The 216040-nt window shown below is 36.8% G+C and overlaps 6 protein-coding genes across 29 annotated transcripts; 3 read left to right on the top strand and 3 right to left on the bottom strand.

The window, feature by feature from the left end:
- Positions 1–4123: 4123 nt before the first annotated feature.
- On the top strand, positions 4124–37288 carry LOC127938909 (protein EFR3 homolog B). Of its 3 annotated transcripts, none has more exons than XM_052535825.1 (24): positions 4124–4199; positions 4744–4904; positions 20327–20403; positions 21686–21813; positions 21908–22058; positions 23795–23916; positions 24168–24317; positions 27273–27407; positions 27733–27811; positions 28596–28731; positions 29710–29868; positions 29962–30073; positions 30258–30309; positions 30539–30711; positions 30963–31038; positions 31165–31326; positions 32086–32217; positions 32305–32372; positions 32636–32763; positions 33122–33213; positions 33463–33511; positions 33668–33774; positions 33900–33949; positions 34034–37288. In XM_052535825.1, the coding sequence occupies exons 2-24, from the start codon at positions 4898–4900 to the stop codon at positions 34137–34139; spliced, it is 2451 nt and encodes an 816-aa protein (XP_052391785.1). In that variant the 5' UTR covers positions 4124–4199; positions 4744–4897; the 3' UTR covers positions 34140–37288. The 3 variants fall into 3 exon arrangements, with proteins under 3 accessions (XP_052391785.1, XP_052391784.1, XP_052391786.1); XM_052535824.1 differs by having other exon boundaries at positions 4171–4293; XM_052535826.1 differs by lacking the exons at positions 4124–4199; positions 4744–4904 and adding an exon at positions 11451–11707.
- A 1141-nt stretch (positions 37289–38429) lies between these two features.
- Positions 38430–41927, bottom strand: LOC127938785 (pro-opiomelanocortin-1). The gene is made up of 3 exons (XM_052535651.1): positions 41802–41927; positions 40324–40443; positions 38430–39597 (listed from the first exon to the last, which is right to left on the bottom strand). The coding sequence occupies exons 1-3, from the start codon at positions 41874–41876 to the stop codon at positions 39076–39078; spliced, it is 717 nt and encodes a 238-aa protein (XP_052391611.1). The 5' UTR covers positions 41877–41927; the 3' UTR covers positions 38430–39075.
- Positions 41928–54113: 12186 nt separating this feature from the next.
- On the bottom strand, positions 54114–74441 carry LOC127938565 (sorting nexin-9-like). 2 transcript variants are annotated; one of them, XM_052535263.1, is made up of 19 exons: positions 74144–74441; positions 71049–71135; positions 70840–70914; positions 68374–68472; positions 65670–65732; positions 64047–64209; positions 61611–61749; positions 61384–61465; positions 60820–60945; positions 60613–60730; positions 60392–60522; positions 60133–60239; positions 58739–58842; positions 57298–57375; positions 57002–57078; positions 56355–56444; positions 56032–56146; positions 55077–55168; positions 54114–54985 (listed from the first exon to the last, which is right to left on the bottom strand). In XM_052535263.1, exons 1-19 carry the CDS (start codon positions 74153–74155, stop codon positions 54938–54940), a joined length of 1806 nt encoding a protein of 601 aa, XP_052391223.1. In that variant the 5' UTR covers positions 74156–74441; the 3' UTR covers positions 54114–54937. The 2 variants fall into 2 exon arrangements, with proteins under 2 accessions (XP_052391223.1, XP_052391224.1); XM_052535264.1 differs by lacking the exon at positions 65670–65732 and having other exon boundaries at positions 74144–74440.
- Positions 74442–77671: 3230 nt separating this feature from the next.
- On the top strand, positions 77672–92670 carry LOC127938125 (DBH-like monooxygenase protein 2 homolog). 3 transcript variants are annotated; one of them, XM_052534550.1, is made up of 13 exons: positions 77672–78030; positions 78796–78942; positions 79358–79510; positions 79787–79870; positions 79959–80111; positions 80779–80881; positions 80976–81142; positions 81228–81316; positions 81476–81572; positions 81648–81707; positions 82333–82463; positions 82551–82659; positions 82760–83033. In XM_052534550.1, exons 1-13 carry the CDS (start codon positions 77764–77766, stop codon positions 82898–82900), a joined length of 1701 nt encoding a protein of 566 aa, XP_052390510.1. In that variant the 5' UTR covers positions 77672–77763; the 3' UTR covers positions 82901–83033. The 3 variants fall into 3 exon arrangements, with proteins under 3 accessions (XP_052390510.1, XP_052390512.1, XP_052390511.1); XM_052534552.1 differs by lacking the exons at positions 78796–78942; positions 79358–79510; positions 79787–79870; ... (7 more) ...; positions 82551–82659; positions 82760–83033 and adding exons at positions 86160–86306; positions 87320–87472; positions 88261–88344; ... (7 more) ...; positions 90917–91025; positions 91126–92670 and having other exon boundaries at positions 77675–78030; XM_052534551.1 differs by lacking the exons at positions 77672–78030; positions 78796–78942; positions 79358–79510; ... (8 more) ...; positions 82551–82659; positions 82760–83033 and adding exons at positions 85055–85403; positions 86160–86306; positions 87320–87472; ... (8 more) ...; positions 90917–91025; positions 91126–92670.
- A 4274-nt stretch (positions 92671–96944) lies between these two features.
- Positions 96945–104055, top strand: LOC127938581 (DBH-like monooxygenase protein 2 homolog). Its single transcript, XM_052535292.1, has 13 exons — positions 96945–97303; positions 97665–97811; positions 99248–99400; positions 99749–99832; positions 99926–100081; positions 100239–100341; positions 100435–100601; positions 100687–100775; positions 103058–103154; positions 103367–103426; positions 103507–103637; positions 103731–103839; positions 103915–104055. The coding sequence occupies exons 1-13, from the start codon at positions 97037–97039 to the stop codon at positions 104053–104055; spliced, it is 1704 nt and encodes a 567-aa protein (XP_052391252.1). The 5' UTR covers positions 96945–97036.
- A 1560-nt stretch (positions 104056–105615) lies between these two features.
- LOC127939077 (afadin) lies at positions 105616–213436 on the bottom strand. 19 transcript variants are annotated; one of them, XM_052536077.1, is made up of 35 exons: positions 213077–213434; positions 161555–161750; positions 160141–160253; positions 158353–158507; positions 157941–158101; positions 156534–156691; positions 155536–155629; positions 155125–155262; positions 153152–153193; positions 151990–152084; positions 151626–151879; positions 147998–148067; positions 147808–147911; positions 146818–146873; positions 144407–144612; positions 141896–141916; positions 140943–141088; positions 140468–140562; positions 139362–139627; positions 138075–138218; positions 137531–137729; positions 137119–137222; positions 135584–135664; positions 126438–126503; positions 126177–126250; positions 124977–125095; positions 124478–124669; positions 124291–124379; positions 123032–123217; positions 121127–122239; positions 118214–118249; positions 115919–116053; positions 113353–113893; positions 107796–107877; positions 105616–107134 (listed from the first exon to the last, which is right to left on the bottom strand). In XM_052536077.1, exons 1-35 carry the CDS (start codon positions 213176–213178, stop codon positions 106978–106980), a joined length of 5790 nt encoding a protein of 1929 aa, XP_052392037.1. In that variant the 5' UTR covers positions 213179–213434; the 3' UTR covers positions 105616–106977. The 19 variants fall into 19 exon arrangements, with proteins under 19 accessions (XP_052392037.1, XP_052392048.1, XP_052392038.1 ...); XM_052536088.1 differs by having other exon boundaries at positions 113584–113893; XM_052536078.1 differs by having other exon boundaries at positions 160141–160250.
- Positions 213437–216040: the final 2604 nt, after the last annotated feature.

The raw sequence follows: 216040 nt of genomic DNA, 5'->3' as shown, positions 1-216040 counted from the left end.
AACTGAGCTAGTCAGGTCAGTAGGATCAGGTAATGTTGGCTATAATCTGGATAAAGTGCTTGAGATAGAATTTACTAATTGTGCACTATTCACAAGACTTTAGACAATGACCTGATGAGGAGTAAGTCTTGGGATCTCACAAGAAAATACCAAAAAAATGCAAACTAAAAGTCATTTAAATTAGTATTGTTGTTGTACCATGATGTTGTCATCTGCTGATCCATGATTCATGATCCCATTTACATTGTACTTCTATATAGTTTTCTCTATTATAATTTACTTCAATGTGTATAGATCATAGACTGTATGGTATATATATATATATATATATATATAAACATATATACCAAGATGCATAGAATAGCATGATACTATCATCATGGTACATATCCAAAACACTACAGTTTGGTAGTACCATTGTACACTTTATTCCATAGTTCTGAATCTTTCTTAAGTAAGTGCACATTCTCAAAAAGAATTTGATATATACATAAGTACAACATGAGTCTTACTTGCCTGCACTAAGCTTGCCATGATATTGGGGGTTTGTTGGCAGTTGCTATAAAAGGCTGTGGCTACACTCTTATAAAAAAAGGTTAATTGGGGTTCTATATAGAACCATAGGGTTCTTTACTCAACTCCAAAGAACCTTTTATGCTAAAAAGGTTCTATACTGACAAGAAAGAACCCTTTCTTTAGGCTATTATTCATTCATATATTACATTATTCTGCAACAATTTGTATTTGTAATTCAATTATTGTTTGTAGTAACTAATTTTTGGAGAAAAACTGAAATGGCACTCTTCGTGTGATATTGATTAACTACATAAAATGATATAAATATCTAAATTTTCTAACCCCCATATCTTGAATTTTGTGATCATTCACATGCATTCATAAATGTATTTGAATACACCAAATAATGCAGTGAAAGAACACACGCAAAATGCACATGCGCCACGTGCACTAGTATGACTTCATCATGTAACTTTACATTAGCCTAGATGCTTGTACTTTTTAGGCATGATTTGCTTAGTTTTTGAATATACTTGATACTGTTAAAAAACATCATAAAAAAAAAAATACAAGTTCACATATCACACCTAAAAACACATAGAAAACTTAATTAGAACTAGCTACTAAATTCGCGAACCCGAACTCCCGAACTGACTCAAATGATTCGCGAACCCGCTACGAACTCCCGAACTGATTCAAATGATTCGCGATCCAGCTCCGAACTCCCGAACTGACTCAGATGATTCGCGATCCCCAAACTGACTCAAATGATTCGCGATCCCGCTCCGAGCTCCCGAACTGACTCAAATGATTCGCGATCCCCAGACTGACTCAAATGATTCGCGATCCCGCTCCGAGCTCCCGAACTGACTCAAATGATTCGCGATCCCGCTCCGAACTCCCGAACTGATTCAAATTATTCGCGATCCCCAAACTGACTCAAATGATTCGCGATCCCGGTTCGAACTCCCGAACTGATTAAAATGATTCACGCTCCGAACCCCCAAACAGACTCAAATGATTCGCGATCCCGCTCCGAACTCCCGAACTGACTCAAATGATTCGCGAACTCGCTCCGAACTCCCGAACTGAGTCAAATGATTCATGCTCCGAACTCCCAAGCGCACTCAAATGATTCGCGAACCAAAAATCTAACTAACAAATTAAAAGACTAACAATTTATGATAAATCATTAAAAATCACACAACAATACATTAGTAACAATAGTATATAATACAACAATAAAATGTTTTTAAAAACAAGACTAACTATTTATAATAAAATAAAAAAACAGAACAATACATTAGTAACAATAATAATAATAATAGCATATAATACAACATTAAAATATGTTTTAAAAACAAGACTAAAGAACAATTTATAATTAAAAATTGAAATTACTGTGACATAATGCAACAATAAAAATCAGTTTGTAAACACGACTAATTAATTTATAATTAGTAATTAAAATCAGTTTATATATAATAATCATGAATGAACCCCTAAAAGGTTCCATATAAAACCTTTTTGGTTTTGGTTACAAAGAACCCTAAAGGGGTTCTGTATAGAACCTTTTAGGGGTTCCAAATACATAGCGCCTGATAGAACCTTTTAAGGTTCTATATAGAACCTTTTCTTAAGTGTAGAGTGGATGGTTCATGAAGCTTCGCATGAGGAAAATGAGGAAACACTAGATATGGTTGGACTTTTTCAATACATATTGACCATATGGTTACCACGGATAAGATAACATGTTGGCTATCTACTGTAATAGCTAATACAGTTACAAAGCATCTGTCTTTACCTACAAAAATACTTCACTACATTAATGAAAAGTGAAAAAAAAATAAAAGAATGATGAGTGCTTTTCATTACTGAGAGAGGATGAGATTTTGCCATGGACTGGTCTATGGTCGGCTGTAGAGGGATTAATCAGCATTAGCAATGGTAGCTTGGCTCTAATGGGATTCCCAGAGCTCACTAATCAGTTAATACACACATGATTCAATCCAGTGCTCTTTAAACAGCAGCAGATCTATCCTGAGCTCTACACACAGCCAGGCACCCAGCTCAGGCTTCAAAACTGCTATTTCTGACCATGGCCAAAGCCCAAGTGTGTTAAAGCAGTTACTTTTCTTGTGCACAAGGAGGTCAAACCACTTGCCAAATGAATTATGCAAAATAGGCTAAAAATGCACTGTATCTATGCTGACAGATTTTTAATTGTTATTCCATTAATGAAAGTAGGCTCCATTTGAGCAGTTGTGACTTTTTAAAAGAAGGATCATAAGCGATTAATTATTCAACAGTAATGGATCAATTCCATCTTTGCCAGCCATTAAGTGTAAACTAAGAATATGATATCTAAACAGGACAGGGATGTGTTTCACTGATTTTCACCTTCTTTGCTAAAGTATGGCAAGCATTATAACATGGTGGAATAACATGACTGATTCTTAGACACGTTGACTGGTATGTTATTGATGGAAATGTACAGTAGAAAGAAGATAATATAAAGTAGCAGAGAGGTTAAACTAGGTGAGGGTGGCTTAAGCTGAAGGAGAGTATTAGCTCTGCTAAAAAACAACTGAAAAGAATAGGGCTCCTGGCCAATGTAAACACAAGTTCATTTATAAAGTTCAGCAGCATAAATACAGTTAATAAAGTACGGTTAATAATTTGAAAATTATATTTATTTTGGTTAACTTCAGTTTAACTGAAGCATTGACAATTATCACAAATTTGAAACAGATATATAAATTATATTTACTGAATTTAGAATAAAATCTGTTGAGGAAAACGGACTGAGGATGTATTTCACCCATCACTCACACACTTTCTATATTCGAGAGACTTCCCAGACCAGATACAATACAGCTGTGTTATGTCAGCTGCACTTTAAAATGGATCACTACCCACAACTGCCTGGCATCACTTGAGAGAGTATCTTCATTAGTATATGTCTTCATATAGCTCTGATGCAATCTTAAAATTAATGGAAGACTTTGTCATTGATTCCAGAAACCTAAAGAGCCATTCTCAGAAAACTCTGATTTCAACAACTATTATTTAAAGATCGTTATAACAAAGAATCATTACTCCAAGCGTTAAGAAAATAAAATAAAATAAAAAACAGTATCATGCACTTACTATAAATAGGCTACATGATGAATTCATATATGGTGTTCAGCTATTAATTTTAATTCACATTATTATTGTTATTAATTATGAAAGATAAAAACAGCAATTGACAGTCCATGATGAATTCATCTGGAAATGTTAATTTTAATTTACATTAAAAATAATAAATAAATAAATGGGCACAATGGCTACATTATGAATTCACAAGAAAGTGTTCAACTATTAATTTTAACTAGCATTATAATTGGCAACAGATACGTCAATGGATGATGAATTAATCTTGTTCATTTAATACGTTTTTGTCAATGAAAATAATAATAACAATAATAATAATAATAATTATTATTATTATATAAAATTAGCTTGGCTGGCATTTAATAAATGATTGATTAATCTCAAGTGTTCATCTATTATTCACATTATTATTATTATTATTAAATTGACATGTCGACACTTAATGTATGCAGTTTTCCTGTAACAGCGCACATCTCAGAGGAAGTGTGTGCGGAAGGAGCGTCATTCACAGGAGAGGCACTGAGTGAGTGAGTGAGAGTCAGTTATTATGCTTCTTTGGGCTCGCTGACAGAACATTTAGGAGCTTTATGTTCTACCAGACTATGCAGCTGAAAACAAGCGGTGAGGGAATTAAAACATGAAATTACATCCTGTATGGTTAGGTTATGATAGAGTTAATATAGAGTTAATATGTCTAAAGAGCATGTTCAGCCAATTGTTTTAGTAATGACACTAAATATTATACACACCCTTTCTAGACCGGTAATTTCTTCTGTTCTTCAGAGTATTTGTATATTATTATACCAGTTTATTAACTCCATGAAAAAAAGAAAAACACTGTTAAACGTTATTATTTACTAAAATGTTTACATTCATGTTTTTCTTAAAAATCGCTCATAGTACGTTAACCCGACTGACTGGAATGATAAAGGAAAACATAATTTTTTCACAAACCTGTCTGATACAATAAAACCCGCAAAAAATGAAACATTTTTGTCAGTTGTGCCTATAAATGTAAAAAGTGCCCAAGTGCAGCGGGATCTGTTTTAAATGTCACTTTATGTGCTCCAGCGGTAGGCCCCAAATCATCCTGCGGCTTTCCTACTGTGAGTGAACGGAAAAGAGGGTCCTGGTTTTGCGTGAAGTCCGGCTTTTTACCGCTGGACGCCGGTGCGTCGCAGTAACCTCTTGAGAGCAAGAGCGACATCTGGCGGAAAAAGTCATCATGACAGGTATGAGCTGCTATGATACTACATCATTCAGGGTCCAATGCATGTCGAAATTTTGAATCGCTTACTGCAGTGTATGTAACGAACGGGTAATGAATCCCAGCAAAAAATGACCATGGTAAACTAGTAACTACAGTATTTAGTTACTATGACCTCATTGCAAACTGGTTACAGTAGTAAATTGAAATGAAAGTGAAATTTGGTTTAAATACTGGTCCAGTTTTGGCCGTTAGACGGGTTTGCAGGTAAAAAATGGCAGCTTTATTAACGAGTTCTGCGAAAAACCTTTAATTAGCTGGTTGACATGCAGAGTAGGTTATGTGATTGTGTTTAATTTTTCACGTCAGTGTGTCTGATGGAAGCAGTTATGGCCAGTTTCCCAGATGCAACTTTAAATTGTCAATGCATAAACTCCACAGCTTAAAAGTTTCCTGAAAAGTTTTAGCAGACCTTTAAAGTCAGCATGAAATGGAAATTCATACATTTTCTAATCTATTTTCTAAATGTTTCTTAATGGTCTTACTGTGAACAATTTACCTATGCGTATGGATAAAAAAAAAAACTATTACCTTTTAATTTTTACATTTCATTTGCATTGAATCATTTAGTATTATTTAGAATTAATCCATAATTAATCAATCTTCTGGTTAATGTCAGACTTTCTGGTGATGTATGTTGGATTTAAGGTGAAGTCACATTTACTGTTGCCCTGTGAAATTTAGCAGGCAGAGTCCAGTTGTTTCAGTAGGAGTCTGTGTAATGGGGAGTTGCTTGAGGTTTTATAATTTCCCTCAGGTTAATCAAATTTGTTGCACTGACCAACAGAAAGCTGCTTGGTTTGAAAGTGACTTTTACGAGATGTGCTTTAGTCATTGCTACACTATAGAAAACAGACAATGGATTATTTTTCTTCACAAAGTTGTGCCTTTATGTGAATCTTTCCACCTAAACTCTGTCCTTTCTTATGATTGACAGCAAGCTCAAATTCATATTTGCCTCCATCCAATCAACAGCCGATGGATAGAACCAGTTACCTGCCCTACGTTCTTTTCTTTTCAATAAAACTCAAATTGATTGTTACAGTACAGAAGAAAAGAGCTGCCGCTACTTCAGTCACTTTGCATCTTTGAGGTTGTTTCTTAAAGCTAGGCCTGAAATGAAATCTGCAAACTTTTTTTCTTTTTTTCTCTGTGCAGATTTTGAGTGCTGCACTGTTAATTGTAGCTGAAGTCATTTGTAAATGACAGTCATTTCCATTCTGCAGGAATCAAAAATGTTTTTTCTTCTTCTTTTGCTGGATTCTGTGGGCACAGATTCCTTTTGGGCCTACATCTAGTCCTGTTTGTAAGGACAGCCCTTGGATTTGGCCGGTTTCCATCTCTCTCTCTCTCTTTCTCTCCCTCATTAATAAACATCTCACTTACACAATGAGTTCCACTATTCCTCCTCCGTCATTGTTTCAGTAAACTCCAGAGAGAGAGAGAGTGTGGGAGTTTGTCGGACCATGGAGACAAGGCACGGGAATGTGCCCAGAGCTGAAGGGATGCCATAAGCTGAACAGCCTGCAAAAGACCCAGTGATTGACTTTAAAAAGAAAGACCTCCAAACCTGAGAGACAGCAGGAACCAGGCACTTTACAGGAGCCTTTTTATTTGCTTGCTTCAAAAATCAAGATATTAAGCAATCAGCAATTCTCGTTTTTCAGAGAGATTATAATTGTTCTAATACTCAGCATTGGATCAATTTGCTAATTTGCTGTCTGCACTTTGTATTTTAGCACATTAGAGGATTATGTGAGCTGCAAGAGAGCAGGCTGCTTTTATACTGATTATTTTCATCCGTGGGTTTATTTAGATAACAAAAGGACGATATTTTAGTTACTTTAAGAGTTGTTTTCGAGCGTTGAAGCTGCTATTCTAATGGCCATGGCTGTCCCTGAACCTGTTGCCACCCGGAGGTTGGCACTGGACTGTCGTACCCTGCTGGATCACCGCCCGAGTCATGGTAAGAGGTCCCATCTCTGCAAGGATACTGATGTATTCTTCTCACAGAATCAGATTCACTCAGTTGAATGGCATTGTGTTCATGATGCAACTCCAGAGTGATATCATTGCAGAGTTTTTAAGTATATGAGTTTGCTTAAGATTTTTCCAATTTGATTGATTTAATCTTTTGAAGTATTGTACATTTTTGGATGATAGAACAAGTGCTAGTTTAAGAGTGCTATCTGCTAATACAAAACTCTGCCATGATGCAAGAATGTTATGGGTGGTGGCCAGGGTGTTGTCAAAAGCATCTCTAATGAAATTCCTTGCAAATAATGAGAGAGTGCAGAGGTACCTGGATGCTGAAATCATGACAGATGTATTTATTGCATTGTCATGGAAACCCCATCTGTGACTGACACTTGCCATCTGCGCTCTGGATGGTTTTAATTAAACACATTTAGTTGCTAATAAGCCAAGCCAGATTCCTGTGTAAATGTCAATCGGCTGTTTATGCACTAATATCTTTCCAAGATCCGCTAATGACAATTCTGACAGGTTAGTGTCATATTTTTAATGAAAGTCTTCTAAAAATGTGCACATTCACGATTGCTCCAGCTCCACAGCAACTGGGTTCAAAAGAGTATTTTCTCTTTTTTTTTGTTTGACATTTGCCAATATGTCAGAATTGCTTTGACATTCAAAAAACATTGATTGGTATTTTTATCAGGCACTGAACCTTCAGTTTCATTTTTGACTTTTAGTCTTTTGACATGTAGTCCAGCAGTATTATTTTAGTGTTATATGCTATTATAGTATTTATTAATGTGTATTATCTTTATTTTTGTTAATAACAATCCTAAATATGCCGTATATTAGTATTTTGGATTAACTTTTATTTTTATATTTAAAATGTATTATTACAATTTTAGATTAAGTTTCAGCATTTTTTTTTATTTTATTTTATACATGTCTATATTATAGAGAGAGACAGAGAGCTTTAATTGATTTTTAATTCAGTTTTAATATTTTTATTACTGTTATTAGGGAAAAAAGTTAGATTTGTAATTTTTTTTTATTTATTATTTTATTTTCGGTTTATTTCAATTAAAGTGGGGTCTAATGCTATTTCATGCTATTTCATGCATTCGGAGTTATTTACACTCCACACATTAACCCCATGAGCGCGGCTGTTTTCGAAGAGAATAGTAAGGCTGTATTTTTCTTTTATAAATCTGATGAAACTAAAGCTTCTTCAGAGATATGAATGATGCAATACTATTCAAGATTAACATGAGATTGGCCAAAACTATGTTTGTTGTGTATGTTTAAATATGATCATAACATGCTTCTTAAACTATTTGGGATAAAATGTCTACAAACCCGATTCCAAAAAAGTTGGGACACTGTACAAATTGTGAATAAAAATGTGGAATGTGGAACTTTCAAATTTCAATATTTTATTCAGAATCCAACATAGATGACATGTCAAATGGTTAAACTGAGAAAATGTATAATTTTAAGGGGAAAATAAGTTGATTTTAAATTTCATGGCATCAACACATCTCAAAAAAGTTTAGACAAGGCCATGTTTACCACTTTGTGGCATCCCATATTCTTTTTATAACAGTCAAATGTCTGGGGGCTGAGGAGACCAGTTGCTCAAGTTTAGGAATAGGAATGTTGTCCCCTTGTCTAATACAGGCTTCTAGTTGCTCAACTGTCTTAGGTCTTCTTTGTCGCATCTTCCTCTTTATGATGCGCCAAATGTTTTCTATGGGTGAAAGATCTGGACTGCAGGCTGGCCATTTCAGTACCCGGATCCTCCTTCTACGCAGCCATGATGTTGTAATTGATGCAGTATGTGGTCTGGCATTGTCATGTTGGAAAATACAAGGTTTTTCCCTGTAAGAGGTGACGTCTGGATGGGAGCATATGTTGTTCTAGAACTTGAATATATACCTTTCAGCATTGATGGTGCTTTCCAGATGTGTAAGCTGCCCATGCCACACGCTCTCATGCAACCCCATACCATCAGAGATACAGACTTCTGAACTGAGCACTGATAACAACTTGGGTTGTCCTTGTCCTCTTTAGTCCGGATGACATGACGTCCTTTGGATGATATTATGCACTGTAGATGATGAGAACTTCAAACTCTTTGCAATTTTTCTCTGAGAAACTCCTTTCTGATATTGCTCTACTATTTTTCGCCACAGCATTGGGGGAATTGGTGATCCTCTGCCCATCTTGACTTCTGAGAGACACTGCCACTTTTTATACCCAATCGTGTTTCCAATTGACCTAATAAGTTGCAAACTGGTCCCCCAGCTGTTCCTTACATGTACATTTAACTTTTTCCGGCCTCTTATTGGTACATGTCCCAACTTTTTTGGAATGTGTAGATTTCATGAGATCCAAAATGAGCCAATATTTGGCGTGACATTTCTAAATGTCTCACTTTCAACAATTTATATGTTATCAATATTCTATTGTGAATAAAATATAAGTTTATGATTTGAAAATTATTCCATTCCTTTTTACTCTCAATTTGTATAGTGTCCCAACTTTTTTGGAGTCGGTTTGTATTATTTGAGGTGTTGTTATTGCATATCTCTTGCAGTCCAGTGTAACTGCAGCAGGATCTTCAGCATGTGTGAAAGCCTACACATTAGCTGTGCTGTTTGTGTGTCATATGTTTTCCACAGTACACACATGTGAGAGAGAGTGTAGGAGGAGAATGATGGATTTCAAGAGGAAAACCATGCCATCTAAGAAAGAGAGAGAGAGAAAGGCTATGTTTGGAATAGCATACTAATATATCGCTCTAAAGACTTATTCTGGTGGTAATTATTTCTCAGGGAGCATTTGCTTTTAGTCTTTTTTTTCTTTCTTTCTTTACTTTAGCTTTTTCCATCTCATGGAGGAGGAACTGATTGAAAAATATATTTTGAACAGTACTATTTATAGAACACATTTTCATTTTTAAAATAGCCATATTAGCAGCAACCAACCTGTCCTCCAACCAATACGCTTGTAAAGGTCGTTTGTCCAAATCCCTGAAATAGATTATTGGTTGGTAGATTATTGGGTTAAACCTTGATATGTAATCATGCTATCATGGGTTCAATCCCAGGGAACAAACATGCACGTAAAATGTATATGATTAATAAATGTAATTATCAATAAAGATTTGGGAGGAGCACGTCAGATACTTAACCTAATCATCACAGGTGGACCACAATCAAGTAATAAATCCCATAGTATAAATATCGCTGACTTACCTCTATCCATTGACGGTTTATCAGCATCCCTCCTCCACCCCATCTCCTCACATCAAGTTCACTTTATAATATACGGGGGACTCTAGGTTCGGGCCATTCCCGAGCTCGGAGCCCTTCCCCGGACAGCACGCCAAATACGCATACCATACCTCAGCTAATTATATGTAAGCGTGAACTAGTGAAATCATAATTTAGCATGATTTTTGTGAGGGTTTGGTTTAGGGGTGGGGTTAGGTGTGGTCATTCAAACGAATAAGCCACCTTGTAAAATATGTACAAATTACTGTGAGATCGGAGTAAATAGTCCAAATTTCATTTAAATAAAGGTGCGTTTTGACCCTTTTATTATTATTTTTTTTCTATATTTATCACAGAAGCAAGAGTACTTTCCTGAATATCAGCATGTATGTGCGATCGCAAATGTGCTCTTAATTTTATACAACAGTACAGCCGAAATGGTGGTTTTATTTTTGAACAACTCGAGTGAATGCCAGTGGTTCAGCGATCCATTCTTAAAGGTTACTTGCTTCGTTTCTAATTGAATCTGCTGTTTTTAACAAATATAATTTTAATGATTTAGTTATTCATTTATTAAAACAGTGACTTTCTTCCACCTACTGGTGGTTTAGTTGTCATATTCATTTGTCCATGAGAGGCCTAAACCAAAATATATATATATACACACAGTTGAAAAAAAGTGACCATCAAGAAATGTATGATGTTACAAAATATTTCTATTTCAAATGAATCCTGAAAAAAAACCTATCATTGTTTCCACAAAAATATGAAAAATCACAACTGTTTTCAAATATGATCTGAAGGATCATGTGACACTGAAGGCTCAAGTAATGATGCAGAAAATTCAGCTTTATCACAGGAATAAATTGCATTTTAAAATATGTTAAAAAATTAATCTTGAAATTGTAATAATTTCACAATATAATTGTTTTTACTGTATTTTTTAATCAAATAAATGCAGCTTTGGTGAGCATTAGAGACGACTTTTAAAAGCATTATAAAATCATACTTTAGAATGGTAACAATATACACAAACTTTTCTCAGTTCCACATGCTATGCAGTAAGCGGTTAAAGTAGTATTTGATTCTAAACACAACCAGAAAGTGAGAATCTAAAAAAGAGGGAGGAGCTTCTGCTGAGAATGAATGAGCACATCCCACTCTCTCCTCCTCTCTCTCTCTCTCTCTCTCTCTAGCCCCTCCCTCTGTGAGTGGTGATTGGTGAGCAGGTGTACACTCATGCGTGCAAAATGAGCGTTATTCTTTTAAGACCTGCATGCGCATGCTGGTGCAATAGCCAAGGTCATCGCAGCAGCATCATAACGTCTCCATCACTGTCCGTTAGCATGTGCGATCTCTACTGTTTTGTATCGCATCACTTTCAGCCGTCAGAGCAGCAGACCGCATGTGTGTGTGAGCGTTTAGACTGAGTGTCTTCAAAAATCCCTCTGCATCTAAGACGCTGCAGTGAAGGATTGAGAAGAGAGAGCAGCTTCACTGACATCAAGAGCAATGTACGGTAAGCACTGAGCTTTGTTTGTGTGTGTGTGGGTTTTGCAGGGGTTTGTGCGTAATAAAGGGAAACTGGAATCTTCCCTGACTAAATCTTTGAGCACTCGGGCATGACTTCTCTTTAGTACATCCATTGACTCTTGATAAACCCAAGTGTGCATGCTGTCAATCAGACGCTGTCGTGAGATTGCTTTATTGTAGGTTTGTTTGATTGCTCTCATGGTGGCTGGTTTCTTATGTTGTTGAGTTTTCTGCATGTTTCAGTGAGTCAGTGCATGTTTGTTTGATCTGCTGGTTTGTCTTGGAGATTTTAGCTGAGATGTCATTGTCAATACAGCACATTGTGTACGTTTGATGACCCTTCAGTGCGGTTACTGATCGTGGTGTTAACAGATCACGTTACAACTATCTTCAATGTTCAGGACACAATTCGCCATGTGATGTCAAGTTAGCAGTGCATGCCTGCTCATCATGTCACAGGAGAACTGATTAATGCAAGACAACTCTGATGATTTTCACCTCACTCTTGCTCTTTGATAGCTCAGGAAACTCAGTGGATTTCTTGTAGTGTTATCATGCTGTTTGTCATATTTCTCGTTTTGGGCTAAAAACATAGTCATAGTTTAAACCATGTTCATTATGATTTTCCCCTCTAGTTGGGACACTTACACTTATTTCCAGAAATAATGTCCTTTCTTCCTTTTATCTCTAATTTCCAGAAATCATTTAAGAAAATGCACGTTTCACAAATATAATCCACACATTTTTGAACATAGACTTGAAAGTGCATGATCCAAACTTACATTTTTATAATTCATGAATGAAAAAATTTTGTAACATGATATTGATGTACCATTTTCATGGTAATGAGAATGTCTGATTTTAAAATGGGTTTCAAAGGATGAATTTTGAGTTTAAAATTTTTCAATTGATATAATTAAATTCTGATGATTTGTAAACTAGCTTTATACATTTTGTTTGTTCTTTCATGTATGACTATTCGGTAACACACGTTACAATAAGGTTCATTAGTTAACTACTTTAGTTAACATGAACTAAGCATGAAAAATATTTCTTCAGCATTTATTAATCTTAGTTCATGTTAATTTCAACATTTGATGCATTATTAAAAACAAAAGTTGTGTTTGTAAACATTAGTTGATGCACTGTGAATTAACATGAACTATCAATAAACGCCTGTATTTACATTAACATTAATAAAGATTAATAAATACTTTATTAAATGTACTGTTTATTCATTTTTGTTCATGTTAGTTAATACATTAACATTAGCTAATGGAACCTTATTGTGAAGTGTTACTGACTATTCTAACATAATACAAAATGTTAAATGTGCTATTATAATTAAAAATATATATTTTTGGAAAATCACAAAAATCTAACATTTTGATCGCAAATCAATACTTGAAATCCTGGAGGGAACGACTAGGAGATTACAAAACCAATAGTTATTCCATTCACCTATTTAAAGGTGAATTCTGGGGTATCACATGAACAAAATCACTGTATGGAAGTACAGAGATGTTCATAAATTCTAAGCCACGTTTTCCTCACAGATTGCACTAACTTCCATTTTTATTCCAGATATTTTGCACAGGTTTGCCAGGCAGTGATGATTTTGTTGTGCTAAACACATGGGATGGATTTTTAAAACACTAATATATATTATTGCCCACATTGGCTCTGTAATTGTACACAATGACAGTAAAGGTGAGTCTAATCTCATCTAATGATCAGTGTAGAAATATAGAGTTTTCTTAATTCATCATTACTCATATATTGTTGTTGGACTTAGACATTTGAAATCATATGATTGTCAATGAATGGGTAGCTGGTGGTTTCAGATAGAGGTGTGTGTGTGTGTGTGTGTGTGTGTTTGTGCTGGAGATGTCTTCTGAGGCGGCCCTCTCCCCTTGCGTGTAAAAATAGAAGAATGTGGATCCTAGCTGTGTGTTATATAACATCACTGAAGGGCAATACAGCATCTCCTTGTGCTGACCCACTGAGCCCTTCACATTGCTGGTTGTATGTGTGTCCTTGTGTTTTCTGAAGATGTACTTCTGTACTTTTAGTGAGATCTCACTACAAATAGTTAAATTAATCTGTAGAAACAATTATAAGAAAGCCAATCTCTGACTGATTCTCAGTTTCTTGGTGCTTTTAAAACAACGCTGTGAGTTTGGGTCCAATGAAAGATGAGATTTAATGTTTCACATTATGCTTTACTCCCAAAAAAGTGAAATAATGACCATACATATATCAACATAATCCATCAGACCTCACATAATTGGTCAACTATCAACAATCATCTAATAAACAAAAAAAACCTAATAAAAATTAAAAAAGTAATCGCAGTCTATCGCGCTCATCTAAAGGAAAGGTTCTTCTGTGCACTTGTTGTTTGCCTGACTAAGATCTTAATGTCAAAATGTTGTGTTGATCTTTGGGAGCAGTAGGGATGCACGATATTATCGAAATTATATATGTCCTTAAAATTGGCATCGGCTCAGGGTGTGTTAGCGATAAGATCACGTCAACAGTGTGGTCATTCTTGAAGCAAATTTTTGCCTGAATGATGATTAGACTCACTCTTTTGGATCACTGCATTGATCTATTTGAGAATACAAGTACAGAATGACGCATTAGTAAGTAAATGTTAGATTCAGAAATTAATTTTATATATGCAGATTAATTAATTAATTAATATATAATTAATTAATTTATATATATATATATATATATATATATATAATCCTATCAAGTTTTTTGTTAAAAACTAACTAAAAATTAAAAATAACTTGTTTATAATCTCTGTACAGGAAAGACTTGGTGTTGTTTTCAAACAAAAGGAAGTATATCAGTACGTGCATCGGCTATTGGCAAAAAAAAGGTTTAAAATATTGAAATATCGTGTGCTGATTTGTGTTTACTGATTGTGAAGGGCTTTGCAATATGTCTCTACTTTTTATAATAAAATATATTTTAGCCAAACTTTATGTAGGGCTAATATATTGATATACACTTCTTTCCCATGTTGTTTGCCATGTCCTTATGTCCTCATGATTTGTAATCCCAGAATTTGTAACTGGCTGAATACCCTGTGAAGTTTTTTTGTGGGGCTCTGTGGAGCATTTGGAGCGTTCATTGTAATCAAGGAACCTTCTCTTCATAATTGAGGCTCCGTTGCAGCTAGGAATGCTGTGCTGACTGAGAGATTCAGCCTTGTGAGCAGCACTGATTGCTGATGACTGACAGTCTATGTGTGGTAGACAAACTTCATGTACTCGTGATAGTTGTTCTGTGTTACTAAAGTTGAGGCTTTTTGACTACTTAACAAGTAAATACATGGACATGAAATATTGATATTTTACTGTCTTGTAGATTGTCTTAAAGCTTTCACTTTTTGGATTTGTTCTTTCTCACTGCTCATTTCTACACTAATTATTGGCAGGTGCTGCAGTAAAACAATATTGGTCCCTTGTTATAATGAATGAGTAGCACTGATCGACAATTTCATATATATGGCATGATGATAGATCAGATCAAATAGCAGAATTAGTTTAGCCCTGTAGATGAGAATCTTTTCAAGGCACTGATTCTATACACTGAGTCTTTTGCTTTATTTGGGGAAAGGATGGTGCATGTATGCTTTTGCTCGAAGCCATGTGGCATCAGAGAGGGGAGCAGATTTGTTTCTGATGAAGGAAACAGTTGGAGATGCTTCCTGCTGTTTGAGTGACCGTCATTAGCATCATCATCCCCTTCCTTCCCTTCCTCTGTAATCTCCTTCCTTCTGTCTGTTTTTAATAAGCATTTTCTTCTCTTTCTCTGTATCAGTCTGTATAGAATGTGTTTGGATATACTGATTTCAACAGCTTTGCCCAAGTGACACAGTTTGGTTGGCCTGTTGACACCGCAGATTAATCAATGGTGAAAGTTAGCATCTCAGATTCTGGCACAAAAAGAGGACATCGAGAGTTCACGCTTTCCCATCTGTGGCTAAACTATTGCTATAGTAATGTACACCACAGAGGAAAGGCTGCTTGATAAATGACAGAATATTAGCTGTTCTGCTCTTTGAGAGTATAAGTGGTGTTAGTGTAGTGTTCTGTGCGGTATGCAAAATGCATCACTTGTCAGTGCGAAAAAACTTCCCAGACATCATTAACTCCATCTTTGGGACCAGTTTTCAGAAACGTATTTGTTAAAGACCATCTCTCTGTGTCTTTATCTGCATGAGGGAGATTTTAATTTGTAGGAGAGAGACACAAGAAGGCAACACAGCTGTTTGTGAGGGGGTGGCAGCACTGGCTGTCAGTGTGGTGCCATCTCTGTCTGTTCATGTGGGTACAGAGTCACGGCGCAGTGCAGCAGCTCTCCTTCTCGCACGTGGCACCAGCATTATCATAAAACCTACAAACCCCAAAGGAGCAGTTAAGCCAACAATTGTATTTCTATCATCATTTACTCACCTCCATGTCTTTCTAAATGGTGTATGATTCACAAAAGTGTTTCGCAGAATCTCAGAGGTGGATGGGGACCAGGGGCTTTCAGGCTTTAGAAAAGAGGTTAAAAGCACCATAAAAGTATCAGTAATCCATAAGTCTTTTGAAATCTTATGATAGAGTTGTGTGTGGAACTTACTTGAAATTTGATTTTCGAGGTCACACATCATTCAAAAGTTTGGGGACAGTAAGACTTAAAAAAAAGTATTTATTAGTAAGCATGCATTAAATTAACTATAAGTGATATACAGTTTTTATAAATGGTGTTCTTATTATTTTTTCTATTAATAAAAGAATAGAACAATATGCAAGGAAAATTTCAACATTGATAATAAGAAATGTTTCTTGAGCAGCAAACCAGCATATTAGAATGATTTCTGAAGGTTCATTTGACACTGAAGACTGGAGTAATGATGCTGAAAATTAATCTTTTCATCACAGGAATAAATTAAATTTTTAACATATTCAAATTAGAAACTGTTACTGATTTACTGTATTTTCGACCAAATAAATGCTGCCTTGGAGAGCATAAGAGGCTGTACGATAGTACAGGTGCATCTCAATAAATTAGATTGTCATGGAATGTTCATTTTTTTTCAGTATTTCAACTAAAATTGTGAAACTCGTGTATTAAATAAATTAAATGCTTTTGCTTTAATTACTGCCTCAGTTCAGCGTGGCAAGGAGGTGATCAGTTTGTGGCACTGCTGAGGTGGTATGGAAGCCCAGGTTTCTTTGACAGTGGCCTTCAGCTCATCTGAATTTTTTGGTCTCTTGTTTCTCATTTTCCTCTTGACAATAGGGGTTCAGGTCTGGTGAGTTTACTGTCCAGTCATTTAACCAACTTTTGGTGCTTTTGACAGTGTGGGCAGGTGCCAAATCCTGCTGGAAAATGAAATCAGCATCTTCAAAAGGCTGGTCTGCTGAAGAATGCATGAATTGCTCTAAAATTTGTTGGTAAACTGGTGCAGTGACTTTGGTTTTCAAAAAACGCAATGGACCGACACCAGCGGATGACATTGAACCCCAAATCATCACAGACTGTGGAAACTGTGGAAACACTGGACTTCAAGCAACTTGGGCTATGAGCTTCTCCACCCTTCCTCCAGACCTTGGTGTAAAAATTAAATACAAAACTTGCTCTCATCTGAAAAGAGGACTTTGGACCACTGGGCAATAGTCCAGTTCTTCTTCTCCTTAGCCCAGGTAAGACGCCTCTGATGTTGTCTGTGGTTCAGCAAATTCCTTGACACGTCTGTGTGTGGTGGCTCTTGATGCCTTGACCCCAGCCTCAGTCCATTACTTGTGAAGTTTACTCAAATTCTTGAATCAATTTTGCTTGAAAATCTTCATAAGGCTGCGTGTGGTTCTCTTGGTTGGTTGTGCATCTTTTTCTTCCGCACTTTTTCCTTCAACTCAACTTTCTGTTAACATGCTTGGATACAGCACTCCGTGAACAGCCAGCTTCTTTGGTAATGAATGTTTGTGGTTTACCCTCCTTGTGAAGGGTGTCAATGAATGTCTTCTGGACAACTGTCAGATCAGTCTTTCCCATGATTGTGTAGCCTAGTGAACCAAACTGAGAGACCATTTGAAGGCTCAGGAAACCTTTGCAGGTGTTTTGAGTTGATTAGCTGATTGGCATGTCACCATATTCACATTTTTTTGAGATTGAATTGGTGAGTTTTTGTTAAATGTGAGCCAACATTATCTCAATTAAAAGAGCCAAAGACTTAAACTACTTCAGTTTATGTGCATTGAAATATTTAATACAAAATCAAATTTGAAAGGATATCGATTATCATGCAATGTATTCGAATATATTCGAATATCTGCGTGCCCACTCCAACCACAAAACCCACCCCCCACCCCCACCCGCGAAAAAAAAACCGTAGCCTAAGGGGCTGTTAACATATCACGCCTAAAAACGCGTGGAAAACGCTAGGCGTGCTGCTTTCTCCTTCTCCAAAGTGCTCGGGCAGTTGCACTCCTGAGGCGTCTGCTGTTGCTAAGCAACCATGACCTGCTCTCTCAATGAATACGCGGAAATTTCAGCAAAGGATAAATGGATTTGCAGCGTGCCAGTCGCTTCCATTATGAGCATGCATACCGCGGCTACATTGGAAATAAGGAACATGTGCGCAAAAGACGCGATATGTGAACAGCCCCTAATGGAGATTCAATCACAAATGTTTAACAGTGAGTCATAAACAGGACTATCTGGATTATTCTTTTTTTTTTTTTTTTTTTTACTTAATGTTTGAAACAGCAGGTTATCAACTTAGAATATCAATTTATATGAAGTGCCACTATGCATATCCCACAACATTAGGCTAAATGAAAAAAGAAAAGAAAAAAAGATTCAGAACAGGCACAAACAATAATGTGACAACTTAAACAGCAACAGGAGTAATGTATATAGCCTAGCCTAATTAATTTCTTAAGATTGTTTGCAAGAAAAACCAGTCTATCAACTTGATCTGGATTAAGTGCGGGTCTATTTTTATTTACAATGTTCCCAGCGGTGGAGAACACACGTTTGGAGCACACAGACGTGCCTGGCCATTAGCTCTTATTTGCTTGATTTGGTCATGGGCCTATGCTACAATACGTCTAGAGTGCCCTCTACTGGATAAGATGGCAAAGAATTAAAAAAAAAAAAAAAAAAAAAAAAACAACAGTCTAATCATAGACTGTAAAAAATGCGCTACACATGGCATTTTAAAAACCGGACATTTTTTTAATAGTTCGATTACGGATATTTCACGTCATGTTCGAATGCATATTCGAATATCGAATAAAAAGTGACAGCCCTAATTTATTCTGCTGTGCTTACACTATATTCCAATTCTTCTAAAGCCATATGATAGCTTTGTGTTAGAAAATATATTTGCAAATAGTCTTTTACTTTTTATATGATGCTCAGTAGCATTAGTTGTTCTGTTTTTGCAAAAAAAATTCATATGATAAAGTACTATACGAGAACTATTTTCAGTGAATAATGACTTATTTACTTTCATTGTATATGCAAAAGAGCAGCCTGAATATTTTACTTTTGCATTTCATGGATGAAAGGAAGTCAATGGGATGAGGATGGAACATAAATGGGTTCAACATAAACAGGACATTGAGTTGAGCCGTGGAGTAAAGCTTCTCTTTGAAGTCAAAATGGAGCAGAAGCTAAAAATAGAAGCGCCTTGGCTCTTTTTTCTCAAACACTCATTTTAGCGGAGCAGATCAGAAAAACCATTCGCAGATCGGAATATTTTCCCCTCAATGACGTCATTCAGAGATTAAGGTCTTTCTGCTCTCAAGATGAGGCAGATCTCCGTGAAATCTGTTTTGTGACTTCAGAAATGGATTTTATCTTACCATAGTTTTCAGTTAATACTGTGGAAGAAAACTATTAATACTGTGGTTTATCCTTGCCTCCAGATGTTCATTGTTGCGCCGTCATGCTATTCAGTGGGACACATGTGACTCATCACTGCTGAGTTGCATGGGCCAATCGGATCACAGATTTCCTTCTGCATTTTTATTGCTGATTTTAGACTATGTGTTATATTTTGCATGATTTTCCACAAATGTGTCAATGTTTGACAAATGCAGTTTGTGCCATCTCTGACCTTCATGAAGGACCGTCCAAAAGCCCACACATCGCCTTGTGAACTTCCCACTAAATTTCACTAATGGCTTGACCTCCTCTTGCCCCAAACCCCCCCCCCCCAACCCCAACCCACCAATGGTATCGCAATACCATTTCTAATAACACAAGGTCATAGCCTCTATTTCTGGAAGAGTGTATATTGTAAGCTAAAAATGTTTACAATATTGTCTCAGATTTTGGTCATTAACATTATATATTAGACATTGCTTGTCTCCTATTTCAAGAAATGTTATATGTAAGATAACAGGCTTGTGAGGAATACAACACTCTGTCAATGTCTGATATCACTTTCTGTGGTGTTGATGACAACCCAGAACCCTTTTAATGATGCCATTTGTGGGTGGAAATCAGCTGTCTTTCTAAAATCAATGCCATTTTGCTTACAGAAATGAATCCTTAACCACATTTGCTCTTGATTTTTCTCTCTCTGCAGGGGTGTGTGGTTGTTGTGGAGCGCTGAGGCCACGCTACAAGAGACTGGTGGACAACATCTTCCCTGAAGACCCAGAGGTGAGCGCATCCCTTCTGTCTCAAATCCATTCTTCACAGAGAGCCTATTTACAGCCAAACAGCCCTCGTTCGCCTCTCAAACCTCTTATTTGCAATTATCTGCATTTATGCTCTTGGCAGATGCTTGCTGTTCAAGACCACTTAAAAGAAAGTGCATTTAATGTGTAAGAGGCAATTACCAAAGCAGGTGTCTGAGGATGCAAGCTGAGACAGAGTTCAAATCCATTTTATGTTATTTTCTCAAAAGCTATCCACCTGAAATACCTCCTTCAGCTCATGTTCATGAACCTGTGTGCTGTGGCAGTTCAGTAAATTCGTGTTCAATGTGGGTTAAAACCAGCAGGGGTGAACATTACTATAATGATTCTCCAGCTACAGAGAAACTCCTACAGATAACTTTCTTCTTTAGCACCAAAAACTGACTGTCCATATAAATAGACTGATCTGTATGCTACATTATTGTCTCCCTAAAGCTTGGATTATTTAATTTTTTAAGACTCAACTAGTCAGTGAGGTACTTGCAAGTTTATCTGCAATGTTTTAAGCATCAATTTGATATTTTTTTAACAGCAGTAGACGTCAACTGAACTGAACTGAAAGTCATTTCCAACTTAGACTCAACTTGTTAAAACATTTTTAGAGAAGTTGCATCCTTTTAAAGTGCTGCAGCCATCTAAGCAGCACTTTTGTAACAACTTCACTGTCTTTATTCAAGACTGTTCCTGTCGCTACCATAGGTCACCAGCTGTGAGCAAGATTCCCATTACTATGCAGAATGCATAAGTCTTCTTCTTGGAGGACTGTGATAGTTTTTGTCACCCTGTCGAAGTTTATTTTTGCATTTTGTCTACATTCTGTTTGAATGCTAATATGCATCCCATGTAGGACTGCACAATTTATTTTTACCATATTGGTAAACACCTGATATGGATTGATTATGGATGTTTATTTATGCATGCTTATTTCCCCTTTTTTATTTTAAAGGTCTAATGAATAATACTATTAAATGTAATCTTTAGAAATCTGTAGTTTTCCTTACTTTCATTTATAATTGCTTGATACTTGAATTGACTTGTAAGATCAGATGTGAATTTTCAGAATTTTGACAATGATACACTGCCATTCAAAAGTTTGGGTTCAGTATGTTTTCTTTTTTGTTTTGTTAATTGAAATAAAATACTTTCATTCAGAAAGAAGATCAAGATCAAGACCAAAAAGATTGAAACGTAATTCTTGCCCTGTGTTGATGATATTGATACTTTCTGTGTGTGTTTGTCTGTAGGATGGGTTGGTGAAGGCCAACATGGAGAAACTGACTTTTTATGCTCTGTCAGCTCCAGAGAAGTTGGATCGGATCGGGGCGTACCTGTCTGAGAGATTGTCTCGTGATGTAGCTAGACACCGTTATGGGTACTGAAATTCATAATAAGCCTGGTCTGATATAGCCATATTGTACACCATAATACACCTCTTGCCCATATTCAATGTGTATTTGTCTCTTCAGGTATGTGTGTATTGCGATGGAAGCCCTCGACCAGCTGCTAATGGCCTGTCACTGTCAGAGTATCAACCTGTTCGTGGAGAGTTTCCTGAAGATGGTGCGGAAACTCCTGGAGGCTGACAAGCCCAACCTGCAAATCCTGGGAACAAACTCGGTATGTACACACTGTTGTATGGTAGTTCACTGACACAGAGGGTACTGCACTGAACTCCAGTATTCTATAAAATGTATTTAAAAAATCTTTATCAAATGATCACAAATCGAAGGGATGGTTAAGAAAATTAAAGGAGTAGTTCACCCAAAAAAATTTATTAGCTGCAATATTACACGCTCTCTGGCCAAACAAGATGTAGATTGATTTTGCTTCTTCACCAGAACAGATTTGGAGAAATTTAGCATTGCATCACTTGCTCACCAATGGATCCTCTGCAGTGACTGTGTACCATCAGAATAAGAGTTCAAACAGCCAATAAAAACATCACAATAATCCACAAGTAATTCACATGGCTCTAATGCATCAATTTAAGTCCTGTGAAGCAAAAAGCACTGTATTTGTAAGAAACCAATCCATCAACCAAATTACCACTTTTTTTGTCACAATCTAATTGTAAAAGTATGTAATATTGCCCTTTTAATGCTATGTATTTTTCTGTATTTATTTTAAATGAAAACTTTAGCCAGCTATATAAAAGTATGTTTGCTGATGAGCATTGCAGATGAGTCATAAACAAGCACACACACTGCAGTGCATCCAACTAAATGCAATCAGGACATGGACATAAATTCCAACTTAATTAAAGATCAAAATGAGTAATCTAGGGCATTGAACATGCACCCACATTAAACGTATAAAATGCAGTACTTAAACTCAGGGTGACTAACCTATTTTATTTTATTCTGTAACATCCAGAACCACCTTAGCTACTGCATGCTGCAGATATAAAGCCCCCTTTTAAACAGATTTATTTCTCAGTGGTGTTTAACATGACCTTATTTACCTGGAAATGCTAGGACAGAGATGCGTTAGTCTGAACTGCACCCACATCTGTTCTCTGAAGGCTCAGTCGGTTCGGCAAAGACCAAATTGCATAATAGGAAGGAGATGTAGGTCCAGAGTTTGCAATGCAATTATTTATTAATTACAGATTTGATATGCAGGCACTAGTTTAAAATGAGTCATTAAATAATTAAATAATCATTTATCAGTTCACTACTATTTAAAGATTAATGCATTTTATGTTTATTTTATTCATGACTTATCTCGATCTGAAATAGCTCAAATCTATAAATAATCTAAAACCTGTTAAATGATCAAATATTTATTTTTTAGCTTGAAACAAATACGGTAAGACTTTCTGTATAACAGATTAGTAGTTCATGTACATGAAATATTTATATACATGTAAATATCTATCTGAATGTGTTTATTTAAATGTTATTTTTAAATGTGTGAATTATTTGTGAATAAAATACATGATTCATACATGGTTAATGACATTTTTAACTATTCAAATCTGCATTACCTAATGACCCTTTCCTAATCTTAAAATAATGTGTTAATGTTATTAATTTAATTAATTTACTTCCATGCAGATGAAGACTTTTCCTCTGTATTATATGATTCATTACTCTTGTTTGTAGGTGTCAGGAAAGCTTGTATTGTCTAATAATGATGATGAGGTGACAGTGCTGTCTGTCAGGGTTCATGTAGATCAAAATAACATCACATTAACATTTCATCTTTGATTATACCATAATCACCCACTAGCTGGCCCTGGGTAAAGCAGCATTTGCAGTCTTTTCAATGAAATGGGTTTTTAACCAGATTTGTTTTTTGGTTTGTCTAGTTATGTGATTCATGTATTTCTATTGAATTGCTCTCATTTGCAGTTTGTGAAGTTTGCCAACATTGAGGAGGACACCCCCTCATATCATCGCAGTTATGATTTCTTCGTGTCACGGTTTAGTGAGATGTGCCATTCCAGCTTTGAGGACCCCGACATCCGCACCAAGTGAGCAAACACGTGCACATATCTGACATTGTGCTGCAGTCAATCCAGATGGGTGAATGCAAGCATAGATAGATAGATAGATAAATAGATAATGGGTGGGTGGATAGATGGATGGATGGTTTAATGACAGGTAGATGGATAATGGATGGATGGATGGATTGATAGAAGATTATGGAGAATATACACTATATGCATGCTATACACACTATGTACAAGCTATACATCTAATTTCACTTCACTTAATGTCTCAGAATCCGAATGGCTGGCATCAAAGGTCTGCAGGGAGTAGTGAGGAAGACCGTAAACGATGAGTTGCAGGCGAACATCTGGGACCCTCAGCACATGGACAAGATTGTCCCCTCACTGCTCTTCAATCTGCAGTCTGGTGAAGGCACGGAGAGGTGAGAGTGTTGGGCTTAAACTGATTAATAATTGACTCACACGTTAATATTCACTTTAATATTACTAGGCAACGATTAGAAAAAACGTGTATATCTTTCAAATATTACAGATTTTTTTAAGTGGTCTTTTATGCTCATCTAGACTTTATAAAAAATACAGTGAAACAGTAATTTTGTGTAATATTATTACAATTTAAAATAAATGTTTTCTATTTCAATAAATTTTTACTGAAATTACTCCACTCTTCAGTGTCATACGATCGTTTAGAAATAATCCCAATACGTTGATTTGCTGCTGAAGAAACATTTATTTTTATCAGTGTTGAAAACGGTTGTGCTGCTTAATATTTTATACAAAAAAAAATGTTGATGTATTTTTTCAGGATTCTTTGATAGATAGAAAGTTAATAATTACTAACCAAGTCGTTACGGTCACTTTTGGAAAATATCTTTCTGACCCTTTTGAGCAGCAGTATATTTACTAGTTTTTGTTGTTGTTGTTTTATCAAATGATAATTAATATTATTCAACAGAAATGAATAAACCTGGCAACAGAAACTTCAGAAAGGTTTTATAAAATATGCGACTTGAGTTATGGCTAAAGCTGATTCACACAAATCAAATCTTTTTAATTTTGCATTAACGCAAAAAGTTGCAATGTTTGAAAATTGAAATTGACCTATATCGCTCCGATTATAATCAACAAAGCTGGCTCCATGTTGATGTGCCCCCTACGCACCTGGGATTGCACCACAGGCGGAGACATTAATTACCCTTTTCTGCTGTTTGGTATGTGCTAATTGCTGTTTGATGTAAAGGGCAGCTGATAATTGACTCTTCCTGTAAGATGTGCACATTTCAGATGGGCAAAGGTGCAAGGCTGGTTTAGTGCATCCACAGCAGTGAACTAAAACACAATGCACTTTTATTTCTGGTCAACTAAACAGTCCAGCATCTTTCTGGCTGTACCAGGAGGGTTTAAGCTGTGCTGAGAAGAGTTTCTGCAGATTTAGCCCAGCGTCATGTGGTTGTATAACCGAGGGACCGTGAGCGGAGCAGCAGGCTGACTGACAGCAGGGTGTGTGAGGGCAGAGGAAGAGTGTGATTAATTAATGAAGAGACCAACCCTGTGAGACCCTCAGCTCTTTTTCTGACACAATCACACACAGTGAAGCTCACACAGGAAGTTTTCCATTATACGTGACAAGATGTCCGACTTTCAAACTCCTATACAAAAAAAGCATTTTCATTATGTCTGTTTTGTCTGATGTTTTCTTTTGAACATCTCTTGGGAAGCAAGATAATCAGACTTTCATAAGACTCAAGTGACTCTATAGTTGCTATCAAATATTAAGCTGAAAGAGTTTATGTAGTTCTGAGTTTAGTTGTGTACAATATTGTAATATTGTATTATTTTTAATATCAGACTTTCAATCTCCAAACTTACATTTAAAGTTCAAATAAAAAATGTAAAAATTACATTTATTGTAAATACAAGAGAAAAAACCTAAGATTAATTTGCTAAGGGGGAAATGTGTATACAAATTTGACAAGACTAATGAGTATCTAGTTGCTGTAGCATATTTGACAGGGTTTTAATAAATTTCAATAGTAACAATACAAGAATTACTATCAGTTTTTGTTGTTTTCTTGTAAAAAAGATAATTTAGAACATAAGAAAAAATTGCTTGAACATGCAAAATATGTATTTATAAGAAATTATAAGATTCATCTGACTCGATAGTTGATTGTCTTGCTTTTATGTTACTAGACAATTATTAGAATTATTATCAAACATTAAATAAAAAAAGATTTAATATAGTTAGGAAGAATTTGTTATATGCAATATTTTTTCTGTAATTTAATATCAGTTACTTCTTATGTAATTGAACATAACACTATGTATAGACTAGAACATTAATACACCATCCAATAGTGGATTTAACATCAACATTTAAAGTCTAACCTTCAAATGCATGATTTTTATGTACCCTTGTCAGTTTAAATACTTTAATGAGTTAATATGAATATTGGTAACACTTTAGTGTGCAATTCTCACTATTAATTTGTTGGTTATTAATGTGAATATTACTGGAATATTGGCTGTTTATTATTACTTAAAAAGCACATATTAATGTCTTTTTCGGCAAGAAATTATTCTAAATCCTTAATCCGACCCAATTCTGAAACTTAACAACTACTTTACTAAGTATTAATAAGAAGTAATTAAGAGTATATTGAGGCCAAAGTCATAGTTAATAATTAGTTAATAGTGAGAATCGCACCCTAATCTAAAGTGTGTCCAGAATAATTTATGTAGTTATAAATAAAATAAGCATTTTATGTATATCCTTGTATCATTAACTTGTCGAGGTTGATATAGGATTTAGAAAGTAATTTATAATAAGTAATTGTAATACAGTAATCTAATTGCACTGTTGAAGATATAATTAGTAACTAGTAATTAATTACTTTTTTAGAGTACCTTACCCAACACTGGCTACAGAAGGTGTTTTTACCATGGGTTTAGCTCCACCACGTGGAGCCCATTTTTACAGACTGAAAAAAGTGGGTGAGAAATTCAACATTTGATATTGTTGACAAATATGTTTATAGTGCATTATTTTCAACATGTTTCTTGCTAGCTCAGCGAAAATAGGCACAGCACAAGTAATTAATGTGCAATGTATCTGGTTGCTCAGTGGTTCCCAACCACATTTCTGGAGGCCCCCCAACACTGCACATTTTTCATCTCTCCTTTATCTAACGCTCCCATTCTCTACTAATGAGATGATGAACTGAATCAGACGTCTACTATGCCTATGGTTTTTACTTGTAAACTCTCATTTGATCTTTTTATTTGTCTGTATGTTTTTTATTCAGCTTCTTCTCAGAAACCAAAGCTCTGTTTAAATAAAGAGGATTTAAACAGAGCTCTTTCTGTTTCCGCTGCAGTCGTTCTCCCTCCCCACTGCAAGCCAGTAAGAAGGAGAAAGAAAGCCCAGCCGAGCTGACGGAGCGCTGCTTTCGGGAACTGCTGGGCCGTGCCGCCTATGGCAACATCAAGAACGCAGTCACCCCTGTGCTTATGTAAGAGACCTGCCACATATCGCACCTGTCATCTTAGATCATGAAATACTGAGAATTTCATTTTGTTAATCTGTGCAGGTATTGCTTTAGTTTTTAAGGTATAGCTATATGCCACTTAAAATTCAGTGAATTTAGTGAATTCTAGTGAATTCTTAATGCTGGTATTCTGATTAGAGACTAAGAGTAACTCAAAATATTTAATACTCATGTTCAGTTATGGAGTATTTATGACTGTTTATGAATCTCCCTGCGGGTGGAGTGAATCTAATTTTTCAGACACTTTTGGCTTCATTTGCTAAGCGCGAGCTCTGTTCTCTCACCGCAGGCATCTTGATAACCACTCGCTGTGGGAAGGCAAAACATTTGCAGTGCGCTGCTTTAAGATCATCATGTACTCTATTCAGGTGAGTTCAGTCCTCTTTTAAATTGAGACGAGAATCTGAACTCGCTTTTTGTTTTAAATAAATAAATTGAAGAAATGTACACTAATGTTTACCTAATGAAAAAAAGGTGAAGAAAAATACTTGAAATGCATGCCATTGATTTTTATTTATTTTGTTGGTTTTCTTTAAGTACCGTATTTTCCGGACTATAAGTCACACTTTTTTACATAGTTTGGCTGGTCCTGCGACTTATAGTCAGGTGCGACTTATTTATCAAAATTAATTTGACATGATCCAAGAGAAAAGAACTAAGAGAAATTAACCAAGACAAAACATTACCATCTCCAGCCGCCAGAGGGCGCTCTAAGCTGCTCAGTGCTCCTGTAGTCTACACTGAAGACATAGAGCGCCCTCTCGCGGCTGGAGACGGTAATGTTTTTTCTTGGTTCTAAATAAATGCGACTTATAGTCCAGTGCGACTTATATATGTTTTTTTCCTCATCATGACGTATTTTTGGACTGATGCGACTTATAATCAGGTGCGACTTATAGTAGGAAAATACGGTATTCTTTTTTTTATAATAAATAATTAAAATAACCAGGTGTTTGTCCTAATGTGTTTAAAGCTTTTTTTTTTATTATATTTAAAAAATATATTAGTAATTTTGCACTGGTTACAGTATTGCTGAAAAAATGTGTGTTTATAAAATATAAAAAAAATTATGTGTATAATATATATCCATTGATTTTTTTATAAGGTAATTTATTCTCTCTTCTTTGTCTCTCTTTCTTTCACACCCTCCAGTCCCAGCATTCTCATCTGGTCATCCAGCAGCTCCTGGGCCATTTGGATGCCAACAGTAAGAGCTCGGCCACAGTGCGTGCTGGGATAGTGGAGGTCCTTCTGGAGGCAGCAGCCATCGCTGCCAGTGGCTCTGTTGGTGAGTATGGATTTACAGTCCAGTTAATGTGAATCACTATCATATCTATATAAAACTTTAATTAGTGCAGCCAGAGCGTATCTCATTGCACAGGAACAGAGTTGTGGTTTTTTTTCAGATGCTGTAATGCATATCACATATTTTACTCCTGTGCTCAGAATCTGGGTCACTCTCCCCCAGACGTAAAGCCTTTTTTCTGGGAGAGCAGAAATGTAACATTGCATCTGACCCAATCTCGATTTCAGCCAAAAATATAAATTTCACAGCCCGACCCTACTCTCTTACGTCAAGTCAGTGCTCACACCTAATATCCCGTGTGAAAACCCTTCACACCTCTTCATGCACCACTGCTGCTGACAGAAGGGGGATGGCGCCACCTGCAGCTTTAAACTAAAATTTGATTCATTTGAAAGAATCTGGTCATTTGGAAATTTTGTGGTTTTAAATAACCTTGTAAAGAAAAATCTGATTTATTTGATCCATCACCCAATGGTGATTATGTATATATATATATATATATATATATATATATATATATGTATGTATACACACAAACACACACAAACACAAATACAGAACTGCAAAATGAATAAATAAGAAGGATAAGACAGTTTTTTTCCCGGTATGAAGGATAAGACAAGATTTCTTCACTTTACAAATGGTTGTTGAAAGCAAAAATGTTATGAAATGCATGTCATGTTTCTCGCTAAAGCAAAACAAGCACTGTTTTTGGAATCAGCACCACAAAATTAATAAGAAACCAGTATTAGATTTGATTCAGCAAATATGATGCAGGGTAGTGTAACCCGTAAAGTCATTTTGACAGTAATAAAATGTAACTATTCATTCACTAATTGGAGACCTCAAATCAAAGCACCAGATGTCTCCAGCTGTACTGATTTTGTCTGCTCAGCTGCAGATGAGTGATTTAAAAAAAGTCTCTGCATATATTTAAAATGTGTGTGTTGCTTACTTTAGGCCCCACCGTGTTGGAGGTGTTCAACACGCTGCTCCGGCATCTGAGGCTCAGTGTGGACTATGAACTCACGGGATCCTATGACTGCACCAACATCGGCACCAAAATCATCAAGGAGCACGAGGAGAGACAGCTACAGGAAGCCGTCATCAGGACTATTGGTGTGTGTAATGAGCATTATATAACCACCATTTCACTGCTTTCTTTAAATATCCTGATTTTCCATTACTGTGGTTTGTGTCTTTTAAAATCAGGCTCATTTGCAAACACGTTACCCACATACCAGCGCTCTGAGGTGATGCTCTTCATCATGGGGAAGATCCCCATTCCAGGCATGCATCCCACACTGCCCTCTACAGGCTCAGGGTGAGCACTGCGGTCACTATTGTGTCCCTAAATGTGTATTGTGGTTATAACTTGTCAGTGAAAGTTATCTAAAAAAAATTCACTCAAACAGAATAAATCACCTTTTAACCTTAAAATGAATTAAATGTCATTACTTGAAATTTACAAGGTGAACATATTGTATTTGCTTTTTTCTGTACTGCAGGCCTGAGGTCAATCGAATGATCCAAGTCATGTTATTGAAGTCCTTGAGACAGGTAAACTCTACCTGCAGAGAGCCACCCTGATCAAACCCACCTACCAAAGATATTGATAAACAGCCTCAGGTGTGTTTGATCAGAGTTGGAGCTGAACTCTGCAGTGCACTGGCCCTCCAGGGCAAGATTTGAATAACCCTGCTCTACCTGCTTGATGCCTCCTGAAAGAGTATTGCATCAATGCACAGATTTGATGTTGTATAGCTAATGTTTCTCTCTGTCTTTTCAGGTCACATGTGGTTTCCAGACGACTAATATGCTGACAGCTCTGCCAAACTCCTTTCTGGACCCACTGCTGTCATTTGCTCTGTTAGAAGATGCAGAAATTCGACTGTTGGTGCTGGAAATTCTGGTCAGCCTTATTGATCGCCATGATAACCTCCCCAAGTTTTCCACCATCAGGTTAGTGTCTTTACTTTATTTACACCAAACAGGCTTGGTGTTCAGATCATGGTGTACACATTACAACTACCATTAAAACGTTTGGATAAAATTAAGCTGTTGAACATTCCGTTTCAATTACATTATGTCACGAAGAAAGTAAATGCTTTAAAATTTGCAGGTAATTCGACTATCAATGACAGAATAAAAATGCCTCTTTAAATAACAAACAGTTTTCCTATAGTTTCATGTGTTGCTTTTTCCCCATGCAGTATCATCTCTGATATCTCTGTGCTTAAACTCAAAGTGGACAAGTGCTCACGCCAAGACAACCTCTTCATGAAGAAGGTACACCATCCCTCCATTCAGTTCTCAACGTCCTGTTGTCATTCTTATTGTGATGTGAATCAGTGCTTTTATTGGGTATGCGTCAGAGAATGCATGCATGTCTGAAGCATATCTCTCTGTTTTTAGCATGCACAGCACCTGTATAGACACATCTACCTGTGCAGTAAGGAACAGAGCAGCGTGCAGCCTCACTTTGAGAAGCTCTACTCACTCCTGGCCCTCATCAGCATGGAGCTGGCCAACGAAGAAGTGGTGGTGGACCTGATCCGTGTGGCGCTCGCTCTGCAGGTTCACCCTCATTGTGTTTACACTCTTAAAGTCCCCATTATATAAAGTTTAGGTTTAGTGGCTTTTGTGTGAATATGTTAGCCTTAAGGTTATCCGTAAGATACTGTGCTCCTAAATCATGACAAAATTCACATTTTACAAATCTGACAAGGCAGGATTATATGTTACAGAAGTCCATTAACTGCCTGTATTTCACACACAATAGCTTGAATCATACCCAAATTAATTCTGGTGATGTCCAATCTCCTCTATTTTATATCCTAAAAATGTGATGTGATGTGAAGAGCTGCAGATATATAACAGGGTCACCAAACACAACTAGGCAGGATTAGAGGTTACCACAACCGATTACCTCCATCTATTTCACATAGAATGACTTTAATGTTACCCAAACTCACTCTGGTGATGTCTAACCTTCTTATATTATACATCCAGGGATGTATTTTAGTCTGATATGAACACTTCAGGATATACAGCAGGGTCACTTAATCCGATAAGGCAGCATTAGATATTACTGAAATTCGTTCTCTCCCTCTGTTTCTCACACAATGGCTTTAATGTTTCCCGGATCCACTCTGATGATTTCTAACCTTTTACATTTAATATGCAATGAAGCATTTTAATCTGATAAGAACAGTTGTGGATATACTATTAAACTCTTTTAATGTTTTAAAATTAAAACTCCAATTCAGGTTTTGAAGTTGTACGTTTTTAAATCAGTGGAGATGTATTTCAGTATTTTTGTCGTTCTCTGTCCAGGACTTGGCTCTGAGCTGTGAGGAGATGTTACCGGTGTATAACCGCTGTGCTGTTCATGCTCTGTCCTCTGCTTACCTCAATCTCATCAGTCAGCTCACCACAGTGCCCGCGTTCTGCCAGCACGTTCATGAGGTCAGTGCCACGTACTGACAGTTTGTTCACATCACCTGTGTTTGAATTCAAATTTGACATCAATTCGTTTTATAAACCTTTTTGCAGGTGATCGAAATGAGACAAAAAGAAAGTCCTTACCTGTTACCCGAGGATGTCTTCATTGAAAACCCAAAGTAAGACGAACTACGAGTCTTCGGAGTTGTTTTGATTGTTGTTATTTATTTTGTTTTATTATTCATGCATTAAAATGACCAGAAGTGACAAAAAAAAAAGTTTCAAAAGATTTCTATTGCAAATAAATGCTATTCATGTTATGCGTATTCTAATCTTTCAAGATCCTGAATGAAACTCACAATTTACAACAAAATATATATCAAGCAGCACAATATATGTACATCATAAATGATGATTTGCTTGCACTCTGTTGATTTCCCAGGATTCCTAAGACACTGGAGAATCTGGAAGGAGAGCTGTTGTTTCAACAGGCCAAGATCACCGAGGTTCTTGGAGGCAGCGGCTATAACACTGAGCGACTAGCTACACCTTATGTCCCACAGTTCACAGGTGCAGAGATGAGCATTGTGTGCCACATCATACACCATGTAAACATTTATTTTTGTGCACAAAATCATCATTGTGCACAGTTATCATGCACCAATCAAATCCCAACAGATATCATCTTCTTTATTATTACCCACTGAATAATTTTATGTTCACTTGAAAATGTCACAACACACTCTACATATCAATTCTTATGGTCGCTATAGTAGATAAGCAGCTCCTCAGGCTGTAGCCAGTGCAGTTAAGACATTTGCATTGGAGATTAACTGATTAACTTTAGTCTAAAGTTGTTTCTGCCTATTAGCCGACTGACAGAGATGGATCACATAAACAGTTGATTAATTCCACCCTCTTCCCTTAGATGAGGACCGGCTGTCAAAAAGAAAGAGCATTGGAGAAACGATATCTCTGCAGGTGGAGGTAGAGTCCAGAAACAGTCCTGAGAAAGAGGAGGTAACTGAAAGCATTAAAAAAGACCACACACACAGTTATTCAGTTAAATTTAAGAAGATATACAATAGATTGTTATTTTTATAATAAGGTACCACACAGGCAAATCGTAAGTTGTATATGATTTATATGATTTAACTATATAATTTATAATTTTCACTTTTTTATGGATATCCCCAGAATAAGGTTTTATTAGGTATAGTTGAATTATGGGAACAGTATTGTTCTGATGTTTGTTTTCTTTCCCAACAGAGAACACCAGCTGAAGAAATCACATTTGAAACACTAAAAAACGCCATTGGTAGGTTGATTTAATGAGAATTGAACTTGTTCCAAATTGTCCCTCCAGATATTTCCAGAACCTGCATGCAATCGTTTGCATTGTTATTAACTTCTCTGTTAGCTGAACGGTGTTAAAGCGTGTGTGTGTGTGTGTGTGTGTGTGTGTATTCTCCAGTGGATAGTGTAGGCGTGGAGGAACAGGAGAAGGAACGCAGGAGACAGGTGGTTGAGAAGTTCCAGAAGGCCCCATTTGAGGAAATAGCTGCCCACTGTGGTGCCAGAGTAAGTTAACTAGTTGCACTTTTCCTTTTATTTCATGAAAATGTATGCTGTGGTTGTCTCCCCCAACACTGATCAGCTCAATATTGTAATTTAGGGCTAATACTCTTTCTTCTGTTTCCTCCCAGGCTACAATGCTGCAGAGCAAACTTAATCAAATCTTTGAAATCACGATCAGGTAGGTTGCAGCACGGCTCATTTCAAACCCATGAAAGATATTTGTGCAGATACATCTTATCTTTTCACTCTTTCTGGCTTGCAGGCCTCCTCCCAGTCCATCTGGAACCATCACATCAAGTTACGGCCAAACCCAGAGTCGCTCTGTCCCCGTTTATGAGATGAAGTTCCCGGACTTGTGCGTTTACTAGTGCAGCTCAACTCAGGATTCAGAAACCTTCAGTAGCAGCCAGAGGTGCAGAGAGCTGGAGGGTTTTAGATATTAAATTATATTTTGATGTTTTGTAATAGAGGAAAAATAAGAGGTCAGCCCTATCTTATAACCCTCACCGCTGGATCGTCCCATGTTCCACTGTCTACACTGTGACTGTAGACACTTCACCCGTTGAACTACTGGAAGGATTTTGACAATTTGGATTCCTGAGTTGAGAGTTTTCCCTGTTTGCGAATATTTTCCACATAATCTTTGATACTCTGCGCTTCAATGATAAAATCAGCTAACATAAATCTGTATTTGCAGCAAAAACCTAACTCAAAAGGGGCGCAAAAAACATTTTTAACAAGAGCATACCTGGGAATTTATATATATTTCACCCTTAAAATAAAAAGAAAGAAAAGAGTTGTATTTTGTATAAAGAAAACTTTAGGAAGTTTAGTACCATTAAGATTTTTTTTTTTTACATTGTGACATTATTTTCATGACAATCAAGGACATTTAATGTGAAAATAAAAATATTTTAATTTTAAATCTTTTATACATTAGGAATTGTTATAATGTCTTTAATTATGCTTATTGCAATGCAGATTTAATTTAAAAAGCATTGCATTATAGTTATTGTTTATTGTAATATAGTATAATAATATAATAAAAATCTATTTACATTCAGTAAAAAAAAAAATACAATATTGAGCCTTTTGGAGGTCAATGGAGTTTAATTGTCATAAAAATAATGTCATAGTTCTGTGTTAAATGTATGGAATATAGTCATATTATGGTCATATATATATATATATATATATATATATATATATATATATATATATATATATATTTTTTTTTTTTTTTTTTTTTTGACCATATGTCTGTTTGATTCACCTTTTTTCTTTTTAAAGTGAAGTGTCATTGTTCCATATTGAGAAAAAGGGGAAACAGTCATTTCATGATACATTTTGACAAGTCAAACAGCAAACCTTTCTACCTAGAGATTAAGTGCAATGAATATAAATGAGGCTCTTTTGTTGCTCTCAGAGGATTTTTACTTGGTGCTAATTTCTGTTCCTAGTAGTTTGAGTCTTTAGTAAATGGGTTTTTTATTGTTTCTTTAAGCATTGGTAGTTTGTTTTATCGCTGTGATCTGCAGTCTGCAGATATCTGGCGTTCAGATCACTGGAAGTGACGTCTGTCTTCTGCTTGTGTTTGCATGGACAGTTGTTTGTAAGTGGCATTAAGGTGCTGAAGGATCTTTTAAATTAGCACTTTATTTATCTAACCATAATCATTAGTTTAGCATCTGTAACCTGCTACGTTGTGGTTATTTTTAAGTGCTTCCACACAGTCTTGTGGCATCAGACAGTTTTTTGATTATTTCTATTTTGTAAGCTCAACCATCATTTTTATTGTGTTTATAAATACATGTAAATAATAGTTTATTCATTTTAGATTGCCCTGGATTCAGTCCTCGTCTGAATGAGAGTGTGTATGTGTGTGTATTTCCCCAGAAAGAGCTAGCATAATGTCTCCAGTTTAAAAGAGCTTGTGTAACTCATAATGGCAGATCTGTTTTTGTGATTGACTGCTAGCTTCAGGGTTCAGAGACAAATGAAGAAAAAATGACAACATTGCCATACATCACACTCCTGGACAAACTTATTTTTTATGTTGTTTGAATCACATGATGCTCTGCAAATATTCTAGATCATAGTGAGAGATGACTACTATTTCTGTGCTGATCTGTGTTTTTAAGTACAGTAGAATATTTAAAGGATAATATACAGCCAGGGTTTGTTTTGTAATTTTGACCTTCTGGCTGTACAGTATCCTGCTTAGTACACGGCTGCTTACCAAATAAACAAATATATGAACATAACACTTTCATTTTATGTTGTTTATGTAGAAAAACTTACTTGTGTATAAGATAAGATAAGAGATATAGTCCATTATAACGTAGAAACCAGCCTGCCTAATGCATCAAGACAAGCAGTGCAACAATATTACAATATTCATTTATATTTTATTTTTAATGTGCAATCAAAGTTTGTAGGGACTAGTTAACCAACATATTTAACAAGTCTTCCACTATTTTAATATCTCTCATCCAGGTCATTGTTCTTACTTTTTTTCTTTTCTTGCTTGGCTCCTGAGCTGCCTTCCATCAAATGTTTTAAAAGCGAATGTGATTGGAAAAACATACAATTTTAGCAAACTATGCACAATTTCACCAATTGGCCAACAATTAAGAACCAAGTATATTAGAGAACTGTTAATAAATTAAGAATAATAATTCAATTTGTCATCATTTGATGGAAAACTTCAAGTATGCTTTCCTTTCATATTGGGGTGGTGTAATGGTGAGTGTAATTTGTTCATGTTCAGCTAACAGACATTTAATGTTGTGTGTGTAGTTTAGTCCCATTATTTGTCAGGAATGGTTTTGTGTAGTTTTGGATTTTACAGTGCCATGAACTGAACTGCTGTGCTTTTTCTGACTTGCTTTTATGTCATCAGTTGGTGACTGCATACAGTGTATTTTTTAAGTGTTACTTTTTATGTTTTTGAGACCAGGAGGCCAAGTATGAAAACATATTAAATCAATATTAATTTGTATTACGCAAACAGCAGTAGATATTTTAACAATCCAATAAAAAATGAGCAGAGATACCTAAATGGAAAATGCTATAATGCCTGTAGTCAGTACTGTCTTTGTCAAAGAAGTAGGCCGCTGTTGTTCTCTCAGTGTTATTAGTATTAAATGCATTTGCTGTTTAAATATAATTATTCTCTTAAAATGTATCTGAAGTATAGCTCTTGCCCCGATTATATCACTGAAGTCCTGTTAATGCGCAGTAGTTCTGTAAATGCATCTCATGTTCATGTTTTTGCGAGAATATGAATTCCTGGGCTGTGACATGCCAAAGTTAGTCATTTATTATGACTTTTCTGCAATTCAAGTGTCATTTCTGATGTAACTGGATTCTTGAAATGGATTGCGCTGTTCATGTGTAGCATTGATGAAATATCAGTTACAGTGTCTCCGTTTCTCCATTCTGTCTGAATGATAGTTTTCAGCAGAATTTGTTTGTGGTTAAACTGCAAATAGACAATAAAACATTTTCAATACGATGCAGTGTGCACATTTGCAATTTTCTCTGAAAGCCTTGAAGTGGGACTGTTTTTGACATTTAAAGCTAGTGGCGCTCAAACAATCCAGAGGACGTTTTATTGCTCAATGGTTTAGTTTGATGAGAAATGTTTGAGCTTGAGATATGGCCAATATTATTAATTTATTAAACAATCTGTATGTTTTTGCTTGTTTTCCCTTAGATTAAAAGCTTCCTTTTAGATTTATAAATGTTATATTAGACATCAAAATATAATATACAGTAATATATTAAATTTAAAATTAAATGTATGCATTTAGCAGATGCTTTTATCCAAAGCGACTTACAGTGCATGTTATCCCGGGGAATCAAAACACCAACCTTGCTTGATAACACAATGATCTACCACTTGAGCTACAGGAACACTATATATATATATATATATATATATATATATATATATATATATCAATATAATTTGTTAAACATAAAAAGAAGATATTCTGAAGTATGTTGCTGACTAGACAGTTGACATTAGCCATTGACTTTCATACAATGACCATAGTAATAACCAGAAGAGAACCGTCCTGGTTTTCCCAAGGTTTTTTTTTTCTCCATTTCTGTCACAGATGGAGTTTTGGTTTCTTGCTACTGTCACCTTTGGCTTTCTCAGTTGTGGACACTTCATCTCTGCCAATATTGTCCACTTGATTGCTGAACTGAGCTGGAGGATAACATCATTGAATCAATGATGAACTGACTTTAATTGAAGAATTGAGTCATTGTTATTGTCCTCTTGCATTATTGGCACACTGTTTTCCTGTTTAATACTGTAAAACTGCTTTGACACAATCTGTATTGTATAAATCGCAATATAAATAAAAATGACTTGACTAGTATGAAAGAAAATGCTATTGAAGTCAGTGGTTACCGTCACCCGTTTGGTTACCAACATTATTCAAAAGATCTTCTTTTGTGTTCTGCAGAAAGAAAGAAAAACTGATTTGGAACAAGTAAATAATGGCAGAATTTTTCCTTTTGTGTGAACCGTTGTCTGCTTCCAACATGAGTTAATTCGGACCAATCCACAAATTCACAGTTGTTAAACTCCAGGATAAATTCAGCATCCAAACACAGAAATCAACAGCTGTCGACATTGCAAATTCATTTTAATGTGTTTCATGTACAGTATATCACAGTAAATCACATCTAGGGCAGACAAATACCGTATTTTTCGGACTATAAGTCGGACCTGAGTATAAGTCGCACCAGTCCGAAAATACGTCATGACGAGGAAAAAAACATATAAGTCGCATTTATTTAGAACCAAGAACCAAGAGAAAACATTACCGTCTCCAGCCGCGAGAGGGCGCTCTATGTTTTCAGTGTAGACTATAGGAGCACTAAGCAGCATAGAGAGCTTTCTCACGGCTGGAGACGGTAATGTTTTCTCTCGGTTCATGTCAAATTAATTTTGATAATTAAGTCGCACCTGACTATAAGTCACAGGACCAGCCAAACTATGAAAAAAAGTGCGACTTATAGTCCGGAAAATACGGAACTTGGCATTTCTGAGTACACTTTCTTTTTAAATCCCAGAGGTGATTGTTATGGTGTCGGGTGTCTAAATGAATTGTAAATGTCATGTGAGATACCTTGACTTTAATATATAAGTGATTTGGTGAGTTTGTTTCTTTCTTTCATAGGACAATGTTTCATGCCCTGTCAAGTATTTAAATGTCTAGAGGAAGCTTTCTTTTTATTAAGGTTGAATGTTACACATTTGAATGTTTTAACACCAGATATTGTCTATTCTTTCCTCTCTTTATCTCTGTACTGCTGTCCGTCTTTAACAATGACGTTTCTTATGAGCGTGAGCAGGGGCTTGTGGGATTGATCTGAATCCAGCCTCATGAAGCCTCCATAGCGCTTGTTAAGTGGGCCGTTCCAGCGGAAATGGGTCATGCGATACTTCCCGTTGCTCTTAGCATCGTTCCTCGGCTGAATGTCCAGCGTGCCGCTCTGCCCTCGCTCCATGCGCTCGCTTTCCACCGAATCCTCCTCCAGAGCGCTGTTGGTGAAGACTTTGACGGGTCGGCGTTTGCGGCCCATGGGTTTGCCCCAGCGGAAGTGCTCCATGGAGTAGGACCTCCTGTCGTCATTGTGAGGGGCTTCTCCAGTGGGGTCTTGGAGCTCGATCGAATCAGGGGACAGAGCCGATAAGAGCAGGCCCAAACTGAGGCTCTCTTCCTCACTGTTCTGCTGTTCAGATGAAGACGCTTCCCCATGATTGGAGGATTCTTGTGCAGATCTGCACTGCGTGATGCACTGCTGCACAGGCAGGACAGAGAACGAGAAGAGAGGATGCAGATGCATGTTAACCATCACCGCTGCTTTCATTAACTAACAAAGCTTAATAGATCACTTATTTATTCTACATAGATATATAGATAATATTCAAATAAATAGTTTGATTTGAATATTTTGTATGAATTCCTTATATCATAATTGGGTGAATCTCATAAAATCAACAGTACATTGGAATGAAAAAGAAAAAAATCTATTTGATCGCTCATTATATAAATATGTTTATATATACTGCAAAGACAGAATAGAATAACTTACTACCATTTCAAAGTTTTTTTTTTTTAAGCAATTAATACATTTATTCGAAAAGGATGCATTAAATTGCTAAAAGTGGCAGTGAAGACATTTATAATGTTACAGAAATTTCTATTCGATATAAATGCTTTTCTTCCGAGTTTTTCCATTCATCAAAGATCCCTGAAAATCAAATTTGATCAGTTTCCACAAAAAAATATAAAGCAGCAGAAATTTTTTTGACCGATCATTTAAGGGCTATATTTTCAAATATATTAAAATTGGAATGATATTTGACAGTATAACTCTTTTTACTGTATTTTAATCACGTAAATGCAGCCTTGGTGAGCATCAGAGACCTTTCTCAACTGAACTCAAACTCTTAAACAGTATTAGATTTTAATCTTTAATAGTATCTGTGAAGTCATGTTTTTAAGGCTGTTAAAGTAATCTTACCAATTTTTGTTCATTAGTTTTTAGGCCCATGCATTCGATCAGATCCAAGCAGCGGCCGTCTACACACGGACTGTGAACACACAAGACTGCTGCAACCATAAGCCAGGAAGGACAGAGCATCTGAAAACAAGAAACAATCCCTCAGGTATCATTCCTATGAGTCAGAATGGAGAGCTGAAAAGAAAACGGCTGATACTGAAATATATATAAAGTCAAGGACAAGTTTTATTATTCCGGTATTTGACTTGAGTTACTCAATGATGTCGTGTGGGCAGGTCACGTACAGTCACGAGAAACAGATGTCTCTTTAAAACACTAAATTGGTGACTTTGACTGTTCAGGATGCTTAAAAAGAAGAGACGTGAACTTGGAGACTTTTATCTACTCTTGTAATTCATTGGTACGTGACCTTTTATGGTTTTAATGATGATGTTATGACACACACAGATCTGTGAGGTCCTTTAATGTCACACCAGGACGTCAGCCGAAGTGTTGCGTCAAGGATGAAGGGAAAAGTACTGAAATAAATCCGCTGCAGTTAACAGAAACTTTAATAAGATTGTCCATGAAAGTCCACAATAAATGGTTTTGGTATAGGGATGAGGATTCAGAATTAGTCAAAAGCCCTTGTTAAATTTTATACCATTTCACAGGGGAAGAAAAAGGTCTATTAAAATTGTATTTCTTTATAAACCATACCAAGTAAATCAAAATTGGATATTGTTTGATGATTTCATCATGGTCATGCATGTCATCCAGATCAAATGAATTATAATATTTTACTTTCAATTTCCCCACATTAATTTAATTAAGAATAATGCACATTATTGTAGAACTATACGTAAACATATCCATTTAAATATTAAATAAAAAAAGTGTTTAAAAAAAAAATTTATTTGAAAAAAATTGTCATAATAAATGATAATTATAACTTAAATATGAAATTAATACATATGTGTTTAAAAATATAAAACTATATTTTAATTACAACAATAATTATTTATACATTTTAAATAATATAGTAATGCATTTTATTAATAATAAAAACAATCATGTTTAAAATCAGTAATAATTTAACATATTACTTTTTAGATCTGACTTTTTTTTAAAATCTGAATTAGTTATGCAAATGTATATGTTTTGTTTAAAAAATAAAAAATAAAATACTAATAATTATTAATAGAAATAATAATCATAACTTTTTTTCATTTTCAAGATCATCAAAATCTATAGTTTTTGTCTTTAACTTAAATTCTGAGTCATGCATGCTATTTAGTTCACTTTGTATCACACTTGTTTTCGATTTTATAAAATTCTGGAATAGGTTTTCTAATGTTTTTAAACATTAAAGAAGTTTTGTTTATTTAAAATCAAAAATGTAAATGACCTATTTTCTTGGACACTGATCATAAATGATGCACTACTAACAAGTGATTCAATGGTTCGAAAGCAAAATGATTCAAATTCCATATTCTTACCTTTCTGAATTTATAGATGGGTTTTATGGCTCTGAATCTCCTCTTTTGACTCTTCTTTGGGTCTCCAGCTCTCATCAAGCTCACCTCCACTGATCTCGTTTTTGCACTTTTTTTCCGAGCGTATGTGAATGGATCTCTCTCTCTCTGAATGAGCTCTGCTCTCTTATATACTCACAGGTGCGTGGCAGCCCCTCAAGGCTGGAAGATGATCAGGTGGGTCTCTGCTGAGGGGAGGAGGGGGGGGGGGGGTTCACAAGGGAAATTACTAATAAAACACCAAACGTTCATACTTTTTTGGTCATGCTCATACCTCGGTTTTTGACACATTAAAACATCCATGGAAAGTGGCAGGTGAATTATGGATCAAGTCCTGCGGTTCTGTCACTCAAATCATTTGAGGCACCTAGAAACTTAATGAAAGTTAACTCAGGAAAATTAAGATGGAATGACGTAATTTCACATCACAAATTCCCTGTCAATCGGAAAAACATACAAGCAGTGTGCAAATCGATCCGACTGACCAGATGTGCAATATCTTAAGTGCTTAGCTCAAGCTGAACCATATTCTAACTTAGTTTCTCATCTCTTTGTTGCTTCTTTTTTTAATGAAGCCCATTCATGCCCCATCTGTAGCAAATGTAATCACTAACGATGGAGGAAAGCTAATGTTGTGTTGTCTTGGTAACTTGTGATAAATCAATTACTCTTTCTTTTTTTCACTCACTTAAATTAATAAACTGAAAAAGAAGAAAAGAGTGACTTTAATTCTTAGTCATTCAGGGAAAAAAAAACACTTGAGACTTGAAACTAAAAACAGCATAGTTGCTGTTTTCATTTTTCATTTTTGTTTAGTTTAACTTAAAGTACAAAAAGAAAATTAGTACATAAAAAATATGAAAAAATAATAAATAAAAACACTAAAAAAAGACAATTAAAAAAAGTGAAAAACCCATTTTTTTTTTTACAAATAATTTTAATAAAATTAAAGTGAAATCAAAAATTTTAAAAAATAAAATGTCATTAAAACAAAAAATATAGATTGCAATAATACCAAAATATCACTGGCATGCAGAGAATTCTTTGCAAATATAAAACCTAATAGTCAAAAGATTCTGTGCAGGTTTAGACCTTTGAAATTAGAGATATTTTTATATACGTTTTTAAATTATAAAGGAGACAAATGTCAAAAACCAACAGCAATTATTGGCATATATGCTTCATGAAAAAGCCTTAACATCCATGGAATCTTTCAATTCCACAAAAGTTTCTTTAGATTCTTTAGTTCTTTAGATTATTGAATTTGCAAAAAGCGGTTCTTTTAACAATTGTTCACTGAAAGGTTCTTCGGGGACCACGGCATCACTGCAAAAACCTTTTTTGCAACCAATATTTGTTGTTGAAACTAAATAGAATGCCACTCTATTTGACCTTTGTCAAATTTATTCAAACTAAACAAAAATTTGCTATTTTGAATTTGCTGATATTTGGCATAAAAGTATAGATGAAATTCTGACAACTTGTAAATCAATAAGATCTTTCCACTTACTTAAAATGCAACAAAAAAAAAAAATCATTTGTCACACTATATCTCCCAATAATGTGTCTTAAGTGATATGTGACCCTGGAGCACAAAACCAGTCTTAAGTTGCTGGGGTATATTTGTAGCCAAAAATACCCTGTATGGGTCAAAATTAATCGATTTTTCTTTTATGCCAAAAAAACATTAGGATATTAAGTAAAGATCATGTTTCATGAAGATATTTTGTAAATACCCTACCGTGAATATATAAAAACTTAATTTTTGATTAATAATATGCATTTCTAAGAACTTCATTTGGACAAATTCAAAGGTGATTTTCTCAATATTCAGATTTTTTTGCACCCTCAGATTCCAGAGTTTCAAATAGTTGTATCTTGGTCAAATATTGTCAAAAAATTTAATTGAAAAAGCATTTAAATCTTTATGAACGAAGCTCTGTAGTTTTACAGTTGGAGCAGAACATATAAAACTAATGCAATAAAATGATGACTGAGACCTGAACAAATAAATGTTCCAAATGATGAGTAAAAATGTTATACTCATATTTTAACGATTTCTCTAGTAATATGAATATGGATAATCATGTAAACATATAAACTGCTTTATTCCAGTAAGTGTTCACCATAAAATATATACAAAATAAAAGTTATTCTAATGTTTACTTTATAAAAATCTGTAAAAGGCCTTTTATTTACTTTAAAAGTGTGAACAATCAATCAAATGTAAGAAAGCATTTAGTAGATTGTGTACAACAGGTTTTTAGCAAAGGTTTGATCATGTTGATCATTTAAAGGCCTTGGATATTTGATCAAATATGATGCAGTAGACTTTTCTTAAACAAACATAGTTTGGTGCATCAATTATTTGTAATTGTTTCAGACGTATAGAGTAAAGATATAGTCTGCGTGGCTGTAGTTCAGCGCTCAGATTGTCTCTCCTCTCTTTCTTCTGATCAGGAAACCAGTTATATAGGATTGCAAGGATAAGATGCCCACCATATCAGCCATCCTGCAACACATCAGGTGCAGAAAGAGAGGGAGTGAGGATGGCAGGGTACGTCTGTATTTCCGCAGAAGACAAACAGGGCGTCTCCGACCACTGGGTAAAGATGAAGTTTTGTCACTGTTTCCCTGTAGAGCGTACTTGCTGATGACGTTAGCGCTGCATGTAACGTAGTGTAGAGGATCAGCAGTGCGTCAACAGTTTTGTAAATAGTTTGGGAAATCTCTCCATGTGAGATGGTATGATTCATGAGGTCTGGAGTCATGGGTAAATCAAATGCCCTAAAAACAAACAGATGTATACTCTGCATTCATACTTCTAATAAAAATGTCACTGCAAAGACACAGAATGCTTCATCAGTCTGACTGATTCTCAGTGTTTGATTCATGCTGCAGGACATCAGGCTCTCAGGCATTGCTCTGTAATGTGGTTTGGCATATTCAACATTTCTCTGTGGGATCTAGTGCAGTAGGCGTTGGATCAGAGACACAAGGTGCTTAGACGTGATACTTGGGCATTAAAAGGTCTGCTCAAGGTTTTGGCAAAGCATGGGTCAGATCAAGGCATTCCCTGCACGAGTTGAACTAGATAGGCATCATTTTTTATTTATTTAAAATTTTGCATTTGGTTTGATGTTTTGTTTTCCAATGCAATAACATGCAGATCATGCATGAATTAAGATTTATGACAGATCACATTGTCTTCCCCCTAAGCCTAAACCCAAGGAAGCATCTTCAGTACAGTGTGGTTTTTGACAGCTGATCTATAGTTCTCTGACACTAGTGCACTGAAATGTCACACCGTTGAGTGCTTGAAATAAATGACCTACTGTTATTATCATAGACCACGATCAATCTCACCAAACATTTTCAAGTGACATCGTAACTGTGTGGGATGCATAACGTAATGCTTTTAAATCTCAACTCAGAAGTGGTGATTCACTGCGATTCCTCTTTGAGCCAGGTACTTGAATAAGAAAGTTTGAATAAGGATTAGAAAGATTGCCTGCTAAATAATAATTCAATTTTTACATTCAGAAGAAAATAAAAAGTGGTGTTTCATAGATGTTAAAGCTGACCTAATTGAGCTTGACTGATTTCTCATGTCTCTGATGTCCAATATGAATCCAATAAGCAGTTGAATACATGCTTATTGCACATAACAGTGGTAGTCTTTTTTTATTATATATGAAGTAAATAATAAATATAAAAATATCTATCGTCTGCCCATCTGTCTATTTATATATCTATATACATAACTTCTAATAAAATATTATATAAATAATCATAAAAATGATTAATGAAATCATAATAATGAAAACTGTAATAAAATGTGATATGAACCACGAAATAAAATAACTAAGCACATTTAAATATAAATAAGATATTTTAAAGGTAAAATATAACAATAAATAAATAATAAATACATTCTAATAAAATATGATATAAGATATGATATAAAAAATCAAATATGATATATAAAATTTATATATTTAAATAATAATAGATATTATTAAATAGCCTAATAAATATAAATACGTAAATTGTAATACAGCAAAATATTTATTTAATACTTTCTGGTATTTATTAATTTATTTTTAATGCTGCTAGTACAGCTAAATATTTATTTATTTGGTTAGTTCATTGGTTAGTGGAAATATTTTGGTTTTGTTTCCAGGCGAATTGCATCAGAAACTGTGGTGACCGAGTCTGGACAGTGACTCTGACACTTCTGCAGTTTTTCTGTGTGACAAGCTCTCCTCAAGACTCGAGACTGGAGGTCAGAGAGCTCTTTCCCCCAGGGTCCTCCCAACAAGGTGGGAAGGGGGTCAGCTGCACCGATCACATGGAGGCCAGGCCTCTCTCCCCCTCTTGCTGGCCGTACTGTTTCTGCCGACAGGTGCGAGCGATGATGACCACTCAGTGCACACGCATCAGGGCAGTATGGCTCCGTGTGGAGAACACAGCAATCAGGTCCTGGAGGACGGTCCGTGTCGACTCATGGCCATGCTACCGCAGCTGGACGACAAGCGCTGACCGGACATGAAGTTTCATACTGGCTTCATGAGAACGAGGAACTCAAACAACAGATTCTGGCCCTGCTGGAGACAGTGTCTGAACTTCAGGAGGAGCTTTGCAACCATCGGCATTGAGTCAAAGTCTTAGAACTACAGGTGTGTGTGTGGATTTGCTTAGTTTCCATGATTGTTGGCTCAACTGCTACTACTTTCAGACTGGCAGTGATAATATATATAACACTGTGTGTGTGTGTGTGTGTGCGTATAGGCTATAGATAAATTATAAAACTCTGCTCTAAGACCTTAATATGCCATGTAGAGGATCAAGACTCAAATCTTTTTAAATCTGTTCATTGAGAACGCAACAAATCAATTCAAAGATTTTTGGACCGATTGATTTTTTTCTTAAATGCTGCAGTCTATAAATGGAGATACGTTCAGAACGAGCCGATACACTTAACTAAATTGAATATTCCAGGACTATATATGACAGAGAGGACAGTATAGAACGAATCGATTGAGTCGTCTAATTTGAAACTCTGATGTGATGGAGAGGACGTTTAGGACGAACTGATTCAGTAGAATGATTCGAATTTCCGACTCTACTTATGAAAGGAAGGGCCATTTAGGGTGAACCGATTCAGTAGAATGATTCAAAATTTCCTACATATGAGAGAGGGCCGTTCAGAACAGAATGATTCGGACTTTTCTGTGGTGAAGTAGCTTGTTACTGCAGTGTTTTGCTAGCAACTGAGCTAAAGTTACGGTTATTGAAAAAAGTTAAGTTATATCGCCGCCACTTTTTTTGTCTGTAAAATGATCATAGTTTGGATGACATCTGGATTACTTTTTGACAGGGAATGAGAAAGCTTGGCCCACAGGTTAAGCATTGGGTACTGAGTCTGGTAACGTTAGTTACAGGTGAGGGACAGACCTAAGAATAATTATAAAACATCTTATTCTGATAAGTATAACATTTCTCCAATACCTTATAAATGATGCATCAATAATGATATGCAGCATGATAGTACCATGATACTAACATTTTAGTTTTTTTACCACTATGTTCATGATTATTATGTTAGTATCATGGTTTTTGGACATTTACTATGATAATACCATGGTTTGTTGACATGCATAGTAATAATATTTTTGTACCACAGTAACATACACACTATGCACTTATATTTGTATATATGGCAATGTTTTTTATTATTTTATTTTTTTGGATGTAATGTCTTTGTGCTACCATGTTGTGGAGAGTTAAGTGTGGTAGAATTATAGTATTATTCAAAAGTACTATACTGTACTGTAAATACCATGGTATATCAGAATTGTTAAATACAGTAGTATTTCTTGTCGCTCTGGCTAACTCAGCTTGACTGTTTTCAGCCTAACATCTCCTTGACCCGAGGGCTAACGAGATCAACACCAGAGTCCTTTCCGCTCTCCATGTGCCTTCATTAGTATGCACCCTTAAAGGGATAGTTCACCCAAAAATGAAAATTATGTAATTAATAACTTACCCCCATGTTGTTCCAAACCCGTAAGACCAGTGTTCATCTTCAGAACACAGTTTAAGATATTTAAGATTTAGTCCGAAGGCTTTCTGTTCCTCCATTGAAAATGTATGTATTAAAGTGAATATTAAAGTGTGAGTCAATTATTAACCAATTTAAGCTAAACATCGAAAATACATTTTGGTCCAAAAATAACCAAAATTACAACTTTATTCAGCATTGTCTTCTCTACTCACAACAGACCCAGAAGAGAAGACAATGCTGAATATAGTCGTAATTTTGGTTATTTTTGGACCAAAATGTATTTTCGATGCTTCAAAATATACTAACTGTCCCTCTGATGTCACATGGACTACTTTGATTAGGTTTTTCTTACCTTTCTGGACATGGAGAGCTCTCAGACTAAATCTAAAATATCTTAAACTGTGTTCTGAAGATGAACGGAGGTCTCACGGGTTTGGAACCACATGAGGGTGAGTCATTAATGACATAATTTTCATTTTTGGGTGAACTATCCCTTTAAGCTGTTCATGCTGTTAAATGAGCTGATGATTCACATGGACGGATCTGTCTGCTTCTCCCTCTGCTGGCCTATTATGCAAATGCACTGCATTACACTTGAGAAGGACTCAAGTTAACAGGAATTGTTCTTGTCACTTTTTTTTTTTTTGGATTGGGAGTCGTGATGTTAGTCTGTTTGGCCTTTCACATGGTGAAGAGAAGAACTTTAGTAATACATCTATGGAGCACTCATAAAGGCATTGTAAAATCAATATGAACTGAGCATTTAATTCAAGTCTTGTTAAAAGATACAATCACTTTATATAATGAACAAATTTAATTTAGGCTTGGATTAAACTGCAATATACAGTGTGTGTGTGTGAGTGTGTGTGTGTATATATATATATATATATATATATATATATATATATATATATATATATATATATATATATATATATATATATATATATATTAATGTATGTACTATTAACTATCATTTAAATATAATATTTAATTATAATTGTTTTTTAACTCTATTGTATACACAGCCAAAAGAGACAAATCAGACAAATTATATTACAAGTTGTGGTGCACTAAAAACATAGTTCACCCAAAAATGTAATTTCCTTTCATCATTTACTCATAAAATTACATTCCAAACCCAAAAGATTAGTTAATCTTTGTTAGTTTGTATATAGTTTTAGGAAGACATATGATCACTTTATGAACTGATTTAATTTAGGATTTAATTCACATCTGTCTTGGATTAAAAAGCTCAAGGTTTCATTAAAATACCTTAATTTGTTTTTCGAAGTCTAACCTAAGTCTTATGGCTATGTGAATAAGTAAATGATGACTGAATTTATTTTGTTGTTGTTTTTTTTGAGTGGACTAGCTCTTCTATCTAGTATGGTGTTATGGTCAGATCCTGGTCTGAACCAACAGAGGGTGACAAATCATAGCACCATCTTTGAGACAGCCAAATGTATGACCTCATCTCAAATTGTTTAATGAGAATCGCAATGGCTCACACTTTATACAGTATGTTTTTTATAAGAATTATATAGTTTTATGTGTTTTCACTCCAGAGGTGCAGCTTGTCATCGACTGTGTCTCTATCTACTATAAAGGAGTGCATCACTCTGGGATCTACACCGTGGTGCCCTCACTAGGGGCCATGCCAGTGGAAGTCTACTGTAATTTGGACACTGACGGTAAGAAACCACTCAACACATGCAGTAATGACTGTCCAGGACTCAACTATAAGGATGGGCCTGGAGTTTTGGGTCAGTTGACCATCTTTAACAAAAGATATATTTATAAGGGGTGTCCCCGACTAAGGATTTTCACAGTCGAATCGGAATTTTCGAAACCTTGCCGATATTCGACTGATAGTCGAATCCTATGTTTGGGGACGGGGCAAAATACATAGAGTCAAGATAGACATTCGACCGCCTTAATTACTGACGTTAACAAGTAAGGGAATATGTGTAATGAATGCCTCGCAGACACAAAAGGGGTAAATAATGTTTTATGTTCTGATTAAAAGAAGTGCTATTGAACGATTAATCGCGATTAATCACATCCAAAATAAACGTTTTTGATTACATAATATATGTGTGTTTACTGTGTATGTTGATTATGTATATATAAAAACACACACACATGCATGTATATATTTTAGAAAAATGTTGTTTATATTTTAACTATATTTATATATAATATAAATTATATGAATATAAACATAGTATACATGTAAATATTTTAAATATATATATTGTGTGTGTGTGTGTATATATATATATATATATATATATATATATATATATATGTATATATATATATATGTATATATATATATATATATATATATATATATATATATATATATATATATATATATATAAAATAAATGTACACAGCTCACACACAAATATTATGTAAACAAAAACGTATTTTGGATGTGATTAATCCCGATAAATCGTTTAACAACACTAATTAAAAGATAAAAAAAAAAACATCAGTGAAACCCTAACATATAATAATAATAATAAAAAAAAAACATTTACAATAGTGCTTTCATTATAATGTTGGCCTATATGACAGTAGTTATTAATGTTCTGCATTTTTGAACATATCTGAGTGGCTTTAATGATATTTCATAAATCTATTATATTCTGAAGCACAGTATAAAACAATTTAAATGGGAAAAAGAACTCTGATCAGAATTAGAGGACACCGTTTTAGGGCAAGCACACATCTGAACATCCTTATAGAAAACTGCCTATTTGCTGAGCCGTACCGTTCTCTGTTTGGAAATGTTTTACTGGAAATCTGCTGTGGATGAATCATTGGGTTATTTTTATCCAGTTTATAGGAAAATTTAGAGACTTTCAAAACTGTAGCAAAAGAAACTGATTCTCTTTTATGTCTAATGAGACTTCAGTTTTGTGCTGAAATGGCACCATTGGGGCGCATGAGGAACCTTCTGAGGCTTAAAATAGCAAAGGCAAATATCATTTTGATGACCTACAAAACACTTCCTAAACATAAGGATGATTGCTGTGGTCGTTAGATGAAAGCCAAATGACTTGCCATGTGCATTAAACTCATAAAAAGAGATTTGATTTTTGAATGCTTGAACGTATATTCTTTTTACATTTCCTTCCTAATAAAATCATGGTCGTAATCGGAGCCCATGCATAATGCATGTCTCAAGTGGCGGCTGGACTGTGATCCAGCGCAAGTAAGAAGGCTCTGTGAACTTTGACCGCAGCTGGAAGGAGTATAAAGAGGGATTCGGAGACCCACACACCGAATACTGGCTGGGAAACGAACACATCCATGACCTGGGCACTGTGGGCAGTCAGTGTTTATCAGAGTTTCAGGTGAGGCATGTCCATCACTGACTGATTGGAAGGACTTCATATGGATGCACATTGTTTAGTGATTAAACATCTGGCCTTGTAATTGAAAACACTTCAAACCCTTGATGAACTATCAGCATTGTGTTTGTGAGGAAATTCAGCACTTTAAGTGTGTGTGTTTGCAGTGTGGAGGACGAGGGCACTCGGTACTGTCTCCTTCAGCTGGTCCCATGACAAGCAGAGCTTCAGCACACCCGACACGGGCAACATCTGTGTCGAGATCTCCCACGCTGGCTTTCTATGCAAACCTCAACGGCATCTACTACAAGGTATGATGTGGCCTGCTTGTTATAGACACAAAGGTTGTAGGTTTAAGCCCCAGAAGTGTTCATGAGCTGTTACTGTTACTGAACCCTTGGTTTGGTTATGTAGTTGAAAATAAATAAGTAAACACTAAACAAATAAATAAAATTGTTATATTAAATATAATTGTTAAAAGAAAAACAATTTAAAAATATTAATTTAATTTAAATCTTTCATAAATTGTCATTAAACATGCAAGTGGGTAATATGTGGCTTATAAAGTTTTTTTATGAAGTTTTTCACTGATTAATGTATCTCTAGTCTAGATACACTATTTATTATGAACATTTAATTATGATTTATACTTTATTTTTATGTTTTCAATTTTAATTTTAGTCTGTTTTAGTAATTTAGTTGTTTTTTTTATACTTATTTAATTTAGTTTTTCACTGATCAATGTACCACTGTTATACTATTATAGTTTTTATTAATATTTGGAATATTTACTTGTCTTAGTACTTAAATGTTTTTAGCAAGCTGGGTATATTATACTGACATTTTTGTGAGGAAGTATATAAATAAAATTGCAAAAAAAAAAATCAATGATCAAAATCAAGCATGATATTTTTTTTTTTATTTAATGTAGTTTTCCTCTGATCAATGTGTCACTGATATACTATTAAGAGCTTTGATTAATATTTAGACATTTTTGTTGTCTTAGTACTTAAATGGTTTTAGCAAGCTGGTTATATTACACTGACATTTTTGTGTAAATAAATAAATAATACAATTATGGCATATAGCAAATCTGTTGTCTTTTGAATTCAGGACTGTTACATCAACTTATCATTTTTAACCCAACTAAAATACTAAAATGCATTTTAATTTCGAAAAACATACTGATCTAAAGTGTATGTTTATCACTATTTTCCTGATCAAGAGGATTATTGCATGAGTATGATTAATAATTCATTATTACATTTAATCAAAAATGTGACCCTGGAGCACAAAACCAGTCTTAAGTCGCTGGGGTATACTTGTAGCAATAGCCAAGAAAACATTGTATGGGTCAAAATTACAGATTTTTCTTTTATGCCAAAAATCATTAGGATATTAAATTAGGTAAAGATCATGTTCAATGAAGATATTTTGTACATTTCCTACCGTAAATATATCAAAACTTAATTTTTGATTAATAATATGCATTGCTAAGAATTCATTTGGACAAATACAAAGGTGATTTTCTAAATTTTTTGATTTTTTGCATTCTCTGATTCCAGATTTTCAATTAGTTGTATCTCGGCCAAATATTGTCCGATCCTAATAAACCATACATCAATTTAAAGCTTATTTATTTTAATATATTTATATTATATAATTTATTCAGGTGATGTATAAATCTCAATTTCTAAAAATTGACACTTAAGACTGGTTTTGTGGTCCAGGGTCACAAATACACTATTGTTAAAAATTTTGGGGTTGATGAAATATGTTCATGTTTTTGAAAGAACTCTCATGATGGCTGCATTTATTTGATCAAAATACTAAATATAATTTTACAAAAAAATATTTAACTGACCCCAGATTTTTCAATAGTAGTATATAATAATAAAAAAAATTATATATAAAAATATACTTTTGAAATATTTCATAATTATGTAAAACCGCTCACATTATCACAACTACTTTGAGAGGAAAAAAAAAAAGACTTCAGTTTAATGATTTTGTTTTTCATGAAGGTTAATAAGTGGTTTACTGGTAAAAATATGTAAAAGTCCTCACAAAAAAAGCCAAAAACCAAAGCCAGAAACACTAGCACAAAACAATTTTCATTTTTTTAAAATATGCCTGTAAATGGGGTGGTGTTGGCGCAGTGGATAAAACGCATGCCTTTGGTGTGAGAGACCCAGGTTCGAATCCACTGTGTGACACCAATGTGTCCCTGAGCAAGACACTTAACCCCTAGTTGCTCCAGAGGTGTGCGACCTCTGAAATATATAACAATTGTAAGTCGCTTTGGATAAAAGCGTCAGCTAAATGAATAAATGTAAATGTAATTTTGTAGGTTCTTTATGTGGAGTACTGTACTGAAAGCAAAAAATAATATGGTTTATGAAATGCCAAAAGTGATTGAAATAAAGAGGAAATGCTACAACAACCCTGATGACCTGGTTATTTTAAACATGTACTTATTTCTACTGTATGTTATACAGTTATCTTACAAAGGCTTTCCTTTCTAAGCACAAAGTCACACCAAACATTGGTCTTATTAGTGTGTGAAGCACATCCAGACATGAAACAACACATCTTTTGAGACAGCCTCATTCAGATTCTCTATAAACACACAGCTGACTCACAAGTCTCCCTTTCCTAGCCTTGAGAGCCGACTCGCTGTTACCAAAACAGCTTCTTAAAGTCTCTCGAATTAAGCAGAGTCACCATCTACATAGGCAGCTTGCTAGGTTTTGAGACACATCCCCCATCTCAGGGTTTCCTGTTATTCACACTTTATATCCATTTTCAGACACTCGTACGAAGAGAAGAAAAAAAAACACTGCATAGCATACAAATCAGTTTTTATTAAATCATAATCTCAATTGTTTTGTCATTATGCGTGCAAAAGACTTGCAACCACTGCTATACATAAAAATATATATGAACAACATGCATCAGGTGGAGTATAATGTGATTTTTACAGGATAACAAATTAGTGATAATTGCACTGAGGTGGAAGCATCAAGCTGAGCATAATCTTGGTTTGTTATTTGGCTTTGGGGAGAGAAAATTAATGTCACAATGTCTCTTATGGGGAAAAAGGACCAGCCCTCCGGTTATCATCTCCAGAAAAGTTCAATGAAAATGACTGGGATTGTTTTTGAGACCAAACACAAACAGGATGATGCATCTGAAAGGCCACAGTAAAGTGCAGTGGGGCATGTATATATTTATTTTTTTGCAGGGTCTCTACAAATCCAGGCACAATCAAACTTGGCTTGGCCTCATACATGCACCAGAATCTCTTTAGATCACTTGTATAAAAGCATGTGTTGTATAAATGTTGCGTCTCTCTCTGCATCTTTCATATTTATCATTAATCAAAACTAACAAACCTTGGAACATCCATCAAATCAACAACTACATAATTATAATAATTCAAGCTCCCATATAATCTGATATTTTAGTCACAATCTGTAGCTGCTTTTTAAAAACACTTGAGCTCGGCCAGTGCTCATGCAGGACATGATCGCTGCTATCTTTGGCCTGAGATCGACAGGAGATTTTTATGGCACTGACATCATGACACCAATAACATGAACAGAAAACAGAACGAGAATAATCGTGTAAGAAGAAGAGAGAGAAAGAGTGAGGCAGCTTCTCCGCCGTTACATAGTAGTGAACTGACCATGAGCGTGTCGTAGTTTCTCTGCAATCTGCCAAAACACAAAAACCAATTCAACCGTTTAACATCTTCCAACATTACAGCACATTTTTTAAACTTCTTTTTTTGTTTAGACACTTTACCATCTCATAGAATTTGACTTGCTGCTCCAGGTACTGCTGCATCACCCTGTTGTAGTCATAGATACGGTTGCTATGGAAGTGGTTCATTTCGGCTGCACAGAGGACAGATGTGTCAAAATTGTCACTTCAGTGTTTCGAATTTACAGGATTTTTTTTTTTTTTTTGCCATTTAAAATTATTATAGGCAGAAATATACAATTAAATATAAGAATTAAATATAAGAATCCTGAAAAATATATATATTTATAATGGTTTCCAAAAAATATTAAGCACCAAAAATAATAATTAAACAAATCAGCACATTAGAATGACTTCTGAAGGATCATGTGACACTGAAGCCTGGAGGAATGATGCTGAAAATACAGCTTTGCATCATATAAATAAATAGTAAAATATATTATTAAATTGTAAATGTTATAATATTCACAAAATATTTTTTTTACAAATATTTTTAAAAACATGAAGCCTTGGTGAACAGGAGAGACTTTGAAAAACAAACACTTGCAGGTTTTATTACACTGTATTATATATATATATATATATTTTTTTCTCCTATTCATGTTGTGCAGTATAATAATAAAACAATCATACAATAACAGTACAAGAAAATAACATTTTAAGATAGTGATTTTGTTCCTCTGTACAGATTTCAAGCAAAAATAAAAATAAACACTTTGCATAGATAGAAAAATGTACTTATATTGACTACAGAAATTTTCATGGCTTTTCCGAATCTGGAAATCACTGATATCTCAAAGTTTTCCAGTCCCACGGGAACCCTGTACTTAACTCTGTTTGTGTCTGTTATGTCTGTTGAAAATTATAGTTATGCTTCCAGCATTCTAATGTTGTGCTAACATCATGTAAGACTTAGTGTAATTATGACTTCTTCTGTAATGTAATACAAACGTTTTAAACAGGTGGTTTTGGGGTCACTGTAAGTAAATCACAATACCTTGCAGAGAGTAAGACATGGTGCTGGCACGTTTCGACATGGTGATCTTATCTGAGGGGGTGATTTTACCCGCAGCCACTAGTTTATCTGCTTCCTTTACCTTCTCTATGGCAGCCTGTGTGAGAGAATGCAGTCAGCAAAGTCAGCTCTCCAGTCTTCATATCTTTGTATATAATCTACGGCTCTGTTCAAACACCTAGAGAGCGGCCTAAAAGATCAGGTTCTATAACAATTAGGACGCTCGCTAAGTTTTAAACCAGAGTTTGAGTCTGTAAGGATGCATGTCTGCACGCTGACATGGTGAGTAAAGTACTCCGGTTTACCTTGTGAACGCCAATAGTATCAGGAAAGCATCCCAGCAGACCTTTGTACTCATTGTTAGTTTCCATGAGGAAGTGAAGGTCTTTCTTGGGCTAAAGAGAGAGAGAGACAAAACGTAATGATTAAATCAGACGAAAGTTTTGATCAGTGGCCGTACAGACATTGCTAATGTTACAAAAGATTGCTATTTTATGTAAATGATGTTCTTTTGAACTTCATATTCATCAGAAAATCCTGGAAAAAATAGCACTGTTTCCACAAATATATCACATTTTTACATTGATAATAATAAGAACTGTTTCTTGAGTAGAATGATCATGTGACACTGAGTAAAATACATTTTAAAATATATTACAATAAAAAAAAAAACATTTTAAAATTCTGCAATAATATTTGTTTTTACTGTATTTTTGCAGTCGTTATGAGCATAAAAGCAAGCATAGGAGCAATCTTTCAAAACCGTTCGAAAAATGATCTTGATGGCCCTCAAGTTTTAAATGGTAGTGTAATTTAAAAGATGGTAATATATAAGGATGTTTTGATGCACAAATAGTTACACTTCTCCTGTAACATAAGAGGCTGTAAGAGACCTAACTTCCTAATATAAGAGAGAACTGAGATGTTCTAGAGTAAGGTTTTTTTTTTCTACCTGCTCTGCCACCATCTGAGCAATCTCCTCGTAGGTCTTTCCTGCTGCCGTCAGTGCATCTGTGAGCACAGCCTCTCCTTAAACACAAACAAAATCATACATTCAGGAAAGAAAAACAGACTAATGGGTGAACATCGAACACAAATACTGCTGGTTAAAGATGAAGCGAGGTGAGGGAAAAAGGAACAAGAAAATGCTCAAAGTTTCTCAGAACTAGACCAGATGGTAAAAAGGGAACAGAATATTTTTACCTCATTAATGTTCTTTAGTAAGAGGAACCAAATAGTTTCTGATACCTTCATATCCACTGCTGATGAACACCGAGGACAGGTTTTGGAAAGCTTTGCCAATCCGTTGATATTCCTTTGGAAGAGCTGTGAAGAACAAACAGGAAATACGACTAATCAACTTGAGAATCTATAAACTTGAAGTATGACATTTTATCCAGCTGTATTTACTCAGTGAAACTTATAACATCCAAATGAAAAACATAACACCAACATCTCACAACCTCTCAGGAAATAGTATCACCCTCCTCCTAAAAATGACCTTTAAACTCAATCTGGTGTAGCTGATCACCTTCTCAATGGCGCACAAAGCCATTTGACTTTCTACTGTGATTAGTTGTGCTCATTTTGATTAGCTCAGCATTAACAGAGATTTCCTGAAGCATTTCAGTCCTTGGTAGTGCAACTGAAGCAAACAATCAGTTATGGGTGGTGAGACACTGTCAAAAGATCTCCGGGAGAAAGTTGTGTACAGGCACAAGTCAGGGATGAATACAGAAACATTTCAAAGGCTTTATCAATGCCTAGAAGCACAGTGAAGTCTGTTATTAAGAAGTGGAAGGTATCTGGTACAACACAGATCCTCCATGGATCAAATTTTTTTAGAAAAAAATTTAATTATCTGGCCTCAACACCAAATGATATGTCTGGCAGAAATCCATTACAGCTCACTACAAAAATAATACCATTCCTGCAGTAAAGCATGGAGGTGGTGATATCCTGTGACGGGGTGTTTCTCTGCAGCAGGAACTGGAGCACTTGTTAGGACAGAAGTAAAAATGGATGGGGCAAAATACCACCAAAGTCTTGAGGAAAATCTTTTGCCCTTTACCAGTAAGTTGTCAATGGGGAGAAGGTTTACCCTCTAACATGACAATGACCCAAAGCACACAGCAAAACAGAGCACACAGTGATTGAAGGAGAAAAAGGTGAATGTTATTGCATGGATGGTCCATAGTCAGAGGCCAGACTTAAACCCCACTGAAAATCTGTGGAATTACGTGATGAATGCAATCCACAAACACTCACCATCAAATTGAACTGAACTTGAGCAGTTCTGTAAAGAAGAGTGGGCAAATATTTTGCGAAGTCTAGATATGCAAATTTAGTAGAGACAGAGACATATCCCAACAGACTAAAGGCTGTAATTAAAGCAAAAAGTGGTTCAGCAAAATACTTATGCAACTTTTCAACTCAACTCAAATTAATTTTTTTTGACATGTTGGTGTCATATCTTTCACATGGGTGTTATATGTTGCACTGAGTAAATACTGCCGGATAAAACAAAACAGTGTCTGTTTTCATTTCAGGCTGCAAAGCAACAAAATGTGATTATTTTAAAGGGGAAGATTCTTTTCTAGATCCACTTTATATATCTGTATACACAAATATATCATACATACACATATATACACATATATATATATATCATATCATATGTGATACTCACGGCCTGTGCAGCGTTTCCAGTGTTCATTTCCTACTGTCAGCAAGTCTTTCACACCATCATCCATTGCCTTGGTGAAACGGTTGAACTGTTCACACTTCTGCTCTCTGAAGGTAACAAGACAACACGGATGAAATTCCATCAACAAGAGGATGCATGCAATTCACTGGCAGACCATCTCTGACTAGGGGTGTAACGGTACGCAAAAATCACGGTTCGGTACGTACCTCAGTTTTAAAGTCACTGTTTGGTTCATTTTTGGTACAGTAAGGGAAAGAAATGGAAACATTAAACTGCAGGTTGTTCATTACTATAAACTTTTTTTTAACAATTTGTTTACACTTTTTTTTAAATACTTTTTAATAATATATATATAAAATTAAAAAAGAATAAGAAATAAAATACTGCTGCAAAGTTCTACACTAAATAAAATACTCTCAGTCTCAAACGAATATCATATAATAAAATATAATGAAAAATATAACTAAATAACTATGATTACAGTGTAGCATTACCAATCCCAGCTTGTAGGCCTGCTCATATTTAAAAATATATATATAACTTTTCCAAAGTGTACAGTGCATTAGCAACAGTTTCAGTTTTTAGACCTGCTCAGATTTCGTGATTGCGTTGGACCGATCAGAATTAAGAGCAAAGGTCTGTTTAAATGCCGACGGGAGCTGCGTTTGAATTACAATAGTTTTTTTCCTAGTTGTAATGATGTTCACACTCGCGTGATGCCTTTTGAAAACATTAGGCCTGTGACACACTGGCACATTGCAACCTGTCAAACATAGTCTATTTTGCCGTCAATACTGTTGACTGTTTCCTTTATCAGTAGGCTTTATATTTATGCTCAACATGAAGTATAGATATTGTTGTTGTGAAGACAAGATCCTGGTCTGTTGCTGGCTCCCTCTATGTCACCTACGCGTCAGCACCGCGTCAGGCACGATTCTGGTGTGTAAAGACACAGAAAATGCGAGGCAGCCATCATGCAACTGACAGGCAGCAGAAATGCCACGCTCACGCCACGCAGCCTGTGTGTCACCGGCCTTAGAATCAGCTGCAGGGTGGGATTTGCGCTGAACGCGGAGACTTCCGCCACTTAATATGTTTGTTTGGAAACACGAAAATGTACCTATGTTCCGTGCACAAAAAAATTGGCTTCGGTCATTCGGTACACACGTGCACCGTACCGAAAGCCCTGTACCGAAACGGTCCGGTACAAATACACGTACCGTTGCACCCCTATCTCTGACCAGCTACAAAACAGCTTCTGGCTGATCACATTAACTTGAGTTGGTCAAACTGACAATAATAATAATAAGCTAATAACCAACTTGGACTTGATTTTAAATCAGGGAAGTGATCCTGAGGTGGGCTTTAGGACTTACACTTCAGTCAGGTCCAGGTCTGGCAGTCCCTCGGGCTCTATCGTGGAGAAAACCATGACTCCGACGGTCTCATCTTTTTCTGCTTTTCTCTTTCCCATTTTCCAGTCCTGTAATACAAATTTATAGTAATAAAATCAAAGGCTATGTCTAAAAACCTACAGTATTTAGATGCATATTCACATGGAAGATACAAAGGGATCAAAAGACAACTGATTAATCAACAACTACATATTTATTTAGTACTAAAAACACTCTTTACCTTCTCATCTTTGTACGAGAGAAACAGCTGGAAGACTTCACTGCTGGAGACAACGGGATGCCGGCACATTCGCGACATCCAACCCTGAAGCCTTTCCATGCGCATTTTTATAAATTCCTCCTCAAAGCGACCTGAAAAAGGGGGGGGGGGGTTAATCAACCTCATGCTATTTGCATTTGAAACTTCTTTACAGCAAACAGAATGTAATCAAAAGTGCTAACCTGTCACCTGCTTATCAGGCAGAGAGGGGATTGGAATAGCCGATCCAAATTTTTCCAAAAGCCTTTCATATAACCAATCGAAGTGCTTGTACCTGTGAATGACAGGCTTGTTCGTGGTCTGCAAAAACATTAGATGACATGACACAACATCAGCTGGAATGACTAACACAGAGATGCTCATGCACACATGATGGTTTCTGTACTTACAGTGGGTATGACTTGGTACTCAATGTAACTCTTGAGGCCATACATTTTGGAGCCCTTTTTAGGGTCAGCGACAACACAGTCCAGCTGATAGTCTGGATACGCCCACACTGGGCCAACTTCTCCTGTCTGAAATACAGTTTATATATACATCCACATCATACAAAAATGATATAGTAATTAAAACCCTTAAAGGAACATGAGTCTCATTCTAGTATGTGGCAGAGTCTCAATACAACAGGTTCATCGAGAAGCAAAATTACATTCTTAATGTCTTGTTTAATGATAAAACGATCAAAATGAAGAGAGTTTATGATCATTGACAGATGTTTGTTCGTGTTTTAAGCATCAATTCACATAATTGTAATTGATTTCTCAGAAAACAAGACCTCAACTATCTTCCGTTGTATTTCAATTCAATCTATTTTGATTGAAGGCTGTTTAGATATTTGCGATGGAAAAGACTGCGAAAGATTTTTTGCAGTGCATGCAACTTTTAATGCCATCACTATGACTTTCAGACTTTCTTCTATGATTTAAGGCTTTGATTTTTTAAGAGTGGCTTACATAAACAGACAGTTTGGTTCCTTTGGCGGGCAGTTTGGACAGCAAGTACAGCTCAGGACCTGATTTAGAGAAACCAGGAAATCTGCAAAGAGAAGATGTTTAAAAATAATTGAATCCAGAAAGAACACACGAAAACGCACATGAACTGGATTATATCTTTATTATGTGTATTATTATTACATGACTCTTGGATGCATGTCCAATCTGTGTGGTGTGATCAGACTTACTTGTTGAGGGCAATTTTCATGGATGAACCATGAGCTCCGCCTCTGTTTATAGCTCCGCCCTCTCCAGCTTCAGATTCAGCATAGCCACCCGATGACTTCACGTCATCCCACTCCTCGTCCCACTCATCATCTTCTGCGCCTATAAACAGTATTTACACACACTTCAAACATACTTGAAAATTAAAAAAAAAACACTAAGAACCAAGTGTACGTTATTAAATCACACTCAAGAGAAATCAGCCACAACTAGCTGGACAAATCAGCTACACTAACCTCTGATGAAGCTTAAATAGATCATAACAGTTGTAGTTTGTACAAAAACTGGTCATTGTCACAAAAGTATAATGTATACAGTATAAACTTATACTATTCTGAAGTTCTGTATATAAAAGGTTTTTGAAAAGTATTAAAAATGTAAGAATGAATGCTTAACCATTTCCAAGTCAGTTTTAATATAATAATTTAATAACAACAAAGACATTTGCATTAGTTCGTTTTAATAAAACCCCGGGGACATAAACATGCCTGTTCTGAGGCCGTGTTAAATAAACAACAAAGTTCACAGCAAGAAAAGCCCTACAAAACATTCTCACACACATTCCTGTGAGTTTCTGGCAACTGTTGAGCTCATGCAGCTTGATATTAAAACCACATTAAAGTCCGCACACGAATTTCATGGTTTACCTGAGAGATCAATAAGACATGGGTAGGGGTAAATGTCTTCAGAGAAAAGGAAAAGATTATTTGTTATGATAAAATAAATCTTGACAGCAAATATCACCTCTACATATAAAAATAGATTTCATTCTTAGTAAAACATTATGAATTAATGAATAATTTGGTGAAAGTGTCATCTTGCTTGTGGCAATAAATCAGTTTTTCAATGGGAAAAAAATCTCTTAAACAAATCCACATGCTCTTGCTTGTCTTTATTGGACACAGACTTGTAGAAGCTGAATGTTGCAACACATGGAAATGGTGACTTTCATCTCTTTATGACTCCTTATGACTCCAAAACAGACCAAAACTAACTTCAGCCTAACAAATGACTCAGTCAACGATGAGATCACTGAACCATGCCCACATTTTCCCCATCTACTCGTAAAACAACTTTCATATTTTTTCAATGCATACTAAATATGATTTGCACACTAAAAATACCACAAAGCAACTTGACTTTCAGTTTCCGGTGTCACAAATGAACCTAAAGTAATCAGCAGCATCTGACTGCCAAGAGTTAAAAAAAAAAAAAAAAAAAACGCACGCAAACGCACGCACGCACGCACACACACACACAAACTCAGTTTATACTGTTCAACTAAAACAAATTCTAGGAAATATAATGTGCAGAATGCTAGTTTTGCACTATGAATGCACTCTCGTGATAAAAAAATCTGCCAAGAACATCCATGAAGGGCAACATGTCGCTACTCACAGACTGCAGAGCCTTCTTGTTCTCTAAATATGCTGGACCGAAACCCTTAAAGAGGAATGTAACAGCTCCCAGTGAGGAATAAACATTATTTTAAGTATTTTTGTCTTGTTGCTGTGGTAAATGATCATAGAGGTGCCCTCGACAAATTACCACTTAAAATATATAACATTCAAGGTTCACACACTTTTTGACCAATGCATTTCCGAGACCTCTCTATTCATTGCCAATTACTGAATAAGAAATGCAAAAAATCATAATGATTCAGACTGGTGTGATAATGAATCATTAAGACCAATCATTTTTTGTTATATCCTGTGCAAAATCAGTAAGTTTTAATCCAATGCGATAACAGTAACTAGCATTTTTGGGGAAGGAAATGAAAAAGAAAAGGAAATTGGGTTAAAAATGTATGGAACACGACAAGAGGTTTAAAATAAAGACACAAGTACTCAAATAAGCTAAAACAACTAAAATAAAATATTTAATTCACCTTCTCAACAACGGTTTCCTATGAAGAAACAGGATTCATACTCTTGAAACTTTTGGATATATGAGGTGGCATTATTTTAGTGCAATTTTAGATATGGAAAATTAATTTAATATTTAAACACCATTGGGAATTTATATAATGAATATTAATTTTGCCAGTCATGGTGAACTCTAAAAATTTTTATTTTAGCAGAAATTGTGAGTAACTGTGGATATTTTATTCTTGGTTCTTACCCACTAAATCATGAATGACTGGAAGAGTAATGGAAATTGACTGGTCAAAAATAGTGAGATCCCTGAAGAACATTGTAATATGTGCTTGTAATATTTCTGAAATGTAATTATTTTAATTTTAATTATGTAATTTACAAAAACTAGGAGGTAACAAATATTAAAACCCATCTGAAAACAATGCTAGGACTAGGGGGCCTTCCAATATTGTTGTGGACAACGGCATGTCTTTGACACTGAAGATGTAGAATGAATAATCCAACATGGGTTTGAATAGTTACCTGGACCCTGGTAGGCCTGCGGATGCCCCTGTCCTCCAGAAGGCCATGCATTGCTGCTGGTTTTCCCCGTCTCGGTGCCCTCTGGCTGAGCTGCCCAGTTATTAGAAAACCCCCCAGATGCATTACTATCAAACACTGCCCATGGGTCATTACCATTACTTGTCTGAAAGAAAAAAAAACAAAAACAATTTTACAATTGGTAAGTAACAGAAAGCCTCAAATAGGAGCATTTTCACTAGTGGTCTCCGACCAAGCAATGCATATGAACCATTTACAAATAATATTGATATTTTATTATACAAGGCTAAATAACTGTCCTAACCACAACACACACTTAAGACCTAAAATCTTTTCCACAGCATGGCATGAGTCTGTCTTGAACATAATTTATGTACAATTAATTAACGTTCAACTGGTTGAGGTCAGTCGACTGCTCTTTTGTCCTGTAGATTCAGTAAATTATGATTGCACATGCTCACAATCTTCCATAACTCAAGCAGCACACAGCAACACTTTTTATCTGCGAAAAAAAAAAAAAAAGCCCACTCACACCTGACGACAAGCACTCAAATAACCTTTGGTTGTCACTATATTATCCTGAAAGACTCCATTTGAACAGGTATTTTCAGATGTCGAACGATTCAAGGAGTTCTAAAGAAAGGGAATATACGTATATGGATGGAAATGTTGAATGGAAAGAGATGTTGACCTTCCTGATGGATGCTTCAGCTTGTCAACACTGAACAACTGACTCTCAATGGCCCTCTGGCCTTCATGACACAAAAGCCCAGAGACACAAAAACATAGGCTCTGTGTTTCCAAGTCATTATCTGTTGGTGCACAATAGACACATCATCTTAGCCTCATTATCTCGTTGTATTCAATATGATGAAATTTTGCTCGGAGCATGTTGAATGATTTCTGTCACATACATGTCAAATGAAAAATATTGTTATTTAACTGCTGTTGACGAAAGACAGGCATCAGATAAAGTCAAACACTATCTGTTTGGTTCCCTATTTTCGTATTTGCTCATGCAAAAACTGCATGTCATGCATTTTGAATGTAGCACCATGCAGAGAAGGGCTGGTTTTAGAAAGTGTTTATGTTGATTCATGCATGCTTGGAACTAGGATTTTTCTCGCCGATAGCTATTCAGATGCCACTTCTTAGACTTATATTTAACATAACTCAATAAAGGGCAAGTTTTCCTTTAAAAAAAGTGGCAAGAATGTCTGCTTTTTCACAACTCACGTATACTGTTTATCAGTTTGCAGCCAGGTCAGGTGGTTAAAAAAGCAGTATGGAACATTTAAAATCTTGATAACAGACCAGTTTTCAGTTCTTCAACAACAAAACATGAAAAACGAAGCAGCGGTCCAACAAATGATTGAATCATCGTGTTTATGTTTCAGAAGCTGGCAGATAGACTGTGATGTGGAAACAGTGCTGATCAGTTTGATTGATGTGCGATTTGTAGTTGTCTGGTGTAATCAGTGGAGTTGGATTCAATCTGAATGCATTCAGACCCCGAAAACCGTGTGTTTAGGTTTTGGTCTTGTTAGTGAGGGCCCCGGAATCAAGCATGTGTGGCGTCCGTCATGCCAAATGCATTTCGTGTACCTCATCAGGGGAGGTGGATGAAAATCCTGGGGTGACTGGAGTCTCCGGCTGAGCTACATCCACCTTAGGGGAAAGACGTGACATCATAAAGCGCTGAAAAGGAAGGGTTATCCTGACATGATCCCCTAAATACAACACCTTCTTCATCAAACCACTGATTTTATCAATAGCAGAAGCCCAGCTGAGACCTACAATGGTTTTCAATTTCAGACAGTTCGAAAACTAGCACAAAACATTATTCATCAAACATAAAAAGAGTGCTGATACACGCTCATGCAACTTGACCATCAGTGCCCATTTCATTTATGATGCATTTCAGACAAATGCTTGGATCATCAAAAGAAACCACAACTCAAGCAACTACTTAGTGGTCTTAACCTCAGATGACACACCATAGCACTCAAAAACACCAGTATTTATTGTGTTGTCTCTACAACCTCTAACAGACACAGCTGCTCTAGGCCACATGCTCAAAAAATATTTTGTCCTAAATTTAATAATGATGTATTTGAATTGCATCTAAAAGGCAATCCATTTGGATTATACAGTTTAAACCTATAAGAATTAAAAAATCAAAAAAAGAAAAGAAAAGAAAACAACAGGTAATGTTTCTGTATTAATAAACTGAATAAGTTTTAATTTCACAATAATTAAAGGTGCATTAGGTGATTGTCTTCAGAAATTTTTTTTTGTTATGCTGGTTAAAAGTTTCTTCACATCCTGATAGCAATCATCAAGTTAAGAGGTCTAAACGTATTTATATGCATTTATGTATTCTGTGGAAGGCATAAGACCAAGAAATGTTCGTCAAATCAAAACGCTCGGTCCAAGCATTTTAATTGGCTTTCCTACCGGTCTGTCAGCATACATATTTGCATACCTCTGTGCACCCTGTTCATGTGAGACACGATATGTCATCAGCGTGTAGACAGAGCTAGAATAGCACACAAACATCCACAACCTTCCTTCCTTGGTATTGTAGTACTGTTATATGGATGTATGCATTCAGTGCTATAATGTTAAAGTAAGCATTTCCCAAGATCTCTTTAAAATGTATATATAACTCTAAAATATATATATTTATCATCAATAAATTTAGTTAGGTTTTTAACCAACTAATTTAACTAATTAATTTTAACCAACTGAATAATGCTTGTTCCATAGCTAGCCATATTTTAACCGTTCATACTTTTAACTACATCAGTTTAATTGTTTTCACAATATCAATGCTGATATTAAGCAATCTGAATAAATGCATTTTAAAAACATGGTTATTTGAATTAAATAAAAATAAATTGAAACAGTTGATAATAAACTATGTCACTCATTTTCATTCCATTTATTTTCTGTATGATATAGTATGTGTCATTAAATTTATTAGTTTATGATAAAACATTGAATGGAGATTTTATATGCAATTCAAATACAAAATTGAGGCCTAAATATTTTTTGGAGCGCACAAAAACAAAACTATTTTTGGTTGAGCAGTTTTACATGTCACCCACGCCCAAGCCCCGTCTCTTTCTGTGTAAGTGGGTGGTTCTTGACCAGAAAAACTTTAATGTGGACTTTCTGCTGTTTTATCGAAGATCTGATTTACATCAAGACTTGATGACCAACCGATAAAAAATTTGCGCCAACTAATATTTGTGCCTACAGAGCATAGGGACTTCTGTGGTTAACTGTGCCACACATTTTGCAAAGACTCATATTTATCTAGCATTGCTGCTGGTTTCACATCTGTTATCAGAAATCCATCGAGCGCATGCGGACTATAGCTTCTAGGTTAAAGTCTCTCCCTTGACTAGCCAATCAGCTCCAGGCTTTGAGATAACACCATAAACAACTGCTTTTCATCAGGGATGGTTTCACATGGTCAGTTCTGATGAATCATGATCAGACTTGAAGACAACATGAACTCAAAACTAACAGTATTAGTTTTTGTTAAGCACGATTCATCATTAAAAGATTTTCTGAAGAAAAAAAGGTTTGTTTTCATAAGCTGTAATCAGCTTATAACAACTTAACATATTGTGAGCAATGAGCATTCTAAAATTCTAATATGTTTCACTCAAATAAAATCCTGATATTATTTTCCTGTAGCTGCTCTGAAATGTTTCACTTAATGGAAGTCAGACGAAAGCGATTTTATGTTCTTTAAAACTGCTCAAATTTACACAAAAATAAAGTCAATGGCAGGGGAAACAAATGCCCTGCAACTCAAGGATTCCCACTCCTCAAAATATTGCTGATCAAATCATAGTTTCTCCAAAAAACAAAGCAGGCCACTCAATGAAAACTTCAGTCTCAGCACTGAAGGCCAAACCCACAGTACCTCACTAACATACGGGAGAATCCAAACACTTCATCCTGTATATTAATTAAAAATCATCATCCTTCACATTTGGCCCCTCGCTGATCCTCTGAATAAGCACCACAGGATGTTTTATTCTCAGTATCAGTATTTGCTTTCACATGCATTTTTACATTCGGAGTAAGATGTTTAAATCTTCACAAGTGGGATCTCCCTTCCTGCTCACATCCTCTCAGGAAGTTAAACAGTGGGAGAAATGCTCTGAATGAGGAGCATTAGACAGATAATGAACTAAACAGTTCATGATAAACTGACTGGTTTATGTGCAGCATTAGCCAACGGACTGAACCAGTAACGTGAAATTTACCCGTCATACTCACGATGCCTTACCTGTGCGGTGCTGGCCGGGGTCGGCATGTGACTGTCGAAGAACGAGAGATCGAGGGGGGCTGCATTTCCTCCAGAAGTAAAAGGCTTAGCCTGGTTAATCTAGAAGAACATGAAGAGAAGAGTTTAGAAGTGTCAGTCATTGTCAAATCAGACAGAATCAAGCGGGTTTGTACTTTAAACAGAGATTTTGTTGATACTTTGTGTTATATGAGACTAAATGGAAGTTCTGTAAAATGTTATATTTAATGGTAGATAATAGATTAATTTAATATAATATTAGCGTTTCATTTGTTAAATTATCATCTTTACTGTAAATTTTTTTCTGACCCCTAAAATTAGCTTAAAAAAAAAAAAAAAAAAAAAAGTAAAATCCTGTGAGGCAAGGTTTCAGATATGATATCTCATTTCATGCATTATGATTACTGGTATCTCATGAATTGGTAGATTTATAGACAAAGTTGTTCTAATCCAAATGGAGCACAAGCCAGTCAAAACGCATATATGCGTTAAATCGCTGGGGTATGTCTTTAGCAATAGCCAAAAAAATGTATGGGTAAAATTATCTATTTTTTTTATTTATGCCAAAAAATAATTAGGATACCAAGTAAAGATCTTGTTCCATGAAGATATTTTGTAAATTTCCTTCTGTAAATATATTAAAACTTAATTTTTAATTAGTAATATGCATTGCTTTAAAGGCAATTTTCTCAATAATTAGATTTTTTGGAACCCTCAGATTCCAGATTTTCAAATAGTTGTATCTCGTCCAAATATTGTCCGATCCTAACAAACCATACATCAATGAAAAGATTATTTATTCAGCTTTGTATAAAATATATCTAAAAATAAAGCTGATAACGTTCTTAAAAAAAAAAAAAAAAAAAAAAAGTGACTTTTTTATGTTTTTAATTGTTAATCCTGAGCATTAAATATATAAATAAAAAGACCATGGATACTACTAAATTCAATTAAGCCTAAATCACTATCATTAGAAAAATGTGAGATTAATGTTTTATTTCTATATGGTGCAATATTTTACTCCTTTTGACGCACTCATTCGATACTTCCTAGGAAAATATTCCCTCCAGATGACTTTATATGAAAGTTTGGACTACTGAAGTCCTATTTTTGTTTTTTTTTTCATTCATAAAAGTATAAGAAATGGTTTTTTCAACCCAATTTAACTTCCATAAAAAAATTAAATAAATAAAAAATCCAACTCCAAGAATTAAACAACCACAACAAAAAATAGTTTTGGGTGCGCAAAGAATGTGAATTTGGAGAAGTGTGAACATGTGGTCATTAGTTTGGCTCGGAGAACAGAGAAATGAAGGAAGCACATGTGTTTGTACGACAGTGCAGCTGTGAGTTCAGGTCAGGAGGGAAACTGAAATGTATGTCTGCAGCCAGCAACAGAAGGAATCAATCCCCAGCCTTTTTATACAGAGAGTACATGGTTTACCAGGTCAGCGTGTGCATGACTGCCTCAGCATGGCTTTATAATGTGATTATGTTCAGCTACACAGTATGATGCACTTTAAAACAAAGATACCGCTGCATCTTGATTGATAAACAACTGGACTTCTCAAGGCTTTTTGGCTTAAGTTTCCATAAATAACACTTGTGCAACTCTTGTATTTTCAAATAGCAAGGAAATTCCTATTTTCCCATATCAAGTATTATAAAGTGAAGCAAGCACATTCATTCAGTGATAAGAAAACACTTCCTGTTGATCAAACAGGTCATATTCCAGCAGCAACGGTTTCTCTGTCCTTTTGGTATCAAAAACACTGCCAGGTGCGCATTATATATACTTTATCATCCATAGTAAAAGACTAATATGCCAACCATGCAATTAATCAGCTAGAATTTATTTTGAAGTATTGATAAACATAAGCACCTGAACTTCATTGTGCACATTTTGTTTTTAAATATTTCTGAGTGGATTTTAAGTATCTACTGTATAAAATTAACTGTTCTTTTAAGCTGTTATTAATGTTGCTAATCTTGTTTTAGCCTTCTGTAAGCTTTTTTTTTTTTTTTTTATTCCTGTGATGCAAAGCTGAATTTTCAGCATCATTACTCCAGTCTTCAGTGTCACATGATCCTTCAGAAATCATTCTAATATACTGATTTAGTTCTCATGAAATCTTTTTTATTATTATTATGAAAGGTTATTTATTTTGACGCGATATCAGCAACAAACAATGGCTATCCATGGTGACATTAACATTATTATTTAAATACGTCAATATACATTTTTTTCTAAGAAACTATCATACAAAAACATCAATATTACAGATACAATAGTCGTTACAATAGTAACGATCAATAGTAAATAACAAGAAAACAATAGCACTGATAAAAATGAGCTTAATACTTTTTAGGAAAATGTGATGCATTTTTTTTATATTCTTTAATTAACAGAATACACACAGTATGTCATCTTTGGTAACCATTGCTTACCTCTATATAGTCCTCTGGCACCAATCCGACCTCTCCTCTGGAGTTCTTTGCCTCAAGCCATCCTCCACCAATGTTCTGAGAACAGAAGAGAATGGTTCATCACTACAGAGAAGGTTTTGATCTGTTCATACACATGCAACAACTCATGGAGACAACAGACATGAAGAGCCAGGTGTTATGAAACATTATGAAAGTATAAATAAACTCACCCGGTTGGTTATTGTGATTGTCTCACCCTCTCGAACCGACAGCTCATTATTCCCAGGCTCTGCCGTGAAATCATATAAAACCTGTGCCTGTGTGGAGACTAAACATGTGTAAGTAAAACATGCATATACAACACACTAAATTTGTTAATTAAGCTATCATTATTACTAGAACAGAACCAGCTACACTTGTTTTACCTGATTTTTTTGGACACCATTAAATGCTCATGACCTCAGCACTAACCTGTTTAACATTCAACTATGTCTCTGACATTTTTTACATGTATAATCAATGAAATAATGTTTTTTCACATGAACAACCATCACCTTTGCAAACTGGTGAACCACACGAAAATTGTCAAGGTCTCTGTAACTTTTTGTTTTGTGCATAAAATCATAAAAATAAATAAATAAATTACAAGACAATCATATTTTTACTCAAATCTCACTTCTGAAATGCCTAAAAAAATTATAAATATAATATAAATAATCATAATATTAATTACATTTAAGAAGATTTCTCAGGTAAAAGTGATTATACATTATGGTAGTATTTCCCTTAATTTTGATTAACGCTAGGGCTGTGCAAAAAATCTAATGCGACTTTAATGCACATCTCATCATTAAAGACGCTACTGTAATTAGAAGTATATCTCCAGCACGTGCGTTCAGATCAGGGTTGCCAGGTTTTCACAACAAATTCTGCCCAGTTGCTTTTAAAAACTAGTCAAAAACTAGCCCAATCGCTCTTCCAGAAGGTTCCCCGATAAAAAATTGCTTCCCGGGGTTAAAATATACGTTTTTTTTTAGCATGTTTGCCGTGGTAAAATTCGCATTTTAGGGGCTAAATATCACGTTATTTGTATTGGGGTCGCTTTGACCCGCGGACATGAAAAACAACCGCAGATTGGCAACACTGGTTGGCATTTACTACACCGAGCCGTAATTCACTTACAATTTACACAAAATCGATGTTAAAATTGCAGACGATTCTTTGTCGATTTTGAAAGCGATTTTGTGTTAGTTTTCGGTAGACTACGGCTCTGTGTAGTAACTGCCGCTCCACCTGAACCAGTGTTGCCAAGTCTGCGGTTGTTTTTCATGTCCGCGTTTGAAGCAACCCCAATACAAATAACGTAATTTTTAGCCCCTAAAATGCGAATTTTACCAGGGCAACCCTTCCCAAAAATGTATATTTCAACCCCGGGAAGCAATTTTTATCGGGGAACCTCCCGGGAACGCGATTGGGCTAGTTTTGGACTAGTTTTAAGAGGCAACTGGGCAGGATTTGTTGTGAAAACCTGGCAACCCTGAACTGAACACACGGTTTGGAGATATACTTCTAATTCCAGGAGCATCTTTAATGATGAGATGCGCATGAAAATCGCATTCGATATTTTGCACAGCCCTAATTAAGAGTTTAATTGAACAAAAACTAACTTTGTAACTTAACTTTGTTAAGAAATCTTTTAATGATATTTTTCCTGTAATGAGAATATGGGGGCAAAGGTTACTATTAATTTTTTTATGTTCTTATTTCCTATATTTTCTTTTGGAGTGAGTTATAACCTGGACATTGTCATGAGTTTCGTCCATAAGGTACTGAATAGTGGTGATAAAAAATGGGGGGCGGGTGGGGGCTTACTGAATTATACAGAGCACATTATTGTAATAAAAAGCACACAAATGGTCAAAGTAGAATCAATTCCACAATTCATTAAGATAAAAACACTTTCCACAAAGCACCCATTATTGTAACAGACACATAGGCAACACAGAAACACACACACACACACACAAACACACACACACACACACACACACTGAAGATATTGAAAGGCAAACAGTGAGGTCTGTATGAACAGTCTTCGAGACAGGCTCTCTTTATGTAGGAATTTACAAGCCACCATTCCTAAATGCTCAGACATAGAGTCTGTGAGTGAGAAAATTCACTTCTGATTTAAATTAAATTCAGCACTTAAAAAACAGTGATGATAGATCACAAACCGTCTGATGTCATAAATGTGCATAACCATTTACACAAGTCTTCCAGAGAAACAAAGAGAAGTGATGATGAAATAGAAATGATGTGCAAGACAATGAAACATCCTCATATAGACCTGAAAACTGAAATAACTGAAAATAATAACTAACAAAAAATAAAGCTAAAATAAAACCGAATGTAAATCTAAATCAAGTCACTTTTATTTGTATTGTGCTTTTTACAGTACATATTGTGTCAAAGTAGCTTCACAGTGATAAACAGGAAAAAGAGCAGAATCTGTTATGGAAATTCAACTATGCAGTTCAGATTTAGCTGTAACACAACTCTTAGTAGGCAAAAGTGTCATTGATCAGAATCGGATCAATAACAGTGTGAATTTCATTGAATTCTGAACTGAATTAAGATCGACAAAATTCTTTAGTCAGATTCAGTTCCATTCAATAACAGTGAAAACACTGCAATTTTTCACTGTATTAAATTAGTTTTAAAGTTATTTTTATATTTCTTAGTTCATAGTATTTTTTTAAACAGAAATTTCCTTTTCCAAAATTAAGAAAATTAAGTGTCTGTTATTTTACAGATATAATATAAAGCAATGTCATGCATTTATATGCACATAAATGGCTATATAAGATAGACTCTCATAAATGGGTCCCATTTAACTAAATATATTAACCAAAGGAGAATTTATATTTAGAGGCCTAAGCTCTCACTTACATGGAGAATTAGTAAGTGATTAACTAAACTTGTTGAATGAGTTACAATTCAACTACGTATCCCAGCATGCATTGCACACGACGTCATGGTCTCACTAAAATGTCACAAGACTCTTAATGATCCATATTTTCCGACGTTCACCAAAAAGCCATCAAAACATTGTTAAAATAACAAAAAGAGACCTTTTAGACCCATTTCGGGGTGTTAAACTGGTCAGTTATGAAGCCTGTGACGGTTATAAACACTTAAGGGCAAATGTATTGACGTGTGTTTGGAAATACTTTGCCAGTGCACACCCAGTGTGATTTCAGTTTAAAGAAACTACAAACAGATCAGACACAAACTTTAACCAAAAATAAGTCAAATAAGCCCTTACCTTCGTCTCCATTATACCCAAATTAACCAGTCATTACAGAAACCTGCAGTTTGAAGGCGATAAACTCTCTTCTTCATCCAGACATGTTTCTTCTGCCCAAAACAATCCTTCTCAAACCGCTTTATTTACATCACCAAAGACACTTTACTCTCTTGTCCGAGCCTAACAGACTCGAATGTAGTGGAGCCAGAAAAGTGTGTAAATCCAAACTCGACGTTTCCAGCGTTTAAGGTTCAACTTCACTGCAGCTGAGTGTGTTACACATAAGAGACACAACCGGAAACAAACTCACTTATCGAGCGGCCTGAAAAAACGTACATTTGCTGCTGGATTCCTCTGTACATAGGACCTATATAATAATAATAATAATAATAATAATAATACTATTACTACTAATAATAATTATTATACCTATTAAAAATACTAGGACATATAATATATATGTATGTTGTGCATATAATATTTATCGTTATTATTATCATATATTATATTAAATTAAGCATTAATGTACAGTATATTATACTTACACATATCGTATATAGCCTACTCCATAGTGTGGGACTTTTAGGATCACATTTTAGACTAATAATAAAATAAAAAGTTCTAATGTAAATAAATTAGGGATACATACAAAATCAAAGTCTTGATTTTGTTTTGTTCAAGTAGATATTTATGCTGTTTGTGCCCATAAATGTTTTAATTTCTGGCTGTGTCAGCTTTTTAACTTTCGTCAAGTTCAAACTGAGAGGGGCGGGGTGAAACGACAGATGTGTAAGTTTAGAGCGCCCTCTAATGGTAATGTGTAGTATTTATAAAATGCATGACGGCGTTAAAAACACTGATCTTGGAACGACAAGATGAAGGTGAGTAATTAATGACAGAACTTTCATTTTAAGGTGAACTATCCTTTTAAGTGTAGTAGAATTTCTGTTTGATATACAGACCATTTTGTCTCATTTAAAATGTTTTAAAAAAGTGATGTCTGCTTAAAACTCACAGACACAGCATTTTCCCATTGACAGTGTGCAGAATAACAGCTAATAATAATAATAATGGATAATTAAGACAAGCTGAAAGAGTGGAACTTGGATATCCTGATACCAAGCTTTAAAGGTAAACTTTATTTAGGTAAAATTAAAATGCACTTCTTTTTCATTATAACCCATTTGTGCTCTGGGTAAACCACTTTTAATATATTCCATATATGGCCAAGCTGGGTGTCACAGGACATCTAACAGAAGATTGTTTAAGCAACATCTGCTCCAGCTCCATGTAGAGGCTGAGGACGAAGAATCCAGCGAGACAAAACACTTGCATTACACATTGACATTGAGGTCTGACAGCAGTACTCTGATCCTTTCAAGGAGGAATATAATTCTGCTGATGACATAAAATGGGGTGAGTTAGAGCAGAACACTATTACAGAGAGAATGGTCTTGTCTCTATCAAAGTTGAGGGCATAGTAATCTATGACCCTGTCTACTGTCATGTTTGCAGCTCAGCAAACATCTAGTTTGGTCTTTGATATTGTTATAATTATTGAGCTTTACAAAGACAATGTATTTCTTACAAAGGACTGGAGAAAATGAGACCTCTGATGACCAACCGCTAAATCAGCAATGGCAAATGCAGTTAAACATTTGAATTGCTTAGATACTGAACACAAGCAGATGAAATAACATTGTTCAAGCAGGGTATCTAGTTCGGCCAGTGGAGCAGCCTCTCCCTGGTGTCTCATACACCCAAGGGACTCATAGACAGGGGACTGTAAAACAGGTGGCAGTGCAGGATACTTTCCAAAGGATTCCTTTATGTCGATTGCTGAAACTCATTCTTGAGACTCCAGGGACAGTGGAGAAGATAATGAGTGGAAAGGGGAGCTTAATGACTCAAACAGTGGTTAATCCACTAGGCTCCAAGAACTCAATCCATAAAATGGAATTCATCTAATTCACTCTTAAATGTCTTTCTCCAGAGTCCCTTTCGAGTCTTGATTGTCACTTTATAAGGCAGATGATGCCAAGATGTTTGGTATAGATGCTGTCCTGAAGTCAGTTGTTGATAATATCAGTGACATGGAAACAAATGACGTGGAAGTATACACGGCTCGCTCCAAAGACACAATGAAGGTTTGGGTTGCCCACATTTGTGGGGATGATTTGGGACTAAATTCAATCCTTGGTTATACAGAGAGTTCCTCTGGGAACAGTGTTTGTCACTGGGGCCATGTGAAGAAACAGTTCATGCAAACACAAACAATGGAAGATCCTTTACTGCTCAGGAATAAGGATAGCCATCTTTCAGGTCTGGTGCAAAGTAATTCAACAGAAACTGGTGTAAAAAAAGAGTATTTTGAACAACCTGAAATACTTCCATTTGACACAAAATGTATCCTCCTAGAAGGAGAAGGTGCATAAAGGGACAGAACATCATCCAGAAATAACCCTCCTTGTGTTTTATTCTCCAGATGGTGAACCTCAGTTTGGAGCAGTTCAGAAGATTGGCGTTTTTGATTCAGTCATCAAGTTCATTGTTAGGAAATGGAGTTGGATTTGAAAGACACTATTTTGAATGCTGTGTCATTCCTACTGTCATTGATGTTGACTCCATTGATGATTACCCTCCTCTACATTGTAGTGAGGTCAAACAAGGAAGGGCACAGAAACCACTGTGTGCCCATGTGCTAAAGGTTGTTTTAAATGAAATAAGTAATGTTTTTTTTCTTTTTTTTGGTTATTTTTTCAAACATGTTAGTAAAACAGTGGCATACCCACAGCTAATATTCCCTAATTTGAGGGATGGAGATGAACAATATTTAAGAAAAAATTATTCATAGACTGTTCTCTAATTTTGATCTCCACTGTATAGTTATTAATAAATAAATATGTATGTGCCATCTAGAGGAATACAGGTATTTCTTGTGCACTTTATGACCAATGATTCACACACACACACACACACACACACACACACACACACAAGATCCATCAGCAAACCAAGAGGAATCTTTAAAACCACAGGAAAAATAACACCCACATATATACACCCTTCATTATTCGTTAAATTAATGTTCTATTCCTTTAATTTTTGATAGCCCTTTTACATTTGGTTTTCATGGTATAAATTATGACTCCAGTCCTGAACTCTGCTCTTTTGTTTTGAAGTGAGCATACCGAAAGGGCAAAAAAAGAAAGAAAAACCTTTATCTTATGTAACTAATCCATCTCTGCAATAGTCATGAATTACTAAGTGCTGCAATTCTGTGCTTACTGTTCATCATAGCTCTAAAATTCATATTTGTTTAATAAAGTCATCTTTGTGTGCTTTTCATAAAAAGTTCTTTTAAAAGTTAACTGCAATCTCTTTTGTAAAGCCTTTATGTTCAGTGTTTCCAATAATTCATCCCAAAGGAGTAATGTGGACCCTGATTCAGCAGGCTGGTATGAGAGGAGGAGAACTGTGACTCAGGTGAGGGGAGGGGGCGAGGTGGAGGGGGGCAATGGGGTGTTCACAGACAGCTTACAAAGAGGGCTGTTAAAGTGACTAAAGAGCAGTTTCACATCCACTGCTTTCTCAAACATCTTACAAAGACACAGTTAGTCAGATTTTGTAAAGGAACTATGGGCACATTATCTCTTGTTCTGCTCTTGCTTTCAGTCCAGTGGTCCCGGGCTCAGGAAGACCCTCTTCTGCCTTTCTCTGAACACCTGGACCCCGAGCACAAGGTGCGGCTGAAGTGGGGATTTGATGAGATCCAGGGCACAATCTTGTTCGAGCTCACGGTCGACACCAGCGGCTGGGTCGGTTTTGGCTTCAGCCCGAAAGGAGGAATGACAGGAGCCGATATCGTCATTGGAGGAGTCGGACCTGGAGGCAGATACTTCACGGTAAAGTCAAAGACTGTGTCTGATAACAGCCAGAGTCATTTTCATGAGAAATATAACTAATTGATACCTTGGAATTGTAATGTTCTATTTGCATTCTGAGTGGCAACAACACACACACACACACACAAAACATCACATAATGTAAATAAGTATCACAGAATAAGAATGTGAATAAATCAACTTTAACAAAAATGTCTGAAAGAACCTTATAATTCCAAGGTGACGTAAATTATAATAATTTTGATATTATGTTATTTGTTCTTGACTGGCATATTGGCATATTTCCAGTTTAGTTTATATTTAATATTATTCTTTTTTTGGGTTCCTTAGTCTTTCATCATAGTCCACATCCACATCCTCGTCTGAGATTGATAAATGTCACTTACAGTGGATTCAGAAATAACTTTATAATCTTTTTTTTTTCATTCATATATCTATTTCATATATTAGTTCATTAGTTCAGCGAGTATCTAATATGAATCTTTTATATTTGTTTTTGTTTTTTTCAGCAGATGTAAGCTTGGATACTTTATAAGTCTGATATAATTCAAAGTCTGACAAAGTCTGCTTGTGTAGAAGACTAATAAACAAGATGTTCTAAAATATGTAAATGTTGGTTAAAAAAAAATTGAGCTATTGAGATTCAAAGTGTTAAAATGTAAGTCCAGTTAAGATGTATTAGGAACTATACATCTACAACATCATAAAGACACCCGTTGCCATGCACACGCACATGCTTCATTTGTCTCTCTTTTCCACGTTCAGGACCGTCATGCTGTGGGGAAATCAATGCCTGTGATTGACCAGCAACAGAACTACAAGCTCCTGTCTCTGACCGAGTCTGATGGGAAAACAGTCATGAAGTTTCAGAGGTCCATCAGTTCCTGTGATCAACATGACTTACCCATCACTGTGAGTTCTGTTAAACCTTTGTTTTTTAGGTTCATTACAAAGGAAAAGTAGGTCAACACCAGCAATGTACCTCTCCCCTTTTATTGTTTGTAAGATGCAGTTTTTCCAGAAAACAATGACAGGAGAACTATGGCATTGCAAAAATATACTATAGCTCTGTAAAGGAATCCATACAATGTTAGGTCCACTGGGATCGGGTGTTTCTGAGAACTCCCCTGTGTGAACTGCTAATCTTGTTTGACAGGGAGCTGTCTTTTTGAACTTAAAACCTCTGAAATTCTAGCTCAAAAATTAGTTATCAATGGCATCATACACAATGCAAACTTGTGTGAGTGACAACTGCATTTTAGCTGTAGCGTGCTTGTGGTTTATTTTTGTTTATTTTATTTTATAAGCATTTATTTGTATTTATCAGAATCTCCCCATGAAGCTGATCTATGCGTATGGCCAGACTGATGACATCACGTACCACAGCACCCAAAGAGGAACGAAGGAGCTGAACCTGTTGAAGTACATGCCTCGGGTCAACCCTCCAAACAGCAGCTCTTTTGACATAACTATGGTCAATGTAAGAAAGATTTTTAATTTCTTGTCTTGCTGTGTTCTGTCTGTAAACCCAAGAATGGAGTTCAAAAGAACAGCATCTATTTGAAATATAAAAAATATTTTGTAACATTTTAAATGTCTTTTGACTTTTAAATTGACTTTTAGTCAATTTAACGTGTCCTTGTTGAATAGTGGAAAAATAGTGTACCCCATCGTGGTTTGCATAGATTATATTACAGGTTGATCTCTTGAAATTGCTGAAGTTAATACATGTTGATTATATTTACAATCATTTCAGTTCACTGTACCAGACAACCAAACCCACTATCACTGCAAGATCGTGAGAGCCCCGACATTTGATCGCAAACAGCACATTTATCGCGTAAGTGATTGTATGAACTTCACAAACATGATCTGTCCAGCGATCTGTCAAGCATGGTTCATCTTCGACTTATTTTCATTATGTCCAGATTGAGCCGGTGATCACAAACCCTGACCTTGTGCATCATCTGCTGCTGTACCGCTGCCCTCCGAGTGTGACGGAGCCGTTTGAGGCGAAGTGTTATACTGGGGTGGATGGAGAGTGTATGGAGACCGTGGCTGTGTGGGGAGTTGGTGGAGGGGTTAGTATCTTCTGTGTGCAAGGCATTTCTAATGTGAGGGGGGGAAATTAAGACATTACTTACTTGAATGAACCACTAAGTAACCACTGTGAACTGATTACGGCGGTGAGTTAAATTCGAAAATCAGATCACTTTGATTCTTAAGCGAATCATTCAGACGGTTTTCTAAACTACCGTATATTCCGGACTATAAGTCACACTTTTTTTCATAGTTTGGCTGGTCCTGCGACTTATAGTCAGGTGTGACTTATTTATCAAAATTAATTTGACATGAACAAAGAGAAAACATTACCGTCTATAGCCGCGAGAGGGCGCTCCTGTAGTCTACACTGAAGACATAGAGCGCCCTCTTGCAGCTGTAGATGGTAATGTTTTCTCTTGGTTCTTGGTTCTAAATAAATGCGACTTATAGTCCAGTGCGATTTAAATATGTTTTTTTCCTCATCATGACGTATTTTTGGACTGATGCGACTTATAATCAGGTGTGATTTATAGTTCAAAAAATACGGTAATTCAGCTAGTTGATTAAAAGATCTGCCTCAAAAGAATGATTATTTTTCAGCCTTTTATTAACGAATTTTAATTGTTAAAATACTATTCATGTGTAAACTTTCTTAATGAGATAAAATTACTGATTGAACCTTACCTTTTAATTATGTGTTTCAAGGATTTTGAATTTCCTGAAGTGGCAGGACTTCCAATTGGAGGAAATGTTGGTGATTTTCTCTACAGGCTTGAAGTGCATTACAACAACCCAAATAAAAGTGCAGGTCAGTCGGACCAGGTTTACTATGTAAAATACCAACTGTGATGAACATGTAAAGTCTTTTGATGTGATAAAACAATACTTTCTTCCCTGCACAGGTCGAGTTGATAACTCTGGTCTGCGATTCTATTACACATCTGAACTCCGTCAGCACGATGCAGCTGTTCTGATGACAGGGCTTGCAGTGACCCCTGGGTACGCCATCCCACCCAAAGCCAAATCCTTCCTCACATATGGCCTGTGTGACACTGCTTATATTCCAGAGGTTTGTATGTCTGTTTATCTACTCACACTCTCACGATCAGATTCAGCAGATGACGGGATGATCTGTTGTGTTCTGTGTTCTACAGGTTCTGCAGACGCCTCATGATCTTCAGGTGTTCTCTGCCATGCTGCACACACACTTAGCTGGACGCAAGGTGCGAGTCGGACACTTCAGGTAAATGGTCAATTTTTGATCGATGACTGATTTAAAGAAATAATTCACTTGATATAATAACCTGTAGACTTTTCTTTCTTCTGTGATTCATAGGATTATGTCATTCTTTACTTTCCTTTCATTTTTTGTGTCATTTTTGTAAATTCTTATCCTCTTCAGAGGAGGTAAACAGATCGATTTTCTAGCTGTGGATGAAAACTATGATTTTGAATATCAGGAAGTGACAAATTTGGGCAAAACTAAGACAGTGAAGTTGGTAAGTGTTAAACACACACACAACACATTGAATTATTATAAGTAAATAAAATAAATCAATGCTTTGCTCTTTCAGGGTGACAAATTGCTGGTGGAGTGCACCTATAATACTGAAAACCGCAGCGCACTCACATGGGTCAGTGCATTTACAAGAGGCTCATATTGTATTTTCTTTAATGGCATGTATCCTCAAATTTTCATTATCTTAAAATCCAGATTATATTAAAAGTTAGAGCCTGGTGGGTGCACACATGTTTTCATATGTCCCGGAAATGTGTATGAGTTTTAATATCCTGATCCTGTTTCTCTTACTTCGTCTACATTTTCCTTTTGGCTATCCTGTAAAAACATAGAACATCCATAAAGTATAGCATTCTGCAGTGAAGTCATTTTGTAGGACTAATTGATATCACTCGTTCAATGTCCCAAATGATCTCTGTAGTCACATTTAGCAACTTGTTAGTTACTGCTTTTTTCAAGACAAGTAAAAGCTTTTACAAAGGTGCATTACTGATGTATTTTATGTTGTAGAATTAAACTTGAAAATATCTTGAGCTTGTGTTAACCAAATACCTCCTATCAGTCATTTAACCAAAATCCCATTGAAAAAACTCACAACAGGATGATGTAACTGGAAGGGCTAAAACGATGGTTTCTTGGATTGGCCCACAAAAATACATCATCCCTGCAGCACTCTGTGTAATACTTAAAATAAAGAAGAAAGATTATGGATGTGTAAAACTCCCTTTATCTGCCCGCAGGGGGGGCTTTCAACTTCAAACGAGATGTGTTTGGCCTTCCTCTTCTACTATCCAGCGATGAATCTCAGCAGCTGTGTTAGCTTCCCAGATGAAGATACTTTAATATCTGAGATGGGAGCAAACGATACTGCGTAATCTAAAACACTGATTGTTTTCATGAGTTTCCCTCTCAGTATGTGTCCTAATGATAATGCAGCTTTTATTTGTTAACTTTGCAGTTCTTGGGTCAATATGATGTTCATGAAGACTTGGGATGACACATCTATCCATCAATACCAACAAACACTGAAGGGAATCGACCAGTTCGTCATAGTCACAAACTCAAATGTAGGTGACCACAACTCCACAATAGGAAGCTTTCAATATTAACTGCTTCTTCTCTGATCACAGCTGTTTACCTGATGCTGTTTTGCATGTGTATTTCCAGAACAACGGATCATTAAATAAAGGGACACTTCCTGATCTCAAAGTCATCCCGCATGCACCCTGCATGAGCGGCTGTGCCACCAAAAGTCTCGCTTTGCTCTCACTGCTCCTCTGTTTGGCAGTGCAGTGGGCATGCTTATGAAACATCAATTCAAAATGCTACTGATGTAACCCATTGTTCTTTCATTATCTGATTAAATGTCAGTAATATTAACGGAGCAAAAACTCCTGGACAGCAACCAGAAATAAAAAAAATTCTTGTAAAAGAAAAATTTATACAACTAATATTGTCATTATTTAAAATGCACTAAATGTTTAAACATTTCTTTGTCCTACACTGTAGAGTCATTGGGTGACAGAGTTGTTGTCAGCTCCTGTAGTGTGAGCACCACAACGACTTCAAGACCGACAGCAAGTCATGTAGTCTTAACAGCACTGCGACCTGCCTGGATTGTGAACTTGGCTTAAAAGAAAACCTTAATATATAATAGGGATGTGCAAAAAATCTAATGCGATTTCCATGCGCATGTCATCAGTAAAGATGCATCTGTAATTAGAAGTATATCTCCAGCACGTGCGTTCAGATCAGGGTTGCCAGGTGTTCACAACAAATCCTGCCCAGAAAAACTAGTCCAAAACTAGCCCAATCGCAGTAGGAAAGAAACAATAGAGAAGACAATTATAAGTTTAAAATAATAATAGCTCTGGGATTAGAAACTGAAATGTCTTAAATTGTCCCAACCTGATGGCTTTTTCTTCTCTGTTCTACAGAATAATTAAGAACAGTGGTTATAGTAAAAACTACAGAAAACACTCTACATTTTCCTCTTTCTCACCAGCCTCTGTCTCCTGGCTTGCTGTTCCGTGCTCTCTTTCTGTCACTTGTGCCTCTACATGTCCCTCTTTTTCTTCCTCTAACTCCATCTCCTCATCTGATCTATTACTTTCCAATCTCTGTCCATCTAGGAACAAGGCTCAATTTACTATTTCAGCATTAATCTATTATTTTAACCATCACTACTACTCTTGCACCTATTCAATAAGTCCACCTTAAATATTCATACAAAACATAAAAAAACTGATACACTGGAATATAGTGATGAATATTATTATTACTGTTGTAGTTTAACAAAAAAAAAAAAAAAAAAAATTAAAATTTAACACCTTTGCAATGTAAACAAATTTTACAAATATGTTAAAAACTGACTTTGTGAAAGAATGCTCTTCTGCATGTTGACACGGCCCTAGGGACTCAAAGTGACAAAGCAGCGTGTCTATATGGCTGACTAGTATTTCGGGACTGAACTACAATCGGCCAATCGTCTAGATAGTTGAGAACATGCATCGCATTCTCTCTGAGATAGAAATAGCTGCATCCATGTACTTTGAGAAAGTGCATGGTGCTAAAGTCAGTCCAAATGGGAGAACAGAGTATTTGTATGCTGTGCTCTCGAAAGCAATCCTCAGAAAGCATTTATGATGCAGCGCTATCTGAATGTGAAAGTATACATCATTTAAGTCCATGTACACAAACTAGTCCCCGGGGCAAATGCACCCCCTCGACATGGACCAGACCCAGAGAGAAACATCTGTGATGTCTTGTGAAAAGCTCAATATGGAACTATGAGAACACTCAGGGTGATTCTCAGCCAGAGTTAATCGGTACTCCACATAATGTGACTTGATGATGATTGAAATATAGACAATACAAAGGCAGAACAAACAGTCTACAATAGTGAAAGCTAGCGTAAAACTGATTGAATATCCTTTTTACACTTTGGTGGTGCATCACCCTATTGTCCTCATGATTGAACTCCACCTGATTTATTAGAATCAAGGCCCGGAACTAAAAAAAAAGTGGGAAAAAAGAGGATTCTAATGACTTTAAATCAGTTCAATAAAACATTTATCATCTTTAGTTTACTTTGTCACACCAGTAGGGGGCAGAAACTGTTCTAGGCTCTATTCTGATTAAATTATTATCATTTGCAAGCAACAATTTGCAAAAATATCATTACAATATATTAGATTTGTTCACATAAATTTTGTTGGTAAATCAAAATTCAACAGAAACTTTTGACAGTCATACACACATAATCATTTAATAGAGGCTTTAGCTGCACTGTAAACATTAAGATTTGTACACTTCCTGTACATTTTTGTTGAATTCATTTCAACATTAATTCTCTTGTATTTTAAAGTAATATTGCAACATCAGGTGAGGAGGAACCTGATTCACCAGACTGGTATGAGAGGAGGAGAATTGAGACTCAGGTGGGGGGGGGGGGGAGGGGGGGTCACAGACAGCTTATAAAGAGGGCTGTTGCCTTCTCAAACATCTTACAAAGACACGCTTTGTCAGATTTTGTAAAGGAAACATGGGCACATTAGCTCTTGTCCTGCTCTTGCTTTCAGTCCAGTGGTCCCGGGCTCAGGAAGACCCCCTTCTGCCTTTCTCTGAACACCTGGACCCCGAGCACAAGGTGCGGCTGAAGTGGGGATTTGATGAGATCCAGGGCACAATCTTGTTCGAGCTCACGGTCGACACCAGCGGCTGGGTCGGTTTTGGCTTCAGCCCGAAAGGAGGAATGACAGGAGCCGATATCGTCATTGGAGGAGTCGGACCTGGAGGCAGATACTTCACGGTAAAGACTGATAACTGTCAAAGTCACCTACAGTGGAATAACAACTAATTTTATATTATTTTGATATTTTGTTCATGTTCTTGATTCTTATTCATATTTCAAATTTGGTTTATTTTTTGTATATTTGGGTTTCTAAATCAAGTCTGATAACTGTCGATAAATCACTTCCAGTGAAGTTACAAATAATTTTATATTCTTTTGATATTTTGTTCTGCATACTGCTAATTCTAATTCATCACTTATTTCATATTTAGTTCATTATCTATAATATAAATGGTTATAATTGGGTTTCTTAGTATTTCACACCATCAAGACTGAGGGTGATAATGCCAGTATTTCACTTAGAGTGGAGTGACATGCTCTATAAATCAAATTTTATATTTAATATAATTAATATTTTTTATATTTAATTCGTATTCTGGGTTCATACTGATATGTATTTCATATGTAGTTCATTAATTATGTTACATTACTGTAACATTATACAACAGTAACTTTGTGTAACAAAATCTTTTTTTTTTTTTTTTTACCAAACATATACATTATTTACTAATACCTGTTTTTTTAAACTAGATGTTCTAAAATATGCAAATGTTGCTAACATTAACCTGATATTACTGTAAGAGGTTGAGAGTCAAAGTGTTAAACTGATAGCCTAGTTTAACTGGTTTGGAAACTACAACTATAACTATGGCATCATAAACACACCTGTTGCTAGACATACATGCTTCTTTTGTCTTTCTTTTCCACGTTCAGGACCATCATGCTGTGGGTAACTCAATGCCTCTGGTTGACCAGCAACAGAACTACAAACTCCTGTCTCTGAATGAGTCTGAAGGGAGAACGATCATGAAGTTTCAGAGGTCCATCGGTTCCTGTGACGAAAATGATTTACCTATCACTGTGAGCTTGCTTAACCATTCTTCAATACATGCAATGTAACCCTACCCTTTCATTGTTTGTAAGATGCAGGTTTATCCAGAAAGCAATGATGGTGGAACTATGGCATTTAGGCTTGGGAAAGTATAAGATTTTGATCGTAAGCAAAAATATCACAGTTTCACGGGTTTCATGGTTGTAAAATGTCTTATGTCTGTAAATTCCCCCATTGAATATACTATATTTATTTTAAGCAACATATATTTGAGAACATATATACAAGAATATTTGCAGTAGTAGTATTTGTGTCACAGAGCTGTGGAGCCTTCATGTTTGGGACAGCCTTAACAGCTCCCTGTGAGTGTAACTAAAACAATTTTAGAGGCTAGAGCTCCATCTACATGACATCTTGATGCCTTTAGATGGCCAGTCCTCTCTGACTGGTGTGTAGCACAGAACCAGTACCCTTCATCGTGCTACAGTACATGTCCTATGTGCAAACCATTCAACAAAAGCTGCTGGATAAGGAGCTGAACAAATCAGGCTTCACTGTCAGAGTAAACAGGAGTTTCCCCATGAGCATCAGTAACGCAACTCTCCTTCCCTAATCTCAGGAAACCGAGGTTATGATCGTAAACAGTGTTTTTCAGAGCACAGTATACCTTGAAACTGGTAACTGGACCATGCTTAATGACATTACAAAACAAAACCAGCAAGGTAAAGTAATCCAAACAATGTTAAGTCCACTTGGATCAGGCCATTTCTGAGAACTCCCCTCTCAGAACAAACTGTTGATCTCGTTTGTCAAGTAGCTCTGAGCTGCACATCAAAAACCCTCCTTGAACTGAAAACATGGACTGTCTTTTTGAACTATAAAATCATGGAATTCTAGATCAAAAATAGCTCAAATGAGTTATAACTGGCTACATATACACTGTAAACTTTTTTGAGTGACAACCACATTTAACTGCATTTAACATTAGTTAAATGTTGCTAAAGAGTTTCTAATTTCAGTTGTGTTTATTTGTATTTATCAGAATCTCCCCATGAAGCTGATCTATGCGTATGGCCAGACTGATGACATCACGTACCACAGCACCCAAAGAGGAACGAAGGAGCTGAACCTGTTGAAGTACATGCCTCGGGTCAACCCTCCAAACAGCAGCTCTTTTGACATAACTATGGTCAATGTAAGAAAGATTTTTACTTTGTTGTTTTGCTCTTCTGTATGTAAAACCAATTTTCGGATCTTGACATTTCCTGCTATTTAATAGGCAAATAAGTCTTATTTTAATTTAAAATAAAATAAGACTCAAATCTATCATATTTATCTAGATTAGAACATATGTTGTAATGTATGTTTTGAATATAGACTGTGCAAAGTTTTGGGGTTACTTTTTTATGTTTTTTAAACATTAAATATTTCTTAAAAAATGTGAACAAAAAAAATATTTTATGCTTACCAAGGCCATATTTATTTGATTAAAATATAATTTATTAAAAATACATCAGCAATGTTGTGGAATATTATTCCAATTTAAAATAATTATTAGATATATTTATATCTATTGAAAAAAATAAAAAAGGATTTTTAATTTAATTTAATTTCAAGTATAATTTATTCATGTGATGGCAAAGCTGAATTTCAGCAGCCTTCAGTGTCACATGATCCTTCAGAAATTATTCTAATATCATGATTTGCTGCTGAAGAGAATTTCTTTTATATCAGTTGAAAACCATTTTTTCAGTATAGCAATTTCAAGAGAACAACATTTATTTGAAAAGAAAATAATTTGCAACATTTTAGATATCTTTACAGTAGCCTCAATTTAATGTTTTCTTGATGAAGAAAAGTTTTAAAAAAAATCTGACACCATAGTAAATTTTTTAATAGAAGTGAATGCAGAGATAATCTTGTCAAATTCTAGTGAGTGTATACTTTCACTTTACATGTTAATTATATTTCCAATCATTTCAGTTCACCGTACCAGCCAAACAAACCCACTATCACTGCAAGATCGTGAGTGCCCCAACATTTGATCGCAAACAGCACATTTATCGCGTAAGTGCTTCTATGAACTTCACACCACATATCAATCACTCAGTCATGAAAATATCCGACTTATATTCATTATGTCCAGATTGAGCCGGTGATCACAAACCCTGACCTTGTGCATCATATGCTGCTGTACCGCTGCCCTCCGAGTGTGACGGAGCCGTTTGAGGAGGAGTGTTATACTGGGGTGGATGGAGTGTGTATGGAGACCGTGGCTGTGTGGGGAGTTGGTGGAGGGGTTAGTATCTTCTGTGCCTGAGGTTTAAAGCATTTTCATGAGAACAAACGACCAAATTGAAGCCATTAATGACGTTATGGTAAAACATATTGTTAAAATCAAGAATCAAATCAGTTTAATTCTTAAGTGAATCATTTAAAGAGGTTTCTAAATTGATTCACTGAAAAGGTCCTCCTCATGAGGATAATTCATTTTCACCTTTTATTAGCAATGATACGATTTTTTTTTTTTGCCTATTTATATGTACAAAAATGCTTAATGAGGTAAAATTACTGATTATCTTTTCAATTCAATTACATTTTTCAAGACTTTTGAATTTCCTGAAGTGGCAGGACTTCCAATTGGTGGAAATGTTGAAGATTTTCTCTACAGGCTTGAAGTGCATTACAACAACCTCAATAAAAGTGCAGGTCGGTCAGCAGAGGTTTACAGTGTAAAATATCACACTGTTATAAATAATTCAGTTCTTTTGATGTGATAAAACAATACTTTCTTCCCTGCACAGGTCGAGTTGATAACTCTGGTCTGCGATTCTATCACACATCTGAACTCCGTCAGCACGATGCAGCTGTTCTGATGACAGGGCTTGCAGTGACCCCTGGGTACGCCATCCCACCCAAAGCCAAATCCTTCCTCACATATGGCCTGTGTGACACTGCTTATATTCCAGAGGTTTGTATGTATGTTTATCTACTCACACTCTCACGATCAGATTCAGCAGATGACGGGATGATCTGTTGTGTTCTGTGTTCTACAGGTTCTGCAGACGCCTCATGATCTTCAGGTGTTCTCTGCCATGCTGCACACACACTTAGCTGGACGCAAGGTGCGAGTCGGACACTTCAGGTAAGCCTGTGTGCATTTCTTTCTTCTGCAGTTCATAACATGAAGTTACTGCAAAGAATTATAATTTTTTCTCTTGTCCTCTTCAGAGGGGGAAAACAAATCGATCTTCTAGCTGCAGATGAAAACTATGATTTTGAATACCAGGAAGTGACAAACTTGGGTAAAACTAAGACAGTGAAGTTGGTAAGTGCTAAAAGGTTTGAAAAAGTTACGATGTCGTTAAGTTTACAGGGGTTTCAAGCATAATTATCAAATATACACACTGGACAATACCAAATGGCACATTTATATATCAGTTTTTATATGTTTTAGTATTTAATCATTGGCAATAAGTGAAATAAAGAAACGTTTTGGTCTTTCAGGGTGACAAATTGCTGGTGGAGTGCACCTATAATACTGAAAACCGCAGCGCACTCACATGGGTCAGTGCATTTACAAGAGGCTCATATTGTATTTTCTTTAATGGCATGCATCTTCAAATTTGACTGCTTCTCATAATATTAAAAGGGTCAGAGTCTGGTGGGTGCAAGTATGTTATCATATGTACTTGATGTGTATTCATTTTCCTGCTCCTGTTCCCTGCACATTTCTTGTATTGTCTTGTTGGCTACCCAGTAAAAATACTGAACAAAATGCATGCAGTTATGACATTTGTGGGTCAAACAAGATAGGATTTTCCCTTTGACTTTTTAAATATTGCAAAAATAATCTCTGTGGCCAGCAAAAGTTTCGATTCTTACAGTTTTTGTTACTTAATCTTCACAAATGAAAAGTGCATGCATTTTTAAGCCTAATTACCAACGTACTACACTGCATTTGCACAACTTCTACATCACTGCCATTAAGCTTCAGTCAACTCTTTTAGTCCATATTTTCCCCTAAGAGTGATTATAAACACAATCAGGCTGAAAAAAGGACTAGTGAGTTTATCTGTTGACTATGATGTTGTTTGAGGTCCCTGTCCCGGTCTCTGTCGGCCACTTCTTAGAAACTGCCTTTTTCAAAACAAGTCAAAGCTTACAAGAAATATTGTTCAGAATTATTTCTGATGTATTTTATGTTGTAGAATGCTGCAAATGTGCATTTTCACACTGCAAATGAGAAAATGACTTTAGCACAGACCTTATTTCAGGCACTGAACCAAAAACCCATTTAAAATTGACTTTCAGACTGGAACCAGAATACATCATTCCTATAGCACTCTATTGATCTAATCATTAAAATATTGAGGGAAGATTATGGATGTGTAAAACTCCCTTTATCTGCCTGCAGGGGGGGCTCTCAACTTCAGAGGAGATGTGTTTGGCCTTCCTCTTCTACTATCCAGCGATGAATCTGAGCACCTGTGTTAGCTTCCCTGATGTAACATCTTTAGCATCTGCAATGGGAGCACCAGATATATAGTAATCTAACTGAAAACCCAGATTTTTTTAATACATTAAGCTCTTAAAATACTTAAAATAGTAATGTGCAATTTAATTGATAATTTTGCAGTACCTGGCTTGTAATGATGTTAACAAAGACTTGGGATGACACGTCTATCTATCAATACCAACAAACACTGAAGGGAATCGACCAGTTCGTCATAGTCACAAACTCAAATGTAGGTGACCACAACTCCACAATAGGAAGCTTTCAATCTTAACTGCTTCTTCTCTGATCACAGCTGTTTACCTGATGCTGTTTTGCATGTGTATTTCCAGAACAACGGATCATTAAATAAAGGGACACTTCCTGATCTCAAACTCATCCCGCCTGCACCCTGCATGAGCGGCTGTGCCACCAAAAGTCTCGCTTTGCTCTCACTGCTCCTCTGTTTGGCAGTGCAGTGGGCATCCTTATGAAACATCAATTCAAAATGCTACTGATGTAATACATTGTTCTTTCATTATCCTAATAAATGTCAGTAATATTAACAAAGCAAAAACTCCTGGAACACCAGGACAGAAATTGAAAAAGTTATTATATGTAACTACTTATTTTAATTAAAAAAATAATAATTAGATGTAAATGGACTTTACACTTTACTTTCCTTGCTTTACTTGTCTTCTACAATATGAAAATCTAAAAACAAGTTTATATTAAAGGATCACTTTGACAGCATGATTCAGAATTTTTCCAACCTTGAATTGTAATTAAAAACAACAAAATGGCAATAATACTAATACTAATACTACTAATTATTATTATTCAAAATACAGATTTCATATACCCAGTTAATTTAGTGTTTATGCAGAGGTATGGCGACAGATAAAATGATTGACATGTTGATGCTATCGACTGCTTGCTTTAATAATTTACACAAAAAAACTAAATTCATTCACATTTGTAGTTACAAATCTGTAATTCTTGTTTTTCTGTGCTGGAATATTCTGGATATATTTCACAATTAAGAAAAAAAAACTATTAAAATGATAATTAAAGTAGTCCTTATGAATCATGCTTTTTGTTTCAAGCGTTTTTTCCTAAGTCATCCCAGCCAACATGTCTATGTGGGCCCCACATGGTTTATGATGGGTACCAAGTGGGCATGGTCCTAAAATGGGCATCTTATCTGTGGCCCACTTGGGTCATCTAAGTAGGTCCCACATGGTCAAAAAACAGATGCCTATGTGGGTTCTAGTTGGGTCACAAATGGCAAATGAGGACATAGGATCTAAATGGGCGACACAAATGGGGCCCAAATGGGTTTAACAAATGGGTTAGAAATTGGCAATTTCAATTAATCCCATATTGGCTGCCTACACTGGGCCACCTTGTGGTATTGCCGGCCCAAAACTCGAACCCACAACCTTTGACAATTTGTTGATGTTGTCTAAATGACTTATAATATCAAATGGCAATACAATTTAAATATATTTCATATTGTATAAAATAATTAAAAAACAATTAGGCTCTGCTTCTTATTCATTTTTTTGTATCTACAGATTTAATTAGTATTTATATTATATTTAGTATTATGCCTCCAAAATGTTTGTATTTAGTGACAGGAAACCTGATTCGCTGTGAAGGTAGCCAGTAGTGAGCCTCATCCCCAGCCCCTGTGAACGCAGCTTCATGGACCATTTGGAGGAGGATCGTCCTTTATCTGCTACACTGCACTTTAACTTCTGGAATGTATTCACTGACCTTTTGTGATTTGTGACATTTTTTTTATTTTAACTAAATGTAATAATTTTACGTAATTTGATTTTACATAATTTGCTTAAAGGGACAGTTCACCCTAAAATTAAAGTTCTACCAAACCAGTATGAATTTCTTTATTCTTTTGAAGACAAAAATATATTTTGAAGAATGGTGATAACCAAACAGTTATCTGTCATCTGTCATCATATGCTCACCCTCAAGTTGCTCCAAACCTGTATGAATTTAATAATTCTGCTCAACACCAAAGAAGATATTTTGAAGAATTTTTGTAACTAAACAGTTGTGGGTTACCATTGACTTCATATTCTTTTTTCTTACTGTGGAAGTCAATGGTGCCTCACAAAATAAATAAATAAATAAATAAATAAATAAATAAATAAATAAATTATTATGCATTATTTTGTTGGGCTGTTCCATCAATGTCAGAGAATCTGAATGTGAGAAACTACCTAAAATATTTAAAATGCATATGCATACATTATAAGCTGATTTTATCATTACAAATTGAAATCAGAATTGTCAAAATAAATAAACAGTTATTCTCTATTAATTTGCCCTTCCAGTGATATTCCAATACACTGACCATTCCAATTGAAGTAGTTTTTTTCTTATCCTTAGTATAAATTATGTCATATAGTATTTTAACATGTGTAAGTGACATAGTATTTACGTTTACTAGACACATCCAGAAAGTTGTCTATCGGATTGGCATGTAGACACTTTGGTTTTTACTTTGTTGTTTTCTTCACTCTAGGGCATGGCAGCATCCTCATACATCATCTTCCTAATAAAGTTTGAAATGTCCTAATAGTTTTTTTTAAGAATCACTATGATTCAGCTGAGCACAAATGTGTTATTTGAATGTTATCTTATATAGCTGTATATCTAAAAAAAATAAACAATAAAAACATTGTTTGGCAGAGTCTCTTAAGAAGAAGATCAACCGGCAAGAAGCTGAGAGGGAACTCTCAAAATTGTTACAAGAGACAGAGGAGTGCTGAGGGTGTCCAGAATGCACAAATGTATGTCTGCAGTGTAAGCAGTACCTAGAAATGTATAGTTGCTGCTTCTTCTAACTGTGGAAATGTTCAAAGCTTTCAGTAAACACTGCTTCAGAAACAAGTTCAAAATGACATTGCCAGTGTTCTGTTGATTTGTCCTAACCTGTCAGATTTTCCTACCTCCCACTAAAACAGTGTGTAGTACAATTCGACAATGAGAAATGGTACTGTAAAGTATGGTTTATTAACGTATACACCTACCACAAACCTAAACCTACCCTTACAGCAATGCAAATACAGTAATTATGTGTTATATTCAAGGTTGTAGCTAGAAGGGATACACCTAAAGGAAACCAACAATAAATATTTTATTCCAGCAATTAGATTGTGTTTTTATTAAAGTCTACACCTACCCCAATCCTAAACCTACCCTTACAGTAATGCAGATACATTCAATATGGAGAAAAAGGATGCAATATTGATGTGCGCATGCGCAGTAAACCAGGGTAGGAAAATCAGACGGGTAGGATAAAATGACAGGACTTTTAAAGTGACAGTCTTTATGAATGATGAATGGATGATGCATTTATATAGTGCTTTTTTGTGCATTGTTGTACACCCAAAGCTCTTTACAATGTGGGGGGGTCTCTCCTCAACACCACCAGTGCGCAGCATCCTGTGACGGCTGCCACGGTGCAACGGCACCAGTGCGGTAGTAGTGCAACTTTTTAAATTACTTTATTAAAGTAATGTTATCTGATTACTTTTGATTACTTTTTTATTAATTTTCTAAATTTCTAATGAACGTTTATTTTCAACTGTTTATCATTTTCAAATATTTACACCATCCAGCCTGTAGTGCTCAACACTGTCAAACTTTCAAAATGACTCATCACTTGAATTAAGATGATCAAATTTGAACAAATCCACCACAAAAATCAGACTTTATACTGCCTTTTACTTTGAGATTGATCCGAAGTTCAATGCAGATTTAAAATCATAATAAATAGTTTACTTGAAACCAAATCTTTGCATAACTACAGGAAACACCGCATCTAACAATGGTTTGGAAAAAAATTGTTAATGAAAAAATATTAATAAATAAAAGCATATAGATCAGCTCAAATATGGTTATCTAATAAGCATAATACAATTCTGTGTATTAAACTCCTGAAACTGGTGTTTTATTTCAAACATTGGTGTCTCTTTGTATATGATATGATAGTTTTCGCAAAACAAGTACAATGCTCATGATGACTCAGAGCAGTTCTAGAAGTTATGCTTGTGTTCATGTACTCATATATTGAGGCGGCAGAGGCTGAAAACACTGCTAGCGTCAGAAGGACTATATTTGTAGTAAATGAAACTGCATGTCATTCATTTCCATGAGGGGTGGGCTGGGGAAAAACATTTCAGACGGGAAATCTCAAAACTCATACAAACTAATTCTGAAACATGTACATATTTACTATTTTTTTATGAACCTGACATATAAATGGTTTAAATCTTTAGGTTGGGGACATGCAAAATAATTATAAGTTCTCTCCTGAACTGCACCTTCACTTCCAATTTTCTTTTCAGTCTCTTTATTTTAGCCTGAAATCTATCTTTCTCCTGACTTTAATACTTAAGATTTAACAAATCTATGCTTTCTAAATTGCCTACATCTCAAAATTAGTGCATCACTACAATATCTTTATTGAAAAATCCTAATACTAAATATGAGTCATTATAATTCCCCCTCATAAAAATTAACCATGATTTCATAAAAGTACAGTAACCATGTATTTCTATTATTATGATTATTTTGGCAAATGGATTACCATTTGTAATTGTTTTTTAAATAAATTAATGTGTAAATTCATTTTTAATTTGTGGTTACAATGGGTTAACAATAGTAACCATTGTCTTTGTGTTTAAAGTAATATCATGTTCATTTTCATGCATGCGCCGGAGGATTGCAGTCACGACTAACCGAGTCATGATTTATTCGAGATTTTATTATCGAATAGCGGATTCAGAAATAATCGCTTTAGTACATTCGACAGGCAATTATACAATAATAATATTAAAATAGCAGGCCAGATCGGCTGCCAGGACCCTGGGAATTGTGCTGATTCTCCTAATGGCCATTTGTCTCAGAGTAGTCTAGTCAGTGCAATTTGGGAAAGAAATAAATTAAAACTGTATGTGGATGTGTGTGTATATTAAAATTTAATCCCCTTTGTAATCATTAACATTTTAATAAGTAACTGTCATTTAATTACACATTTCTTTTTAGTAACTTTAACTGATTACAGTTAGGCCTACATTTATTTTAATATTAAATGACATGATGCCATTACAACACTGCTCACAACACACCAGCTACAGGTGGAGAGGAGAGATTATTAGGAGGCCATGATTGACAGAAGCCAGGGGGCAATTTGGCCAGGACACTGGGGTTTCACCCCTACTCTTTATAAGGAGTGCCATGGGATTTTGAATGACCACAGTGAGTCAGGACCTCGGTTTAACGTCTCATACGAAGGACGGTTATATTATATTATATTATATTATATTATATTATATTATATTATATTATATTATATTATATTATATTATATTATATTATATTATATTATATTATATTATATTATATTAAATTAATCGAACAGCAACAACAAATAAATCACTCACTGCTCTTGATTGAAAAGCTTTTGTAAGTCTTACAAAGAATGATCTTTAATTTATACAGTCCAATATGCAGTGCTATTTTACATTTAATTATTTTATTCAATTTCTGTACCTAAAAACTAATGCTGGACTTACCTAAAAAAAACCTGCAAATCACTGTTTATTTTATGTTTATCTTTACTCTATTGTATTTATTTGTGCTGTTGCTTGTAGTTAGAATTTAAGTATAGTTTTTGCATAAACACAGCACATACCGATCTGTACCAAAACTGTGACACTAAAACCGTGAAACAAACTGAAAAAGTGAAAAAGTTTAACCGTTCCCCTACTACGAAAAATACTCTGGCCACTATTCTGATTAAATAATTATAATATTATATTATCTTAAATTGATTTAAGTTGCTAATAATAATAATATGCCATTATATTTGTTCACAAATTTTGTTGGTCCATCAAAATTCAACAAAAACGTATTTTTTGACAAGTATACTTAAAGAGAGGCTTTAGCTCTACTTTAAACATTAAGCTTTAAACACTTCCTGTGCCTTTTTGTTTAGCTCATCTCAACATTCCTTTCTAATAATAATTACAGTATGTTGTGTTTTAAAACAATATTGTATCATCAGGTGATGTGGAACCAGATTTAGCAGGCTGGTAGGACAACTGAGACTCAGGTGTTTACAGACAGCTTACAAAGAGGGCTGTTAAAGTGACTACAGAGCAGTTTCACATCCACTGCCTTCTCAAACATCTTACAGAGACACGGTTTGTCAGATTTTGTAAAGGAAACATGGGCACATTATCTCTTGTTCTGCTCTTGCTTTCAGTCCAGTGGTCCCGGGCTCAGGAAGACCCTCTTCTGCCTTTCTCTGAACACCTGGACCCCGAGCACAAGGTGCGGCTGAAGTGGGGATTTGATGAGATCCAGGGCACAATCTTGTTCGAGCTCACGGTCGACACCAGCGGCTGGGTCGGTTTTGGCTTCAGCCCGAAAGGAGGAATGACAGGAGCCGATATCGTCATTGGAGGAGTCGGACCTGGAGGCAGATACTTCACGGTAAAGACTGATAACTGTCAAAGTCACCTACAGTGGAATTACAACTAATTTTATATTATTTTGTTCTATTTTTTTATTCATATCTATTTCATTTGTAACTCTAATATGTGAGTCTTATAATTGGGTTGGAACGTAAGATCATTTAGAAGTTTATATTTTATTTCAATCTGTGAAGGTGCTTCAAGCTATTTTGTAATTAACTAGACATTAAAATTACCCAGATACTGTAAAACAGCCTTGTGTTCTGGCCGTAACCATTTCCAGTTAGTTACCTGTTACGCGTAAACAAATGATATAGAACAAACACAAAAACATGTTGTTATGAGTAAAATATTCACAGTTTGTCATTCATTTTGTTCAGGACCGTCATGCTGGGGGTAACTCAATGCCTGTGATTGACCAGCAACAGAACTACAAGCTCCTGTCTCTGACCGAATCTAACGGGAAAACAGTCATGAAGTTTCAGAGGTCCATCAGTTCCTGTGATGAAAATGACTTACCCATCACTGTGAGTTCTGGAACAACATTCCCACACTAACGTTAAAAAGTTTTTGGGGTAAATTATTTTTTTTTCAACGACCCCATTAACAAAAAAAAAGAGGGGGGGATTGGAGAATGGTCAGTATTAAAGATTTTTAAAGGGATAGTTCACACAAAAATGAAAATTTGATGTTTATCTGCTTACCCCCCGGGCATTCAAAATGCAGGTTACTTTGTTTCTTCAGATTTTTTCTGGTTTTGCTTCTCAGATTTATAACTCAAACCATTGCAGTCTGTCAGTCATATAATGTAAGTGAATGGGAATCAAGGCTTTGAGAGTCAAAAAACATCCACAAACAAAGCCAAGTTAAATCTTAAATTAAAACTAAAACTTAAATATGTTATGACCCACAACAAATAATGTAATAACACTTCCTACTTGACACCTACAGTGAACAGGTTGGATAAATGTACTGTTTGTTCCTGGAACTAGTCTACAAATAAACAGAACACCTATTTAAAGAATTTGGTATCCAATTTTCTACAAAAACTACTCCCAAGGAATGTGTGCAACCTTGAATTGTGATGCAGCTACAAAGAAAATGAGTTCCAACAGCAGTTTCACTCTCCCCTTTCATTGTTTAACTCTATGGCATTGATAAACCCGGCAATGTGAGGGGTCATCTTTCAGGGAGCTTTTACTCTCATACTGGGAATCCATACAATGTTAGACACACTCTGGGACAATTAAAGCTGCGGTAGGGAACTTTTGAAGCTCTAGCGGTTAATAAACAGAACTGCTTGTGTTTTGCGGAAGAACATCGTAGCCGGAACTACTTCTCTCTGTTTATGTCTATGAAGAATCACAAAGGTACTGGGTTACTCCGCCGCGGTATCCCCGAAGCAATCTAAAATAGTCCGAATATAAACACTTATTATAGGTGTACCCTAGTGATTCAGGACAAGCTAAAAACACGGTTTGGAAAATGGATTCATGGTGTACTCGCTTATTATATACATTTTTCTACATTTTGAACACAAACAAAGTTACGGACCGCAGCTCTGATTGGTTGTTTCTTACCAGGAGCGGATGAATTCCTGCAAATGGCAATAGGACCACTGGGAGGAGCCAGAGGAGCCTGATTTTTTCACAGATTATCTGTCTCATATTCTACTGTCAGGACATAATGACAGGTTTAACAAATATGTAAAAAAATATTTTTTACAAAAGTTCCCTACAGCACCTTTAAGCCTGTACTGACCGTTTTGTTTGGGGTCCCTCAGTTGTACTTGAAACCCCTTAAACAGATGAACTGGACTCAGAAACCCTGAAAGTCTAGATCAGAACTAACAGCTAAAGAGTTTTTATTTATTTTTCGGTTCAGATTTTCCAGCTGGTATCTGCAGGTCAGGTGTTTCTGAATGCCTATAAATGACTGTATTTTGTTTTAATTGCATGATCAGAATCTCCCCATGAAGCTGATCTATGCGTATGGCCAGACTGATGACATCACGTACCACAGCACCCAAAGAGGAACGAAGGAGCTGAACCTGTTGAAGTACATGCCTCGGGTCAACCCTCCAAACAGCAGCTTTTTTGACATAACTATGGTCAATGTAAGAAAGATTTATTTTGCTTTATTTACTTTAGTCAATTTCAGAGAATAGCCAATTCATTATTTAATAATATATAAAATATTTTACTTGGTGTGATGTATCAGGTTAGAATAAGGTGCTTTGATTAAGTAAAAAAAATTGAAACAAATTTAGACTAGACTATAATGTTTATATCATAATTGTTCACTTGTAAGAGTGAATTAATGGAATAGTTCACCCAAAAATAGCATTGTCAAAAATTGCCATTACTAATGCCTACTCTACTTTGTTACAGTAATGATTATTTTAATAATATTTGCAAAAACATGTCTTAATTTATTAATCAAATTATATTTCCAATCATTTCAGTTCACTGTACCAGCCAAACAAACCTACTATCACTGCAAGATCGTGAGACCCCCGACATTTGATCGCAAACAGCACATTTATCGCGTAAGTGAGTTTATGGACTTCACACACACAATCTATCCTGATCTATCCAATGGTCTGTCATCTTCATTACCAATTTACATTCATTATGTCCAGATTGAGCCGGTGATCACAAACCCTGACCTTGTGCATCATCTGCTGCTGTACCGCTGCCCTCCGAGTGTGACGGAGCCGTTTGAGGCGGAGTGTTACACATCGTTAAGAACGAACTTGTGTATGGAGACCACTGCAGTGTGGGGAGTTGGTGGAGGGGTTAGTCACTGTTCTGCATCAGACATCATTCATTTCATTTCTTGGTTATTTGTATACTTTTAAAATTATTAATTTAAATCTTGGTTGCAATGACTTAAATTTTGTGGGTTCTATGAGTGATCAAAAAATATTTAGGTTTCATATCCTTTTCTTTCAGGCTTTTGAATTTCCTGAAGTGGCAGGACTTCCAATTGGAGGAACTGTTGGTGGTTTTCTCTACAGGCTTGAAGTGCATTACAACAACCCAAATAAAAGTGCAGGTCGGTCAGCAACTTGGTTTTCAATGTTAAAAATCTAATTTAAGGTGCTTGGAATTATAAAACACTACATTATTATATATTTTCCCTGCACAGGTCGAGTTGATAACTCTGGTCTGCGATTCTATTACACATCTGAACTCCGTCAGCACGATGCAGCAGTTTTGGGGACAGGGCTTGCAGTGAACCCTGGGTACGCCATCCCACCCAAAGCCAAATCCTTCCTCACATATGGCCTGTGTGACACTGCTTATATTCCAGAGGTTTGTATGTATGTTTATCTACTCACACTCTCACGATCAGATTCAGCAGATGAGGGGATGATCTGTTGTGTTCTGTGCTCTACAGGTTCTGCAGACGCCTCATGATCTTCAGGTGTTCTCTGCCATGCTGCACACACACTTAGCTGGACGCAAGGTGCGAGTCGGACACTTCAGGTAAATGTTTTGAATGCTTAATTGTTTTTGACCAATAGCTCTCCAAAAGAGTTCACACAATTTTTCCAATCATTCCAAACCTGTGCTTTTCTCTCTTATGTGTTGAACAGAAGATGTTAAGTAAAATATTCATGCTGTTTTTGCCCGTAATAATAATAATAATAATTATTAGTAGTAGTAGTAGTACTAGTATTAAATTGGAACATCTAGCAGTGTGCCAGTGGTTTTCCCATTTTACTAATGACACAAACAGGGGCGGATCTACCGGGGTGGCATAGGCAAATGCCACCCTAAAAGAAAGCCTTGCCACCCCTTCTGCCACCCCAGTTGGCAGCAACAAATTAAAAGTTATGGCCAATTTGAAAATTTACGAGCGCGAATCTTTCATGATTCGTGATCCCGCTCCGAACTCCCGAACTGATTCAAATGATTTGCGATCCCCAAACTGACTCAAATGATTCGCGAACCCGCTTTGAACTCCCGAACTGACTCAAATGATTCGCGAACCCCATAACTGACTCAAATGATTCACGAACCCGCTTTGAACTCCCGATCTGACTCAAATGATTCGCGATCCCATTCCGAACTCCCAAACTGACTCAAATGATTCGCGATCCCCATAACTGACTCAAATGATTCGCGATCCCGCTACGAACTCCCGAACTGATTCAAATGATTCGCAATCCCCAAACTGACTCAAATGATTCGCGAATCCGCTTTGAACTCCCGAACTGACTCAAATGATTCGCGAACCCGCTCCGAACTCCCGAACTGATTCAAATGATTTGTGATCCCCAAACTCTAATAATTTACAAAGTATTAATATACTGTAATATTTTTTGTTGTTATTGTTGTTGCTATAAAAACAGACCTAAGACATCAATAGCCTTTAAAATGGCTTAAAATGTATTATATAAAATAAATAATGATTGGTTAATAATAACACTGTTAAAATACATAATGTAGGCAACATACAAAATCCATGGTTTTATCATAGCAAAACTGCTTAATTTCCTTTTGCATGATTTCTAAATGCGTGGTGTTTTCAGCTCTTCACTATATTGATGCATGATGTATGCTACACATGTGTATGTCAGTGCGCTATGAGAGGATTTCAACATTTCATTTGATAAAACTATCGTCATTCATTCGTACCGGATACACAGACTGACAGAAATGGCAATGTCTTTACGACAACCAGTCAAAATAACTTCAAAGAAATTCAAACAGAAATATAGTACTATTGCACAGTAGAGTATGCTATACTTCCTATTAGCTAATAATAATAGTTAATTAAAAAACACAGAAACTCTGGTTACAACCCACCAAAATAAAAGTTTGGTCTAACTCAAAGAAATTATGTAAGAAATTTCTTAGTAAAATATACTTTAAAAAAAAGATATACTAAAACATTATTTTAAAGCAATATCACACAAGTTCTCATAGAAGTTTTAATTTAAGCTTGCCAAAACAATAACACCATATTTTTCAAAAACAATTTCTAAAAGTACATTTGTATTTGTGCCTTTAATGTTTATTTATTAATTATTATTGTCAGCTAATAAAACCTGTGCTTCATATAACATCTAAGGCTAAATGTAGCTCTTGACTGGTTGAGTTAGATGATGATTAACACTAAACAGTAGAAAATCAGTTGAGTCTCCCCAGCTGGAAATGTCATTGGCTGTTAAAATCTAGTGTTTCTTATAATAAATTGACATATTGATAAGACTGAACCTTTTATAATGCTCTTAATTACATGTTGATGCATACTGTATGCATTAGTGAGTGTGGTGGTGCTTATGGGGTATGGTCACTTATTCCTTACATGCTTGTAATGTTTGTTATAACTGTTTCAAATGCAAGACATTGATTGCATGAGATTAAGTTTGTAAATGATAGCCTGTGTCCTTTTGTAGTGTGCACATATATTTATCATCAAACTGTAATAACTGTGACTAAATTCAGTACATATACGTCTGCCATATGTTGCCACCCCTCAAAAATTCCTGCCCCCTTCTCGCCACCCTATCAATATTTTTCTAGATCCGCCCCTGGACACAAAGTACCATAAAAGTAGATCATATAATATTAATATTAATGTTAAGATTTATAATTTCCATAGCTCACTTTACAATCACTGAAAGAAAAAACTGCCATTACAAATGAAAGAACAGTATCAGCTAACAGAATGGCATTATATATCAGTATACACATTTTGAGCAAATAATTATTTTTGGGTGAACTATTCCTTCAAATGTGCAGGCTGTTGTCTATTTCAGAGGGGGGAAACAGATTGATTTGTTAGCTGTGGATGAAAACTATGATTTTGAATACCAGGATGTGATGAACTTGGGCAAAACTAAGACAGTGAAGTTGGTAAGTGTGAAATGATTTGAATCATTGAATAACTTGCAGTGCTGTTTAGTTTACAGTGATTTCAAGCATAAATACTGTATCAAATATATGCACTGCACAATACCATACATCACACTGATATGTTATCCAAGCTAAAAACTTAACTGAAAAGTTAGTTCATCAGTACATAATTATGAATTTTCAGAAAAATAAAGATCTTTTTCGCCTTCCAGGGTGACAAACTGCTGGTGGAGTGCACTTATAACACTGAAAACCGCAGCACACTCACATGGGTCAGTATTTTATACAGATTTATTACTTTTCTTAATGCATTACATATATTAAAATTTCTCTTTTTTTGGGCTCCCTGCAGGGGGGGCTCTCAACTTCAGATGAGATGTGTTTGGCCTTCCTCTTCTACTATCCAGCGATGAATCTGAGTGGCTGTATGAGTTTCCCAAATACAACAGCTTTAAGATCTGAGATGGGAATGCCAAGTCCAACGTAATCCACTTATACACACAAGCATCATCTAAATGTCAACCATGAATGCATTTAGCCCTAATGATGACCATGGCTTTTATCTGATAATTGCAGTATCTGGCTCAGTTTAATGACCAACACAACCTGGAATGACACGTCTATCAATCAATACCAACAAACACTAAAGAGAATCAGCCAGCTCGTCATAATTGCCGATTCATTTGTAAGTGTCCACACCATACATCAGTCTCTTGCTTTTCTAAGTTGGTAACACTTTTCTTTGTGTTTTTATTTCCAGAATAATATATCACGCAACACAGGGCTGATTCCTGACCTCAGTGTCATGCCGTCTGCACCCTGCATTAGCGGCTGTGCCACCAAAAGCCTTGCTTCACTGCTCCTCTGTTTGGCAGTGCAGTTCATGCACAAATACTACTGATGTAACCGGTTGTTGTGTTCATGTCAAAGATTAAAAGTCAATCAATCTAGATTAGGAGCACCTAACCCTCGCAGGTATAATAGTTTCGATAACCAAAAATCCTACATAATATGTTACAGTAATAACAAATCATATCAGGGAAATCAGGTTTCCCATGTTCCTGGAAATCTCAAGGAATGCCAAAAGTCTAATTTAGGGTCTAGACAAAAATACCATATTTTCCGGACTATAAGTTGTACTTTTTTTCACAGTTTGGCTGGTCCTGCGACTTATAGTCAGGTGCGACTTATTTATCAATATTAATTTGACATGAACCAAGAGAAATTAACTAAGAGACATGGATCAAGAGAAAACATTACCGTCTACAGCCGTGAGAGGGCGCTCTATGCTGCTCAGTGCTCCTGTAATCTACACTGAGCAGCATAGAGCACCCTCTTGCAGCTGGAGACGGTAATGTTTTCTCTTGGTTCTTGGTTCTAACTAAATGCGACTTATAGTCCAGTGCGACTTATGTTTTTTCCCTCATCATGACGTATTTTTGGACTGATGCGACTTATACTCCAAAAAATACGGTAGTTATTTTGTATTGATTCGTTCAAAAGTATATTACAAATATTTAATGGTTTAAAAAAATTCTGAGGCTTGATTCAGATGTACTGGGATGTTTTAGGAGAAAATGAGCTATAGCTGTATAAAAAAATTATTTTATTAAAAAATGTTGATCAGCTTGGGAATTTTAACATGGGGAGTGGAGTCTATGGGATTGATTCCCTTTTGCAGTCAGCTTCTAGTGGCCAGTTGACGAAAAACAGTTTAAGTCACTTCAGTATGGGCTTCACCAGAGAGAGAGAGCATCATACGCCCACAGAGACTTCAGATGACAAAACTCATGCCTTGTGTAACCAAACCTACTCTTTAAGTAACCAACGATATGGGTGTGTAGATGTTTTATAACACAAAAAACATATTAAGAGGTCACAACTACAGCTCCATGGTGATTAATTACCAAAGTTGGTTATTCTTTAATGCAATGTCAATAATGTTTATGTTTGTAATCAGATCTATAGATTTAAAAAAAAATGCATTAAAAATGAAATTCACCTACAATGACTTGATTGTTTACCTTTTTTAACGAGCGTTAATTTTCTGTGAATATTCTATTAATTTTTGTGGGGCAAAGTAGAAACTGTTGGGTCTTTTAATGGAAAAACTAATTAAAAGGCTGACATTATTATTATATTTTAAATACTCAAATAATAATGTCAGCAATATTATTTTCTTTCTTAAAAAATAGAGATTCTTTTTTTAATTTCCTGTAAAATCTGAGTATGAGTAAATGTTTGAAATGTATGTAATGAGTATATTATGAGTGTTTTTTTTGTTCTGGTCTAATAAAGGTATTATTACAATATATATTTACTTAAATATCTAAAACAATAAATTAACCATACTGAAAAATGATTGATGGAAATATAGAACCTCAATAAATCTTAAATAATGCATCAGCATAAACATTTTGGAAAAACACACATTCTTACAAAACAGAAACAATGTTTCAGCTTTTTTTGTAAAATCCATATTTATTTATGATTTACAAAAGCCTATGTAACAACCATTAAAATGAATCAAATGAATTCATCTTTAACCTAAAATGAAAACATGACTGTGTGTGTTTATGTGTCAGTTTGTGTTTCTCAAAGTGGCAAAAAAGGAAGGATATTGACGTTATCCTTATGCATCATTTGATTTACGAAGTCTGTTCTCTGGAAAATTATTTACACGGGCGCCAACAGGTCTAGACTATGAATGAGAAGATGCATGTGCTTCAGACAGAAGAGACACAACCAGATCCTCCACTTAAATAAACATCTGCAATACTGAGGCTGAGGGAAGAGTTTAATGCACAGCCGAACAGCGGTTTTGTCACTCACTCATCAAATTAAACCTGCAGATTCTATCCTGACTTATAAAAGCAAACTAATCTGTCATTATGTCAAGAAGGTTCAAATAAATTCCTGTTAATTAAAAGGCCCCTGCGTCTCATTTCCACAAACCTCTTTATTTAAATCAGATCTTTTTAACATTATACTACCATCACACTTTGCTTCACCAACATCAGCTGGCCACTTTGTCACGTCATCCGTTTCATTTAAACACAAAAACTCCTAAACGTTTTATGAAAGTGGTAAACCTCAGCGCTTACGGAATGACAGACTTCCAGAAGGTGCTGTAAAATAATCAAGAAAAATGACTACGTACATTCTCAAAGGAAATTCACAAATGGTGCTAACAAGTTTATGAGAGCTCATTTCGGAGCAAAATTATTTTAATGCAGACACGAGACTGGCAGAAAGGTGCCTGAGTATCCATAAACGTGGAAGAACCAGCTTGAAAAATAAAAATAATAAACTGTGACAAAACAACGTAAGTCGTAAGCCTCCTATGTAGGTTTCGTTCACGCGCTACTGTTGAGTTGTTCAATAATATTCAGGGAACAATGCGGACCCCTGTTGTGTACTCAGAGCGGTTTACATTTGTCTATTATATCGGCACTTAACTTTCAAAAGAAAAAGAGTGAAAAGATGTAGAAAGAGAATAAAATGACACCATAAAATATCCCACATTACTAAAAAAAAAAAACTATTAAATGAGCATAGAATGTGTCAATTTCTGAATTTCATAAACAAAAATATACCCCCTTCATGTCATTTCAGTTTTCTTATTAATATAATTAAAAGAATTTACAGTGCTTTATTATAATATATCTTTTGAGGGAATTTAGGAATATCGTCTCGTATTGCAGCTAAAACCCAAAAAGAACATTTGGAAATGACTGGGAAGCCACAGCTGGATGTGTTTTGTGTGTGTGTGTTTTCCAGAGATGGGTCACATATTGGCAATTAGTCCTACAAGGGTTCTTCACTACTGCTTTACGTTCAGTTCGTTCTCCAGTTCCATCAGCTTTCGGGACGCTTTCATTTTATTCGACACTTCCTTTCCCTGTGAGAAGAGTCTCTGGCGCTCCTTAAACGTCATGTTCTCTGGAGCTCCTCCTATTGTGTTCTCCTGATCGGGGCCGCTGCAATCGAACAATCATTTGTTAGTAAATGCAGTATTCATAAAAACAATTATCCTGAAAAATGAAAATGCGATCATTTATCCACCCTGTGTCATTCCAGACCTGTACATCTTATTTTTGTGGAATACAAAAGGATAGAAATTTGCACAAAATTATTATATAGCATCAGAGGACTTATACATACTGTATATATAGCACAAATACAGTCAAACAGACTTCTTCTGTGGTACTTTAAAGGTGTTTTTGTCTCATTTTTGAAGCTCGACAGTCCCAGTCCCTATTATATAAAAAGGATCTTCTGCTAAACATCATCTTTTGTGTTCCTCAGCTAAAAAAAATCGAATTATGTACAGGTTTGGAACAACAGGAAGGTCAGTAAATGATGACTGAAGTTTATTTTTAGGTGAACTATCTGTTTAAACAAAGCACAGATAAATGTCCCAAGTAGACGGGTTCTTCTATATGTTTGGGTGGTTCTTCTTACACACCCAAAGCTGTGAGCTCAGAGTTTGATGAAGGGATAATGTTTGTGGAAGCTTAATGAGAAACATCATAGCTTAAAGTCCAGCCCTGCATGGCATCTTTAGTTTATATGCATCATACAAGCACAAACATTTTGGGTTTCAAGGCACATTCTAGGTGCATGAGTGTGTTTTCTCACCCTTTCGTCCACTTCTCTCGCGGGTCCTTGTAAACCTCTCCTGATCCTAGTCCTGTTGTGCTTCCAGTGTATGAATTAAATCCTGTTTTAATTTTGTCAAATGGTAAAAACAATGTGAATTTCACAAGAAACATCAATGTAATTTCAAGAGCGATTAGCAAGATAATTGCAAAAGCTGCTGGGCACGTAATGGTGAACTGCTTGTACAATATATACATACATTTAAATTACATTTAAAGTTTATATTAGTTATTTGTAACTAAAATTATTAAAAATAATTTTCATTCATTTAAATAAACTAAATGAGATATAACTATCACATGGAAAAACAAACTTAACTTTAATTAAAATTAAATGTTGCCTAGTCAAGTAACTGAAATAAAATAAGTATAATTACTGAAATTAAAACTAAAACAGAAAAAAGCTACACAAAATAATAGAAAAACGAATAAAAAAATATTTAAAAATTTGCAACTAAGTGCTTTTTTCTTTTCTTTTGTTGTTGTTTTTAAATAGAACTGTTTGGGGCTTTGTTTTTATATTGGTTTTAATTTGAGTAATTTTAGTACTGAAACTTTTTTTTTATTACAGTTACTTGCCAAGGTAACATTTCTTATTAAAAAAAATAAAATAAGTTTTTCCAAGTAATATTTATTTTATTGCAGCTTTATTTCAATCACAATTTAATTTCAAATTGATTTTCAATATTTTTAGTTACCTATAAAATATTAATAATGTTAATAATTTAAGAACTTAATTTACATTTCTATATAAATGTACAGTATATAATTTAAGTTGATTTTAAACTCCAACATCCCCATAGTGCACCGTGCAGTTTAACCATACTATTGGCCCAGCAACTTCTGTTTTCAACAGGAATCCACAGACCAGAAGCTGAACAGCGAGAAGAAAGCTGGTTTAGTTAGTGTTAAAGCAATCCAAAGCACACCTGACACGAGGTCTGTGGATCACAGGTCAGAGGTGGAGGTCAAGCACCAGCTGCTACTAAACTTGTTTTGTGTTGAGAAACGTCTGCAAGTGAGACGCTTCCCAACTCTGCACAACTGGCCTGTACGGCAACCTCCACCACTGACCCACCGTAGGCATCATCTGTGAGGCTCACGTGTCCTTGTGTCTGTCAGGGCGAAGGGATGGTCCACACTGACCCACAGAACGGAAGTTTGTTTATAACCAATGGGGTGCAAGAGCACCGCCGCAATCCAAATGCATGTTGATGGTTTCACTGATTGACTGATAATGGAATGAGTTTGGGCCGGAGAAAAACACAAACACATAGACTTGTGAACCAGAAAAAAAATGTAAAAACTTCTCCTCTGGTGACAACCAAGTACATCAAGAGCAAAACAGGACAGCTGGTGGTTTAGCCTAAAACAAGCAGCCAAAGAATGGTTTTGTTTCTGAAGAACATTTAAGGGTTTATTTTTAATGCCGGTTTTTGATTTATGAGCTAACTAAGATCTGTGGTTCACATTACTTTGAGACTTTCCTGTTTTGTTTTTTTTCTTTTCTGACAATGAAGTTCTGACAGTGATTCACCGAACACCTAAAGTCACATTTTTATTGTGTAGTCCTTCATAAACTCAGAAAAATGTGTAAACAGTTGTACTTTTTTGCTTGTTGATACTTACTAAAACTGAAATGTTTTACCTTAGAGGTGCTGTATGTAAGATTCTGAAAAAAACAAACAATGCTACAGTCAGTAATTCTCCTTTGAAAATGTGCGTTCCGAGCCGGAATGTCTGTCTCCGTTTTGGTTTGTGAAATCCGACAATGCTAGTTAACCCAATTGTATTTTGGCACCCCAAGTTCTCAGTTAGTTGAAAAAACAGTCTATTTCATTTATCTTCAAGTGTGCTCTTTCCTGTTTTTTAGTTGTCAATCTGGCAACCTGCGTGCGAGTCATGTCTGAGGAGGAGGGGCCAAATGACAAAAACCCTCTCCAATATTTTGTATTTGGACTGCAATACCTAGTTCAACCACTCGGTGTCAATCCTACATACAGCACCTTTAAAAGGTACAAAAATTAAAATTTTTCCTTTTTTTTCCAAAAATAATGTTGAACAAATATATCCCTTTACTCAAAAATGTAAACAAATTCTTTCTAAAAACCCAGTAAAAATTCCCATGGCAACTCAATAAAGCAGAAAATGACCATTAAAGGCTGAAAGTCCACAGCTTGTGATCCTTTTTGCTCAAGAGACTTGGTGGTTCCAGAAGGTTGATGCACCTCCTCGGAGAAGGTGAGGAGAGGGGCTGTGGAATCCCATGATTCCATGCAGCCCAACGTGAGAGGAAGCAGGGGAGGGTGGGCGGAGCCAAGCAAATGATGATGCCAAACACATATAAAGACAGCAGGCAGACAGACAGAAGATAAGAGTGAGAACTACAACACAGCTGAAACCAGGCAAAACCAATACTGTCGACACTAAAGCTCTGTTCCATAACATAGTGAGTTGCCTTTTAAGGTAACATATAAGTGAACCTCAAAAGTGACTGGTTTGAGGTACTCTACATAAGCAGCAATTCACAAAGATAGAATACTGAGCCAACAATGTCTTCTGATACACAACTCATATTATACATAATTAATCTAGATTGATCTAAATTATTTTTTCTGTAATGAACATTAAAAACAAACAAAATAATGTGTTATGTATATGTATCTTTCAAATTAAATTATCATACAAGCTTTTAGCAATGAATGTACTATTTTAATTAACATTTTACAATCAAAAAGTATGTAGTACATATGTGCATAAATATATTGTGATCTAAATGTTGTTTTTAATATAATATTTGAAGATTTATATTATTATTATACTTTTTTTTCTTATTATTAATATTTATCTACTGTAGACCATCTTAGATTACAAAAAGAACCTGCAATGATTAACAGTTCCCTAAGTAGACAGCTTACTAGGTTTTGGAACCGGGGCTAAATATAAAGTCAAAAATCAAAGGGTGTGTATGAAATATCAACAGTGCACTAGACTGGTGTTAAAACATCACTAGTGTTTTGCTGAGAGGCTGTTGGATTGAACTGGTTTTGGATCCATGAGTGGCTTCAGCAGTGTTGCAGACAGGATTGAAGATGTTAATTTGGTAAGAGACGCATTAAGCAAAGCAGCAGCGATTGCAGTGGTTGTTTCGTAGCTTAAAAAGTCTTGAGCATGGAGAAAAGCCGTGCTTTTGATTGGTTGATTAATACAAAGTTAGTTCCTTGGTAAGCGTAAATGCAATTTTGATCACAACAGGCCCCGGTGACATTAAGTCAGGGTGAAGCTTTGTGCAGATTACATGCAAGGTCAGATACACTGGGCATCCTTGTGAAATGGGGTTGAACAGCTTTTTTTGCACATGACTGTTTAAAAGTTTTACAGCTGATATGTTGCAGAAGTTACTTAAAAAATAAGTAGGTACAGGCAATTGCAAAATCTACAAAACAAATACACAAAAACAGTATTTGTGCAAAGGTTAATTGAGAACTTAGTAACTACATTGTTTTTCCTCAGTAATAAACTTGAGAGGTAAAGGTTTCATTTAAATAAATTAAAATCAATGCTTTTTTAATTTAAATAGTATTTATACATATTTGTTCATATTAATATTCAAATATAATAATTATACAAATAATATAATTAACTTATGATTATTTAATTTGCATCTTTTAGCTAAATTCAAAGCTATATGAAATTGATAGAAAAATCTTACTTTCATATACAAATATATTTTTTTCTAAACTTGGCTGAACTACATGCATGGATGTAAAATGAACACTTGAGGGAGGCAAACCGAAAAAAAATATTTCAGAGTGACTGTCTGCACCAAGATAGCTAAAGGTCTCTGTGATGCACATCAAATTCAGATGGCTTTTAAACAGTCAAGCACAAAAAGGCGCCTCATCCGACAGATCTTTTCCCCTTTGCCAAGTGTAAACCGGACTGAGGAGAGGTGCAGTGCTGAGCCCACCACTGCAAGTGACAAGAAGCCAGTGTCTCGTTCCCTGAGCTAATAATGGATGGGCAGGCATCTAGCTCCTGAAGCCCAGCCTGCCCCAAAGCAGAACACACACACACACATGAAACGGCTGGCAACACCAACAGTACTTGGACTGATTTTGGATCGCACAGGGAATCACAAAGGTCTACTGACTGCTTGTACGGCTCTAGGGTGATTCGAGGAAGAGGAATCGGGGAGAATAGGTGATCGGAAAAAACAAACAAACAAAAACTAATTACTAATTAAAAGGAATATTCCAGGTTCAATATAAGTTAAGCTCAACCAACAGCAATTGTTGCATAAAATTAAGTGATACCTTTTAACAATTATACATAAATAAATATATATTTTCTGAATTCTGAATTTCTTAAATGAAGGTTAAAATGTTGTCCTGATGGCTAAAGGCAAAGGTCTGGCACACTACTAGCTGAACTCAATGTAAATAAGGAAGTTATGTCACTTTCCTGGTATTCTTGCATAAACATTTTACTAAAAAAGTTATGTACTACAGTTTATAGGCATTTTACAGCAGTAACGTCATCATGACAAACAAAGTTTAAACAGAACTTTACCCAGACAGGCTCAGTAAGGATTTTATCACACAAGCCTTACGATAACATAAATATATAAATATATAAATATATAAATATATATATATATATATATATATATATATATATATATATATATATATATATATATATATATATATATATATATATATATATATATATATATTAACAAGTTCCATTCAAAAGTTTGGGGCCTTTAATTTAATGTTTTTTTTTGTTTTTTTTAAAGAAGTCTCTAATAATCACCAAGGGTGTATTTTTTTGATTGAAACAGAAATATTGTGAAATATTATTGAAATTCATTTTCGATTTGAATATATATTATTTTACATTTACATTTATGCATTTAGCTGATTGCATTCAGGCTAACAATTTTCTCCTAACATGTGTTCCCTGGGATTCAAACCCCCAACCTTGCGCTTGCTAACGCAATCCTCTACCACTTGAGCTACATTCTGAAATGTAATTTATTCCTGGGATTAACAGCTGAGCTGCTTAGTATTTTTGTGGAAACAGCAATACATGTTTTTCAGGATTCTTAAAAACAGCATTTAATTAAAAGAGATTTTTTATATTATACATTTATATAATATCACATTTTTATCAATTTATGCAACCTTACTGAATAAAAGTACGTATTTCTTTTTAAAAGTCCTTACTGACCTCAAATTTTTAAACAGAAGTCAATATCGTCTGTTAATCGCACACATGCTTTCAGTTAAGCTCAACTTGAACCTACAAGATTCCCTGTAAAAGGAAGGATAAAATGAGAATTGAGACTGATTGGATTTGATACTACGAAAATGTACAGATAGAAAGGTAGACGGAATGTGGAAAATGGAGAGCGCTAAGTCTCCACTGGAAAACAGGAAAACGAACACCCCAAAAAAAACCCGAATGAACCAATAATAAATGGAGGTTGAGCGGGCTGAGGTCGGGCCCCTTACTCTCCTCTGCGTCTCTACCTGTCGAGTTGGCTGATGGGATGAAGCTGGGTTTGGCGGAAGGGAGAGGGGGCTGCCCTGTCTTGGGAGCAGTACTGTTGGCATTGGCCGCTGCGGGCAGCTGGAATGAGTTGGACAGAAAGATGCCATCTGAGACGGGACGGGGCTTGCGTGCGGTTGGCGGCGGCTGGGGCTTTGGGGCGGGTGGAAGGTCACCATAGGACTTCCGGGTGGCCGAAAGCTTAACCTGACCTGTTAGGCCCGCGTCCTCCTCATCCTCCTCCTCCTCGTCATTGTACGAGACAAACTTGGCAGTGTATATGGTGTCGGGGGAGGTGACCTGGGTTTTGAGGTAGGAGGTGTTTCTCTGAGGTGGGGGCGGAGGGAAGCTGTTGTTGTTAGTGGTGGGGGTGCTTGAGGGAGAGAGGGGCTGGTAGTCCCTGGGTAGTGGGGGTCTGTACAGACCAGGCTCGTCTGGCGTCAGCAGCTTGCGCTCGGCTTCCTCGTGCTGCCGGCGCCGCTCTGCCTCCAGGCGGGTGTAGTACTCTTTCTCCTGTCTCCTCTGAAGGGGGGAACATGGGAAGAGCTGGTTAGAGCTGCCTTTGCAAGCCTGCGCTGTTGCGAGGCCTGGGTTAAAGCTAATGGATGCACCAATGTAGTAAAGCTACATTGTAGTAGAAAAAATGTGTTTGCTGATATGATATAATGTGCTTTCGACTGAATTAAATAGCTAAATTCTGCATGTTGGGGGAAGTAAGCCACTGGTTTTATTTAACACAGCTACACTGCAAGCAAGCAATGTCATAACCTACACATAAATCAACAGCACTCTCAATACTACAGTGCCGCTGGTAGCATAGCGAGCTTTGTTGATTGTTACACAAATAGTTCCACAAGTTCAATCCACTTTGCAGCTTATTCTGTCCAGGAAATGTCAGATGTTTTATTCTAATGTTCAATTCAGAAATTAGTTCTAGTGAAATAGTCGTCAACGTAAAAATAGGCTGCTGTCAGGAAAGAAAATATTTTCCAAAAATATTTATAAAAATAAATAAATAAATACATTTAATGAAACTTTTAAAAAAGTAGAAATCCGATTCAATTTCTAATGTAAATAAATATTTTAGAATCGGAGTAAAGTGCTTAAGTGTTTAAACACTTTTGAAAGTCCTTTGAAGATTTAAATCCAGTGACTGAACCTTTTTTATGAATGCTATCTAGTTTAGCTGCATTGTGCTGCTTGCTTGCAGTGCAGACACTGTGTAAGACTTGACTTCGATTAAGCACACCAGATGGTGTTGAAGAGGTACAAGTCACTACAGCTGACAAATATGCTTGTTTCTAACGGGAATGGAAAGACTGGAGAGTATGATACTGTTACAAGCTCCAGTTGAAGGACTGGATGGTTTGGCATTTGGTGGTTTAGCTTTAGAGAAAAACACCCAGTGGCTGGCTGCTCTGGTCTCAGTGCATGGATCCCCTGGGTTAGTATTGCGGTGGTGGGAATGTCTCTTATGAGAGCATGTGGAGGCAAAACACTTGAGCTAGTTCAATCTGGGATGGCCTCCACGAAAACCAAGGCAGGCCCATTTCTAACAGCACTTCCAAGCATGTTGTATGGAATGGCAATGCTCTCCCAACAAGATGCTGGAGTGTTGTTTAAAGATCTGACATGTGACTCTCATGCGTTTCTTAGAAGGGGATGGGGATACATCACAAACACAAGAGAGAAAATGATGTGAAGACATGCAGTTGGACATCACAAATGGGCTCTAAAATTACCAATGGTCTGAAATGACGACACTGACACAAATAAAACTGGATGGTCACATAATGGTCACACAGTGGAACAATGTTGTGGTCACATTTTTAATTTATGAATGTAAATTCAGACCACTGGTAAATCGATGACCCAACGAGGCCTTCCAAAAGTGTAACACATGGGCATTAAACAAAGTTAATTTAGCCTCTGACGGTTAACAAATCATTCTTAATTCCAGAATTGCTGTTAACCTTATTATTATTATCAGCAAGTATAGGACTGTATATATACATATACACACATTATTTTAAATTAAGCATAAGCGGTTGTGATCTCAGTCTGACACATGAAGTATCAGCTGCTTTCTCCAATCACACCCACTTACAAGGTCGTAAGGAACCATCCACATGGAAATCTGGCAAAACCTTGAAAAAGCTTAGAGTAAGCATGAATAAACATGACAGATTACAAAGGTCTCCATCAGGAAATTATGCCAAAAATTGATTTTGTAGGTACAGAGACTGTTTTGGGAATCTACCCCCCCAAAAACAAGAACATCTCACTATAATTAGCCTGACTGATCAAAAGCAATAGAACTAGTCTGACATATTAAAATCTAACTGCTGTTGTTGTGATTTGCATCTAAAGCCTGGCTGAGGCAAATATAATTTGCACCCCAAGTAAAGTGTGCTAAATGCATCTGCAATTGGCATATTACACAAAAACGTATTTCTTGACTATAAATCAAAAATCAAAATCATCTTTATTGCATTTATCTTCTTATAGAAAATTGTTATTAACGCTGGTCCGCTTCGATCTCAATACCTTCTCCTCTGCCTCTCGTCTGGCTCTCTCCTCCTCTCTCCAGCGTCTCTCCTCCTCCTGTTTGACTCGATCTTCTGCCTCACGCTTACGGATTTCCTCCAACTGCTGTTTCCGTCGTCGCTCCTCGTCCTGTAGCTGAGGTGCACAATGCATAAACAGGTTTAGAAGAAAAACACTAGACCAGAGAGATGATGGATTAGACTGACTGCAATCCATGTTCCTAAACAGAAATGACTAACAAACCCTAAATTTACAACTAGGGTTGTAAGTTATGTAATATAAATGTAATGTTTATATTTAAAATAGTAGCCTAGTTTAGACTAGGCCTGAACAGGTACAAAACCTTATTCAAATTAGCCTGCTGTGGTGATTTGTATAAAGGTGTTTCACACCAGTAAACTTGTCAATGTAGCCCCTATAAGAGGTATCGTGCACTGCACACCATCACACAGAATCACATGCACATACACGACTGCATGCAAAACAACTTACTGACCCAATTTCAATGCTTCTCTACTCTTTCAAAACATTCAAAAGGAATTCCAAACACCTCCATCAAAATTCATACACAATACATATACAATCCTCAACAGGTTAGGAAATACAAATCACGGCCATACACCTTTTCCATCCAAATTCAGAAGGATGCGGACATAAAACAAAGACATATCCAGTAGTCAGGATAGGGGAAGAAGAAACCCAGCACAGAAAACCATGGAGAAACGCAGAGTAAATGAGCGGCAAAGCGTCAGGGTCAATACAATGATGAGTGGAGTAGATGGAGATTGGAGAACCAGGAATGGTGATAACAACACGGAAATGAGACCAACATGCAAACAAGCTCAGGGCCGGAGAGAGCGGGCTGGAAGAAAACATGCGCCAACCCATCTCCTCATGATGACACTGCACTGAAACAACGGCTGTTGAGAACCAGCAGAGCTCAATTATGTTCTCCAAAAAAGAAAAAGAGGTTTTTTTTTTTTTAAGAATGCATTTGGTGGTTTTCTTCTTGAAGCTACCAGACACAAGGTTGCTGTCCTGTTCACATTTAAAGCTGAAGTGTGTAATTAATTTGATGTTAATAAACGAATAATACATACAGGCTACAATCAACAGCATTTGTGGCATAATGCGAAGTAACTCTAAAACTTATTTCACCTTGTCCCTCTGAAAAAAACCTGGGTTACAGTGAGGCAGTTACAACTGAAGTGAATGGGGCATTGAAATGCTCATGGTTTTAATAGTATAGTCACAAGACAAAAACAATGTGTGTTAACAGTTTTGGAAAGTGGATTTTTTCCAACCTTTTCTGTTTGTTTATATTGAATTTTACAGTCTAGATACAATGAAAACAACTCCATGAACCCCTAAAATTACCATAAAAATGACAAGAACAGCTTTACTGTAATAAAGTATATAATAATAACAAATAATGTAATGTAACAAATAATAAAAAAATTGTAACTTAAGAAATTAACTCAGCTTATTAAATTATAAGCTTACTATATCTGCTTTTAAAGCTTTCAAAAAATGGACCAATTAATTTCTATTGTAAGTGCTTTAACTTTTTGCTTTTAAAAATAAAATAAAACGAGGGATGAATAAAAGTTATTTTAAATATTATTTTAATAACTTTAAAAATGTAATTATTTAAACCATTTTTAAAAACGAGGGGTGAGAAATTATTTTATCTTAAAACAATATTTTTAAATTTCTTTTTTAAGTCAATTATTTTCATTATAATTATTTAATAATTAAGAATAATTCTTTAAATAATTTAAGACAATGAGATGCGAGTCTAAATTTTATTATCTTAATAATGAAAAATAATTATTTTCATAATAGAAAAGGTTGATTTCTCTAATAAATTACAAATATGTTTTACCTCAACCAATGGTATGAGCTTGGACTAACTGTCAGGACTAACTGTTCATCCAACCAATGGAAGATGGAAACTAGTTTTAAATATAACTGTATTCCGTTTGGTGATACTGGCTTAGAAATGACACACTTAAGCTTTAAAAATGCATTTTATGTAGAAATTCACTTTCCTAATGGATCCATTCAGCTCATTTTTACTTTTAGACATTGTTCTAAAGCAGCAGTTTTCCAGTGAAGCACAATGAACATCTCAAGATGGAGTCCCATTTTTGAAAAAGCGGTACATCTCTCTAAACAATACCCATGGGTAAAGAAGCTACTACGACCAAATGAAGGGAGGGAGGGAGGTAGTAAACAAGAGGAGACACAGGTGGAGCCGAACAGGAAGAGAGGTAAAGAGCATAAAGAACATACCAAGTCTAGTACAGAGATTGCTGGAACAGCAGTCTGCTGCAGGAGAAACAAAAACATACAGAGCAACCAAAGGGGTGGGAGAGAGAGAATAATTAAAGTAGTAAGAAATAAAGAAAAGGAGGGCTTTTCGAGAAGATAAAAGTAAAAAAAAAAAAAAAAACCCTGGCGCAGTGGGCTGGGACGCAGTGATGTGCTGCCAGGAACATTCCAGGGCAGTATGGGTCTGATTAGCACCAGCGGTCCACTTCTCTTACACAAACATTTGAGCTGGTAAAGAATTTAGCCATCATTCCACGTCCCCCCCACTGAAGCACTGGCAATATTTTTCCTTCAAACATACAGGATTGTGTTGACCTTCCCTTAGACGGCTCGACCTGCCAACTCCTCAGAGATGGAGCGATATCAAAGGCAGCTTCCAGCAGTGTGCTACACTCAGCAGACTCTCAGGTGGACGCTATGCTCTGCATGACAGCTGCTACAGCAGGTGTTGGAGGGAAGAACATTAGTGCTAGCACTGAGAGTCTCACAAGGAAGCTGTTTGGAAATGCTGCACACATTCCAGCCCACCAAGAAGTCAAGAGACTGATTAAACTGCAGTTTGACTCATTACAGGCTGTTTTCTGGACACAGATTAAGCCTTTAGTTACTAAAAAGGCTAGATGATACATCCAATATTTATTATACATTTCTTAGAGATAAAAAAATAGCCAATTCGAATATTAAATACATATAGCCATTATACATCCTAAAAGTTACAACACATCCTAAATTGCAAATTAGTTGATCTGAAAGGCACATTTTAATGATTTGTTAGTCATCATTCAAAAATGTTAAGCTTTATAAAATACATAAAAAAAGTTATTGATTTAAAATATATTAAAATAAATATATACTAATAAATGTCATTTCAGAAAATACATAAATTTTGCTTATAAGCTGTATGTTGGTGTTATATAGTATATTTATTTTATTGTATAATCTTTGTATTTTTGAAGCCTAGGTGTTTTCATTATTCAACATTTCAATAGATAAATTGTATTTATATTTTTTTGCATCACCCAACCCTAGTTATTAGCTTAATCAATGGTCTTAATTCTCCACCCTGCTCAGAGACGAGACCTAATATGTGTCTGAAAAGGCCTTGCATGTAAACGAAACATGGTCATGTCTTGTCAAAGAATAATAGCACATTTCAAATGATCCTGATTCTGATCCTACTGTTAGTGGTTGGTTAGCCAGTAACTACATGTCAGAAATGATTCCATCGCTAATTTGTTTTTAGAAGTTAAAGGAATATACAATTTTAAATGGCAGATGAGCTTAGAGATGTACTGATCTGGACGAGGCAGGTTGATGCTGGTGCAAGCAGTGGAATCAGGTCCAGTGATTGGCATCATAAAGCCCTGCTCCTCCCCTCCATCAGTGCGCATTATATATACGTACGTATGTCTGTGTCTATATATATATATATATATATATATATATATATATATATATATATATCAGCAGTGCAGCATGGAAAAGCAATGACATAGGCATGTTGCAGGAGCACACGGCCAAACATTCATTATAATAGTGGAGACTAAAGCATTACACAGGGAATCCCAGGTTGGTTGTTAAGTTGTTCCATCACCAGTCTGTCCTGCTGCCGATTGTAGATTTAAACGTAATGAAAAAGTTTACGAACATACAGAAAGAGACCTGCACTATACTACAAACAACACCGCAGAAGTTTACAGCTAACTTAGAAGACTCAATCTCTCCAGCACTGGGAAAATTCAAGTGTACTCAAGTAAGACCAGTTGTCCTGACTGTCCTGAGTCTTTCCAAAGCAGTTGAAAAACAAAGTTAATGCTCAATCGTCTAAGCATGAAGAAAGCATTCATTAAGCTAACACTTAAAATACTTCAAGTCAACATGATAGACATTACAACCCAGTTTACTTGATTGTATCCATAGGGATATGGCTTATTTGAAATGAATCCTCATATAATGTTTAAAAGTTTGGGGTCAGTAAGATTTTATAAGAAATTAATACTTTTATTCGGAAAGGATGCATTAAATTGATCAAAAGGACATTAAAGACACTTATGATGCTACAAAATTTATATTTCAATAAAAATGTGGTTCTTCAAAACTTTCTATTATCCTAATAATAATAATAACAATAATAAGTAGCATAACTGTTTTCAACATTGATAATAATGATAAATGTTTCTTGAGCAGCAAATTAGCATATTTGAATGATTTCTGAACGATCATGTGACATTGAAGACTGGAGGAACACAGGAAACATTTATATTTGACAACATATTACAATAGAAAATAGTTATTTTGAATTGTAATAATTCACAATATCACTGTTTTTTTAAATGCTTTTAGCAATCAAATAAATGCAGCCTTAGAGAGAATACAAGCCTTTTTCGAAAACTAACCAAAAATAAATAAAAAAAAATTCGCACAGACCCCAAACTTTTTAACAGTAGTGTATCTAATTCTTTTTACCAATGAACTTCCATTATTTTCCAATTGATTGTGTTTCGTGAATAAGCAAATGCACTCACAAAGTAGTTTTTCCTGACAGAATACCTTAGATCTGAGTATAAGGCCTGGAAATCACAATTTTTAATGTTTTGTCGTTGGAAGCACTGGTAACGTTTATTTCATTAACATTAAATCTCACATTACAGAATTCAGCAATTAGCAAATGCTGTATGTTTTACTATAGCTTCCTATGTAGTGACAACAACTATACCATTTGTAGGTTTGCTACTCGTCGGTTTCAGATGTGGAATTATAAAGACTTTTTTGGATAAACCATTCAGTAAATGGGGTCAGCTTTGATTTCATGTTGACTTTAACTGCAATATCCACACATTAATCTCTAGCTATCCCACTTCCCATTCTGCTCACCCGTGCTCTCTTCTCAGCCTCCAGTCTCTGCATTATTAGTGTGGTGTCTACATCTTCGTCATCCTCATCCTCCTCATCCTCATCATTCTGCTTGGACTCCTGCAGTCTCTTCTGGAACTGCCACTCCAGCATGAGCTTGCGCAGACGGTCATTCTCCTCGGCTGTGCGTTCAGGTTTGGCCTGAAGCTCCTGGATCTCCTTGTCCAGGAGGTCCACGATGTGAAGCTGCTGCTGCTTCTCCAGTTTCTCACGGGCGTCCCTCTTCCAGGGGTCAGGTGACAGGCTGTCACTGGCGGACAGTTCCTCCTTGCTGATGGTAATGTATTGCAAGTCACGTCTCTCTATGGTGCGTGGCTGCTGTTGGGGCAAGAGGTCACGTATTACTGTGTCCTGTGATGGCTGGCGGGGAAGGCTGGCTAGCTTGTCTGGTCGAGCAGGTTGTGGCTGTGGTGGTTGGGGAGGCTGGACCGGGGGAAGGTACGGTTGGGGTGCCTGGATGGGGAGCTGTGGTTGGGGCATCTGTTGGTGCTGAGGGGCGGGCGGCAGCGGACCGTGCTGGTTGTTGTGCATGACTGGGCCAGGAGGGTTGCGAATCTGCACCAGCTTCCGCTCCTGGTCTCTTCTCTTTCTCTCTCGCTCCTCTTCAAGCCTGGCCTTCTCTTTCTCATACCAGCGCTGTTGCTCCTCGCGTTTCTTGCGGTCGGCCATAGCCGCAGCAGCCGCTGCCTGTTGCTGCGTAACGGAGGGTGGAGGAGGAAGTGGCAGGTCTGTTTGCGGCTCGTAGTCGTAGTGCACAGGTGGAGGAGGAGGAGGAGGTGGAAGATCTAATCGGGAAGGTTGGGAGACGCCTACGGGGCCAGAGTGGGGTGCTATCGGGGTCTTCCAGCGTCCAGGGCCGGTCTTGTGATTGCCTTGGATCCTGGAGCCAGAAGATGATGAGAAGTTGAGGTGTTCTTGGCTAGAGTTGCTGGACTCCACCGAGGAGGAGATCTGGTGGTTCCAGTGCTCACCACTGGCTCGTTGATACTGCAGGTGCATCAGGTCTTCCTGGCGCAGGTGTTCACCTGGGTACCCCCCCGGCAGGTCACACAACTCCTCCTGAGAGCGAGCAGCCTGATAGCAGGGCACAATGACACAGCAGTGAGACACATATTTATGCAAAAATGTGAAATATTTGTAATGTTTGTTGCTCATAACCTTAAAAAACTTGTAAAATTATGCTTAAAATAGTCATGCTTAACATAATTTGATTTACTTATTGTACAATTCACGTTAAATTATACTAAATTAAAATAACATTTTATCTGATAATCTAATCTGATGATAAATCTGATCATAATTTGGATTCAAATAGACATTTTGGAAAAGCATAATAGTAAGAGATAATACACACTGCCCTTAAAAAGCTTATGGTAGGCAGTTTTTGTTTTTATTTTGTGAAGTTCCAAAAAAAAAAAAAAAAAGTATCTTAGGCTCCCAAAGGGAGCATTTACTTGATCAAAAATAAAGTAAAGAAAATGTAATATTGTGAAATATTATTACAATTTAAATTAACTGCTTTCTATGGTAAAATATCTTAAAATTTAATTACATCCTGAATTTTCAGCAGTCATTACTTGAGTCTTCAGTATATTTTGTTTTCAAGATTCTTTGATGAATAGAAACTTCAAAAGAACATCATTCATATGAAACATAAAGGCCTTTACTGTCACTTTTGATCAATTTAATGCATCCTTACTCAATACAAGCATTTTTTCTCTCAAAGAAATCTTACTGACCCCAAATCTTCAAATGGTACATTATACAAACATAGGATACTATATATGATTTTACTATTAAATAAATAGATATACTTATACCACTTATACACCACTCATATGCATTCTCTTCCTAAAAAAGGCTAACCTGCATAGCCATGCTGTTGTTAGAGTGGTTATCTATAGGGGGGAGAGGCTCCAGTTCGTTGTTTTGCCAGGGCTGCCCAGGGCCCATCCTGTCCTGAGATTTGGAGGCTGGGAAGGTGAAGTATTCCCTTGGGTATGTCTGAGTGGGGATCGGATACGCCTCTGGACGGGGTGGTGAGGGCTCCTCCTGTGGCACAAACAGGATAAAGATAAATTAGACTAAATCAGGACAGTCTAAATTCTCTTTCCATCTCTTTTTAGTGTATTATTGATTACAGAAACTAGAATAAGAGTTTGCATGTATGTGTATAAGTCAAGGAGTGTGGATCACAGAGTGATTGGCCAATCAGACGGTGGTTACAGACATGATTGGGATTAATTATAACAGGAACACAACAAAGAGTCACGATTCAGGTTTTTATTAGGCTTCTATTAGCCTGTGGTTTTAGAGTAAAAAAAAAACATTCTAGTATGTGTCTGGATTTGAGAGTTTCTGGTGATTTAATTAAAACCAGGAGTCCTCACTGAAGAAAACAACTGCATTACAATATCTGAAAGTGCAACACATTACAGTATTAACTATTCTCACGTGCTTCTGGATATAAGGGAGTAACACATTAAAAAGGTGGAACTACCAACTTATCTAAATATTTCAGTTGTGTGTCACTAGGATCAGCAGTTTACAAAAATGTTTATCTTGTTAAGCATGGAGTAATTTTTCCAATTAATTGTGTAGCATGACAAAACGCTACAGTTCACTTTTGGGTAGCTTCAATGCAGCAGTAGCAGCCACATTTCTTAATAAATAACTTACTACAAATGGGAATCGTAAGGAATTTAAATAAAATTGTATCTACCAGCATTTGTTTGATTTGCTAAAAAGAACCAGCTCATAAAAGTCATTTGCTTGGGAATTGTTTAAACTACTGTACACTTGTCATGCTGTATGGTTTTATTCGAATCAACTCATAAGACTCATCTATTTGGAAAATTGTTGGACTACAGTTTTCATATTTTATGTTTCTGAATTGTTAAAAAGAATCATTTGAATGATAAGAATCAAATGTTCTGGAGTTTTTGTTTCAGTTTTCAGGTTTTTGATTTAGTTATCGGTCTTATTCGTTCAGAGATTGCACTGTAGATTCAATAACAGTGTTGCTTAACAGCAGTGCTAGAAACTCGTAATTCACTGGGCAAAGAGAGTTTCAGCACATACATGCAACATTCATCTTCAAGGTGCCGATGATTGTGTGAACTCACATCAGGGCAGAGGTTACCCGTCGAGACTGAAGTGATCTTTCCTGGGGCTCCAGGATAAACAGGCTTCCCACCCGGACTCTGGGCCTGGTCTTTAGGGGGAAAAAAATGCATGTTATTACTATAATGTCAGCACTTCAAAATGAGCCATACTGATAAATGTGCCAAGCATTTGAAGTGGCATACTTACTGGCCACATTTGGGCTGGAGCGATGGTCAGCACGGTTCTTCAACAACCTGTCCTCCTTCTTTGGTTCAGGATAGGTGTCCCACGTGTCCTGGGGGCTCTCAGGTGAGCCGTTCTGCACAGAGTTGTTGTAGAGCTCAAAGCCCTCACTCTTTGGTCTCATCTTTCCCTTGTCTCCACGTCCACGGTCTGATGCTGCAGAGATGAAAAAGAGGCTCGAGTTAGACTAAATTCAGCACTGGGAAAGTGCCAATCTCTCTGTAATGGGGGAAATCACCCAAAATGCACTAAATCAGAAACATTACCAGACATATTTCGAAAGCATTTATATTTAATGCAAATATTGAACCATTTTGTGTGTAAGTGGAAATGCTGTGCCCAGATCCACCACATTTCCTCCTCTTTAAAGAATTTGTCACGCTAGCACGCTGTGCAGCAGACGGTGATAATTTTTAAGCAGAATACTACAGCTGCCACATGCAAGCCCGTTAAGATCACTTACCGCGGGGCATCATGGGGGACGGCTGGTTGAGGAGTGTGGCCAGACCGTGGTAAATGGCTCCCTGTTTGGCCACCTCGAGTGTTACAACCGAGCCGGTTCGTGTCATCAATTCCGCCGCCCTACAAGACAGAGACATCTGAGCAAAACACACAAAACTGCAGACTATGATGAATGAATTTCAAGTTTAAAGCATTATTTGTGCAATCCCACAATCCCATGAGATATTATTTAAAGAGACTAATCTCATAGAATGTCTGTTTGGATTTGCCGTCAGCTGACTGTAAACAAAGAGACGGAGGCTGGAAAAAATCCCAGAGGCAATTTAAATTGTGTGTCCTTTTGAGCCATATGCTTCTCATTTAACTTACATCCACAGATGTAAGAGTTTCATCAATTCCACCACTTCTCAAAACTATAAAGTATGAATGAAATGTTTCGGACAGAAATAAGAATGCTTTTTAAGCCGTTTTGACTTTGCAAACAGAAGGTGCTTTATACTACACAGATTAATGGGTGAAAATGTTGAACTAGGAATAAAGATGCTTGCAAGTCAAATCCAGAATAATTACATGACAAACAACGGTGTCAGAAATGTACAGGAAGTTCTCCATGAAAGGGCAATATTTGTAACTTTTCAGAAGCATTTCTTATTTTAGTGCGTATATTTTTGTAAAGTACTATCTAAAAGCAAGCAAGTTGGTTAAATGAATATCAAATAAAAAAATAAGATAAAATAAAAACTATGAATTTAAGCTTTAAAATAGCTTAAATTATTTGCATTTTTGAAACATACAGATTTATAGTACACCTAGCAAACATAAGCACATACATTTAAAATAAGTTAAGTGAAAATTTTCATTTAGGATGCCAAATAATTCAATAATCCCAATAATGAGACCCAGAATTTATTCAAATGTTAGATTTCAGGGGCATTTTAATGGTGTTTTTACCTTACTTTGTTCTAAAGACCAAGAGACGTCAGTCACAGTTTGTTCTTACACAACTTAATTATATATATTAAAGACACAGTCTTTGCTTAAGTGGTGTAATGAAATGGTTTTAGTATCCAATCCTTTCATTTATTTAACTGATCTTCTTAGATGTAGCCGGAAATTGCATGCTTTACCTGTAAGTCCATTTCAGATTTATTTAAATCCCATTCTACAGACATTATTAAAGATCCAAATGCTACAGAATTACCTCTCTTGTGAGAGGCCGACCAGACTTCGTCCATCCACGCTGAGCAACTGGTCTCCAGCGGCCAGACGCCCATCCTAAAGAGAAACATTCAAAAACAATACTCAAACAGTCATTAAGCAGCAAGGTTGAACTACGTTTTTTGGATTTTTTTCCGAGTACTACTGAATTACAGTAGTCATTCAGTGGTTTCTGAAGAAATGAGGTCACTGCATCTGCATTTGCCCATAAAGAACATCACAATATAAACCAAACCGAACTCACCATGTCTGCCGCACCTCCTTTGACAACAGATTTGATGTAAATGCCAAGTTTGTCCTGTCCAGCACCCTAAAAAACACAAAAGAAAGATTCTTAGCACTCTGGGAAAGATCTAAATGTCATTTACAGGCTCCACTAGTTCCGCTGTGGAAACTGCTGGACGAAGAAACCAGGCATTCATTCATGAAAGACTATAAATCTGGAGCCAGCAGTGAAGACATCCACATAAATAAACTCATTCATAAATTCAGAGCAGATCTGAAGGGGTTTTTGTGCAAACTAGTCATGATTAACCCTCTCAAAATTCTTCATCCTATATCCTAGGTCAGAGGTCGTCATCTGGCACAGGCCATATGGCTGCTGGACTGTGCACCCATTGAGATATCAGCTCGATCTAAATGCAATTGCATGCTAGAGAAGCATCTCTCAAAATAAAATTAGTAATTAATTTCAAGATAAAACGATGCATTCACTGAGGCACTTCCTGTAGACTTGAAACAATAATGTCATACAAGTTTCACCACTTAAACATAACATTTCTAACACATAATGCTCCATAACTCTGTTCAAAGCTTTAAGCTGACGGTGCACCACTGACATGAGTTTTAAAGGTGTTAAGAACTTGAGATTTCAAGTTTGTATCATTTGTCTTTTCCAATGGCTGGATTTGCTATTTGAGCAAGCAAGTACCCAAAATCCCCTGGCTGCTGCCAGAGGTTCTATTTGAGTGGGATCATGCTAAAAATGAACTATAAAAATGTGAGGTCTGTATTACATTCCCAGCCATCTCAGCTGTTTTCTCATACAGAAATGCAAACTGCTCATATTCAACCACCTGACAAATCCTCACATCTGCACAAATACAACAAAACCAGCACTGTGACCTAAATGCAATTTTTTGACTGAAGGACTGTTCACAAGAAAAGAGAAAATTCAATACTTTACTCCTTTGTGTAGATTTTAATAAATAATAAACACATAAAGAAAAACAATGTTTGAGGTTAAACCAAGTGGAAAGTGTCTAGAGGCACCATATTTGAATAAGTGCTCAATTTGAAATACTTTAACCTGATTAATATCTGTTGTTGTACAGAAACTTATCAAGACTTAACAAAAGTGTAAAGACAGTAAGATTTCGTTTTTGTTTCTTTTGTTCAAAAATTGACAGTAAAAGGACATATCAGCTTTATATCACAGGAATAAATAAAATGTCATAAAATTTTAAAACGGATTAAATTGCAATATTAATATTTGTGTTTCTGATCAAATAAATGCAGGTGAGCAAAAGAGACATTATAATAAAACCTACTCCACCCCAAACATTTGAACAGTACATATAGCGCACAAATCATGTGGAGTTCTTTAAAGTTCTTTCTGGAGCTCGACTAACACAGACCCAATCCACTTTCACTGTATGAAAAAGAGCTATATAACTGCACTTGGAGATGGAAACAAGAACGAATTGCTACTTTAAAACTCAATATATGTCTTCTCCTTCAAGAGTAAAGTATGTACGTCTTAATTCCAGGGCCAGATCTCTAAAAGCCCATGCTATACCTATAAATTATGCTTTCATGGTCATAACAAACCATTACTAAATGGCACACCACCCAAGTCTACAACAATCTCCACGTGCAGGCACAGACTGAGCCCGCTGGATCTGGTTTTTCCTTTGGTTTATAAAAAACCCATGCTGCTCAAACAGGACTGCCATGTTCGGTTGACATCTACCATGCATTGCTGCTGTTTGAAATTAAATTAAATTTATGCATTTAGCAGACGCTTTTATCCAAAGCGACTTAGAGTGAATTCAGGCTGTCAATTTTTACCTATCATGTGTTCCCAGGGAATCGAACCCCTAACCTTGCGCTTGATATCGCAATGCTCTACCATTATATTCATTAACACATATTCACACCTCAGAAGTCAATAACAATCTACCTTGTGCAGGAACACTAAAAATAAACCTGTTCTGGCCATCAATGGAGTACGATGTTTATTGGGTTCAAATGGTGAAGTTACAGCTACTAGATGGCTCATTCTGAAATAGTCTCTCAAATAGTTTTATTGGACAATGATGAGATAGTCCTTTATGAGATGTGATGTGAAATTCGAATTGACTGTTTGCACTAGATTGCTCATAAGCTCTTTATATCATAGTGAGAAACCTAAAAGAAGCTGACCAGAAGCAATGGATCGAGAAACCCAGTAAAAGAATCTGCCTGGGAAACAGCAACGTCTTTTATTCTGCCATCTGAAATAAAGCCAATGTTAGCCACAGACCCCCATAACCCACTCACATTACACTGGCATAAACACACCCTACAATTCAAACACAGCTGTAACATGAACACCACATGAATATCGCTTAGAAATCTCAGTTAACCTTCAGGATTTAACCACAAATATAAGAAAAATATCAATATGCACTAAGTGCTAAAAGCCCTCTAAAATGCATAAGGTCATGCTAGTTATAAAGCAATTAGTCGGACTGAATTTTAACATTCTTTATGTCTAAAAAAGTAAAAAAGCACCAGTTCCTCAGAACCTACAGCATTAAATCAAGGGTGGGGTTACCAAATACAGATAGATCAGACATTTGCATGCACATCACATTCAAAAGACAATAACAGCATCAAAATGCTACAAAACCAGTCTACTGTGAGAACATGTGATTAAATAAGGAAAACAGTAATGGAAAAATATGCAATCAGATGTCATAAATCATCTTGTGGTGCAGATGTGTAAAAACTACCTACCGGTACAGTATGTGCGCTGATAACTAACAAGTAACTTCTTTCCTGTATGTTGTGAGGGTGATATGATATGATCCTGGACAATGGTCCATCCTCATAGGGAGTATACACAACAAACTGGGTGGGGGTATTCCAAAGGACCGGCGGGAATACTAACCAAGTTGTTCATTGCTATTCTTGTTGATTCACAATACTTTATATTTATTATTTATAAAATCATATATTAATGTATATGCAGAAATTAATATTAAACTACACTTAATTCTAATACATTTCACAAACAACTACAAATAAATGGCAAGTAGCTCATTGAATTAAATGTGAAAGTTCTTTTTTTTTGTAAAATCGTTATTTACATCTTTATTTTATTGACAGATTGGAAAAATCCTTTTTTTTTTTTTTACAATGTAGATAAATATATGCTGTAAAGTGCTTTTTTTACTTAATGCATTAAGTTAATAAATTGAACTTTATTTTAAAGTTACCAATTAATGCATGGCTTCTATTTCTGAAGTGTTATGCTTAGTATCAAATATGTTTTGATTGGCTGTGATTGTGTCACACTGTACAATAGATTTCCTTATGGTTTTAGCATCATTAAGCATCATTTCCTAGTGTCATTCCACAAACAAGCAAACAAACAAAAACACTGGAAATCTGCCACACACCATCATCCCTCAAAAATTCTACTTATGCCATTTCATAAGAGGCAATAAGGCCTGTAACACACTGACATAATACCTAATGCAACACAATAGACACTGAGAGCCTAATAACAAGAAGTAAATAAACTGAAATTGAGATAAATAGAGATATGCCAATCCTGTGCATGTGAGCCGCTTCACATCTGCTGAAAGGTCTCAACTTGTCCGAGGGAAGATACATGTCGCCTGGCAAAGCCCAAAGCTCTGATTAAACTTTGAAAGTGCGTATTACACTGTGATGAAAAACAACCGCTCAAAAACCAGTCTCTCCACATTAAAGAGTGAACCTGCGGTGAAAGACAGATGAGAAGCCCTGAGGTTGGGCTCTGAGGCAGGGCGGTTTCCATGCCGTCTGAACACGTCTGATGCTGGAGTCTCGTGCAGACATAGTGGGAGAACAACTCGACTGACCTTTCCTCAGGATACCTGGGTTAAACTAGCTTTGATCAACCCTGGCGCACATAACATGAAATGAAGTAAGGTCTATAAAAGCCACTGATAAAAAACAGATGCATGTTAACAAAATAACTAACACTTCTACTGTTTTTTAAAACAAGGGGTGAGGTGATACTGGCACAGAGTTCATTACTGTGTGCTGGAAGGCCAAAGAAGTCAATTTTACTTAGTACAGGGCTTGTTTCTTTCTAAAAGCTTCATCACTAGACTGTAAGCAACAGAAAAGCATATTTGAAATGCTTTCATTAAGAATACGGTCATCAAATTTTCAGAGTCTCTCTCTTTTAAAGTTTAGAATCAAAAAATCTTTGGCAGAGCATTCAAAACACTCTATGCAGGTACACAAGCACAAAATATAATTTAACATGTTGCATTATCAAAATGAGAACATTATTCATTAACCACAAGTATGTGTTAAATTCTCAGAGTTGTTGCAAGGGGGCACTAATGCAAAAAGTCTTCCATGGTCACTCTTCCCGTTAAGGTCAAGCAGTGTCACAGCAGAGAAACAGTTTGAAGAGCAGGTTAGTGAGACTGGTGGTATGTTTATCACGGTTGTGCAACCTAAATTAGGAAAGCAAGCATGATGGAATATTGGAACTTGAAATGTATAAAACTTAAGACAAACTTTGAATGCTAGATCTGAGTGTGGATCTTAATAGATAAGACCGATAGAACGATAGATGGAAAAACAGATAGATCAAAAGACATAAGACAGATAGACAAAACAATAAGACATAGATAGACAGCTAAATGGGTAGACTGATATAAAAATGATAGAACAACAGACGAACAAAGATCAAATGATATATGACAGACTTAAAAATGAGAGACATAACAGACAGATATGTAAATATATAATGTAAAATAAGTCAGGTGTTACGACAAAACACCACCTTACTTGTGAGGTAAACACTCATTGCGTAAGTGTGCATGTCACTGAGCGTGTGGTGTGGGATGGATTGTGTTCTAGCTGTGGTTGTTTTCATGCTCATCTTTCCAGGGACACTGTCAGGAGCACAGCTTAAAGACAATTATAATGTCTGTGTGGCTAATAGACATCTTGACTTATCCAAATGTGAGTATGTGAACACATCTTGTGTTTTACTTAATATTTAAGAGGAGCTAAATGCCTCGAAATATAAAATAAGCAAAAATAGAAACCGTTAACCCTGCAGGCTTCTTCACAGCAGCAGGTTATTTGCCTTTTAGTGTGTCAGAGGGTAAAGGTCAGTAAACTTGGGGATGAACTGAGTCTGTTTACTTGAAGCCTAGCAAGAACTTCTTCACACATAACGGGATACCACAAAAAACACAGTCCAAGTACATATTTTCCAGCTGCTGTCTGGCATAGTCTGCATTCAAAAACATTCATGCATCTGCATTTCAGACATTAAACATTAACAGGATGATGTTGAAGTCTGAAGGTGTTCACTGATAACGGTATTTGGAGCAGATGCTTAAACCACAGAACTCAGTTTCCTTTGAAGGTCCTAAAACCACATGGAAGCAAGCAAACAAAGTCTACAGCTTCGAGGTCCCACCCTGATGCTTCCTGTCCACGGAAAAGCTTCCCAAACCTGCTAGTGCAAAAACAGGAAACTGGAAACCCAGCTTAGGCAAGATGAGTGCCTTGCAAAAGAGGTAGAATTGAACTTCAATCTTCACACCCCCTCTTCAGTCTCAAAACTTTTTGGGGACCCTTATGCCAGACACACTGCTTCCTGTTTAAGGCTTACGGTTGTGGATGTGATTTGTGAAAGAGGTATTCAGGGAGCTGCACGTGTAAGCCTAAGCAATCAAGTGTAATTTGTTAACAGCCCCAAGGAGTCAAGGCAGTGCCTGACCTCTGACCGAGATGATGGAGTCCATGGGCCACTAGAAAAAAAGAAAATACATCTATTCACTGAAACTTGACCCACCACCATCATTTCCTGCCCCGAATAATCCCCCACAACAAACACAGCATTCAGGAAAAAAGCAGCCAGGACAGTAGTTTGCTCCTGAAGGTAGCTGGTCCTCACTGTCATGTCTAGACGGAGGGAAGACAGATGGACTGCCGAGGCTGTCGGCTAATGGTGTGTGCAAAATATCATGACTAACACAAGAGGCTTTCAATAATGAGCTGCTTTCAGCCGACGGTCTTCATCACGTCTAAGTGGCTCCCATTCCAGCTCGAACGATCTGCAGACTCTAAAGGAGCAAGGCTGCTTGCTTCAGTTAAGAAAGACCAAACAAAAAGGTCTGTCTTCCTTCACGTTCTTCTGGCGGTGCATTTAGAAGACAGCTCAGTGTTTGGACACAAAGAAAATGTCTCTATTACAAATCTGTATTGTAAAAGGACAGAATTATGTCCAAGATATGAGTCACGACTCAATTTAAGAGTTTGGTTTTACAGTAAGTGCAAGCTTGACATCATTTGTTTCAAACAAGAATGTCCCCAAGTTTTACTAACTAAAAACTTGGGATGTTCCTTTCACATTCTAAAAACATGAAGCCCTTTCTTGAATGTCACATCTGTAAACTTATAAATAGAAAATAGTGTACAAAGGGTCATAATTCCCTACCTCTTCCCTTTCGCTCTCTGTGGACATGCAGAGTCAAGGTACAAAATCTTGATGAACGCAAGCTGACATCTTGAAGCATCTTTATTTAGACAATTGTAGGAGCTTTTCAGGTTTCATTTTGCCTGAGGACTAAAGTGAACTAGTTCTTGAATAGGGGCTGCACCCACAACTGTCAAAAGATCTCATCCTGAAACACAAGAAAGAAATCCTGGATCCTTAGAGCAGTGTTTTCATGGTCATGTTTTCTTTTTGACCTGCGTACCAAAACAAAGTCTTTGGCGCACCGCCACAGTGGGTGGCCATACTGGTTTCTCTTCATATCAATTCAGATTAATAAAAGGTTTGGAGCAAACTCCAAGTCCTCAGGAAATTCATGCTCACATATGGGAAGTCACATCCTTCTATTGTTGTCTTACATGAGATCAAGAAGCGCACAGAGAAGGAAGTCAGTAAGCCATAGTGCTCCAAACCATGTCCACAAACAAACAAAAATTAGTTTTGCTTTGAAAAGTTAGATTTGGCAACAAATTAGAAGTCCGATCCTGAAGGCTTTGATTCTTGTAGCAACAACTCCTTTTGGGGCTGAAGAAGATTGATTCCAGAAACATGGCAGAAGGTAGGCACTCGTCAATGTGAAGTATAGGTCAGGATTTCCTTTGTTCTTACCCCTGTATCTCAGCATCATCCCAGAAGAGCTGTTTCGCACAAACTTCTACAGCCTGAGCATATCAAGTCCTGTGATGGTAGCATGGCCATCTAGCTGGACTGACAGTGTCAGATTGTTTGCAACAAGTGATGATGAGTCACTAAAACTGCAATACATGGTGGAGAACTCAATGTTCATAGCTTGGAATCATTATGCCTGTGACCCTGATAACAAGATACCGCACATTTAAGTTTGAAAACATAAAAAACGTACAATACAAAGTTTTCTTAAACTTGCACAGGACAAAATGGAGATGGGCACCTTGCTAAAATATTCTTTATGTGTAAAGTCATTCAAGTTTTTTTTTTTTTTTGTATGTAAAACGTTTTAATGTGTGGCGAGATCCAGTAGGAAAAACTACCACCTGTACAATGTGTACATGCATGTTTGTGCAGTCTGGTCGCATGACTGTTTACATTGGCAAAACCTTGCTTTCTCACATTTGATAACATTCACCGGAATTAATGTAAGCGCCTGCATGTCCTTGTCTGGCATCTATATAGTCAAAAGCTGCAAAACTATAATCCAACTAAAACCACCATGCTGAGTTTTTAGCACACCATTAATCTCTCAGTGTTTACTTGCTCACTTTCCCACATTAAAATGACACACACTCCATGTCAAGTGGTTCCTTACCGACTCCTTCCTCCCGACCACAGAGAACCACATGGTGCCGCGGTCCACTCCAGAGTCGAGAATGAACGGAGGAATCAAATAATAGTGGTCCACAAAAACGTATCCAACTCTTTCAAAAGCAGGCGGGTCTACTGAGGAGCAACTCCTTGAGCTATATGCTCAACACAATATGCAAATATCTAAAGCCAGTGTAGGAAATACCACATCCAGACTGTTATGTAAGAGAAACTCCTACAACTCACTAACAGTTAGGTAAAGTTTTAGCGTTACTCCCAGCTGCGTCCCAGCTCCACACCAGTACAAACCGCCTCTCCTCTTTAGATCCACCCATTTGTCCCAGAGCATGCCTAACTCCCCTTTTCACTCCTCCTTTCCTTGTCCTCCAATTTTTCACTCCTTTTCTTCCTTCTTTTTCCCAGTTCTACCTCTACCAAACTTTATGCTTCCTCAGAGACACTCACAGATGAAAATAGAAGCAGTAAAGGGGAGGTTTTGCTATGAAAACAAATAGTTCCTGTTAACCCCCTTCTCCTCCGACTATACCTCCCTTGCTTGCCTCTTCTCTGTCCGTGAACCTGACGCACATCTGGTGGGAAAAACGTTCTTCGGTCCACCAAAGTGGTGAAACACAGTTCACTGAATTTCAAATGTTTGTTCCATATAACCCACTGAGAAAAATCTAAATTTGAAAAATTAAGAAATATTTACTTGCACAGTAAAATCATAATCTGGTCCATGTTGGATCTGAAAGCGCTTTCTAACAGCATATATCAGTCAAGCTAATAAGAGTTTAGAGTATAAACAAAACCTTAATTTGCAATGTTGACATCAAAACTAACGAAACAAATCGAAACGTTCTATGCTTGACGAGTTTAACTGGTGAAATCATGCAAAACATGTTATATTTTATCCTATTAACTGTGCTGTAAACTCCAAAATAAAAGACTGCATTTTGTAAAAGAGGTGACGACCCAGAAGAAATTTCCTTCTGCTGAAAGCAGCATACCAGAAAAGCGTTCAGTCCGACACGGTAACGGAAAGATTTGCTTATGATTCCATTTCGTATCTTAATGTTTGACAAGCACACAGACCAGCTTGTGACTGAATCAAACAAAGCATGTCCTCTTGAAAGCACATCCCTGTTTAGACCATCTGTTATGACCTGTTACTTCCCACTCAGAATACAGCAGCCACCAACATCAGAAACCAAAACCCAATCCTCAATTTAAAATTGTTCTCATCAAACTAGCCGGATCTAGTTCTATGCCAAAACCGAAATATCCAAGATCACAGACTTTGAAAGGGGTATAATATTAGTTCTTACCTTGGCTGCCACAATACTGAGGCCCATCCCATTGTGTTTCTTCAAAGTCACTGTCACAATTTCCGGTTCCTTCTGCATTGGCTGTAGAGAGAGAAGACAGGTGATTTTACTTGGGGGGTGGAGGATTTGTCAATATTGTAATTTGGGCTTTAGGTCCACGCTGCTTCTGAAAGCTGTGTCTGGTGGCTGTTCCTAGTAAAACTGAGCTAAGAGGAGGAGGAGAGAGAATTAGGGAGGTTCTGCCACTGCTGGTTCTCAGAGCACAGCCGACCGCAGAGCGAATCGGCGGGCGCTGGAGACGAGTCAAGAATGAAAGCCACATGTGTCAGCTCCAGAGTGCATCAGGCCTCAGTGGTCTCCCTTTCGCACAGGCAGGCCTGGGAGAAAGAGAGGCACTGTGCCACTGCCTCTACATTTGAGAACCCCAAAGTATAAATGGTGCACATGGCATGCATTCATTGTACAGGGAACTTTAGCTATGCTGCCTGTCTGCATTGTTGAGTACAGCTTTGGGGGTGGGAGCAGAGCTTGTTTAAAGCACAGTGAAGCTTAATGAACACTGATGGGTAATGCAAGAAATGTCCTTGGATGCCTTTGGTAAGGTTTTACAATAGGCAACATAGCAAGCAATTTTAGCTTTGTTACAGCATGTTTCTTTCAAAAATAATTTTCTGATAATCTTACTTAATGAATGCATAAACTACTATAAACTCCCCTCCATCAGTAATCTAAAACAGTGTCTAAATAACCATTTGGTATTGGTCAACATTTTTTTTCCCAGCCTATAGTCAATGTCTGTCAACAAGGAACGATGCCAAGTGATCACTTAATCATAAACATAATTTTGTATCTTTAAAATAATGTGTTATAAATAATACACAGCACGACCAGGAAATGCAAACAAGGTACAATATTAGAGTTTACGGTAAGCATTGGTCCTGGGATGGCTGTAAGAAAAGGATGTGGGTTGGTTTGGCACACGATCAATATGCACTCATCAGATTTCTGTGTGGTATTTCAACGCGCCCCAAACTCCAGCTTTGTCTGCTGTAAGGCAGACCGACATTGTGTAAAAAAATAAAAACAATAATAAGATTATGTCTTTTTAGAAAAAAATAAATCACTTATGTAAAAATACGAGAAACAGACTAATTACAGGGAAGGAGGAGCATTTAAGGGGTTAGTGTGTTTAGGGTGAGGAGAAAGATATAATTTACAGCTAGCACTATGGTTAAATATTGCCCTCTGTGGTGTAACTGTTGTTGGTTGAAACCTAAGAAAATGTTAACTTGACAGAACACACACGCTAGCAACTGACATCAAAAAGACAAATACTGTTATCTGATGCCCTCAAAGTCAAATCAATCAACAAATCAACAAATCAACAAATCTATCTATCTATCTATCTATCTATCTATCTATCTATCTATCTATCTATCTATCTATCTATCTATCTATCTATCTATCTATCTATCCATCTATCTATCTATCCATCTACCTATCTATCTATCTTTCCAAATGGCATAATAACTTACCAGTTCTGACATGTCAGCCGAGAAGTGACTGTCACAATCGGCTCCTTCAAAATAAATGGTCCAAGTTCCCGGAGAGCGTGGATGCGGTGTCAATCGACAGAAACCTGGAGGAGAACGAGCAGATCAGAACACATCCACTAAATGATAAAACTTCAAATCCTCTGGTCTCTCACTGCCTTGTGTCACACACCTGTAAAAACACGCACATTCTTACTGATAGGAATGGCAGCAAACAGACAGTTGAACACAGCCTTAACAAACCACATTCCACTGGTATCACGTCAGCCTTATACAAACAAAGCCAACAACCTCTGATTCACCGTCCACCTGATACTTATTGCACACACCGCAACTGACATCAAACGCTCTAAAAACTCATTTAGATTAGTAGCATTCTGTTTGTCAACCATACCTCTCTGGCAAAGCGGCTCTAGGAATTCTTGGAATCCGTTGGGAATGTTCCGCACCACGTCGCACGAGTAGCCATCCTCAGGCAGTAGGAAAGGCAGCTGGAGGTCAGGGTCCTCTTCCAACTGTACTTCCCGCCCATCGCTTCGGGCCAGTTCGTCCGCAGTGTTCTCGGCCACAGCCACCACGTGGTCAATCAGCTCCTGTGAGCATGACGGGGACAATGATCCTGATGTTACATGAGAACTCTAGGAAAACTTAAACTATAGTTAATCTCCTCCATCTCTGATTCGCTTTGTAGAGTGAGTTTCGGAAAGATGGGGTGCTTTTAATTCGGTCTGGGAGAAATTCCAGAACAACTAACATCAGTTACAGCACCTTTTAAAGTAATGGGTTCACATCAAACAAGAAGGTCACATTATGAGAAACCCTAAAGTAAGTGAGCAGAGCTACTGTGAAGGTGCAGAACACCTGGTTTGGTTTATCTCAAAAAGGACACGTGTCATCAGGCCCGGGACTACACGGCCCAAATGAGACCGTTCACTTACTGGAGGAATGTAGGGCTCATCAGGAGCGCAGTGGTAGTTGCTCAGCAGAGCGTTGAGCTGCAGAGAGTTGAGCTTGAAGCAGGTGTTGTTGATGTTCTGCACATCTTGCATGGAGTATTTGTCCATGGTGAGGAGGGTCGTTGCCTATAGAGAAAAAGGGATAGTTACGATAAAGTAATGTGTTGGTTCATAGTCCATCTAACTAGGACTGAGGTTTTTAAACTTTTCATGCCAAATGCCACATTTGATCAAACCAGAACATCCTAGAAGAACCATCTTGTCACTACCAAAATTCCCTCCAAGAAAGAATGTAGTCTATGTATAATTGTGTTATACAGACAAATTTATGGCAAGTATATTTTCAAAATATGAAAAAGTAAATAAAAGAACAAAAAAAAAAATTAATGACACTTAATTCTAATAAAAATACTACTACTACTTAAAGTCTTTTAGTGTTGCAAATGTTCTCTGCATACCACTGGTTTGTACAATTACAATTTTATATATATATATATGTGTGTGTGTGTGTTTGTGTGTGTGTGTGTGTGTGTGTGTGTGTGTATGTTAGGGAAAATAAAAAACCCTCAATGTTAATTGACAGCAAGGTCAAATTTTTTACATTTTTTGAGAGCAAAGCGAAAAATAAAATAACAAACGTTGATCATGAGAGACAAAATATGCAGTCCACTTTCACTTACACATTACTGTACATTTTAAGAAAAAATCTTGATGTTGAGAAAAAGTTGCCAATGTTAACTTTGAACTACCCTCATACTGGAAAACAAAAGATTAGTGATAGCATGAACAGGCAACATAACCCAAGGTCACATTTTTAGAAATGACGCATGCTGTTCTTCCTCCATCTAATAAAACAATCATTATATACAAAACAAGCCATAAGCAACTCAGTGCAGCTCAAGGGATTCTAATCCTGTTGTGCGTGTACATGCAAGCTTTGCTGATGTTGTGGAGGTAAATATCTGCAAAAGAATAGAAACACCTCTTTGTTTGGATGTGCTCACAAGAAAAAGGCTCATAAAGGGGGGAAATCATGTCTCAGTTGAAATCTAATAACAATAAAACATTCTTACTAATAAAAATAAAATATATTTGGACCAGATAATGTCTTATTTAAAATCAAAAATTGCCAAAAGGTGTCTGTAAGGGTCTGTTTAGTGTGTATTAAACATAATTAGTTTAACCTATAGCTTATAATTACTCAACTTTAATAGCTTAACTATAAGTGGAGCTCTGGGAAAGACTGGTGTATATATTTGCATGTGGTACCTGAACTATACGACTGAGGTGGCAGTCCGCAGCCAGCTCCAAACCCTGTTTCTCAGCCCACGCCTCGATGTGACTGAGCTGCTGTCGCAGGATGGCGCCCCAATAGTGCGAGCACAGGCCCGAGTCGGCCTCTGTCACCAGCTTGTTAAAGAGCCACATGTTGATGAAGTGGAAGAGCTGCGAGAACAGCTGAATGGTGAGGGCAGCGTTGACACGGCACCGCCGCAGAAGAGACATGGCGCCCGTTAATGTTTGCAGAACATCCTCTGAGGAAAAAGGAAAGTCAGGGCTTTTAATGCAGTATAAACAGAATCAATACCATCACTTTATTTTATTTTATTTGCAATTATAATGATGAAATGTTATGAACTACCGCTGTTAGCTTGGACAGATATTTATACAAAAGGTTGAAAAACATTTAGATTTCTTTTTTATTATTATTCTCTTTGAACATTTTGTTTGTTTTTGTGGTTGTTCCCTGATGTGCATCACATTTAAAATAGGAATTCCTTGTAAAAAAGGGTTGGGAAACATTCTTCTAGAGAACTGGAAGTGCTACTATGTTACTTAAGATGTTTTAGTCCATTTCAGCATATTTCTGTGTTCCTTAAGACGTTGATGGCATTTCTGTCCACTTGTACAAGTCATTTTGTTGAAAGTGACAAATTAACATTCTACAAATGACCAAGACAACAAAGAAATTAAGATGTTGCAAGTTCCTTTAAAGAAACTGAAAGAAATCGCTGCATTGTGTAGAAGATTTCTGCTGTTGAGCTTTAAAACCACCACTAGGTGGCCCCATATAACTATTTCAATAGTAATTCTGATTTCTGTTTTTTAAACAGATTCAAATCTACCAATCTACTCATCTTTATATGTGCAATATAAAAAAACTGCAACTGCTGATTATTCTTACACAGTTATTGAACTGATCTGAACCAATACTGAACTGAATAATGACACTATTGTCTTTTTAGAGCTGCTTTACACAGCAGAATTTGAATTGGTCTCATATTTGAAGAAGCTTGCATCAATGAGTCAGATATTTTTCAGTTTATTCCTCTAAAGCTGCTCTGTTTTGTATAAAGCGCTATATAAATGCTCACCTATCTTGGGCCTCTGTGGGTTCTGTTCATCGGGATCTTCCAGGAAAGCTGGCATGTAGTTATTCAGATCCGACTGCAAGCAGTGCACCAGGTACCTGCAGGAACACACATCATTTGGTGTCCATATATCCACAATCAAAAGCTTAAAGGAACGTCCTGTAGAATCCCACAATAAATCTGAGACCTGGTCGCTTCAGAAACCGCACAAAAGCGCAGTTGTTTCAGCTGGTCATTCCAGTGCTTAAAGGAAACAGAGGCTCTCCAACCGCATTGTTTTTGCTGAAAACCGGCCCCAGGACTGTAACAGTCTCTCATACACCTAAACTACAGCTCAGCCAATACAACTCAGACCCAGAACATTCCTTACAATCATAAATATACATTGAAATATGCTGTACGGGATGGCAGCTCACTAGGTTTTGAAACATGGCTAATGTTTTTAAGTGTAAATATGCATGCACGTTCAAAAACTCACTTAAAAGCCATCTGAACCAGGTGAGCGAGAACATCCTGTGCATCTAGCGTGATGCGACTTAGATCCTTGTCCTGTTTGATGAAGTTCAGTAGCTCTGAGGCATTAGCCATCCAGAAAGCCAGAGCCCCGGCAATGTTCTTCTGTTTCTGTAACGCACAGAGATAGGCTGTTACACACAGCTCAAGTAAAACAATCCGACGTACAAACAACAAAGAAAAGAGTTACAGCCATGAGAAGCACTGAGTAGCTCTCCCGAGATAGACATGTGCCTCTGTCCGACCCTCTCGGCCTCCAACAACCAGTCACCGCGTCCAGACAGAGGTGAAATCATTCACGTGTTACAGTTAGCTCAAGCTAGGCATGACTGACTGGGAAGCTGCGGTGACTGGTTGCTCTGGATCCCACATCCCTGCAACACAGAGAGGGGATACACACGGTCCGGAAATAAACGGACCTCTGTGTATACCTGCACACATCTATCCCACATGACGACGACAGCAACCCCCTGCCCCGCCCCGCCCCGCCCCTCCCGAATACGTTATACTGGCCACAGGACGCATCCATAAGAACAATGACGTTAACCACAGACATGAAGTCAAATGAAAAGGAAATTAAAAGTTTCCAAACAAAGCGGAAGAACATGGGGTAGTCTCTCATCCACACTGAAGTGCAGTAAGCAGAGGTCAAAAATGGAAGATGCTGCTATTAAAATGTTGCCACAATCAGAGTGTGTTTTTTAGTATCACATGTTCCATGTTGAGTCGTAATGAGGGGTTATATGAACAATTGTGTCCAGCTGTAGGAGGAGGGATTACTTAGCTGGCTTGGGTTGTTTGCTTTCTGTTATGGGGAATAAAAGAGGCATGGAAGACGGAGCCAAGCTGACAGATAGAACAGAGAGAGAGAGAGAAACAGGAAGAATGAGACGCCTCCCTAGCAGTGCAAACTCCTACCTGATCACCTTCAGCAATCTCCTGTAGAGATAGTAAGTGTGGGGGAAGAAGGGGTGGGGGGTGGACAGACAACCGACAGGACAGAGAGAGAGACTGTCAACAACAGCCATGGCATGGACAGAATTCACAGGCATGTAAACACAGACATTCACGCTCACACGAGACAGGTCACAACATCACCCTGCACTGACTGCCATACGGGACGTCCGAGTCATCCAGAGAGATTTTACTTGATTTTATAATTAATGGTGCGGTTTAAAGATACAGCTGCTTTTCTGTTACACCAAGGATGATATTTACAGGCCACAAGATAAATGCTCTGTTTTTGTTTTGTTTTTTTTTTTGTTTTTTTTTTACTAATAAGAAATGCTTCTTGAGCAGCAAACCAGTATACTAGAATGATTTCTAAACGATCATGTGACACTGAAGACCGGAGAAATGATGCTGAAAATGAAGCTTTGCATCACAGTAACACATTATGATAATAAAATATATTAAAATATAAAGCAGTTCTGTTAAATTGTAATAATATTACTGCTTTACTGTATTTTTGATCAAATAAATGCAGACTTGTTCATCATAAAAGACTTTTGAACAGTAGAGTAATTGTGCTGGTGAAACCATGAAAGGTGAAAAAATAACTGTCTGATAAAAAGCTCTATAACTATAATGACTAGCAAGAACAAGAAGCAAATTATGGTTATTTTTGTTTTAAGGAGTAGATCATCCTTTCATTCATTACCTTTTAATGCTTATATGAGAAAACTCTGATTTTAAACCTGATGTTAACAATCAGGGTTTGACCAATGACAAACCTACTAAATATTTTGATCTGTGCAGATAAAAAGTTACTTCAGATAAAAACAAAAAACAAATACACATCCAAATTAAGAATATTCTGTTTTACTAATTTAGATTTGCTACCAAGCCTTAAAAGATGAATTCCATCTCTCTTTCTGAAATTGTGTTTCTCTTTTTCTAAGTTTAGGCCCTTATACAAGCGAGGCTTAAGAGTTTGGATTTACCAAAAATCCGGAAAAAGAAAATCAACATTTAAATGTATTATTACACTAACGTGGTTTTATTTTTAAGAGTGTGTTTCCTTTCATATAAACGACAGTCTGTTTTCTCATTTTAGATACTGAACTCCACTGAACGTCATGTAACAGGGAGTCAGGAAATGGATGATTTATTAAATAACTATTTGCATTTGAACATTTCTGTTAGTCTATGATATATACAGTTTGAACACCTGGGTGGGCCACTCGAAACCTGCAGGCACTGACCAAATAAGAACATAGATAAACAGAGCATGTGGACCTCATTTCTGAGCTGTGGAGGGGCATTCACAGTTATTTGTGGTGACCAAATGATGAAAGTGAACGATGGCGATCCAATGAGGCCGTGTGCAGTGACTATACACAGTTGAGAAAAGTTTTACTCTTAAATTAAATAAGCAACGACTACTCGTTGAGGTTACTGTAAACAATTTCACTGTTCTATAAAATTAGTATCTGTCCCTATACAACGATACAGTAAAGAACAAAGCAGGGAAAACAGTCATAACTTGTCATCACGATTCATGCATTGCTAATCTAGTCTCGTTTATGATATTTACACCACTGTGCAAAAGTTTGGGGTCAGTAAGACTTTCTCAAGGAAATCAATACTGTTATTCAACAAAGATGCATTAAACTGCTTAAAATAGACTGTAAAGATATATACAATGTTACAAAAGTTAAAACAAGTTTAACTTTCTATTCATTAAATAATCTTGAAAGGATTTATCACATGGCTTACGCAAAAATATGTGCAACACAATGAGAAAATGAGAAAAGTTTCATTTCAAACGGATTTCTAAAAGGATTTCTGAAGACTGGAGGCTACTGAAAATTCAGCTTTGCCATCACGGGAATAAATCACATTTTAAAATATAATCAAGTAGAAAACAGTTATTTTAAATTGTAATATTATTTCACAATATTACTGTTTTTACAGTTTCTTTGATCAAATAAATGCAGCCCTGGCGAGAATAAGAGACTAACAACCCCACATTTTTTAACTGTAATGTACAAGAAACATCAAGAAGCTTTTTTTGTTTCTTTTTCGAGTGATACATCTCAGTATGGCCACTTGGTGTCTGTCAGAAGTCGCTGAACTAAGCGCAGCTAGGAAAATATGGTGCATGGATCAGGTAAAACAAGGCACAGAGACACAAACACACGCACAGACATTCATATAGAAACAAACACGGGGGAACACTGAGTGCAGTAGTGTAAGCACTGTTTGCTGAGGCAATGACCTGAATCGATGAAAGCAGAGTGAAACAAGCTTTATCACTACAACTACAAAACCATGCATAATGTAACTCCACAGACAAATCTCTACATCACAGCTACAGCGACAGGTCTAGTTATAATATAACAAAGTTACACACAACTTGCATTGTAAAAAATGAATAAATATTAATAATTATTATTATTATCATCAGAAATAAGAGAGAACACCCACCTGGATAACTCCTTCCATCATGCTCACCATCTTGTTGACAATGCCGATGACCTTGTGTGTTCGCTCAGAGGGGCTGATGTCAGGCCGGTACTGACTGGACATGACATAACGGCAGGTCATGTACAGCACGTAGGTGGGAGACAGCTTGAAGTGCACCGTTGAGCTGTTGGTGTAGTTAATGATGGCAGACAGGAAAGCATCCTCGGCTATGGGGAGAAATCATTGGATAGAGAAAGCAGAGAGAGATTTAATTGGGATGGACCAAGCTTTAATGTACCAGAAGAGAGCTAGGTTTTAGCATGTACATTCATTTAAATGACAGTTACACATATACATTTTGTTTAGTAAATTCCATACTACTGATCACCCTGCAGTATAACTGACAGTAAAAAGCATGTGGAAACAACAACTGTAATATAATAGCTTAATTACAACAGAATTCATTTTGCAAAGTGTATGTTGTTTGCAAAAACATGTTGTGTGGGTTTTGCTTTCATACACTTCTCAGCTGTATCTACGGTGGCCCAGTAGTGCACAACACAATCAAATCACTGCAGCACAATAAAATTCGCACAATACAATGAAATGAGAACGACACAACGGAAACAAGCCACAACATAAAACATCCAGAACGTAAACAAGTCACAACACAATGAAATTGTCGCAACACAAAATGATCCCGCTCCCTTTCTTGGCCACTTTAAGGGATGCATTAAAACTAAGGACTTTATACCAGAGGTAATGGTCTAACGAAGTTCCAATTTTAGGTATTTTACTGTAGTAATATATATAATTTTTTTTTTTTTTTTAACCATTAGCCAAGTCATTTATATAGCAATGCGAATTTAAAGTGTCATTTAAATTTTCATTTTAAAGCATGTAACAGCGTTATGAAATGAAGTAATAATATGTGCAAGTTCAAGAGTCCATAAAACATTGGTATAGTATTGGTCTAGTAAAATGTTCAAAATTAAAGTTTGGATAGTCCATTACCACTATATAAAGCTTGCACGTTAGTTTTTTTATTTATTTTCTGCGGTAAGTGTAAATAGTCCTTAAATATTATTTATAGGGTATAGTGTAAACAATGGTAGATGTTTGGACCTCAGTGTTATTGTACATTAACAGAATGCAAAAGTAATGCAGAGTAAATTATTACATTTACATTTACGTTTTACACAGTATTTATTTCCACTTTTGGAATATTTTCTACATTGAAAGTAAATGCCTTTCTGATCTGATATGTGATGGAGAAAAAGGAGAAGAGCGAGTCCAGCAAAAGGCAGACTTTAATCAAAATGCAATTTTTATGTTTCCTCGCCACGCCACTGCTCTGTTACCCGGCGCACGTCATTTTTATTTATGTGTGGCCCAACCAGACACCGTTGAGCATAATTAGTGTAAAACGCCTATATGTCTAAAAGGCTGAAAATGTAAGAAAATTTAAGAATTTGAGAAAATATATTGGATATTAAAAAAAATTATTTCGTTAGATCATTAGATACAGCATTAAATCACTCGATTGTGTTGTACTAATTCCGTGTTGTGGCTTGTTTCCATTGTGCTGTGGCAATTTTGTTGTGATGTGGAGATTTCATTGTGTTGTGCACTACTGGGCGCACTGTACATATCAAATTAAAAAACCTGAAACTAAACAACAGATAACAATTACATAACACACAACATGACACATAACATGTCACAACATATAACACGTACCGTAATAAACAACACAACATAACGACATAATGACAAGACACAACATATAACCATTACACATAACCAGTTTTCGTGAGCTGGTTTTGAGCTAATATGTTAACCAAAACATACAAATGCAAATGAAATATATAGTGGGTTATTTTCCACTTAGGGTTGTGTTGTGTCAGTGGCCCTATGTCGTTTTTGTTTTGTTTTTATGTCCAATCCAACCATGCAGCTGCACAGAATTCCTTCTCTGGTTTCTGGCATAATACTCACTGCTGCCACCTAGTTGCATGGTGGGACAATTATTGTTTCTACACATTATATATTCTAACTTAAGAATTTTTTAATGGACAGAGTGAGTCGAAGAGAATGAATTTAGATTAATTTATTTTGAACTGACTTTATGATGAAAAAGGTTTTCTAGCAGTGATCAATACTTTCCATCTATTGATCCGAGGCAGCTAACCATTAGTGATTTCTATAATTAGCTGGCTGTTTTGCTTTATAATTGACACCAGATCAACCAGGTCAAGTGGAAACGCTATGTTGTGTCTGCAACACCCAGCCAATGCCAAAACATGTCAACTTAACAGCAAGTTAAAAACCCACCACACCAGACAAAACACATGACCAAGTTAAGATCAGATCGGGAAATTATACCAGCACAAATCGACTGGTTTTGCTTTGCATATGGACGTGGTACTCACAGTTTTCCCTGAACTCGATGGTGGCTGGCAGAGTGAGCTCTGGGCCGTCCTGGGACCTGCAGGGAAAGAATTGATGCTCGATGAACCAGTTAAGATAGGACAGATTGACACCGCTGTCCACAGACGCCCACCGCTCCAGAGATCCCACTCCTGGCCTGCCGTACAACATCCTGTCACAGATGCCAAACTGTGCTGTGCGTGCTTGAATGTGTGTTCTCATCTCTACTGGATAATTGATGACAAGACTGAAGCCAGGTGAGCGGCAGCGTCAGGTGTCTCAGGTTCAGACAGAGGAAGAGGGTCAGGTTACATATAAAGACCTGTACCCTGCTCTGACTCCATGGAGACCCTCGCTGACTGATAGCTGATGTGCACTAAACCTGCTGTTACTAAACTGAAAATGTAACTAACATGGTATTGCTTTGTGTCATTTACTAAATCACTTGTTCTTACTTTTTCTACACTTAACTGTAGAGCAAAATCCACAGAATTCTGAATTATGCATTTTCAACATCACATCAAAGCCATGCAAATAAAATATAATAAATAAAGAGATTCTAATAATAATAATGAATAATAAAAAATGAGGCTAGGATCACTTACTTTAAGGTTATAATAAAGTATTAATATTTGATTTTATTATTTTTTTTTAAAAAATAATACAATGTATTAAAAATAAATTTTATTTTAATGTTTTAAATTCATTTTTTTAATTATAATAATAGTAGTAATCATTTATTGTTGTTGTTATTATTATTATTTGTGTTGTAAAAATTTTATGAAGTAAAATCTTTTAATCTGACAGTCCTACAGTCTTATTTTAAACATCGGTTGATATATATCGTGCATCCCTATTAAATATTTTAAATGATTAATAGCCTAAAATATCACCATATGAATGTCAGAATTAAAAATTTTACAGACAGATGTGTTTTCATTTTTTTCCAAATTTCCAAAAAGAGGGCACACAAGAGTCAGCTAAGTCCTTACCTTCCGTCATGTTTGTTAAAGTCCTGTTGTTCTCCCCTAATCATGGGCTTCACCAGGCCTCTTTCACTGTTTCCTGAACGCTCCATCTCCAGCTTCCCTGAGCTCTGAAACCAACCAAATCCCATAAGAGATCCGTCACAACACACGAACACATGCACAAAGATCCAAAAGAAACAGGCCAATGTGACACCTTGCTTGTAGGGAGAGCAGAGCCACTATGAACGTCCCCGTGAAGGTCAAAGGTCGTTTCTGGGACACTTCTGAGAAACACAAAAAGATAAGGGGGGTTTCATCATTTTAGCAGATGACATGGAAGTAAACAGTGCTCGTGGTCAAACAAACAGACACACATAATATAACAATCTGCATACACTCTAAAACACACAACTACATAAAACCTGAGCTGAATGGTAAGTCAAACAGAAACAGTGGCCCACAGCCTCACAAACACCCGGATACTAGTGTGTGTGTATGAGCTCTGAAGAAAATCAGCAACACACAGACATTCTTACCAGCCTAAATGAATGAGTAGAACCCCACAGCCTAAAGATACACCCGCAGTGTTTGAACAAAATTATACCAATGGAAAAATTACCGTAAATGACAAGATTAGAAGGCAGCAAACCGCTACAGTGTTCAACAGCTGTCCAACAGCTGTTTCCAGCCGTTCGTATTCAGATGAGACATAATATATCCAGGTATCATCTATACTGCAGCTTGTGGAGTGGGCAGTACATCCAAACATTTCCATGAAATTCATTACATTTCCAGATTTTACATACTATTAAAAAAACCATGTGGTAATGTCCATTTTGGATTATCCAGTGAATTAAATACTTTAAAAATGAAAAGTACAGGCCATAAACCAAAAGATATGATTATACCCATAACAAATTAATCCTGGCATCAGTGCAAAAACAGCTTCACGTTATGTAACTCCAAACAGTACAAATAATATTATAAAATGTATTCTTCTGATTTATTGAGCCACAAAAAACAGCCTTTAACTAGTTTTATTAATGTGACAAATGACAAACAACTTCATATTCTAACTTCAAAGTCCTCCCAAGAACCTTTTTTAAAGGTAGTGTATACAGAACATTTTATATTATTTATCTGCAGTGTGACTACACATGATGTCTGGCCTACATGTTTCCACATAACACAAATGAGAAAAATCAGATATTACAAGGATTGAGCCCTTGTCTGATCCTTGCCATCAGCAAGCTTCCATGTCCTGCAATGAGCAGTGCTGTAATCCAGCAGAACATCAGGACATCAGATTACAGATTCTGTTTACCGCCACAAACATGTCTGCTAAGAGACGACATGCTTTCACATCAAAATGAATGCAGGAAATTAACCTAATTGAACCTATACATCACAGACAAATGGCCTGAAATGAACGCAGATTTAATTACTGCACATTCACATGCATGCCAATGGGATAAAAGCTCAAACAAAAAATCTCAAAGACAACATTATTTTGTAAAGTTGCATTAAAAAGGAAGAGCTTTATAATGAAGCTACATGGGGGAAAGCTCACATTTTCTAACAGAGAGTCATAATCTACAAATAAACAATTACTAATGAAGTAATGAAAAATTGTGTTATGCAATTAATGCTGACTATTCAATGCCTTAAAATAAACGCAATCAATGTAGTGCCTCTGGATGTAGTGTAGTGGATGTACTTAAGTTCTTAACAGATTAACGAAATATTACTATTTCAAATATATTCAGTTCTTTTAAACCATCTATTCATCAAAGAATCCTGAAATCGTTTTTTACCACCGTTTCCTCAAAACATATGTAACATAATATATAAAATATCATATAATGAATTACGTTTTTAGATACAAGTATGAGAAGTCAGTGTAAACTAACCACAAATACAGAATGAATCAAAAATATATATAAATATATATAAATATATTTAAGAGTTAAAAGAACAAATGTTTTAATTAGCATTTTATGATTAGATAAACATAATAATGTAAAAAAAAAAAAAATTAGCAAGCTAAATCAAAGTTTATTGGTAACAAAACGACAAATCTTCATGTCACCTGATTACTTAAGCACAGTGTTTAGGCTCCATGAAACACATGTAAAATGTGGATGAACTCACCAGGACAGCTCTACACTCCTCTTGCTCCTGTCTGATATGTTTAACAGTGGAGTACGGTGAAGAGTGTGTGTTGGTGGGAGCGTCACTACACTCCGCCCTATCTCAAACACAGCGTTTCCCTCTGAAATGACACGGGGCACACCCCTCTCCAGCCCACGCTGATCAGATTATACAGTCTCTCTGCGCCTGTGGCCGACATAACCTTTCACTCACCCACTCCCTGTCACTCTTCCAGCCTCTTTTCCAACAGTTCTCACAGTAAAGGCTGTATTTAATACCAGAAATCTGACAGGACGGTTCACTGCAGAGAAAATCGGTTTGCTAAACCTGTGGAACCCTTGTTGCCATGGCAGATTCGCGCTGGTTGTTCAGAGACAGTTAGAGTTACATTTACATTTGCCATAAAGTGAGACTATCAAAAGACTGTGCCATATTTGTCCACTTTTGAAGCAATTTGACATCAACTTATGTTATTAAACCTTTCTTACTTGAAAAAAAAGAGGCATTATTTAGCTTTTCATGGCCACTTTCCAGCTTCACTCTAACTCTTAGAATTACAGAATTTTCAGACTATAAGTATAAGTCGCATCAGTCCAAAAATACGTCATGACGAGGGAAAAAAAACATATATAAGTGGCACTGGACTATAAGTCGCATTTATTTAGAACCAAGAGAAAACATTACCGTCTCCAGCCGCGAGAGGGCGCTCTATGTCTTCAGTGTAGACTACAGGAGCACTGAGCAGCATAGAGCGCCCTCTCACGGCTGGAGACGGTAATGTTTTCTCTTGGTTCATGTCTCTTAGTTAATTTCTCTTGGTTCATGTCATTAATTTTGATAAGTCGCAGCTGACTATAAGTCACAGGACCAGCCAAACCAAGAAAAAAGTGCGACTTATAGTCCGTAAAATACGGTAAATTGTCTGTTTTTGTTACTATAGCTTTTAGACTTCTATCTTCACCAACATTTCATCACATTTTGTTAAAACAATCGTTTTAGTTTTAGTTAAAGCAGCTGTTAATTTTTTTACAGTACAATTCAAAAGTTTGGGGTGAGTTCGTTAAAACTTAACTTATAAAATTAAAACATTTAGGTCACACTTTAGATTAAGGACCAATTCTGACTATTAACTAACTTAACTAAGACTTTTGCGCCAAACTTATAATTTTCTGCTTATTAATAATAATTAGGTAGTTTATAAGTTTAGGTATGGGGTAGGATAAAGAGATCTAAAATATGGTCATGCAACATAAGGCATTAATGTGTGCTTTATATATGCTAGTAACATGCATGCTAATAAGCAACTAGTTAATAATGAGAATTGGTCCCTAAACGAAAGTGTTGCAAGGACAACTTAAATTGTTCAAAAGTGACAGTAAAGATTTCCTCAAAAAATATATTAAATATCTTCAATTGTAGTTAGCTAATTTTTGTTATTAGCTTTAAGTACAGCTAATGACTTCGCTTGGCAAGCTATAGTTTCAAAGCTTCCCTATCACTGCATCTAATGTTACACACTACAACAGATGGTTCATTGTGCTGCACTGCCACAGCTGGTCAATAAAGGATCAGTAGACGGCTACTGACAATTCAATTAGTTCAAATTTTCTGAACATACTCTATGTGATTCTTATCAGGTTATATTAGATTTTCAGCTCTATGTGGCTGCTCTTAAAGAAAACATGTCTCACCCTGATTTGTGTCTGCCCTTCATCATGGGCCCTGGGTCTCTCTTGGACATGCTGTGGTCATAGCTGGGGTCTACGAATTTGAAGACATGAGTGGCTCCGAACTGGAGCGTCACGCCGCTGTGCAGAACCGTAGTGTCAGAGATCCGCTGTCCATCCACGAATGTCTCCGCATCCAAGCTGACAGGGGTCACAGTCACCAGCCCGTCCTCATGCATCAGGTCACAGTGGTGAGGCAGAATCCCAGGCCCATACAGCTGAGGTGCACAACAAAAATCAGGCATGTGTTTGATGAGTTTTTAAATGTCTTCACCTTTCGTTGTTCTATACTGCTGCACAGAAATGGTCATTTAAGCGTTTCCTTTACCTGAATGTTTCCATCTTCACTCCGGTCAGATCCAACCTCAGTGATGTTGTGCTGTAGTCTGTAAAGTTTGGGTTTATCCCTGGAGTCTGACCCATCTGCAGAGCAGCCACAGAGCATTGAGACACACACATTTGAGTTTTTTCTGCATTTTACTCAGACTCAATACATTGTGCATGCTTGCACAAACCATTCGTCTCACTTCTGTGCTTAAGGCCATGTGACTTCTTTCAAAAACATTTTAAAAAGTCTTACTCACCCTCAATATTTGAATGGAGCTGTATATAAATACTGACCGCACTAATCAACTAGTTGGTCATTAACTGAACAGTCAACCCTCATGACATACAACCTTAATAATAGGCGTCAAGTACGTTCCTTGAATACTGTGCAAAATCAAAGACTTTTCTAATATCTAAAAAATGGAAAATTCCTCAGAATCCTTGGAACTTTGCTGAGAAACAACAAACTTTTACAGGAAATCCTGGGTAATAAATGTTGATGGGACGGTAAGGTTTTTGTATTTTAATTCTTAGATGAGTAAGTTGATTGGCAATTAGGAGTTGTAAGGAAAATGCAAAGCCCAAAAAGTAAAAGGAAATAAGCCTTAAAAAATGAGTGTATGTCATAACATCCTCATAATAATGGTGTTAGAGCCACTTTTGTATATATTTTTTATTTGTTCAATTGACTATAGCTTGACACAGCCATTTTAATTGTAATTTAATTTAAAATTAATTTAATTTTCATTAAAAATACAAATACTTTTTTCTTTTGAAAAACATGCACTGATGAATCATGCAGAGTAAGACCAGGAACATGTATTAGAAAAAGTAAATAGAGCCAATTTTAATGTCATGTTGACTTTTAGACAAGGATCTCTTACCATGAATACACTGTAAATAACAGTCTAAGATATTTAGCAATTACGTAAGAGCCTGAATGGGCAACGCTGGGAACTTTGTACCAATAGAAGGAACAATGTACTATAAAACTAAAGGCTTTATTGACCACATAACTGCACCGTTACTTGTAGGCCACAAAAAGGTTAATTAGTTTTAATTTTGCAGAAGTGTTTTATATTCTCTTTCAGTGTGTGTTTGTGTGTGTGTGTAAGAGAGGTTGATCTGGGGGAGGGTGGGAGGTGCAGGCAGATTTTTGTTACCTTCATGATGACGGTAGTAGTAGGCATAGTGACTCCCTCGCCCTAGGACGGGACGCATGCACAGGAGCCAGGAGCAGACAGAACGGCGGGACACACACCAACACACGCCAGAGAGAGAGAGCAAGAGCGAGAGAGAGATACAGAGAGAGGAAAAGCCAAAGAGTACCAAACGCAGCAAGAAAGAGAAAAAAGCGCCATAAGCAAGTGGTCAGTCTGTTAGCTGACACATACTCCAGAGATGCGTGAACATGTCAATCAAATCTCAATTTTCAAGGCCCAGAAACTCCTCATGACCACTTCTACACCATATCTACACGACTTGCTAAAGCCCGTCTCAACATGACAAAACCAGAATTATCCCATTATAATTAACTAAACTGTCAACACCAGAAGTAATTTGGCGGTTTCGTTTTTTGCGGACTTGACTGCTACTCCAGCCATATTTAGACATATTTAGATATAGAGTCCAATTTTATTATAATTTTATTTTATTTACATTAGCAGAGTGAACTGCCTGGTCATAATTTGATTTGGTATGACTCATATATTTGTTATATAAAAAATGACATGATTCAACTTTTTTTTTTATAAAAAATATAATACAAATTTAACAATATTTTAGTTAATAACATGATATAATAATAAATATTTGTATTATATATATATAACAACATGATGCAATATTAAATAATAATAAATTTGATAATTTATAAAAATGTAAACTGAGTATATAAATAATAAAATAGCAAACATGCATATTAAATGATATGAGAATGAGTCAGTCGTTTGCTCGTTATCTGGCTCGGCTCGGTGTTCATCTTCAGTTCTCTCTTCACAGCAGTTCAGTCAGTGTACTGTTTGAGTAACTGAATTACTCCGGGATATTGGTTTGTTTGAACTCAGAGGGAGTGTCAGCCACATTAAACAAATTAACAGCTTAAGTCATTTGTGGATTAATGTTTATTGGAGACACGAACCGTTTCAAACGATTCAGTTCGATTTAGAACTGGTTCAAGAAGAACTGGTTAAATCGAGTGATTCGTTCACGAACCGGACATCACTGCACTGGTGTGAACGCGCTCAACAACAGACCCGGAAGAGAAGACAATGCTGATTAAAGTCGTAGTTTTTGTTATTTTTGGACCAAAATGTATTTTCGATGCTTCAATAAATTCTAACTGACCTCTAACTAACTCTGATGTCACATGGACTACTTTGATGATGTTTTTCAGACTTTTCTGGACATGGACAGTTTACCATACACACAGCTTCAATGGAGGGACTGAGAGCTCTCAGACTAAATCTAAAATATCTTAAACTGTGTTCCGAAGATGAACGGAGGTCTCACGGGTTTGGAACAACATGAGGGTGTGTCATTAATGACATAATTTTCATTTTTGGGTGAACTATCTCTTTAAGCTTTAATGCTTTCATTGTAGACAGCCTTAAGGTTTTTGTCTTCGCAATGCGACACTGGTTGCCTCCAGTATAGACACAGGAGAGTTTCTGCTCCTAACTCTCAGTTAAAAAGCGTTGGTTATAAACGCAGTGAAAGGGTTAGTTATGGGCTGTAGTAGGGGGAGGAACAGTATGCAAGCAACAGTTAGACTGTGAGACAGCGTTAGTGAGGGTCAGATCTAAATGATGTGAATTTTCAACTCTTAAAAAAAACAACTCGACTGAAACTAAGGTATATTTTAAGGGGTCTCACTAGCTGACTCTACAGAGGTCCAGACAGTGAACTCATTTGTTGGCCATAGCTCTACTCATGCGTGAATGTCAGTGGGCAATCAGTGGGCTGCTCTACACAGCTGTCACATCAGTGCAGTTGAAACACTAGAGCAGGCTTGGATCAACATGACTGATCCAGAAACAGCTCTGCTAGCGTTCAATGACTCACAAAGGCATCTGTTTCTGCTCTGCATTTCCTGGTAAGAGGATTTGCTGTCAAAGCGTATGTTTGTGTGTGTCACCTGGGCTCAGTTCAACCAGGTAGGGCAGTTTCTCGGGAGGAATGGATCCATGAAGCGGCCCCATCCTGTTGTCGGGTTTACGTCCCTTCCTTGGAGCATTGTCTGGAGGACGCTTTTTCAACTGGAATACTAAGGCCTCTGTAAAATTGACATGATAGCCCATTAATGTCAACAGGGGGCAGTATAAGATGGTGTAAATGAGAGTCTTTTGTATTAAACTCATTTAAATGTTTTAAGCATGTAGCATGTAAAAGAAAGAAGTATTGGATATATTTTTAATCAAATAAATGCAGCCTTTAAGTGCAGAGAAACTTTTAAAAACATTAAATAAAAAAACTAAACTTTTAAAAGAGTGAAGATGTTCCAAAATTTGTCCAAAAATAAGCTTAAGAAATGGCATATGTGGCTGACCTGTATCGCTTGTCCAGTCTCTGAGGATCTGCAGAGGGCAATCTGTGTCGTCTAGTATGATTTCATCCACTGGTTTATCATTTGCATGAATCACCTGCAGAAAAAGCAAACATGTACACACTTTCGGAGTCAAAAACAAAAATCCAACTTAAAGAACTAATAAAGTTTGACTTCTTTGGCGTAGCATGCTAATATTTCACAGTGCACACTCCAGGCAGGCATTAGACACCTGTTTTAGTGACAGATACACGCTCCCTGACACAATTTAACAGCAGCTTTTTGGACGAGCTGTGTATGTGATTAAAATTGGCCAGAGTGATGGGAGAGGATATTACGATGACACAAAAAAACTCTCTCAGTGTGATTGGCTGAGAAGAGCTGGTGATCAACAGCGCGGACAGCCAAGGTTGACACTATTGTAACAGCAATGTTTCTCATTCGCTGACAGCAGAGATTAGACTTGCCACTTCAAGCACTTCCTGCCCTCCTCCTCTACACTTCCTCCTCATTCCCAAGTATATCTCCATCTTTCACTCTGTGCAGTGCTAGACATGTGCAAGCATGGCACCTTACAACACAATTCAATTACTCTCAGCTGAACTGAAGCAGATGTCAGCTGCTGGCTTTAATCTGGAAGACAAATCGTACAGTTCCCTGATGAAATATGATGGATTCACAGGAGGAGGAGGAGGGGTCCATAAAGAGAGCCGGACATGACACAGATGTTCAATCAGCTTAATAACTTTACATTAGACCCACATGGCATGTGAAGGCACAATATTATGAAGAAACTTCCAAAGATTTCCGCAGAATTGGAAGATCCATTATTTATGTGATTATTTTAAATTGGAAATTTGAAGAAATTAAGATTTATTATAACGATAAAAATGAATACACATTTTGAGATTTGTTAAAGATTACATTTATTTCGCCTTCAAATTTTAGGGAAGTAAAACTCTCTGAAAGCATTAGAAAGCTAACACTGCATTAAAACTCACCTGAGCAATGCAGTAGTCTCTGGGATTTTCCTTCTCTAGACCGTATTTCTCCAGAGCCTCGGCCACAGCAAAGTCAGCCATATCAGTGGTCGAGAGCAGGATGGTCTTGTAGGGAATGTTTGGCTTCAGACTATCAGCGTAGATCCTCAGAGTCCCTCCTAAAAGAGAGAGATTGTGTCAAAGATAATTCAAAACTAATAGTGCAGCTTAGTGGCAGATCAATATATCGGCGAGGCCAATTAATCAGATGATACCTGGCTTTTGAAGATAATCAGAATTGTCTGATAATACAAGAGAATTAAGAATTTATAGTGCAGATTAGTACAGCAGAGAGGCCACTTAATCAGCAAATACTTTGGTTTATATTTGGTTCATAATCATGCCCATAGACTCCCTAACTGTCTACCTTGTGTCAGATCCAAAGTCTAACGGCAGGCCGATATAATGGCAAAGCCGTTTAATTGGCCAATTCTTGGCATTTCAAAACCCTTGCATCAGCGTCAATGAATAATGGTTTAGGGTAAGCATTAGCAACACTTAAAACACTATCCTATGTTCTGGATTTCGGTTGTGTCTAATGTAGGTTAAAGGATTTTATTAGTATTGAAGCACACACACAAACAGAGTGAGAACTCCAACATTCCCAACACTGGGATCTAAGCCCAGCTGCGTTCACTACTAAGCCTCTTTAACCAGTTCACACACTGCTTAACTCTTGTCAGATGGGGCGAAAGTGATGAGTAACTGGGAGCCTTTCTATGCATGTCACGTTAAGGATTTGCCTCTGGTCTAAACCCTCAGCAGCAGACATACGTTATTATCCTGATTACATAAGCCTGGGAAATCTAAATATCTGTGTGTGTCCAGGACAGAAAGGCTATTTTAGGTGTCAGTGTGAACAGAGCTACAAAATAAAGTTTTATGTTGCGGTCTGGAATGGTTTCCCACTTGAAAGTAGGTGGTTCATTGGCAAGAGGTCACAACAAGAGCAGTGGAGATGCCAGGGCTCTGGTCTAGGTCTCTTATTATATAATTAGAATGTCCCATGGAGACAAACTGCTGACATTTTACATGAAGCAAAGCCATTTTTTGGACCAAACAGTGTCTAGATATAAATATACAGCAATAAAATGAGAAAAGCTCAATGACCATAAATTCAATTCTTATAATGCACCAGTACTAAATGTTTATATGCTCGTGTCTGTATGAAATAACTACTTTTGTAGCTTAGTTTCCATATATGGTCGTGATACTTTAATATGCAAAGTGCTCTGTCATGATTGGCTAGGCTCTTTGCATGTAAAATGGATAACAAGGCTTTCTGCTGAATAATTACTTAGTTGATATGTAAATAGGGGCAGTTGTATGTCAGTGTAGATTATGTTGACGTAGTAGCGGTTTTCAAACCTGAGTCCGGTCGACCGTCTCCACTGCGAAATTCTTGCATCCTCTTCTCCAGCTTCTGCTGCCGCCTCCTCTTCATCACCACCTCGGGGTTTGAAATGGTCCTTGTGAAACTAGTCTCTGGCATGTCTTTATACACCTCAGCAGCCAACCTAGAGTTCTCTCTATCAGGAAGAGGGAAAACAGGAGTAAGAAAAAGTCAGTCAATTAAGCCTACCTACTGTAGCACAGAAAGAAAAATGCTAAATGTCCTTTCACAAATGATTAGAACAAAAGAAATCAAACAGCTGAATGGATTTAGTTTTAAAAATGCTCTTATATGGTTTCTTACTAAAAAACCCTTTTAATCGACTATTGCCTGTATGTCTGTATGTGCATGTCTACGATACAAGGCAAATGAGTTGATCCTTCTCACCCATCCTCGCGGTTCAGTGTGTGATCGTCTCCATCTGGAATTCTGGAAAGCGCCTCCTTCTTCTTCTCTTTCTTCTTCTCCTTCTTTGACAGTGTTCTTTTGAAGTTCTGGATAACCCCCTCCTTCTCCTTCTCAGGGCCATTTGTCAGTGTTTTCTGGTGGAGAGATCAAGAGAGAAAATAAAGAGAAAGATATTGAGAAAAATTGCAGTGGGATATCAGGCAGAGTAGGTTATGATTCAGAAAATGTAAATTAATTCAGAAAATTCTTAGCGTCTCCTTTTATGTCTAACAATGTTTTTAAGCTTCCTACATTTTTTATTAATATTTATTTAAATTATTGTTGAAGAATTTATTGCATTATTAACTATTATACATTCAAGGGGTGAGAGTTTAATGTTAAATTAAGTGGAACAATGTGTTTCTATTGATTTCAGGTCTTGACACCATTGTGATTTTGCAATACATCATAGGAAACACTCAAAAAAGGTTTTCAAAGCATTGCATTATGAGTGAATGGTTAGAGCCAAAGCAAGGATTGCAGGGTTCAAATTCAAGCATGCTTAACAAGTTACTCTACAAGACAGATCACTTCAACTCCACATCATCAAATGGTTAAGCGGAGAGCGACTAACAGCAGATTTTTAGAACGTTTCTTAGTTCAGAGTTGATATAAAAGCAATCCATCCTTAATTATGGACATGAATTCCACTTTCTTTTTTTTGCAACATATAAGTAAGCTATTTTCTGTGAATGTGTGAGACTTCTGCATCATTAGTTAAATGACTAGAAGAATAAAGTGCAGTAAACCGTAAACGTATGTGTGTTACACAGCATTTTCTAATAATACGCAGCATGACGGACCATTTTTGTACAGCTGAAATTACTGGAAGTGAATAACACCAGAAGCCTTATACATTCAAGTTACAAATGGCTGCATGCCTAACATTAAGAATAAGGTGAAATGCATTCAAAATGCATTATCCGTTTCTTACATACAAAAAAAATACAGCTTTCATTCTTCACACCTCTTGCAATGTACTGTATCTGCAGCAGACAAATGCAAGTGCTGTTCTGTGTGTGAAGTTGTGTGGCAAATCTAAAGTGACAAAAACACAACTAAAACAGTGATGCTGGCGTCTTATCCTGAGATGATACCAAGTTATAGTGTTAAACAGCTGCCATTAGTACTTACATTGTTGACTGAAACATACTGCGGTTCAAAGGGAGGAATCAAACTTTGGTACAGGCCAAATAATCAAACTGTGTGTGTAAATAGCCTAAAATGCAGAAAATTGTTGGGATCTTCCGCACAGACACCCAAACACACATTCCTGAAGACTCAGATACTCCTAGCTCTGATTTTGTGTCTTTGTGGAGCCTTTCTGCACAAAACACTAAGAGCCACTGAAGTGGAGGAGAGAGATGCAGACAGTGTATATACATTTATAAAAAAAAAACAAAAAAAAAAAACATTTGATCTGCTTCACTTAGGTGAGGAAATGAAGTTTCTGCTGATGCCCGTGTTAGTGTCCTGAGGGGTTTTTTAACTGATGTGGAATAGGAGAAGATGGTTTCAGGGGCTGTCTGAACAGCAGGGGACTAAAAAAGCTGTTCCATCATAACTAAGAGCAGAAAGCTCAATGGGAACAAACACAGACATCCTTGGTGAATCCTCATAAAACTATAGCTCCTGCATTCAAGCCAGACAAACCACAGAATCAGGCTCTGTGAAACAAGTTGGTTTTGTTTTCTAACTTTTGGTCTTGTCTTGGTCAGCTTTTCTCACCTTGGGAATAATGTCGTTCTCGTTCTTGAGAACGAAGCGGCCCTCTCTGTCGTCTTTGTTCCAGTTCAGCTGTACGACCAGTGGTTTCTCATCCAAGTCAAGTTTCCTCTCTTCTGTCACAGAGAAAGATTATGCCAGTCAGACAATCACCTCTCTATAGACTTTAATCAAAGTATATGAAACGAAGATAAAACTACAGTCCTAATGGATGAATCAAAAGCACCAGAAAAAAACCAACAAAAAAACCCCATTATTTTCTAAATTACAGCATTTAAAGGAATAGTTCATTCAAACATGAAAATTGTCATTAATTTCTCACCTTCTTTCATCTTCAGAACTCAAATTAAAATATTTTTGATGAAATCCGAGAGCTTTCTGCTCCTACATAGACAGCTATGTTTTATAGCCCAGAAAGGTAGTAAGGACATCGATTAAATAGTCCATGTGACATCAGCGGTTCAATTGTAATGTTACGAAGATAAGTTACATTCTTTTGTGCTGTGCCTTGTTTACAAGAAGAGGAATGCACACGCATGTGTCGTGGTACTGAACAACACGAAAGAGGAGAAATTATTCTCGTAGCTTCATAGCATTAAAGTTGAACCACTGCTGTCACATGGACTATTTTATCGATGTTCTTACGACCTTTCTGGGTTATAAAATGTTATAGTTTAGCTCACAGATTTCATTGAAAAAAAATCTTAATTTGCGATCTGAAGATGAATGAAGGTCTTACAGGTTTGGAATGACACGAGACTGAGTAATTAATGACAGAATTTTCATTTTTGGGTGAACTAACCCTTTAATTCAATGTAATATTTATATGAGACTTAGCAACACAACTCGGTTTCACATTGATGCATTTGAGAAAAGTCAAAATGCAGTTTATAATGCAACATCGCATGTAGCTGCATACTTTCTAGAGTTTTGTTCTGCTTGTGCTTCATAAGAACCAATATGTCAGTTTTGTTTTATTTATGGATATTTTACAAACTAGATATTTTTGGCCACTGAAAATTTGCACAAGGTTTAAACCAAAATATTAAGACCACAAACAAAGTATAACAAAGTCTAGAAAGTATGCCGCTACATGTGATGTTGCATTAAAAACTTCATTTTGACTTTTCCCAAATGCGACAATGTGAAACTGAGTTGTGTTGCTAAGTCTCAGCATGCATGCATTGCATTTGAATATTGTACACAACCATTCAAGAACAAAAAAATATATATACTTTAATCCAATACATGTATCCTTGGTGAACATCAGACTTCTTTCTGAAACTTTTTTTTTTTTTTCTTACCAAACCCAAACTTTTGAACAGTGTTTGTTTTATGAAAAATTCAGATTTATTTAGGAGTAGTAAAAAGTCACAAAACTGCATTTAATGATTATTTTTGTGTTCCTATGACTCACCGCCACTGACATGGACCTCATAGAGGGAGTATTTGGGAGAAGACAGCATCCTCATATCCGGTCTGAACTTTTCCGCCAGCGTCTCGATCACATCCTGCGTGGTCGCCGTGCTGGACACTCGGATACACTTTGTGGCGAAGTTCCCCGCCACTCGATCCTGGAAGTAAAAGCGCATCACGCCATGGAACTCCAAGTCCTGAAAGAAGAAGAAGAACATAACAATAAGTGCATGCTATTTTGGTCCACGTTATTTTCTTATTTCAATCCACATTCCCCAACAAGTTTATGTACTTTTAAAGAGCATCTACATCATTCAGATACACATTCAACCTGCTGTGAAAGTTCATCTCTTCCCCATCTGCAGTTTGCGATTAAATATAGCAGGAGGCTACATCTTTACCATCTCTGTTGTGTGTAAAAAAAAAGAGCAGCTCTGTGTGGCAACATTAAACTCGTAACCTGCAGCAGAGGCTGATATTTGAGCTGGCCGAGCAGGATGCATCTGGGACGAGGACAGCAGCCTTAAGAAAACTGTGAAGACGTGCTGGAAGAAACCTTTGTGTCTGTATAATAGAGGAGCAGGCGTATCAGCATTCACTTATATTGTCTGATTATACCACAGCAATATGAGCATCAAAGTGGTTTTATATTAATTTTAGTGAACTGTAACAGCACACCACAGATACACAACTAATTCACTCTATATACTGCTGTGTCCGGACACACCCCACCACACACCTGCTTGTGTGCCACACTGTCTTACATACATAGATATATGAGACACCTCCTATAAAAACACTGACATCAAACTACAGACAGACAACACAGATCGCTTTCAATAGTATATTCATGAGTGCTTTAACAAACAAAATCCAAATGAGGTGAATGAGGTTTACTGTAACTTTTCTAAGTGATCGGACAATTTTGCCAGGAAGATGACAGACAGTCAAGCTGAAGTCAAATTTTAAAATGTAGTTAATTATAATTAAACTACAATGATGCAATACAAGCCAATGCACCTATAAAAGAATAGAAAGAGATCAAAATAACATGAAATAGCAGTCTTTATGCATCTAATTCCTATATGATGGACTTTTGAGTCAATATTTAGAAGGATTTGGGGCGGTCCGACATTTTGACCAATTAATTTCGTTAACTTTTCCAAGATCTTTTCAATTGTTCAACCTAATCGCATAAGGATAAAAAATGGAAAAAGTGCCTTAATGTCGTGTTGAAGCCAGCTATATGAGCAAGAAAAAAAATAAACTCCTCTGTAGTGGAGGGAAACAAAGGCTCAGTTCTGAGCATGATAAATATATAAATCACAGGCAAGGGAAAACATTTTGGGCTTTTAATTCCTGAAATGTGAGTGTGTGTGCGAGAGGTGTGACTTCAAACATCAAGAGAAAAAAACGCCATGGCAACCAGAACAATGAGTGTCAGGAGAGTCACCGTGTGTTTCCTCAAAACACAAAGGGCCATTTCCTGTCAGATCTTGTGTGAATACCAACTTCAGCCAGTTTGATTCTATCTGTAACAAAAGGCCTAATAAAAAAGAAAATCAACTCCCTTATAGTGAATTTGCCACAGCTATGGGCCATTGCTAGGTTAAAAAAAAAAAAAAAAAAACACTCAGTGAATCACAATTAAAAAAAAATAATAAAATAAATAAATCACACAATTTTCCACCATTTTTTTGGAGCATGAATAAGATTTTATCAGTTTAGCATGCTGAACTGCACTAGACTTCAACTATCTAGTGCACACAGACACAGGAAGACAGGACACACTCTTCGACTACACACAAGAATGTCTTTGAAGCCCGGTAAGAGGGTTTGCTGATGAAAAGGAGACATATATGAGCACTACGGCTGACTGTTTGCCCCCCGCCGTCCCACCTTTGACCTTGGAACTCTAAACCCTGCTGGAGAAAACTCATCCCAGCTTTATCATCATGAGTACAGAGGGACGAACGCACAGTCTGAAGCCATGGACTGTGTGCGGTGGAACTCATAAATCAGTTATAGGACGGGATGCTGTCTTTTATCTGTTATCCATTTGAATTTCAGGAATTCCGTAGCGGAGTCAAACATTCCATCCAGGCTGATATCATCACGCTCCTCTGCTGAGAACCATAAATATGTCAACTGTCACCGCTTTCGGCATATGGAAAAATGTGCAGAGCACCTGGAGAAATATAAGTAGCGGAATTTGAAATATTCCCCAAAACACTTACAATCCATGAGCCATTCAGGGAGGCTGGGTCCCTTGATGGTGGTGACTTCCAGTTTAAGACAGTTTTATTGAGGTATCACTCAGATAATTTAATAAATTCATTAGTATTTTGAGTTTTTATTTTTCCATTTTCCATATTTTAAGTTCATGTTTTAGTAATTTTGTTTTTAAAATGTATTTTATTTTAACTAATGAAAAAAAAATGTTTTTATGGTTTTAGTTTTACTATAATAACCCAGGTTTAGGCTGAAATCGTTTTTTCTAGAGGTGGAAACTGCACATTTGATAAACAGCATGCACTATGCATTGAAAGATTCTTTCAGTCTCTGCGTCAAAAAATATTCACATTGCACGGAAATGCCTACGTCCATAACGAACAGTGAAATCCTACCAGCAGGGGACGACGACAGGTTATTACAGCCTTCATGCAAATCATCAGACAGTTTGACAAGGATAAGCTTATGAGCTCATAGCTTTATTTCAAAGTGGAGAAAAAGCATAATAAAACATGTCAGTGTAGAATTTCGGTCAAGCTTGTGGCAACCCGACCTGACGATCACACCCAGAATAACTAAAAACACATGGGACTGCAGCCACCTCCCAATTCACACCACACAAAGCATTCAGCTTTTACTAACAACAGGACCCAATTTCTGCAAAATAATTTGGTGATATGCATTGCTATGTGGTTGCTATGATGTTCTGCGTGGTTGCTAACTTGTTACATTTGATATGCTATAATGAAAAGCGGCTCCATTCAAGATATAGTTTAATCCCTGGGAATCAAAAACAGGATTTTGGCATTGTGCTATGCTATACGCCCTGAAATGTCTTGTTGAAATCCAAGTGTATAAGCAATAACAATAGTGATGCTTGCATTCACCAACAGGCTAGAAAGAAAAAGGGCTGTCATCATTACAAAACACTAGCGCAGAATGCAAACAGGCTAATCTGCTTGCCACACACTGCATATGACTAAACATTTCCATGTAGCAAAGCGACAGTTCAGACAGTTAAGATAGCACTGAGTCAACAACTTCAGCCTGCATCGTATATAAAGGAGAATGACCCTTTAGACCACGAGGTCAGCATTCATCTCTGCCCAAAGCACAATTAGCATACTAACAGCCCGGCTCTGGTCTTGACAGTCAGGCTCATCGATGTGCGAACAGACTCATGACTATCAATCTCCATAATGAGAAACAAGAACCAATCACTTGTAAAGCACCAGCAAGCCTTGGTTAACTGCTGGCAGTTTAACTATTTTTTCTGCTCCACCTCATATGCCATATCATGGAAAAACAATATTTTTTTTTTTTATAGTTGGGATGATGACCATATCACTTATACGCTGATACTGGATATTTAAATGTGGAAGAATAATTCAACCTATTTTCAGGCTTTAGGCTACTATAGCAGTCATGTAACACTAACTTCAACTAATTTGCGTGATCCCTTTAAACACTTCTGGAAAAGTGGCCCTTCAATTGAGACTCATCTCATCAATTAACTTTTTCATTAACTATTCATTTCAAAATAAATTCTTATTTCATACTGTGCGTTATAATGCTGCAATGTCTAGATTCACTTAAGCGTTATAACACTGATATGACATGGATAAAAAATATATACATTTCTAGTGCTGTTGTTTTTAGACCAAATGTGACTGGACCATAAAAGTCCAGGTGGGAAGTCGTGACTGCTGTGTGTGTGCACTTTGGATGGGTTAAATGCAGAGCACAAATTCTGAGTATGGGTCACCATATGTCACGGCTGTATGTCACGTCACTTTCCAATTTCCACTTTTCAAAAGTTGCTGGGGTATATTTGTAGCAATATCCAAAAATACACTGCATGGGTCAAAATTACTGATTTTTCTTTTATGCCAAAAATCTTTTTTTTTTTTTTTTTTTACCCTCAGATTCCAGATTTTCAAATCGTTGTATCTTGGCCAAATATTGTCCTAATAAACCACACATAAATTGAAAGCTTATTTATTCAGCTTTCAGATGATGTATAAGTCTCAATATAAAAAAAATGTATATTATGACTGGTTGTGTGGTCAGGGTCACAAATAGATTAGAAGTTTATTGGCCATAATAAAAATGTTAATGCACATATAGAATATATAAATTTACAATAAAATTCTAAAAACAGTAGCTATGTTTCCATTAAAGTTTCGAATTTAGCTTATGCGCAAAATTAGTATATTGCATAAAATATTGTTGCAGTAGGTGAAGCCACTCTTTATTATTTGCACTTCAGAGCGCAAAAACAAACACATGCACATAAAAATAGGTGGATGGAAACATAGCTAGAGTTCACTTACATAAACAATTATTAAATGCACATTAGCAGAAACTGTTCAATTCTAAGAGTCAGAGTGAGGGTCAAAATAGTCATCTAAACCAAAATCACAAAGTTTTGTTACAAGAACAAATAAAATGCGACAATTGGGTCACAATATGAACCCTTTAAATGTTCAGATAATTAAAACCTCAAGTCCTAGAGAGGTCACTGGGTTATATTAAGTTGGTTTAAAACTGCATTTAAAGCAGTGAACGCACATTCCTGCGTGAGCACCTTTCACCTCTGATGGAGGCTGATCCTGGGGGAAATCAATGTGTTCAACAGGTCTCTGACCTGGATTAATGCAGTGGTGTGTTTAGAGGGGTGGCGTTAACCCCATGTCAGCAGGACACTCTGTTCGCCGAGACAGAGGGCAAATTCCCAACACACAACTATCTGGACAACTCTTTTGCTTATTTTCCATCACAGAAAATATCTGGACTAAAAATGAATGACTTTAAAAGGGAAGCAGCTGATTTTGGTGTGATGTTGGGTGTCCTAAATCAGATGAGGACAAAAGTTAACAATCTTATTACTGTATATCTGACTTTACATGAGACTAACAGCAAAACACTATGTAAACACGATTCGTATAGCCTTATAAACACACATACTGGGATAACAGAGAGATAGAGAGAGTGATAATCTAATGAATTTCAACCCAAAATAAGTGAACAGGAAGAGAGGGAGAGACATCATCACACACATCAGACACATCATTTTTACTGTTGGCAAATTTTCTCTGTAACACAAGGCACAGGAAGAGTAAAGCAAGATGAATGTGCTTCTGTATCAATAAAGAGATGTAGAAAAATAAAAGAAAATTTTTTTGCTAAAATATATTTATTCTTTAAACATTTTTTATTTTATAAAAAAAAAATATCCTTAGATTATTTTACATAAAATACATTTAATTTCCATTTTACTAATTTATTTTAAATAAAATAAATCTATATAAAGTAATTAATTTAAAATTAACAATTATATATATATATATATATATATATATATATATATATATATATATATATATATATATATATATATATATATATATATATATATATATATATATATATATACGGATCCCCGCACATGAAATGCAAGAAAAAATTAATAAATTGTGAGCAGGATTTACTAATTCGTTCCCTCAATGTACTAAAACGTGCGCACGATTACTATTGCGTTCCCTCAATTTACTATTTTGTTCCCTCAAATTATAAATAGTGTTATATATAACGTTCTAGTACATTGAGGGAACGAATTCGTAAATTGTGAACACAATTTATTAATTTTTTCTTGCATGTCATGTGCGGGGCTCCGTATATATATGCATGGTAACACTAAAATAATAAATAGTTTCTCCATTCACAAATGGCTGCCATATAATTAAATTACTTATTATTGCAGGCAAACCAAGACAAAAATGTGTGATACTGACAAAGAAAACTCAGTTTAGTTTATCAGAAGCATCTCCACCCAAATTCATCTCTTGATTAGTCATTTTTATCTATGAAACAATTACGATCACTGTTTCTGGTAACAGTGTTAAATGATTCACACATGCAATGCTTCATTCAGCGTTCTAGATGTAGTAACCAGTTTATTCCAGAGATCCGGGTCAGGGTTAATTCACGAGTCTTTGACAGTTGTCAGATAAACAATGAGCCATGGATGAGGTAAGCATGTGGAAATGCAAAACATGCATTACAGGAAGATAAATGCCGCAGGACCACAGCCTTGAGTGACAGATCTATAATCTCAGGGTTGAAAGTGGGTTAATTACCACACTGCTTCTTAAAACAGAAACAACCCCCCAAAAAAGTTTTGAATCAAAATTTATATTTATGGAGAAAAATACCTCAGGAAAACTACAACTTCTTAAAAGGTTATGAAAGAAATAACCAGCACTCGAGCCAACAAACTATTAGAGAAGCACTGACATAGAGTTCATCTTCACATGAAAACTACAATTTTATTGTCAATTTACAAAACTGAAAGTAATGTACAACAAGAAAAACAAAAATAACTGCCTAATAGGGCTGGGTACCGAAACTCGGTACCAATATGGCACCGGTACCTATGGAACCGTTATGCACTGAACCGAATCAGAATGTAGATTTCGGTGCCTCTTAAAATGCCTGAGCGATCAATTGAAATATTTGTCCTGCTTCTCCGAAATGTATGCATGAAGCACGGTCGTCGGTAGGCTTTTTTTAGTGGGGCTATTGCATTTAGCTTCATAAACTGTACACAAATTTTCAATCGTCTAGAGTCAGTTCCCTTAAATGTCATATGAATCCGTCGTCAGAACAGTCTCCTCTCCGTCTTTCAGTGTGCTCATCAAACCGCAGACCGCAGCGGAGCAGCGCAAGCGGACTTGGTATGTGTTTATCAATAGATAGTTAGAATATCTGTATCTGTGCAGTTCTTTGTCATTAATACAGTTTACAAAAGTTCACAAGGGAGCAATCGGTTTCCAATCTACTGTAAAGTTTTCGCTGTACACCACAGCTGTTTCCTCCAGCGAAAATCTTGCCCTTAACACATATGAACGAATACTTTAATTACACTTATTTAAATATACTTAATCAAATTTCGTACTTTATACATACACTACTGTGCAAAAGTCATATGCCGGTGACACTGGCTACGTGGCGTGAGCGTGGCGTTTCTGCTGCGTGTCAGGAGCGTGGCGTTTCTGCTGCGTGTCTGGAGCGTGGCGGCTGCCTCGCGTTTTCTGTGTCTTTACACACCAGAATCGTGCCTGACGCGGCGCTGGCGCGCTGCTGCTGCTGTAGGTGACAGAGGGAGCCGTCGACAGACCAGGCTCTTGTCTTCATGACAGCAATTTTTACTTTTTTTTTTTACACACCTACACCTACTGATAAAGGACACCTTCAACAGTATTGACGGCAAAATAGACTGTTTGACAGGTGCAATATTTGAAAATCGATAATTATTTTATTTTTTTAATTACATTTATATCTGAATTTATGTCAACCTATAGACTTTCAAACATCAAAATGTCATGAATTAATATGTATTTGTGTAAACATATTATATTTCGCCTGGAAACGCTTCCAACATGTTTGCGTATCGCGTGAAAAATAGGCGTCGGTTCTATTTCTAGCATGCACGCCTTTTGCGCGTGACGCGCATTTCACGCAGGCAGTCTGCAAGCTCTTACCTGTTAACATGGGAGCCGAATTCAAAATGGAAGATATGCTTGCGCCACGCATCCAGTGTGTCGCCGGCCTTAGTCTTAGGCAGTCTGTTGTCAGACTGCTTGTGCATTCAACAATCTCACTAGATTATTATTAAAATTAATGGCAAAATGAATCTTTGGAAATGTAAACTGATAATTCCTACTGACATACTAAAGCAAAAGATATAAATAACTGGCTTAAAACCCCTTTTTGGGGTGAAAATACTAATGTGCCTAAGAATGTAGGCTATTACAAACAACATTGTTGCTACTTCATAAAGAATGAGCATCCAGTCATTCACAGAACTGATTAAAGACAGTGACAGACAGCACTCATTTTAACTAAATATTAACTAAATATGCAGTGATTGACAGAGATACAGTAGACACATTACGTGTGGTTTTCTATTAAACATAATAAATATTTTTACAAAATTAAATACAGAATTTCATATAAATTTAAAGGAAAAATGTAGATAAACATTTTTTCAAATAAATTTCAAACCAACAAACAAACAAAAAATAATATATATTATACACACACACATATATAAGAGTCAGCTAGTAAAAATATCTAAACTAATAATCAAGCATGAACCAAAGTTCAGAAAAGGCAAATACAAAGTCTAAAATCACAAAATGCAGAATGAATGCATCAAACCAAACCAGCACTGCATGGTTCTCCGAGGAGCCGTAAATGAATGTGACAGAGAGCTGAGGAAACAGAAAGATGCTGCTTTTAGAACAACCGTGTATTAAAAGTGAACAGAGAAAGTGTGTGTGGGAACACAGAGGAGAGACGAGAGTTTGGGGTGGTTGGTATGTGAAGTCGGGTCACGGCGAGTGGAAAGACTTCTGTGACTTTCATGTTTTAACCAACACTGCTTATCATTCTCCAAAGCCCTGAGCCTGTGGGACTGTCCTGATTACCACTAAACTCTGAGTGAACTTCCCTCTTAACACACAGCTCGAACTAAAACCCCATATTCCTATTTTATTAAGAAAGAATTTTCCATATTCTGGAGACTCAAAGATAATGATCGACTAGCAATTAAAAACAATGAAAAAATATCTATTATAGATTTCAATATTTTCATGGCTTAAAGCATATATACAAAAAAAAGTAAAAAAAGAAAAAGAAGTTAAAACATTGAAACTGTCAGAACAGTCTGCGTATAGATTTAAAACAGGCCTGCGTAAAATATATTGATTTCTTGATTTTAATCGACTCATTTTTACAAAATGAGAAAATATCCCTTTTTTCCCAAACTTTCTTAGATCCCAAGAACAGATTATACTAGCCTGTTTTTAATTAATGAAGAGAACTTTGTAGTGTGCCTCGTATCCAATAAAAAACAATTAAGTGACAAAAGTTTAATCCACAGTATTATAATGTAGTACCAGCTGACTCTCATGTATAATTTACAGCATTAGTTGAGAGATTTTTTTTTCCTTGAGAAAATTTGACATGTATTGTACCTGATATATATTCAAAATAATTGAGATTGAATTGAATCCAATTGCAAGCTTGTGAATAGAAATCAAATCGAACTGTGTCAATACCTAGCCCTAATTTCTAATAATGTCCTTAATATTGGTTATTAATCAATTATAACCCATTGGTATCTGTGAAAAACTGAAGTTACCATGGTACTACATAAGCAATTACAGCTTCTGCAAGAGACAATAAAGCTCTACTACACAAAAAGACCATAACGATTCTCTTTTTGCCAAACATGAATATTCATTAAGACATAAACGCATACTAATTTCAACATGACACTCTAAGATTTTTCAAGAAAAAAAAGCTATTATAGATGCAGTGTAAATGAGTAATGATGCTAAAACAGGCCAAGGGGCTTGTTTAAATCATCTAGTGTTCAATGTTCTAGAGCTTTATTCACAGACACAGTAAAAGCATCATCCTTCTTTAAACCTCACACCTTATGAGCTCCATCGATTCTTTATACGTCCAAGTAGCTTCATGTAAAACGCGGAGCATCTGATGGAAATAGACCATGTCCAGCTATAAACAGACTGCTTACATCTCAGAATAGAAACATATTTAAACATCCTCATGGTTTGCCCTGCAGGCAGCTGGCAGATCTGGCCGGGAGCTTGTGGTGAAGATGCAGTTAACCTCCTACAGCGGACGGGGCTCTCACTGAACACGGAGCTGCTGATAAAGACACAGGTGCATCTAAAAAAATGTGAATATTATGGAACAGTTCTTTATTTTTTGTAATTTAATAAAAAAAAGCAAACTTTCTCTTATATTCTACATTAATTGCACACCTGCATATCACCAGAGAAAGACAACAGAATTACTCCAGAAAATGTTTTAGAATTAAAATTTGAGGAGCACGCATTCTAAGCCTGTAAACACAAAAAAATCAATCTATCGTGCATGCAAGTAGATATGTACATATACCTAATTATTCGGTTTACAAGTAAACTACAGCAGTGTTTTACACTTAATTTCATTCACAGCAGTAGTGGGAAAAGAATTCATAAAGGGGCCGGCTGAGCAGACTCGTGCTGATTGGACCAGTTTCCGTTTTGATCAGCGTTCAGTTGGGATGACTAATCCTGACGCTGTCTGAGCTCCTGTCAGCAGGAGTGTGTATGTGTCTCCTTTCATGCTTCAACACACACCAGTCACATGACCAGTCTTCCATGGAGTCTCGTGTTCTTGTTTTGATCAATGAAAATAAACGTCAAGGTTGGATAAGGGTTGGACAAATGTGTGTTTTTTTTATTATTTTACATAAGTGGTTTCTTATTTGTGGCCAATTAAGAAATTATAAAATTAATATAACAAAATAATTTAATACAAAATATATTTAATAAAAGAATAAAAATGTTTAAATGTTTTAATGTTTTAAAAAAATACTACAAATGACCATAACTGCTTATATCATCCAAATCGGTAAAAAGTGATTAATTATATTTACATTACATTACATTACAAATGAGGACAATGGAAGCAATCGAAATCAAGTTTTTTTTTTTTATTATATAATAAATAAAAAGAAAACAGATCAAATAGAAAAAGAATAGAGCATACAAGTGTAAGAGGCCTTTTTTGCTTTTGTTAATTATATAATAAATAAAAATAAATCATATTGAATACAAAAAGATTAGAGAAGCTAGTGACTTTTTAAAGAAAACAAGCAATTAGTAAATGAATATTTAAAATCAATAATAATAAAAGTCAGAAACAATTGAAATTACTAATGATTAACATTCAACCATTATTATTATCATCATTATTATTATTAAATAAAATAAACGATGATGACAAAGAAAACAAGTGTTACATCTAACAAACCTATTCATTTGGATAATCTCCAATAAAGCAAATCTCTTAATCTATCAAATCTCAAAACTGGAGAGCAGCCCCATGTCCTGACAGCACACCAGAGACCACCTGTTCCTCTGTTTATTAAACACTGCATCCACACGTTGCATCAGTGTTAACCTGGGCTAAAAATTCAGCTGCTAAAGAAGGCCAATGTCACACTTTCTTGCGACAGCATAACACATCTGGGTCTCCATCGGTCACTCCCATCTCTGAAAAAATACAGACACTTGCTGCTCAGGACTTCTTCCCCCTCAATCTTAGTTTCTAGACACGTAACTGGTTCATGCTCACAGAATACAAGACGACAGAGCATTCAGCTTTTTTTCTTATAACAAAGGATTCAGTATAACCACATGACTCGTACGAAAAACTTCTTGCAGATGAGGCCAGGCCTGTACGGCCAATCAGCTCAGAGCTGCAGGCCTATTCAGCGAATCAGGACAATGTATTTTTCCCCTTCACCTCATCCAGGTCTAGCTGTTTGAGAAGGGAGTGGATGAGAGCCAAACACGGCCCTGTTAAATCTGATTAGCAGCTTGTTTGTGTAGCAGGATTAGGCGTTCCTCGTGGTCTGGCCCTCCCGGTTCGGGCGTTCCTTACGGTTCAGTTTAAAAGCTTGAGGACGCGTGCAAGAATAAAGAGCTAACCGTGTTAATAATGCACGGTTGACCATGCCCTCCCCCCATGGTTTCCACAAGGTAAAATCAGAGATAAAGGTAGAGGTTGCTTACCCTACAACACAACAAAAGCAAACTGGAAAAAAGTTTGGGAATGAACCACAAATGGCGCATTTAATGTGATGCAAAAGAGGGAAAATAGAAAGGCCAATATGTTGTAATGTTCTGTCCCTTCGTGCCGATCATTCAGTTTACAAAAACTGGAAATAAATCGGACCAAAAAAAAAACTTCCAGTGAAAACATGGGTTATAAATGAGTTATCCATATATGCAACATATTAAACTGTGTGTCCTGTAGAAAGGTGCTACGTTTGAGCTTAAGCGCTCGATGAGCGATGCATCTTTAATCAGTGGACATTTACTATCAGATATCAACTTCTGGAAAGAGGGCATCCTCCCCCCCCATGACAGGAATCCAATAATGGCTAGGGGTGTGCCGGTTTCAGAATTGGTGATGACGGTTATGACGTGAGTCAAATGTGACGGTTCATAACATAACCGTCGGGGGGGGGGGGGGGTCTGATCGGTAAAGGGGCACCCGCCCGCCATCCGCTGATTGTTTTGGGGTCTATGGCGATGCAATGCTTTGCTGATGCGAGCCGCAAAAAAAAGCCATTGCCATTTGCCCATTAGCTCCGCCCACTACCGGAGAAACTGGTATGTCTTCTGCTTGTTCGAAAATGAATATGAATATTTCTAAATTTAATCCATTATTTTGACAGGAGAAGACAACAAAGAATAGTTTACATATAGCGTGTTGTTTAAGCGTGGTAAGACTCTCGCTCTCTCTCTCTTTGCATGTGTGAGAAACAACGCTATCAGTAAAGTGACGGTGAGTCGTGCGTCTTCACAAAGAGTTTACAGAGTGTCAAATACAGGTGCGCTGTGCGTCCATTGAGATGAGCTGAAAAGTTCAGATCGCTTGAAGGAGAGAGAACTCTGAAGCTCAGATGCTGAAATTAATGCAAGCGTCATGCGCTTCAGTCTATGTAGTAAACAAACCTGCAGGTCTCTGCCATTCATTAATTCACACAGAGACGCGCAGAACACGGATTTATATTTTAAACAACTTTTGCGGCTTAACATCTACAGATACTGGTCCATATGGAGATTTGATTTGATTATTTTATGCTAACTTTGGCAAATTCCATGACTGTCCATATTAAAATGCAAGTTTCACTTTCATGACTGGATTTCGAGATTCCGTCCTCTTTTTTGCTTCATGGAAATCATAGAGCAAATTTCAAAGCCGCACCCGCCCGCCATCCACTGCTTGTTTTGCGGTCTATGGCGATGCAATGCTTTGCTGATGCGAGCCGCAAAAAAAAAAAGCCATTGTCTGTTCTAGAAAGGATGCAGCAAAGATATTTAATGCTAAAGTATGAGGCATAGGCCTACGCTGAGTTTCATTTGCGATGAGATGTGCTCTAGGTCACAGTGCAGTGCAAGTGAACGCGGCGCGCTGGTGCTTCCATGTCACGGTTATCATTGTCTGCTTTACTTGCTTTTTATTTATTAAAATACATGCAATTGGTTGATGAAACATTTATTAAAATTAAGATAAAATTTGTACAAAACGAAATTCGTTTTTAAGAAAGGTTTTCTACAAAGCAAAATTTTATGAAGTGGTAAATGTCTGACGATTTACAAAACTTCATTAAGTGGTAAAAAACATGTCTCCCGATATATTGCGCATCTTATGATCCTATCTAAAAAATGAAAATAATTTTTTATAAAAAATGTTTGTAAAAAATATTTTAATGACACGGTTTTGGCGGTTATAGAGTTCTAATGACGGTGTTCAACTATAACCGTCGGTCTCACGGTTATATACTAACCGTCACACCCCTAATAATGGCCTCATGCCCTCGTGTTTGATACAAACACAGTGCTTACACAGCATTAACTCTATTCAGCAGGATCTGGAAACAAACCCACAGATATTAATAACAACCAGAGTCGAGCAACATGCACTATTATTTGGTTGACTGTCATGACATAACAGACTGTGATTTAAGTGTGCATAGTGTAATCTTAAAATTATATCATTACTACCATTTATTTGTATACCAATATGTCCATTAAAACATGAACACATAAGCTAAGCATGTATTATAAATACTAACCACAAGGTAAGAAGCAGGACTTGAGAAGAACAGGCAGATGTGTACAATATCAATCACCAACTGATCTGACAACATGACCTTTGACCCAGCCTATACAAAACATGTGCCCGAACACTTCACACAAATCCCACAATTTAACGGCAAAAGCAATGCACTCAAGGATGAAGTGACTGTACAGTAACAGATGCTTTTCCTAAACTGGAAAACCAGAGATGGGTTGGATGAGTAGGTTTCCTTTTTCTGTTACACTGGGGAAAAAAGACAGATTCTGACACAGAAACTATCTAGGCTAGAAATTACTGCAATAATCAAGACAAATCACGTTGCGTCAGTGCATATTATTACAAAGAAAAAAAAACAAATATTGGTCTTCATTATCCTTCATCAAAAGAAAACTCGTTAGTTTGCTCCACTTTTAAAATAACTTTGCGTTTCAGCTGAAACCTCTGTGCTTTTTAAAGCACTTTCCTTCAAGCAAACCACAAATGAATCAATTTCCAATGAAAAACATCAAATCTCAAAAAATCCACCCAGCAATTAGTGATGAACTGAAATGAATTTATTGAAACAATAAAAAAAGAATCATTTGTTTAATAAATCAACACTAAATACAATTCTAATTTTATAATATACAATTAATAATATAATAACATTATATTATAATATATAATCGAATAGTTAAATTTAATTAGAATTAGTTTTCACTCCAATTCATTGTAGAAATATGAACATTTAAAAGATGGGTGTAATAAAAAGTAGTTTTTAAGATTTAGTCAAAAACGCATTAAATAATAAAGACAAAATATTAAGTGAAAATATAAAGAATTTGTAATAGTTCATATTTAACAAATTTAGCAAAACTTTACTAATCAAAATATGACATCAGAGAAGCGCCATTTTAAATCAATGCTTTTAGTTTCATGTTCACTAACAATTCTAGCAATTTAAGCAGGCAGTGTCGTCCCAAACACACGAGTAAGAATTTGACAGATCATGCAAACATTTCCTTAAATCTTGTCCACAAAGCAAAAATTCATCCCAAAAATGACAAGTCCAAACGCTTTTCCATCCATCCATTTAATTCATGTCACTCTTATCAACTCCTTTCAGAGAAAATGAGCGGAAACATCCATTGCAATTTCTGCTGAGCACGAATCGAACCATCAGCTTCCTTAAATTTGATTACAAAAACACTCAAAGGTCAGCTCAAAAGGTTCAGTGACACCCAGCGGAAGACATTTAATACATACACCCACGAGGACCGCGACCACCATTAACCGATGCAACGGGGCCCTCGTTTACAGCGGGGACCCAGCAGCTGTTATCAGTGGGGTGATTTGGAGCCTGTCTGGTAAGCTTACAGTCGTTCCAGTGTGATGGGCTGAGTGCTGACGGCTGCTGACCCAGGGACAGCCTCTCCACGGAGAGGAACAATGAGCCTCTTTCATGCCCAACACTTGTTGCTTTCTAGCCAAATCCCCCCTGCATGAGTCAACCCCTCCCAGAATCCTCAACAAGATACAGAGTGGTTTCGGTCTGTCAAAAAAAGAGAGAGAGAGAGAGAAAGAAAGAGAGGGGGGCAGGGAATGAGATGCGGAGAGTGAAATAGGGAGGGATAGACTAGTTGTAAATCTAACTCTTACACATTCCTTTCCCAAATACACGCACTCAACAGTTTGGGAGTGGTTTGTCAAGGGTCGCTCTTAAACATAGGAATAAAGTGAGAGAAGAGTGCAAGGTAATGAGAAACTTAGAGGAAACTGATTTACCGACAGGAACGTGGGCTGCGCATCTCCAAGTGAGTCAATCAAGCCTACCCACAGAGCTATTCCTCCTTGGAGACAGCATTCAGCTATGTGCTGGTTAGCACAGTCACGCAGGATAAATGCCATGCGGAGAAAAACAAAAGAACTGGTGCATGCTGGGACACTAGATCCCAGATCTTGTGCCCAAGCTTGATGCTTGAATTCAACGAGGGGCACAGAGTCATGACTGAGAGGTGAGAACGAAGCCAATCTCATTTCTCATGTGTGACCACACAAAGCGCACAGGAAACATGGATGAAAGTTCACAGAATGGCCACATCCTGCCACATCCCACTCCATGGCCCTGATGAGTGAATCCATGCATTTCGCTCTTTGGCTTCCTAATTTCCGGTTTTGAGAGGATTCTGCAAGATTGAGACAAAGGGCAACAGCAATGCATGCAGACCGACAGTGCACTCCTACATCTTGCCTCTCAATTTGAATGTAAAAAGTAGCTTAAAATGACTTTCAAACCCTTTACGCACAAATCCAGATCTACCAAAAGCATAAATTCACAGCTATAGAGGGTTAAGCAGTTCACAATGGGTAACTGATTAGTGATCTAGCTGTTTGTAAACATGTAAAAATAAGTCCTGGATTAAAAATATACAAATGTTTGAAGTCAGTGTTTTTGATGGAACACCAGGAAAGAAAGGCAACAGAAATGAAAACAAAGGCCTCTCCACACAAACCAAAATATCAAGCTTGTTTCCATCTGTGTGTCTAAATACACTGTCTCCATAGGAACCAATAATACCTGAATACCTCAGTGGATAAGGGAATGTGCATGTCAGAACAGGAACTAGAGAAACAGTGCTATGTAAATTCAAGAGCCAGCCCTAATGATTATTGCATAAACACTGTATGTTTGCAGGGCATTCTAAATTACTCTCAATGAGCCATAGCGGTGCAGGTTAGCTCTACATCAACTTTCATATTCGAGACGGTCTATTTCTGTTCCAAAACCCCAGTGAGGTTTAGGTGAGCATTATTTTAATGCTATGGCTGATAACAATAAATAATACATATTAAAATTCAATAAATGTTTTAATTCTATTATATTTACATTTAAAAAAAGTGAGTGTGAAGTGACGTGACATTCAGCCAAGTATCGTGACCCATACTCAGAATTCGTGCTCTGCATTTAACCCATCCGAAGTGCACACACACAGAGCAATGAACACACACACACTGTGAACACACACCCGGAGCAGTGGGCAGCCATTTATGTTGCGGCGCCCGGGGAGCAGTTGGGGGTTCGATGCCTTGCTCATGGGCACCTAAGTTGTGATATTGCCGGCCCGAGATTCGAGCCCACGACCCTAGGATTAGGAGTCAAACTCTCTAACCACTAGGCCACGACTCCCCCCTATAATTAGGGTGATGTTAGTTTTATAATTGAAGTAGAAATTACTAATGATAAAAATATATACCGCACAAAACTCACTGTGAACTATATGGTGAAATTAAATGCAATGCATAAGGCTATATTTGGCTTTAATTCTGCATACCATCAAAGCTTGCCTGCATTCTGGGATTGCCTTTTCATTGAAATTTTAATGCAGATCTATGAGCGCTCTCATCCTCTGTATGGTTTTTGTACCTGAACAACAAACTGCAATATCTTAATCTGACGTTACAAAATATTGCCCAGGTTTAATGAAGTTACATGAAAAGCAGCTGTAGCTGTGTGGTTCCAGGCAAGCTGTCTCAGACAGGACAAGTGTAAAAGCTGAGCATCACTCTCCAGGGCCCTTCCATCATGGTGGAGTGTGAAGGGGGCAGGCAGGTCCCTCGGGGTCTCTCCATCAACACACAGGCAGGAATAGGCAAGGGAAGAAGGGTCCGCTATCGTCAGCTCTCCACACTCCGAGCCCCTGGGGAACACATGCGTGTGATGACCATCCCTCACGTCTTCACGTCCTTCAGCGGCAAAGAAGGATCGGGCTCCGACTGTCCTTGGCCTGCTGACAGTGAGCGCCCACATGTAATCAGGATGTCGCAGAGAACAACATTGAGCCGAAATTCAAATATCCGGTAATAAATCTCAGAGCAAAAAAAATCTTTGCTGTTATGGTTTCCAGCCACTTCAAGATAAAGTTACAACCCTGAAGGCCTCTGGATTTCACTTGGCTTCAATTAAAACCATGATGTGCTGCAAATGGACAGGTGTGCTGAAGGAAAACAACTTGGGAGGAAACCCACTCTTGAGCATTTAATCACCAAGAGCAAACCAAAAATTGCACAAGCAAGCCTGAGGCAAGAGGGCAACACCCAAAATCCAGGCTCAAATATCAATACCACAAAGCTAAAATCTGATCACTCGTGATGAGGCCTTCACAGCAGCAACCAAACTCAAGGCTGGATTACACATTTAGGCTTTTAAAATCTGAACACATTTCACAAAACTAGGCATCAAACATTTGCAGACTTTGTAAATGGTTCATGTTTTTTTTTTCAAAATTGGCTCAAAATATCAAACATGTTCTCTGTATTATCTGACTGGACAGTCTGAAACAAACAACAACAACAACAACAAAAATTGCATCTGTGCACATCATACACAGTATGCCATTTTCAACTGCCCAAAAATCTACAGACTGAATCTGACTTCCAGCAAATAGTGTTGGCTCCATCCAGACTGTAAACCAGTGCAAAAATCACATGGTGTATTCCAACCTTCAATCATCTAAAGCACAGATGAACGTCCCGTTGTGGAGAACTTTCAGTGTATTCCTGCTAAAAAGACCAATAACAACAAAAACCATGACAGTCAGTTTTTGTGCAGCGATGTATCAGCTCATTCATCATTTGTGACACATTGGACCACAAGTGGTGGTACATGGAGAAAGCATTTCTGGTTACCCACTGGTGGACATTGTGCTTTGGGGTTGCTGTGGTCCCACAGCTGAAGCATTTCTTCCTCAGGACACATTATTGCCTGGAATTCCACGGTAGTCTTACATTAGAATCTGCATCAATTTGAAGCCAGGCCAGTTGACCTCTTGGTTAAATAACTCCAGATCAGCGGGCACATTAATCCCTCTGTCAATGTCTGCTCACAGGCAAACTACAGTGCCATAATCGTAAAGGACGGGTGAAATCAGGCCACTACGATCCAGTACTTACAAACCAGCCTGGATTCATGATATGAGAGGGAAGATCCTACAAGCATTTCACACTCAAGTCAAACTCCTAAATGGGCACAACAGAGACGTTTGAAGTAGCAGACAGCAAACAAGAGTTAATCAATATATAACAAAGACTTTAAGACTGTAAATCGTTCTAAACTTCTAGAAAACCCCTCAGGTGTTTCACAGTTTCATGTTTCACTTTCAGGTGTCGACAAATTTCAATCCACTAAAAATTCTGTTTTGTACATGAAAAATAAGTCAAGACCAATATTATAATTTGATACTACTTTTCCTAAAATTACACTAAAATCAATATGCTTCAAATATTGTTAAAAAAATCTTTAGTGTAGCTGAATGTTAGATGGTGAAAAAAAAGCCAAATACTGACAAAAATAATGCAAATGCAAAACTGAAAAAATGTAATTAAAATGGAAATCAATACGGTCATATGCATTCCTACAAACAGCAAACTTCAATAGTATTTCAAGTCAAGCGAAAGTTCACCCTGTTCTGATTAGAAACAATAGGCTTGAGCTTTTTGTTCAAAAGCAATGCGAGTCTATACCTGAAACCAAACCCACATAAACATCTTCCACACAACATATCCATTTCTTCCTCTCTAACGCTCGTGTTGTTTTTTTAGTGCTAAAACTCACTGCATACCACTTTATAAGCCAAGAGCATTTTATTCATATAAATGCAGATTGCTTTGTTCTGAATCCACCAGAGGAGCCGGGCGGTTTCCTACAGGCAGACAGTCAAGGGATTGTGGTTCAGCGGGTTTACCAGTCTCCTGTTGTCCTTTTCCTGTTTGAGACAGGAAGAATAATAGCCAGTGGTGTTATGAAGACAAATGTCATACAGTTCATGTCATACAACCTCCTGAAATGGACACGTGACTGGTTTCCTGGGTTTGTTTACCCTTAAAAAAAAAAAGGAACAAATGTGGAGGTGAAAAATGACAATTTAACTTGGTGGGACTTCAGTTGAGACCAACTTTTGCCAAATGAAATTTCTATAGATTGTGAGTTTTACTCTACCCAAAATAAATATCTTGCTGAAGAAATATTTTCTGGGGTGGGGGATATTTCTTCAGCATATTCATTATTGGAATTTCTTTCAATTTTTTCTCAAGATATTTAGGATTTCCCAGACATTTTAAAAAACCCTGGTTTGTATGACCATGGGAACCCTGCACCTGCAATGGATGGAACCACAAAGCTTGCAAAACAGACATTTTCAAGTGCAGATTTCCTGGAAAAAGAAGACCAGTTTGTCTCGATATTCAGGGAGCTGGTGTACCAAATCCAAGAAATTATATAATTGTGCACCATACCATCAGAATGACATCTGCACTTAAAAATGCTGCTAGAGTGATTTCACATAAAAAGCGACCACAATTTAACACTAAGTCTGTTTTTCCTGTAACAAGAAGAGGAAGGACAAGTAAAGATATTCAAACATCCTGGCTAAGGTTCATCTATCTTACGAATGAATAGAGATCATTTGCGCTAAGTATCGACAGGACGCCCAAGGTCATGAGGCCAGAGAATAACAAATCCAAACACCCTCAGTTGCTGCAAAAGTGAGCAGAGATAACGGAAATGTTAAGCAATCAGATCTAAGTGAAATACTAGGGCTCACCATTCATCAAATAAATAGCTAATCAATCATTATAGCTTTCCCCCAATTCAGGTGCAGGAATAAGTCTCACATCTCTCTCTAACAAAATTCCTTTGCCTTTCCTTCAGACTGCAGCTTTATGTCATGCCCTGTTATCAGATATATTTACCAGTTTGTCTGGCAACTGTCACCTGATAAGCAGAGACAAGCAGCTAAGCCACTGAATAATGCATCGAGCTCCAACGTTCTACATCTTGCCAACAAACAGACCCTGCGGCCTGCTCTCTACAAGGCCGAACCGAGCCGGAGACACAAATCGAGAGAGTTAATATTTGCCAGTCATTTTGTACATTATTAAAAGTGTGTCAAAACCATCATCTAGTCAGCTAAAAAAAAAAAAAAAAAAAGACAAGGACTTTCAGGTAGCAGTGACTCAGCGGGAACGTCCGTGTCCTCTGTTGCCAGTAATGATTCACTGATGTAGCAAAAAGAAAAAAGGACTCTCCTGTGCACTGACATGAAAGAGAAAGCTTGACTGTGCACGTCTCCTCCACTGAAGCGCTCCTCTCTCACTCGCACATGCTGTCATCATGCATATAAAAAAAAAAGATACTCTCTCTAGGTCTTCCTAAATGAGTCACATTAAAATTTTACACCTAATTAAACCAATTCTGATTTGAATGACTAGATTGCAGTAGGTTTAAATAAGAGCATCAGACTTTACATTTCTTGCCTGCAGACACTTCAGAATTCAAGTAGCATCACATTCGCCTTTATCCCATCGAAAGTTTGGTTCTTTCACCAGGAACACCTGGAAACAGTTCGCCTCAAATAGTCAGGTGAAGTTATTTAGTCTCGAGCTTCTCACAACACCTGATCCTTTCTTAAAATGCTCCCAAGGCCAGCATCAAGTCATCTGGATAACCGCATAATGAACTTGGTAGTTGGCAGCCGTTATTTCTTTGCCAGATTAATAAAGATGAGGGAGGGAATTAAATGGGAAATTACATCGAGCGGGAAAGAAATTATGCTCTCAATCGTGCCAAGGTGTCATGTGATGGTATAGCAGCAAGAAATCCATTTTACTAACCTCAATCAAAGTGTTTGGGAAATAAAACTGACAACCATAATAATACATCAAAGTTTTTGCATCCAAGCTTACAGAGCAGACTAAACAACAACAGAAATTATAAAATGCATGAAACATTCTAGATATGCTGCTTAAGGGCTCCAAGGCCAGAATAGCACAGTGTTTCCACAGTCGAGCCTGAAGCTCCGCTGCGCTTCACTTAAACCCGCCCTTTACACGCCTCTCAGGAACAACATCACACAAGCCCATCATTTCAGCAACAAAGATAAGTTATCAGAAAACTAAAAAAGCAAGTCACTCGAACTAGCGCAATCACAAAACGAATATGATAAAAGCCGCTTTTTTGCATGCGTTGTTAAATATTCAAATTCAAAAGCATCAACGTTTTAATAGAGAATAAGTGATACATTGAATGAATTAATTTATCAGGACTCAAAATTAATCTCGCAGATCTCACAGACAAACGTCTTAATATGATCGCACATTAGAAATGTTCGGTGAGATAAAATGTGCACGATAACATTATTAAGCAAAAATACATAGTACATAAATTTTGTCCTCTCCAGTACCGAAAGCAGAACTGATACTGTCAGATCTTACTGATACTACGGTCTTTCATAATTTAGCCCCGGGGCCATTTTAATACCAGGTTTCGGTACCCAACCATACCCCGAGGAAGCCCCGACGTGGCACAATCAAGTACCAGAAGTGACAGTGTCATGTCTCTTAGTTCATTTCTCTTGGTTCATGTCAAATTCATTTTGATAAATAAGTGGCAGGACCAGCCAAACTATGAAAAAAGTGTGACTTATAGTCCGGAAAATACGGTAAACAGAACTGAGATGGCAACACTTAACAGAACCTAAATAATTATCAAGTTTCAATCAATATTTACTCAAAATAAAAAATAAAAATATTATAACTAGCAGTCAACAGATATCTATAAATGGTCTGTAAATAAAATAATAACTATACAATTGAAATATTCTATCTAGATGAACACATTTTATTCAAAATCAGATTTAGAATTACTTGTAAATAAATAATACAATTTAATGATCAAAAACGTATACAAAATGTACATGGCTTTTTAGTTTCACTATCACTTTCGAGATTCGCGATCGCACATACTCGGTTTATAATACGGAGTGGCAAGTACTTACCACACATTTTACAAGATTATGTTTGTCAGTAATACTGAGGAGTCATGCTTTGGGCACACATGCCCCAATCGCCCGCTTGCCCCTGCCGATGTCATCGTCCATCCCGATGTTTCACTGTGGACATCGTTTGATGCTAAATTTGAACACATCGCCCAACCCTTATACCAACAAAACTGGATTCAGGAACCAGCAGCACACATACTTTTTTAAATCAACACTGGCACTTATCATCAAGCCTTGAAGATTTGAAATGAGAGTGAATAATCTGTACCTATATAAACACATTTGTGACTGTTCTCCCTGGCTGGCTATGACTACGGAACAAATACATAGAAACAAAGTATTTTTTTTTTCTCCTCTCAAGTTGAAGTAATGTCTGTGTCTCCCTTACAGGATGAGTAGAGGAGCTCATTCCGTCCTCGTACCAGGCCGAGACGGGACATCTGAGGAATGCGCCGACCAGGATCGGACAAAACCCAAACTCGTAATTGCTTTCACAAAACAGCATCACATGCAGAGACAGCGAGGAAAAAAACAGGCCAAAATCCCCAGCCCCTCGAGAAAATGCCTGGGACAAACCATCTGTAATTTGGGAGGGTTAATTTGCACAATGGAAAATACTTTGATCATGCAGCAATAATTTCAATACACTACATCACTTCTTGGCTCTTACCGCTGACATCTTGGAGTGTTACTCTGAGATCATGTTGGCAAACTCTCTAGATTCGCTGCATTGTGATGAACAAATCCATGTGATTTGACACCACTGAAGCAATCGTAACAAATTCAGCAGCGCTCTCTTACTGCCCACTTTCTTGTGTCATTGTGGAAAAATATGTCACTTTAAGCAAACGTCATATTAGCCTTCCCTGGTGAGGTTTGCAATGAGAAATGCAATATTTAAAAAATATATTTTCAAAAGCTTTCGGCATGGTCAAAATACCCAGCACAAAATACTCCCAGAAAAAGACCCACACTGACCACATATTGGCACAGAAAGCAAACCGTTCAAGCCTGACTCAGGTAGACCATCAGAGAGCAAACACCATAAAAGGACATTTATTCTCTACAGTAGCAAGTTATTGTTGGAGATCTCATACGCTAGTTTAAGCAACCCTTAGTTCTGCACGTTTCCACCAAAGAACAGAGGAAAGAGGGAACAAGGAACAATCACCATGACTGAGTAAGTGTCAAGCCTGAGTTGATTTACAGCACAGGCCGCCCATCTCACCTCACAGAGGTTATTGGCAATGGCAGGTGGGCAATTTAAAGTCCTGAGATTGAGGGATCTTAAGAGCTAGCAGAAACTATGCTAAACTCACTATTTTCAAACCTTCAGCTGGAATAACCATTAAGCAGACCAAATGAAATCAAAGCTAAACTCTTTAAATCCAGTCTCATGCTGAGCACCTACCAAAAAGCATCTCAAATAAGCCTTTTATATACTTACATTCTGTTCGTTTAATAGGGCTGTGCAAAAACAGCATGAGACGTGATTTAACAGCCAAAGATGTCTATCTATTGTGAACGACAGTGAGATTATTTTGTGTATTGAAATATGAAAATGAAATATGTTTATGCTACTAAATTTATACTGAATTTATTTTAAAATGCCTACCCCTGTACAGCTATGATCAGCTGTTCCTCCGTCTTGGCTGAGATTTCAATGTTGTAATGGAAAGGGTGAAGGTGATTGGCTGGTTCCTGTCACATGACCTGCATCACGCTTGCAGCATTCTGAAAAGTTTAGGTGTTTTTATCTAGCTGCAGCACATACGCATCTAGAAAAATCTAGCATGTCATGAAGAGCTCTCTATTTGTGTATGTTTGCTACGTTTGAAATAGCGAACTTTAACGTGCAAAAGAAACCATATGAATGGCCCCTAATGACAAAGAAAATTTAGCCTTGACCTCAAAGAAATAAATGACATCTTAAAATATTTTCCAATAGAACATTTTTTAAATTGTTATTATATTTCCCAATATTACTCTTTTTATTTTAATCAAATAAATGCAGCTTTGATGAGCATAAGAGTGCTCTTTCCAAACAGAAAATCTTAAATTTAAGTGTAAACTAATCGATCAGCTAGAAGAGTCTATGAATACTCAACCATCATGACCCATCCCAACTACGTAAAAGAAAGATAAACTGAATAAAACACCCTCTCCATCATTCATCTGAATTACAAAGAACATCTTTTTTCACCCTGAGTCGCGGGAACCCAATTAAGACCTTCTGAAGCTGCGCCTGTCAGCCTTCTAAATTTAAAGTGCCAGTCGGTCTTTTTTTTAAGTCTTGTCTTGCCTAAATAAATAAATGATAAATAATAATCCTCCTCCCCACTAGCAGCTCGTATTCACAGGCTGACATTAATGCCCGAGTCTCCATGTTTGTAGTGACTGTAATTTTCCTTGTCAGTGTGAACATCCTCTGAGCCCTGATGGCTTTAATTAGTGGAGCCACACTGGCAGACGAAGACGCCCATGAGACAAGAACACCTGAGACCACAACTAGAGTTGTTCCGATTCCGATACTAGTATCGGAAATATCTCCGATACCACAACAAATTCTGGCATCGGCATCGGCGAGTACATGAACCCATATACCGATCCGATACCATTTTCTTAAAAAATACCTAGTTATGACCGCAAGCTTTGCCTAACCGCTGCACGGTTCTTCTTCGCTGCTCAAAATGCATTGAAAACACAGGAAGTTGTGCTGTGTTGCCACAAGCAACCCCTGTTTAGAGCAGCGAAGAAGAAATGAAAACGCGTTAGCAGCCCTGATCTATATATGACTGGATCACTCATCACATTCTAAACTGCCAAAAGACAGTGAAGCCGCTTCTATATTATAGATCAGTGGTTAGCAGTATGTCTCTGTAGTACCGGTAGTTACAGACTCTCAAGTATATTCAGTACCGGCAGCTGCGTTCAGTCGCTTCCGTGTAAGTCAAAGCGCAGGGCTCCAGACAGTAGCCGAATATATACTAGTGTCTGTGAATATTAAACTGCAAAATACTATTTAAATATTACTCCCGCAAAATCTACATCTCTGTGGGTGACTGGCACAGATGCGCGAGAGCTCGCTGTTTTGTAGTCTCTGCTGTGTGTCATGAGGACACGAACGCATAAACCGTCACTTCATGAGAATTTACCGTTTCATTTGAGAATACTGTCATATCATAAACACAGACACTCAAAGATCTTCATGGCAGCCCATTAAAATAAATGTTTGGTTTACATGAGTAAATTGACAATATATAAAGCTACTGTTGTAGCCTACAGTAATAATAATACGTCTCTATAATAATAATAATTATGCCTAGATGGTTGCTTGTTTTTTACTTGTTTTGTTGTAAAGAGATTATCTGATTAATAGATCTTTTTTTATATTCCTAGACTTATTTGTTGCAGTTTTTTTATACAGTTATATTGTAAAACTTAAATACCTTTTTTAGTTTGCGGTGTTAGATTTTTGGCTGCATTTGAAGTTCTTTTTTGCATATGAAAATAAATAATACTGTCAAATTCATGTTAGATAATAAAAATACTGTAATAAATACAGTAGTTCACCATGTATTTGTTCATGTTTTATTGAGGGATCTGTCTGAAGCACACCATAAAAAGAATTCTAGCAATTTACACAGGGCTAGTAGTATATACAGCTGTATATACAGATACACACCCAGGTATCGGATCAGTACTCGGTATCGGCCGATACCCTGAGCCCAGGTATCGGAATCGGTATCGGGAAGAGAAAAAGGGTATCGGAACATCTCTAACCACAACGAGTCCAGCCGGGCACATTTCATCAGCGCCCACAATAGGGCTGCACAATTAATCTCATTTCTAATTGCGATTACAATTACAGATGCCTATATTAAGTAATCGTTCAAAGTATACTTCTGTTATTCTGAGTGCTTGTGTTTTGTTTTCTTCTTTTTTCTACAGATATGTTATAGGTTTTACAAACAGCTTTCTAATGAACCAAACTCTGACGTCAAACACAAAGTGTGAAAACACTCAAAAATGATCAGTTGCTTTTCAAACAGCAGTTGGGCCTATTTCTTTAGTCCTAATCTAGTTCAATGTTAATTGGTTATCTGGGATTGAACTTTGTTTTTATAACTTTTACCGCAGTACAATCTCACACAGCTCATTAGAGGAGGTAATGCTGCCAACGTGTGAGGAACAGGCACTCAGCACTGACAAAAAAAGCAAAGAAGGAGCAAGATAATAAGATGAAGATCAGTTTTCAGCAGATCTTTCCTGAAACAAGACTAAGAGTAAATGCTATCTAGAATAACATCTATAACAATGTGATCCATGAACACTAAACCAAAATACTACAAGCTCAGCATTGTGACTTCACTGTAGGTAGCTCTCCCAACATGGCGGAAGCAGTATTTACAGATTATATCAGGCGAGTATGATGACAATCATCTCACATCCGCTCTCTAACAGCAAACTGGCACTCAGACATTCAGCAGCCATGCAACCGCCTGTTAAAAGATTAATCCACCTACATAAACAGAAAAATAAAACTATCAAGGGGTTCACAACAACCCAAAAGGTTGTAGTTTAACCACCAGCTATGAAAGACTCTTCTCAGAGCTTGGTTAATAATTATCAGACACTGAAGAACTTTTTAAACTAGAGTTGCTCAAAAATAAACTAACATTTCAGTTTAAAATGTTCATTTTAAAATAAAACTACTTGATCTACAGCATCAAACTGCCAATTTTAAATATGAAATCAATTAAATTACCACAAAACTGTTGAATAATCAGTATCTGTTATTTACACACAAAAGATTTCTGTTTTCTACAGACAAACACGATCACTGCCATTCCTAAACCACCACAAAAAGCTGTTAAAACTCTCTCTTCATGTCACTCTTATGCAATAGAATTCATAATTCATAAAATCAGACATGCTAAATCCATTAGCAGGGGGACAAGAACAGAGTATAAGAAAAAATGATGGGCATACCTAGACTTTTGTCCATGAACTTGACTTTGCTCTGCATGTAGTCGAATGTAATAATGTCTGGCAGATTCTTCAAAAACTATTTCAAATCTTATACAAATCTCTCTCTCTCTCTCTCTTTGTTGTTGTAAGGTTATAGAACTAGCTGGTTTTCAGTGAACAAGTGATGTAATGTTACATTTCTCCAAATGCATTCTGATGAAGAAATAAACTCATCTATTTGATGGATGGCTTGAGGGTGAATACATTCTTTTTACATTTTCATTTTTGGGAGAAATATTCTTTTAAACATCTAAGTGTTTCAATGTTTCAAGTTTGCATTTATTTATAAGCACATTTAAAACAGCAAGCAGGGCTGACCAAAGAGCAGAACAATACACAAGATAAAAAATAACAAATAAATAAAAACTTATGACATGTTATCAAAATGAATTAAAAGCTAAATAAAAAAAGTAAGTTTTAAGAGAAGATTTAAAAACAGTTAGAGATTGAGATGTTCGGATGTAAGCCGGAAGTCTGTTAGGCCCGGCAATTGCAAAAGCTTGGTCTCCTCTTTTCTTTAGCCGTGATCTGGGGACAGCCAAAAGTCTCTGATCAGCAGACCTCAGGTTTCATGTGGGATTGTGTGGACAGAGAAGCTCGGACAAATAGCTCGGTGTCAGACTGCTTACAGATTCAAAAACAAAGAGAAGAATTTTAAACTCCATTCTAAAATGGAGAGCCAATGCAGTGATTTTAAGATACATGAGAAACATGATCGAATTTACATTTTCTTTTGAGGAACTTTGCAGCAGGACTCTTTACTGATTGGAGACGAGCAATAGAGTGTTTGGCGATGCCATAGTAGAGAGAGTTGCAATGATCCAACCGTGATGTAATGAGCGCATGGACAGCAATCTCTAAGGTTTTCTCAAAAAGAGAGGATCTGACCTTAGAGAGAAGACGTAGAAGATGGAAGAAACAAGAACTAATCACCGCATTTATTTGTTTTCAAATTTGTTCAAAGTTCTTAGTGCAAGATGAAGTTGGAGAAAGGTAATCCAGATCAATGTTACTGCAATTAAAGTTGTCATGGGGGCCAAAGACTATGACCTCGACTTTGGATTAACTCAGAATAAAAAGTTTTGAGAAAACCACATTTTTACAGATGTGAAATTACTCGATGGCTAGTGAGTAGTGAATGTCCTGATTTATATGTTAAGTTAACATTTATAAAAACTGTCACCTAGTGATGTTTAGACTCTATACCAGCAAGGAAACAAGTCCAGACAGGCTATTTACTAAAACATGACAAAAACGAACGGTTACGGCAACATTAATATGTTTTAATGCTTTAAAAGGAAAAGTGATAGCAAAAAAGCCCTGACGTCCAAACCGATAGGTAAAGCTAGGTAAAGATACATTTAAAACCCAGAGAAGATGATGAATCATGGAACTGTGCTCTCTCTCCACCTCCTTGGATAATCACAGGGTGAGACCCGAGTTCATTTGTTAATCATCTGCATAAGTGCACAAAGCAATGAGACGGCTCAGTCGGGTCAGCCTGCAGGTCACAATATGTGCGGCGTACAGGAACAACATCAAGGTCTCGCTCTCTCTCCATGAAGCATTTGCTTTCCCTAGAGCAATTCTGTGAGGTCTCAGCCAGAGGGTGCATTAGTTTGTGTGGATTGTGAAGCCTGGACTTGTCCCTAAAGGTTATTACACTGAAGCACTGAATTCATTCTCATTTATGCACAAAAACAAAAGTATCAATGTCAAAAACTGATGCAAAATCAAAAGTAAAAGTGCTGCTGTGGGGCTACAAAGCTCTTAATCAATCCCGGGTGGGCCATGACGGCAGCAGGAGCCACAGGGACGTGTTCTTTCTGTCATGCCTGTAACCCAGGTCAACTAATGACTCCTTAATTCAGCACTTCATGCAAGACAGGCCAAAGTGCTCAGCAGGACTACAGAAGACAATAATAGCGAGAGAACATACAAAAGGAATGAGAGGCTGTTCTTCACTGACGAGACTCGACTATGGAAAAGACATTAATAGACTTTCACAAGGTTTTTCTGCTGATATATCGCAGCTTACTTGCTAAAATAACACGTACGTCACCAGAGGTTTAGCTGAGGCAGATGCTCTGCAGAACTGAGTCAGACTGATGCTGGGTCAGTCAAGGGCAAGATGGAGACCACAAGGGGCTGAGCTTGGAAGGGAAAGGACGTGCCTGCAGACCTCAGCGGGTCAGCTCGGAGCACGCTTCTGCTGACAAAAAACAGCCATGAATCCTCCATCAATTTGGGGTTTTCTTAGGGCATTTACTGACAGGCCATATGAATGATAGGCATAGAACTGTGTGTGTGTGTATATATATATATATATATATATATATATATATATATATATATATATATATATATATATATATATATATATATATATAAATAAACTTAACTTGTAGATTTTCAGATTAATTGAAGAATTCATTTGGATGATCTCTATAAAAATTCTTAAAACCACAAAAAAAAAGACAACAAACAGGACCAGATTCACAAATAAATGACACTCAAGAATCATTTACTAGTGAATCAAGAACAAGCGAGTCTTCTGTGCCGAACCTTTGAATCAATCAAATTATTGTTTGAATCATTTTGATGGATCTTTCACTGAATCCATCAGAATGATTACTTAATGAAAATAAAATTATTATTACATCTAGAATACTGGATATTTTAATAAATGCTCAATGAATTAAAATCTATTTGAAATCAAATTGAATCTGAATCAAACTGAAATCAGTTTCCAATAGCAATTCCAATTTTTGGGACCGATGAAGTTGTACTACAACCCGGTTCAACAAGTCAAACAGAAGGTGACCAACAAAATGTTTTGTTGTTGTGATGGCTGGTTTGGGACTGTGTCAAGGTGAAATCTTGAAGGAGACTGTTAAACCAAACTCAATCTATTTAATCTTATCTTCAAGTGGTGCTGATCTCCTGCTGGGTCTGCAGTTCTGAAGAAAGAACAGCACAACCAAAAAGATCTTCACTTATCATTCAGAGATTAGCTTAACATCTGCCACCTCTCTCAGAGAGCTCTGCTATCATGACTATCAGTAAACGGAGACAGTTTGTGAACTACACTAACCAGACGTTCTCTCTGTAACAGCTTGGATTTTTGCGGTCTAATAAAACAGAGATAAATCTGTCAGACTCCAAGACTTTTCCAACCATGCCTCTCAACAGAGCTGGATTTACAGGTCTCCAGAACCAAACATCAAAAACCTTGTAAACAAAAGACATTATATCGGACATGACGACCATCTCTAGCCCTACTTCACGAGGTTCATCCGGGGCAGATGTGGTTAACAATCCTAGACCGCTAGTGTGGTCTGTTTGATGGGCCGCAGTGGACTTTTAAAAGAACAAAAACACATAGGCCTATATGAAGTCTCTCCACATGGTTCTGCTGTAAAGAACACTGCTCTTCTTCCTTCAACGTCCTGACAAATGAAGCACAGCTTTGACAGATATTCACTAGAAGAAGAGCCAGCCCACTATTATGTTTTGAAAAACCAGCTCAGATTTATGGAAAAGCAGTTGAAGCAGGAGCCTGCAGGGACCTGCACACCTGCCTGAGCTCCCCAGCAGCCATTTGTGTTCACTGAGGTGATCAAAAACAGGAGGAAAGGTGGACGTTTTACAGGCTTTCAGTGTTTGTGTCCCCGTCATGGCATTAGCAGACAGATACAGACCTCCACCTTGATCTTTTAGTGACAGGTTTTTAAAACCAAGGTTGCAAAGTGTGAATTTCAAAAGGCACAAAGGAGACTTTGATCTCAGTCACTACAATGTTCTGCTTTGATACCGTGCGCTTTTTCAAAGAGACTATTAAAGATTAAAGATAAAAATTACATTTGTAGCATGTTTAGCTTCTATAATGTGGCCCTTTTTTTGTCAAGAGAAAATGTATATTCAATGAAAAATAACAATCAACAAAAGTACATATTTTTCTTGTTTAAAAGGATTTACATTTAATTGAAATGCTATTATTTGAGTGAAAAGATTCCTGAAAAGAAATGCATTAGAATCAATCAAATCAAACATTAGAATGATTTCTCAAGGATCATGTGACACTGAAGACTAAAGTAATGATACTGAAATTTCAGCTTTGCCATCACAAGAATAAATTACTTTTTTAAATATATCCAAAAAGAAAAATAAGTTCAAACTATAAAAAATATTTCATAATACTACTGTTTTTGATCAAGTAATTGCATTAAATTAACACAGTCTGGTCTTTAGCATAATATTCACAAACTAAGGACATTAATTAAACAAAATATGTATGATTTTTATTTCATGTTGATTGAGATAATTTATCTACCTACCATACAATCACACAGTAACAGAACAGATATGTCGTAGTTATGCAGAAAGCCCAACATTACTTGACTTAACAGGTGTCTCTTGAGCAAAAATACTGATTATTATTAAGCAGTTTTAAAGAAAAAATTTAGAGACACTGGTTTCTGATAAAGGGGCTGTTTCACACCAGTATCCTTAATGAATTCCAGCTGCAAGTTGTCATCTCTCATGAACTCAAGTCCTTCGTCTCACACCTGCCCCTCCCATTGTTGAAGGCGCTAGCACTCAGCAGGAGTAAGCAAATTTCAAAATAAATATTTGATGTTGTGATCATCGCATGACTACGTTACTGGGAATGGTGTAAAATTATGTCAGAAAGTTCCTGTAAGCACATTCACTTCACGCTTAAGAGAAGCCACAACAACCAAACCTTTTAATAGCACATGAATCACCAGAAAGCACAGAACAGGAACATCATTATGTTGGCTTGGCAACAAGTTATGCTAGTTATGCTATGCAAGTTATACTGTTATGCTATTTAAACTTCTTCTTTTTCTTATTATTATTTTTCTGACAGAAATTCTGAACGCTACTCCTCCTAGGGCTTTAAAGCCACAAGCCCCAAACTCGGCAGACACCTGCGGGATAGAGCGGTGCTGGTTGCTATATCTTTTCAGACTGATCAGACTTAAAGTTTTTTTTTTATTAATTTTTAAATGTCAAAATTCATTACCCATAGACTTACATTGTCTGAGAAAAATTGCGCCCCTACAGTTGCAATGAGATTTAGGGGAGGAGTCGGGTTTCGTTTCACTTTTAAACCGTTAAAAATACAGTAAATAATACAATTTCCTTCAAACTGACAAGCTAAACCAACATATCTGATTAGTACAGGGGTTAGGGCTCATTAATAATTGATTTCTGGGCAGAGAGCAGTCAGAAAGATGAGAGAAGAATCACGGCTGCTCAGCTCAGGCTGTCTCCACGGAGCTCACAACGAGCGAATTCATTCTTATTTAAGACCTTTTAAAACGGCGATTGCACGCAATCCACACGTTAGAACACACCAAGAGCTAAATTCAGATGTTTCTGAACTGTTTAAAGTAGGGATGTCAACGATTAATCGATGATCGATTAATTGTCGATAAGAGATGCAATCGATTAAGGCTGTCGATGGTCGGTTAACCGATTCAATGTTGGGCTGCGTGCGGCTCATGCGCACTCAACACGTGCGAGCGGCTGTGAGTGACGGTGACGATATATAAAAGCATCATCATTCATTCACAATGTACAAATTAAGCTTTTAATGTGATTTAAACTTTAAAGTACATTAAAATAGAAACAACATAAAAGTTCTTCAACATTAAATGCAATAGAAATGTAGTTACTAATCATTTCATCAGATAACTGTTTTATATCGTGCGCTTTGCAGGGCTGCGGGACACAGTGACAGGACAGGTAGTCTATTCATTCCTACAACTTGTTAATTCATTCCTACGAATTATTAATGTGGCAATTGTCCATGTTTCATTAATTTTGTTCCCTAAATAACCCATGATTTAAGTGAAATAAGGGAACAAATTAATAAATCGAACGAATTCTTAATTCATGAAATCTTTAATTTCCCTTCCCATGTTTACCACAGTAAGAGATGCGAAAACAGTTATTAAAAGCGAAAGATAATAAAATAAACCTGGGAAATCAGAGGGTTAGACTATGAAGATTTAGGAAAAGAAACAATGCTTAAATATACTGAATTTGTGGAAATTCGTGACCAACCGGCAAACCAGAACAAAGCCGCGTAAATGAAGACTATGGGGTCCAAAAGCATGGTCGCGATTTAACATTTTCCAGTTAACCTATCATTCCTCTAATAAACAAAGCTTTTATACCACACTTGTCATAATCAAATCTTATAATTTCTAAATAAATAATTGCTGGATTCAAAACAGCGATTAATAGGCGCTGTGACCGACACATTCCTGGAGTATTCACTGCTGTCACTAAACGGTGACGCCGAGCATCGTTCACAAGTTTCTGCATGGACCTGACTAGGGCACAGGTTCTAAGCCCTGGGACAAAATGGGATGCTTTAAGGAAAATGTATAGCCTACTAAGTAATAGGCCCAACATAAAAATAACAATTTGTTTTCATGTTTTTTTTTTTTTTTTTAAATCGGCTATGCGAAATATATACGACTTAAATAGGCTAATTAAGATTAACGGATTTAAAACAGAAGTGTGGGCGCGTTTTTGCTAGTTTACATTATAAATAATAGTTTAACATTCAAATACATTGCGAATATGGAAACATTTCGATTTGTGCCGAATGAGACATGAGCAATAACCTCCAAATAAATCTAGCCAAAGCTGCGCTCGCTCATCCTCATCTGCACGCATGAACTGTCACGATCTAATGCGCTGTATGCCGGATTTTTAAAAATCTGACATTTTCTAGGACAGAATCCAGCAGGATCAAATTAATGTGAGCAACTGTGTTTTGGTGCAGCAGCGCCGATGTAGTTCACTTAATGTGCAGCGCAGTCACACGCGCTTCACATTTCGGATAATTTTATACAATAATGTCAGTTGGAAACATTGCAATTGTGCTTTAAAATACAACAACGAGCACCACAAAACCATTTAAAGAGGCGCGTTCAGCGTTCTCGATGCGGGATTGGAAACTGTCAACAAAGTAAAATGACCTCAAAAGTATGGCGCAATCTCTTCATTTTATCAAATGATCATAATCGCATCTATTCATTTTATAATCCTGCTACTAGCATTTTATTCAGACTAAAACCTCTTTAATTCAAGTGAGAAAGCGTTTTGTGTGTGTGTGTGGCTTTTGCACATCCTGTCATACCGCTGACTGCGTGCCTGCAATAGACGCATTTTGCAGTATTATGGTTAACGATTAATCGATTAATTGATCGTTAATTTAAACGACGATCGATCATGGAAATAATCGAAATTTGACATCCCTAGTTTAAAGTAATAACATGATATATTCGCGGCAGCCAAATGTCCGCGAGCTCGCGATGTATTTCTCTGAACACTTGAAGTCCACATGACAGCCGCGTTTCGGGGCGAGATCGGACAAATAAATAGGCTACACATTTCATTCACACTGACAAGCTAAACCAACATATGTTATTATTACCGCGTCAGATCTCATTTATAAATTATGTCTCTGGCCAAAGAACAGCGAGAAAGACGAGAGAGAAATGAGCGCTTCATTAGGGCTGGGCGATATGGAGCAAAAAATATATCTCGATATATTTTGCTATATCTCGATATACGATATATATCTCGATATCTTTACAGGAAAAATAACCCCCAAAAAACTACTGCAAAAACAAATATGGCAAATATTATGTTAAGGGGCCTATGAAACATTTTATTTTTTTCTTCACCATATGTTTTATTGTTACCTAATTCTGTGTTTTAGCATGTGCAATTATTTAAATGCATAAAAACAACTTAATTAGTTAAAAACAATTCTTAAAATAGCCTTATGTGAAATGTTTTTTTCCCTTCAGAAATTCTGTGTATTTACATTTTTCTGATTATCAAATGAAGGCATAAAACATTCATTTAATTTATCTTTTAATTATTTAAAATTAAGCAAACTTTATTTTTTGGTAAACAAAGGGGATTTACTATTAAAAATAAAACATGGGAGAAATGTTGTGTGATTATTCCTTATAAAATTATGTTCGTTTCATTTTAATAGTAGTAGTAGTGGGCTATCTACATTCTGCTGTACAATAGTAATAGATGTCTGTCAAATACTTTTATTTTGACGGGTTTACATTTACAGTTCTTTGTATGTGATACCACAGTCTATGATGTGATATGAGCTAGTCTTACTCAAATCAAACGGTTAGATGCTCATGAAGTGACTCTCAGTGCAGTTCTGGAGATGTTCCTCATGTGTTCACGTCATTATTTAGAGAGAGGAAAGACAATGAAATCAGCGCGAGCATTATGCGAGCTTCCGTGTTTAATGAATGAAGACGCGCTTCTGCTCCATTCGCTGACACAGACACGCAGAACATGCAGGATTCATATTTAAATAGACTTTTCCGGGTTAATATTTGCAGGTATTAGTCCATTTCGCGATTTGATGTAAGTGCATGACCGACTTTTGATTAATTCATTTAAAATTTGACCAATTCCGTGACATTCCGCGTTAAACTGTAAATTCCATTTTTATGACTGGATTCCGCGATTCCGTCCGCGTTTCATTGGGCCCTACAGTAGACATCTGCCTGCCGTTCGCCCTACGCCTTAAAGCTGAAGTATCTCCATATAATGGAGCCAGTTGTCTTTTTTTTTTTGACTAGTTCTCTACACGCGAGGTGAGAGGGGACAAAAGCAAGGAGGCGGGGGGCGAGCGAGCGGGGGCGAGCACAGCACAGGGAAGGCAAACAAGCAAAGTGTCGGAATCAGAATATAAACAATATATCGATATATACGATATGTCAAAATCCATATCGTGTTTAAAAAATATCTCGATATATTTTAAATATCGAGATATCGCCCACCCCTACGCTTCATCCGCATTTTTAAGCGCTTCCAAAAATAATATCACAGCGAATTGCACTAATCCACCCATTAGAACACAACAAGAGCAGAATTCAGGTGTTTTTTAACTGTTTATGTGTGCAAAATGAAATATAATTTGACAGCGTGATACAGCTTATGAATACTTGATTTCTGGGCAGAGAGCAGTCAGAAAGACGAGAGAATAATCACGGCTGCTCAGTTCAGGCTGTCTCCACGGAGCTAATTTTTCAATAGTGTGATAACTTAAAATATGTTGTCAGTACTATTAAAATAAGATTAAATTGAATGGTATTTAGGAGATTATGGTTTTTGCATGACTTATTTCGCATTCAACTAGACAACCCTGTCGTAGCTGTTATCATAGCCTAGGCTTTTTATTAAAAAAGAAAAAAGCAAGGGACCATGGAAAAAGACTGTTGCAGGTGTATTTTTTATGGTATTATTATTTTATTTTTTTGCAGCGGGGCAACTCAAGAATGTTGGGCACACAAGTACTGTGGCTCTTTTGCCCCATGGCCAAGATGGCCAAGCCAACATCAAAGTTAGTTCACTAACTTTTAATTCTAGTTTTAATATCCTACCCCTTGTTTTAACACATGCATGCATCTGTCATTCAATAACACAATGTACGCTTTTTCATTTTCAGTCTGCATTGGTGAAGGAGTTCCCAGATACGAAATTGAGAGGGTTGGCGTTATTTATCGCCCCACCAACTGCAGTGTCACAAATCAAAGACAGGAAATACTTAATGGCAATGACAGGTGTGATGTTAATAAATGGGAGGACTAAGGTTAGGCCATGACAGTTGTGTAGTAGCATTGTAACCGGAGCAATCACGAGGGTGTCGCACCATTTACTGTCTCCTGAGCTGGATTAATTTACACAGTCCTGAAATCATCCTACAAGGCCACTGGGCCTGATGAGAACTGCCCCTTCAGTTAAAACTGGCAGTAAACTGAGGAGAGGAAATAGTCCCGGGCAGTTAAATTAAATCTGGTGGTTAAGTGGCAGAAGCTTTAAATGCCCGACCGATCACAGAGTGGGAGGGTTTTCTTTCCCTTGACACTTGCAATTCAGCCATGAGTCATGAGAGGGAACAAGGATCCCTCCCATTAAATCCTGTTGAAGACATACCATGCTATTACAGCTGAAAAAACAACAGCTTGTGGTGTGACAGGATAAGGGATAATCAGACAAGAAAATGACACACTCCAGAATACAGTCAATGTGGAATCAAGAGTGTTACGTCATGAAAACGCAGCCATAAAACAAGGTGCAGCTGTCGAGATAGCTCTAGGAAAGGTCGTATATACACACATATCTTATTCATGATCACACTTGTAATAATCTCTTTTATGAGCTTCTGTCTAAAATTAATTCATGTTAGCTAGCTGTATGATTCGTTGATCCTGAACTGTTAATTAGTGAAATGAACATTACTTGGACACATTCACTTCTGCTTTAGACAAATGCATTTTCTGTAAAGTTGCTTTGAAACAATGTGTATTGTGAAAATAACACTATACAAATATTTTGTAAATTTGAATTGAATTCGCTAAACATCTTTATTCATCTAGAAATAAACAATGTTATCAAATGAACACTGTCATCACACAAATTCACCACCCATATACCAACTAGAGAGGCCTGTGCCAAAAAAAAGTTGCTGTCTATCTAAATGGTGCACAGCGAGAGTAGCAGGCCTGACAGAAACCACTGATTGTTTTTCACAGGACAACATTCAGCTTTGTCTAACAGTCTGAGCAAGCAGCAGCCAACTGGGACAAACACGCTCTATCCTAACCGTATAGACAAGCCAAGCACAAAACGTGCTTTCTAAAACAGGCTTCACTGGAGGAAAACATCACAATCTCAGGAGTCTGGGTGGATTCTAAGTGGTTGCTTACTGGCTCAAATCAAAACAGACAACCCAGATATGGCTCGGGTTCCTCCTTTAAAGGGATACTCCACCGTGTTTTCATATTAAACTATGTTTTTCCCTTAACTAAGACGAGTTGATACATACCTCTCTCGTTTCAGTGCGTGCACTCAATCGCTTTGGCGCGCGGTGACACTTTGAAAGCACTTAGCCATTCATTCAATATGGGCCAAGCAGAGAAGCTACCAAACACCTCCACGTTTTCCCTATTTAAATACATTTACTCGTGTAGTGTAACTCGACCTAGGACGGTAACACAAAACAAAATGTTGCGCTTTTCTAAGCGTGTAAAATTGATAACTATATTGTGTGGCGGAATACCATGGCAAGTGCTTGTAAGCACTTTGTCTTGGCGCAGTAATATCTTCACAAGAGGGAGCGGGGGCCGGTGAGAGGATTTTTCACGAGTGATGCAGAAAGAGATACGTTTTAAGGGATAATTCATCCAAAAATAATTAAATACATAAATAAATAATACTACCGTCCAAATGTTTATCAGTAAGCGGTCGTTTGAAAAAAAATTAATTGAAATTGAAATTTTTTTTGTAACTTTATATTCCTAAAGGAAGCCTAAAATATTATGACAGATTTCAACATTATAAGAAATACTATGATCCCCATTTGGGAAAACCTGGGGGATGTGTGCAACTGAAAGATCCAAAAGTGTGTGTGATCACGTGTGTGTGTTTGCAAACAACAGTATCAGGTTCAACTTGTGACACACACACACTTCCAAGGCCTCTAAATTATGTAACAGCACACAGTCCAATTACATCTTCCCTGAGCAGGGATAATAAAATATTGCTGAAGCATCCAATTACACCTGATTAATTTACTATTCATCAGGAAACAGTTTCAATGATTGGTTTTCCCATCCCTTCACATCCATATTTTAATTTCGAAGGCTTGTTTTAACAACATTTACTATGTGACTAAACAGTGAAACTTTGCATAGAGGTGAAACTCTAGCCTTGTTTAAACTTTCATTATGGCCACACACTGGCACAATGAGCTACTCCTACAGCGAATGGACGTGATGACTAAAGAGGGGAATTCAAGCCACACACCGAGGGTGTGCCTACCATTCACTTTGAATAGTTTATAAACTAACAACACTCATAAATGCATTTCAATAGCAAAACTGATCCGACACCTCCTTCCCTGCTTGTCCGAGGAAGTCAGACTGCTCATCCCATATGGAAGTGATTTTTTTTTTCAAGCAGGATTTCCCCCAAGGTTTACGCCAAGCACTCACCACCCACCAGAACCAGAACCACATCAGATACAGAGCCATCCAAGAGCCAACAACATTGCCACCCCTACAGATACCACCACATCCAAACCAGTCAGCAAAACCACCCAGATGGACCGCAAACCTCATCTTTCCCTGCATCTGTAGCTCCTGACAGTCCACATGTCATGCTTCCAACATTAAAACGTGTGAATTCAGACTGGGCAAAGCAGGTTACAGAAACATCTGTGCCTTTCAGGTCAAAAGATGTTATCTAAGGCCGGAATCTCTGTCTAGTTCAATAAATATCTGAGGCGCGGTGTTGTGCTTGGAAACTCTCTCCTGCAGGTCATCTCCCATACATGCATTGTCTACTTGTTACAATATTATTGCTCTCTGTAGGTAACGCACCCTCCCACCACCCCCTCCTGGCTCGGGGCCCTACTGGGGTGGAGAGCTACTACGGAAAGGCCCGGACGACTGCCAAAGAAAGCACTTGCTCTGCTCAGGTACAGTCATTACAATGCTGAGAAAAAGATCTGCACATTTAATTTCTAAGATCTCTTTAAATGAAAAACAAATGTTGTTTAGCAGGGCTCCAGACTGCGACCAAATGGTCGCATTTTGCGACCAAATTTTGAGAGTGTGCGACTGAATTTTACATCCAGTCGCACATGTGCGACCAGTAGATTTGCACACGCACGCACGCAAACACACACACACACTTGCACACACTCGCGTCTCATTGAGTGATGCCTGTCTGTGAGGCGGCAAATGCGTGTGAGAAGAATAGGGAATGGCCACTGTAAGTGGCTAAAATGTGTGGAGGGGGAGGGGCCTAGAGATAATTGAGCGGGCGTAAACATCTGTGGGAAGGAAACCGAGACAAATATCATCACAACCTGATATGTGCGTGCGTCTGAGCTATGAGCAAGCGAACTATTGATTCGTTCTTCCGACCTGCGGCTAGTGTACCAGTGCCAGAGCCTAGTGTCACCGTCAGATGATGATTCAGAGTCAGAGGTTGGTGTGGCTAAAAAAGTCCGCACCAGGGCCGGCCCGTGGTATAGGCAAATGCTAAGGGCGCCACTCATCCATAGGGGCGCCAGAATGAGTGAACGAGTGATTTTTTTTTTTTTTTTTTTTTACATATTTTTTTTTATAATAGGCTACTATTTAAAAACCATTAATTCAAAACACTTCCAAATAAAGCAAAAAAAAAAAAAATCCGGCTCTTCAATCTTCCCCCGCCCATCGAGTGCTTGAAGTGTGTCAGAAACAGAGTGCGCGCACGATCAGTTGTTGGTAATTTGATGTGTAGCGTGCCCGACGCCGCATCCAATGTAGACAGCACTGCTTTTGTTAACACACAGCTCGTAGAAACGGGCCTGGCAGCTCGCGCCAGTTCTAGACACGGTGAAAGTTTCCTGATTGTGACGGAAGGCCGAATTTACATGACACATTATAAATGAGCATAGTCTGCGATAGATACAGTGCCAAAAAGAAGAGAAGAGGATAAAGACAGAGGTAAAGAGATGTAGTGAAATAGCAATTTATTGCATAGGAGTAAGAAGATACTATAATTTCATGGCAGTTATTTTTACCTTAAACTTAATGTTAGCAGTTGTTCTGAGATCTGAGTCCCCAGACTGTGATTTTGTACAATCAGTTTTAAGACGCATTTTTTATTATGACTTTTTTTTTTTTTTTTTTTTACTCTACAGTTGTGCAGTTTTGGGGGGATACAGTACAGGCCAAAAGTTTGGAAACATTACTATTTTTAATGTTTTTGAAAGAAGTTTCTTCTGCTCATCAAGCCTGCATTTATTTGATCAAAAATACAGAAAAAATGTAATATTGTGTTATATTATTACAACTTAAAATAATTTGTTTTCAATTTATTATACTTTAAATTATCATTTATTTCTGTGATGCAAAGCTGAATTTTCAGCATCATTACTCCATTCTTCAGTGTCACATGTGACATCCAGTCTAACACATGATCCTTTAGAAATCATTCTAATATGATGATTTATTATGAGTGTTGGAAACAGTTCTGCTGTAATGTGTGTGTGTGTGTGTGTGTGTGTGTGTGTGTGTGTGTGTGTGTGTGTGTGTGTGTGTGTATATATATATATTAGGGGTGTCCATGGTTAACCGGTTAACCGATTAACCGTTAAAAATTGTGTAACCGAGTGAAACATTTTGCTCGGTTAAGTGACGTCAATGGCGTGCATTGAATTTAGTTGTAATACATTTTTGCACCACCAGAGACCGCCAGAGCGCTCCCAGACATTTGTAATGTCCACAAGAAGAAGTCATTTTTCTAATATGAAGCGGGCTAATACGAGTGACGGGGCAAAATGCAAGTATTGCAATACAGTGCTTAGATATACTTCAAGTACAACCTCGTTGTTGTAATCTCAACAGCCAACACCCGGGCATCATTATGCCGGTCAGGACACACTGGATGCGTGGCGAAAGCATCTCAGCTGCGTGGCGTGTCTGTTTTTAATTCGGTTCCCATGTTAACAGGTTAGAGCTTGCCGACTGCCTGCGTGAGACGCGCGGCTCGACGCGTGCATGCTAGAAATAGAACCGACGCCTTGTTGGAAGCGTTTCCAGGCAAAGTATAATAGGAAAATATGTTTATATGTCATTTTGTACAAAAATACATATTAATTCATGACATTTTGATATTTGAAAGTCTATAGGTTGACATAAATTCAGATATAAATGTAATTTAAATAAATAAATAAATAATTATCGCTTTTCAAATATTGTACGTGTCAAACATAGTCATAGCCTTAGCGAGGCGGCCGCGGAGTCTGCTTGTTATACATTTTAGGCTTATTCTCAAATTCAGATTGTGTTAATGGGCGGCATTATTAGGCAGTTTTAATAGGACAATTTGACCGGAGAGATTAAATTTTGTCGGACATTCCTTTTTTTTTCGGCCAATGTCCGGAAATTACTATGGTTATGGTTACTATGGCACACTATGGTTAACCGAGTATTAACCGCTAAGGGCCTCGGTTAACGGTTAATGAAAAACTTGAGAACGTGCAGCCCTAATATATATATATATATATATATATATATATATATATATATATATATGCATGAGGCGCCAGGTAAAATCTTGCAAATTGGTCAGGGCTGGCCCTGGTCCACACTCACCATTTTCAAGAAGACTGGCTGTAAGAATTCAGATGGCTGAGGTACTATAATTATTAGAACTACTTTTCACCAAATACAAAAGCCAGCTCGACCTTCAAAGGAAGAATGGCTTAAAACTTAACGAAACATACAACAACGATAAAGCATGCACACAAACTTTTTTACTATGCACATTGTATGAGTGTATGGAATTTTGTTTACTATTTGTACTGTCATGACAGCGATGGTGCTGTCAGTTTACCTTGTTGCATCTTCAAAAGTGCAGAATAAAATGTGACACTGAATTTGAAACGGCACATTGTAATTTCTGCATCTATTATTAAAGTATTTATTAGTAATACAGTGGAAATTAGTAGATTTGGTTAGCATGTTGATTTACGGTGTGCGCCCCTAAATTTTCTGGTTGTGCCCCTAAAATTTTCAGTTGGGGGCCCCTGTGCTCCTAGTGTAAAAAGTTAGTCTGGAGCCCTGTTTAGTGAGACATTTAGACAAAAAAAAACTATTGAGAACTGAGGTGCTCCGAGACCCTAAAAACACAGGTTCATGAACTGCTCATGTGTAAAACAACACACTGCCACGCTTCGCTCTGAAATACACTGAACATGCATTTAAATAAATAGCAGCCAAATCTAAACTAATTTTATTTCAAGTAAAAGTGGAGGCCTACTAAAAGTGGTCACTGAAAAGTTTTTCCCACCAAAATCCTAAATGCATTTAAGAGCCAAACAAGCCGATTTGGGAAACAGACCATCCTCTCTGAGCCCTGTGGTTCTGTCACACTAATCTGAACCATCAGTCATTAGCATTAGCATTAGCTTCCTAGGCTGTGATTTAGCAGAGCACTTTCAGACAGTGAGCGGCTGACAGGGGCATCCTCTGTCCCATGAGAGCAGAAGGCCATTCTGCTGTGGTTGATCTCTCATTCCAGTGTTATCTTAAGGCCAGCACACACACTCACAGGATGGCTACGCTTATCTCCTCTGTCCAACACAAACAGAGAGCTGACGCTGTGGTCATTTTCCCTCAACCCTTCTCAGCAGCAGAGCTCAGCCCCCATAACTGAGGTCTAAGCGTGGGTTTTTTGCTCATATGCAAGGCCAGAGTGAATTGGTAGAGGTTTTTCTGAAATCATTTTGAGAGAAATCCTATAGAATACTGTGAAATTGATTTAAATATGATAAATGCATTAAAAAGACCAATACTACAATACTACTTATCTGAAAGCATCCTCAAACTAGGCACTGAATAAAATAACATTAAATATTTACTATAATATTTATTAAAATTCTGTGAACTAATACGAGACAAAACACTAAATATATAATGTAAAAAGTTTTTTAGTTTAAATGCACACATCTGCTGCTGAATCTGAGGCTGCAGGATCAGCTATCACAATTGCACAACAAAGACCATTTTCAGTGCAACAAGCAGTACAACAAGAGTGATATCAGCCTGTACGATACGGCCTGATTGTGCTCGGAGAAATCATTATTTTGCACTCAAAACAGCACTGAAGTCATAATCCAGCCACTGCTCTGTACCATGAACCTTTCAACAAGCTGTAATGATGTCATAGCCAGACATTCTATGATACAACATTCCTCAGAACCAAGTTCTATTGTGCTGAACTTTGGACAGGAACACTATAATTTACAGTACGGGGAGTGTGAATGAACCCACACGATGGGTAGTGAAGGCCCTCAGTGTCACAGAATAAAACAGGCCCTCAGTGTCACAGAATGAGCTGAAAGTGTGGAACATTCCAGAACAATAAAAAGGGGCCGATGCGTGCCTCAAACACAGAATTTCCACTCGCTTAGTTTTCCTTAATTATGTGAGAAAAAAGGCTCATTCCCATCAACCTACTTATTTGACATTACGACTAATCTCCCCAACATTCCATTTCACTTTAATTATATTTGGATAAAATTTTAATCTGTAAAAAAAAAAATCTCTCTATAAAGGATATGACAGCACACTGAACGCACAATATTATAAAGTCATATACTGAAATATATAGGTTATGGTCACTCAATAAAAAATTTTATTAGTGTGATTATCATGGTATCTTCGAGTATCTTTGTTTCATTTTATGAAACTAAAATATCATATATTATCAAAATATTATCTTTCATACAATAACGTGTTTTGTTATATAATTATAAGTGTTTATTTTTGTAATTTTTTACCCATTTTAATTAATAAAAATGAAAGAAAAAATTGTAACATATTACCAATCCACAACTGTACCATGGCACCACCACAGCACTTTCTGTAACTGTTGGTACAAAAAAAAAAAAAAAAAAAGAGTGCAGTGTACAAGAACAGGCCTCAAGACCGGTCCAGAGCACTTGGATAAGACGTTCCAGCATGACTGCCAACTGAAAGAGAGTTTCACGCTCATGAGAGGACACATGCGTAAAGTAACAAATGATACATTTCAAAATGTGCAACACACCGCAAAATATTTGGCTTAGTTTTGAGGAACATTTGCACTTTAGAAATAGCCAATAAGGTCAGCCCTGTAGCGGCCACTGACTTACCATCGTGGCCTCCCGGGAGATAAATAGAGACTGACAGGCCAAGGCTAGGGTTGGGATCAGACCTCCCATTCACACGACATCCATCGAGTCTAACAACAGCCATTCAGCGTCAAGACAATAAGGTGCTTGTGTGCAAAGACTGCAGAACCATCTCTCAAAAACAACAGGATCAAAAGGTACCAGGTGAATGTAGGAAATCTAGGTGCCTTGATCTTGTACTATGTGGATGGGGAATGCATTTTATGCCAGCAACAAATGCGATCAAAACAACATACTGCCTTTGTCCATTTCATATTCAAAAAGATTCTGCAAGTTCAATAAAAAAAATACAATTTTGATTAATTTTAAAATTAGGGCTGCAACAACTAAACTAAAAACCGCAATTAAAAACAAAAACAAAAAAACATTTTAAAACATTTTGACCGAACAGTTGCTGGTTACCATCATTCTTCAAAATCATTCTTTTGTTAGGAATATACAGTCATATACAGGTCTGAATACAGGTCTGAAGTCATATACAGGTCTGAATCAATGTGAGGGTGACTAAAAATGATGACAGAGTTTTGGGGTGAGCTTTCTTTTAAGGTGTTTTAACGCTTTTGGCCAAAATACCAGTCCATAATCCATAAAAACACTATGTTCTCTCATATCAAAATCCACCAATATATTTAAGAACTTTTTGGCTTGTAAACGGTGCTTGATCTGTGCATATTTCTCTCCGGATTCAGATGTGATGGATTTTTCAATGGAGAAAGCAATAAGCCGAAAGCAGCAGTTTGAAGTTAAAACCATCTCAAAAGATAGATTTATCACGAATATGAATCTTGTGGATAACAACTATTTGGACTTCCATTCTGACGGCACCCATTCACTGCAAACGACCCATTGGTGAGCAAGTGATATAATGCTAAATTTCTACATCTTCATCCTGGCCTGAGGGCGAGTGAATTTCAGCAAATTCAAATTTTTGGGTGAACTATTCCTTCAAAAGTGAAAATTGTAATCCTATATGCAATGCAAGTAGTGATGGTTTTATATAAACACTAATTTTATTGTAATGGAAATTACAATATCATTTATTAATCAAATATCAAACTAGCTGCATAGAACTGACATCAATTCTGATCCTCTGTTGACAAGCTCTCATGCTGAATTTGCACAACAGGGCCGACGAGCTGTTTTCAGCCTGTAGCTGGGTGAAGCACATGTGTGTGCGAGTGGAATGCAGTCACAGTACGAGGAGGAAAAGCACAAGAGTGGAATACAATGATTCCGATAGGAACCCCACCCTCTGCACCACGTGAGGCCACTTGTTATGATTCAACACACAGACTTCGCACAGGAGCTCTGTCAACGGCTGCAGGTTCAGAGAGAAACACCAGCCGCAGTCAACTAAAAGCTCAGCAATCCCTCTGCATCACTGGAGCTTCTGCAGGAAATCACAGAGATTCAGAAACCCTGATTTCTTCATACAAAGATTTTGAATAATAAATGAACGGCAAATGACTTTGGAACAGTTCAGAACTCCAAGACAATTTAGGCAACTGTTAAACGGTGATACATCTTATAAAAAAAATTGTAAGTCTTGCAGGAGAATAGAACAAAAATATTACACACATAATATATATAACACATTTTAATGCTTGCTCTCCTTTGCCAACAAAACATTTTTGGAAAAAGATGTTGCTTGTCTTTATTGCATTCATTTACAACACAATTGGTTTTTTTTTCAGGTTGTGATTTAAACTAAAAGCTATTGGCCATTTTAAACTAAAACCTCTCACCCCCACTTTCCTGTTTTAACAGGAAACACATCAACACTGTGCTTGAAACATGGAGCTTTTGTGTTGACATAGGAAACAGGTTCAATACAAAAATAAAAAGACAGAAAAAAGCACAGATATTCTTGATGCTGAAACCCAAAAAAAAAGCATTATAATCACATCAGATTAGGGAACTATGGATTAGAATTTTTTAAATTACTGCTGAGGGAAACCCCATGAGTTTTAAACATGCACAATTACAGTGCAGACTACAGTACATTCCTCAACAACAAAAAAAGCAGGCTCAGATTGTGCGCATATAAAGGCACGAAAATCACCATGGAGATGATTTCCCAGAGAGCCACATGCTGTTGAGGTGACAAGCCTCATCATTTCTAACACAACATTTTTAGACCCTTAAAAATGTTGCATTTTATTACCTTGAGCACCTCATTAAACACACAAACCTGACTCTCTGATGCCCTGAGAAATCAGAATTTAAATTCATATAAATGTAGTATTTGATTATAATCCATCAGTAAGAACTGTGTACTAATGGAGTACTTGTTCTGCAAAGAGGTCACATATGATGTTCTCTAACATCACAGAGTGTAAAATTACACAAGATGATGGTTTGTACACAAAAACACTATAATGCTTTCAAATGCTACACAGCCACTGCTTTCAATAAGTTGTCAACAATAAAAAAAAACAAAAGAAAAACATTTAAACATGCAGAGACCATCAACGTATTTATAAACATAATTTCAGGTCTAAAGCTCTACAAACTATGATAACAAAATGTTTTTGTCTTTGATATGATACTTGACTAAATTATCTCAATACTACTACTGAATCAGTACCATGACAAAAACATAAAACAAGGAAAAGTCATTGAACAAGAGATGACACACTTGGAGTTGGAACACATAGTTTGTCATTTTATCTATTATTAAAAATAAAAGAAACAGAAATCTCTCACTTGTATAGTATGTGCCTGCCCTGCTTTCTGAGCATTTCCTCCCCCTTTAAAAAAGTGAGGCTTTTTCTTTGAAGGTATATCTGCTAGGACACCTATCCAGCTTTGATGCACAAAAACTAGAGATGAATTATTATTTTATTAATTTTCATGATAACAGTAGAGCATGGTGCTACCAACAATGGCAAGGTTATGGTTTCGATTCCAAGAGATAGCAAGAGGTTGTGCGATTATTTTCTTAACTTTTCCTAAGTTTAATAACGATTCATACTCATCGATTTTCAAATATTATTTTTTCTTGGAATTCCCATCCCTAATAAATGTACATTGATTATTTTTATGTATAACTGTCTGATAATCATACCTAAAGCTAATATTTCATTGTTTTCTGCTTTGACACATTAAAGGGATCATGTACTGTTGTCTGAGGTCCACTTATAATTTTATCAAGATTTTTACATCAAATATATCATTTAAAAGTAATAGGCTATTTTCTGTCCTGTTTTCTTCTGTAATAATAGACAAAGCAATAGTGACTGCGTAATAAAAAAAATGATTTACACTTGTGTGATGCAACATTACTGTTAGACCAAATATAATCGTTACAGAATCGTCTTTAAGTTTCAGTCTTTCTGAAAATTGTGCCTTATTCGTAAACAAATTCAAGTGAGCAAAGGAACAAGTTCTTACTGACGACTTGTCACAAACTGTCTTTGGTGGACAAGATACAGATGCAGATACAGGAAATGACGGCATGCATTAATTTGATCCTCCATCTTCTTAAAAACACAGTGCCAACTGGTTAAAAGCTTGGTATTTGTATTTCAGACTCAAATTAATTTCACGACACTGATCAGTAAAAACAATTGCCTGATGCACCCTTGCTAAAAGCTTAAGTAACCTTATGAAAAAATATGAAATGTTATCTTTTAAACATGTTATATATTTTACTGTATAAAAAGCTAAGTTTAAATGTACATTTAATCATTTAGAAGGCGATTTATCCAAAGTGATCTACAAATGAGCACCAGTGCAAGAAATTTCTCCTAAACAGAGGGAACTAAAGGAAGCAATCGGACTTCATAAAGACTATGCATGCACACAAAGTTGTGCAAAACAGGAAGACGCCACACTGCAGATACCACATGCAAAACAATCCCTTCTACAATCCCTGAAAACCCAGCTGAAAAAGTATGCATGCAATAAATGACTAAGCTAGTCAAACACGCTTATTTATTTAATGTATAACAAGGCATTTTTTAGGTTTGCCCTGGATCTCCAAATAAAAATAAACATACCGTAATGCTAAATGATTTTGATACATGTTAGCATTAAAAAAAAAAAAAAAACGCATCTTTTGCCATGTGCTTTCATGGAATAGTACACCTGAGAAAGTTATATTATGAATAGAGGACTTGTCAGCTTTAAGTTAAAAATGTATTAAAGATTAATTGTTTTATTACAAACTTGTAGTTTTTCCACTTCACCAGATGTTTTTTGACGGACTGGAATCTTCTACTGAAAGTTCTACTGTTATTCTGCATCATTTGTGTTTCCTAAAGTAAAGCACCCTTCAATGCCATTACACCACTGTGCATTCAAAAATAAACAGTAGTGTTTCAAAGGTAAAGTAACCTACTTATTTAATGGATTGTTTACATAAATGACTTCTTACATAATTCATTCTCAAGTGAGAAATGCAAAGCATTTTAGGCTTCACAGCCCAAAAGGATACAAATTAAATATGCAACCACATTGCAAAACAGCTGCGTGCAGTATGTCATAGCATAACTAATAATAATTATATCTGAAATTTGTATGTATATATATTGAATATATTGTAAAAGATATATATTTAAATAAAATATTTTCATTACATTTATGTTTTGCTATCTAATAGCAATAAAAATAAAACATCGGTTCTGAACGCTGGTTATTAGACCAAAAATAATCAGGACTGAATAAAAAATAAAATAATAATAAAAAGTAGTAGATCTCTAGTTATACAATGTTCCAGTGAATAAAATGTGACAATAGAAGCAGGCCTGCAAATTGGCTGTCACACTTGGTTGGAGGACAAGACGATTACGTCATCATCAGCTTTTCACGACTCCTGCTGATCTTAAGAGTTTGTGGTCTTTAAGGGGGGACTCGGAGAGGTTCTGTCAATGCATTTTCCACTTCTTATTAATCACCCTCTACAGACCAAAACAAACCTAATCTAGGCTTTTATGTCACATCAGCAGGTGCAGCAGGGGCTCAATATCACGTCTTATGCATGAATTATTAAGGGCCAAAGAATATTCTTTGCGCCTATGGGGGTTTCCAGTAAATCAGCAGGGAAGACCCCCGGCATTATGCTTTACCCCCAACCCCCTTCATTCAATGCATTCATGCACTGCCCGCCTAAAAACACTAATTCCCTACCAACTCTGGCGTGCAATCCAAAGCATATGCACGCAAAACCAATGCAAGTTAAAATCCCCATTTATCCCGCGATTGTTTGCTAAATGCATCTAAAACATGTTGAACAAACAGTTAAGCAAAAATAGAAATGCATTCTCATGCACCCGAATGACAACATGCATGACGCTTGTGTTATAAATATCTGAAAACATACACTGCACAAATAAACACACAACCATTTCAGGTTACATCACTTAAACGGACAGTTTCTGTTGACCATGGCCTGACATCCTAACAAACCATGTTTATTACATTCATCTAAGATATCATCCAGCTGTTCTGATCTAATCTGACAGCTTTGCATGCAGCTCTCTGCTACAAACTGCAAGCGAGCACCGAATCATTTTAGCCCGGCTCGTTCATGGTGGTAATATATAACTAATGTTTTAACGTAAAACGAAAATGCCAAAGTTGAACAGCAACAGGGACTCAGCTAGAAGTGTCCACATTTTATTCATACTAGACTATTTATGCTTTACTTCACCTCCAACATGGGCATATCCTGCCATTACCTGACTCAAAAATGCATCAGATAAGTCATAATAAAGCTCCCGTCGTGATTTAGCCGTTCCAGAGCCGTTGAGACATAAAGACAGGTAATATATGACAGATCAAGCGCACGTTTTTTTTTACTATAACAATCTCGCGTGTTGGGGGAATGAATCTCGCGGCACGGACAGACAGGAGACCGCGCGGCCTGTGCTCGCTCTCGGCTCCGCGGACTCACCTCAGTCGGTTGGCTGATCTCGAACAGGTCGAGCCGGTTGGCGTTCCAGTGGTTGATGATGTCGGCGAGTTTCCGCCGCTCCTCCTCTCGGCTCCCCGACATTCTCAAATCCCTAATAATTCTAGTCAAGCCGGAGAGAGAAACAATCCGCCTTTTTCCTCGCCGGTGCGGTTTTATCCACTCAAACAGGCTTCTTAACCGACGGCCTGGTATAAAAAGTAAATCTGTTACACCCAGATACTGGGCTTTCAAACGCGGTTTCCGCGGTGAGCGTCGCTCTTTCCCGCAGTCGCCGGTTAATGCACCTCAGCTCTATCGTCCACTGTTTCCGCCTTCCCAGGCAGCTCTCGTTTGTCTTAACGCGCTCCGTGCGCGCTCCCTGTGGCAAAGCTGGAGCTGTGCGCGCGCCCGCGCGCTACACTCCACACAAAATTAATGAGGAACACTGACGGGGACGCGCACAAGAACAAAATTAAAGAAACTTCTTGTTCCAGGCACTTGCTGCTCCATTCAAAATATTTACGTGTGCACGCGGATGTCGTTAGATAAAATTACATAATAAAAAAAATCGAACTAGTTTTTACGCGATAAAAGTAGAGAATTATTAAATTGATACCCAGGAGTTTTAAAGTGATATCCCCCCAAAAAATCTAATTCCATCAAATGTGTTCAAGCTTATATAGATATATGAAACATATGTGGCTTATTTTACAAAAACAAATTAAGCTTGAATACATTTCAAATAATTTTCTTTGGGGGGGGGGGGGGGGTATCAAAAGAAGAAATCTCTATAGCCTCTTATTAAAATAGCAGCATGATGTACCTGGATTATTTTAAATCAGTTGTCCTTTCCAAGATATGGTTTCTCAAAACCCTTGGTCCTAAGTATTAAACATTGCATAACTCATCCCAACCCATTTGAGCTATAGACATAAAATCGTGTGGCTTGTCTAAGTGATCTGACTCCCATTCTTCAGAAAATGTAAAAATCTAGTCAGATTTCCTAATACTTTGGTTAATAATCGAATTGTTGGATGTTAACAAAATGGCCTAAAACAAAAGGTCACACAAAACCGATGCAAAAAGCATCACTAATTTACATTTTGTCTGGTCTCAGTTTTACAACACTGTATACAGATTCTGTCTAGCACTGCACTTTGGTGGTCTGGAGAGCCAGACATCAATTGTCCATTTGAAGGGCTCAATTAAAGAGAAGATAGGTTGGCAAATAAATCATAATTTTCCATCTATAAGTGTTATGAGTCAGCGTTCTTTGTGGCAGGTTTCTTCACTTCGATCTATCTATCTTATTTCATGCAGATCCAGGGACAGAAACTGACAAAGCACAACTGGAAAGATCTTATTAAAAGAGAAAAAAAAGTGTCGCCTAAGCAACAGTTACTAATTTTACAAGAAGGTACTGATTCATTATGTCTCATATTAATAATTTTTCTGCTTCTGTTTAAGTTGTAACAAACTATGGAAGCCTGTTTTCTCCATCTTGTGATGTTGACTTGTTTTCTCCAAATTCCCAATTCTGTCAAAATTCTGAGTTATAAATTTGCAATTGCGAATTAACATCTTGCAACTAAATCTTTTTCAGAATTATTAATTTGTATGTCACAATTCTGAGTTTGTATCTTGCAACTGTGACAAAAGTCAGGACAAGTCACAATTGACCTTAGTGATGTGAGGTCAATGGTAACAATTAGTAAATCACAGTGTCTCAAGCTGTACTGTAATATCTGTGGCAGAAAAAGGAAGTTGGTGAGAGCCAAAAAGTAACATGGTTTCCTGCCGCGGTCTGCAGGGCGTCTTTTTAACAGCGGTTTTATTTTAAATCCCACTTTCACATGTACATACACACACACTTCCTTTAAAACTGAACTTTGAACTCAGAAATTCACTTGACATCTGAAAGCACTTAAGGGATCTTTATATCTGCAACCTTCTTCTGTGATAAGAATAGGTGCTATAGAGAAAAGCCTGTACTCTAGCAATAAAAACAGAGGAATATTCATGCTGCATCCAGCATCCTGATCCCTCCTGCTGCCTTGCATGTATTATTTCATTACATTATAGACAATTAAGCATCACTGACAGATCAGTATTAATTTATACTGTATGTATATCCAGAGGGCTGTATTGGACAACGGATAAACATGTCTCCGTCTTAATGCGATCCCATGAAAAGCATGCTGGGAACTAAACATCCTCTGTTCAGTTAGCTGTGTCAACAGAAAATGATTCATGTAGTCCCAACACAAAGTTATTAAGTTCACTTACATTTTACAAATTGAAGTGGACGGAACATAATGGAAATATGTTATGTATGTTAGGTTCTGCTAATTTCAACAAAGTAATTTGATCAAGCATTCAAATTATTTTTATTTATTTTTTGAGTGAAGGCTGATTGTATGTAAAACCCATCAGTGTTGAGATAAGGTTGCACTGACTTCCTGAGCTAACAACCAAATGGTCACCAAACTGAAGCAGCACTCCAGTTACAGACACAAACTGCCAGTTCTTGGCCTGTGATAGCGTTCTGCTGGTACATCTGTGTTTGATATTAGTGTAGCTTTACGGTGAGACAGCAGAGGCCGTGGCATCTAGAGAGCCAGAGGAAGACTTCAGGGGAAGAGTCTGCTCTCTACAGCTCTTTTCAACCAACTTATTTAGTGTGAATAGAAGCGGTGGGCAGTTGCCTCCAGTCCCAGAAGATGCGCTTTGGCACGGAATGCCATTTCCATGGCAATGGCTTGGAAAACTTCACCTCTTTGAGCCTCTGTGCTTGTCAAGCGGCAGACGTCTCCACATCTGATTAGCGATCTACACAGACAGAGAGCCTTGCTAGTGCAGGCTATTATGGATCATGGACTACTTTATTGATGAATTTGTTTCTTACAAACATTTTTGCTGCACAAAACATTGATTGATGGACTGGAGTCGTGTGGATTACTTGTG

Source organism: Carassius gibelio, chromosome A20, assembly GCF_023724105.1.
Source record: "Carassius gibelio isolate Cgi1373 ecotype wild population from Czech Republic chromosome A20, carGib1.2-hapl.c, whole genome shotgun sequence".
In the NCBI taxonomy this organism is placed as follows: domain Eukaryota; kingdom Metazoa; phylum Chordata; class Actinopteri; order Cypriniformes; family Cyprinidae; genus Carassius; species Carassius gibelio.
The sequence above is the reverse complement of the archived record's forward strand: the minus strand, read 5'-3'. Positions and strand labels throughout refer to the sequence as shown.

What these genes read in the sequence shown, in the direction of transcription:
- LOC127938909 (XM_052535825.1), top strand. An exon ending in ACAACCTCTTCATGAAGAAG is followed by an intron (nt 31,039 to 31,164) that starts GTACACCATCCC and finishes CTCTGTTTTTAG; the next exon opens with CATGCACAGCACCTGTATAG. An exon ending in GTGTGGCGCTCGCTCTGCAG is followed by an intron (nt 31,327 to 32,085) that starts GTTCACCCTCAT and finishes TTCTCTGTCCAG; the next exon opens with GACTTGGCTCTGAGCTGTGA.
- LOC127938785 (XM_052535651.1), bottom strand. Translation starts at nt 41,876, where the DNA reads ATGAGAGCTGGAGACCCAAAGAAGAGTCAAAAGAGGAGATTCAGAGCC. An exon ending in CCATCTATAAATTCAGAAAG is followed by an intron (nt 40,444 to 41,801) that starts GTAAGAATATGG and finishes TCTTGTTTTCAG; the next exon opens with ATGCTCTGTCCTTCCTGGCT. An exon ending in AAACTAATGAACAAAAATTG is followed by an intron (nt 39,598 to 40,323) that starts GTAAGATTACTT and finishes CTGCCTGTGCAG; the next exon opens with CAGTGCATCACGCAGTGCAG.
- LOC127938565 (XM_052535263.1), bottom strand. An exon ending in CAATCACAATAACCAACCGG is followed by an intron (nt 70,915 to 71,048) that starts GTGAGTTTATTT and finishes TTCTGTTCTCAG; the next exon opens with AACATTGGTGGAGGATGGCT. An exon ending in TCTCGTACAAAGATGAGAAG is followed by an intron (nt 60,240 to 60,391) that starts GTAAAGAGTGTT and finishes TTTGTATTACAG; the next exon opens with GACTGGAAAATGGGAAAGAG.
- LOC127938125 (XM_052534552.1), top strand. Translation starts at nt 77,764, where the DNA reads ATGGGCACATTATCTCTTGTTCTGCTCTTGCTTTCAGTCCAGTGGTCC. An exon ending in CAACCTCAATAAAAGTGCAG is followed by an intron (nt 88,987 to 89,081) that starts GTCGGTCAGCAG and finishes TTCCCTGCACAG; the next exon opens with GTCGAGTTGATAACTCTGGT. An exon ending in ACACTGCTTATATTCCAGAG is followed by an intron (nt 89,249 to 89,333) that starts GTTTGTATGTAT and finishes TGTGTTCTACAG; the next exon opens with GTTCTGCAGACGCCTCATGA.
- LOC127938581 (XM_052535292.1), top strand. Translation starts at nt 97,037, where the DNA reads ATGGGCACATTATCTCTTGTTCTGCTCTTGCTTTCAGTCCAGTGGTCC. An exon ending in CTGGAGGCAGATACTTCACG is followed by an intron (nt 97,304 to 97,664) that starts GTAAAGACTGAT and finishes CATTTTGTTCAG; the next exon opens with GACCGTCATGCTGGGGGTAA. An exon ending in CAACCCAAATAAAAGTGCAG is followed by an intron (nt 100,342 to 100,434) that starts GTCGGTCAGCAA and finishes TTCCCTGCACAG; the next exon opens with GTCGAGTTGATAACTCTGGT.
- LOC127939077 (XM_052536077.1), bottom strand. Translation starts at nt 213,178, where the DNA reads ATGTCGGGGAGCCGAGAGGAGGAGCGGCGGAAACTCGCCGACATCATC. An exon ending in GTGAAGATGGAAACATTCAG is followed by an intron (nt 151,880 to 151,989) that starts GTAAAGGAAACG and finishes TGTGCACCTCAG; the next exon opens with CTGTATGGGCCTGGGATTCT. An exon ending in AGGCTGAGAAGAGAGCACGG is followed by an intron (nt 118,250 to 121,126) that starts GTGAGCAGAATG and finishes TTTCTCCTGCAG; the next exon opens with CAGACTGCTGTTCCAGCAAT.